At 43.8% G+C, this 225,771-nt stretch overlaps 1 protein-coding gene across 1 annotated transcript; it reads left to right on the forward strand.

Annotated features, from left to right (window-relative positions):
* The first annotated feature begins 28,220 nt into the window (after positions 1–28,220).
* Positions 28,221–224,434, forward strand: LRRFIP2 (LRR binding FLII interacting protein 2). Its single transcript, XM_081932888.1, has 28 exons — positions 28,221–28,554; positions 87,589–87,737; positions 101,683–101,769; positions 103,900–103,950; positions 104,741–104,794; positions 104,901–104,945; positions 108,435–108,503; positions 113,624–113,686; positions 124,095–124,169; positions 124,714–124,761; positions 124,842–124,886; positions 125,487–125,534; positions 125,625–125,681; positions 127,093–127,161; positions 150,652–150,765; positions 161,612–161,656; positions 166,174–166,281; positions 167,610–167,681; positions 175,058–175,228; positions 178,111–178,203; positions 198,649–198,741; positions 199,900–200,001; positions 200,224–200,344; positions 201,382–201,431; positions 202,201–202,321; positions 202,977–203,056; positions 203,616–203,720; positions 224,295–224,434. The coding sequence occupies exons 2-28, from the start codon at positions 87,648–87,650 to the stop codon at positions 224,403–224,405; spliced, it is 2,187 nt and encodes a 728-aa protein (XP_081789014.1). The 5' UTR covers positions 28,221–28,554; positions 87,589–87,647; the 3' UTR covers positions 224,406–224,434.
* The last annotated feature ends 1,337 nt before the right edge of the window (positions 224,435–225,771 follow it).

Below are 225,771 nucleotides of genomic sequence, written 5' to 3' on the forward strand. Positions count from 1 at the left end.
AGCATACTAAAAAGCTGAGACATCACCCTGCTGACAAATGTAAGAAAGGCTGAGCACCAATGAATTGAGGCCTTTGAACTATGGTTCTAGAGAAGACTCCTGCAAGTATCTTGGACTGCAAGGCGATCAAACCTGTCAGTCCTAGAGGAGATCAACCCTGACTGATCTTTAGAAGGCCAGAACCTGAAAATGAAACTCAGATACTTTGGCCACCTAATCAGAAGGAAGGACTCACTAGAGAAGAGCATAATGCTGGGAAAGAAAAAGGGGATGACAGAGAATGAGGTGGCTGGATGGAGTCACCAAAGCAGTAGGCCTGAGCTTAAATGGACTCCAGAGGATGGTAAAGGACAGGAAGGCCTGGAGGAATGTTGTCCATGGGGTCACGATGGGTTCGACATGACTTCGCAACTAACAACAACAAGAAGGTCTTAGAAGACACCCTGGAATCCCTGGGCCACACTTTGAGAATCACTGTATTACACTATCCAGTGACGTGCAGTCAGGTGAGGCAAGTGAGGCACAGCCTCACCACTCTCATCATGGAAAAAAAAAAGTAAAAGGAAAAAGCTGAGCTAGTTGCTGCCTCACCGTGGATGACTCTGCTTAACCTCACTGGTGCTCTCCCTCCCCAAGTGTAGTGACTTCCTCCCCAGGCCCCCATTCATTTCTCTCTCACACACACACAGCTGGATAAAACTATATAAAAATCTAGCCCAGCTTCACTGATTACAAGTTTGAAAAGGCAACGTGGCTCCACCTGCAATCAAACTACACTTGGGGAGGGAGAGCACAAGCGAGCATTGAGGAGACCACAGGAGGAGGCAGGAAGCCAGGCAAAGAGCCATGCTGTAGTACACACACTTCCCCCCAGCCTCTTTCTTTTGGAAGGCTCGGCTCGGCTTCTCTGCCTCTCCTCTCACCCCAGCCTGCCAGCAGGAGGTGGTGGGTGGGCTTTATTGTGTTCCAGGCATTTCCCACCCAGACATCAGGCTGCATTTGCAATGGTGGAGGTGTTTGGGAAAGGCAGCAGGGGAATGGGGGGGATGACAGAGGAGCTGCTTTCAAGCCACTGGAAAAGATATCCAATCCAACTTTTGGGGGGGGGGGTTGTCTGAGAGTGAGTGAGAGAGGGAAGGGGTAGGAGAGATAGTCCAATCCAACTTGTGTGTGTGTGTGTGTGTGTGTGTGTGTGTTTGAGAGAGGGGGAGGAAGGGAGAGAGGGAGGAAGGAGGGGAAGGAGAAGAAAAAGAAAAAGAAAGAAGGAGCAAAGGAGAAAAACAAATGCTGTCGCTTTAAATTGGAACTGAGCATGCCTGGCTGTGGAATTCTGGGAATTGAAGTCCACAAGTCTAAAAATATTTGAAACCCAGCACTGTGTCAGTGCCTCACCAGTCATAAACCTCACCGCACATCACTGACACTATCATATGATTGCTTTGATTTGGTTCAGTGGGATGGGGGAACCCAGTACTTGTAATTGGTTAATGCCTATGTCTCAGCAAGTTTTGTGGATTTGATCAAATGTGATATATTCAATAAATGATAGTTAAAGAAATCAGGAATAGCATAATGAATGAACCAGATCTCAGTGTTCTTAGTTTGTGGATATGGGAAAAATCTTAGGAAATTAAATGGAACTTAACTTCTTTAAAAACATTTATTGCTTCACATTGCTCATGAAAATAAAGCTTGCTTGCTTATGCTACTAATTTATTTCTCTTAGCAATTTCTTGGAAGCAGAGGTGGAAGCAATTATGGTACAGAGTCCAACAAGAAAAAGAAAAAGGTATTGGAGCAGGAGAAAGGCGTGTTTGCACAATATCCTGAAACACCCACAAACTAGTCTATAACATTTTAGCACAACATGGTGTACAAATTCAGCTCAAGTGCTTAGTTTCATATGCACTGATGCTTGTAGAATTATTAAATCCCATCTGCAAAATCTAAAAAGTGAACACTTTGCTACCATCTAGTGGTTGCTGGATTTTCCCAATCTTGACCTAGTAGTTCTAGTATCTTATGAACTCAAAAAATTGAATTGAGTGCACTATGAGTAGACTAGGTTGGTGTGTTGTATAAACAAATCAAATTCTTTAACCAGGAGAAAAGAGAACAAGATAAGCATAGCTGTGGAGCAATCATGTATACATATTGGTGGTAGCAGTGGTGGGTTTCAAATTTTTTTAGAAACTATTCTGTAGGTATGGCCTGTTTTGTGGAAGCGGGTTGGCGGTCATGTGACCGGGTGGGCATGGCCAACTTGTAAAATGTGGTGAAATTCACTTAACGATGCTCTTGCTTAGCAACCAAAATGTTGGCTCAGAAACTCTGGCATTTGAAGTGTGCAGGACTTAAAGCTATCAAGTTACAAGATGCTTCCACCCCTAACCCTTTAGAAAAAAAATCCCAGGAGTGTTCAAACTTGACAGGTTTAAGACCTGTGGACTTCAACTTCCAGAATTCCTCCTGCAGTCATGTTGGCTCAGGACCTCTGGCATTTGAAGTGTGCAAGACTTAAAGCTATAAGGTTACAAGACCCTTGCACCCCTAACTCTTCACAAACACCCCCCCAAAAAAACTAAAACTTTATTTTTTGAAGAATTTTGCACCTAGGGAAAGTCGGAATGGCACACCAGCCACACACCACCTCCACCGACTTTGAAGTCTTTCTCTCTCGCTGCCAAAACCCCTTGTTGCTCTTCACCTGCGGTCACCCCTTCAACCTCCCACCCATTGAGGATGCACGGTGGTCCTCCTGGAGGGGCAGCCGAGGGTCACTTTTTCCCCACTCCCAATAGTTTGTATGCTGAGAAAAGTGAGAGGGAAGATGGGAGCTGCTCAGAAGGAGGCGAGGTAGCCTCAGACGCCATCCAGGGATAGCCCCTCAGAGGCGTCGCTTCTCAGCCCCCAAAAAAGCAGCAGCAAGGAAAGAGTCTCTGGTGGCTGCAGCAGCAGCAGAAGTGGCAGCAGTGGCTGAAACACAATCCAGGGCAGTCAGTTCCGGATCTCCCTTCCCCAAGCATCTCCTGTTGCTACTGATGCTGCTTTTGGTGAATCCAAGACATGCTTGAGGAAGGGAGAGCCAGAACTGATTGCCTGGGATTGTGCTTCAGCTGCTGCCATGAAAATTTTTGTTTCGGCAGCTGGGAGGCTGGCAAAAAAGCCTCCATTTCACTGTTGTTGCCGAACGGTTCGTGCCCCTCCCCTATGGATTGACGCCGTAGGAGGGAAGGAAAGAAGCCAGGCTTGGGAGGGACCTTTGCTGCTAGAGCCGTTTTTGGTGAATCCGGCGTGGCGGATTCACCGAAAGCAGCTTCAGCAGTAATGGGACATGCTTGGGGCAGGGAGAGCTGTAACTGACTGCCCGGGATCATTTCCGGTTCCTGTAGGTGATGGACATGTTGTCTGCTGCTCGTCTCCCTGGTGGGCTCCTCTCAGGAGCACAGGGGGCCCTGGAGGGGTCTCCTGCTGCAGGGCGACTTGCTGGAATCCCCCAGGCTCGGTGGCAGCCGGCAGGGGTGTTTCCAGCCTTGCCCCAGGACCTAGGGAGCGGAGGGGGGGCATGAAACAGCTTTTGCCGAATGGGCTCCGGGAGGAAAGAGTTAAGCGAAAGAAGAGCAGCTGAAGTGCCGGTGGGGAGAGATCCGCCATAACCTCCTTAATCATCGTTAACAGATAAGCAATTTTAATTGTTTTAATTTTATTTATGATGTTTTTGATATGGACTGTACACCGCCCCGAGTCCCTTTTGGGAGAGGGGGCGGTCTAGAAGCACTAATTAAATAAATAAAAATAAATAAAAGCAGCAGACTATTGTAAGTCTTTGTTCAATCCATTTGAAACTGGAAGATTAGAGGGGGGTGTTTCTTTCTCTTTACCCCCCCCTCCGACAAAGCAGCATTTGAACTATCTCTCTCTATATCGGAATGGAGAGAGAATAAAGGCTGACCTGCCACTTGTACTAACTATGTGAGAAAGATTGATATCACAGCTGCAAGAGGTGATTGCTGAGCTGTTTTCTTAAAAGGAAAAAACTTTATGGAACTCCTTGTTCTTCTCCCTGCGAAAGGAGGAGCCAAGATGGTGCCCTTCCGTCTTCGTCTTTGTACTTATAAATGAAGCCTGCCTTTTGAAACTACCTTTGGGAAAAAAATCTCTGGTAATTGTCTTAATACCCCCTCTGAAGGTGCTCTGGACCTCGCCTGTTACGTGGGCTTCCTGATTAACTTTGACTGTTTGACTTTTCTTCTTTCTGGTGTACCTCCGTGCCTTGGAACTGTGAAGGAGAAGTAACTTTTCACTTTTGGATTTGCCTGCCACCTTGGACCGGCACAGCTGCGCACTCCTCTTGATGCCATTTTCTTTGTAAAAGATTTATCATCCCTGAATGCAGATAAATGGGGCCCAAAAAACCACCAACAGGCAAGTCATTCTCAGCTCCTGCTTCTGCCACCTCCAGTCCAAGCATGCAGCAGATGAAAATTACTTAATTGTTACAACAAGAAGGGACTGGAGAGAACTCAAAAGAACTATCTGTTAACCAAATGTTTCAGGAAATTATGAGGAGTCAAAATGAGTTGAAAAAAGAAGTGACAGATCTCAAAGATGAACTCAGAGGTGTACAACATCATATAACAGAAAATAAACAAAGAATTGGGGTGTTGGAGGAGGGGGCAGCTGGATTGGGGGAGGAGGTTAAGGTAGTCTGGAAGGGAAATTTTGAACTGGAAAATTTTATGGCAAAAATAGAACTTGAAAGAATGTCCTTTTTTCTCAGATTCCAGAACCTACCAGAGACAGAAAATGAAGATCTTAAGGATATTATGAGTACAATTTTAGCAGAATATATTAAGAGAAATAAAGAACAGTTGTGGTGGGATATGGATCTGGTTTACAGGATTAGTTCAGCATATGCTAGAACACACAATGTTCCAAGGGAGGTGCATGTTAAATTTCTTAGGTGGACCACGAGGGATGAGGTGCTAGGGGCTCAAAGGGGGGGGGGGACAACTAAAATATAAAGACAAAGAAATTACCATTCTTAAGCAAATTCTGAAAAATATAAGAGAGAAAAGGAGGAAGTACTCCTCCTTATCAAATAAATTATATAATAAAGGAGTTTGGTTTAGATGGTTATTGCCAGAGGGAATGTTGATATTTTGGGAGGGAAATAGAATTAGAATTAATACAGTGGAGGAGGCAGAAGCCTTCATTAAAAAACATAGTTCTCTCCTAGAGGACGAAAATAGGGGAGGTGGTGAAAAAGGTAGTAATGTGCAAGATATGAAGGAGGGGGGGGCTGTGGCTCCATCTGGGGACAGGGAGGAGGGAGCAATATCGAAAAGGCTCAGGTCACAAAAATAAATGTATTTGAAATACTATGGTAATTGTTGATATACTAGAAAGTGACAAAGAAAGAGATGATAGAACATATGGTTGATATAATGTAAAACAAGATTCTGTTTATGCTTATCTTTTATATGTTATTTTTAGCATTGTAAAAATTGTGAGATTTGGGGGGATTTCTACCACTAGCACGGGAGCTGCCAAAATTTTCTATGTACCTTTTTTACCTTTCCCTATAAATGTTTAAAAACCAATAAAATTCTTTTTTTAAAAAAAGAAAATTTCTGTTTCGTCAGCTGGGAGGCTGGCAAAAAAGCCTCCATTTCCCTGTCGTTGTCTAATGGTTCGTGCCCAATCCCTATGGATTGACGCCATAGGAGGGAAGGAAAGAAGCCAGGCTTGGGAGGGACCTTTGCTGCTGGAGCCGCTTTTGGTGAATCCGGCGCGGCGGATTCACCAAAAGCAGCTTCAGCAGCAATGGGACATGCTTGGGGAAGGGAGAGCTGTAACTGACTGCTCGGGATTGTGCTTCAGCCACCGCTGTGAAAATGTCTGTTTTGCCAGGTAGGAGGCTGGCTGGTTTGAATGTGGGTGAGCAGTTTGGGGTTGGCACCTCCTTCACTCATTGGGGCAGGTGCCTCCTTCACTCATTGGGGCAGGCGGAGAAAGATAGGAGGCGTGCGCTAAAGCACCCCCGTCACCAAGGGCAAAGGGGAGCACCTTCACCCTCAGCTATCACACACCTCCTTTCTTTCTCCGCGCACCTGAATGAGCAAAGGAGGCACTGGCCACTAAACCGCCGGCTCACATTCAAACTAGGTGCCTCCTCTCTCCTTACATGGGCTCTCTGAAGGGGGAGGGAATGTTTCTCCCAAGACTTGCTTCCCTTACCTCACGGAGCAATTCTGGGATGGCAGGATATTCTTTTTTTCGCCAGTATAGGGGCGTAGCCTCGACCCCTGCCTTTCTGCTGCCTCCAGTCCAGCCCCACGCAATCTCCCTGTTACCTCACCAACCTGCACCTCAAGACCGGTCACATGGCAGTGGCACGTGGGCTGCTGACCAATCCAGGGTCTGCTCCAACCTCAGCTCCTCTGAAGAAGCCCCGTGCCCACTTCCTTCTCTTTGGGAAGCGGTTTGCAAAGTCCTGGTTTTGCAAGGTGCTTATCAAAGAGAAGGAAGTGCAGCTTTTTCCAACAGCTGAATCCTTCACTCCAGCAAAGGAAGTGAGTGGGCAGGGCAATCATGGTGTGGACAGGTGGGATGAGAGAGTGAGAGAGCGGTGACTGGGGGCGGGGAGAGCAAGCGGGGGGGGGCAAGCCAGGGGAGGGATTTGTAAGCCTTGCAAGCCAGGGAGAGGCCCTGGTATGGGAATGTATGCAAAATTATTCCAAGCGGTACCCATGTACTGGACTATACCAGCTGAAACCCACCTCTGGGTGGTAGCATAATTTCAGAAGTGGTTCTTCTAGAATGGTAAGGAAAATACTCATTTCATTTATATCTATCTCCAGTAATCTTTATCCAATTCATATCCATATTATTTCAGTTGGTATAAGTTTATTCACTAGCGATGTTCATATGGCATATATACCCTTAGTAATCTTATCCATAATTTCTGCAATTACATGAGGCCCATTAATGCAAATATATCTACCAAAATGTGAACTAATAGACTTATATTTGGTTTTTTTTGTATACTTGGAAGAATGTTTTGTTTAAAACAAAAACTCATAAATCTATTTTTGCCAGATTTCTCTGACATGAAATTTAGTAACTAAACATATATATTCAGACTATATAGCTAATTGAGCAACATATGATGTCTACAAACATTTAAGACAATTATTTAATTCCCTAGTTATGACCAGATGCCATCTATGGGCAACTACTATAATATTTTATGACTATTTTTGCTTTATGTACCTAATCATGATTAATGCCATAATTATTAATCATTAAGGTTTATCTAATGCAATCAGTTTTCTGGGATCAGACAATAGAGTGAGTCAGACACTAGACATGTGGGCTGGATTGGCACAACAACCTAAGCTAAAATGTGATCACTTATATTGTGCTTTGTCATGGAAATAAAACACTTCTGAGATTTGCTCTATCAATATACCAGTAGTGGGTTCTGGGCGGTACAGCCCAGTACGAGCATACCTGTGGCAGCTGGGAGCAGCGGCCACCGTACTGGAATGGTGTTCCGATGGGCCTACCCACCCACCCACGTTCTTTACCACTTTTTGTGGGAAATGGGCCAATTGCGCATATGTCCACAGTGTACGGCACCTGCGCGACCTCACTGAGCAGCTAGGGTGTCGCAGAGCGGTTGCATGCACATGCATGCACATGTGTGTGCAGCGCGCATTCTCAAGGTAGACATCTGCCACCTCCAGTTGCAGCGTACTGGTTGCGATGGGATCCCAAACCCACCACTGCAATATATTGTATATGAATCACGTAACAAGAAAAATCTGATAGATTTCTCTTTGAGGCTCCTTATATTTTCTTTCTTACGTTATTTTTTTAATATTTTTAGAATTAAAAATCCTAGCTCATTTATATTTTCATCCTTACTACCATGTTTCCCTGAAAATACGACCTGTCCTGAAACTAAAGCCTTGCTACATTTTTCGCATGGGCAAAAATATAAACCCACCCCCCAAAATAAGCCCCCTGGACAACCCCCCCCCTCCGGCCAGGCAGAGCACCACTCGCCGACCTAGCGGTATCCCAAAGACACCAAGCCGCGGGAACGAGATGGGGGCAAAGGCGCTTGCGTTGCTTGGTGCTTTCGGGGTACTGCTAGATTGGTCAGTGGGGCTGTGCCCAGCTGAAGAGGGGGGTTGCCAGGCAGCTGCTCTCTTGCGAGTGGGCTCCTGAAGAGCCGGGCACAGCCTCAGGGTCGAATGACTATGTTGTGCTGTCGCAGCAGCAATGCAGCAGCCATGAGGTTACCAAGCTCATGAGTAGCTGCAGGGAACCCTCCTTTCCAGCCGGGTACAGCATCGCTGACCAGCCTAGCAGTACCCGGAAGGCACCAAGCAATGTGAGCCCCTGTTCTCTGCTTTCTGCGTCTCGTGGCTCGGTGCCTTCGGAATGCCCCTAGGTGAGTGAATGGGGCTCTGCATGGCTGGAGAGGGGGGTTGCACAGCGGCTTTTCCACTCCCCGCTCGCGTGACTCACAGGCTCGTGATGCTCTTGGCTAACTCTACAGTACCTGCAGAGACGGCATCTTGGTTTTTTTTTTTCAAAGCATGGAGGACGGATGCCACTCTGGAAGTACGCCAGTGGTGGGTTCCTCCCGGATCGCACCGGATCGCGCGCGCTCCCTTTCAGCGCTCCACCTGGCTTGCGCGCTCCCTTTCAGCACTCCACCTGGCTTGCGCGCTCCCTTTCAGCGCTCCACCTGGCTTGTGCGCTCCCTTTCAGCGCTCCACCTGGCTTGCGCGCTCCCTTTCAGCGCTCCACCTGGCTTGCGCGCTCCCTTTCAGCGCTCCACCTGGCTCTCGCGCTCCCTTCCGGCGCTGAAACTGGAAGTACAGTTTTGCCCGGCCCTGGCGAAGCAACGACGCCTGTCTGCGCTCCACCAGCTCGGCTGGGAACGGAGATGTTTCCTCAGCGGAGCAGAGCGCCTGAAAAGTCTTTTCAGGCGCTCCGCTCCGCTGAGGAAACATCTCCGTTCCCAGCCGAGCTGGTGGAGTGCAGGCAGGCGTCGTTGCTTCGCCAGGGGCGGGGCAAGACTGTACTTCCGGTTTCAGCGCCGGAAGGGAGCGCGAGAGCCAGGTGGAGCGCTGAAAGGGAGCGCGCAAGCCAGGTGGAGCGCTGAAAGGGAGCGCGCAAGCCAGGTGGAGCGCTGAAAGGGAGCGCGCGCGATCCGGTGCAATCCAGCAGGAACCCACCACTGAAGTACGCTCTATAGTTGTGGGCTGCAGATTGTACAACCATAGAGCTTACTCCCAGAGCGGCATCCGACCTCCATTGCGGCTTCCAAAGCACGGAGGTAGGAAACTTCTCTGGGAGTACGCTCTATGGTTGTACGCTACCATTCTATTCATCACATAGTAGACTCTCCTTTATATGTTTCTGCTGCAATCTAGTTAAACTTTAAGGCACTATAAGAGCCTTCGAGATTTTGCTGCAGCTTTCCAGGGTCATATGCTATTAATCCTTTAAAAGGCACAGAGAAAAGTATTACTGCTTGTGGCTTCAAAAGAAAATATAACCATTCAGTGGAATAAATTGTTTACATTTATTCAATGATATTGCTTTAAGACAGGACTGTCAAACTTGTGGCCCACAGGCTTGCATCACGCATCACGTGCTGGCCCCAGTCCTGCGTCACATGCTGGCCACACCCAGTTTAGCGAAGGGGGGAAAAGTCCCAATATGTTATGTGATGCCACCTTGATGACTCAAGTTTGACACCCCTGCTTTAAGACAATCTCCATCTCAAATATCTCTGAAGATTTTTCTACAGTCAAAAATCACAATTATATATTATTATATTCAAATATTCATATGTTTTAGGCAGTGTTTAATAGTGGTCAATCTCAAACAAAAATACACTTTTAAAAAGAGAAACTGTCAACCTTGAAACTGATGTGACCGAGGCCATTTTGAGGCTTCAGTGTTGCCACACTGGAGCTAAAGGATAGGGAGGGGGGGAATAGAGATAGCTGTGGTTTTGTAGCCAAAACAAAATACTTTATCTTGGAAACCAAGGAGATTCCCACAGGTGGCCAGAGAGAGGAGGAGTTAAGTTACCAGGCAACCAGACGGTGCCTTGATTGGAACTTGTGAGAGGAGAAAATCTTTTACTTCTAATTAGGTGAAAACCACGGGAACATTCAGAGTCGGTTTTCACCAGCCTGTGCCAATATGATATATCCAATAAATCTATTCTTTGAGGAATCTACCTGCCTCTAAGTTCTGTTTGCTATGGGTGTATTACTTGGGATCCTGACAGTAACTAAAAGTATTTTTTTCTATACAATCATTCAAGTCATTTGATCTTTTGATTCAAAGACCAAAAATTGATCTTTCAAGCTTTCTGAAATATGAATATTAAAATAGTTTGGTGAGTTTTTCTGGTTTTCATAATTTTGCTTGAGAGGAATGTTGGTCTCATGACACAACAGTTCTTTTTGCTTAATCTGTAAATGAGTCATTAATTCTGGAATTAGGAGATCAGAATCTCCTGCCACTGATATGTTAGTAGTGTTACAAACATGGTGCATTGCTGTTCTTATTGCACAATGAACAAGCTGACAATCTGCTCTTCTGTTTATCTCAACTAAGTTACAACTAATATTACCCCACATAGATAGAAGTGCCTACATGGACTCATACTGACCAGTCTTTTCATTCTGTCAATGGAGAAGGCTGAGAATGAATACATTTCTTCAGTTTGGGATTTTATGTTTGGGGAATGGTAATTTCTCTATAACAACACAACAGTCTAATCCTATTTTTCATAGGATAAGTCCCATAGTGATGTGGATATTCAGGCAGGGTTCTTGGCAAACACTATTTTTAATTTGTTTTATATCATATGACATAATATGCTCTATGATACCATGTGAAGTGGATCTCTCCCTGGTTGGAATAAAATGCAATTATCAGCTCTGGCTAGCTACTGTGAATTAGTGTTTCTGAAATTGGGAAGATAGTTCTCTTTAGGCTAAAGGCAAATTTCTTCTCTCAAAAAATCATATTCAGTGGGTTGATTCACACATAATTTTTCTTTTAAGAGCTCTATTGAAATCTATAAATGTTACTTTGATTTCAAAGAGTCTATTATACATATGGTTACAATTTTAATATCTTTATATTTTTATATGTCTAAAATTTTATTTCTGAAAAAATGGTTTTAAATAGTTTAAGTTAAAAAAACCCAAATATTTAAGTCATGTTTAAACAATTACTACCATTTAATGCAGTTTTCAAAAGAGTTCATTATCACTAATGGAAACAATCTTATGAATTGTAAATTAAGATCACATCAATAGCATTTTACTAATTTATTTTAGTTTGCACCAGGTAGCAACTATATAATGAGTATTAAAGATATAGAAATAGATACAAAGTAGAACAAACTCAATTTTACATGAGTCAAATGTCCAATTAATGAATGCATATTGTGGATAACAAAATGTAAGGTTGTTTTGGTTAGGGTATCAATAATATTCTGAAAGTATGATATTAGTCAAAAGTTCTATTTAATTCTGATATTTATTTCTAGAAAAAAAATCAGATATATTAATAAATCTGAGTATGAATCTGAGCTATTTTATCCTTTAAATGTCTGGAAAATTACTCCGGATGTCCTTCTACATGGGCCACCAGATTCCATTCTGAAGAACAATCTCCACATGTCTTTGTAGATGGTTCTGTTCTGAAGAACAATCTGAGTGACCCAAAATAGGGCCACTGAGTGGCATTCTGTGGAATGTATTAAAACATAGAAGAATTTATGCTTTACCACTCTTACCATCAGCAGGTAAACCTCAATAATAGCCTTAACTCATATTTGGTCAAGTTCATTCCTCATTTTTTCTCCAGTGGCATTCTAGCACTCTTTTCAGCTTCCTCAACTCCTCCATAAATTACAGGAAGTAACAAGAGTGATGGGCCAAAAAGGTCAAATAGGTACAATTCTGTCTAAGGCTCTTTCTAATGGAATGGGACAACTCTCCTCAACCAACTCACCATGATCAACTTGCCATGGCCAATTCACCACAGCCAACTTGCTACTGCCAAGTCTCCACAAGACAATTCACTATGCCAACTTGCCAAGGAACAACTCACTGCGGGACAATTCAACAATTCAATTTAATTATTTAAAATAATTATTTAAAAATTTGAAATATATCATTCACATTTTATTTTGTCCCTCCTTTGGCATCCTTTCTTTAATGATTGTATTCAACTATTTCTTCAATATTAGTGTAATTCTTGTCCAGTGGCATTGACCCACAGCAAGTTGGCATAGTGAATTATGGTGTACGAAAATAATTTTGACCACAAGAATAAATAATTCAATACATCATGAAGTAAAACTACAGTGTTCACAGAAAATATTAACAATGATGTTAACACTTCAAAATTTTTGACACACAATGCTTAGGCAAGAGCTTTGGAAAGGATCTTGATGAAAAATCAGAGACAACAAAACAAAACAAAAGGCTGTCAGAAGATAAGATGACTTGATGGTGACTAGATACCATGATGGATTGTATAAATATAAATTCTGCTGGAAATTGGCACTCTAACTTTTCCATAACTTATTTTGACTTAAAAGGAAGCAATGAGTGATATATCACCCAATAATTTGGGTAATAAAAATCTAAATATGAAATGATCCAGAATGCTCTCTTTAAACTAAGTGAATAGTCAATCAAATTGTAAGTGGTTAATTTGAAACAAACTGAATGATTTAATTTAAGTACCGTTGTTTCAGATTATAAGATGCTCCGAATATAAAATGCAGCTAGCTTTTTGGAAGGAAAACAAGGGAAAACAAATCTGCCTCCGCCTCCCAGCAATTTTCCTCCTAGCACAGTGATGGTGAACCTTTTTTGGCTCGCGTGCCACAAGTGGGGGGAGCGCAGGGGGGTTGAGTGCGGGCGTGCCGCACCCATAATGCAATGTGCGACCCCCCCAGTGCGCATGCGCGCAAAACGCGCGACCCCCCCATTTTTACATGTTTTTTTTGCCCTCCCCAGGCTCCAGGGGCTTTATAGGAGCCTGGGGAGGGCGAAAAGAACCTCCCCCGACCCCCCGGAGGCCCTCTGGAGGCTTCAGGGACCGTCCAGAGGCTTCACTGAAGCCTTCGGAGCGCTTAAAACCACCCTCCGAGCAAACTGGAAGTGACTTCCGGGTTGCTCGGAGGGTCGTTTTAAGCGCTCCGAAGGCATCAGGGAAGCCTCGGGCGGTCCCTGAAGCCTTCGGAGCGCTTAAAACCACCCTCCGAGCACTTCCGGTTTGCTCGGAGGGTGGTTTTAAGCGTTCCGAAGGCTTCAGGGACGGTCCCTGAAGCCTCCGGGGGGGCGGGGGAGGCTGTTTTCGCCCTCCCCAGGCTCCTATACAGCCTCTGGAGCCTGGGGAAGATGAAAAAATAGGTTTTAAAAAGGTGAACTCAGCTGGCCAGCGCGCGCATGCCATAGGTTCGCCATCACGGTCCTAGCAGCAAACAGCAAACAGTACAGAGGCTGTTAAAATTGATGTGGTTTTCTGGAAGTATACGTTATTCCCTGCTATTTAAAAGAAGATGCAATAGCACAGGGCCTCTTCAGATCAAGCATTTATTTTAAAAAGCTTCTTCATTTTATTAAATTGTCTAGAACAATAATAAAGGAGTCTTTAAAAAATAAGTCTAATAATTTGAACATTCTATAGGCATTTATAGTTATTGACTTACCTCCTTGCCGCATACAGCAAATAGGCTGTTTCAGTTTAGCCTGATTAGAAGAAAAAAAATCTGTCTCTGCCTCCCAGCAATTTTCCTCCTTGCAGCACCGGCCTGTTTCACTTTCAATTTCAGTTTCAGTACAGGCCTCCTGATGTTTCAGGCTGCAGGGATTGCCATAGCCTATTGCTGTCTCCACAAACCCATTTTCCTGTTTGGTGCAAGGAGGTAAATTGCTGGGAGGCAGAAGCCAAAGGGTGGGGGCTAGTGGGTGGGCTGGGCTACAGTGTATAAGATGCACCCAAATTTTTACCCTCTTTTAGAGAGGAAAAAGGTGCATCTTATACTCCCAAAAATATGGTAAGTGCAAAGTAAAGTATACTGGTACAAAACTCACACATATAGGTGAAACTCGAAAAATTAGAATATTGTGCAAGTTTGCTGGCCAATCAAGCACAGTCATGAAGTCAGCATCCCCATAAAGCTCGTATGCGGAAGGAAGCATGAAGTGCTCCAAAATTTCCTGGTAGATGGCTGTGTGGACCCTGGTCTTAATGAACCACAGTGGTCCAATGTCCTGTTGCTCCGTGGTCCAAAGTCCTCTTTTCTGATGAGAGCAACTTTTGCCAAAAGCACCAAAACCTGGTTCAATGACCGTGTGATTACTGTGCTTGATTGTCCAGCAAACTCGCCTGACATGAACCCCATAGAGAATCTATGGGGCATTGCCAAGAGAAAGATGAGAGACATGAGACCAAACAATGCAGAAGAGCTGAAGGCCGCTATTGAAGCATCCTGGTCTTCCTTAAAACCTCAGCAGTGCCACAGGCTGATAGCTTCCATGCCACGCTGAATTGAGGCAGTGATTGCTGCAAAAGGGGCCCAAACCAAGTACTGAGTACATATGCATGCTTATACTTTTCAGAGGTCCGATATTGTTCTACGTACAATCCTTGTTTTATTGATTGCATGTAATATTCTAATTTTCTGAGATGGTGCATTTAGGGTTTTCATGAGCTATACACCATAATCATCACAATTATGACAAATCACAGCTTGAACTATCTTGCTTTGCATGTAATGAGTCTTATGTCATATATTAGTTTCACCTTTTAAGTTGCATTACTGAAATAAATGAACTTTTGCATAATATTCTAATTTTTTGAGTTTCACCTGTATACTGTTGGGATCTGAAGTATCTGTAGCTGCATAGGAAAAATATATTGTATTAGAATCGCATTGCATAATTTAATCAACTGTCAACTGAAGCACGTGACAGCTATAAAAAAAGACGGATCTGATTTATGAATCATTTGAAAAGGAACTGAAAATAAAAGAGCCAACATTACAATGTCCTTCTACTGTTCCGGTACAATAGAAGGACCTTGCAATTGTTTGGCACAGATGCATCAAGAACACTTTGTACTGTCCTACATGCCACATTTGATAAAATATATAGTAGGTTGAAACTTGCCTTGCAATAAAAGACTATAAAATTTGAGTTACTTTTTAGACTAGAAAAAAGTAACATGGATTTGTGAGAGACATGATTAAAGTACATAGATTTATCCATGCATGGAAAAAGCCAGCAGGGAAAAGGTTAAGACACTGACCAAGTCATCCAGTGAAGCTGACTGAATGGAGATTTATAATTGACAAAAGAAAGCATTTCTTTACACAGTATATAATTCACTTATAGCAGTGGTTCTCAACCTTCCCAATGCTGCGACCAGTGACGTGCAGTCAGGTGAGGCAGGTGAGGCATAGCCTCACCACTCTCATCATGAAAAAAAAAAGTAAAAGGAAAAAGCTGAGCTAGTTGCTGCCTCACCGTGGATGACTGTGCTTAACCTCACTGGTGCTCTCCCTCCCCAAGTGTAGTGACTTCCTCCCCAGGCCCCCATTCATTTCTCTCTCACACACACACAGCTGGATAAAGCTATATAAAAATCTAGCCCAGCTTCACTGATTACAAGTTTGAAAAGGCAACGTGGCTCCACCTGCAATCAAACTACACTTGGGGAGGGAGAGCACAAGCGAGCACTGAGGAGACCACAGGAGGAGGCAGGAAGCCAGGCAAAGAGCCATGCTGTAGTACACACACTTCCCCCCAGCCTCTTTCTTTTGGAAGGCTCGGCTTGGCTCCCCTCCGGCTTCTCTGCCTCTCCTCTCACCCCAGCCTGCCAGCAGGAGGTGGTGGGTGGGCTTTATTGTGTTCCAGGCATTTCCCACCCAGACAGCAGGCTGCATTTGCAATGGTGGAGGTGTTTGGGAAAGGCAGCAGGGGAATGGGGGGGGGATGGCAGAGGAGCTGCTTTCAAGCCACTGGAAAAGATATCCAATCCAACTTTTGTGTGTGTGGGGGTTTGTTTGAGAGTGAGTGAGAGAGGGAAGGGGTAGGAGAGATAGTCCAATCCAACTTCTGTGTGTATGTGTGTGTGTGTGTGTGTGTGTGTGTGTTTGAGAGAGGGGGAGGAAGGGAGAGAGGGAGGAAGGAGGGGAAGGAGAAGAAAAAGAAAAAGAAAGAAGAAGCAAAAGAGAAAAACAAATGCTGTCGCTTTAAATTGGAACTGAGCATGCCTGGCTGTGGAATTCTGGGAGTTGAAGTCCACAAGTCTAAAAATATTTGAAACCCAGCACTGTGTCAGTGCCTCACCAGTCATAAACCTCACCGCACGTCACTGGCTGCGACCCTTTAATACAGTTCCTCATGTTGTGGTGACCCCTAACCATAAAATTATTTTTGTTGCTACTTCATAACTGCAATTTTGCTACTGTTATGAATCATAATGTAAATATCTGATATGCAGGATGTATTTTCATTATTACAAATTGAACATAATTAATTAAAGACCCATTTTGAGTCCAACCACTAGTAAGAGTTCACATTTGCATCTACTGCTTCAAGAGGAGTTGAACTTCAGCTGCACAGCATCAACAGATGTAACTGGCCCTTTTCACAGGTCACTCACATACTGTATAAACTAAACATATGTAGCTAGAAGAAAGTCAGAAGGCTTTCTGGAAATTTCTTTATAAGCTTAGAAGGCTACCCTTTTTAAACTCATCACAAACAATTGCAAAATCTCTTTCATGTAATAATAATTCTATTGTCACCAGCATATTGAATGAGTTCAGCCAATATCAAAATCATTATGGCTCACAATGTACTTAGTCCCCATAGTACATGACTACACAACAAATTATATAGTTTATAATTTAGTTTGCCACAAACCCAACAGTAGTTTGATTCATCGCTAGTGTAATGTATGAATACAGGCTAAGGCAAGAATTAATACTGATTATGGTTTGGGCTGAAGAGACAAGAAAGTGGCTGATTTGGGGCTGATAACACTCAAATTGGCCTTCCTCAGAGGTTGTTATTTGAATGGCGATTCCCGGGCTGGGCACTCTAAACTTCCAGAAGAAAGAGGGGATAGAAAAGCAATAATTAACTGAATACGAATTAGGGCACTGACCCAACTGGATTCAAAGTCCATACTCGAGCATTGTGCAAAGTTATAGGTTAAATTCGTGCAGCAAAGTAAGCAAAGTGCGAGGACGCCTCCTTTGAGAGTCAGCGGGCTGCAGCCCCGGATCCTCATTTCCCTAGTTTGAAGTTAAAACCCGCTGCCTGGCTCGAAGGGTGAAGCTGGCACAACCCCCTTGTCACCACGATGGTTCCTCTTCCCTCTTTGTTGCCAGGGCAGCCTGAAAGGAAAGTGGTGAAGATGCTTCCCTCGGCTGCTCGACGCGGGATATTCTGTAAAATGGCGGAGGCGTCTTGTGAAAAAAAAAGGCCGCGCCAAACAACTGTCGCCAATCTGGGTTGCCCCTCACCGAGCAGGGCAAAGCAGCCAACGCACCTCCCAAAAGAGGCGGCCGCTTCTCCTTCCTGCCTTGGCCAAAGAAAGAGCAGAAGCCCAGCAGATCAATGGAATCAGTCCCAGTCCCGTTCCCTTCACTGCCCGCTCTTCTCACCCGAGTGACTTCCGGGTTGCTCGGAGGGTGGTTTTAAGTGCTCCGAAGGCATCAGGAAAGCCTCGGACGGTCCCTGAAGCCTTCGGAATGCTTAAAACCACCCTCCGAGCAAACTGGAGACTTCCGGGTTGCTCGGAGGATGGTTTTAAGCGCTCCGAAGGCATCAGGGAAGCCTCGGATGGTCCCTGAAGCCTTCGGAACGCTTAAAACCACCCTCTGAGCAAACCGGAGACTTCCGGGTTGCTCGGAGGGTCATTTTAAGCGCTCCGAAGGCATCAGGGAAGCCTTGGACGGTCCCTGAAGCCTTCAGAGCGCTTAAAACCACCCTCCGAGCAAACCGGAAGTGACTTCCGGGTTGCTCGGAGGGTCGTTTTAAGCGCTCCGAAGGCATCAGGGAAGCCTCGGACGGTCCCTGAAGCCTTCAGAGCGCTTAAAATGACCCTCCAAGCAGGTCGTTTTAAGCGCTCCAAAGGCATCAGGGAAGCCTCGGACGGTTCCCGAAGCCTTCGGAGCACTTAAAACGACCCTCCGAGCAAACCGGAAGTAAAGCCTCTGGAGCCTGGGGAAGGCGAAAAATAGCTTTTAAAAAGGTGAACTCAGCTGGCCAGCGCGCACATGCGTGCTGGCCAGCTGACAGGACAGCGCCTCGCGTGCCCTGACAAATGGCTCCGCGTGCCACTTGTGGCACGCGTGCCATAGGTTCGCCATCACGGGCATGTCAGAAGCTTTGCCAAGCAGGAGCAGCCAGCTGACACACAGCCTTTCTTTTCCTGGCTCAGAAGGGGATGCCAGGAGCTGTAGTTTGAGCTCAGTCTACGCCGTTCCTAAGACCATTGAAAATACGTGTTTTCTGATGGTCTTAGGCGACCCCTGTGAAAGGCTTGTTCGACCCCCAAAAGGGTCATGACCCATAGGTTGAGAACCGTTGACCTATAGCATTGTAATATACATTGGTGACCACTAACTTAGATGGCTTTAAGGAGTGTGTGTGTGCGTGTAGATAAATTCATATGGAACAAGGGTTATTCATTTCAGAATACTTTAATTCAGGTTTTTAATAGCTTCAAGAAAAACATAAGATTGGGGGCATCTTCATCTAGGGGGGCAGGATCTTTCATAGGCGGAAGTCCTTCCCAGCGAATGCTGGTACTAACTCTTGGTAGAGAGGAATTAGCTGGAATTTTCTCTCTGTCCGGGCTGAATGAACTATTTATTGTAAAGATTCAGTGTTCTTCCAGATTGGGCAGCATAAATGCCATGTATTTATAAGATGTACATCCCACTTTTCAGTCCGGAGAAAAACTCAACATATACTGCTCTTTTTTTCTCACAACAACAATGCTCTGAGGTTGGTTGGCATAAAAGAGAGAGAATGAACCACTGAACTTTCATAGCCAAAGGTAATTAGAATCTGGATTGCCTTGCTCTTAGCCTGACATCTTGATAGGTACATAATGTTGACTCTCAAATATTTTAAATATATTTCAAATATTGGTTCTAGAAATATCTGGCTGATCACACTGAAAAACAAACTACTAACTTAAGTAATACATGCTAGGCCTGAACCAACAAGGCTATTTTATTGGTTTTACTCTTTCTAGATGTGTCGAATTTCATGTCTCACAATGCCCAATCAATACTGCAATAATATCAATTGTAGTACATAGAGAGTAACATACTGGAGAAGTTTGGTGTATAGCAATCTTCAATGTTGGAGATTTCAGTTCTTAGAAGGCAATTCTTTGGCTAAATAGTTTAATGATAAGACCACACTTTCAAACATAGATAGGCTTCTATAAATAGAGCAGTGACCTAGAGGTGAAATGTTACCAATTTGGACCCATTTACCTGAACCAGTAGAAAAAAAGCTACTGGTTTACTTGAACTGGTAGTAAAAAAATGCTATTGGTTCGGGGAAACCAGTATTTCCAACGATTAGCTGTGACACATGATTTATATTAACTAGTAAGCAGGATTTTCTGCTTTCTAGCTAATCTAAATCATGTGGCGCAGCAGATTGCCCCCCCTGCTGTTGTATTATTTTTGAAGGAGTGCTTGGTAGCAGGCTCCGCCCACCAACCCGGATGTCATCATGTCCATTTTTGAAGCTCTGCGCATATGCAAAAGGTTCTGTGCATGTGCATGCACAAAATGGTAGCGAAGGTAAGTAGATTTCACCCCTGCAATGACCCAATTCTTATTTGCTTTTTTTTTTTTTTTTACTCAAACTGCTTTCTGATACAGATGCGTAAGTGATATGATTTGGCTATTTGTATCAATCTGCTCTAGGTTGTCTGGAATTTAGCAGGGTAATTTGATATTCATAGGTCTTGATTTGCTTTCAGAGAATTGAACTGAAGAGCCTATCATTGAATTGGCAAGATATGTTTACATGCTGTTCTCTAGCTTAAATATATTTCTGGCAATTCAATGTTAGCAGTTAAATAATGCCTTTTATTGGCTTGGTTTCTGCTGATTTATGTTTGAATATTTTGTTCGCATTTTCCTCTGAATTCCCAGAGAAGATAGGGAATATCTTCCCAATGCTTCTGAATTTTCCAACAGTTTTCACTATCATTGACTTTGATATCCTCCTGAATTATTTGTCAATGATGACATTTAGGATGTTTTCTTCAGTGTCTTTAATGCTATCCAAATGGGATTTTTTGAGTGGAAATTTCAGAATGAAACCTCTGGTGAAAGGAGTTTCTCTTTCACACAATGTGTTCAAGTATAAGCTAGTGAGAATAATGGTGATGTCCTAATTTGGAGAACCAGGAAGGCTTTTCACCTTTAAAAACAGTAGCCTCAGGAAACCATAGACCAGTGATGGCGAACCTATGGCACGCATGCCACCTGAGCCATTTGTCAGGGCACGCGAGGCGCTGCCCTGTCAGCTGGCCAGCGCGCAGCTGAGTTCACCTTTTTAAAAGCCATTTTTCGCACTCCCCAGGCTCCAGAGGCTTTATAGGAGGCTGGGGAGGGCAAAAAGAGCCCCCCTGCCCCCCGGAGGCCCTCCGGAGGCTTCAGGGACCGTCCGGAGGCTTCCCTGACGCCTTCGGAGCGCTTAAAATGACCCTCTGAGCAAACCGGAAGTCACTTCCGGTTTGCTCGGAGGGTGGTTTTAAGCGTTCCAAAGGCTTCAGGGACCGTCCGGAGGCTTCCCTGACGCCTTCGGAGCACTTAAAACGACCCTCCAAGCAAACCGGAAGTCACTTCCGGTTTGCTCGGAGGGTCGTTTTAAGCGTTCCGAAGGCTTCAGGGAAGCCTCCGGACGGTCCCTGAAGCTTCCGGAGGGCCTCCAGGGGGGCGGGGAGGCTCTTTTTGCCCTCCCCAGGCTCCTATAAAGCCTCTGGAGCCTGGGGAGGGCAAAAAAAGCATGTAAAATGGGGGGGGGTCACGCGTTGTATACGCATGCGCACTGGGGGGGTCACGCATTGCATTATGGGTGTGGCACATCTGCACACAACCCCCCTTCACTCCCCCCCTTGTGGCACGCGAGCCAAAAATGGTTCGCCATCGCTGCCATAGACCAATCAGTATCTAGGAAAATCCTAGCAAAATAATCAAACAGTCGGCTTGCAAGAACAAAGTATTGATAGAAGCCATCATTAATTTGTTAAAAACAGGCCATACCAGAAAAATCTTATTGATTTTTCTTTGATAAAGTGACTAGTTAATAGATCAAAGGATTGCTGAGGATATAGTATACATTAGTAATATATTTTATAAAGTAGAGTATAATCTCCTTCTTGATAAAATGCAACAACGTGGGATGGTGACAGTGCTGGAAATCAGGTTAGCAAAGAAATGCTGGGGAGAAGCAAGGGTATCTGGGCGATGGTGAATGGGGCTAGCTCCATGGTGTGGCGCTGCAATGGAGAAATGGGAAATGGAGCGGCCAGCGCAAGGGAAGGAGGAGCAGGCTGCTCCATTTCCCGTTTCTCCATTGTGGCATAGTGCCCAGGATCCACTTGATAGAAGGGGGTGGGGGGTAATTTAACAACCAGTTCGCCCAGAGTCAGGTTGGCATTCACGGGAAGCTCATCCTGTGTGGCATAGCTGGAAGATGGGGATGGACGACCCACGATGGCCAACCTTACACTGGGCAAATTGATTGTTAAATTATTTGAATCCCATCACTGGAAATTCTATCCAATAAAATGGCTGTTCAATGGTGAGAAAAGTAAGATTGTTGTGGCACAGTGGTTAGAATGGAGTACCGGAGGCTACTTTTGCTGGCTGTTGGCTGCCTGCAATTGGCAGTTTGAATCTCACTAGACTCAAGGTTGACGCAGCTGTCTATTTGTCTGAGGTTGGTAAAATGAGGACCCGGGTTATTGGCGACTGTTAGATATTTACATAAACTGCTGTAGTCTCCACTCAGGTCCGCCGCTAGGGCGGGAACAAGGGAATGTTCTGATTGGACGGGAGGTCTGCCAGCTCCCCATAAAAGGGGAGCTGCACGACTCCGTATTCAGCTGGATCACTACTACCCTCTAATAAAGTGCTGTTTGTCACTATCGTCTGGAGTCTGTGCTCTCGTTGCCTGAATCTAACACTGGCGACGAAGGTGGGATCGAGAGGCAGATAGGACGAAGAGCTACTAGCAAGAATCCACGGATTCGATCCAGCGCCGGATTTCGGCGGAAATTCCGGCAGCCATCTCAGCGCGGCAAATTCAAACGAAAGGCAAGATGGCGATGCACGCTCCACCAACCCCGTACAACCCAGTAACTGAACATTGGGAATCCTACATGTTGAGATTTGAATGCTTCCTCAAGGCAAACGATCTCATGGGAGTACCGGACTCCCGGAAAAAGAATATGTTCCTGAGCTACTGCGGTCGAGAGGTCTTCGAAACGGCCAGGGATCTATCGGAGCCAACCCCCATCCAGGTGGTAACATGGACAGCGCTACAGCAAATGCTACAAACGCATTTCGCGCCAAAACCTTCCCGCCACGTTCGCCGCCACGAATTCAACATGAGGAACCAGAAAGTGGATGAATCCATCAATCAATACGTTGCGGCGCTCCGAAAAGCAGCAACGCATTGCGAGTTCAGGGATCTGGACGAGCACATCCTAGCACGCCTCATATGAGGGTTACGAGACATTACTTTGCAAAAACGGTTGTTGGCCAAACCCAATTTAAACCTGCAAATCACACTGGATGAGGCAAGAGCTTCGGAATCGGCAGACAGATCTACAGAAATGCTGCAACGCGGGTACAACGCACCCCACTCCGGAACCAGACAGACCCGTGTGCATCACGAGGCCACCGATCAGAAGACCGAGGACAGCGAGTGCGAAGACAGCCATCGCATGCGCAGTAGCCACACGAAACCGGCGCAAAAATTTGAATCCCGTTTGCCACCCTGTGCAAGCTGCGGAGGGAGTCATCCCCGGTCTACCTGCCGTTTTAGAGACGTTGTTTGCCAGCGTTGCGAAAAGGTTGGACACATTGCAAAGGTGTGTCGGAGCGAAGTCCCTGCTACAACATGGCAAGCGCCATCCTATCGCCGACAGAAGCCCAACCCAGGGGCTTGGCGAAAAAACAAAGGGCGCCCAGAGAGAGAACCAAGGGAGTCAGCCGAGAGAGAATATTCCCAGAGAGCTGAAAGAGAGTATCCCCAGGGAACCGAGAGAGAGTATTCCCAGAGAGAACCACTAAGAACCTATCTCACCACGATAGGACAGGTCCGCACAAAGCGGCCTAAAAAGCTGAAACTGACTGTCCTCCTGGAGGACTCCCCATGCGAGCTTGAAGTAGACACAGGATCGTCGCTGACAATCATCTCATGGTCAGCAATGAAGAAGGCGATTCCTAACCTAAAGAAGCGCCAACTGCGGACACCAGACATCCTGCTTCGCGATTACCAGGGGAACAGGGTCCCCATCGTGGGTCAAGGCACGTTCCGAGTCCAGTTCAAAAACATCACGGCTCAACTGCCCGTAACCGTAGCCAGCGCGCCACTGCAGAGCCTCCTGGGACTGGATTGGTTCGAAGCCCTGGGGCTGGAGGTCACCGGCATCAACGCCGTGGGTAACAGCAGCGCCGAAGGAATTTTTAAGGAGTTCGAGGATGTGTTCAGCCCCGGCCTTGGTAAGTATGTGGGAACACCAATTTCATTCAATTTGGATCCAAACGTGGCGCCTATCAGACTCAAACCCAGGAGAGTGCCTTTTGCGCTCCGCCCCCAAATTGATAAGGAAATTGATAAGCTGGTAGAGCAAGGAATCCTCAAACCAGTGGACCACGCTCGCTGGGAAACCCCAACCGTGACCCCGGTTAAGCCAGACGGGTCAGTCCGCATCTGCGCGGACTATAAATGCACAATTAATGTCGCTCTCCAACAGAGTGCTTATCCTGTGCCCGTAGTACAGCACCTATTGCACTTGTTGAGGCCAGGATTTTTTTTTGCAAAACTAGACATGGCACAAGCATATCAGCAGCTGCCAGTAGATAGCGCCATGGCGGAGGCCCAAACCATAGTGATGCACAGGGGTGCTTTTAAATGCAACCGCTTACAATTCGGCGTAAGCATTGCTCCGGGATTGTTACAAAGCGTCATGGAACGGCTTTTGCAGGGCATACCAGGAGTCATCCCTTATTTCGACGACATCTTAGTATCGGCTGCAAATGAGGAGCAACTATTAAACCGTGTCAGGATTGTTTTGGCCAGAATTCGAGAAAAGGGTCTCCGCCTGAAAAAAGAGAAATGCCAAATTAACGTGCCCAGCGTAGAATTCTTGGGTTACAGGATCGATGGACTGGGAATACACCCAACATTGAAAAAAATTAAGGCAATTCAGGACGCCCCCACACCACGAAATCAGACCGAGTTGCAGGCCTTCCTCGGACTTCTTAACTTCTACAGCGTCTTTCTCAGGCAGAAAGCCACCATCGCTGAACCCTTGCACCCACTTCTAGCAAAAAATGCTAAATGGACCTGGGGATGTCCCGAGGCGACCGCCTTCACCGCAGTGAAGCGCCTGCTGATGGCCGACTCTCTGCTAATCCAGTATAGCCAAACCCTACCGTTGGTGTTAACTTGTGATGCCTCACCTTTCGGCGTCGGTGCAGTACTCAGCCACAGAATGCCAAACGGGAACAAAGCCCCCATCGCATTCTACTCAAGGACATTGTCTTCAGCAGAGCGCAACTACAGCCAACTGGACAGGGAGGCGTTAGCAGCTGTGGCGGGAGTCAAGCGTTTTCACGAATATCTCTACGGCCGCGATTTCGAACTTATAACAGACCACAAACCATTGCTGGGTCTACTGGCGGGAAACCGCCCCACACCGGTCTCCCTCTCCCCGCGCATGACCAGGTGGACTGTTTTCCTGGCTGCGTACTCCTATAAACTGGTACACCGACCGGGTTCTATGTTGGGGCACGCAGACGCGCTCAGCCTCTGCCCGTTACCAGAACTGTTGGCCGACCCCACTCCGGAAATACCGGTCCTTTTGATTGACTGTTTGGACACAGGACCGGTATCTTCTATGGACGTTGCTAGGTTTTCTGCTAAGGACAACATAATCAGACAAGTGCAAACTTGGGTATGGAGGGGGTGGCCCAAAGGGATTGTGGGACCCGAATTCAAACTGTTTTGGTCTAAGCGGGATGAACTGTCAGTTTTAAAAGGTTGTTTATTGTGGGGGGATCGAGTTGTTGTACCGCACAAATTGCGGAAGAATGTATTAGAAGCTTTGCATGTAGGGCATCCAGGGATCGTAAGGATGAAAGCATTAGCAAGAAGCTACGTTTGGTGGCCTACCATGGGCAAGGAAATAGAGGAATGGTTGGTCACTTGCAATCCATGCCAAGAATCCAGACCAGCCCCCCCTGAAGCGCCCGCTACAGAGTGGGACAAACCACAGGCACCCTGGTCGTGAATACATATAGACTTCGCAGGACCATTTCAGGGACAGACGTTTTTAATAGTTGTGGACGCATACTCCAAATGGTTAGAAGTAGTCCTGATGACCTCGATCACGGCAGAGGCGGTTATCAAGGTACTACGGCGACTTTTCGCCACACACAGCCTGCCCGATCTCCTAGTCTCTGACAACGGGCCCCAGTTCACGGCCATGCAATTTGAATCCTATTTAGCAAGTCAGGGAATTCGGCATGCCCTCGTCGCGCCATTCCATCCGGTATCCAATGGTCAGGCGGAAAGAATGGTGCGCGCAGCAAAAGAGGCCCTCGCTAGGATGGGTCTGGGAGATTAGCAAACATGGGTTGACCATTATCTACTAATTCAACATATTACCCCCAGCGCCACGACGGGAAGGAGCCCCGCAGAACTCCTCATGGGCCGCCGACTAAGATCTCACCTAGACCGGCTACACCCAAATTACTCTGCCACATCGCCCCCAGACTCCACAAGCAAAATTAGGAATTTTAGCATAGGGGATTCAGTATACGCCCACAACTATGCAGGGGGAACGCTGTGGATTCCGGCAAAGGTAATAGGTATCACAGGACCTCGTTCCTACTTGTTGGAACTGGAAGATGGTAGAAACTGGAAAAGACACATCGACCAACTCAGTGGTCGCCTGGCTCGCTCCAACCTACGATCATCGAACGAAGAACTCATACCGTCAGAAAGATTGCCGACACAACAACCCGACACGGCCATCACAGACGACTACGGCACAGTGGAGCCAAGCGTGGAACCAGAGGCCAACGTACGAACGGAGCAGTTCCCAAGCGAAGGGAATCAACAATCCCCAACCAGGACAGAGGAACAAGAAGGACACCCCGATCCTGCACCCGTTCAGGCACAACCAGAATTACGCAGGTCCACCCGAGCAAGGCAGAAACCCGCATACTTACAGGACTTCGTAACTAACCGAAACACTCCATCTAAGAGGGGAGGGGTGTTAGATATTTACATAGTCTCCACTCAGGTCCGCCGCTAGGGCGGGAACAAGGGAATGTTCTGATTGGACGGGAGGTCTGCCAGCTCCCCATAAAAGGGGAGCTGCACGAGCCCGTATTCAGCTGGATCACTACTACCCTCTAATAAAGTGCTGTTTGTCACTATCGTCTGGAGTCTGTCCTCTCGTTGCCCGAATCTAACAGCAACAATATGCTGATTCTGTAAACTGCTTAGAGAGGGCTGTAAAGCACTGTGAAGTGGCATATGAATCTAAGTGTTATTGCTATTGCTATTCTTCACTTAAACAGGAAAACCCAGATGCTCAGATATTAAAATAGGCAATATCTGGTTTGGCAGTAGTACTGTCTGGAAGTATGAAGGATCTGGGATCTTCAGATTAAGTGTGAGCAAGGATTGTGCTGTAGCTGCCAAAGAGCCAATGCAGTTTTGATTTAGAGTGGTATAACATGAAGGCCATGGGTATAAAATTCCTGTTCTATGCTGCTTTGGTAAGAGCAGCTATAAAATCATCTAGAATACAAGAAAGAGGCTTAGGAGTTGGGAAGAGTGCAGATGAGCAGTAGAGATGGTGAGGCGCTTGGAAGATCAGTTTTAAAAATGTGCATATATTTAGCTTAAAGGAGGACAGCTAAGAGGATCCATATTAGCAATCTTCCAATTATTGAAAGGCTAAGGAAACCTGATTTGGATTCATTCTCCACATTCTGGAAGATACTACCAATATCCCAAAGTCTTATAGAGATACACCCAAGCCTGAAATAAGGAGGATTTACTTCGAGAGTTATTAATCATTAGAATAGTGTTTCTCTGAATTGTGGATGCTCCATTTCTGAAGGTTTTCAAAGATTGGACAACAATTTGCCTGGGCTGGTCAAAGGATTATTGCTCTGTGAAGAAACTAGAGGTCTTTCCCAGCCAGCCTATAACTTTATGGATGAAATAACTCTCTTGAAATCACAAAAGCAGCAGCATCTCTTTGAATCAGTAGAAAATGAAGTATATTCTCTGTAGTTTGATAGTGCTTTTTTGTGGATTTAAAATCAAAATGAGGACCAATTTGTAGGATCAATATTATATGGGACAATATGATAAATCTCAGAATCTCCAATTTCATAATTCAGATTGAAGAGACTTTGTAATCTGCATTTTGAGATACTTTCCCTTAAAAAACAACCTTGGAATTTGGTGAATAAAAAATAACGAATTCCGTGGAAAATGTTGCTTTGTTTTTATGTTTTCCATAAAAAGAAAGGATTTAGATGTTATTTTTGTGATCAGATTTTTATTTTATTCAGATCTTCTCTGAACTATCTGTACGACTGTTTTCATTTCCTCAGTAATTACGTAAATTACTGACGGTGTCACTATGGTCTGAAAGTGGCAAGAAGAGAGATCTGACACGTAATGACAGCCGCAGGACACATATGTCTTCCATAGGTTTTGCTGACCCAGCGAACGAGAGAAATTTAAGAGGCGCCGCCCGCAGGAACAACCCATGCAAAGAAAGAAAGCTCGCCACTGGTTGTCAATCTTGCGCATGCGTTTTCCTTTTATGGGCTCGCCTCCAACCGAGAAGATGCGCACGCGCGTCGCTGAAGGATTTTTCGCTGCAGCTGCCGAATCTCGTTGGTGACATTGCGGGCACTTGCTGGCGGAAAGCGTGAGGTCGATTTGCGGCCTGTTACATTTTGGGGAAAAAGATAGGATCCTGCAAGGGACAAACCCGTGAAGCCCGCTTCCTTTTCCCTTTGAGAAGCAGCTGAGTGCAAGGATAGCTCCCTCATCTTGCTGCACCGAGGACCCTTCGTGGCTTCGCCTAACCGGCTTGCTCTGAATCCCTAGTCTTTTCGTTCGGACGAAGCTGATCTTGGGCAAGAAAACTCAGAGCCGCTGGAGCTGGGTGAGAACCGGAATTGGGTAGGGAAGCTGGCAGCCTCTTCTGCCAGAAAGGTGGGCGGGGACCATTCACCTCCCTTGGGAGGAGGGTAGGCGGAAAAAGGGTTTCTGATGTCTTAGGACTTGTCGGAAGGGGTAGGCCTAAGTGCAGGAAGCTCTGGACCTATGTTGGACGTTTATGTGCTCGGACGTATCACGACACCCTGAATATTATTGCTCATTTTGAGACATAACTGTTATGATAGTTGATGAGATTCAGCCAGTTCGCCCCGGTTCAGCAAACCCGATACCTAACTTTTTATTGAGTTCTGAGAACCGGTTGGGGTAAAATCTCCAGTAAATCTCAAATTTTCATGTTAGCATATAAACAAACCACGGTTAAGTTAACTATGGGAAAGTCAAGCTACGTTCTCTGTCAGTAGAATGTTGCCTGGGATTCAAGGGTGTTTCACAGGATCTTTTTAGGAAGTATAGTTGGAGGGGGAGTCGGAGAAAAAGTTGAAAACTAGCCTGCTTGAATTTTCTCTTGTTGGCAAAAGAAACTGGGTCTTCTTCTGTTCTTTATAGCAAAAGATGAAAATTCAGGGTATTTACTGTACTGATATAACTTAATAGTCAGATAGTTAAATTTAGAAAATTCTGTTAATGATTAATATTGTTATGAGTAAACAACTTACATTCAGATCTCTTACAAGTAGTCTAAATAATGATGAATAACCCTTTAAAGAATTTCATAGGGAAAAAATAGATTGCTGCCCAAATATGATCTAAATATGCTCTAGGCATGTATTTAGAAATAGTGTTTGTGGGCAGAAGGTTATGTTTCAATAATGGTTTTTAGTGGTATTCCTTTCCATGCCTATTTCAAATTGAGAGCAGCATTTGCATTCTTAATCCTGTTAATTTTAGTATGCTGAATCAAGATTAAGTTTATCCAAAATTCTCTTAAAACCAGTGTGGAAAATTAATTATTGATTTCTTCAGGAATCAATTATGAGTTAAGCAAACTACTATAGTAGTGTTTTGATGCTCTTAAAATGGAGACAGAAAATATAGCATGAGTTATATGTAGGCAACCTCTGAAATTTTAAAACTACTGGCAGATGATATTGATGGTAAATTCTTAGCTAGTGTGGTAAAGGAAGTTAAGAGTTGTATATCAGCAACCTCTCAAATTTCCAGAGCTTCCTTATTTCTTACCATAAGTTTTGTGGGTGAGTACAGGTAGTCCTCTGCTTAAAACAGTTCGTTTAGTCATTGTTCCAAGTTACAACAGCATTGAAAAAAGTGACATGACCATTTTCCACAATTTTGAGCATTGTGGCATTCCCATGGTCACATGATCGAAATTCAAATATTTGGCAACTAACTCATGTTTATGACAGTTACAGTATCCTGGGGTCATGTGATCAACTTTTGCGACCTTCTGACAAGCAAAGTCAATGGGGAAGCCAGATTCACATAATAACCATCTTGTTAACTTAGTAACTGCAGTGATTAACTTAAAAACTATGGCAAGAAAGATAATAAAATGGGGTAAAACTCACTTAACAAATGTCGTAATAATATTTTGCCCTCAATTGTAGTCATAAGTCAAGGACTATTTATATCTGTCAGCTACATGATTTGAGTTCCAACAATGTATACAATATACAGTTATTCCAGAAATAAATGAAATGCGGATATTTATTTATTGAACAAAATTTATATGTTGCCTCATCAAATAATGCTAATTAAACTATAGCAATTATAAAACAACAGAAACATTTTTAGCCATTTTTTCTCATTGTCCTCTAGAACAGTAGTCTCGAACTGGTGATTCATGGACCACTGGTGGTCTGTGAGAAAATTATGGTGGTCCTCAGAAAAATTATTTGCATTTTTTATATTGCACTAAATCAGGGGTCCTCAAAGTACGGACCCTGGGCCGGATATGTGCAATGAATGTTTGTGTTGCTGCAGTGAGTCTCTCTCTTCTGGGTCTTTTTGTGCAGGTCAGAGGGGAGCAGAAATTTTGACTCGGGGGTCTGCTTCAGTGTCCTGGTGTAGGGCTTTGGGCGAAGGCTGGAGGGAAGTGCTGTTGGTAGAGACGAGCCAGAGGGCCTTGTTCCAGTGGGACTGTACCATGGCCTGGAACTGGCTGACCATCTCAGCCTGCTGAGTCTCCAGGTACCAGTACCTGGTACTGCAGTCCTGCAGGTCTTCCTTCTGCTTGGAAAGCCTATGCTCATAGTCCTCAGTGAGGTGCTTCTGCTGATTCTCCTTCTTGGTCAGATCCAATTTGAACTGAACCAGCTGTTTTGCCAACTTTTTCTCGTGGTGGCTGCTTAGTTCCAACAACTGCTTCCTCTTGGGGCCCCTAGGAGCTTGGGCAGGGAGTCAAGGAGTGGCTGGGAGGGGACGGATGAGTAGAAGCTGGCGAGATGCCCTTCGACATGAGTGACATTGAGTTGGCCATGCCCACCCAATCACATGACCACCTAACCACGCCCACCCACCCAGTCATTAAGCAGATCATCAAGGAAAAAAGGAGAGCTCTAATTCCATATAAAGCTTGTTGCAGTGAGCACAACCTAAAGGTTCTGTGAGCTGCTCGTAGCAAAGTCCAACAGACCACCAAGAGATGTGCTAACAATTATTGGCTGCAGCTTTGCTCTTGGATCCAGATAGCAGCTGAAACAGGCAACATCAAGGGGATGTACGATGGCATCAAGCAACTCTTAGGTCCAACACAGAAGAAATCTGCCCCTCTGAAGTCTGCTACAGGCGAGGTTATCCAGGACTGAGCATAGCAAATGGCATGCTGGGTGCAGCACTACTCTGAATTATATTTCAGATAAAATGTGGTAACTGAAGAAGCATTAAATAACATCGAGTGCCTCCCTGTTTTGGAAGAGCTTGACAGTGAACTAACTTTAGAAGAATTAAAGGCGGCCCTGGATTCCCTTGCCTCTGGCAAGGCACCCAGGAAAGATAACATCCCTGCTGAAGTTCTGAATTGCTGCGAAGAGAACATCCCCACCAGTGGTGGGTTTCAAATTTTTTTGGAACCTACTCTGTGGCTGTGGCCTCCTTTGTGGGAGTGGCTTGCCGGCCATGTAACTGGGTGGGAGTGGCTTGCTGGCCAAATTCAGAGAACACCAAAGGACCCCACAGTCCTCTCCCTCCTAATCTTTTTCCTTTTTGTCCTTCGACTTCTCCTCTTCCTCCTTTCTCCACAACCCCACTCCCTTCTAGCAGTGATGATGTTACCTAGTTTGGTAATGAAATGTCTGTAAGAAAACCACCAAGCTCAGAAAGCAGCAAGGATCCCACTATCCCCCACCTCCTCTTTCTCCCTTTCATTCTCCTTTTTGTCTTTTCTGCTCCTTCCCCCCCTCCCTTCTAACACTGATGATGTTACCTAGTTTGGTAATGAAATGTAAGAAAACCACCAAACTCAGAAAGCAGCAAGGATCCCACTATCCCCCACCTCCTCTTTCTACCTTTCATTCTCCTTTTTGTCCTTTCAACTCCTTCCCCCCACAACCCCACTCCCTTCTAGCACTGATGATGTTACCTAGTTTGGTAATGAAATGTCTGTAAGAAAACCACCAAGCTCAGAAAGCAGCAAGGATCCCACTATCCCCCACCTCCTCTTTCTCCCTTTCATTCTCCTTTTTGTCTTTTCTGCTCCTTTCCCCCTCCCACTCCCTTCTAGCACTGATGATGTTACCTAGTTTGGTAATGAAATGTCTGTAAGAAAGCCACCAAACTCAGAAAGCAGCAAGGATCCCACTATCCCCCACCTCCTCTTTCTCCCTTTCATTCTCCTTTTTGTCCTTTCTGCTCCTCCCCCCCCTTCTAGCAGTGATGATGTTACCTAGTTTGGTAATGAAATGTCTGTAAGAAAGCCACCAAACTCAGAAAGCAGCAAGGATCCCACTATCCCCCACCTCCTCTTTCTCCCTTTCATTCTCCATTTTGTCTTTTCTGCTCCCCCCCCCACTCCCTTCTAGCACTGATGATTTTACCTAGTTTGGTAATGAAATGTCTATAAGAAAACCACCAAGCTCAGAAAGCAGCAAGGATCCCACTATCCCCCACCTCCTCTTTCTCCCTTTCATTCTCCTTTTTGTCTTTTCTGCTCCCCCCCCCCCACTCCCTTCTAGCACTGATGATGTTACCTAGTTTGGTAATGAAATGTAAGAAAACTACCAAGCTCAGAAAGCAGCAAGGATCCCACTATCCCCCACCTCCTCTTTCTCCCTTTCATTCTCCTTTTTGTCATTTCTGCTCCTTCCCCCCCTCCCTTCTAGCACTGATGATGTTACCTAGTTTGGTAATGAAATGTAAGAAAACCACCAAGCTCAGAAAGCAGTAAGGATCCCACTATCCCCCACCTCCTCTTTCTCCCTTTCATTCTCCTTTTTGTCTTTTCTGCTCCTTCCCCCCCACTCCCTTCTAACACTGATGATGTTACCTAGTTTGGTAATGAAATGTAAGAAAACCACCAAGCTCAGAAAGCAGCAAGGATCCCACTATCCCCCACCTCCTCTTTCTCCCTTTCATTCTCCTTTTTGTCTTTTCTGCTCCTTCCCCCCACAACCCCACTCCCTTCTAGCACTGATGATGTTACCTAGTTTGGTAATGAAATGTCTGTAAGAAAACCACCAAGCTCAGAAAGCAGCAAGGATCCCACTATCCCCCACCTCCTCTTTTTCCCTTTCATTCTCCTTTTTGTCTTTTCTGCTCCTCCCCCCCCCCACTCCCTTCTAGCACTGATGATGTTACCTAGTTTGGTAATGAAATGTAAGAAAACCACCAAGCTCAGAAAGCAGCAAGGATCCCACTATCCCCCACCTCCTCTTTCTCCCTTTCATTCTCCTTTTTGTCCTTTCTGCTCCCCCCCCCCCTTCTAGCACTGATGATGTTACCTAGTTTGGTAATGAAATGTCTGTAAGAAAGCCACCAAACTCAGAAAGCAGCAAGGATCCCACTATCCCCCACCTCCTCTTTCTCCCTTTCATTCTCCATTTTGTCTTTTCTGCTCCCCCCCCCACTCCCTTCTAGCACTGATGATTTTACCTAGTTTGGTAATGAAATGTCTATAAGAAAACCACCAAGCTCAGAAAGCAGCAAGGATCCCACTATCCCCCACCTCCTCTTTCTCCCTTTCATTCTCCTTTTTGTCTTTTCTGCTCCCCCCCCCCCACTCCCTTCTAGCACTGATGATGTTACCTAGTTTGGTAATGAAATGTAAGAAAACTACCAAGCTCAGAAAGCAGCAAGGATCCCACTATCCCCCACCTCCTCTTTCTCCCTTTCATTCTCCTTTTTGTCATTTCTGCTCCTTCCCCCCCTCCCTTCTAGCACTGATGATGTTACCTAGTTTGGTAATGAAATGTAAGAAAACCACCAAGCTCAGAAAGCAGTAAGGATCCCACTATCCCCCACCTCCTCTTTCTCCCTTTCATTCTCCTTTTTGTCTTTTCTGCTCCTTCCCCCCCACTCCCTTCTAACACTGATGATGTTACCTAGTTTGGTAATGAAATGTAAGAAAACCACCAAGCTCAGAAAGCAGCAAGGATCCCACTATCCCCCACCTCCTCTTTCTCCCTTTCATTCTCCTTTTTGTCTTTTCTGCTCCTTCCCCCCACAACCCCACTCCCTTCTAGCACTGATGATGTTACCTAGTTTGGTAATGAAATGTCTGTAAGAAAACCACCAAGCTCAGAAAGCAGCAAGGATCCCACTATCCCCCACCTCCTCTTTTTCCCTTTCATTCTCCTTTTTGTCTTTTCTGCTCCTTCCCCCCCCCCACTCCCTTCTAGCACTGATGATGTTACCTAGTTTGGTAATGAAATGTAAGAAAACCACCAAGCTCAGAAAGCAGCAAGGATCCCACTATCCCCCACCTCCTCTTTCTCCCTTTCATTCTCCTTTTTGTCCTTTCTGCTCCTCCCCCCCCCCTTCTAGCACTGATGATGTTACCTAGTTTGGTAATGAAATGTCTGTAAGAAAACCACCAAGCTCAGAAAGTAGCAAGGATCCCACTATCCCCCACCTCCTCTTTCTCCCTTTCTCCTTTTTGTCCTTTCTCCTCCTTCCCCACCACCCCACCCCCTTCTAGCACTTCACCAGCTCAGGCGCGACCGGAGAAGTTTCTCTTCTCAGAAATGTCTTCAGTGGAGTGGTGGCAGCCTGAGCCTGCGTCCCTTTCAGGAGCTCCACTGAGGAAACTTCTCTGGTTGCGCCTGAGCTTTTGGAGCGCCGGCAAGCGCCGTCCCCTCGCCAGGGAGACAGTGAGTGAGGTGAATCGCATGGTTGCTCAGATCACACGGGCGCAGCCCGACCGGAGAAGTTTCTCTTCTCAGAAATGTCTTCTCGGGCTGTGCCCGTGTGATCTGAGCAACCACGTGATTCACCTTACTCACTATCTCCCTGGCGACGGGACGGCGCTTGCCTGCGCTCCACCAGCTTGGTCGCGACCGGAGAAGTTTCCTCAGTGGAGCTCCTGAAAGGGATGCAGGCTGCCACCACTCCACTGAAGACATTTCTGAGAAGAGAAACTTCTCTGGTCGCGCCCGAGCTGGTGGAGCGCAGGCAAGCGCCGTCCCGTGACAGGAACTTACTTCCGGGTTCATTGACCAACCGGATCGCGTGATCCGGTGCGATCCGGCAGAAACCCACCACTGATCCCTACTGAACTGCATGAAATCTTCTGTCTTTGTTGGAGGGAAGGTAGAGTACCGCAGGACATGAAGGATGCAAATATCATCACACTGTATAAGAACAAAGGCTACAGAGGTGACTGTAACAACTACCGTGGCATCTCTCTTCTTAGTATTGTAGGGAAGCTGCTTGCCTGTGTTGTACTGAAGAGATTCCAGTAGCTTGCAGAGAGAATCTATCCAGAATAACAGTGTGGATTCCAAGCCAACAGATCCACTACTGATATAGTATTTTCCCTTAGACATTTGCAGGAGAAGTGCAGGGAACAAAGACAGCCACTTTTCACTAGTAGGAACGGCCTTTATAAAATCTCCCCAAGATTGGATGTCCATCTCACTCCTCAAGATCGTCAGGTCCTGCTTACCCCCTAATTCTCTATAAATGGCAATTCTTATTGTTCAATGTTCATTACAATTCCTTTAATCTACTATATAGAATAAGAATCAGTGTACATCTCACTTCGTTCACCATCTTAGAAGTTCTATATATGTCCATGTTTCGTATATTTTGGCCCATGCTTAATTGTCCTCCTATTGTCATATTCAATCAATTAGCAACTTAGTTTAATTATCATTTATAAAAGTGAATCTTTTGTCCCACTTCTCTATTCCTGCCTTCTCCTTTTTCTTTGTTTTGACACGTCCACCTTTATGACTTGGTTAATTAAAACTTCCCACACAGGCAAGGCTAGGTTATCAGTTGTCAATGAGAAAATAATCTCCGTCAATGAGAAAATGATCTTTCTCTGTTGTTGCATTCCACCTCTTATTAATTAGAGTTGCTTAAGATATATTAGTTGGAAGACATTCAGACAAAGTAATTCCTTTGGAGTGTTCGGTTTCAATTTCAAATCCAAACCAAGTGCAAATAATATTAATAGGCATATCTGGATTTTGGCAAAAGGAAAGAAAGGAAAATGGAGGGTTGAAACACTAGCCCACCTAAAAAGACATTTGTTTGAAACATTTCGGACAGATTGTCTTTCAACTAATATATCCTAAGCAACTCTAATTAATAAGAGGCAGAATACAGGTGTTTCATCTCGACCTCACCCTCCTGTTCAGTTGCTTTGGCTGGAAGCCAGCTTCTTGTGCAGCCATGTTGCCATGCTGCTGCTCTTACTCCAATTCAGAGGGCAAATCTCTGACCTGCAAGCGACCTGTTGCCTCCCCCTGGGTCTGATGAGACGCTGCCCCTTCTTCGCCCTCCCTCCAGGGGGGTTCTGATCCAAAAAAGATCCCTGGAGTTGGTTTGTCAGACTGGGTTCATGTGAGGCTCTTCAGAGCTCACATCCCCCACGTCTCTCCAGCTGGAGAACTTCCTGAACCTAAACCAAGATATGGAAAAATGGAGAGGAAACATGAAATATACTTACGATCTAAAGACAGAATCACGAGGTGGGGGCATGTAAGGATGCATAATTATATAAATATCATGATGAAAATAGCTGGGCATTGTGACCATTTCAGCCAAAATGAAGCTGGGGTCGCATCCTACCACACACTTCCCTGCGACCGATTCGCTCTCACAGGGAAGGACTCCTCCGGGTGCCGTCCACTAAGCAATGCCAACGGGCGGCGCCTAGGAGTAGAGCCTTCTCTGTGATGGGCCCAACCCTCTGGAATGACCTCCCCCCCCCCCGATATCAGAACCACCACCGACTTCCGTTCCTTTCGACAAAAACTGAAGACTCACCTGTTCCGTTTAGCTGGCCTGGCCCATTTATAGTTTTATTCTACCTCCTGGCAGATATTTTAATTGGGTATTTTTAGGGTATTTAAATATTGCTTTTAACTACTTTACTTCAGATATGTACAGTTTCTTATTGCCTCCTCTTTGTGTTTGTATTTATTTGTTGATGTGTTTTTATTTGACTGTACACCGCCCCGAGTCCCTTTGGGGAGAGGGGGCGGTATAAAAATCTAAATAAAAGTAAAGTAAAGTAAAGGGGTGGGCGTTTAACAGCACTATGACTATATATGTATACTTTCTTTTTTTTTTTAAAAAAAAGGAGGAAGATATATATTAAAATTAAATATGTACATGAATATTGAAAAGGAATTATAAATACCATCAATATAAAATGGAGCTCGCTGAGAAGCTGAAATACACCAAGTAAATGAGATGAAGAGTGTGAAGTAGAGGGTAGATGTAAAGGAAGAAGAGAGGGATAGAAGAGAGGCCAGGTGGGGGAGAGGAGGAGAGAAAGAAGGAGTGGCAAGGGGAGAGAGGAGAAGGAGAGAGGAAGGGGAAGTAGAGAAGAGAAGGGAAGAAAGGAGGTAGGGAGGCAGAGAGAGAGGGAGAAGAAAGTGATGGATAACGTACAAATATGGTGTATGGAGAGCAGAAGAAGCAATAATTGTTTTTGGGAGTTGATGACAAGAAAAAGTGATATAAACATTTAATAATTCAATACGATGTTGGCTATGTAATAGTATACATGTGGTTATATGTTATAAAAATGAAAAAATAAAAAACTTTATATATAAAGAAAAGATCATCAGGTCCTTTCATGAGGAAATAGGGCGTTGGTACTTACCTGAGACGCCTCTTCTCCTAGGGTGGAGGCAGCATCCAGACTGGGTTAACCTTCATCCAATCATATTGAGGACTGGGTCTTGTAACAAATTTCAAACTCCGCCCCTTGTTGCTAGGTAGACCCAGCTTTTGACGAAGAAATGTAATAGACCCAGTGCGTTATCGCCTTTAAATAGCACATACCTGTACCCTTTCCACCATGACTTGCCGACTCCATAAGGCACACCCATTCCTTGACAGAACCAACACGACATTTTTTTTTAATTCAACATGTAACAACCAGAACAACATGGAATAACCAGAAAGAAACCATGACACGTATTAAAAAGTAAAGAACCACACATTCCTACCAGGGAGGGGCTGGATGCTGCCTCCACCCTAGGAGAAGAGGCGTCTCAGGTAAGTACCAACGCCCTTTCTCCCTAGTGGTGGAGGCAGCATCCAGACTGGGACGTACCAAAGCCTAGGTGTCCCAGGGTGGGTCTAGGACTGTGATAAGGAAGCATCAGCCCCAACCACCGATTGCAGCACCCTGCGACCAAATGCCGCCTCCGCTGATGCAAACGAATCCATTTTGTAATGTTTAATAAATGCATTGGGTGTAGCCCAAGTGGCTGCTCTGCAGATTTCCTGCAGGGACGCCTGAGCCGCCCATGCAGCTGATGTTGAAGCGCTTCTGGTAGAATGCGCTGTGACCCTGGCAGGCGCTGGAAGAGATTGAGACTGGTAGGCCGTTGAGATGCAGGCCTTTAACCACCTGCCTATGGTAGGGGCCGAGACCTTGTTGCCCAGCGAAGTGGGCTGAAATGAGACAAACGGCATCGGATTTCCGAGTTGCAGCTGTACGTTGTAAGTAGATCTCGAGGGCCCTCCTGACGTCCAAAGTGTGCCACTTGTGTTCCAGAGGGTGGGTCGGATGGGGACAGAAGTCGGGGAGAACAACCTCCTGAGTCCTATGGAAGCAGGAGCACACCTTTGGGACGAAGGAGGGGTCCAGGCGCAAGACCACCCGGTCTGTATGGAAAACGCCCAGTTCTTTCCTGGACGAAAGAGCCTGCAACTCCGAAATGCGACGAGCTGAAGTTATGGCCACCAGAAAGGATACCTTTAGAGATAGAAACCTGAGTGACACCTCCTGCAGGGGTTCAAAAGGAGCCTTGGTCAAGGCTTCAAGGACCTTGGTCAAATCCCAGGAAGGGTATCTATGGACTGCAGGGGGCTTAAGATTGGATGCCCCCCTGAGGAAACTACGTACCATGGGCAGCTGAGCCAGGGAAGGGGACCCCTTGCAAGCGAAAACTGATGAAATGGCTGCCACTTGTCTTCGGATGGTGTTTGGTGCCAGCCCCTTATCCAACCCTTCCTGTAGGAACTCTAATAGCTGTAGTATCGTGACCTTGATTGGGTCCAAGGCCTTACCCGCACACCAAGAACAGAAAATTCTCCAGGTAGCATTGTATATTCTATCTGTGGACGGGCACCTGGCGGCCTGAATAGTTGCAATAACCTTGGGAGAGAAACTGTCACTCCTCAGGATGCCCCACTCAAACGCCAGGCGGTCAACTGAAACCACTGCGGGTCTGGATGTTCCAGTGACCCCTGACGGAGCGATATCCTGTCCCGAGGTATTCTCCAGGGCCTGTCCACTGAAAGAGTTCGCAGATCGGCGAACCAAGTCCTGCGAGGCCAGTATGGAGCTACCAACACCACCTCGGCCTTCTCCCTCAGGACCTTCTGAATGACCCTGGGCAAAAGGGGTAGAGGCGGGAAGGCATATAGGAGGCCCGTAGACCATGAGCACCTCAGGGCATCCACCCCCTCTGACCGATACGCCGGGTACCGGGAGAAAAACCTGGGAAGGTGGCTGTTCTGTGGGGTGGCAAAGAGGTCTATCACAGGCACGCCAAACCTGTCCACAATGTCCTGGAAAATTGAGGGGTGGAGTTGCCACTCGGCATTGTCCAGAGTCTCGCGACTGAGCCAGTCTGCCTGTACATTGTCCACCCCAGAGATGTGTTCCGCGGTGAGGGACAACAAGTGTTTTTCCGCCCAAAGGCCCAGTCTCATGGCTTCGTCCATGAGGACTCGAGATTTGGTGCCCCCCTGACGGTTTATGTGAGCCTTTGCTGATACGTTGTCCGAGAGCACCAACACATGTTTTCCCGTCACCCCTGGGAGGAACTGACGGAGTGCCAGATGGACCGCCCTCAACTCTAGCCAGTTGATATTGTGTGTTCTGGCTTCCTGGTCCCACTGGCCCTGCGCTACCTGCGTTTGGATGGATGGCAACCGACTAAAACTCAACCCTTCCAAGACGGAGTGGCTGTGGCTTCCGGCCCCCCGGTTCAACCAGGTGCTTCCATCTCTGGCCATTGGGGGCGTGCAACTAGCCCCCATGGAACAGGTGCGCAATTTGGGCGTCGTCCTAGATGCCCGGCTGTCCATGGATGACCATGTAACAGCCGTGGCAAGGGGGGCGTTCCATCAGGTCCGCCTGATGCGCCAATTGCGCCCCTTATTGGACCGGGATGCCCTACGCACAGTCACCCATGCGCTAGTGACGTCTCGCCTGGACTACTGCAATGCTCTCTACATGGGGCTTCCCTTGAGATGCACTCGGAGACTACAGTTGGTCCAGAACGCGGCCGCGCGGGTGATTATGGGGAGGTCTAGATACTCCCCTGTAACACCTCTCCTGCGCGAGCTGCACTGGCTTCCTGTGGTCTACCGAGTGCGTTTCAAGGTTTTGATTATGATCTTTAAAGCGCTTCATGGCATAGGACCTAGTTACATGCAGGATCGCATCCTGTCCCACACATCCCTACGACCAATTCGCTCACACAGAGAGGGACTTCTCCGGGTGCCGTCCGCCAAACAGTGTCGGGGGGCGACATCCAGGAGCAGAGCCTTCTCTGTGATGGGCCCAGCCCTGTGGAATGACCTCCCCCGTGACATCAGGATTATTTCCGATCTCCGCTCCTTCCGTGTACAGTTGAAGACCCACCTCTTTCAATTATCCGGCCTGGCTCAACCGTAATTTTTTCATATTCCTCCTGACTGTCTTTTTTAAATTTTACATTTTTATTGTATATTGGGTTTTTATTAAACAGGGCATGTTAATGGTTTTAATTTGTCTAAATGTTTTAATCTATTACCTCCTCCGTGCATGTATGTTTGTGTATATATGTATGTTTATATATGTCTTAGTGTACGCCGCCCCAAGTCCTGCCCGGAAAGGGAGCGGCTAATAAATCCAAATTTATTATTTATTATTATTGTTTGGAAGGTCGCACCCCAGCCGAAGAGGCTGGCATCCGTGGTAACAGTTAGGAAGTCCTGATCCTTGAAAAGAAGACCTTTTGAAAGTGCTGGAGACGTCCACCAACCGAGCGAACGCTTGACCTCCGCCGGGACCAGGACCTTGGCCAGGGAGCAGCTCACGAGTTTCCTCTGAAACGGCAAGAGGAACCATTGTAGGCGTCGTGAGTGTAACCGAGCCCACAGGACAATTCCAATGGCTGACACCATGGTACCCAGCAATTTAGATAGAGAAGCCAAGGAGCACCTGTGTGCTATGGCCGCCTGGCCTGCTAAGGCTCTAATATTGTCCTGCCTCTCACGAGACAAGTACACCTGGCATACCTCTGTATCAATCAACGCTCCCAAGTGCACCAACCTGGTGGACGGATGTAGATTACTCTTGGGTACATTGATGGAAAAACCGTGTTCCTGAAGTGCCTGCATAGTGGACGCAAGGTCCCTTCGTGCCTGACGTGGGGATGAAGACTGGATAAGTATATCATCCAGGTAGGCCTGGAGGCGAATAGGAACTTCCCTGAGAGCTGCAATCAAGGCAGCCAGGATCTTTGTAAAGACCCGAGGAGCTGAGGATAGACCAAAGGGGAGGGCAGTGTATTGAAAATGATGACCTGAATACTCAAAACGAAGGAACTGCCTATGCTGTGGTAAAATAGGGACATGGAGGTAGGCCTCCGTTAAGTCAATGGAACACAACCAGTCTCCCTGTCTGATGGAGTTCAGAATAGTATGTAAGGAATGCATTTTAAAACGCTTGTAACAAATAAACCGGTTTAATCTTTTAAGATCCAAAATAGCTCTCCAGCCCCCCGAGGCCTTTGGAATGACAAAGAGGATGGAATAAAACCCCAGCCCGCGTTCATCGGTTGGAACCGGTTGTATGGCCGAAATGTCAAGTAGATGTTGGATGGCCTCCAACATGAGACGCCTGCGAGCTGGGTTGGAGGAAACTGGGCAGGCCCTGTAGGAACTGGGGGGGGTTGGAGATAAACTCAAGGGCAAGCCCTTGCCTAACTGTGGTTCTGACCCATTTGTCAGAGGTAGTAGCCTCCCAAACGTGGGCAAACCTGGCTAACCTACCTCCGATGGGGCAACTGGATGCGGGGGGTCTAGGTTCTACGATAGTAGCGACCCCCCCTCCTCGAAAGGGCCGCCTGGCAGATTTTCCCCGTTGGAAACGGTCAGGTTCAGACCTCTGCCTGGGGGCATAGCCTCCCCTATACCCTTGGGTCCCATAGTCCGCCCCCCGAAAGAAGGAACCATATTCCTGGTTCCGAAATGACGAACCGGGTTCCTGGCTCCGAAAGGAGGAGCGCCTGTAATAAGGTGACTGGCGGTTGAAGCCCTTCTTTGGGGCAGAGGGAAGGACCTTCCTTTTTTCTTTATTTTCGATCAGGAAGGGCTCCAAGGCGTCCCCGAAAAGAGACCCCCCCTTGAAGGGGGCAGAAGCCAGCTTCCACTTGTGGCGAGCATCGGCCTGCCACTGACGAAGCCACAGCAATCTCCTGGAAGCCACAGATGAGGCCATGGCCCTGGCCGCGAACCTGGCGGAGGTTAGGGTAGCATCAGACGCAAATTGAATTGCAGCCACCAGCTTGGCAACGTCCTGGTGGGCCCTGACATCAGAGACAGGGATGTGCTGCCGCAGTTCTTGGAGCCACAGTAGACAAGGAGGATAAAGAAGGAAGCTGTAGTGGCAGCTTTTACCGCCCAGGCAGCCGCCTGATGACCCCTTTGTAGGGTCAGGTCTGCTTTCTTCTCTGGTTTGAGGACGTCTTCCGGAGCCCCTGGCATGTGTGCCAGTGTGTATAGGGCGATCACCGGAGCGTCAATAGGAGGAACCGCAAGGAACTGGGCTAGCTCGTTGGCAACATTAAAGAATTTCCTATCAGTGGCCGATGGGTTAGGCCCTGAGGTAGGGGTAGCCCACTGTTTCTGGATTGTGTCCACAAAAACTTTAGGCATTGGAATGGTGTCAGTCGGGGGCGCTTGTTCTGCATACAAGGACTCTGCAGACACGGTCGTAAGTCGAGGCGCGGTCACTGTGGGTTGAGGACCTATCTTGGAAGCCGCCTTGGTCTTGTAGAGTAGAGAAGGGAACAAGGCAGGAGGGAAAAGTCCAGAGAAGGATTTCTGATCAGATTCCCTGCCCTCATCTTCAGATAACTCTGCCTCCCGTAGTTCACCATCCTCAGACTCTGAGGATTGGTTCATGTCCTCCAAATCAGACGCCACAGCCTCAGTAGAGAGAGGAGCCTGGGCTGGAACAGGTGGAATAGTGGAGGAGGTAGGCATTTGCCTGAGCGCAAAGTTCTGTTGCTGCTGGAAGCTGGCCGAGATGCCTTGAGAAATAGCAGAGGCAATAATCTCTTGAAAGTTTGGCAAGAGCATGGGAGCATAGCCTCCTTGTGGCTGGTTTAAAGGATTGGAGGTGGAGGGTAAAGAATCCATCCTCTGTACCATTGGTGGTAATTCAACCCCACTGCCAGCCATGGGAGTTAGTGGTGTTTGAGCTGATCCCCAAATGTTAGAAACGTCTATGGGGAATATAGGGTTAACAGGGTTGTCCCTATACAGTCTGTCCCCAGGGGAGAGCAGGAGAGATAATTGACCCTGATTCTGGATTGGCTTGTCAAAAGCCTTGGGAGAAGAATTCTTTTTATGGGCTTTGTTTTCTTTTTGTTTCTCATTGCTGGCTGGCTTTTTTGATTTTTTAACATTGTCTGCCTTAACAGACTTCTTTTTGTTGCCAGTGCTGGAACCCTTGTCTCCAACAGTGACTGGCTGAGGAGGAGAGTTTGGTTTAGAAGCTGTCTCTCCTGTCAGTGAAGCCTGAGGTTCAGCTGCAGCTTCTGCTGTCAAATTGAGCGGTTGCGAGCTGACGGTAGCCATTTTGAAGTCACTGACAGCTGTTCAAAAATGGCGCTTCGCACTCTTTTTAAACTGCCACTATCCCCCTTGTCTTCTGCCTGGTAACAGGCTTACAAGCAGCTTTCTCTGGCTCTTTAAGCACTGTTTAAGCTGTCCTTTAATCTCTTTAGTCCCCCGGGTCGCTCCGCGGTTGATTTAAAGGCTTCAAAGTCAATTAGGAAGCTAAAAATAGCCGCAGTTCACCGCTCAACTGTTAAAGGAGCAGCGGAGCGTTTCCTGGCTTTTACAAGGGCTGGCTTTAAAGTTACAGTCTCAGTTTGACGCGCAGCCTTTGAGGTGAAAGGGAAGGGCTTCCACAAACCTTGCAGGTTCCACGGTGTTACAGGGGAGCCAGGATCTTGTCAGCAATTCAGTCCCCTTTGACAGCTGTCAGCCTACACGCCCTGACAGGGCTTAGAGGCTCTGACCATACAGCCCGGTCGCAAGGACCTTTAGCCCGGTCGTTCTGCTCAGCCAAGCAGGCGCTAATAGACCAATTTTCACCAATTTAGATTCTGACAGGTGTAGATGTGATTTTAACACGGATCAAAGCGATAACGCAGCTGTCCTCTTGATTAGACTGAGTCAAAAGCTGGGTCTACCTAGCAACAAGGGGCGGAGTTTGAAATTCGTTACAAGACCCAGTCCTCAATATGATTGGATGAAGGTTAACCCAGTCTGGATGCTGCCTCCACCACTAGGGAGAAGAAGGACACTGTTGTCTTTGATGGCTTAACATCAAATTCCTTTGACATTTGAAGTGGAGTGAAGCAGGGCTGTGTCCTCGCGCCAACTCTATTTGGGATCTTTTTTGCTGTCATGCTGAAACATGCTTTTGGAACTGCAACAGAAGGTATTTATCTCTGGACCAAATCAGACAGAAAACTCTTTAATCTCTCTAGATTGAGAGCAAAGTTTAAAGTCCATCTGAAATGCTTACAGGATTTTGTTTTCTCTGACAATGCTGCTGTTACTGCTCAATCTGACGAAGACCTTCAACGACTTATGGACTGTTTTAGCAAGGCCTGCCAAGACTTTGGACTAACAATCAGCCTGAAAAAAACACAAGTTATGGGTCAGGATGTGGATTCACTTCCCTATATTACAATCTGCACAAGAACTGGAGGTCATCCATGACTTTGTGTATCTCTGCTCAACTATCTCTGACACTCTCTCTTTAGATACTGAGCCGAATAAACGCATTGGTAAAGCGGCTACCACATTTTCCAGACTTAGAGAATGGCTTAATAAGAAGCTGACAGAGCATACAAAGATCCAGGTCTATAGACCCTTCGTCCTGTGAACACTCTTGTACTACAGTGAGTCTTGGATCCTTTATGCACAGAAGGAGAGAAAGTTGAACACCTTTCATATGTGCTGTCTCCAACGTATTCTTAACATCATCTGGCATGACAAAGTTCCACATAACACAGTCTTGGAACGTGCTGGAATTTCTAGCATGTATACACTATTGAAACAGCAACATCTACGCTAGCTTAGGCATGTCGTGAGAATGGCTGGTGGTCGGATTCCAAAAGATCTCCTGTATGGAGAATTAGTGCAGGGAAAGTGCCCCACAGCTGCGATATAAGGATATCTGCAAGAGGAATCTAAAGGCCTTGGGAATGGACATTAACAGCTGGGAAACCTTGACCTTGGTTTGGAGGCTAAAGACGCAGCATGGCCTTCTCCAATTTGAAGAGACACTTGTTTAGCAGGCTGAGCAAAGAGGCAGTCCCAAAACCAGCTAATCTGGGGGCTGGGCAGGGGACAGAATGTATCTGCCCTCAGTGTGGAAGGGATTGCTGCTCCTGAATTGGCCTTTTTAGCCATATCAGATGCTGTGTTAGGACCTTTTTCCAGAGCATTACGCCATAGTCTGTTGAGACTGAAGGATGTCAATATATATTAGTGGTCCAGAGGATTTAAAATTATGAATTTAGAGGTCCCTGAAGTCCAAAAGATTGGTGATCCCTGCTTTAGAAAACAGTAGTTTAATTGTAGATTCCATTGTGGGCTACTTTAGTGTTTTAGTATCAGATACAAAACCACTATTGCTATTTCATTGACTCTAGGTTGCTTACAAAAATAACCCAATATGAAAAGAGTAGAAAAAATAACTCCCCCCCCCCCACAACAACAAGCAATCAAACAAGCCATGTAATGAGTTCCATCCCACTTTGAGTTCCCCAGGCCTGGTGACAAAACCAGGTCAGGGGCTTGTAAAAGAGTGTTAAAGTGGAGGCCAGTCTAATTTCTGTAGGGATGATGTTGCAAAAGTGGGAGTCATCACAGAGAAGCCCTTCTGCATCCCTCCAGATATATATTCTTAGGGAACCCACAACATTCTCTGCATCCTTATGTGGTGGGTCAGATGGATCTAAAACTGGGAAGAGATGGTCCTTCAGATAATCTGGTCCCAAGCTAAGTTTTAAACCAGCACTTTGAATTGCACCCAGAAGCAAATCACAGCTCTTGTAGAAGTGATACTTGTGCACATCTGGGTCTGCACAAAACCATGTGGGCCATCTTGAACCATTTGGAACTTCTGAATGCTTTTCAAGATGCATATTGTAATAATCAAGTCAGGAGATGACTAGGGCATGAGTGAGTGTGAGTAGGGTTTGTTGGTCCAGGAAAGGGCATAACTGGTGCACAACCCATAGACTTGATTATTACAATATGCATCTTGAAAAGACCCTCGTGGCTACAATTGCTACCTGCTCCTTAAGCAGGAATTGTGAGTCCAGGAGAAACTCCACATTATGCACTGGGTCTCTTTGGAGCACTGCCACCACATCCAAGACCAGAGATGGCAATTCTGCATGGACCAAAGAACCAGAGGTGACATTCAACTAGATGTCACTCATAGCCACGCCCACTCAGTCACAGGACCACCACCATCAAACCACACCCACAGAACCCAGTAGGAAAAAATGTGTGTATGAACACGAGAAGGGCTCATAGTGAATGCTGTGGCAGAGAGAAGCTGAACTTTTCTTCCTTCATTCACATCAGAGCTGCTGCTACCTTTATGGTCTCTCCCTGCCCACTCTCTTCCAGGGGGTCAAAGTACCTTAAAGAGACAGGTTGCAGTAGCTCTGTTGTGAATGGAGGGAGAAAAGTTCAGATTCTCTCTGCCACAGAATTCAATGTTAACTGCAGCAGAGAGAATCCGAACTTTTTTCCCTCCATTCACAGCACAGCTTCTGCTCCTTTATGGTCCCCTGTCCCCCTCCCTCCCATGGACTACCTTAAAGGGACAGGCTGCAGCAGCTCGACTGAATGGAGGGTGAAACGTTTGGATTGGGTGGGTCGGTTGAGTGGCCGAGAGGGCCGAGCAAGACGCTGGAAGAGGTGATTGGACAGGCCAACCAGGGGTGATTTTTACCGGTTCGGCAAACTGATTCAAATCGTCCCTACCAGTTCAGGCGAGCCAATCTGATCTAGTCGAATTTCACCCCTGCAAAGAACCCCAAACCCAGAGCCATTCAGTCTTCCAGGGTTCAGCTTCGGCCCACTGCTCCTGATCCCACTGCTTCAGTTTCAGCCTACTGCTCCCCATCCAGCCCTTAACAGCCTCTAAGCATTGTGAGAGAAAGGTCACGACATTGTTTAGCTCACCATGGGCCAAGACATATAACTGGGTATCATCAGCATATTGAAGATACCTCAGTCCATGATGGTGGATGATCTCACCTAGCAGCTTCATGTAGACATTAAATGGAAGCAGAGAGAGTACTGAGTCCTGTGGGACCCCACAAAGCAGGGGATGAGGGCTGGACCTCTTGCTCCCTATCAACACTGACTGAGAGCGGCCAGAGAGGAAGGAAGTGAACCAGAACAACATAGAGGTCCCCCCCCCACTCCTAACACCTGAAGCTGCTCCAGAAAGATCCAGGAACCTTTGGAGCTGCCACAAGACCACCTTCTCAATGACCCTTCCCAAAAAGGGAAGATTGGAAACAGGTTGAAAATTTTATTCAATAGGGTGGAATATAGTGATGGCATTTTAAGAAGAGGGCAGACAACAGATCCCTTAAAATGCTGGGGTACAAACCCCTCCCACAAAGAAGAATTAATCACCACCAGAGCCCACTTTCAAGTTGCCTCCTGGGAAGCTTTGACAAAGAAGGGTCATCTATCTAAAACATGGGTGCTTGCACTCAGATTCCCTAGATCTTGTTCACTTTGCCAGGAGCAACAAAGTTAAACATTGCATGATGGTGCAATGGTTAAAATGCAGTATTACAGGCTAACTCTGCCTACTACCAGGAGTTCTATCCTGCTCAGCTTTCCATTTTTCTGTGATTGGTAAGAATGAGGATCCAGATTGTTGGGGGCAATATGCTAACATTAAAATGCTCAGAGAGTGCTGTAAAAGACTATGGAGCAGTATGTAAGTCTAAATTCTATTCTTCTTTCTGGATAACTGGGCAAGAACCTGCTCCAGGTGCCACCACTGGGCCAGCAATCATGCTGGCATCTAATTTTGAATAAAGCTGAGTGATTTTGTCTTCCAGTAAATTAGAAAATTCCTCAGCGCGTCCCTTTCTTTTCTAGAAGAAGATAGCTCATCTTAAAGAGAGTCACTGGCTAACTATTTGCAGACACAATTAGTGTGAAGATTAGGGGGCATTCTGGTATTTAATGTTATTCCTATCATGCTTTTTTTGCTTAAATGGTCCAAATGAATGTTCTCCTTCCTCAGTAGTAAACAGGTTTTCTGCCCTAGTTTACTCCTTTCATGATAGCCATTCAAGAAATTATAAATGCTGGAAGGTGGGGCTAATTTCCAGCACGAATGGCTGTTTGAACGGAGTGCTCCGTGAAGAACAGCTGGGTTTGGTGTCTGGGAGGGTTTTCTTGAAAGACTTTTGAAAACCGATGATTTCCTGAAGGGAAAACTGAAGAGAAGGTTGCTTTGGCATGACCATAGGATGGCAGTTCATGGTTTGGGCTTGAAATCTCCTTCATAACCCCGGGCGTGGAAGAGGGCAATCTGTAAAGGCCATCCCAGTTATGATAGCTGTTCAAAGCAAGCGGGGATTCAACAGATGAAAATAACAGGAGTTGCTAGTGGTTTATCAGATTCCTGATCTTGTTGGAATGTATTTTATTCCAAAATACCCCAGGAGGCTGTGGGGTTCGAAGCTAGACGGGGGGGTGGATTTTTCCTTTCTATCCCCCCTTCTTTAGGGCGAAAGGAATGCGCTGAGCGAAGTTGCCAGCAAACAAGAAGATTGGATAGTCGAAACAGCGACTGGAGACTTTTTCTTTTCTTCTCTGATCTGTCTGCGGAGCCAAATCTAAACTTAATTAGTTAACATAACAAGGGCTGGCTGTGAATAACTCTGATAACATGGAAGTCTCCAGAGGGAAATAAGTTAACTATTGAAGGTCTGACGAATAAACTTTCACATAAAATGGCTTACGTTGAAGTGCATTTCTTTAGTCTGTATCTTGTTAGTCTGTAGCTGGATAGCTTGTGGAACAGTGACATCTACTGGCTAAATCTGGAATTTTTTCCCTATGGTAAACTTCAAGAGAAAGCAGAATATTTGGTGACTATACTGCGTGGATAGCTGAGACCTGACTATTGGAGGACATTTATGATAACTTTTGGACATTATTAAAAGAAACGATTGGAGAGAGAGAAAGAAGATTAAATGGACTAAGGAGATTCAGAATATTTATATAACTACTTAATATAGGAGGGTCATATGTAAGGTTGAATTTAAGGATTGGGAATTAATGTTATAATACTACTATCAAAGAACCATATTGTTATTGTCATTGGTATTATTATTGCTATAAGAATATTCTACTGTTTTTGATATTATTGGCATTATTGATTAAGGAGATGGATTGATTACAATATAATTAATAATTATAAGGAATTCACTCTTAGAATTTACTTTTAAATTCATAGAAATATAGTAGTACTACAAGATTATATATATAACACAATTATATATGTAACACAAATACATACCTATTTCCCTGGCTCAACTGATAAGGAGACGATCCTGTGGCTTAATGGCTAAGACTTCTGCCTAAGAATAATACAGCCCAGGTTCGAATCCCAGTAAGGGTATGGCTAGCTGATGAGAGCTAATTAGCTCGAAATAGATCTATACTAGTCTCCCTTTATTTATTTATCAGTACAAATACAACATTTGTATATATATATGTATTTGTGTTACAACCCCTGGTATGCCTAAATATGGGAGGAAGGTCACTACTCCCTCTTTCTGTCCTTCGGCTCATCACAGAAGACCATGCAGGCAGAAAACCATATTTTTATTTTTAATGTTGCCTTTTTATATTTGTGTTGTATTTGTACTGATAAATAAATAAAGGGAGACTAGTATAGATCTATTTTGAGCTAATTAGCTCTCATCAGCTAGCCATACCCTTACTGGGATTTGAACCTGGGCTGTATTATATCTTAGGCAGGAGTCTTAGCCACTTATCCACAAGCTCGCCTCCTTATCAGTTGTGCCAGGGAAATAGGTATGTATTTGTGTTACAACCCCTGGTATGCCTAAATGTGGGAGGAAGGTCAGTACTCCCTCTTTCTGTCCTTCGGCTCATAAAAATATGGTTTTCTGCCTGCATGGTCTTCTGTGATGAGCCGAAGGACAGAAAGAGGGAGTAGTAGAAAAGAAAGTGGGAGTTATGGAAAATAACTAAATTAGGGATCCATTTTTTTAAAAAAATGACAAGCGTTACAAATCTAACAAAAATTGGCATGGGAAGGAAGCCGGCATCCCAGACATCTTTAGCAGCCACCAGCCCTTCGAACCAGAGATCTTCTGAGGATATGCTCCAGAGAGAAAGATCTAATTCAACCAAGGATCTTCAGATGATATGACAGGCTATACAAGAAACAATGGATAGAAACCACAAGGAATTGATAAAGGATATCAGAGAAGTAAGAAATAATACTGGGGAACTAAAGGAAAAAATGCAGAAGATGAATGATAAATTTGAAAAGTTCAGGAACAGATTAATAAAAACGCACAAATAAATGCAATAGAAGGAAGGATGGAGAAAGAAAAGAATGGAGGAGCTGAGTTCTACTTGGTCCAGGTGAACAAAGAACTTGAGCTAACGATCCGCACGTTAGAATCAGAGAAAGCGACCCAATTTCTACTGTTTCAGAATGTAAACGAAGAAAAAGGCAAGGATTTACCAGATATGATGGCAGATCTCATGGCAAAGACTTTGGGAATAGGAAAGGATGAGATGGCAAGTGAGATCGACAAGACATATAGAATCCAGACAAACTACACAAAAAAGAATAATCTCCCAAGGGAAATCCATGTAAAGTTGGTTAAAAAACCAATACGCTACGAAGTGCTGAATAGAACAAGAGACGACCCGATAGTACACAATCAACGAGAACTAACAGTCCTAAAAGAGGTACTGAGAATCAGAGAACTAAGAAGACCCTATCAATTTTTAACACCAGTGCTGAATAAATATGAAATTAACTTTAGATGGTTGATGCCGGAGGGCATACTGGTAACTTGGAGAGAGAGAAGATTCAGAATAGACATAGTGGAACAAACCGAAGATTTGTTCCACTATCATCTTGTTGGTCAGGAGGATGAGGAAGACGAAGGAGAAACAAGGATGCAAGGACTCAGGGCACAGATAAGAAGAGAAAAGGAACTAGTGGGGACAAGAAAGGAGAAAGAAGTTGTTTTAGAGAAAAAAGGGGAAGAACCAAAAGAAGCGAGAGAGATCAGGGCAACAAGAAGCACACGACCTAAAGACACATTTATTTTATTTTATTTATTAATTCAACTTATCAGTCGCACCCTCTCCACGAAGGGACTCGGGGCGACATACAGTCAAATATAAAAGCATGTGGCATGGAGGAGGTAAATACATCAACATTAACAATACAAATGAAAGTAAAAGCCACAAAGTTAAAATAAATAACAATTAAATTAAAACAATTAAAACAATTAAAATACCCAATAAATTTATATATACAGTTTAAAATTGCCAGGGAGGTTAGAAGTTCTGATTAAGCCAGGCCGGCTAGTTGGAACAGGTGGGTCTTGAGCTTCGTGCGGAAGGAGCGGAGATCCGTCGTTGTCCTGATATCTGGGGGGAGGTCATTCCAGAGGGCTGGGCCCATCACAGAGAAGGCCCTACTCCTGGGCGCCGCCCTCTGGCACTTTCTCCCCTTTTCTCTTTCATCCCTTTCTTGCGCATGCAAGCAAAATACCCTCCTGGGTCGGGATCACAGTGGCGAGGACAGTGACTCCTTCCGCTGCCGCCACTGAGAAGTGAGTAGCTGGCTGCGCTGTGCAGGAGACTCCTCAGCGCCAGACTCAGGTCGGTCCCCTTCGTGTTGATTCAGGAAAGAGCCGGAGCAGCCGTCTCTGGATGCAGAGAGGGAAGAATTCCAGAGCCCTGCGCAAGGAGAGTCCTGTTCACAAGAGATGAGCGCGAGCAAAGGGCTGGAGCTCTTCCCGACACTGAGTTGCGTGCGAAGGACGCGGAGTCGCAAAAGCAGTCAAGAGGCTTGTGCCTTCTCAGGGCGGAGAGCAGATTGCGCGATTGGGTCAGCAGGGAGCCGCAGGAGAGGAGCCAAAGCCTATTAAGACTGTTACCCATGCATGGGTAAGAGTCTTAATAGGGAATCTCAGCATAGGGACATCCTACGTTCCTTTATTTTATTTTTCCCGTCTTGTTTTACGCCTCAGAAATGGTACCTCTTGGCTTCTGTAGCTCTGCCCATCAACCTCCATCACTCGGAGCGAGCTGCTTTCCCAGCGTCCTCTGTGCTGTGTGTGTCTCTCTTTTCCACCTCTTCGTCTCCATTCCGGCTCCTACTCCCCCCCACACCTCTCCTTCCGCCACATGGAAAACCCGAGCTGCTTCTTCCCTTCAGGCCCTTCGGGCTGGCTTCTCGCCAGCCTTGAGAGGCTCCTCGGTGACCCCTTTGAAAAGGTTGTTCGACCCCAAAAGGGGTCGCGACCCACAGGTTGAGAACCGCTGAATTAGAGGAAAAGAAAAGGATTACCCCAAAGTTCTATGAACAATTATATAGAGAAAACTGAGACTACCAATGGAAATACATAAAGAATTCCAGGGTATGCTTGTTCCAACGCTGATGGAGGTTTATAATGCTGTGTTGAAAGAAGCGAAGACACCGCTATCATGGATGGTGGCTAACATTGTCTTATTACCTAAGGTGGACTCAGATCAGATGTCTAAACAAAACTACAGAACAATTTCATTGCTAAATGCAGATTATAAGATTTTTCCTCTGATAATTGCAGAACAGTTGAAAAAAATTCCTCACATTGTTTATCCACACAGATCAAAATAGATTCCTTCCCAGGAGACAAATTAAAAACAATATGAGAACTATGCTAGGCATTCTCGAATGTTATTAAGTTCATAATGAAAAACAGGTTGCACAATTTTTTCTCAATGTTCAAAAGGCATTCAACAATGTGAACTGGGAATTTTTACATCAACAATTGGAACACATGGAGTTTGGGGATAGGTTTATAAACACGATTAGAGCAATATATACAAATCAAAGAGTCAAAGTAATAATTAATGGTGAATTAACGAAAGTATAGCAATACAGAAAGGTACAAGACAAGGTTGTCCCCTATCCCCACTGCTGTTCATATTAACACTAGAAGTTTTAGCTAGGAATGTGTGTAAAGAGGAACAGATAAAGGGATTAGAAATTAAAAGGAATTTAAGTTACAGGCTTTTATAGACGATTTAGTTTTTGTGTTAGAGGATCCTCTAAAGTCTGGTATGAAACTTATTGAGGAATTGACAGAGTATGGGAAAGTAGAGGGTGTAAAGATAAATATGACAAAGGCTAAAATGTTGGTTAAATATATGACATCCGAATTGAAAGAGGAGTTAACGAAGAAATTGGCTATTCAAATTGTCAAAAAAGTGAAATATCTAGTTATACATTTATCAGCGAGGTGTGGGTTAATCAAAGACGACAACGATATTAATTTGATCAATAAAACTAAGAAAGACTTAGAAAGGTATAAAAACCTACAATTGTCCCTGATGGGTAGGATCACAGTCATAAAGATGAATGTACTGCCAAAATTTCTTTTTCTGTTTCAGAACATTCCCATTAAATTAGAAAAAGTTTTTTTTAAAGATTTTGAATCAATTGGTTTCTAAATTTATATAGCAGGGAAAAAAGCCAAGAATAAGACTCAAAGCTATCCAAGATACTGAGGAAAAAGGAGGACTTGGCGTACTGGATTGGGAACTTTATTATTCTGCGGCCATTCTGACATAATTTTTACCTGTATTATTGCTATAAGACAAGACGACAAGACTGGAACAAACTAAATAATGTGATTGGATAGGATAGATAGGTATTAAGTAGGCTAATAGTTAATGGATGAGACTATTTGTATATAATCTGATTGTATGGTCACTTAGACTTCGCGTTACTGCACTGTTTTAAATGTAAAAACAATAAAAATATATTTTAAAAAAAGAAATTATAAATCCTCTGCCCAATTTGGATCCAATCCAGTGAAAATTTATTTTAAATACACTTAGGTGCAATATAACAAGTAAAAGAATTTTTTAAAGAATTTTTTTTATTGTTTTAATTAAACAAAAATACAAAAAAAACCATTCTTCATTACATCTTGTAGAAAGTATGTCGATTGGTTATAAATGAATTTTGTGCGTTACTATACATCCTTCATATTTTTAATTTATATTTTAAAATAGAAGATCTTTATGTATTTTACCATCAATGTACCATCATTCTCATTTAGCTATAATTATTTAGATATGCTTTTATCTAGAATCATTTGCACTTGAAGACACAACCACCTACTGGCATTCATTAGCTATTCCTATAAACCTCCAATAATTACCCTTTTATAGCATATTCCCCTTTTTTTCCCAACTCACTATCTAAGTCTTATATCTAATTGCTTTTACCAATGCCAAGATATATAAAAATCATTAAACATTATCCATTAACATTTTCTTATTATTATTATAGTTATCTAAAGAAAAAAAAACAGTTTTTTTTGTCATTTATATCACATCTCCTCCCCACCGACCCAAGAAAAATTACATCTTTATAATAAAGTCTAAACAAAAGTTTGTTAGTAAAGTTTATAAGTGCCCAAGAAAAATTACATCTTTATAATAAAATCTAAACAAAAATATATTAGTGAAATTGATAAATCTTTTCCCCAGGTTGCAATTTACAGTTTATATCCAAATTATTTTTACTAATTGAGATTATTACTTCATTATTATTATCATAATGAGCTATTAATTAACAAATAAACATTTTAAAGAAAACATTCTAAAAGTGCCTAAGAAATCCTACTTATTAATCACCAAAGGTTAACTAAGTTTTGAGTTATCAATCTTCATCATCAGCCTGTGTCTTTCCAGGAACAAAACTGTCTTATTTCTTTAGCCAGTTGTTGTGTCAATTCTCTTATAAACTTCTTTATAAAGTTTTTAAAAACTTCTCTCCGCACTTTTTTGCTTGAAAGATCTCTCATATAGTCTTGTAGCCCTTGAACTGGTATTAAAATCTCACCAGCTGGGCTCACTTTCACTGCCTTCTTTCCGGAGCTGTCTCCGACTTTGTCAGCCTGGGGGCTGTCTGTTTACCGCTGGCTTGGAGAACTTCCCTTGGGTCAATCAGGGACTTTGCGGTGTCCCTGAGACCAGCAAGGATTTGTCTCCCTGTCACCGTCTCTCCGGGACTGTTTAGGTCCATATGGACCATGCAGCTGGTAAAAGAATCAACGGCGGTCTCGGACTATCGAGATTGCATGTTGTGTCGTCGCGACGTCTGGCTCGTTCTCCAAGTAAAAGAATTTTATTGAGGTCCAGTCTTGTCATTTCAACTTAATACATGTTACCTATCTCTTTATAAATTGTTTAAATATTCCATTAGGGTATATTCTCAGTTTTAATGGAAAGTTATCCTTTTGTTGTCTTAAACTTCTAATTGCAGTCTCAATCAGGATTTTTTAAAAAAGTACAGGGATTTCCCTCTCTTATATTGCATGTTTCTCCTGTGTGCTGTTTGAAGAGTCAAAGCATGGGTTAACTTCTGTCTATCTGCGCAAGGACTAAGATTAATTTCTTTGACCACACCTCCTTCTCCATACTGAGTTCAGTTTTTCAACTCATTCAAGATGGTAAGGACATAGCCAAGGGAGTTCCAGCAGTCTTTAAGCAGATACACTTGGACTCTCCAACCTTTTACTTTAATTATTTTATTTTATTTTATTTTAATTTATTCTTAAATTTTACCTTGAAAATTGTTGATTTTTCCCATCCTGGCTATTGGAGCAGGTGTAAGCTGTCAGGGGTACGCTGCTTCTGCACCGTACGCAGCCCAGGTGGATCGTCTCTACCAGCTGCGTCTGGTGGACGTAGGGAGCGAGATTCCTTCAGCCAGGCTTCCTTCGGCAACACGAGCTGCCCAAAGTAATTTTTTTGCCTTCAACAGCCACGTGGAGCTTCCATATTCCCCTCGACACTCATGGTGGCCATTTTAAAAGCTTCTGCTTTCGCAGGCATTTCCACCTACACATTCCTCGCCTGTCTCCATGCAGATTGCCACTGGGACTGCATTGCCCTTGTCCAGGTTGCCGGCAGGATCTCAACCACCCCGTTTTTTTTATATAGCGGCATCGGAGTGTTGGCCTGCACTGGTCATACTCCGCACTAGGAGATCTGCATTGGCACCATAGAACCATTTCCGGTTTATGTCATTTCTAGCTGCAGTCAAGCCCTCACACCATTGTGGGCGCAGTAGAGCCGTGTTAGGTCACGCCATCTCCAGCTTCCACGTTTGCAACCGCTGGTTAGTGGAATCATCATTATCATCTCCAAGCTCTCTCTTTCCACTTGTGACTGCTTCACCTCTTGTAGTTCAATCAGTGACAGCTACATTTCCTCGGACTTAGTTATCAAGATGGCGGAGTGAGGTTTAGTTGAGGATATTGAGCAGGCTGGACCATCCACCAGCCTGCAAAATAGGGCCTGTCCTAAGAGAGCTGATACAACTATAAGACAGGCCTTGAGGGGGAAGATATCCCAATGTTCCTCCAGCAGAAAGGTTTCCAAGGGCCCTGAGAGGGAGGCTAATAGATGCCAGAGGGCATTAGATATTTGCTAAGGTCCAAAGTCAGACCAGGGCACAGGACCAGCGGGCCAGTCCGACTGGGGATATAGAATTTCAAGCCTCCACTCATTTGGATCCCCCCCTCCATTATGGAGGAGGAGCAACAGGACTTATCCCCAGATAATTCAACAGGGATCCCTGGCTCCCCAACCCCCTCTATTGTGGAAGACCTTGAGCCCTTTGCCTGTACCTTACTAGCTGAAAGGGAGTCAAGGGCCTCATCTGGGCATTCTGTCCCAGAGGCTGCATTCACTTCCACTGAGGTGGGGCTCCACCAAGTGGAAGATCAGGGAGAGAGGTGGGTTTCCCGCAGTCTAGTCTGGTATGCATGGACCGGTGGTGGAAATCCGGCATCCGTTTGCATACTGGGGCCTCCAGAGGCCTCATACCAGAATGCTCCCTTCCCTGGCCTGTCCCTCTCGCTCCCCCACCCGCCTGGATACTGCTCACTCGCTCTCTTGTCCTGCCTGTCTGCACCATGCTTGCCCCACTCACGTACTTCCTTTGCTGGAGCAGAGGACTCAGCTGTTGGAAGAATCCCGCGCTTCTTTTTGACAAGCGCTTTGCAAAATGGGAACTTTGTAAACCACTTCTCAAAGAGAAGGAAGCTGGGAGGGGATGGACTTCTTCAGATGAGCCCAGAAAGGCCGCCACTGCTCTCCATCCTGCACTGCAGGCGCGGCCTCGAGGGGAAGATGTCCTACCAAGGCAAAAACATCCCTTGGATCACAGTGAGGTGAAGCACTCTCAGGCATATTCTGCCGACCTTGGGCAGCCAAGATAGGGGTAGCGGGTCGGTGGGAAGCTCCAAAAGTCTAGCAAGAAGGGGAGGAGGCGTCAGGCAGGGGTGTGTGTGCGCAGCTTCCCTTTTCAGCCTCCGAAGCCACAACTCAGCCCTCTCAGCTCCCGGGGATGCTGATTAGCTTATACCTAATTCCAGTCTCTGATTCTTTTTCTTACTATATCAAATCAAGTAATGCCAAGTTCTCTGCCTCTAATAAAGCAATGGCAAAGGAGTGTGTTCTATTTTTCAAGTTCAAGCAGGATGTTAACTTCTAATGTCTGCCATCTATTTAACATGTTTGTGAGTTCATATTGGGCTCAAAAGCCCCAAGGGTAACAAATGTGACAGATTAGAGCAGGATATATCTACATTTTGATACAATTTTCTCTAGTCATCTGGTAAGGTCATTTAAGTTGGTCTGTTAAGGAATCCAACGCCCATCTCATGAGGTGGCAAGTTCAAGACAAGCAGACAGCCCTTCTTTGATTCTCCTTCCTTCTTTTGAAATATAGTTCACCTCCAAGATTCCTTTGGCATCTCCTTACATTTTTCAGGCCTTTAAGGGTATTTTATTTCATCATACTATTGGTTTTATAAGTCCTGAGTATACAATATAATTAGATATATTTTTTATGTTGTTAATGTTGTATTTATTTAAAATTACGCTTTATTGTCTGTATAGAACAACATAAACAAAATACCATCCAAACTTTTGATATATCCAGATCAGTTAGCAACAGTTGAGGAAGAATCTGGAAATGTTTTTTAATCGTATATGTGTGTGTCTGTGTCTGTGTAATCATTTCCTAACCTGGAAGGAGAATGAGACACTAATAATAATACACAAAAATTATTTAGAAAATGGAATTCATTGGCTTGTGAAAAAGCTTCCTGAAATAATTGTAATGATTGGTTTGCATGGAGAAAGCATGAAATGGGATTTTTTGTATGTGAAATTGGTTTACACAAGAAGTCTGATTGCAGTGCAAATGTGAATACGTTGATGATAGAAATTGGTGTGAACGTACTTTGATTCCCTTTTGTATAAAGAAACAGTAAGTTGCAAGATTTTGTTGTTGTTGTTGTTGTTGCTGTGAAGTAAGTGGAAAGGCAATAGCAAGTGTTTGCAAGGAAAAGCAAATAACATTGACGCTAAAGTGAGAGACACAGGAAAGGGGGGGATGCAGTTTGTTCCTTTTAATAATTTGTCCACCTCTCTGCTAAGCCTGTCTGAGAAAGGTGGGACAATGAGTGACCTACTAATGCAGCCTTGCCTTTCACTGTTTTGGTCTTTTTCATCTGCATCAGAAGTGGGATCCAGGTGGTTTGGGATGGTTTGGGGAATCTGGTAGTAAAAATTCTGGTTGGTTCTCTCCTGCCCGCCCTGCCCCGTCACTCCTCATCTCATCAGTTCGCTTGGTATAGCTGCTGCTGCTCTCCATCTGGCTCCCTGACTTGCCTCGACCACACCATCTCTGAGAGCCAGGCCAGCCAGCTGGCCTGCCTTCAGCTGCATCCCACAGGCGCTTTCTGTGCGGCCCAGCTGAGCTGCCCTGATCTGCCTGGGTGAGTGACTGCAAGCAGCAAAGCCCAAATACTGGTCTAGCTGCCTCCCATGTGGCTGAATCCCGGCCTAGCTGCCTCCCACATCGCCCAGCCAGCTTGCCTGTCTTCGTCACTGCCTTCCCCGTGGTCCCCAAGGCCCAGCGTGCTTCATTGCCTGCCTGCTGACAAGTAATATGTCAGAATGTTCATGAACTGAAATAGGATATAGCAACAGGTCAACCATTGGGGACTGGCTGGAATAGGACATGGTAACAAGGTCAGTCAATGTATAGGCAGGGCAACTGGGTCAGCCAATGGGAACTATTTGGTGACTGAGAGCCATGCCAGATGGCTTGGAGGCAGGTGTGGCTTACTTATGTAGCTCTCAGTCTGTGCAAGAGAACTAGTCTGCTCTCTGAATTCAAATTGGAAACCAATCCTCTCATCTTTACCACTTTGGAAGAATCTGCAGTTGGTATTGTACATTTATTCATGTGTTATGTATATAACGAAGTTAATGAATCCTGCTGAATCAGCTATCTATGAGTGCTTTTTGGATTTGATTTTTGTAATAAACTTTGACAGGTTATGGGCCCAGAACACACAGAAAGACTGAACTGTAATTAAGCTGAGAGACTGCCTGTGTGAGAAACAAGTCAGAGAAGGCTTTGCAGGTTGGCTGTTGAATTTAAGGAGAGCTCTCTGCCTTGATTGGAAAAGAAGAACTATATTATTTGGGCTGCAAAGATGGACTGTTTCCTGAAGGCTAAAGAGCTTTGGAATATTGTTGTTAATCCATCCCAGGCTTTAGCAACTGCAGATCAGAGGCAGCATGATAAAACAATGGCCTATATCAGTGGTTCTCAACCGGTGGGTCGCAACCCCTTTGGGGGTCAAACGTCCCTTTCACAGGGGTTGCCTAAGACCATCGGAAATGACATATTTTCAATGGTCTTAGGAACTGAGACACCTGCATGCCAGTGTTTGGAGATAGGGGTGCGGTGGCAGAGGGCGGTGGTGGTCGCTGCCTTGCAAAAGGGAGGGGCTACCTGACAGCAGCGGCAGCGCGAGGACAACCAGCGCCAAGCCAATTGCAACATGAGAGGCACCGATGGGTGGATCAGATGGCTGTACTTGATGAAGGGAGGTGATGGGGGAGAATGGAGCTCCTGAGCACCCCACTAATGGAGGCAGCACCCTGAGAGGTGGCCGGGCTGAGCTCGGTTTCCCAGCAGTGAGGGGAGGGGAGGGGACGCCTTGAAGAAGGAGCCGAGAACTGAGGCAGGAAGGATGGTGACAATGTCCCTTCAGTCCGCAACCTCCTCCTCCTCGGAGACTCGGAAGTTCACGTGGGCACTCTGCAGCAGCTGGCTCCAGACATTCGGGTTTTCCCTTTTCTGTAAAAACTTCTGTCCATTCACAAGGAGATTCACCTTCGTTGCCTTCCCGCAATATCTATGAATGAATGAGTGGTTGGAAAACTTGGGAGCGAGAGGATTCCAGGAGTTTAGGGGCGGAGGGGAAAAAGGTAGCTGTCACAAAACATCTTCAGCAGCCGCTTTGAAAAAAAGTAAAGCACTAAATCTTTTTAGTTTTAAGTTTTAAGCTTCCATGCTTAGAATACAATGGAATGGAATAGGAAAATGGAATGGGAATAGGAAAATGGAATGGGAATAGGAAAGAAATAGGAATAGGATGGAATAGAATAGAAGAGAAGAGAATGAAATAGGAATAGAATGAAATAGAAATGTTTATTGGTGAAGTGTGATAAGACCCAGAAGGAATTTGTCGCCAATGCATCAAATCACAGTGTATATATAAACAGCAAGTCATAGGTCAGTGATGGCGAACCTTTTTTTCCTTGGGTGCCGAAATCATGTGCGCGCACGCTGTCACATGCACTCGTGTGCCCACATCCATAAATCAATGCTCCTCACACGCGCCCCCTGCACATGTGCACAAGACACCCTCCCAGCACTCGCCATGTGGATGCCTGCAACATCCCCCCTCCCCCTTTTGACCTTGCATTTTAAAACAGCTCTGAGGGCGGGGGAAAGCCTCCCATCGAAAACAGCACTGAGTGGGGTGGGGAACCCTCTCTTTTCTCCTCTTAGCGATCTTTTGAGAACAGAGGCTTTTCCTCCTCTCAGTGATCCTTTGCGAAGGGAAACGGCTCTGAGAGGGGAAAAGCCTCCCATCAAGACAGCGCTTAGTGGGGTGCGGAATCCTCCCTTTCCTCCTCTCAGCGATCTTTTGCGAAGAGAGGCTTTTCCTCCTCTCAGCGATCTTTTGCGAAGGGAAACAGCTCTGAGAGGGGGAAAAGCCTCCCATCGAAAACAGCGCTGAGTGGGGTGGGGAATCCTCCCTTTCTTCCTCTCAGCGATCTTTTGAGAAGGGAGGCTTCTCAAAATGGGACGCCCGCATCTCTTTGCTCCCCTCAATCTGCCTCTCTATCTCCCTGTCCTCCCCAATTGGCTCAGCGTGAAAAACGGGGGGGGGGGACCGTGCAGAGGAAAAGGAGGAGGAAGGAAAGGGGGGGAGAGAAACGGGGGGAGAAAGAGAGAAAGAGTGACACACAAAGGGAGGAAGTTGGGAGGCGCTCCCTCTAAATACTGACATCCTCTGTTTTTTGGGGGAAAGGGGGCGATCTCAGGAGGGGAAAGGAGAGGAGGATCCTTGGTGAAGCTCTACCCCCTATTCATCCTATCCCAGTTAAGCCAGCTCGGTTTGGGACCCAGCCTTTGGGATCGTCTAACTTAGGATCTTCCTTTCATCTCCTCACCCCCTTTGCTGGCACTTTTGGAACTTCTTGTTGGGCGAGCAATTGAGGGTGGGTGACATATGACAACCTAAGGACCCCTCCCCAAAGCCAGGAAAAACATAGAGGAGGAAAAGTAGCAGATCACCCAGCAGAAAGCCGGGCACTTTCCTGTTTTCCACGAACCACAGGCCTGCTGTGGGATGAAACGTTTTCTTGAAATCTGCTTCTCATTTTCCACAGAAATTGACATTCTCTACCTTCCCCTCCCCAACTCTCTCTGCCATTTTATTTAACCCTTGGATCTATTGAACCACTAAGTCCAAGCCCCCAAATCCTTTTCTTAAAAGGAAGTCCGTCAGGGCTCAGTATCTTCTCTGTTGCATTTCTCTTTTTCTCTGTTTCTCTTTCTCCCTCTCCCTCTCTTTCTCCTCTGTTTCTCACCCCTTTCTTTCCTCCTCCTTTACCTCTGCGAGGTTCCTCCCAGTTCATGCTGAGCCATTTGGGGTGGGGCCGCAGAGAGAGAGAGAGACGCATTGGGGAACCTCGGCCAAACGTGCCAGGGAGCAAAGAGACGAAGACATCCTGTTTTGCAGCCTCAGCAGCTTCAGATGTTTTGGCATTTCTTTTTATTTGCTCACTTTTGGAGAGTTCCCCCCTCTTTTCTTCTCCTTTCCTGCCTGGCTTTGCAGGCACCTGCAGCTGCGGGCTGTGAAGAAGGAGCACCGAGCCCTGTATTGATGGGGAGGGAGAGGAGGGGGGAGAGAGGGAGGAAGTCTTTTACGCCTCTTTCCTTTCGTTGGAGTTATATTAATTGTCCTTTCTAGTCCTAGACCCCATCCTGAAGCCTCGGAGAAAAATGACCCAGTGTGCAAATCGAAAGTCCATTCCCGAACTTCCGGTTTGTGTATTGGGTTGTTTTTCGCCCTCTGGTTTGGTTTGGTTTGGTTTATTTGGATTTATATGCCGCCCTTCTCCAAAGGACGCAGGGTGGTGTACAACATTAAAAAACAGAAATCCCAAAAGTTAAAAAAGATTAAATCCATATCCAAAAAAAAACAAACCAAAATTTTAAAAAAACAATACATTTAAAATAAGTTAAAATTAAAATTAACAGGCCAGGCCGGCTTGCTGGAAAAGCCAACTTTTTAGGGTGCGTCAGAAGGACCGGAGGTCAGGGATTATGCGAAGCTCCGGGGGCAGCTCATTCCAGAGGGAAGGCGCTCCCACAGAGAAGGCTCTCCCCCTGGGGGTCACCAGCCGACACTGCCTGGCCGACGGCACCCTAAGGAGGCCAACTCTGTGGGATCGTACTGGACGGTGGGAGGCTATTGGTGGCAGTAGGTGGTCTCGCAGGTACCCTGGGCCTAAGCCATGGAGTGCTTTAAAGGTCATAATTAATACCTTGAATCGCACCCGGAAAACAACCGGCAACCAGTGCAGGCCGCCTAAAAGGGGTGTAACATGGAGCACCTAGGTACCCCCATGACAACCCGCGCGGCCGCATTCTGGACCAGCTGAAGCCTCCGGGTGCTCTTCAAGGGCAGCCCCATGTAGAGAGCATTGCAGTAGTCCAGGCGAGAAAGGACGAGGGCATGAGTGACTGTGCACAGAGCATCCCGATCCAGGAAGGGGCGCAACTGACGTACCAGGCGAACCTGGTAAAAGGCCCCCCCTGGTCACGGCCGTCAGGTGTTCTTCTAAACTAAGCCACGTATCCAGGAGGACTCCCAGATTGCGAGTCTTGCGAGTTATTTGCTTTTCCTTGCGAGACAGCCACTCAGTCTTGGAGGGATTGAGCCTGAGCCTGTTCCTCCCCATCCAGATCCGCACAGCCTCCAGGCATTGGGACATCACGTCGAGGGCATCGTTTGGGTGGTTTGGGGTAGAGATGAAAAGTTGGGTATCATCAGCATATTGATGATACCATACCCCAAAACCACGGATGATCTCGCCCAGTGGTTTCATGTATATGTTGAACAGGAGGGGTGAGAGAACCGACCCCTGGGGCACCTCACAAGTGACGTGCCTGGGGGTCGATCTCTGCCCTCCAGTCAACACAAACTGCGACCGATCTGATAGATAGGAGGAGAACCACCGTAAAATGGTGCCCCCCACTCCCAAGCCCCCGAGTCGTCACAGTAGGATACCATGGTCGATGGTATCGAAAGCCGCTGAGAGGTCTAATAGGGCCAGGACAGAGGAACATCCCCTGTCCCGGGCCCGCCAGAGATCATCGACCAATGCGAGCAATGCCGTCTCCGTGCTGTACCCGGGCCTGAAACCCGACTGAAACGGATCCAGGTAGACAGCTTCATCCAGGTACTGGGGAAGCTGACGTGCTACCACACTCTCGACAACGTTTGCTACAAAGCGAAGGTTGGAGACCGGACGATAGTTGGCTAAAGAAGCTGGGTCCAGGGAAGGCTTCTTGTGGAGGGGCCTCACCACTGCCTCCTTCAAGGCGGTGGGAAAGAACCCCTCTCTCAATAAAGCGTTGGTAATCGCCTGGAGCCAGCCTCGTGTCAACTCCCGGGAAGCCGAAACTAACCAAGAGGGACACGGGTCCAGCACACAAGTGGCAGCACTGAGTCTCCCCATAATCCTGTCCATGCCTCCGGGGGTCACAGGGTCAAACCCATCCCAGATAGTCTCCTCAAGATTCATCCCCATCGGCTCGCCCAAATCTACCCAGTCAGAGTCCAAGCCTGTCCGGATCTGAGCGATTTTATCCTGCAGATACTGAACAAATTCTTCAGCCCTACCCTGCAAGGGGTCTTCCCCAGTTCCTTGGTTAAGTAAGGAGCGGGTCACCCTAAACAGGGCGGCTGGGCGGTTATCTGCGGACGCGATAAGAGTGGAAAAATATTGCCGTTTTGCCGCTTCTATCCCCACTAAGTAGGATTTAATATGAATTCTTACTAGTGTTCGATCAGATTCGGACCGGCTGGCCCTCCAGCCACTCTCTAGGCGTCTTTTCCGGCGTTTCATCTCCCGGAGCTCCTCGGTAAACCAGGGAGCCACCCGGGATCGACACCGGGTCAGAGGCCGCAAAGGCACAACACGATCCAAAGCCCCAGCGGCAGCCCTATCCCAGGCTCCCACTAGGGCTTCGGTTGAGTTGTGAGCAAGGGATTCAGGAAAAGTCCCAAGCTCCATCAGGAACCTTTCAGGGTCCATCAGGTGCCTGGGGCGGAACCATCTAGTCGGTTCCGCCTCCCTGCGGCGAGGGGTAGCGGTATGGAAGTCAATCCCGATGAGGAAATGATCAGACTGTGACAAGGGTTGAATAGAAATATCCCCTAAATCTAGATCATTCATCCACTGCCCAGAGACAAAAATCAGGTCGAGCGTGTGTCCCCCATTATGGGTGGGGTCTTGAATTAACTGAGTTAGGTCCATAGCTGTCATGGAAGCCATGAACCCCCGAGCTGACTCGGATGTCTCGCCAATGGAGGGCAGATTGAAATCCCCCAGAACCCTGAGCCTGGGGAAATCAACCGCCAATCCAGCTAATAGATTCAGCAGCTCCGGCAGGGCCGATGAAACATAGCAGGGAGACAGGTATATAACAAAAAGGCCCACCTGAGCTCCAAGGCCCCACTTCACAAAGAGGGACTCACACCCGCCTATCTGAGGCACAGTGACCTCATGAGGTCTGAGACTTTCCCTAATAACCACTGCCACCCCCCCGCCCCTGCCCTGGGCTCTCGGCTGGTGAAACGCCCGGAAGCCTGGTGGGCATAGTTCACTAAGGGGTACACCCCCCTCATGGCTCAACCAGGTCTCCGTAATGCACGCCAGGTCCGCTCTACCCTCTTGTATGAGGTCGTAAATGAGGGGAGCCTTATGTACCGCAGACCTGGCGTTAAGCGACACCAGCCGGAGACCAGGGTCCTGTAATCCCGGGCACCCGGGGGTGCAAGAAGGGCGATGAGGGTCGGAACACGCGATCACTCTTAAACAGCAAACCCACGTCCTCTGAACATCATTTGGCCATCGGCCCCCACCATATCTGCCTCTCCCACAAACAGTAGAGATGGTGAACCCCCCAATGGAATGGCTTAATGTCTCCCCCAGAATCCCAACCCTTCCTAGCCCTCCCAACCCGTGCCCATTAGTTAGCGCTGGCCTGTGCCCTGGCAGACTCCCCCCCAAGCCTGTCTGAGCCATCCGAATCAACCCTCCCCTCGCCCCCTTAAAATTTGGTTTAAAAGCCCCTGTAAAAAACCCTTAAGAAATCTCTTCTTCGCATGCCACCTCTTGGGATCCCAAGATCCGTCATTATGGAAGTGTCTTGATAGGTCAGAAGGCCATCCCCAGGAAAGGGGGAGTTCCCGGAGGGAATAAAGTTCTGTCGCAGTATAGCATAGAGGAGAGTGTGGCATCAACCAAACGGGATGACATCATGGGGAGATGGAATGAGGAGATGACATGTCCACGGGGGGGGGGGGGGGGGCATCCGGCAGTGTTCAAGGTGGTAGGAGGAAGCTTATATCCATCATAAAAATTGTCGGTGTTGGGGACAATATGTAAGGGTAACGGCCAGCTGTCCAAAATCGCAGCAGATGCTAGCTTGCGAGGTGGTAAAGCGGCCAGTGATGGCGGCAATGAGGACAGTGGCGGCATCGGCGGCTGCTCCAACTCCGACTCCAACAGCTAAGCTCCGCCCACGCCAGCCGCACTCACATCCATCGGCAGGGCCGCACTCCGTTGACCAAGTCCATAATATCACAGGAGGGGGGGCCAAATGGCACAGAACGGTGGCCCAGGCAACGGCAGTAATACCAAGGGGGGCACAATGAAGGACCCCCCCACTCCAGCCACAACCACGCCAGCTCCCGAAGCCATCTTCCGCTGGCGTTAGTATCCATGCCAGTTGCCTCAGCCACTCTCCGCTGATCTAATTTATCATGTTCACAAGCAAGGAGGAGGGGGGGGCAACCGGGATAACACCACAACGTGGGGAGCGGCAGCTGTAGAGACCCCAAACCGGGCGACCCACCGCCACCGCTGACCATACCCACCCCGGCTGCAGAGACCCCAGGCTGGGCGTCCTGCCGGGCATCCCGCCGGGTGTCCCGCCGCAGCTGCTGACCACACCCACGCCGGCAGCTGACCGACGCTCTCCATTCTCCTTTCACTGCCCCATTTCACTCGATGTTCAGGCTATAAGGCAGGACATCGCAGCTCAAGGGTATCCCCCGAGGTCCCAGGAAGTTCTCATAGCTGGACCTGGAACCAACGATGGAATAGGGTACCCCTGCAAGCCCCAAGAAGGACAATCATCTCCCTGAAGCTCTCCTCAAACGCGACAGGACACCATCTTGGGCATGCGTAGTAGAGCCACGGAGGAAAGAGGGGAAAATGGCCAAAAATGAAGGCCAAAAATCAGCTGGCCAGCGCGGGCATACGCAGTGGAGCTGACAGGGCAATGCCTTGCGTGCCCTAGGAAATGGCTCCGCGTGCCACAGGTTCGCCATCACGGTCATAGGTCATAGGTCATAATAATAGTAACAATCATTAGTTACAAACAATAATTGATAAAACATAAAGAACCAGTAGGACAAGATGAAAAATAAGAGGGGATATCCAATCTAATGCTGTATTTCTCTTTGACCCATTTTTTTACTGTCTTCTCCGTTTTATTTTTATTTTGTTACCAACTGAAATGTTTCATGGACTTTTTGTAACAAGGTTAGAGGTTATATTACATGATATATATATTATTTTCAGTAGCAAACCATTTCCCAATATATAATTACATATTCTTTTTGTGATTAATCACTATGCTTTAAATATGTTCAATTTGTAATAATGAAAATATATCCTATATGTCAGATATTTACATTACGATTGATAGTAGTAGCAAAATTATAAAGAAACCTTATATTGTCTGGATGATTTTGGTGCCTCTAATGGAGGAAAATTGAGGGTCAAAACAGAGGGTCGTTTTGAGCACTCCGAAAGCTTTAGGGAAACCTTGGGACGGTCCCTGAAGCCTTCGGAGTGTCTCTGGGGGGTCGGGGGAGGCTCCTTTTGCCCTTCCCAGGCTCCTATAAAGCCTCTGGAGCCTGGGGAAGAGTGAAAAATCGCTTTGAAAAAGGGTGAACTCAGTTGGCCAGCACATGCATGTGCGCTGGCCAGCTGACAGGGCAGCGCCTCATGTGCCCTGACAAATGGCTCCGTGTGCCACCCGTGGCACACGTGCCATAGGTTTGCCATCACTGCTTTAGGGGATCTAGTATAGTAGTATTCGTTATATTGATAATCTGTAAAGGATCCTGTTCGCAGATCATTTAAAGGTCATAATCAATAATTTAGATTATGTTTAGAAATGCAATATTTGCAATGAAAATGGAAAAGAAGAATAAATGCATGCTTTTTAAAAACAATATTCTAATTATAAATATGGTTCTTCCACAATGTCAAAACAAACCTCCGAGCAAACCGGAAGTCACTTCCGGTTTGCTCGGAAGGATGTTTTGAGCGCTCCGAATGCTTGAGGGACCTTCAGGACGCTTCCCCGAAGCCTCCAGAGCAGTCAAAATGACCCTCCGAACAAACCGGAAGTCCATTCCCGAACTTCCGGATTGCCCGTAGGGCCGGTTTTTTGCGCTCCTATAAAGGCTCTGGAGCCTGGGGAGGGTTAAAAATGGCTTTAAAAAAGGGTAAACTCAGCTGGCCAGCGTGCGCATGTGCGCTGGCCAGCTGACAGGGCAGTGCCTCGCGTGCCCTGACAAGTGGTTCCACGTGCCACCTGTGGCACACGTGCCATAGGTTCGCCATCACTGCCTTATGGTAACAATTTGTACACATAAAAGCATGTAAAAAGGTAAAGGTAAAGGTTCCTATCAGGCTCTGTTTTGCTTGCTCGCTTATGGCTGCTTTGCTACACTGGCTTGCTATCGGTGCCATAGGAATGGGGGGAGGTATGGTATTGGGTAAGGGAATTATATTGTACTGGAGGAGTCTTGTTCTCACCCTCTTTTGCACATGCTGGTGGCTGATGTTTGGACTTGGTCAAGGCCAACCGTTTCGCATGCCAACTTGATTAGACTGTTTGAAGATGCACCCCACATGACACCTTAGGGAGTTGCAGATTGGACACTGGGTTGGGGAATTGCGGGGAGGGTGCTGGGTAAACGTTTTATATGTATATGTTCTCGCCTTTCTGGTTCAGATCTTGCTTTCCTTTTTGCTGCTTTCATTTCATATCTAGTAAAAGTACTTTATCTCTATTAAAATGGAGTTGAGGTTTTTCTTTCTTGGATATTGAAGGAGGCATGCCTGACAGTTCCCCTCGCAAAATGTGCTAGTCATTCCCAACTCCCTTAAAAGCATGTAAATAACTGTTTATATCATTTTTGTGGTTTTTAAAAACGATTTGTGCTTTAGGGAAAAAAGATACACTCTTTTTATTTATAAATAAATTTCAAGTGGGCACTTCAATATGTTGTAGACATTTGATATATTCTATTTTGGCATGGACATTTAGTAGATGGAAATTCATGAGATTCTCCTGTGCGCTGCTTGGACAGTCCAAGCATGGGTTAACACAGTCTAACTGCCCTAGGACTGAGTGAGTTTTTTGTTGACCACGCCTCCCTTTGCCTCATGCAATTCAGTTTTAAAACCTCAGTCCGCCCGTTTGTACTGTAGCAGGGGAGCTCCTCAGTTTTAAGGCAGTTACGCTGGACTCCCCAGAGCTTAAATAGTAAAATCAAATTTCTTACCTGTTGACACGCCGGAAAATAAGAACATTGAAATTCGCCAGCCGGAGTGACTGCTGAGGCACCAGAACGATCGCTAGACGTTAGTAAAGAACATGGGGGTCTGTGAGTTGCCCGGCGGCTGCCGGCACTCGGGCTGAGAGCGAGAGGCTTCCCGCTCCGGAATAATTCCCCCATCGCGATTTCTGCTAGCTGGGAGGAGCGCCGAGGCTCTCCAGCGTAGCGGCGGCCATTACTTTGCCCAGTGACAGTGGTGGCCATTTTAAGGGTTTCGCGCACTTTTTTGCTGCAACCCAGAAACAGCGGCGGCCATTTTAAGGGTTTCGCGCGCTTTTTGCCGCAACCCGAACATTCTGTGAGCAGGCGGCTACGCGCGCAGCAGCGGCCATTTTATCTGCACCAACGGCACTCGGAGGCAGCGGAGCAGAGAATAGGACGTGTTAAGCCTCAGCAGCAGCGCTCAACGACACGTGGGCCTTGTCCGGATCACCAGCAAGGCCTACTTCGACTAACTACAGGTCACTGCCAGCTCTTAAGGGCAGCACCGGCAGGTTAGAGGGTCTTGTCCCTTAGGCTTCCCTCCTAACCTTTGGCGGCTTGACGGGCGTCCTTAGGCTGGCTGGCCCACGCCTTGAGTCCATCCACCGCCTCAATTCCAGCCTTCCTACCTTGCTGCGCCATTAACAATCATGGCAGACAAAGGGACAGGGGAGATGCAGGCTGGGCCCTCCTCAAAGCGGAGCAAATTAGATCTGGCTCCTAGTGGGGGCAAGGGGAACAGGAGCGGTGCTAGAAGGGCATCCCCAGAACCCCAGGGATGTGTGGATAAGGGCAAAGAAAGCAGCCGAAAACACAAGGCCCCGCAACCTCCTAGGCCTGATAGGTCTCCCACCCAAGTGGAGCCTTCACCAGACCGGTCCCCAATTCAGGATAGGGCTGAGAGGCCTGCTTCCCTACCAGGGGACGGTCACCTCCTTCATCTGGGGAAATCTCTAGGGATTCCTCCCCAGATGCCTCCTGGGGGTATCCCGATTCTCCCAGTTCCTCCATCAGAGAGGAATTGGGCCCATGTCAGGACATGACTCCTGAGGAGGACAATTACAATGCCAGAAGGGGCAGGAAGCGTTCTGCACCCACTCCAGTTCGCCCCAGGGAGGACAAAGGGTCCCATCTTTCTGCTGAAATGAGGGAGCTAATCTCCCAGGCCATTTCCCAAGGCATTGCTGAGGGCCTAAAGCAAAAGGAGGCCCCCACACCTGGTGGAGCCAAACCTAAGCCCTCAGCAACTCAAACTAGGGAGACAAATCCCCCATCTCCTGGTACCTCAGTGGCTACTGAGGAATCAGGATGGGAAGAGGGTGAAATTGATGATTTTGAACTATCAGAGGATGAAGACCTACCCCCTGATAAGCCAGCCTTCACGGGGTTATTCAAACCCTCATTGTTCAAGTCCATATTACATAAAGCCAAGGTGTCCACCGAATTGGGTGCCACGCCAAAGGGTACCACAGCTCCTTCTTCGTCCTCTAAGGACCATAAAGAGGGACTATTTATTATTTATTATTTATTTATTTTATCAGACTTATTAGTCGCCCCCTCTCCCCACAGGGATTCGGGGCGACGTACACAAGCAACGGTCTACGGACTACAAAGGAGGAGGTAAAAATAAATAAATACAATAATCAGAGAAGTTAAAACCCCAATAAGAATAAAAGTTTAAAAGCTAACATTGACAATTAAAATTAACCAAGGGGTGGAACAGTTGTCGAGATTATGCCAGGCCGGCTAGCCGAAACAGGTGGGTCTTCAGTTTACTGCGGAAGGAGCGGAGATCGGTTGTTGTCCTGATGTCTGGGGGGAGGTCGTTCCAAAGGGTGGGACCCGCCACAGAGAAGGACCTACTCCTGGGCACCGCCCTCTGACAGTCTCTAGAGGACGGCACCCGGAGAAGGCCCTCTCTGTGTGAGCGAATGGGCCGCAGGGATGTATGGGGCAGGACACGATCCCGCAGATAACTAGGCCCTATGCCATGGAGCGCTTTAAAGATGGTGACTAACACCTTGAAGCGCACCCGGTAGGCCACAGGAAGCCATTGCAGCTCGCGCAGGAGCGGTGTTATATGGGAGAACCTCGATCTCCCCATGATTACCCGCGCGGCTGCATTCTGGACCAACTGCAGTCTCCGGGTGCACCTCAAGGGGAGCCCCATGTAGAGAGCATTACAGTAGTCCAGACGAGACGTCACCAGCGCGTGAGTGACTGTGCGCAGGGCCCCCCGGTCCAAAAGGGGACGCAGTTGGCGCACCAGGCGAACCTGGTGGAACGTCCCCCTCGCCATGGCTGCCACATGATCTTCTATAGTCAGCCGGGCATCAAGGAGGACGCCCAAGTTGCGTGCCCGTTCCACCGGGGCTAATTGTTCATCCCCGATGGCCAGCGATGGAATGTGCTGGTTGTATCGGGGAGCCGGGAGCCACAGCCACTCTGTCTTGGAGGGGTTGAGCCTGAGCCTGTTGTCACCCATCCAGACCCGCACGGCTTCCAGACAACGGGACATCCCTTCAACGGCCTCGTTGGGGTGGTTTGGGGTGGAAATGTACAGCTGGGTATCATCAGCGTACAGGTGGTATCCCACCCCAAAACCACGGATGATCTTGCCCAGCGGTTTCATATATGTGTTGAACAGGAGAGGTGAGAGGATCGACCCCTGAGGGACCCCACAAGTAAGGGGCCTCGGGGTCGACCTCTGCTCCCCTGCCAACACACATTGCGTCCGGCCAGAGAGGTAGGAGTGGAACCACCGCAATACGGTGCCTCCGATCCCCAACCCCTCCAGACGGCGCAATAGGATACCATGGTCGATGGTATTGAAAGCCGCCGAGAGATCTAATAGGACAAGGATGGAGGAACAACCCCCATCCTTTGCCCTCCAGAGATCATCCACCAATGCGACCAAGGCCGTCTCAGTACTGTGACCGGGCCAGAAGCCGGACTGGCGCGGGTCTAGGTAATCATCTTCCTCCAGGTGACGCGGGAACTGTTGAGCCACCACACTCTCAACAACCTTCGCTAGAAAAGGAAGGTTGGAGACAGGACGATAATTTGCTAGCTCCTCTGGGTCCAGGGAAGGCTTCTTGAGCAGGGGTCTCACCACCGCCTCTTTCAAGGCGGTTGGTAAAAGGCCCTCACCCAACGAAGCGTTCACCAGCCCCAGTAGCCAGCCTCGTGTACCCTCCCAGGAAGCCAGTACCAACCAGGAGGGACACAGGTCTCTCTTAACGAGCCAGCTCCCACTGTCGATTTAATTCCTGTTCCAGATCTCTTTTTGGACATGGTTCATAGGCAGTGGATTCAGCCAGGTACTCTCACTAATCCCAGCGGGGGTGACAAGTCACTCTACGCTGTGGAAACCAAGATGGAAGAGGTGTTAAAGTTGCCAGAGGTGGATGCCCCGGTCATATCCTTGACTTCATCTCAAAATTTGCCAGCTGACCTTCGAGAAGGTCTCAAGGCCGAGGACAAACGGTCTGAGAAGGCATGTCACAAGACTCACCAGGCTGCTGCCTGGGCTATCAGGGCATCCACCTCTGCCTCCTTTTTCATCAGGTCCTCGCTTCTATGGCTACGCCAGCTGAGATCCAGACCCCCTTCCGGGGGATCTCGCTGGAAACACGACATCAATAAGATTATCACTGCGGTAGAGTATTCTGCGGATGCCTCCCTGAACGCAGCCAAATTTGCATCCAGGGCCTTGGCATCCAATGTCACCTCCCGGCGCCTCCTGTGGCTACGCCACTGGCAGGCAGACATGAAGGCGAAGTGGAAGCTCGCTTCCGCTCCCTTCAAAGGGGGACAGCTGTTTGGGGAGGCCCTGGATAAGTTTGTCATTGAGACCAAGGACAAACGAAAAATCCTGCCGGCCACCCTTAAGAAAAATGATCGCAAAGGACCTAGTTCCTTCAGGAAACAGTCCTTTAGAACTCAGGAGACTAACTAAGCCTCCACCTCAGGCACCTACCAGCGGACTTACTCTCAATCGGGGGATAGGGGACAGGATAGGAACTCCTACAGTACCAGGGGCAGGCAACAACAGTCACAGTCCTTTCGGAAGCCCTTTCGTGGCGGTTCCAACTCCCGTCAGTTCCGTAGAGGGAAATGACCACCAGAAAACACCCCCCATAGGGGGTCGGCTCCAGATGTACGCCGACAGGTGGGAGGAGATCACCTCGGACTCCTGGGTCCTAAATACAATCAGGAAGGGCCTAGTACTAGAGTTCCTATCATTTCCGCAACGGAAGTTTATCCGTTGCCCAATTCCCAAAAAACCCCAGAAAAGGATCCTCATGCAGATGGAAATCGACAATCTGCTCACAATAAGAGCCATAGAACCCATTCCAAAGGATCAGGAAAAGCAGGGATTCTATTCCATCCTCTTCCTGGTCCCAAAGAACTCGGGGGGATGGAGGGCCATCTTGGATCTAAAGTGTCTAAATCAACACTTGACATACAGAAGATTCAAGATGCAGTCCCTCCACTCCATCCTAGAATGCACGAGGCAGGGGGATCTACTCACGTCAATAGATTTGAGGGAGGCCTACCTGCATGTCCCAATACACGTGGCGCACAGAAGGTTCCTGAGATTCCACTACGACGGGAGGCATTATCAGTACAGGGCCCTGCCCTTCGGCCTCTCGTCTGCTCCCAGGACCTTCACAAAGATACTGGCAGTGGTGGCAGCCCACCTCAGGAACCGGCCAATTCGTCTAGAATGCTATCTAGACAACATCATTATCCACTCGTCCAGCCACGCTCAGGCGCAGAGAGATCTTCAGACAACCATTCAGACACTAGAGAGACACGGGTTCTCGGTAAACAGGGAGAAAAGCCATCTGGAGCCGACGACCCGCATCCAACATCTCGGCGCCGTCATAAACTCCAAGTCCTGTCAGGTATTCCTGTCTCCAGACAGGATGAAAAACCTCCAAAACAAACTCTTGCTGTGCAAAAGTACCAGGTCAGTGCCGATCTTGCATCTATCCCAACTTCTGGGAATCATGATTTCTTGTCTGAAGGTAGTTCCCTGGGCCAGACTCCATGCCAGGGAACTGCAGTGGTTCCTCCTGCCAATGCAGAGGGCGAAAACCAGCAACTCACTGCGGAAAGTGACATTGCCACCCAAGGTGATCCGCTCCCTTGCCTGGTAGAGAACAGCAGCAGTGCGAAAGGGGTCCCTCTTCAAGGAGCCCAAAAGACTAGTGGTGACAACCGATGCAAGCCTGTTGGGTTGGGGAGCACACTGTCAGGGCCAGCTTGCCCAGGGCACGTGGACACTGAGGGAGGCGGGCCACAGCATAAACTGGCTGGAACTGAGAGCGGCCCGCCTCACGCTACGTCACTTTGCTCCTCATATTGTAGGCCATCATGTACTGTTACTAACAGACAATGTTGCTACAAAGGCTCACATCAACAGGCAAGGCGGCACACACTCCAGGAGCCTCATGCGAGAGGCAGAGGCACTGGGCAGATGGGCGGAGAGGCATCTGGCGTCCATCAGATCGGACCACATAGCGGGAACAAGCAATCGGGAGGCGGATTGGCTGAGTCGGCAGACGACCACTCCGAATGGAGACTGCATCCGGACATCTTCAGTCAGATCGTGGAGAAATTCGGCAAACCGCAAGTAGACCTTTTTGCCACACACGACAACACACACCTACCCCGATTCTTCTCCCGTTATCACTCTCCACTGGCGGAGGGAACGGACGCCCTGAGGAGCCGTTGGCCCCCGGGCCTTCTGTATGCCTTTCCGCCACTCCCGCTCATTCCACACGTAGTGTCAAAGTTGCTAGCAGAAAGAGCAGAACTGCTTCTCGTGGCACCTCACTGGCCCAAGAAGTCCTGGTACACCGACCTTGTCAGTCTCTCCATTCGAAAGCCGTGGAGAATACCTCAGGAGCAAATCTCCCTCAGCCAGGGCCACATCAGTCATCCGGACCCCCAGTGGCTACAACTAGCCGTCTGGCACTTGAGGGGGATCTCCTGAGGAAACAAGACTTCTCTGACAAGGTCATCCAAACTATTCAGGCGTCCAGACGACCTTCTACCAATAGGATATATGAGGCCACGTGGAACGCCTTTTCGAGCTGGTGCAGCAAGAATGGTGTCCAGGACACTTCGGCCTCAATACCTAATCTTCTTGACTTTCTCCAGGAGGAGTTGGACAGGGGACTAGCGCCCAACACACTCAAAAGACAGGTGGCGGCGCTGTCCACCATCCTCTCCTGTCATTCATGTCGGTCCTTGAGCCAACATCCTCAAGTCAAAAGCTTCTTGAAGGGCGCGGTGAACATCTGTCCCCAGGTGGTTCATCGTTACCCTTCCTGGAGTTTACCTTTAGTCTTGAAGGCCCTCACGGAGGCCCCATTTGAACCATTACAAAAGACCAGTCTCCGTCATTTGTCACTTAAGATGGTTTTTCTTATAGCCATCATGTCCGCACGCAGAATATCTGAGCTAGCTGCGTTGTCAGTGAGGGAGGATCTCTGTATCGTACATACTGACAGGGTCATTCTAAGAATTGATCCCACATTTATACCAAAGATGAACACACACTTCCACAGATCACAAGAAGTGATCCTACCCAATTTCTGCCATAAAGCAGTTCATCCAACAGAAAAACTTTGGCATAAATTGGATGTACGGAGGGCAGTACGTATTTACGTTAAAAGGACCAAGGAATTTCGCCACTCCGAATCCTTCTTTGTTTCCTTCCTGCCTGGGTCGCTCGATCGTAAGGTGTCATCGCACACGATCGGACGCTGGTTGAGGGCTTGCATCAAACTTGCTTATGAGCACCAAGGGAAGGCAACTCCTCGCAACGTGACAGCGCACTCAACAAGGAGCGCCGCAGCTTCAGCGGCATGGGCGACCCAGGCCTCCATCCTTGATATCTGCAGAGCGGCCACGTGGGCTTCTCCTACAGCATTTATCAAAAACTATAAAATAGACACCTTTGCCTCAGCAGAAGCCTCTTTTGGACGAAGGGTTCTACAGAAGGTTGTTGAGGCGTCAGACTCTTTGGAATCTACCCGCCCTGGGACACAATAGCTTGGGTATGTCCCATGTTTGGACTGTCCAAGCAGCGCACAGGAGAAAGACCGTTGTCTTACCTGAACGGTCGTTCTCTGGGCGCTGCGGGACAGTCCAACCCCGCCCAGGGTTTGCTGATGAAGACTATGACATTGATGATCTACAGTCGAAAGGTCTACGTTGGAGGTCTTCGTTTTTAAAACTGAATTGCATGAGGCAAAGGGAGGCGTGGTCAACAAAAAACTCACTCAGTCCTAGGGCAGTTAGACTGTGTTAACCCATGCTTGGACTGTCCCGTAGCGCCCAGAGAACGACCGTTCAGGTAAGACAACAGTCTTTCTGAATGATATGCCAGGGTTTTATTAATTATTTATAATTTTTAAATTTATATTTATTTTATTATAAAGCTGTAATTTCTTCCCCATGAGATGGGAGTCCAAAGGTTTCTCACAATGGATCTTTCAGATGAAAATAATTGATTTATTAATTTATAAACTGTATTTATAGCTTATATTAGGTTATATACTCATTACAAATAATGATTTTCAGTTTCCTGATCTTAAAGAATATTGAGGCGGTGTGTTTGAATGGTTAAACTCAGAAGTGCAAGAATTTGCAGAATTTGTTTATAGTTTTTAACATTCTTCAAATAATTCTTTCATTTCATGGTAGTTGCTTAGCTCTTTATTTTTTTAATTTTCGGTATTGGAATGGATGCTTTTCCTCTGCTCATTCATATGTGAAATAAATGCTAAGAATATTTATTGATTGTAAAGTGAATTACTATATTATTGTACTGATGCTGAATCGTCCTCTGTAGCAGAATTGAGCACAACAATGCAGAAGATTGTTGTATTTGCCTCAAAGAAATATGCTTCTGAATTTAAGAAGATCTCAAAAAATAAAACTAGAGGGAGAAAAAAGGCATTAGCAATAATCCTATCCAGTGCCATTTTTTTCATGTCAGCAACGTAATGTTTCAAATTCCGAATGAAACTATTCTAAAGATTTCTAGTGCATAAATTGGTTTATGCTTGTATGTGTGTACAGTATACATATTGTATATATATGCTGTTTGCAAATGTTACCAGCCATAGGCAACATTCTGAAAGAAGATAGAGCCAGAACTAAAAATAAATACATGTTAATGAATTAATAAGTGCAAATTGGATTGTTAATAGGATAAGATCAGAGGTGGGCTGCTTCCAGTTTGGCCTGGATCGGCTGAACCGGTAGTAGCGGTGGTGGGAGGCTTCACCCACCCGCTTGGACGCTTCTGCACATGCCCGAACCAGTAGTAAAAAAATTGGCAACCCACCACTGGATAAGATGTCCCATTTGTAAAATTGCTTTTCATTTGCAAATATCAAGCATTCTGCCTTACACTGAAACACACTAGACTCACAAATACATTTGTTTCTTTTGAGCAGCAACATCAAAAAAATAAAAATAAGCAGATGAATAATGGAAAAAGCATCTACATTGAAAGAAAAAGAAAATAGGAAACAAAACTGGATGAAGAAAACGCAACTGGAAAAAAAGAATTAAGTCACTTTTTCTCCTTTGAAAAGAGATGATATGTGAAGTGCTTCTCTTCAAAGTTTTAAAGAATTATTTCTTTCCAAAGCTTGTATATGCATGCAATTATTGGTGGTCACTTAGGAAATTTCCCTGTATGAATGTTTGAACAGCCATACAAGTCTGGCGAAGACTATATTATTTCAGTGCTTTGAAAAGTGGGGTTTCATTGGCTGTAATCCGCTTTGTGAAGCTCATCTCTCAAATCACTTTGCATAGACTTACTGTTTTAAGATTTATCTTTCTTCAAGCTTGCAAGTAACTCTTTCCATACAAGTAAAGAACTTCAGTTTTAACCTCCGAAATCCCTAACGCACGCATTCTCGCGCACGTTAGTTCAAAAGGAGGTTTTAACCTCCGAAATCCCCACCGCCCACCTGGAATCCCAAAACGCCCACTAGTGGGCGGTAGGGACCAGGTTGACGACCCGTGTACTAAACCTTCCTTCATTCATTCTTTTTCCTTCCCTCTTCATTCTCCTTCTTCCTTCCCCTCTTTCATTTTTTTGCCTTCCTTGCTCTTTTCCCATATTTCCTTCTTTTTCTTTGTCTTTCCTCTTTCTCTTTTCCCTTTTCTGTCCCTTCATGGATGCTCCAATGCAAAAGGGGAAATATTTCTTTTGTTTTGCTTTCAGTTTATTTTGCTAGCCCTTCTGCCAGCAAAAACACTTGCATGTCAGGGTTCCAAATAGCATCAAAAAGTAAATCAGAATCCAAGGCAAAGTATTGCTCAAAGTTCCAATTTATTAAGAGAGCCATGTTGGCACATCTGGGAAAACCAGAATCTGAAGGCTTCCTGGTTTTCCCACCCAATTGAAATTTCAAGATCTTGCCCCCACACCCACAAGTCCATCACATGGTCCAATCTTCCACTTCCATGCTGGCAGTTTCCACCCATCCAGTTCCAATTAGGTGCAGAGGTGCAGAGACAAAGGATGACCTTGGCTTTCATGAAATAATTTTGTTATGGCTAGATATGATCTAACTCCTTATAATCCCCCTCCCACTTTTCCACAATAGAAAATGCATACTAGAATAATAAAAAGTGTGGCAGGCCTAAGATCCACCAGAAAATATGACTGCATGCCTGACATTGCAGAGAGCTGAAGGTGGCTGTTGTGGCCAAAAAGGAGGCCATGAGCAGCCCTCCCAAGCTCCGTTTTTGATAGCAGAGGCACCATGGGCCGGTCCTTTGCTGTTTCCAGGGGGGCTTTGTGGGCCAGGTCTGAGCACCCAGGGGTGGGTTCGTGCTGGTTCTAACCGGTTTGCTAGAAGAGGTTCCACAAATCTAGCGTGCCGTTTAGAACCAGTTCCACCGGTGGAACCAGCCCCGCCCCCTTGCTGGCTCACGCCCGGGCCCTGCCCATCCAGTAGCCGCTTGCTCCCCCTGCCCATCTGCACCACGCCTCTAAGAGCTGCCTGCCAAGGAGGTAAGTAAGATCTTTGCTGGCGCAGCGGCTTTTGGGGCTAATGGGGCTTGGTTTCCATCCCGACAGCCCCCACCGCTTCTGGATGTCTATTGCAGTCATGAGGAGCCGAGGAGAGAATGGAGAAGAGTGCAAAGGTTTTCGGCGCTCCGGGAAGCCGCGAAAGCGTCTGGGAGAGGCACGTGGCTTGGTTTAGCCTCCCTAAACATCGCAGCAGCCCCAAGTGTGGTGATTTTGATGTTTTTCGCATCGGGGCATGCTGCAAGAGGGAGTGAAGACCTTTTCCCTCTTGCAGCATGCCCCAATGAGAAAAACGCCCAGATTAAATACTGTAAGCGACCCCTTTTCAGCCTGGAGTCTACAATTTTTTCCACCTCAGATTGTGTTTCCCCTTCTACCACTACAGGAGGAAAGAAAGCTTGGGTGGATGGTCTTACGCTAGACTCAATTACTGGTTTCAACAAGCTACAATGAAATTCTGGGCCAATATTCCCTAGACCTCTGGGTAGACTGAGTCGAACTGTAACTGGGTCTTCACCATTGGGAATGGACCTAGAAATTTTGGACCAAATTCCTTGCTAGGCATTCTTAATCTTATGTATTTGGTAGACATAAAAACTTTGTCTCCCACACGAAAGGGGTTTTGGAGCGAGCAGTGTTTATCAGCTTGCTTCTTGTAGGCTTCTGCTGCATCTGCTAGAGCCTTCTTCGTATTTTCCCATCCTTTCTTTAGTGTGTTCATCCATTCATTCATAGACATGAAGGATGGAGGTTCTCTAGGCAACTCAGGCATGGCAATAAATTCCATACCACTGGTAATCTGGAAAGCTGTTAATCCTTTGCTGCTGTGGACCTCATCATTGTACGCCACTTCGGTGAAGGGTAGCAAGTCCGAGCAGTTCATGCTGGGATGAACCTCTGAGCTCAGTTCTTGTGTGGACTCGATGGATCTCAGGATCTCTCTCCAGAACTTGGCTGTGAACTGGACTTCGCAGTCTGAAATGATCCTCTTGGGCAATCCGTGCATTTTCACCAATGTCTTTGCATATGGCAACCCTGAGCAAGCAATGAAGTGTGCCTGCTTGGAAGTCAAATCAATAACTGTCCAGATTACTCTGTTTCCACTGCTGTCTGCGAGTTCGACGATGAAGTCCATTGTGACCTCTTACCATGGTCGGTTAGGGCTGGCCACTCGTAGTAGTCTAGGGGACTTCTCAGGCAGTGGTTTCATTGTTGCGCAAGTAGCACAGCTTTTTACAAAATTTTCTACCTCCAATTTCATCTTTGGGCACCAAAATCGATGCCTGGCGAGGTGGAGCATTTTTAGGAATCCAAAGTGGCCTCCTAGTTCCGCCTCATGGCTTTGCTGTAGAACTTCCAGTCTCTACCTGTGGGGACATACAATTTTGACCCCTTCCAGGCTAATCCATTTCCCATTGTTAGGATACCCTGGTTATTGTTGAGCCACTAGTCTTTTGGGAGTGCGAATTTCATAGCTGTCATCAGCTTATCCTGGCTTCGGTTAGTGACTTGGTGGCCTGATGGGAAGAAGAAATGATGGGGTGAACAACTTCTCCCTTCTTACTGTCGTACTGTGGTTTTCTCGACAAAACATCTCCCAACAAGGTTTTTGGTACTTGTTGGATCCCTGGAGTTTTTGTTTCTGCTGCAGGAGCTGCAGGTTTTGGGTTCTTGGGTTCAATCATCCCTGGGTGGCCCTTCTCCTCCACCGGTGGTAGCAGTCCAAACATAATCATCAATTTCCTACCGCCGTCTTCCCACTTTATCGTAGACTTTCACTTGTCAAGCCATGCAAGCCCCAAGATTATTGATTCCGGCATTCTCTGGAGCCACAATGAATCTGTGAAGCTCATAGTGGCGGCCCACTTGTAACTTTACCAGTTCAGTTATTAGCGTGGTTGGGCCCCCTCCAGTTAGCGTTCATCTACCTGCTCAACCCGAATGGGACAGGCTAGAGGTCTTGTGCATATGCCCAGTTGCTTTACTAATTAAACATCGAGTGCAACCGGTGTCGAAGACTGCTTTAACTTCCCCTTCCTCCTCCGTTTCAGGCACTTGGAGGTTGACTTGGAAGGTGAAGGGATGGATGGGTGCACTCACCATTGGTTCGTCTTTGGCATTTTCCTCCTCTGAGGCCTCCCCCTTGGTAGGACTCTTCATCACCTTAGGTTGAGGATCCTATTCCAGAGGTTGTTGGACCAGATGACTCTTCTGTGGTGCATCTGGGGCCTTCTCTTTACTGTCGTGATGGTTGGTGCACACGCTTGTTCTTCGTCATTTTCCTCCTCTGAGACCTCCCCCTTGGTAGGACTCTTCGTCACCTTAGGTTGTGGATCCTCTTCCAGAGGTTGTTGGCCCAGATGATTCTTTTCTAGTGGCATCTGGGGCCTTCTCTTTACTGCCATGGCGGTTGATGCGTACGTTTATGACATTAGGGCTGCAGCCAAGCACTCTGATGTTCTGTGGCCAGGTTGACAGCAATGGTGGCATTTTTTTTTGGCCCCCACGAGGGAAGGAATCTAGTTACATCTCTAAACTTAGGAACCACTTCATCACATTGTTCCGCTATCCATCCTGCAGCTTTCCTCTTATTCATCTCTTCTCTCATTGTCGAGAACCCTTCACTGTAGGAAGGTGGGGTAAGAACCTGTTGGGGCATTGCAGGGGAGACTGGACTCTGTGGGGGGTGTCAATAGCTGGGTTGGCCACTGCCCAGTTATCTTCCAGGGTGCCATCTACTGAGGGAGGGCAGGTTCCCATTGGCATCCCTTCCATCCATGACCTGGGGTTAAGAGCCATCCCGGGGTTCCTGATTCACAGGTTGCAGTTCAACCAACAATGGCTGGCAGGGGGTGGTGGTGTGCCAAGGCCCCTTCTGCTGGCTTGGAGGAGTTATGGACCAAGGCCCTCTCTGCTGGCTTGGAGGATTTTCCCATATTGATGGCCAAGCAGGTGCCCACGTGCACCTTTTCCATCCATACTCTGGGAAGAAAGCCCAATTTGGTGGTGCTTGATTCATAAGCTGCAGCCCAATTTCCAGTGGCTGGCTAGTGAAAGATGCTGACCAAATCCCTTCTTACTGGCTGGATTGAACTTCCCATTTGATAGGGAATCTGTCTTCAACTCAGTTGCAGGGTAATGGGTCATTTCATTTATCGCTGTTTGGAAGGAGTAATTATCTCCACTACAGTCCTCCAGTCCATTGCAGCTTTTACTAGTGAAGTGGGGAAGCATCACTCACATTTAGCTGCTCAAGTTGATCTGGACTTTCATTCTCCAGCCGTGTGGTGAATTAGTTTTCCCAGTCTCCTCCGGCTGCATCTTCCCAGATGCTATTTATCTGAAAATTTCCTCTCTCACAAATTCCTTTGCTGCTTGGGAGAGATGTAGAGAAGGGTCTTATCTCAGCTTCTTATCTCAAAAAGCTTTCTCTTAATTGTTTATTGATATTTTACGCTGACCCGTCAGCATTGGGAAATCAGCACCCCCCTCACCAGCCCCCTTGCTGGGGTGCTGGTGATTTATTTTAAAAGGAGATTTGGGATAATGTCAGCATTCCAAATATCATGCAGAATTAAATCAGAGTCCAAGGCAGAGCTATCCTTAAAATTCCAATTTAATATGTTGGCATGTTGGCAATAAACTGTGGAATCCCAAATCCAAGCTCTTCCTGGGATTCCACCCAGTTGAAAGTTCATGATCTTATCCCCACACCCATAAATCCATTACATGGTCCAATCTTCTTCGGCCACACTGGCATTTCCACCCATCTAGTTCCGGTCAGATGCAGAGGTGCGGAGATGACCTTCATTTCTAGAAAGGAATGACAACAACACATTCTACAATTCTACCCCTTACTATTCACCCTCCCAATTACTACACTAATGAAAGAGCATAATGAAATAAGAGAGAGTGTGGCAGGCCAAATATCCTAAAAGGAATATAACTGCAGGCCTGACACCAAGCTGCGTGCCTCTCCTAGCCACTTCCACGGCTTCCCGGAGTGCTGAGAACCTTCCTGCCTCTGCTGGACTTTGCTCTCTTCTCTATGCTCTCCTCGGTTCCTCCTCTATTGCTCGCTTGCTCTTTCGCCTGCCACTCTGGCTAACTTGGTCTATCCGCGGCCGGCAGGTCCAGCGACATCATCAAGACCACTTTGTCTTGATGATGTCGCCGCAGCTGTGGCTACCGCTGTCTGGCCACACTGGCAGCTCGACATCATCAAGAGCGAGAGAGAAGAGCCCAGCTGGGAGAGGGCCCTGCCGCCGCTTAGGCAGAGCACCGAGGCCTCTTCGCCTCCAAGCCACTTCTTCTTGATGATGTTGCCACAGTTGCTGGGCGTGGACGGATGGAGGTAGTCAGAGCGGTGCCGAGGTGGTCTGGGTGGGCGAAACAGCGAGCGATGGAGGATCAGGCAGCCTGATCCTTGCTCGCCCACCAGGCTGCCCTGGCGCGGCTCTGGCTACCTCCGTCCAGCTGTGCCCGGCAGCTGCAGCGACATCATCAAGATGAAGAGCGAGAGGAAAGAGGCCGACAGTGAGAGGGCCCCACCGCGGCTTCGTCTTAATGAGGTGAAGGGGCCTCGGTGCCCTGCATCTTGCGGGCTCACACCGACCGGAGCTGAAAGGTTTTCCTTGGGGTGGCAGATGCGAAAACCTCAGGGGAAGTGGGGGTGGGTGGGAGTCGAGGGTGCCTGGGGGTAGGTGCGGCTTTTCCTTCTGGCTCGCTTGGGCGCAGCCTCCTGGAAGTGACCGTGGGCTGCGTGGATGTGTGAATGATGAGGGTCAGACCAAAAGAGTCGATTTCCTATCTTAGGGCAACCTCTTGGCGTTGCTTGATGGAAACCCCTTGAGGGCTGAGAAGAAAAGATGAACGGCAACTAAGAAACCTTTTCTTTTGTTTATATCCCTCCCCACCTTCCCCGTTGGTGGCTGCGCCTTCTCGCTGCCTTCATTAACTCTGCTCCTTCTTGTTTACCTGAGTGCGTGGCTTCTTTTGTTAGGCTCCACAATTAGTGTGTTCACTCTTAAGCCACGTGGAAATGACGTTGGCTTTGGTTTTTTCAAAGTAGATGTATACTTTCTCTTGAGAGCAAACAACACCATTTCATTTTTAATAGATGCCAACCAGCGTGCTCACCGTAAAGACATGACAACAAAGTTTATCTTAACATGGAGGCTTTTGTAAGAGTAGATTGAGGGGATAGCAGAGGAGTTATCCCTCCTAATCCCTCCCATCTCCAAACATTCTCAGTTAAAGTGGCTACCTCTAGAGCAGTGTTTCTCAACCTTGGCAATTTAAAGATATGTAGACTTCAACTCCCAGAATTCCCCAACCAGCCATGTTAGTTGAGAAATTCTGGGAGTTGAAGTCCACAAGTCTCAAAGCTGTCAAATTTGAACACCCCTGGGTTTTTTTTCTAAAGGGTTAGGGGTGCAAGGGTCTTGTAACTTGACAGCTTTAAGACTTGCACACTTCAATGCCAGAGTTCTTGAGCCAACATAACTGGAGGAGGAATTCTGGGAGTTGGAAGTCCACTAGTCTTAAAGCTGTCAAGTTTGAACACCCCTGGGGATTTTTTACTAAAGGGTTAGGGGTGCAAGGGTCTTGTAACTTGACAGCTTTAAGACCTGTGTGCTTCAAATGCCAGAGTTTCTGGCCCAACATATTGGTTGCTAAGCAAAAGCCTTGTTAAGTGAGTTTCACCACATTTTTCATGTTGGCCACGCCCACCCAGTCACATGACCACCAAGCCACTTCCACCTGGTCAGTCCAAGCCACTTCCACCTGGTCACATGACCACTAAGCCACTTCCACAAAACAGGCCACACCCACAGAAGAGGTTCTAAAAAATTTTGAAACCCACCACTGTGAGCACCCCACAAGTCAGATGAGGCTTTGAATTTGACACCCCTGACTTAGACTTAGGCTGCTTCACAGTGCTTTACAGCCCTCTGTACAATCCTATGAGTGATTGCAATTTAATATGGGTGCTCAGAAAATGGCAGCCACTTTTGGGATTATACCACCAGTCCAACATGTGAATAGCCTGTTCTTCCCTATATCACCCATCATGCAACAACCTAAGCTTTGAAAATCTTTGAAAGGTTGTTGCATGATGGGTGATATAGGGTGAGGAGAAGAATGTGGGGCTTAGTGTGGTGGAAAGCCAGCCCAGTGCCTGCAGGGACCTGATAAAGACATTAGGGGGGCATTCCTATAGTCAGGTGTAAAGAAAAATGACCATCACTGTGGACACTACAGTCGTGATTTTGGGACCGGTTGTAAGTAGTTTTTAGTGGGTCCACTGTAATTTTGAATGGTGGCTAAGCAATCAGTTATTAGTTAAGGATTTATCTGTATAATTTCTTGCTCATAAAGAAAGTAAATGGCATTTATTGATTACATATTAAGCATATTACATGAGTTATTTCTCTTTAGATTTTGATCTTAAAATGATACGGCTTCTTTTCAAGATTTTTTTAAAATTTCTGCATGATAGATTGTCTCACATTCTTTTGTGAAGATTATGTTGGTAATTCAGTTTAATTCTTATATCAATAATTATAATACAATACAATACAATAGTAGAGTTGGAAGGGACCTTGGAGGTCTTCTAGTCCAACCCCCTGCCTAGGCAGGAAACCCTATACCGTTCCAGACAAATGGCTATCCAACATCTTCTTAAAGACTTCCAGTGTTGGGGCATTCACAACTTCTGGAGGCAAGCTGTTCCACTTATTAATTGTTCAAACTTCCTGACAGAACAATTAATCAGTGGAACAGCTTGCCTCCAAAAGTTGTGAATGCCCCAACACTGGAAGTCTTTAAGAAGATGTTGGATAGCCATTTATCTGGAACGGTATAGGGTTTCCTGCCTAGGCAGGGGGTTGGACTAGAAGACCTCCAAGGTCCCTTCCAACTCTACTATTGTATTGTATTGTATTATAATTATTGATATAAGAATTAAACTGAATTACCAACATAATCTTCACAAAAGAATGTGAGACAATCTATCATGCAGAAATTTTATTTCATACACTTGGCTTATTGACCCAAAATAAATACTTAGATATAAAATTTAACAGAATATAAATGTTACTGTGTTAAAGTATAGATTTGAGGATTTTTTTTTAAAAAAAGGTAGGAACAGTTGATAAGACAAAATTCAGAACATTGTTTAATTAAAATAATTGAAATGCAAGGGATAATTCTGTTAAACTGCATGGTATGCAAAATGTTTAGATTGTTTATAAATTTTGCAAAATGATTGTGTGGTCCCTAAAATGTTTACTTCAATTTGAAAATAAAGTATGAAATACTATTTACGACTATGAACAACCTCAGGAAATTGTTGAAAAATTGTTTTCAAGCTATAGATACATATATATCATGAAAGTAATAACTTGATACTTTTTCTTTGTTTCAGATTTAGGTTCTTGGATTTAAAGCAATACTGTGAGAAACTATCTAAGATTGTATATAAGCATGGGGACCCCTGGCTCAGGAAGGAAAAGAACTCCAATGAAGGACAGATTTTCTGCTGAAGATGAAGCCCTAGGTCATATTGCTAGAGAGGTTTGTAAATTTGTTCAAACATAAGTGACAGGTATAACCTGGGTATCAGTATATTATTGCAGTAGAGGTAATTATACTTATTTGAACAATTATTAAGTCGAACCTATTCAGAAAACATACTATTTTATCAGCATGCTTAGTAAATCAAGCATAGAGATTCTTGCTCTCCTAATAATATGACTACAGATCACCCATCTAGTGCAGAGTTTCAAGTGGCTGTTGTTGTATGAGTCATTTAGCAAATCTGCACAATGACATCTACTAGTTAGAGTTAAACAGAGAGAAAACTTAGGGCTTTTTAGTGAAATAATTGGTCCTTGTATATATATTTGAACAACCAAATATGAGAGTAGTGTTTTGCAAAAAAATGTAAAACATTTATTTATTTATTTATTTGTTTTTTGTTTTTATTTATTCAGTCACTCAGTCAGTCAGTCAGTCAATCAATCATTCAATCAATCAATTGGCTTCCCATCTTACTATAGAGTAATTCTGGGGGGCTTACAATTATGTCTATAATAAAACATAAGAGATTAAGAACAAATGTTAAAACCAAAGATACTGGGGGAGGGAGGGGATGGAGTGAGTGGAAGCTGGTTTCTGTTGTTACTCAATCAACCACCTCCATTGTGCTGTTCTTCCATTGGGTCCCAAGCCGACTGGTAAAGCCTCATCTTTAGGCCCTTACAAAAAAAGAGGAGGGTTGGGGCCAACCTCACATTGGGCAAGATCTTCCAGAGGGCAGGAGCAAAAGTAGAGAATGGACCTCACTGGACCTCACCAGCTGGAATAATGGGGCTGACAGGACCCGCAGCATGCCTCTTCTGCTGGCATGGAGTGGTACGGGCCAATCCCAGTGGGGTGAGATGGCCACTCAAGTAACTTGGATCCATGCCATAAAGAGCTTTAAAGGTGATCACCAGTGCTGTCAAAGTTTTGACTAGCAAACCCAACCAATTCAGCGCTATTGAGACGTTTAGCTTTCTCAAACACCTGCTTTATCACCTGTATATCATTTTGGCGTGGAAGAAAACGAAACCAGCTCTAAATATTTCCTGCAGTTTTAATATAATTAAAAAATAGATAATTCTCTCCCTCATGGTCACAGGTCACACTGCCAATTAGGTGTCATCACATCTCATTGGCAACTCCCCATAGTCTCTGGCCAGAACCTGTTGAGATGTCCTTGGTTCTCATGGGTTGGTCTGTTGTTATTGTCTGGTCTGAGATTCCAGACACTCTTCCCCCTGGAAACAGAAAGATGGCTGCAGCAGGCCTGATCCATTTCAAAGTTGCACCCGGAAGCAGACTGCAGCTCACGGAGTAATGGTGTTACAGGAGCTATTCTTGTGGGGGCCAAAATTATCCACACTGCTGCACTCTGCACCAGCTAAAACTTCTGGATGCTTTTTTTTTTTAAACAAAATTTTATTAGTTTTTAAAAAAATAATCAAGGAAAGGGGTAATGGGTAAAATTACAAATTTTGGGGTAATGGGTAAAATTACAAATTTTGACAGTTACATTATGCAGGAAATGGCCTTCCCCCCCATTCTCATAACTTTCATTTATTAATACATTAGATTGTTGCTACTTAATAGTATTTTGTCAGCATAAACTTTTATCTTCAAACAATTTCAATCATTTTATATCCAACAGATTTTCTAGTTCATTTTTGTGATCTGAGTTTTCTCAATGTTGCCTCTTCTCCCCCCTCCAGCAGAGCTCCGGCACCTCCCGTGTCCTGTATGTCCCGTATAGTATCATCAGGTTTATCTAGGAGGACTTTATTTTTTTCCATGAAGGCCTCAGCCTCCATGGTTGTGTTGATTCTAACTCTCGTGTCCTCCCAGAATATTAGCATACCTTCTGGCATAAGCCATCTAAACCACACCCCTTTCTGGTATAATTTCTTTGCTAAAAGCGAATAATTTTTTCTTTTATCTCTAACTTTCTTTGGGATTTGTTTCAGAATGGCTATTTCTCTATCCTTGTATTTTAATGCTTGCCCGCTTTGTGCACTCAGAATCTCATCTCTTGTGGTCTTTCTGAGAAATTTAATGTGTACCTCCCTTAGAACATTGTGTGTTCTGGCATATGCTGAGTTTACTCTATAGACCAGGTCCATGTCCCACCCCATCTGTTGTCTGCCTTTTTTTAATATATTCAGCCAATAAATTTGTCATAATATCCCTCAGATCTTCATCATCAACCTCAATTACATTTTGAAATCTAAGAAAAAAAGACATCCTTTCAAATTCCACTTTTATCTGGTGGTTCTCAAGTTCTTGGTTTCCTTTCTGCACCCCCTTCACCTCCCTCCTCATTTCAGCCGTCCCCTCCTCCAAAAGTTCCAGTCTCCGTGAATTTGGGATCGTTCGGTCTTGGTTCTCTCTAAGCTGCTCGTTCCTTTCTTTCAATTGATTTTTTAAGTCCTCCTGCCCCTTTAAGAGTTGTTGAAACATCTGTTGAAAGTCCACCTCAGGGGGCTTGGGCTGGAACAAAGAAGTTGGTGTCTGTTGTCCGCTGGGGCTGGACGTTGAAGATGCTGGGGAGGAGCCAGCAAAACCCGGTTTCCCCGGTGGTGGTCTTTTAGGTGGCATTGTAGTAAGCAAAGCTCAGAGAGGACAATGTCAATACAGAGAGGAAACAATTGGGAAGGTGTATACAGAGAGGAAACAATTGGGAAGGTGCCAAGAGAGATCGAGAGGCAGGAAGTCCAGATAGATAAGGACCTTTTCTCAATTCTAGTTCCAGGCAATAAAGCAATAAAATCCTTTGTTCCAAGTCCAGGGTAAAATGTAACAAGAGATTTCTCTGAGTGTCACGGAGACAAAGACAAATGCCAGCAGTTCTGTGGGTGGAGTCAAATTTCAAAGTACATGAAGACGACGGAAGTGTGCCATCTTGCCCTGCCAACTCCGGGATCAGAGAGCAACAAACCAAAAGTTTTCAAAGTTTTCAGAAGGAAACAGATCATCACCTCATTTTCACAATTACAGTAAAAAAAAATCTGCATTTGCTATGAGCGTGATTTCATTCCGGGCTCCCCCCCCTCCTCTGGGGGCAGAGAGCAAAACAGTTTAAAGCCGCTTGTCCAAGGGGGGGGGGAAATCTCCCTCCCTCCAATCACACTTCCCAGGAACAGGTTGAAAGTTTTTTCAAAAGGCTGACAGTCTTTTTATTTTCCTTCACTCATGAAAGGGAATGGGGGGAATCTCCATCTCACCGCATTGCAACTGCGTCCTTCAAATCTTCAGTTTGTCCAGCTGCCTCAACGCGAAGACGCCGCAGCGCCTCCCCTCTTGCCTCCCGATGCCTAGGGCGATGCGGGGAGCCCCCCCGGCCGCTGCCAATACAGGGGGTCCCCCGCTACGCCGCCCCCGCGGCAGGAGCCCCTCCAAGGCGTCCTGTGCCCCCCCCAATCAAAGGGGAGCCCACCAGGAGTGCGCGGGGCGAGCAAAGCTTGCCCGTCGCGTACCACAGCCGGAACCGGAAGTCCTTCTGGATGCTTTTTAAGAGTAGCTCCATGTAGAATGCATTACAGTAGTCCAGTCACAAGATGACTAGGGACTGAACAACTAAGCAGAGGGAATCCTGATCCAGGAAAGGCCACAACTGGCGCACAACATGGTTGTACAAAGACTGTCTTAGCCGCTACTGCCACCTGTTCTTCAAACAGAAGTTGTGAGTCCAGGAAAATTCCCAAGTTGTGCATTGGGTCTTTCGAGGGCAGTGCCGCCCCACCCAAATATGACAAGGTCTCAGATTCCCACAAACCATTTGGTATTACAAGAGTTCAGTCAAAGCTTATTGTCCCCGATCTAAGTCCTCAAAGCCTCTAGACACTGTGAAAGGGAAGCCACAGCATCACTTGGGTCACCAAGAGTGAAAATGTAGAATTAACTTATTTTTCAGAGTATAAGATGCACCTTTTCCCCCCAAAAAAGTGGGTGAAAATTTGGGTACGTCTTATATACCAAATCTACCCCCCCCCCCAAGAGACCAAAAACATGAGGCATGGAGGCAGCGATAGTCTGTCGCAATCCCTGCAGCCTGGAACAGCTGATTGGGAGTATTCTGGTAGTCAGGTGTGCTGACTCATACTGCAATAAATGCTGAAGCTGACCTGGTTGGTCAGAGTTTGCAGCAGCAATCACATTCAGAAAGCACACACATATAAGCAGGATTCAAAATAATAATAATATACAATACAATACCAAAAGCAGGTTTTCCATGGTAGCAGTAAATACAAGCAAAACACAAGCAGTTTCACTTTCAGTTCTCAACTAAGCAAGGCTGTCTCCTTTTTTTTTATTAAGAGTTTTGTACAAACAGATTTTCCCCCTTTTCACCCCCCCGCCATACAATGTAAATCTAATACAAATGCTATGCCCCCCCAACCCCCCCGCAAAAATTCACATTCAAATATACCAAATACTTTGCCCCCTCCCCTCCCCCTGTCTTAAAGTAAATTACTCGTATTGTAGCCCCTCTCCTCCCAACAAACACAATATAAATTTCTCTTAGATTAATAATAGCACATTGATCCCATCTTCTAAGCTAATTTAACATATATAACTCTTAATATAAATTTCTCCTAAAATAACAATGTTTCGTTAATCCCATCTTCTAATTTATTCATACATATATATTGCCCCGCCCTCCACCCTAACCCTCCCCCACCTCCCACACAAACCCACCCCCCTGACTTCTGCTGTATACCACTCTAACAATTCCAAACATCCCATATATTATTTACTCTGATCATCTATCAATCTAAACATTCTTACCTAAAGGCTACATAATAACTCCTAGTCTGGTATTTATTCTGTATATAATCAATCCATTTTACCCATTCCTGTGTATAATCCTCCTGTTTCTGAGCTTTTAAGAAAGCTGAAATTTTTGCCATTTCGGCGAACCCCGCCACCTTCTGAATCCATTGATCAATTGTCAGTAAAAAATCTTTTTTCCAATGTTGCGCAATCAACAACCTAGCTGCTGTGACCATATGCAAGGCCAATTTTATTTCCCCTTTGGAGAAATCCTTAGCTATACCCAATAAAAACATTTGCGGAGTGAATTGTATTTTTTTCTTAAATACATTCTGCATAACCCACCATATTTTTATCCAAAAAGCTTTAACCTTGTTGCAAGTCCACCATACATGAAAAAAGGTAGCATCTAGACACCCGCATCTCCAACATTTTGGTTGAACATTTGGGTACATGCATGATAATTTTTTAGGATCTAAATACCATCTGTAAAACATTTTATAAAAGTTCTCCCTTAAATTCTGTGACTGTAAATTTAACATTCTCAACCCATATTTTTTCCCACGTTTCCAACATTACCACTTCACCAAAATTCTGAGCCCATTTAATCATACAATCCTTAACCAATTCACTTTCTGAGTCTCTTTCTAACAGTACATTATATATTCTTTTAACTTGTTTTGGGCCAGTCTCTTTTATCTGCTTAATCAGTTCCACTTCTTTATCCATAAAACCGACCCTGCGATCTTCTTCCCATCTCTTCTGAAGCTGTATGTAATGTAACCAATTTAAAGTAATTCCTTCTTCCAACAGCTGTTCCAAAGTTTTTAACTTCCATTCGCCCCCATCAGCGATAAACACATCTTTATATAAACAACCCCCGAGTGACTTAATATTCAAAATCCCCATGGTGTCTGCAAGATCCAACCAAAGCGGTATTTTATAATCCCAATTAGGCCGGTGCTTCTTCCATATTCTCATCAAGGCACTACGGAGAACATGGTTGTTGAACACTTTATCCACCCTGTCTTCATAAAAAAGATATGCATGCCATCCCAGAACAAGATCATGGCCTTCTATATTCAGCAATTCCATTTTTGTTTTCCCAAACCAATCTGCTACATGCGTTAGTACCGCAGCTTCATAGTACAATCGAAGGTTTGGGAGTCTGAGGCCGCCTCTTTCACGAGTGTCTTGCATAATCTTCATCTTTACTCTCGGTTTTTTCTCCTTCCAAACAAATTTATTTAATGTTGTTTGCCAATTTAACAAGGTTTTATCTGATTTAAGCACCGGTATCATCTGGAATAGAAAGATAAATCTAGGTAGAATGTTCATTTTAATTGCTGAGATCCTTCCAAGCAAGGACAATTGTAACTTTTTCCACAACACTTCATAGTTATTTAAGAAAAGTTTTGTATTTGATTCTGATATTTGTATTCCTAAATATTTGACTTTAGAAACTACCGTATATACTTGAGTATAAGCCGACTCGAATATAAGCCGAGACCCCTAATTTTACCCAAAAAACCTGGAAAAAGTTATTGACTCGAGTATAAGCCGAGGCTGGGAAATGCAGCAGCTAGATAACAATAAAATTGCTTTAATTGAGGCATGTGGAAAAGAGGAGTGCGATGGGACTGTATACACATAAACACGAATAGAAAACCGGTACTTTTTTTACATACATCTATCTATATATATATTTACCGCGATCACCGCGATACACAACGCGCTTCCAGCGCCACCCTCCCCTCTGCCGACTCGGCTCCCCTGACACTCCATCCCGCTTCTTTGCTGTAAACCCCCTACCAGCACCCTCGGATCCTCCCCCGCTGACCAGGACACCTGCTCCCGAGGCACTCCTCCTCCTCCTCCGCTTGCAAAACCTGGTTTCGGCGATCAGTTCCGTCACGGATTGCGAGAGCTACGGGAGGGGGGAAAAACGCTAGGAAGGGAAAGCGTGGGCGGCGTTTCACTCTAGCGGGGTCATGTGCGTCCGTCGGTTTCCGGTTCGTTTTGCGAAGCTTTAGTGAGACGGTTCGGGGGAGCCGAGGAGTGGGGCAGCCGGTGGTCGCACGGATTTTTTGTTCACTGGAGTATAAGCCGAAGTGGATTTTTCAGCCCAAAAAGTGGGCTGAAAAATTCGGCTTATACTCAAGTATATACGGTATTTCAAAACCTGCTAAACTTACAAATCTCTTTCTTTGAGTCTCTATATTATTTTTAACCATCATTTTCGTTTTGTTTTGATTTAGTCTAAACCCAGACACCATGCCAAATTCTACTATGATATTTTTCATCCGGATTATTGATTTCAAAGGATGTGAAAGGGTAACAACCAGATCATCGGCGAATGCTCTAGTTCTGTATTCCTTTTGCCTGATAGCTATGCCATCTAAGGATTTTGAGTCCCGAATTGCGTTCAACAAGACTTCCAAAGTTAAAATAAATAACAATGGGGATAATGGGCAACCTTGTCTTGTGCCTTTTGTATCTCGAAAGTTGTTGACAAATTTCCATTAATAATAAGTTGTGCATTTTGTTGCTGATAAATTGCTCCAATCGCCTGCCGAAATCGTGGTCCCATATCCATCTTTTCCAAAGTCTTGGTTAGAAAATTCCAATTCACTCGATCGAAGGCCTTCTCTGCATCCAAGAAAACCAGCACTGCAGAGATCTGCTTATTCTTATCAAGATAGTCAATTAAATCTATGAGTTGCCTTACATTCTCCTTCATATGTCTGCCTTCAATAAATCCTGCTTGATCATGATGAATAATCTCTTGAATAACCGGCATCAATCTGTTGGCTAGTACCTTAGCAAATATTTTATAATCTGTGTTCAGAAGAGATATCGGCCTGTAATCCTCTGGTTTCTTAGGGCCCTCTTTGTCTTTAGGTATCAATGAGATAAAAGCCGCTTTCCATGAGGAGGGTATTTTACCTCCTTATTGTATATTACAAAATAGTTTTGTAAGATATTCAATCATTTCCAGTTGTAAAGTTTTATAATACATTGCAGTCAAACCATCAGTCCCTGGAGCCTTAGCTAATTTAAGTTGATTTATAACTAAAGTGATCTCATCAGCAGTTATCAGACGTTCCAAATTTGCCTTTTGAAGCACAGAAATTTTAGCAACCCTTTTTCCTTCCAAAAAATCATCTATTGACTTGTTCTGTATATTATCCTGTGTATATAGCTTAGTATAATAGTCCACAAATGATTTTTTAATCAAATCTTGTTGATATACCGTCTTCCCTCCATACTCAATTTTATCAATAATTCTGTCATTCATATTCCTTCTCAAAGTATAAGCCAACCACCTACCAGGTTTATTAGCTTTAGCAAAGGTGTTATGTTTAGCAAATTGTAAGTTAGTTGCTGTTTGTTCTGCTATAAGCATCTGAAATTGATCTTTCAACAGCTTTAGCGCCATCTGGAGCGCCTGGTCATTCGGGTTTGCTATAAGCAGCTGTTCCTTGCTTTTTATTTCATCTTCCAATTCCATTCTCCTTTTCTGTCTAATTTGTTTATGTTTAAAGTTCATATGTATCAGGACCCCACGCATATAAGCTTTACTTGCATCCCAAACTGTTTCAATGGGACTACCCTTATTCATGTTAAAACTGAAAAATTCCTTCATGTGTTTTTTAAGTTCATCAACATTTTTTTCGTATCTAAATAAATTTTCATTTACTCTCCAAGACCTTCTTGGCCTCTTCCCTAATTCAATTTGTAACCACACCGGACTCTGATCGGTAAGTGTCCTGGAGAAAATCTTGGATTTCTTAGCTTTAGGAAGTAGATCCGGTGTTAACAAAAAGAGATAGAGGTTGTTCTTCTATCCTGGTCCTATTAGACCTCTCGGCGGCTTTTGATACCATCGACCATGGTATCCTGCTGCGCCGGCTGGAGGGGTTGGGGTTCCGGGGCACCGTTTTGCGGTGGTTCTGCTCCTACCTTTCTGGCCGGACGCAGCGTGTGTTGGCAGGGGAGGAGAGGTCGACCCTACGCCCCCTTACTTGTGGGGTGCCACAGGGGTCGGTCCTCTCGCCACTCCTGTTCAACACATATATGAAGCCGCTGGGTGAGATCATCCGTGGTTTCGGGGTGGGATACCATCTGTACGCTGATGATACTCAGCTGTACTTTTCCACCCCGAACCACCCCAATGAGGCCATCGAAGTGATGTCCCGGTGTGTGGAAGCCGTACGGATCTGGATGGATGACAACCGACTCAAACTCAACCCCTCCAAGACGGAGTGGCTGTGGGTACCGGCTCCCCGGTTCAGCCAATTAATTCCATCATTGGACATCGGGGACATTCAACTTGCCCCCGTGGAGCGGGCGCGCAATTTGGGCATCCTCCTGGATGCCCGGCTGTCCATGGATGACCATGTGACAGCCGTGGCAAGGGGGGCGTTCCACCAGGTTCGCCTGGTGCGCCAATTGCGCCCCCTACTGGACCGGGACGCCTTACGCACAGTCACTCATGCGCTGGTGACGTCTCGCTTGGACTACTGTAACGCTGTCTACATGTGGCTTCCCTTGAAATGCACCCGGAGGCTACAGTTGGTCCAGAACGCAGCCGCACGGGTAATTATGGGGAGTACTAGGTACTCCCATGTGACACCGTTCCTGCGCAAGCTGCACTGGCTTCCTGTGGTCTATTGGGTGCGCTTCAAAGATAACAATCTTTAAAGCGCTCCATGGCTCAGGACCTAGTTACTTGCGGGATCGTATTCTGCCCCATACATCCCTGCGACCAATCCGCTCGCACAGAGAGGGCCTCCTCCAGGTGCCGTCCACCAGACAGTGTCGAGGGGCGGCGCCTAGGAGTAGAGCCTTCTCTGTGGCGGGCCCAGCCCTGTGGAATGACCTCCCTCTGGATATTAGGAATACCTCTGACCTCCGCTCCTTTCATGTAAAGCTCAAGACCCACCTTTTTCAAGTTGCTGGCCTGGCTCAACTTTGATCCAACTATATCGCTCCTGACGGGTTTTTTATTTGGGGTATTTTAATTGCATTCAATTTATTTAGGGGTTTTTAAACATTGTGTTTTTACTTGTTTTTATCTATCAGTTCACCTCCTCCTTGTATATGTCATGTATATGTCTTGGTATATGTTTTGTTATATGTATGTCGATATATTTATTTCCTATGTTTTGTTGTACGCCGCCCCGAGTCCTTCGGGAGAGGGTGCGGCTAAGAAATAAATATTTATTATTATTATTATTATTAAATCAATCCTTGAAAAAGATTTATGTCTATCTGAGTAGAAAGAAAAATCCATCTCATTTGGATGTTGTGTCCTCCAAACATCTTTTAATTTCAAGTTGTCTTGTAAATCAAAAAAAGCCTTTGGTAATTTGGTAGTGAGTTTAGTCTTTGTACTCTTATCTATCCTTGGAGAAATCACTCCATTCCAGTCTCCCATCTTTAGAATACTCTTAAAGTTCCAGTCTAAGATTTTTAAATGGAGCATCTTATAAAAGCTTTCTTGGCGTTGATTTGGTGCATATATTCCTAGCACCAAAATGGGACCAAAGTCTGTATCAAGTTGAATTGCTATATATCTACCAGCGTCGTCCGCCTCTATAACTTTAGTTGAAAATCTTTTATTTATATATATCACCACACCATTTTTCTTTACCAAATCAGAGGCAGCATAAGATGTTCCCAATTTTGAATTCACTAAATACTTCTGGTCTTGCAGCCTAATATGAGTCTCTTGAAGGCAAACAACATCATTATTAAATTGCTTCAAATAATAAAATATTTTTTTCCTTTTTTGTGGGGAGTTCATTCCATTCACGTTCCAAGATAATAGCTTAAGCATCTTTAGATCTGGTCTGGAGCGTTGAAAGCTAAAGGTCTAAAGAAAATACGACAGGGGCTTATTTTCTTTTGCCCCACGAAATATGCCCTTGGGCTTATTATCAGGGAGGGCTTATTGTTTTGGGGCTGCCGGGCGGCTGCTCCCTTGTGAACTGGCTCCTGAAGAGAGCACAGCCTCAGGGGCGAAGCAGCCATGAGGTAACCATGCCCACAAGCAGCCGCCCGGCAAATCCCCTCTCCAGCCGGGAAGAGCGCCATTCACTGACCTAGGAGGTAATCCCTAAGCCATGTGGCGCTCTGCCCGCCCCCCAGCTCCTGCGGCTTGGCACATTCGGGATACCCCCTAGGTCAGTGCATGGAGCTCTGCCCGGCTGGAGAAAGGGGTTGCGCGAGCGCCTGTTCTGCCCACAGCCTCACCAAGCCCTTGCGCAGCTCTCCCAGGCCACCGCCGCTGGCTGCTGCTGCCCGCTGCCACCCCGCTCTGCTCCGCACATAACTTCCAAACTCCAAAACTCGGGGCCGAGTCTTTCAGCATCGGCCTCTCTAGGAGTGCTCTCTATGGTGGGCCGGCTGCCAGACAGAGAGTCTTCCGGACAGAGTCTTCCAGCAGCCGGCCCACCATAGAGAGCACTCCTAGAGCGGCCGATGCTGAAAGACTCGGCCCCGAGTTTTGGAGTTTGGAAGTTATGCGCGGAGCGGGGCGGCGGCGGGCGGCGGCAGGCAGCAGCAGCCAGCGGCGGTGGCCTGGGAGAGCTGTGCAAGGGCTTGGTGAGGCTGCGGGCGGAACAGGCGCTCGCGCAACCCCCTTCTCCAGCCGGGCAGAGCTCCATGCACTACTCTAGGGGGTATCCCGAATGTGCAAAGCCGCGGGAGCTGGGGGGCGGGCAGAGCACCACATGGCTTGGCACCTTAGGGATTACCCCCTAGGTCAGTGAATGGCGCTCTTCCCGGCTGGAGAGGGGATTTGCCGGGCGGCTGCTCGTGGTCATGGTTACCTCATGGCTGCTTCGCCCCTGAGGCTGTGCCCGGCTCTTCGGTTCACAAGGGAGCAGCCGCCCGGCAACTCTCCCCTTCGGCCAGGCAGAACGCCACTCCCCAACCTAGCGGTATCCCGAAGGCGGCAAGCAACGTGAGCGCTCCCCCCCGGCTCCTGGACTTGGCGCTTTCGGAATAACGCTAGGTCAGTGAGCGGTGCTCTGCCTGGCCGGAGGGGGGGGTTATTTTCTGGGGTGGGCTCATATTTTTGCCCAAGCGAAAAATGTGGCAAGGGTTTAGTTTCAGGACATGTTGTATTTTCGGGAAAACACGGTATATACAATAAGATGTCAATAGAATAGAGTAGAATAGAATAGAATAGGCAGGAAACCCTATAGCACTTCAGACAAATGGTTGTTCAATCTCTTCTTTAAAACTTCCAGTGTTGGAGAATTCACAACTTCTGGAGGCAAGTTGTTCCACTGGTTAATTGTTCTAACTGTCAGGAAATTTCTTCTTAGTTCTATGTTGCTTCTGTCCTTGAGAGTTCCTATCCATTGCTTCTTGTCCTGCCCTCACTTGCTTTGGTGAATAGATTGACTCCCTCTTCTTTGTGGCAACCCCTGAGATATCGGAACACTATCATGTCACATCTAGTCCTTCTTTTCATTAAACTAGACATACCCAATTTCAGCAAACATTCTTTATATGTTTTAGCCTCCAGTCCCCTAATCATCTTTGTTTCTCTTCTCTGCACTCTTTCTACAGTCTCAACATCTCTTTTACATTGTGATTACCAAAACTGGATGCAGTATTCCAAGTGTGGCCTTACCAAGGCATTATAAAGTGGTATTAACACTTCACGTGATCTTGATTCTATCAAGGTTGGTTAATGCACCCCAGAATTGTGTTGTTTTTTTGGGCAGGTATAGCACATTGCTGGGTCATATTTAAGTGATTGTCCACTAGGACTCTCTCTCACACATTTGCTACTATTGAGATAGAGACCAGCTATATTGTACTTGTGCATTTGCTTTTTCTTGCCTAAATGTAGAACCTTACTTTTTTCACCATTAAATTTCATTTTGTTAGATAGCGTCTTTCAAGATCTTTCTGAATCTTAAGCCTATCTTCTGGAGTGTTTGGTGTTAGCTTGGTGTTATCTGCAAATTTAATGCGTTCCCCATCTATCCCCTCATCTAAGTAATTGATGAAGATGTTGAAGAGTATTGGGCCTAAAACAGCTTTGGGGTACACCAGTGTATGCATCCTTCCATGTGGATGCAGTTCTGTTGATGACTACCTGTTGAATATGGTTGGTCAGTCAGTTACGAATCCATCTGGTGGTGGTGGTGTCTAATCCACATTTTTCTACCTTATCAAGTAGATTGTGGTCTACTTTGTCAAATGCCTTACTGAAATTTAAGTAAATTTTATCCAATAATGCAATAAGATTTGTCTGGCATGATCTATTTTTGACAAACCCATGTTGGCTTTTGGTTATGACTTTGTTTGCCTCTAGATGTTCAGTTATTCATTGCTTGATAATCTTTTCCAGAATCTTCTCCAGTATTGAAGTCAGGATGATAGGTCTGTAGTTTCCCGGATTTATTTTTTTTCCCTTTTTTGAAAATGGGAACAACATCAGCTCTTTTCCAGTCCTCTAGTGCTCCAGGATCTTTGGAAGATATAGTTCAGTGTAAACCATCTGGTCCCAGTGATTTAAACTCGTCTAGGGTGGTTAGGTGCTCATTTACCATTTTTTGGTCTATTTTAACGTGTGTTTCTAACCTGTTTTTTACAGTACTGGTTTTGATAGGTTGGACTGTTTTTTCTCTTGGGGTAAAAATGGATGCAAAAAAATGAGTTAAATAGTTCTGCTTTCTCTCTGTTGCTTGTGACCTTCTTGCCACTTTCTCCCACTAGTGGACCAATCGTTTCCTTGACTTTTTTTCTTGTTCTTTTTGACTTTTTTCTCAAGTCTTAGTTCACTTTGAGCCTTAGCTTTCATCACTTCATCTTTGCAGGCTCGGGCTATTTGCTCGTATTCTACCTTAGTTATGTGCTGCTCTTTCCACTTTTTATACTTGTCTTTTTTTTCTTTCAATTTGAGATTTCTTAACAGTTAATGCTATCATTATCTATCTTTACCACAAAACTCAAGCCTATTATTGAAAATTAGATATTTGTTTTGTATTATTTTAAGTACACAGATTTTTCATTAACTCTTCCTCCATCATTCCATTTTAATATTAACTTTTTTTTCTGAAGTCCTAAAGTAATTGTGGAAAAGTTGATTCCTAACTTTTGATGCTAGATTTTTTAAATTGCATCTCTATTTTCAATATAACAGGCAGAAGCACGCCTTGCAGCCAAACGTGCAGCCCGAGCGGAAGCAAGGGATATACGCATGAGGGAATTGGAACGCCAACAAAAAGAGGTGTGTACTATCAGAAGGAAATATTATTACTATCTTAAATTTATTACATTATACAAATAATAAAATTCATGTTTCTTGTAAAGCAATGTAGAAAGCTTTCAAAAGAAAATATTATTACTACAGATATTCCTTAATCTAAGGATATAATGAAGCCTGCCCTTGAAAATGAGAATAATCAGTAAGTGAGACAGCCTCACTTGTCAACTCCCATCATCTAATCTGCCTCATGCCTTTGTTAAAGAAATACAGGGATTGTTAAACAAAGTATGGCATGCGTCATGACTACGGGAAGCCCTGGGAGGCTTGGGCCAATAAACAAGGCAGACAAGCAGCAAAAAGCTTTGCATAGCCCAAAACAGGCAATTGGGTGAAAGACCCCAACTAGATTAGGGTCCAGCATCCATCAAGTTACAATGCCAGAGAGGCTTCTAAACAAGCCCATGGTGCGACTGATAAACCACACTTTTCGATTGGGCCTATGTCCTGATCAACTGGCCATTGGGAGACTGCAAATGGCTAGCTGCAGCAAAGGCTGCGTCCCAAAAGGGAGTCAGACAAGCAGCAAAAAGCTTTCCAAATAAGGAAACCAAGCTTTTTGCCATTTGTTTGACTTCCTTTAGGACCTAGCTAGGATTATTCTAGCGGGAGTCAGATAAACAGTAAAAAGTTTTGCAAGAACCCAGCTTCTGCTATGACCGGCCATTTGCTGCATATGTTGTGCTGCAGCTGGCTAAAGTTTTTGAGCTGAATGTTTTCTTCAGCCCCTCAATGCAAACAAACTGCAAAAATATTTTCTTTGCTTGCTTACTTCCTTTCTTCTGTTCTTCAACCTGGCTGCCACTCATCAAGGTAAGTAACATACAGATTTTGTCACCATGTTTTCAGGCATGCAGAAAATATTGCAAATTCGGATAGACTAGAGATTGAAGAGAAGTGACAGAGAGTTTAAGTACCTAATGGGGGTGGTTGGGAGTGGGAGATAAAGAATAACAAGTTCCGCCAACTTTTTTTCTGTTTTCTTTATTGAACATAGGGAGGTGGTTAAGCAAGAAAAAGGGTTTGCAACATTCCTCCTGAAGCTGCTGCTTTTGCATGTGAGCAGCTAGCTTAAAGTCTAGCAAGAGCTAGGTGAGGTCTGCAGTCTCCTGACAGCCAGCTGATCAGGGCAGAAAGCTATGAAAGCAGCTGCCATTTTTGCAAGGAATTGTTGGCATGCTGAAAATAGCAGTTGTTTTTAGGAGGCATGGAGAGCAGGCCCAAGTGTTGTGGGGTCCCAGTGGGGTTGAATGGGAGGGGAGAGGCAGGAAGGTGGTGCAGCATCCTTCTGATCAGAAGTAAGGGTGAATGATCATGGAGATGCTACAGCAGTCCTAACTTCAGAACAAAGCTACAATATGTAGCTTTTGGGGGGCATGTTGTAATTCAAATGTCCATTAAGTGTTGAGTTGGATCTCAAGAATTATCTGTATAGATATATTTATAGTATATTGAATATGTTATTCTGTAGCAGAGATGTGCAGTGCTTTCAGTGTATGTTATATACACAGGTGCTATATACAGTATATTAGTAAGTGAATGCCTGTGTATTTGTTTGTTTGTTTGTGAATAGACATATACATGGCAACCCTGTTGTGTGGTAGAAGAGGACAAAGAGAATGCTTATAGTTCGATAATTCTAAGTTACTATAACAGCCATAAGATTGCAATACTACAGAAGGAAGCACTTTGTGCTGGAGAAATCAAGCAAAACAAAGACAAGTAGTTGATGGGAATCATGCAGAGTTTGGGTTACCCCTCAGGATTTAGAATATCATTTCCATATTATAAAAATAATTTATTGTACTTTGTGCAGTATATGTATTCAGAATCTGGGATAATACTTGAGGATTTGTGGTAGTTTTAACAATGGTTTCATTATTACTAATGTATTGGTACTGGAACTTCTGGTCAGTTTTATCCTTGCAGAATTGCAGTATTGAATTTAAATATTCTTTAAATTGCTAATGGAATTCTACTTTTCTAGACAGTATTGCAAAATAACCTGTATTTTGTAAGCAGAATTATGGAAGATGGCATCTATTGTTACTAAAGTATTACCCTTTAAAAATCAGATTTTCTATCTTTTTGTAGCTTTTGCAGCGTTCTTATGATAGTAAATGGGGACATATCCAGAGGTGGATGGTAGGCCAGGATTGCGTGTTTTGTGGTGCTTTTGTCTTGGAAAACTAATCTGATTGTAGTGTTTGTTTACTAATATTTTAGCATATGAAATTTCATAAAAAATAATGTGTTATAGTGAAAACATTTAAAATGTATGAGAAATACATAAAATGAAGATGAATACAAATATGAGTATAGAAGAAGAATCATAATTTGCTTAAATTTCCATTTTAAATCTTAGAATTTTAATGGCATATACTAGAGAAATGCATTGCCAAAACTATTATTTAGGGTTGTTGGATCATGTCCAATCTATATAATTTCAATTTGGGATAAATGGAGGAAATGATTTTACATTACTACATATCTGTCTTGTGTAAATTTAATTAAGACAAAATAACCATGATTTTCTATGGCTACTCTTTATTTAGAGAATGTTTTGATTTTTTGATTAATCAAATAGAATTTTTGCAGATGCATTATTACTACAAGGGCTAATAAAATATAAAAAGCTTAAAATATTTTAAAAGAAAAATTGTTAATTTTCTAACAGAAAAAGATGACGTGCTTAATTCAACAAATATGCCTTTTTATGTTTGACCAATATTTTTATTTTTTTAAAATAATGCATGTTTAATTTATAAATTTTTAAGCAATTAAATTAAAATTAATATATTGAGTTGCTATAATACATTCAAAAATAATTAGATAAAGTAATGTAAATTGAAGCTTGTAATGCACATTTGTATGAAAACTAGCTTCCATCATTTTAGTAATCTCTAAAATCTCTCATTTTAAAATATTTTCTTAGGAAAATTCTGAAAAGGCTAGCCATTCATGTCGGTCCAGCCGGCAGCCATACCTGGTTTGTATTAAAGCTAGATTTATTTTAAGCATAATTTCAGTCTTTATCTGTTTTTGATTTTCCTTTTTATGAATGTTGCTTCATTATTTAAATTTTTTTTTATTAGGGAGCTGGTGATTTGGTATCCTCTCAAAATACTGGTAGTCACAGGGTTAGTATTTAAAATTTATTTCAGTAAAAATAATGTGGTGTTTTTTTTTACTAATATAATTTAGACTTTGAGTATGCTATGAGATTATTAATATATTTTGTATGCTAGTTATTATGCAACACAGAACTGAATATATATATATATATATATATATATATATATATATATATATATATATATATATACATATACATATATATATATATATATATATATATATATATATATATACACATACATACATACATACATACATATACACATGCACACACACACACACACACACACACATATATATATGTTGTAATTGTACTGATAACATTTCCAAGATAATTCTTTAAATAGAAGAATGTAATTTCTTAGAATAAATGTTGAGAATTTTTTTAAGGACTTGTGGATTGAAATACATAATGATGTTATTTCTTGGTTAAACTAAATATCTTCTGAATTCAGGTTTTTGTCAGGATAGTAATTATCTTGCATGGTTTTAAAATCTGCATGGGTTATCTACCGTACTGAGCTGCAGTTTGAAGTAGAGTTGGAAGAACATTGCTTAAAGTTCATTTTAGTTAGCATAAATGCTAACTAAATATATAAGAATATATAAGGATATCAAAGAAATTAAGAGGAGAAGGGGATAGGTTAATGAAATATTCTTATTTTTGATGATAAAAATATGAATTATTATAACTACACTGGGGCCGTTGCACTGTAATTCACATTTTCCATTAAACATAATGTGATATGTTTGGTGTTGACTTAGAATATTGTGTGAACTGATCACTGTGGCTTGGCAACTATCACTTACAACTTGATATGTTTGAGCCAATTACATTAGTCATGGGTATTCATATCATGATTTGACTTAGTTTAAGTTTTCAAGTTTATTTGATTTATAGACTGCCCCCTCTCCCCGAAGGGACTCTGGGCGGTGTACAGGAACCATATTAAAAAACCATATACATAATGAATACTCTTAAAACCAGATTAAACCTAGAGCCCTGTACAAGTTATTAAAAATTAAGACACGACCTAAAACCAGCCCATCGAGTTTAAAAATACAGGCATAGGGTGGGAAGCTGGAATTAGGCCAGGCCGGCTAAATTGAACAGGTGGGTTTTTAGCTTCTTGCGGAAGGAGCGGAGATCTGTAGTTGTTCTGATATCAAGGGGAAGGTCATTCTTAACATGCAAATTAGAGCTATGTTTAAGAAGAGGTACTTTGAAAAATATATTAACATGAATAAAATGTGTGTATGCCTATAAAATACACTCTTCTGGGGCTTTGTATCCACATAGAGACTCATAACCTGGAATACTTTTCAATACAACTGCAAAAGTCTTCACAAGGATATATCTATGCAGAAAGGGTTCTTTATTCTAACATGCTTTGCATATCACCTCTTTTAAATGCTTTGCATAGCTAAACGTACTAATGAATTTGTAATCCTTTAATAAGAAAAGGAAAACACTCTGGTCAAAAGTGCTCGCGAAACGGTTTTTTTTACTAGGGGCTTCCCTGGACACAATGGTGAAGAACACGACGGAGCTGGAAAGATAAGACCCGCGCCTCACTTCTCCCCCCACCTGTCACCCATTGCTAAAGGGATGGCGGGGAAAGGAAGCAGCCAAGCTGCTGTTACCATTGGGGCGGGGTGGGAGGTGTCAGGCTGCAAGGCATGCGTCTTACCTTTCCAGCTCCATTGCGTTCCTCGCCATTATGTCCAGGGAAGCCCCCGGTAAAAAAACCCTTCTCATGAGTTCAAACAAACTTCCTGAACTTGCAAGAAGATTTTTTTTACCAGGGGCTTCCCTGGACACAATGGCGAGGAATGCGACGGAGCTGGAAAAGTGAGAGGTGTGTCTCGCGGCCCTCCCACCCCGCCCCAATGTTAACAGCTGCCTGGCCTTTCCCCGCCGTCCCTTTAGTGAGAGGGGTGGCAGATGGGGTGGGGAAAAGCTGGGGTGTGTATCTTAGCGGTACTGAGACTTGTTCAACTCATGAGGTTCGCCCCCCGGTACCACTAGGATGTGCCCTCGCTTCTCCCCCCCAACATCCACCCCTCGCTAAAGAGACGGCGGGGAAGGTAATGGCTGCCTGGCTGCTTACCTTCCTTGCCGTCTCTTTACCAAGGGGTAGAAGGTTGAGGGGAGAAGCGAGGTGCGCATTATAGCAGTAATGGAGACTGGCAGGTCCACCGCATTCCTCATCCAGTGAAGCAACTTGTAAAAAAACCTCTGTTGTTTCCCTGGACGAAACGGCAAGGAACACGACAGAGCTGCCAGTCTCCACTACCGCTAAGACCCGCACCTCGCTTCTCCCCCCCATCTTCCACCCCTTGCTAAAGAGACGGGTGGGGAAGGTAAGCAGCCAGGCAGCCGTTACCATTGAGGGTGGTGGCAGGTGTTCTTTTGCGCGGAAGGGAACGGCGCGAGGCCCTTGCTGGCTGCCCGCTTTTTGCGGTGGGTCCTTTTTTGAGCTGTAGGGAACTGTTTTTTGTGGTGGGTAGTCTTTTTGCCTGCTCATCAGCTGTACCGGTAGGTACGGTAAGGTAGTGTGGGGTGTGTGGGGCATGTCCCCACCCCTCACTTCGGTTGCGCATGTGTTTAAGTAGTTTCGAGGGGGGGTTATTTTCAGGGGGGGGAGTTATTTTAGCACATGCCAGAGAAAAGCCCGATTGGGCTTATTATCAGGACATGTCTTATTTTCGGGGAAACATGGTGGTAGTTGTAGCTGTCAAAAGCAAACACTGGAAACATCAAGATGTATGGAATTTGATTATCTGTATTCACATGTGGCCCTTAAACTCTCAGGTACATGCTTTTAAAACAAAAAAACAAATCTATTATTTAATTAAATCATTTCATAATTTCCAGCTAAAGAGATAAGGAGCTGCATATGTCTTTTAATTTACTCTACTCAGCAAATTAAGAAATTATTCTTAAATAGTTTCCTTTCATCCCACTTGGCATTTCGCTTCTCTGGACAGTCAGCTGGTTCAAGTCCAGACCACATTGAAAATTTTCAAAATTTGCACAATAGAGAATCCAACAGCAGCTCTTACTGTTGTCCTTAGCTTTCCCTCTGTCATCAGCTTCTGTCCATTATCACAATCACCTTTCTACTGCAGCCACCCCTTCATCCGGGGATTTTATGTTAGCAGAATTTAAGTCTTCCTCTGCTGATGAACTTTATTTTCAAAGAGCTAGGTATCTTCCTTTCACCACATAAACATTGAAGTAAACATTAATCTTACAATATTAATTTATTTAAACTTCCAAAGAAAATATTAGTGTAGAAATGCATTATGTTGGTGAATATGATGAGAATTAAAATGATGAGAATTGAAATCATGAGCATAATGCTGTAGGTTAATATAAAACTGCTAAAATATTGTTTAGAACTACAAGGAATAAAATTTGCCAAAACCATTTTGTTCTGTAATATCAATTTTTGAGGTTCATAGTTTTTCATAACTTTGTTCTTAAGAGGCTTTCCTTGGATGTCAGTGGGTCCCACAGGAATAGACCAAGTAACTCCAGGAAAAGAGATCTAGTGGTTTGTATTCCAGATCAGCATGATATGATTTGATCATATAATACTTTGTTATGTACTAATAATAATAACGTAATTTAATAAAAAATTTCATTGTGTGAACTGTGTGCATATGAGAAGATTAAAAAACAATTAAAATTTATTGACTTTAAAACCAGTGGTTATTGCATGAGATACAGAGGTATTGATTAATCTAACTAACTAAGTCAGTAAAAAAGTGAGATGAAAATAGATATGGATTAAACTTTTGTTCATATACAATGTTGTCTTTGAAATATTAGTGTCCATAAAATATCTGTAAAGTTTAATTGTGTGCATATAATGTAAACTATACATATGAAAAAAAGTATTTTTATCTCTTTACCTACTTTGATTATTTCTTTTTTTTTAAACAAAGTTTTTTATTGGTTTTTTGATGTTTTACATAGGGAAAAGGTAAGGGAAAGGTTACAAATTTTGGCAGCTGCGAAATGCGGTAGGTGCACCCCCCCTCCAAACTCATAATATACATTTGCATAAAATTCAAATATTACATAATAGCATATAGCCAGTGTGGTAAATTCAATTGGTAATTTCGGTCAGTTTATATCACGTGGATTTTCTTGCTTATTTGTGTGATCTGAGCTTTCTTGATGTCGCCCCATCTCCCCCAGCTGGCAGTGCTCCGGCCCCTCCCATGTATTGTACATCTACTGAAGTGTCTTCTGGTTTTTCTAGAAGTAGTTTATTTTTTTCCATAAAGGCCTGCGCCTCTATGGGTGTATTAATTCTAACTCTTGTCTCCTCCCAGAATATTAGCATACCTTCAGGCAGTAACCATCGAAACCACACCCCCTTCTGGTATAGTTTATTCGCCAATTGCGAATAAGATTTTCTTTTCTCCCTCACTTTCTTGGGGATCTGTTTCAGAATGGTTATCTCCTTATCTTTATATGTCAAGGCTTGCCCCCTTTGTGCATTCAGAATTTCATCTCTTGTGCTTTTCCTAAGAAATTTAATGTGTACCTCCCTGGGGACATTGTGTGTTCTAGCATACGCTGAGTTCACTCTATAGGCCAGGTCTATTTCCCACCCCATCTGTTGTTTTTCCTTCTGGATATACTCAGCCAAAATGGTTGTCATGATGTCCCTTATATTTTCATCATCTGTCTCCATCACGTTCTGGAATCTAAGATAAAAAGACATTCTCTCAAACTCTATTTTCATTTGTTGGGTGTCAAGTTCTTTGTTTCCCCTCTGCACACCCTCTATCCCTCCCTTCATCTCAGCCGCCCCATCTTCCAAAAGATCCAGTCTCTGTGAGTTCTTATTAATTTTATCCTGATTCTCTTTAATTTCTTCTTTCATCTCCTTCAATTGTCTCTTTATTTCCTCTTGTCCCTGTAGAAGTTGTTGTAACATTTGATGAAGCTCCAGGTCCGTAGATTTAGGTTGCTTGAAGGCTGTTAACGATTGTGTGCTAGGACTGGAGGTTGCAGATGTTGGGGCTGAGGCAGCAAAGCCTGACTTTCCAGGAGGTGGTCTTTTAGATGCCATTGTTTATAAAGTAAAGAGTCCAGTCAGTATAAAGAAGGATCAGTCAGAGAGATAGAACAGTCAAGAGAGTCCAGGAGGCAGAGAGTCCAGGCACAGGGGAGTTTTCTAATCACCCTGGCAAAAGAGCAGTCGTTTTTCACTCCAGGGGGTTCAGAGGCAAACAATCCACAAGAGAATTATCCAGGTAGCATGGAGACAAAGACCGGAAGCCTGAAGTTAAAAGGTGGAGTCAAGTCTCACATCTCATGAAGACAACGGAAGTGTGCCATCTTGCCCTGCCAGCTTCGGGTATTGAGGCAACAAATAAAGTTTTCAAAGTTCAAAGTTCCCAAGGCTTCCAGATCTCATTGTCTTAAACATTAAAAGTTTAAATCTGAAAATCCATTTAGTAGGGGTGTGACATCTTTAGTTTGGCTCTCCCCCTCCTCCTTCCCTTGGGGCTGCGAGCTCACTTGTTTCCAGCCGCTTGTCCAAGGGGGGGGAAATCCCCCTCCCCTCCATCTGCACCTCCAAATCAATCCAAAAGTTCAAGTTTGCACAGCTGACAGATTTTATAGTTGGTAATAGGAATGAAGGGAGTCTACACCTCACCGCTCCGCCGCCGCATCCTTCAGATTTCTTTTTTCACTCCGAACAGCCTGTCAGCGAAGACGCGCCCACACGCCCTCCGATCTGCTCCCCGGTGCCTTGAGCGCGCAGGGGACCTCCCGCCGCCCGCCGCCGATGCAGGGATCCCCCGCGATGCCGCTCCTCTGGCAGGACGCCTCTACGGGGCGTCCTGTGCCCCCCAAGAAGTGGGGAAGCCCACTGGGGAGCCGGAGCGAGCAACGAGTTGCCTGTTGCCGCCGGAACCGGAGGTCCACCTACTTTGATTATTTCTAATGACTTGTAGGTGGTGACATCTCCTTCCCCAATCCTCCCTGAACTTGTGTGCATGTCCATGTGCAAACATGCACATACTGAGACATGCATCCCATACATTCTATTCTGCCCCTGCTGCCCTTGCACAAATGCAAGCGCTCTGCATCCTCTTTCCCTGCCTTCCTGCAGCCACATACATGCATATGCCCTATGCCCTTATTCCCAGGCCTCCAAGCATGCACACACAGACACACACACACAGAGACACACACAGAGACACACACATTCAGTATATGCCCTCTTTTCCAGCCTTCCTGCACTCCATACACACATTCACCCATCAATGCCTTCCTCCTGAACACATACACAGGCATGCCCCATGGTTCCTCTTTCCCATGCTTCCCTGTAATCGCATGCACACATCCTTCATACTCTTTTCCGACCTTCTTGGGTTGGCACACACAGGGATGCAACCCACACTCTCTTTCCCAGCACTCATACTGTATGTAGCACCCCCCTTCCAGGCCTTTCTGTGCTTGCATGAACTCCACACACTGCATTTCCTCACCCCATCACCACTTGCCTGGTCTCTCTCACCTTTCTGTAGCATTCTTGCACTTTTTCTTTGGGAGTTCCTGTTTCTTGCTTATTTGTAATTTAAGTTACAATATCACATCACAATGAACAGAAAAATTAAATTTCTAAATTACTTTGAAATATTTCAGTGTCATTCAGTCAGAATTGTTTCTTCAAAGTAGATCACCATTTCAGTTCATAAATCTGTATCAAAGGAGTGATTTAATCAAGCTTTGTCAAATTGAAACAAAATTTAGATCTTCAGAGACCTAGAAAGTCACCCAACAGCTTTGTTTAGTTTTTAAAATCTTGATGCTTTCATCTGTGTTTGCTCTTCTGTACAAATACATAAGTATGTAACTCTTAAACAATTTCTTCTGTTTTACAACACCTTGGCAAGGCATTTGGTATTTCTGAAAATAAAAGAATGATGCAGATATTTTGTAAATCACGAATCACAACTGTACTAGAAAACCTATCTTGAGGAGAAAGTTGACATTTGACAGACTTCTAGCTAAACTTATACATATTTTCTTACTTCTGATATATCTTCCCTTCTTTGATAGAATACAGTTTTTTGCTGTGAGAAATTATAAAGTTCTGACTAGAATAGTTGTATTTCTGGATCAACTACCTTACATTGTACATACAATATGAAATTGTGGATGTGTATTTTAATACAATTCATTGCCAAATATAATGTGGGTTGGCAGGTTTTTCTGCGTATTCATTCATTCATTCATTTTATATTGCTACTTTTTTGTCCATGGCAACTCAAGGCAGCTTACAGAATATAAAAACCACATTTAAAACAATAAAAACTAACAAAAAGAATCAAATAAATTAATATAATATAACAATATATTTGATACATTATAACAAATATACAATATAACAAAATAACCCCCACCCCCACCTCTCATTCCCCACCCTGGCGACAGCAGATCACATGAGCCATTTAATAGGCTCCATCCCACTCTGGGTTCCCCAGACCTGCTGGCAGACCAGGTCTTCAGCGCCTTCTGGAAGAGTATTAGAGTGGGGACCATTCTAATTTCTTGGGGGAATAATGTTCCAGAGAGAGGGATCCACCATGGAGAAGGGCCTTCTTCTGGGTCTCACCAGGTGTATCTCCCTCGGGGATGGGACCCGCAACATTCCCTGTCTCCCACTCTGACGGGTCAGAGAATGGGATGGTGTGACCGGCAAGAGACCATCCTGGTCCCAAGCCATACTGGATTGGATTGGATTTATTGGATTTATATGCCGCCCTTCTCCCAAGGACTCAGGGCGGCATACAGCATTAAAAAACAGATAGTACAAAAGTTAAAAGGAAATTAGAAACAGTCCAAAAACAAATCCAATTTATATAACACTCACATTTTTAAAATTAAATAAAATTAACAGGCCAGGCTTGCTTGCTGGAAAAGCCAACTTTTTAGGGCGCGTTGGAAGGACCGGAGGTCAGGGATTATGCGAAGCTCCGGGGGCAGCTCATTCCAGAGGGAAGGCGCTCCCACAGAGAAGGCTCTCCCCCTGGGGGTCACCAGCCGACACTGTCTGGCCGATGGCACCCTGAGGAGGCCAACTCTGTGGGATCGTACTGGACGGTGGGAGGCTATTGGTGGCAGTAGGTGGTCTCGCAGGTACCCTGTGCCTAAGCCATGGAGCGCTTTAAAGGTCATAATTAGTACCTTGAATCGCACCCGGAAGACAACCGGTAACCAGTGCAGGCCGCCTAAAAGGGGTGAGTTGATGTTTTGTGCATATCTTCAAAGCCAATTGTACCAAGATTTTTCTATGTATCATGAGTTATCTTGATAAGCATCTATAACTTCTGCAAACTTGCAACTTTAAATGATACTATTAAATGTTTGTTAGTATATTATTATTATTATTATTATTATTATTATTATTATTATTATTATTATTATTATTATTATTATTATTATTATTATGTATTCCCCAAAGGGAAAAAATACAATGATTCATTAGTTAATTAATTTAATTTTATCTTAATTAATTTTGCTTATACATTTTTTTTCAGATGGCCATGTTATAATTTAAATGGCTAACACTTATGTTGGTAATTATTTATGTGGATGATAATTACAAAATGTTAATAATTGTAACTTTTATAATTTTTACAGAGCCATATTTACAGTGATTCTTATGGTGGGAAGAAGTCTTCTAGCTCTCGTAAAGATCTGTTGGTTAGTGTTCTCAATTGGGATTTGTTACAACACCTCTTAATATTTTTTACATAATGTATTCTGTGTGTGCTTTATTGTTTTTAACTTACCTCAGTAAAGGATACAATTAACTTAAAAACTGGGAATAATCTGTAAGTCATTATATAAGTTAGGGCTGTGCGGTTATTTTGGAACCGAAGAGGAAGAGTTGAGTCAATGTAAACATGGCACCTATAGTGACTATATAGAACTTATAGAAGTTATTAATATGTATGATGCTAATGATATCATGCTGAATCCTGACCTAAAGGTTTTTGGAAGCCAGGCAGTTCCTATAAAACCAGTGTAAATTTAGTGTTTTTCTCTTTCTCTAAAACCCATATTTGGTTGTAGCTTTAGTTGAATTGAAAGATAAATGAATTGTATTAGATAGATGGTAAGTTCCAGGACGTAAATGATTGGTCATAACTATTTAACCAACCCAAGTGGGTGAAGCATATAGAGTCCACAAGGTAAACCTATCTAGAGCTTCAAATCCTCTTTTGAAAAAGATGAAAATAGCAAAATTCTCAAGCTATGTGCTACCTCAGATGAAATATGATTCTATCCTAGTTCTCAAGTTGGAAACCATATAGCCACAGGTTTTCTGGTTACTAAGTCTCTTCCAACTCATTAATGTCTAGTCTTATTTTTAGTACTAGTTGTTATTTTATTTATTATGTGCTTGTCTACTTTAGTCTATAATTTTAGTTTTAATGTTAAGAACTTATATAGAATTTAGTATTAACATAATAGCAATAGCACCTAAACTTATATACTGCTTCACAGTGCTTTACAGCCTCTCTAAGCAGTTTACAGAGTCAGCGTATTGCTCCCAATAATCTGGGTGCTCATTTTACCAACCTTGGAAGGATGAAAGTCTGAATCAACCTTGAGCCACTCAGGATCAAATTCTTGGAGTGAATAGTGAGTTAGTCTGCAGGACTAAATTCTAACTGCTGTGCACCATGGCTCTTTTAATAATTAGCAAACCTAACTTTTAGTTCTCCATGGTATCGACAGGAGAGTTCAGGATGGTTATTCCAGCCTGCTAGCTCATTGACTGAATTGAAATTCTGAAGACATGCCTCCTTGGCAACGGTCCCCAATCTTTCAATTCAGTCTCAGCTCGCAAGACTGGTTTTCTTGAGCTCTCAGCTCAAGTTTTAAAAGATTGTTGGATTGTGGTATAAATTGTTTTGGCATCAATAGAAGAGAACGACAGTATATCACGCTGTGAGTTAACGCCGAAGGTGCCATTGTGGAACTCTTTAGCCCTAGATTTAGCACTTCCCGTATTCGCCCCTTTGAGCTACGATGTTTTGCCTCAGGGATGTTTAACAGACTTTGAGGCTGCTCTTCGTTGCTCAGGAAAGACATGCTGATTAAAAGCATAGTATGGTCTTTTTGTGTGTGGTGTGGCTGCAGTTGGAGGATTAGCAGCAGATTTCCGTGAATTGTAGTTTGCTTTTCGCTAATCTTTTTGGCTTTTCTTGCTTCTTTTTTTGACCCGCAAACATGCCAAAGTATCAGTAACAGTATGCCTCAGTTTCAGACTTACAGCGGTGGCCATTTTGTTTGCTCTAATGGTCATTTTGTATACTCTGGTGGCGATTTTATGCCCTCTGGCTGATATTTCACCTCATCGGCTGCCCAAAACATTTAATTGCTATTGGCACCATGATATTTTGGCCTTTGTATTCGCCATGGGGAACTGGTCATTTAGGCTTACCCCGCAGGCTTGTCGTCAGTTCACAGGGTTCAGGTCAGCTAGGCCTACCTTGTCTATTGCACTGCCTCACTTCAATTGAAGCTATTAGATCGGCCTCAACTTGGCAGCACGCTGATCTTCATTGGGGTGATTCTAATGGCCCAAAATTTTTTTGCAGAAGGCTCATCATTGACTGCGGATTGTTTCGATCATTGGATGGTTGGTGCTACGATGGCTGAAAACTATGGCTGCTTTGGGCCGAGCCCAGACTGATTCTTCACCGCTAGGGTCTGAGTGTCATGTCAAAGGACTTAGCAAGCCTTGATCTGTTAGTCTGGCAGCAGCAGCCAAAATTGAGGCCAAGGCTAGGGCTCAGAAGACGGCTTCTAGAGCCAAGGCAGCCAGTCAGAGCCAAAAAGCCTTAGATAGAGTAATTGCAAAGGCCAGTAAACAATTGGTTAGTGCTAAACGGACTAAAACGAAGCCATCAGAGGCTTCTCTGTTAGGGGTTGGTATGGACAAGTTTGATCCTTCCAAACAAATAGGATCACGCCCTCCACCTAGGATTTGGTCACTGGAGGCTCTTAGTGAGCAAGGGGAGAATGTATTTCGGACTATACCAGCTGATCCTTCTACTTCTCGAGATTGTTTAAGACCATCTCAGACCACAGGCCTTTCAACTAAGGTGGAGACCTCAGTGGACATGGAGATGCCTGCCTATTTCAGGAAGTATATCTTCCAGGCAACTAGGCAGGAGATGGCCGTATTCCAATAATTCAGGTGCCTCAGCCTTACAGTAGTACAGCTATGTAATTGGACATGGGGTATCCTGAGGGGGGATCCCAGATATGATCAGGGGACGTGGAATGAACCATTATCTCCTGGGCCTTCGGCTAGAAGTCCATCTCCTTTATCTGAGGGAGAGATTCCAGGGAAGGGTGAGTTTCCTGAAGGAGAAGGTGAACAACCGGCCTTGCCAATTTTTTTTTTTTAGTAAAAATTTTATTGGTTTTTATACATATATGGGGAAAAGATAAGGGGATATACAAAACATTTTGGCAGCTCCCACACTAGTGATAGAAATCCATCCAATCTTAAAAACAAAATATAAAAGACAAGCAGAAAGCCAGGTCTTATTCTATATTGTTATGTGTTCATTCGTTTTCCTTTGTCACTTTCTAGAATGTCACCAATTGCTGTTATTTCAAATACTTTTATTTTTGTGATCTGAGCCTTTTCGATATTGCTCCTTCCTCCCTATTCCCAGAGGAAGCCTCAGCCCCCCCTTCTTGTCTTGCACCCTACTGTCCCTTCCACTACCCTCGCTGTGTTCGTCCTCTGGGAGGGCAAAATGTTTTTTTATGAAGGCTTCTGTCTCCTGCACAGTATTAATTCTAATCCTGTTTCCCTCCCAGAAGATCAACATTCCCTCTGGCAACAACCCTCTAAACCAAATTCCTTTATTATATAGTTTCTTTAATAAGGAGGAATACTTCCTCCTTCTCTCTCTTATCTTTTTTGGAATCTGCTTAAGGATGGTGATTTCTTCATCTTTATATTTCAATGGTCTCTCCCTTTGGGTCCCAAGCACCTCATCCCTTGTGGTTCTCCTGAGAAATTTAACATATACCTCCTTGGAACATTATGACTTCTAGCATATGCTGAATTTATCCTATAAAATAGGTCCATCTCCCACCACAGCTGTTTTTTATCTCTCTTAATATAATCTGCTAAAATTGTACTCATGATATTCTTAAGGTCTTCATTTTCTGTCTCTGGTAGGTTCTGGAATCTAAGAAAAAAGGACATTCTTTCAAATTCTATTTTTGCCAAAAAGTTTTCCAAGTCTGCATTTCCCTTCCGGATGGTTTTAATTTCTTCCCCCAGCCCAGCTGCTCCCTCCTCCAACACCACAATTTTCTGTTTATTTTCTGCAAAATTATGTTTAACATCTCTGAGTTCCTCTTTAAGCTCTGTCATTTTTTTCCCCAATTCATTTTGACCCCTCATAAGTTCTTGAAACATTTGAGAAACAGATAGTTCTTTTGGTCCCTCTCTAGTCCCCTCTTGCTGTAACAGTGAGGTAATTTTCGTTTGTTGCATACTAGGACTGTAGGAGGCAGATGGGGCCGAAAGTGACTTGCCCGTCGGTGGTTTCTTAGGCCCCATTTGTTTAAAATTCAGAGATGTGAGTCTTTTCCCAGGAAGATGGCGTCTGAGGATTTCACAACTGTGCTGATTCCAAAAACAAAGCCGAAAGCGACAGTACACAGTTCCAAGGCAGAGGCAAACCAAAAGGAGGGGGTCGAATATTCAAAGTTCAGAAGAGCCACGTAGCAGGGAGGGGTCTCGGTTTCCCTCAGAGAGAGTAATAAGGCAGCTCCAAAAGGGATTTTTTTAAAAAGGTAATTTCAAAGGGCAGACTTCATTTATAAGTAGAAAAACAAAGAAGGGCGGGCGCCATTTTGGTTCCTCTTTCCACAGGGAGAAAGAAAGCAGAAATCTCTATCAAAACTTTTAAAGGAGAAAGGGCTCAGCAGTCATTTCTAGCAGATGTGATCACAATCTTTCTCAGTTAGCCAGCTCAAGTGATGAGTCCGCCTTTGTTCTCTCTCTTCAAGAGAGATCGTTCAAATGCTGCTTAATCCGAGGGGGGGTAGAAAAGAGAAACACCCCCCTCTAATCTCCATTCAAATAGGTTGAACACAAAATTTACAGAAGTCTGCTGCTTTTCTTTTAAACGATCAAAGAGTTCAGGATGGGTCCCCCACCACCAGGACCCAGCCGCACTTCTCCAGGTATACTCTCTCCTCCGAATCCATTCGGCAAAAGGGCGGACAGCTCAACGTTGTCCCTCACCCCCCCTCCGCTCCCCGGCTCCTAGGCGAAGCTGAAAAGCACCCCCGCCAGCTGCCGCCGATTCTGGGGGTCTTCAGCAAGCCGCACTTTGGCAGAGGACCCCTCCAGGGCCCCCTGTGCTCCTTACGGAGCCAGCTGGGGATACGAGCGGCGGACAACACGTCCTTCGCCTTCAGGAACCAGAAGTCGTCTTGCCAAATTTTAAAGGCCTATTTAACCCGTCTCTTTTTAAGTCCCTGCTTTCAAAGGCGAAAACAATGGCCCACCTAGGAAAGGACTCAATTGCTCCAGATTCCACCCAAGGGTCGGTGGCAGAGGACGACTTTCTTTTCACGGAGAAGACAACAGTTGCAAACATTCCTGGGATGTTAATGGATATAATTAAGAGGCAATGGACTGCTCTGCTCTTTCTAGGCCAAGTAATTCTGAAAACTCTCTGTATGCAGTTGACTGACCTTTTGATCCTAGTGCAGGTTTCCAAAGTAGATGTGCCGGTGGCAGCATTTATTTCTACCTCAGTGCTGCCACCCGATGCTGAGGACGCCTTGAAGGCTGAGGACAGATAGGAGGAGATGGCTCTGCACAGAGTCCATCAGGCTGATTCCTGGGCCATCAGAGCTATGACAGCTGCTTCCTTTTTTACCAGGACATCTTTGGGTTGGCTCTAGCAACTGCAAGATAGGATTCCATCAGATGATCTCCGTGCACATCAGAACATCTCAAAGATCATGGCTGTAGCTTAGTTCACTGCTGATGCGCCACTGAATTCAGCTAAGTTTGCGGCTCGAGCTATACTGTGAATGTTACGGCTCATCATATGATCTGGTTACAGCATTGGTGCATGGATGCTAAGCATAAGTGGAAGTTGGCTTCTTCTCCTTTTCTGGGGGAACAGCTTTTTGGGGATTCCTTGTCACCTTTCCTTATTCAGACTAAGGACAAGAGGAAGGTGCTGCCCACACATGGCAGAAGGTTGGAATTTCGTCCTTTACTGTATTTTAGATGGCAGCCCTTTCGTCAGGGCAAGGAGGGGTCTAATTTTACCTGCCAACAGCGGCCATTTCTCAGGCACTCCAATTACAAATACGATAGATTTATAGATCTGGATATGGAACCGGGGCTAGAAATAGACAGCAAGCTCAGGGCAAGCGACCATTTCGTGGTGGGGGCAATAAGCCCTATTGCCATCAGAAATGACTTGGAGGCATCACAGTGGTGATAGGGGGTTGGCTGGCATTCTTCTCTGACAGATGGGGGAGATCACGACTGATACCTGGTTACTGGAGACAGTGACATCAGGGCTATCCCTGGAATTTCGTTCCCCTCCTCGGAGGTTCTTTCTCCACTGCCATGTCCAGAGAGAAGGAGTCTTATGGAAGCAACAATCCAACATTTGTTGGACATTTGGGCCATACAGCGACTTCCATGGGAACAGCAGGGACAAATATTCTATTTGATGCTGTTTGTAATCCCAAAAGCTTTGGGGTGTGTGTGTGAAGGGCAATTCTCAATCTTGGGTCTCAACAGGCATCTGGTTTACAGAAAATTCAAGATGCATTTCCTTTAGTCTATTCTGTCGGGAATCCGGCACAGGGACCTTTTGACTTCAGTGGACCTGACGGAGGCTTACCTCCATATCCCTATCCATCCAAATTACAGATAGTACCTAAGATTCTGTTACAACGACAGGCATTTCCAAAATGCAGCCCTTCCATTCGGACTTGCATCAGCCCCAAGGACATTCACCAAAGTTCTAGCAGCACTGGCTGCCTATCTTCAGACATTGCCCATCCAAATCCAGTGTTACTTAGATGATTTACTGATTCAGGCCTTGTCATACAAACAGGAGGAAAGGGGCCTTCATACCACCATTCAGGTTCTAAGAGAACACGGGTTTTCTATTAATTTGAACAAATGTCATTTAGTCCCCTCTACAAGACTGGTGCACCTAGGGGCGCTTATACACACTATTATACACACATGTCTTTCTTTCCCAGGAGCGGCAGGACAGCATCAGGGCACTGACAGTCCAGATTTGGAAAGACACGGTGGTTCCATTGGTGCTGCTGCCTCAGCTGCTGGGGAAACTAGCATCTTGCATCTCCCTAGTACCCTGGGCACTGTTCCATGCCAGACCACTACAGTGGTTCATGGTGCCCTACCAAAAAACGCATTGCAGTATGTCTCCAGTGAAAGTATGGGTGCCACCAAAGGTTTTACAATCGCTGCGCTGGTGGGGGTCCAGGGCCATAACCAAGGGTTGTGTTTTCAGGGAGATGGACAGGTTGACCATTACAACAGATGCCGCCTATATGGCTGAGGGACTATTTCAGAGACAGGGTAGCCCATTGTTAGTGGACTCTTCAGGAGTTAACTCACAATATAAACTGGTTGGAACTGAGGGCGGCACGCCTAGATCTCAGGGCCTTTCACCAACAGATCTCAGGTGGCCATATCCTGATCTTAATGAACAATGTGGTCACAAAGGCCCACATCAATCAGCAGGGGGGCTCGGTCAAAATCCCTCATGACAAAGGCAGAGACATTGTGCTGGTGGGCGAAGGCTCACCTGTTGTCGATCAGGGCAGAACATATCGCAGAGGTGTCCAATGTACAAGCGGACTGGTTGAGCATGGCCACGGTGGACTATGCAGAGTGGCATTTGCATCCCATTCTCTGGAACTGAACTGTCCATTCGCTTTGGTCATCCTGTCCTGGATCTATTCGCCTCTCCAATGAACTCTCATCTGCCAAGGTTTTTCTTCAAGTTTCCAGCCCTGGGAGCGGAAGGAGAAGATGCCCTAAGATGTCCGTGGCCCAGGGGGCTGCTGTACACCTTTTCCCCGATGCCTCTGATCCCAGCTGTAGTGAGGAAGGTGTTGTGGGAGAGGGAAGAAGTTCTGTTGGTGGCTTTCCATTGGCCCAGGCGACTGTGGTTCACCAATCTGGTCGGCCTCTCGGTGGCCAGACCATGGATCATTCCCCCAGAAAAGATCTCTCTAAGTCAGGGGCCCATCCAACACCCAGAGCCCCAGTGGTTATGCTTCACCATTTGGCAGTTGAGTAGAATCTGCTGAAAACAGAAATATTGTCTAACAAGGTCATTAGGGACCATTCAGGCGCCCAGGTGGCCTTCCACCATCCGCATTTACAATGCAACCTGGAAGGTATTCAGTACCTGGTGTCAGGAGGGGCACGTAGATCCTCTGTTGGCCTCTGTAGCGGATGTACTGGAATTCCTGCAAGAAGGTTTAGAGAAAGGACTCTCTTCAAACACACTCTGACAACAGGTCGCAGCTTTGGCCTCTGTTATTAGTATAGAGGGTTTTAGTTCTTTAACTCACCATCCTAGAGTTAGAGCTTTTCTCGGGGCACCTCTAATTTGCAGCCCCCAATGGTACACCATTATCCCACCTGGGAATTGTCCAAGGTATTACATGCCCTGACCAGAGCACCTTTTGAGCCCTTAAGGAAAGCTAGTCTTCACCTCCTTTCACGTAAGATGTCATGCCTAGTGGCTATCACATCTGCTAGATGGATATCAGAATTGGCAGCATTATCAATGAGAAAGGATCTCTGTGTGTTTCATCCGAGCAGGGTGGTTCTGCGGGTGGACCCTGCCTTTATGCCTAAGGTTAACTCCTTGTTTCACTGAGCTCAGGAGTTAATACTGCTGGACTTCTGTCCTAGGCCTCAGCATTCCTTAGAAAAGCAATGGCATACATTAGATATATGGAGGGCACTCCACATTTATATTTCTAGGACCTCTTCATTTAGGAAGACTGAGGCCCTGTTCGTATCCTTTCTGCTGTCAACTCTGGGCCAAATCCGGCTTCTACAGTTGCTTGGGCTATTCAGGCATCAGTAGAAGAGATATGTAGGGTGGCGATGTCGTTCATCAGCCAATGCATACTCTTCTGCAGAAGAAGCTTTTGGTCAGTGTGTGCTTCAGAAGGTGCTTAAGGAGGATGGCACTTTGGGCCAAGACAGTTCCCACCCATAGGACTTCCAAGACTTTGGTATGTCCCATCCTGGCATTTCCCGTCAATACCATGGAGAAGGAACATTGGTCTTACCTGTAAACGCCCTTTCTCATGAAGAGCGACGGAAGAGTCCAGACCAGCCTGGTTGACTGCTTGGCCAGTGGTCGGGAGTGGGTGAAGTTTGGACTGGACGGAGTACAAGTATCCGCTCGTTTCGTCTTTATTGTTCAAGACTGGGGACCATTGCCAAGGAGGCATGTCTTCAGAATTTCAATTCAGTCAACTAGCTAGCAAGCTAGAATAACCATCCTGAACTCTCCCATCGATCTTCTTAAGAAAGAGGTAAGACCAACTTCTCTTTTATCACTTAAGCTGATAACCCAACGTTGCCCAGGTGTTTATAAACGTCGAAGTATTTGTCTGACAGGGAGCCATTAAGAGGGACCTTTCTTCTCCCTACTCCCATGCTCATAATCCCTGCCTTCTCCCCTCCCCGCCCATGCACTCCTCTTTCCTGCCCTGTCTACGATCCTGCCACTTTGTCCCAAATCCATCAGGCACTTCTCCATTGGTCCACTGGAGGACAAACTTCATGGCTGGCCTCTTCAGAGGAAGCTGCGAAGGAACTGACATCACAAACAATTGCTGCTCTAGGATGCCGCACTCGCTCTCCTTAACTGCCCAGGTGTTCCCAAATTATGCTGGAACACACACACTCTCATACACACCCCCAGGGGTATCTTATACCCCTCCCCCTAGTATTTGTTTCCAGAGGGTAAGTCATCTGTGTGCCAAGCTTGGTTGAAATTGCTTGAGGCGCCCCAGAGTTCTGCTGGAACATACATACATACAGCCTTTTTTATATAGATAGAAGAATAAGAAAGAAAAGAAAGAAAGAAGACGAAAAAGAAGAAAGAAGAAAGAAAGGAGGAGGAGGAAGAAGATAGAATAGATAGAAGAAAAGATGATGAGGAAGAAGAAGATAGAGAAGATAGAAGAAGATAGATAAATTTTTAATGGTTATTGAAATAGATGTAAATTTCCTTGTTTGAATTTTATGTTTGTCTATGTTAGGAAAATTAAAATTACCAGGACCATTATTGACTCCAGCTTTGTTGCCTTGTTTCTAGTATGTGCTTGCTCCTTTCTGAAATGTTTTAAATTGTTGACGTTGAATCATGAAAATAAATGTTGCTCCTCACTGTATATTTAAATGATCATAGAAATTTTCTTTATTAAGCCCCTCAGTAGTAAATGTTTGACATTCTACCAGAGAACAATTCATATAAGGTGAAATATTTGACTAGGTTATATCTGTTATAACCTTAGTGTATTACAACAAAGCGTAAATATCCTAATATTTTTAAAAATATTAGTGAATAAATTCAGAACTTTTAAGTTTGTGGAATTTTGTTGTTTGCATATAGTAATTGATTAAATCTGAAAAGTTATCTGTATAGAAAGATGAAGCTAGTATTAATTTTCTCAAATCTTCCAGACACAATAGTAAATTTAATTTATTACATTGTGAAGTTAGCATATATGGTATATTTGTCACCATTTCAGGATACTGTATAATACGGAAGTATCTTATTTAGTGGACGTATAACCAATTGTCATGTATATAAAAAAGTAGACAGAAAGTTTGAGCTTTTATATAAAAACATAGCATTTCCATGTAATACAATGCATTCAACTGAATCAACTGAAATTGTTTACTGTACTAATGCATTTTGGAGCCTTGTAATATTATTGAATACTAAAGGTAATATTATTTGCAGTCTTTTATGAGTTTGTGTTTGAGTATCTTTTATATTCTTGTCATTTTTTTAAACAGAGTGGATTTTATCACGACCAGCGAAATTACAGCAGTCTTAGACATAGCAAAGCACTTCCTTCTTATCAGCCTCGGGTTTGTTTGTTTTTTTTTGTATGAATTATTTTGCTGAATAGATTTTTTCTTCAGTAGAGCATAACAGCATGAGAATTAGCATAAATGCTTTGCTTCATTTGAGTTGAATTAACAATTGGTCAAGGATCCAGTGAAGGGTTTTTTGATCCTATATTAGTTGATGCAGCATGAATCAAGTTAGAATTAGAAGGAGAGCTAGGTTCAGAAATTTAGATTTCTTTTCACTTTTTGTCATGCAACTCCCTGATTTAAATTTGCCATTATCTTAACCATAAATCTAACACATTTTAGTATTATATGCAATTATTCTAAAAGGGGTTATTCTAAAAGATAGGGCCAGTATAGGCTTATGGTTGGCATTTTTAAAATTGAATATCTAATGGAATGTTTAACCTATTATTGCCAGCTTTGGACTGTGTATGCACTCTTCCTGTTCCATCATTTTATGACTGCGCTCACACTGTGTCTTACCTGCATGTTTGATGAACAGTGCGCATCATTTATACAGCATTCAGTACAATTCAGTGCCTTATTCTTCTCACAGTCATCATCTCTATACAATGAACCTCTGGCAACCACCAAGAATTACAGGGTTAGTAACATGATGGATAATGTTTAGTTATTGTAATGTTTATGTATTCTGAAATCTAAAAAAAGTACTCTGTTCTATAGGCTTCTCCAGATGTAAACACTGGTTTGATAAGAAGTACCAGTTTGGTTCGTATGTAGATCTGCATGGTGTCTTTAGCCTGAGCATACTGTTCCCCGACAGCATTGTGTATCATTATTTTGTAAATATTTAGCTTAAGTTTGAAAAAAATATAAGAATGGAGAATATCAGGAAACTATCTTGAGAAGAAACAAAGTATATGTAAACTGTGGGCTCTTAAATCTGTAGAGATTTTCTTATAAATAAATAACTGCAGTGATTAATTTAACAACTTAGTCAAGAAAGATCATAAAATGGAAATAAAACTCACTTAGCAACTGTCTCAGAAACAGAAATTTTGAGCTCAATTGTGATTGTAAGTCGAGTACTACCTGTAATCTCTGTCTGCATGCTGGTATTGCCTAGAAAAAATAAACTAAAAGATTACTCTTTTTCTGTTTTTATAAGACCTGAGCTACTTATATCATTTCCCCCTACCCCATCAATATATCTTTACATGTTTAAGTTGCCCTTCTTCCTTTCCGTTTCATTGTTCTCCAACCAATGAAATAAAACACATGTTGTTTGTCCAAGTTGTATGAGAAAGTACTTACGGGTTTATTCTGTACTTTTATATAACAACGAACACTATTTTCTCTGTTCTGTAGGCATCATTATATGATGATGGATTTTATAAATGGTACAGTAATCGTCCTGTAAGTCTATAGGAATTTCATTTTATATGTTTGCTTGTGTGTGTGAAAATAAACAGCTGAAAAAGTATTTCAACAACATTTGTTTTTTAGCCTTCAGAATATAGTTATTATTCTTCAAGAGCAAGTTCATCACGAAGTAGTCCAGTGGTGAGATGTCTCTGCATGTCTTAAAGACTTCTATTTTTATGGATAACTCTGATATTAAATAGATAGAGATTACTAATTTGCATTATTGATAATGTAAATGTAGAGTTGTTGGCTGTCATTCTGGGAATCTCCACTTTTTCAATTATGTATTTCGAAAGAAGAATATTAATTATTCTTAGCAAGAAAAGTATAGCTGAAAGAATATAATACTCTAAAATAATTTTTAAAATTTTATATTTAAAAATATGGAAATGTTCCATGCTTATCATATTGTATTGTTCGGTAGCTAATAGTAAGCAGAGAGAGTACAAGGTTTTCAGTTAAAGCTTCCTTTTATATTACCTTCTAATTTTATATGCCTATTGTATCAGGAACTGATGTAATACAACTTCCACTAGTACTCCATTTGATACAAGCTCAGGTGTTCACTATTGCAAGTTAACACCGTGGATGTAATTTGGTCCTATGATAACAGATAGCTTTTTTTACACAGGGTCAGAATGGGGAAACTGATGATCAAGGATTGTATTTCATGTTTTCAGAGGGAGGAAAGTTGTGAATAAGTTCAATGTTGTCAAGATTGCATGTATTTGTTTAGGATGTGGAGTCTGCAAAAATAGATTCAGGGATCCAAAATTTACCATCTTTCCATAGAGTATAATAGAGACTTACATTCTTTTTCTTTAGTTGGATGCAGGCTTTACACTACTTAAGTATTAGGAATGAAAGAGCTAAGAGGTTTTGTATTCTATCTAGCCAGACAGAGTTGAAGTATATACCAAATTGATTGTTGATTATTTTTAATCTCACACAAGAGTTGCCAAGTTAGAAAAAATAGCTTGAATGTAACTAAAGAACAAATTTGAAAATGGGGCTATGTAGATCAGGGGTAGTCAACCTTTTTATACTTACCACCCACTTTTGTATCTCTGTTAGTAGTAAAATTTTCTAACCGCCCACCGATTCCACAGTAATGGTGATTTATAAAGTAGGGAAGTAACTTTACTTTATAAAATTTATAAAGCAGAGTTACAGCAAATCCTTACCGCCCACCATGAAAGCTGGAACGCTCACTAGTGGGCGGTAGGGACCAGGTTGACTACCACTGATGTAGATAGTGGTAGTTTAATTGAGCCAACTAAATCTTCTAATTAGGCAATTATTTTGCATAAATACTAGTTTAAAACATTGTTAAGGCACTGAAGTGAACATTTGCAGATTAATTTGACTCTGAAGTCTACATCTGTCACATCAGACTTTAGCATCACAAAGGTTCTTCACCACATTGCATTGGTTTATTTATTATCCAGTTAAGTCCTTAATATTGTAGAAAATTCTTATTATTGATTTAGATAAATATATATAGTATATAATAATAACCTAGTTAATTATTTATTTCCAACTCTTACAGTTTACAGATGGTGAATCAGACAACATTGCATCCTCTGACCATGCTGTGCAAAGTCATAGGGATAGTGTGGTGAGCAATCTTGCATGATTGATATAGGTCTGCTGTGTTCTAATTTCATCAATTCATAACCTGTGAAATTTTACATCCTAATCTTGATATGTATAATAAATATTGATATGTATAATAATATATACTGTATATTGAATATACATATTAGCTTAAAAGTATTTCATCACCTTTCAAGATAGAATTGCACTATTTTTAAAAATTCTCTTATTTCTTATTCTTGTTGTTGTTAGTTGTGAAGACATGTCCGACTCATCGCGACCCCATGGGCAATGTTCCTCCAGACCTTCATGTCCTCTACCATCCTCTGTAGTCCATTTAAGCTCACGCCTACTGCTTCGGTGACTGCATCCAGCCACCTCATTCTCTGTTATCCTCTTCTTTTGCCATCAGTCTTTCCCAACATTATTCTCTTCTCCAGTGAGTCCTTCCTTTTCATTAGGTGGCCAAAGTATTTAAGTTTCATCTTCAGGATCTGGCCTTCTAAAGAGTTGATCTCCTCTAGGACTGACTGGTTTGATCGTCTTCCAGACCAAGGGCCTCGTAGAATTCTTCTCTAGCACCATAGTTCAAAGGCCTCAATTCATTGGCGCTCAGCCTTTCTTATGGTCCAACTTTCACCACCATACATTGCAAATGGAAAAACCATAGCCTTGACTATACATACTTTTGTTGGCAGGGTGAAGTCTTTGCTTTTTAGTATGTTGTCTAGATTTGCCATAGCTTTCCTCCCCAGGAGCGTCTTTTAATTTCTTGGCTGCAGTCCCCATCTATGGTGATCTTGGAGCCCAGGAAAATAAAATCTATCACCACCTCCATTTCTTCCCTGTCTGTTTGTCAGGAATTGAGAAGGCCGGATGCCATGATCTTAGTTTTCTTTAACGTTGAGTTTCAAGCCAACTTTTGCACTCTCCTTCTTTAGCCTCATTAAGAGGTCTTTAATTCCTCTTCACTTTCTGCCATTAGAGTGGTATCATCTGCATATCTGAAATAGTTGATATATGTATTGTTTTTTTTTAATTAATTTTTTTAAATAAGTTTTACAATTATTTCCCCCCTTTCCCTCCCTCTTCCCCCAACCCTACTCCTCTTCCCTCCCTCCCTCCCCCCAACCTCCCAGAGCAGAATTCAGGGTATAAACATTTAACAACCATACGCTAACATAAGCTAACTAATTTTAACATGCTACCATTCTTGTGCTTTAACTCCCCCTTTATTAAACTAACTTTAAATAAATTGTAGCATTCCTTATGCCTTCATTCATAAGCTAACTGAAATTTTTTAGTCCGGTATTTGTTTTGAATATAGTCAATCCATCTTCTCCAGTCCAGCTTATACTTCTCATCTGAGTGGTCCTTCAGATACGCTGAAATTTTGGCCATCTCTGCTAAGTTTACTACTTTTAACGTCCATTCTTGGATAGTGGGCAACTCTTCCTTCTTCCAATACTGCGCCACCAACAATCTTGCTGCCGTTGTTAGGTTCAAAATCAAATTAGTCTCTATAACAGTACAATCTGAAACTATATCTAACAAAAACAACTTTATCCTCTTTTTCAAAATATTTTGAATAACCCACCATATTTTTATCCAAAATGCTTTAACTTTTTTACAAGTCCACCAAATATGTATATACCAAATATGGTAATACGTGGCACTAACACAGTCACATCTCTAACATTTAGATTGTAGATTCGGATACATACAGGCTAACTTTTTTGGATCTAAATGCCATCTGTACAACATCTTGTAAAAATTATCTCTCAAGTTCTGAGCTTGTGTAAATTTTATATTTCTTACCCAGATCTCTTCCCATGTTTCCATCATTATTGGTTCTTCAAAATTTTGTGTCCATTTTATCATGCAATCTTTAACTAATTCTGTTTCAGAGTCTATTTCTATCGATACATTATACAACCTTTTAATATGCATTTGACTCTGGTCCCTAATTTGTTTTACCAAATTATCCTCATTTTGGATAGTACCAGTTTTCTGGTCTTTTTTCCATATAGCCTGTAACTGTCCATACCGAAACCAGGTTTGAGTTATCCTTTCCTCTCTTAGTACATTCAAAGATTTTAACTGTGGTACACCTCTATCCATACTAAGAAGTTCTGCATATGTAATTACATCTTGTTTTTGTTTTATACTTATGTTCTCTATAGCGTGTCTGGACACCCCCCACATCATTTAACCTATATTGATATTTTTTCCAGACACGCAATAAAGCATTCCTTAAAATATGACTTTTAAAAATCTTATCCACCTTCTTGTCATATATTAGATAAGCATGCCAACCACATACCAGATCATAACCCTCAATATTCAATATTCCTCTGTTAGGTTAATCCAATCGCTAATTGTTGTTAAAACTACTGCTTCATAGTATAATTTTAAGTTGGGCATTTTTAAGCCTCCTCTTTCGCGTATATCTTGCATTATTTTAAGTTTTATTCTCGGTTTCTTCCCTGTCCAAACAAAGTTCTTAATACCTTTCTGCCATTCTTCCAAATTTGCCTCTTTTTTAAGTATTGGTATCATTTGAAAGAAGAATAGAAACTTAGGCAAAACATTCATTTTAACTGCTGCTATCCTTCCCAACAAAGACAATTGTAGTTTTTTCCATTTATTCATAATGAAATAGGCCTATAGTTTTTGGGCTGGGTAGGATCCTGATCTTCTTTTGGAATCAAGGAAATAAAGGCTGTTTTCCAGGATGGTGGAACCCTGCCTTCCATTTGGATTTTATTAAATAATTCCCTAAGACTTTCCACCATTTCTAGTTGTAACTTTTTATAATAAACTGCTGTCAAACCATCTCTGCCAGGAGCCTTGCCAATTTCTAACTGCTTAATTGCCAGGAAAATTTCCTCTGTAGTTACAAGTTGATTCAGTCTTTCCCTTTGCTCATCTGTGAGTATAGGAATTTTCTCTTTCTACAAATATCAGTCTATGTCTGAACCTTGTATTTTATCACCAGCATACAATCTAGTATAAAATTCTAAAAAAGTCTTTTTAATCATATCCTGTTGAAAAACTTATTTACCTTTGTATTCTACTTTCTCTATAATATGAGACTTTTGTTTTTTCCTTAACATGTATGCTAACCATCTACCTGGTTTATTGGCATTGCAAAAAGTGTTGTGTTTAGCTTATAGAAGATTAGTGGCTACCTGGTCCAACATCAACATATTAAACTGCCCTCGCAATAAGGTAATTACCTCTTTTATCTTCTTATCATTTGGTTTAGACATTAACTCCTGCTCTTTTTTTAAAATCTCTTCCTCTAATTCCCTTTGTTTCTCTCTTTGTCTGGGCCTATAAATATTATTCAAATTTATTAAAACACTTCTCATGTATGCTTTGCTTGCATCCCAAACCATTTCCATAGATGTCCCCTTATGCATATTAAAAGCAAAATATTCTTTCAATAGTTTTTTACATTCCGTAACATTTTTCTCATATCTAAATAGATTTTCATTTAATTTCCAAGACCTCCTAGGTCGGTCTCCATATTCAAATTCCATCCAAACCGGGTTGTGATCTGTTAAAGTTCTCGGGCATATCTTAGTGTTCTTCACCCTGGAAATAAAGTCATTTGTAATTAGTATAAAATCAATTCTAGAAAGGGATTGATGCCTATCAGAAAAAAATGTGAAATCCCGTTCTTTAACATTCCGTTCTCTCCAGATATCTCTCAATTCAAAATCGTCAATCATATCAAAAAAGGATTTAGGTAATCTTGTTCGTGCTTGAGTATTTTGCAAAAGCCTCTTCTTGTCTTGAACGGGATCCAGTACTCCATTCCAGTCACCCAATAAAACACATGATCTATAACCCCATTGTGTTAATTTAGTGTGAAGCAACTTATAAAAATTTTCTTGTTGATTGGGAGCATATACTCCTGTTAAGAGTATTTCTCCAGTGCGCTGCTTGGAGAGTCCAAGGAATGGGTTAACACAGCCTATCTGCCCAAGGACTGAGTTGATTTTTCCCCTGGTCACGCCTCCTTTGCCTCCGTAGGATCAGTTTTAAAAACTCAGTCCGTCCAATAGGACTAGTTTTGGGGAGCTCTCAATTTTTGGACAGATAGGCTGAGCTCTCCAGTGTATATTTTAGTGCAAACGTTTAGTTTAGTGGTTGTTAGGATTTTCCCCCTTTTTATTAGTGTTGTTTTTAGTTGTGTTTCTTTTCATTTGGTGTTATTTTGGCTGTTTCAAACCTTGATACGAAGGTTGAGGCTGCGATCGGGTTCCCCCTGCTGTATTTAGTTGCAGCGGGCGGGACAGGCGAGACCGCTGGTCCAGCGACTGCTGGTGAGCGTGGGGACGGTGGCGGCTTTCCGCTCATCTCTGGCCTCTTCTGAGGAAGAGCTTTAAAACCTTCTCTTCTTCGGGCGGTGTTTCTAGCTGATCCGGAGGGCGCGCTGGCCATTTTGGGAGGCATTGCATTGGCGCGCTTTAGAAGGCCACCAATAGGAAACCTGCTGCATCTTGGGCCGCTCTCTGAGCGCACGAAAACCGTGGTGGCCATTTTTGTTCGTCGATTTGCCGCCGACAGCAGCAGTAGCTAGGGCCTCACCGCCTCACCGCAGATCGCCGCCGAGGGTTGCGAGGGCCTGTCTTGATCACCGGCAGTCCTAAGCTTCTCTCTCAACGACCCCCCACCCCAGGGGGGGGGCGGCAGGGAGTTTCCTGGTGCCAGGATCCAGCCTCCAGTCCTGATCTGCGGACGCTTTGGTGCCGTCTGGCCAGCGTCCATTGCCCTTCCCACAGCTGCTTCCTTTTCTACTCGGACCAACTCCTCTGATGGCAGACGAAGGTTTGGAGCCAAGGGAGGAGCTGGCAGGGCCGTCTGCCAAGCGCAGTAGGCCAGATCTCTCAGGCCAAGGGAGAAAGGGAAATAAGGGCACAGGGGGGAAGTCTTCCCATTCGTCTGCTGGGAGCAAGGCCCCCAAACACCACGGGGACAAGGGGCAGGAAATTCCAAAGGAGAGGCCTGTTAAACCCCTGGTTCCTTTGCCTTCTTTGACCTGCGAGGCTGGGCCAAAGCCTCCTCTACCCAGTCATGGGGAGGAGGAATATATTGCTAATCTAGGGGATCAATCTCCTTCCTTCTGTGACAGGGATTCGATGTAAGGTTCCCCTGCAGCCTCCCTGGGTTACCCAGATTCTCCTAGTTCTTCAGTGAGGGAGGAACTGGCTCCGTTCCAGTGTTGCCTCCACACGGAGTATTATAGGGGTCCCACTAGGGGTGATAAAGTTCAGCCCTCTTCCAGGCCCAGGCCTGTGGAGGATAAGGGTCCGGCTATGTCAGCTGAGATGAGGGAGATTATTACCCAGGCCATCTCCCAGGGTGTAGTAGAGGCCATGCGGCAAAAGGAAGGTATAGGTAGCAAGACCTCTAAGACTTCTCGCCCCCCCACGGAGGGTAGAGGCCACAACCTCGATTCCCCGGGCGCTTCTGTTACCACGGAGGTGTCTGCGTGGGAAGAGGAGGCTGCGGATGAGTTTGAACTCTCGGAGGATGATGACATGCCTCCAGATAAGCCTGCTTTCACGGACCTGTTCAAACCATCCTTGTTTAAGGCTATCTTACATAAGGCCAAAGCTTCTATGGAGCTCGGAGCTAAACCTAAGGACAAGGCCGTCCCCTCTTCTTCTCAGGACCTTAAGGTCGGGCTGTTTAGTGAAACTACCCCTGATCCCAAGCTCATACCAGTCCCTGACATGTTCATGGATGTGGTCCAGCGCCAATAGGTGCAGCCGGGCACCTTGGCCAACCCCAGTGGCGCAGACAAAACCTTGTATCCTTTGGAACCGAAATTAGAGGACATGTTAAAGCTGCCAGAGGTGGATGCTCCGGTGGTCTCGCTGACCTCCAACTCGACTCTGCCAGCTGATCTCTTAGAGGGATTAAAAGCAGAGGATAAGAGGTCCGAAAAGGCTTGCCACAAAACGCATCAGGCAGCCGCCTGGGCTATCAAGGCATCCACCTCTGCTTCCTTTTTTACAAGGGCTTCCCTGCTCTGGCTGCGCCAGCTGAGATCGCAGCCTTCTTCAGAGGCGTCTCATTGGCGACATGATCTCAACAAGATCATCACGGCTATGGAATATTCGGCGGATGCCTCCCTGAATGCAGCAAAGTTCGCATCCAGGGCGCTAGCTTTCAACGTGACTTCACGCCGCTTGCTGTGGCTTCGGCACTGGCAGGCGGACATGAAGGCCAAATGGAAGCTGGCTTCAGCTCCGTTCAAGGGGGGGCAATCTCTTTGGGGACTCAGAGAAATTCTTGATTGAGACGAAGGATAAAAGGAAAATCCTTCCATCCACTTTCAAGAAAAATGAGAAAAAGGTCCTTCCAGAAACAGGCCTTTCGGGCACAGGACAGCGCCCAGGCCTCCACCTCTTCCTATCCCTATCAGAGGTCCTATAACCAGTCTAATGACAGGGCCCAGGATCGGAACAGCTTTACCCCCAGGGGCAGGCAGCACAATCAGGGCTCCTTTCGGAAGCCCTTTCGAGGAGGTTCCCACAACCGGCAGTTCAGGCGTAGAAAGTGACCGCCAGGGTCCCCCTCCCATCGGGGGCCGCCTGCAACTCTATGCAGACCGCTGGGAGGGAATCACCACGGACACGTGGATCTTAAATACCATCAGGAGGGGGCTGACATTGGAATTTATATCATTTCCTCCACGAACTTTTGTCCGTTGCCCCCTGGCCAAGAACCCTGTAAAAAGATCCCTCATGCAGGCAGAAATCGATCATCTTCTGCAAATAAATGCCATAGAGCCGGTTCCCCTGGAACAGAAAGGGAAGGGATTCTACTCCATTCTCTTCCTGGTCCCCAAGAACTCAGGGGGATGGAGGCCATACTAGACCTGAAGCGCCTGAACAGACATCTGGCCTACAAGCGCTTCAAGATGCAGTCCCTCCAATCCATCCTAGGCTGCATAAGGCGAGGCGACCTACTCACCTCCATCGATCTCAAAGAGGCGTATCTGCATGTGCCCATTCACCCGTCCCACAGGAAGTTTCTACGGCTGTGCTACAACGGAAGACACTATCAATACAGGGCTCTGCCGTTCGGACTCTCATCGGCACCCAGGATGTTTACCAAGCTTCTTGTGGCTGTGGCGGCTCATCTGTGCAAACATCCTGTCCGCCTGGAATGCTACCTAGACGACATCATCATCCACTCGAGGAGTCATCTACAGGCGATGAAAGACGTGAAGGTCACCATTCGCACCTTACAGGACCACGGGTTCTCTGTAAACATGGAAAAGAGCCACCTGGAACCTGCCACGTGCATCCAACACCTGGGCGCCATAATAGACTCGGTCTCGTGCCAGGTGTTCCTGTCTCCGGACAGGCTCCGCAATCTCAGGAGCAGGATTCGACTGTGCCGCAGGGCCACCTCCTTGCCGATCATCCAGCTCTCCCAACTGCTGGGGATCATGATATCCTGCCTCAATGTGGTTCCCTGGGCGTGCCTTCATGCCAGGGAATTGCAATGGTTTCTGCTGCCAATGCAAAGGGCGAAGGCAAGCAACTCAACCAGGAAGGTTTGGCTTCCACAGAAGGTGTCCCGTTCCCTGGGATGGTGGCAATCGAGGGCGGTGGAGAAGGGCTGCCTGTTCAAGGAGCCCGACAGGATTGTAGCGATGTCAGACGCCAGCCTCTACGGTTGGGGCGCGCATTGCCAAGGTCAGTTGGCTCAAGCAGGTGGTTGTGCGTGGAGGCAGCCCGAAACATCAATTGGCTGGAGCTGAGAGCAGCCCGACTCGCCCTGAGACGATTTTCAAGTCAACTGGAGGGTCGCCACGTTTTGTTGCTTATGGACAATATTGCCACAAAGGCCCATGTGAACCGGCAGGGCAGCACCCACTCCAGATGACTCATGGCAGAAGCCCTGGGTCGTTGGGCGGAGATCCACTTAGCATCGCTGAGAGCGGATCACATCTCCGGCACCAGCAATATGAGTGCGGATTGGTTGAGTCGTCAGACGATCGACAACTCAGAGTGGAAGCTACATCTGGACCTGTTCGTTCAGATTGTGAGGCGGTTTGGTCTTCCGCAAGTCGACCTGTTCGCTACGGCGGCAAACACGCAACTTCTGCGATTTTTCTCACGTTACCGATCGGCGCAGGCGGAGGGGACAGATGCTCTGAGGGCCAGGTGGCCTCTGGGACTGCTGTACACATTTCCGCCCCTCCCACTAATTCCGCAGGTGATCAACAAACTCCTGGGGGAAGGGGCAGAGCTCATCCTGGTGGCCCCACATTGGCCCAGGAGGTCCTGGTTCACGGATCTGGTCGATCTTTCTGTGGAACGGCCATGGAGAATTCCCCCGGGGGAAGTGGCTCTGAGCCAAGGGGCCATCAGTCATCCAGAACCCCAGTGGCTTCAGCTAGCCATCCGGCGCTTGAGGGGCAGCTCCTGAAGGATCAGCACCTATCGGACAAAGTCATCCTGACCATTCAAGCTTCCAGACGACCGGCCACGACTCGCATATATGAGGCAACCTGGTCTGCGTTTTCTGCCTGGTGCAAGCAGCAGGACATGTTGACGTTGAAGCTTCCATACCACAGTTGTTGGACTTCCTCCAGGAGGGTTTGGACAAAGGTCTGGCGCCCGCCACTCTCCGGCGTCAAGTCGCGGCCTTGTCCACCATTCTGGCTAGACACCATCCTCAGTCCTTGAGTCATCACCCCCAGGTTAAGAATTTCTTGAAGGGGGCCTCCAATCTACGGCCTCAGGCGGTAGGCGACCTGGAACTTACCGTTCGTCCTGCAGGCATTGACTACTACACCGTTTGAGCCTTTGAGAAGGGTCTCTCTGCGACACTTGACTCTTAAAACCGCCTTTCTAATAGCGATTACTTCAGCTAGAAGGGTGTCAAAGATTGCTGCTTTTTCGGTCAGGGAGGAGCTGTGCATCATCCACCCGGACTGATCATCTTGCGTCTTGATCCAGCCTTCTTACCGAAGGTGAACTCTCATTTCCACAGATCTCAGGAGGTGATACTCCCGAACTTCTGTCCCGAACCTGAGCACCCCAGGGAGCGCAGTTGGCACAAGTTGGACGTGCGGCAAGCTGTTCGGATCTACTTGAAACGGACTAAAGACCTCAGGCACTCTGAAGCCTTCTTCGTGTCATTTCAGCCGGGATCGTTGGGTCGCAAGGTCTCATCATTGACCATTGGACGCTGGCTAAGGGCCTGCATTAAGATGTCCTACGAGCACCAGGGCAAGGCTGTTCCGGCTCGGGTGACGGCCCACTCCACAAGAAGCGCGGCCACGACTACGGCCTGGGCGACCCAGGCATCTATTCTTGACATTTGCAGAGCTGCTACGTGGGCTTCCTCCATGGCTTTAATTAGAAACTACAAAATTGATTCCTTTGCCTCCGCCGAAGCCTCCTTTGGAAGAAGAGTTTTGCAAAGAGTTGTTGAGGCTCTGGACAGTGGTGACATTTCCCGCCCTGGGACACAATAGCTTGGGTATGTCCCTTCCTTGGACTTTCCAAGCAGCGCACTGGAGAATGACCGTTATCTTACCTGAACGGTTGTTCTCGGGGCGCTGCGGGAGAGTCCAAGACCCACCCAGGGTTGATAGGTAACACCGGGACTGTTCTGTGCAGTTGAGTGAGCTAAGGGCGTCCTCGTCGAACAAGACCTCGTTTTTAAAACTAATCCTAAGGAGGCAAAGGAGGCGTGACCAGGGGAAAAATCAACTCAGTCCTTGAGCAGATAGGCTGTGTTAACCCATTCCTTGGACTCTCCCGCAGCGCCCCGAGAACGATCGTTCAGGTAAGACAACGGTCATTTCTTTCCTTCTATTAGTAGTTCAATTGCAATATATCTTCCTTGAGGATCTGCTTCAATTAATTCAGCCTTTAAGTCTTTTCTTAAATATATGACTATACCGTTTTTCTTCTCCGGAGCAGATGCTACGAAGTGTGGTCCCAGTCTTGCGTTCATCAAGTATTTCTGATCCTGTGTTCTAATGTGTGTTTCTTGTAAACAAATTGCATCATTTTTAAATTGTTTCAAATAGTGAAATATTTTTTTCCTATTTTGTGGTGAGTTTAAGCCATTAACGTTCCAAGTTAGAAATTTAATTGTCATCTTCAGCATGCTGAAGCTTTCTAAGAGCTGCCTGGAAATCTTGCTGAGATTTCACCTTCGGTCTAGCTCCTCCCACAGCTTCTGTGTTCATATTTATATTTTCTTGGACTATCATCTGGGCTTGTTGAGACTTTAATTCTTGTTCTTTACGTTTAGTGGCCGCATGGATTTGTCTTTGTTCCATAATTTCTTCTGTTTCCTGCAGTAAACTCACAACCCCAGTTTGTGCCTGACTATTTTGCTGCCTGGGGTCCTCTGTCTCTTTTCTTTCTTTGGGACCTAGAGATGGAGGACATCCTGCCTTTAATACTATGCTATAAAAATCTTTTGCCTTCCAGAGTTGAGACGATGTCTTTCTCCCAGGTAATTCACCACCAATCCGGCTGGGGTCTCCCATCTGTATTGAATCTGGCGATGTCTAAGTTCATCCACTAGAATTGCATAGTCCTTTCTAGATCTCAACATTTTGGGGGGGATTTCTGTCAATACTATCGGATCTTGACCTGCCACTTGCAGTTTATTTTTAAAGGTTGCTTGCAATATTTCATTCCTAATTTTCCTGGTGACAAAATAGATTACAATATCTCTTGGCAGTTGTCTTTGTCTGGCAATCCATGAATTAATGCGGTAAATTTTGTCGATTTGCCAGGCACATTCGGCCTTTGGTTCCCCAGTTAATTGAGCAAAAGCGTCTGCAAAAATCTCTCTTAAATTTTCTTGGTTATGTTCTTTCAAACCCCTTATCCTCAGGGCAAATTCCATTGTTCTATATTGCATCATTGTAAGCTCCGCCTCCGCCTTATCAATTTTACTTTGTGCCTCCATAAGTTTATTGTCCAACTTTATATTAGACTCATTAATTTATTCCATCTTCTCATCGAGATATGTTACATAACCAAATAATCCTTTAAATGCATCAACTATATCCTCCCTTATCTCTTGGTTGCGCGTTTGGATTAAATCCTTAATTCCAGATCTTTCATCAGAGACATCTTTAAAGGCATTTGAAATTTTCCCCTCCAAGACAACTGCCTGTTCTTTTAATACATTTTGTAAGTTATTTTGCAGAGCCTCAAGGTTTGTGTTTGTGTTTCCACTGGAGGTAGTAAAGATTGCAGCTTTTGCGACTGCTTTTAGACAGCTTTTGGAGACACTTAATTTTGTTTGTTTTGAAGCCATTTCAAAGTATTCAAATCAAGCTTTTTAACAACCAATTTATTCAGTCCAGAAAATCCACCTATTCTCTCAAGTCTTCCAACAACACTAACAAGCACTTAACAAGTGCTATTCTGCTTTCCGCTTCACTTTCGCTTTCACCACACCCTTTATTATTCCGGCGCCATTTTTTTAAGTTTCCTTTAGGTTTACAGAAGGAGATATAATCTACGGAGTTAAGGCATGTACTTGTGTTATGTTGATCTCCTGATTTGCTCTGCCTGCATCTTGTTCAAATTTAGATTAAACGTTAGAACAGCAGGAGTGGTCGCTGCCTTTTGTTTCTGCAAAGGCAGAAGCGTTCCGAGATAAGGAGATTGTCGGGCTTCCTGGGGAGTTCACAGCCTTCACGCCACAGAATTACTTCTGGGGCCGCTGGGGAACTCTACCCTATGCCAGACAGCTCACCTCCCCCTCTTTTCCCGAGGGAGGGGGTTTCAAACCGCTGGACAGTTGATTTATACTGTCCTAGCAGCTTGTTACTCAAACACAGGGCTGGCGTTCCCGAAGGAGTGTCCTCCAAGGCCAGCGGTGCCACCAGACGATATATGTATTGTTGATTGTTAATATTTCTCCTGGCAATCTTAATTCCAATTTTTGATTCATCTAGCCCCACCTTTCTCATGATGTCTTTGTATCTGAAAGGATAAAATAGGTCCTTCTCCTGTGCGCTGCTTGGAGAGTCCAAGCATGGGTTAACACAGTCTTAACTGCCCTAGGACTGAGTGAGTTTTTCTTGACCATGCCTCCCTTTGCCTTGTGCAATTCAGTTTTAAAAACTCAGTCCACCCGTTTGGACTGTAACCGGGGAGCTCCTCAGTCTTAGTTCAGTTACACTGGAGTCCCCATAACTAGCAGAAGACAAAAATTAAACTGACACGCCTATTGAAAATTTCCTTCACCTTCTATCGAGATTCCTCGCATGCTGAGAGGTCTGCCGGGGCACCCATCGCCTGCTGAGTGTAAGCGGAGCGCGCAGGGGTAAGCGACTTGTCCGGCGACTGCCGGTGAACCCTAGGGGCGGCGGGAGGCTTCCCATCCGTAATTGCCCCAACAGCTGAGTTTCACTGAGGAGCGCTGAAGTTCTCCAGTGGCAGTGGCGGCTATTAATTTGCCCAGCAACAGCGGTGGCCATTTTAAGGAGGCTTCGCACGCTTTTCGCCGCAAGCCCTGCCGTTTTGAAGGAGAAGGTTGCGCGTGCAGCGGGGGCCATTTTACAGCGCCAGGCGGCATTCCAAGCGACCGGAGCAGCGAAGAGGACATTCTCTAGGCCCGCAGCAGCAGCAGCGAAGCCGCCGAAGCATGGGCCTTGTCTGGAAAACCGGCGAGGCCTACCTTGGGGATGACAGATTCCCAGAGGCGGCCACAGTGAGTTAGAGGGCCTTGTCCTTTAGGCTTCCCTCTTAAGTTTTGGTGGGATCGATGGGCACTCCCTTGGCCGGCTGGCCCCCACCCTCACCAACCTTCCTCGATCCACGCCTGGCCTACCTGTCCCTACTGTGTCCGGCAGGCCAGTATGGCAGACAAAGGTTTGGGGGCACAAGATATGCAGGCAGGGCCCTCCTCAAAGCGGAGCAGGCTTGACCTCACTCCCAACGGGAGCAAGGGAAGCAAGGGCAGCTCTAGGAGGGCATCCCCAGGGCCCTCAGGGTGCACTGACAAGCCAAGGAGGGGCTCCGCAGACATAAGACCCCACAATCCCACAGGCATGATAGGTCTCCCAATCATGTGGAGCCATTGTCAGAGCAAAACTCAGGCCGGGAAGGGGAAGGGGAACCTGGCTCCGCCCCGAGTCCTTTTTGGGAGAGGGGGCGGTCTATAAGCGCTAATAAATAATAATAATAATAATAATAATAATAATAATAATAATAATAATAATAATAATAATAATAATAATAATAATAATAATGGCTCCCCTTAAGGGGACAGGTCACCTCTATTGGTTGGGGAAATATCTAGGGAATCTTTCCCTGAGGCCTCCTGGGGGTACCCCGACTCTCCCAGTTCATCCATCAGGGAGGAATTGGAACCCTTTCAGGGCATGCTCCCTGAGGAAGAGAGTGACAACTTAAGGGGGAGCAGGAGGCGTTCTGCCCTATCTACATCCTGCCCCAGGGAGGACAAGGGCCCTGCCCTGTCAGCTGAGATGAGGGAAGTGATTGCTGAGGCCATCTTTCAGGGCATCGCCGAGGGCATAAAGCAAAAGGAGGCCCGAGTTTCTGGCACGCCCAAGCCTAGGCCCCCCACGACACAGGCAAGGGACCAGGCTCCACCCTCCCCAGGCACCTCAGTGGCTACTGAGGAGTCGGGGTGGGAAGAAGGAGCGATTGATGACTTTGAGTTATCAGAGGACGAAGATCTCCCTCCAGATAAACCGGCCTTCACGGGGTTGTTTAAACCCTCTCTATTCAAATCTATTCTCCACAAAGCCAAGGCGGCCACCGATTTGGGTTCCAACCTGAAGGGGGCTGCGGACCCCCTACCATCCACTAAGGACCATAAGGAGGGTTTGTTTAAAGAACCTGCTCCTACCGTTGATCTAATTTCAGTTCCGGAATTGTTCATGGATGTAATCCAAAGGCAGTGGTTCCAGCCAGGTACCCTCACCAATCCCAGCGGTGGGGATAAGTCTCTCTACGCTGTGGAAAGTAAGATGGAGGAAGTGCTAAAATTGCCAGAGGTGGATGCTCCGGTGGTCTCATTGACTTCCAATTCGAACTTACCAGCTGACCTTCTGGAAGGTCTCAAGGCCGAAGACAAAAGATCCGAGAAGGCATGTCACAAAACACACCAGGCGGCTGTCTGGGCCATTAGGGCATCCACCTCTGCCTCTTTTTTCACTAGGGCATCACTCCTATGACTACGCCAGCTGAGATCAAAAACCCCTTCCGGGGGATCTCGGTGGAAACATGACATCAATAAAATAATTACCGCAGTTGAATACTCAGCGGATGCCTCTAAAAGTTCGCGTCCAGGGCACTGGAATCCAATGTCACATCCCGTCGCCTGCTGTGGCTGTGCCACTCGTAGGCGGACATGAAGGCCAAGTGGAAGCTAGCTTCCGCCCCCTTCAAGGGGGGACAGCTTTTTGGGGAGGCCAAGGACAAGTTTGTCATCGAAACAAAAGACAAACGAAAAATCCTCCCGGCCACCCTAAGGAAAAATGAGCACAAAGGATCAGGTTCCTTTAGGAAGCAGTCCTTTAGAGCGCAGGAGACCACCCAGGCTTCCAGCTCCACTTCTTACCAGAGGCCCTACCCACAGGCAGGGGATAGGGGCCAGGACAGAAACTCTTATAGGTCAAGGGGGAGGCAACAACAGCAGCATTCCTTTCGGAAGCCCTTTCGAGGCGGTGCCAATTCCCGCCAGTTCCGCAGAGGGAAGTGACCATCAAAGGAGGCCATCAAAGTGGCCTCCCATAGGGGGTCGGCTACAGTTATGCGCCGACAGGTGAGAGGAGATCATCTTAGACACCTGGGTCCTCAACACGATCAGGAGGGGCCTAGTGTTGGAGTTCCTATCCTTTCCCCAACGGAAGTTCATCCATTGCCCGATTCCCAAGAACCCCCAAAAGAGGGACCTCATGCAGAAGGAGATCCTCCATCTGCTCAGCATAAGGGTCATAGAACCCGTTCCAAAGGATCAGGAAAAGGGGTTTTACTCCATCCTTTTCCTGGTTCTGAAGAACTCAGGGGGGTGGAGGGCCATCTTGGATCTAAAGTGCTTAAATCAACATCTGGCCTACAAACAATTCAAGATGCAGTCCCTCCATTCCATCCTGAAATGCACAAGACAGGGAGACCTGCTCACATCAATAGATTTGAGGGAGTCCCCATTCACGCTGCTCACAGAAGGTTCCTGAGGTTCCACTATGACAGGAGGCATTACCAGTACAGTGCTCTCCACTTCGGCCTCTTGTCCGCCCCCAGAACCTTCACAAAGATACTGGCAGTGGTGGCAGCCCACCTCCGGAACCGTCTGATTCATCTAGAATGCTATCTAGACGACATCATCATTCACTCCTCCAGCCACGTCCAGGCCCGAAGGGATGCTCAAGTGACCATACGGGCCCTACAATGTCACGGTTTCTCGGTGAACTGAGAGAAGAGTCCCCTAGAACCGACCACTCGCATCCAACATCTCGGCGCCATCATAGACTCCACCTCCTGCCAGGTATTCCTGTCCCCAGACAGGTTGGGAAATCTTCAAAACAGACTTCGTCTATGCAGACTGTCCAGGTCAGTGCCGATCATGCAACTTTCCCAACTCCTAGGCATCATGATATCTTGCCTGAAGGTGGTTCCCTGGGCACGTCTTCATGCCAGTGGTTCCTCTTGCCAATGCAGAGGGCAAGGGCCAGCAACTCACCGCGGCGAGTGAAGTTACCGCCGAGGGTGATCCGCTCCCTATCTTGGTGGAAAACAGCGGCGGCCCAAAAAGGGTACCTCTTCAAGGAATCCGAAAGACTGATTGACAACCGATGCCAGCCTGCAGGGATGGGGTGCGCACTGCCAGGATCAGCTCGCTCAGGGCAAGTGGACACAGAGGGAGGCAGCCCACAGCATAAACTGGCTAGAGCTGAGGGCGGCCTGCCTCCCCCTCCGTCAATTCGCGTCTCAGATTGTGGGCCATGATGTACTGTTACTAACAGACAATGTAGCAACAAAGGCCCACATAAACAGGCAAGGCGGCACACACTCCAAGAGCCTCATGGGGGAGGCGGAGTCCCTGGGCAGATGGGCGGAACGACATCTGGCGTCTATAAGAGCGGACCACATATTGGGGACCAGCAACCAGGAGGCAGATTGGCTGAGTCGGCAGACGATTGACCATTCCGAGTGGCGGCTGCATCCGGACCTCTTCAGTCAGATTGTGAGGAGATTCAGGAAACCGCAAGTAGACCTCTTTGCCACCCACACCAACACACATCTGCCCTGCTTCTTTTCTCGTTACCACTCACCACTGGCGGAGGGGACAGATGCGCTGAGGAGCAAGTGGCCCTCAGGACTTCTGTACGCATTTCCCCCCCCCTTCCACTCATCCCACAAGTAGTGGCCAAACTGCTAGCAGAAGGGGCCGAAGTAATCCTTGTAGCACCTCACTGGCCCAGGAGGTCCTGTTATGCGGACCTTGTCAGTCTCTCCATTCAAAAATGTTGGAGAATTTCTCAGGAGCAAATCTCCCTCAGCCAGGGATCCATCTGCCATCCAGACCCCAAGTGGCTACAACTAGCCGTCTGGCACTTGAGGGGGAACTCCTGAGGAATCATAATCTTTCGGACAAGGTCATCAAAACCATTCAGGCATCCAGATGACCTTCCACTAATAGAATATATGAAGCCACGTGGGCCGCATTTTCAAACTGGTGTCAAAAAAGTGGTGTAAGAGACGTTTTGGCTTCTGTGCCACACTTACTTGACTTTCTCCTGGAGGGTCTGGACAAGGGACTTGGGCCCAACACGCTCCGAAGGCAGGTGGCAGCCCTGTTCACCATTCTCACTTGTAACTCTTCTAGACCCTTGAGTCAATATCCACAGGTCAAGAGCTTCCTGAGGGGTGCAGTGAACGTCTGCCCTCAGGTGGTTCATCGTTACCCATCCTGGGATCTGCCGTTCGTTCTAAAGGCTCTAATGGGGGCACCCTTCAAACTTATACGGAAGGCAAGCCTCCATCACTTAACAATTAAGACTGCCTTTCTAATAGCCATCACCTCAGCAGACAGAATTTCGGAAGTGGCTGCGCTGTCCGTGAGAGAGGACCTATGCATTGTACATACAGATAGGGTCATCTTGAGACTTGACCCCATATTTATCCCTAAAATCAACTCCCACTTCCATAGATCCCAGGAAGTGATTCTTCCCAACTTTTGCCCTAATCCTACACATCCAAGAGAAAAACTCTGGCATAAGTTGGATGTAAGGAGGGCAGTCCATATTTACATCAAAAGAACCAAGGACTTTCGACGCTCCGAATCCTTTTTTGTATCATTCCATCCTGGGTCACTTGGTCGCAAGGTATCGTCCCACACAATTGGGCGTTGGTTGCGGGCCTGCATCAAGCTTGCCTATGAGCATCAGGGCAAGGTTGTACCATACCGCGTGACAGCACATTCAACAAGGAGTGCCACTACTTCAGCAGCATGGGCGACCCAGGCCTCCATCATTGATATTTGCAGAGTGGCCACGTGGGCGTCACCTACGGCATTTATCAAGAATGACAAAATTGACACCTTTGCCTTGGCCGAAGCCTCTTTCGAAGAAGGATTTTGCAAAAGGTTGTGGAGGCTACAGACTCCCTGGACTCTACCCGCTCTGGGACACAATAGCTTGGGTATGTCCCATGCTTGGACTCTCCAAGCAGCACACAGGAGAAAGACCGTTGGCTTACCTGGACGGTCGTTCTCTGGGCGCTGCGGGAGAGTCCAACCCCACCCAGGACCTGCTGACAGGTCAGGACTATGATCTTGAATGGACTAAGGAACGGCTGTCTAGTATGGCTTCGTTTTTAAAACTGAATTGCACGAGGCAAAGGGAGGCATGGTCAAGAAAAACTCACTCAGTCCTAGGGCAGTTAGACTGTGTTAACCCATGCTTGGACTCTCCCGCAGCGCCCAGAGAACGACCGTTCAGGTAAGCCAACAGTCTTTTTCCAGTAAAGGAAATGGATCCTTGGTTCCTTTAGAATTAGCAGTTATACTGTTATAATTATAGTATTTTCAAATATTAAAAAAATCTTCCTTCTCATATTAAAGTACAAGCAATCATATCCAAATTCATTTATATAGATTATGAATTAACATTTATATATTTCCAAACAACAATGTTCCTAATATCTAATTTGCAATGCATTTTAGATTTATTATCCAATAAACTAATAAATTTAGAATAGACTTTAGAAGGAATAAGAGGCTTAAAAGCCTTCAATGTTAGATAAACTCACTGTAGTTGAATTCCAAATCTAATAATGATTATAAAGATATTCTACATCTTACTAAATTGACTATTTTTAAAAAAAATGTGTCTCCTTTTATTTCACTTTCAAGTAGTTTTACTAAGTCTTATATGTCTTATTTTTTCAGAATATAAGACACACCAGAGTATAAAACGCACCAAGATTTTGAAGAGGCAATTTAAAAAAAAAAGTTTTTGCACTCTGCAGACCTCCCCAAAACGGCCCATTTTTCGTGAAAAAAGGGGCATGAATAGCCTTCAGAAGGCTTGTAGAGTGCTCCTGGGGGCTGGAAGGGGCAAAACTGTAATTTATTTTTATTAAAGTGTTTTTAAAGCCTTTTTTTGCAATTTCCTTCTGTACAACATTTCCACCTAGGTATATATCCATTGTAAATGTACTTCTTCCCCCTTATTTCAGTTTATTTTTGTTTATACATATGATACAATTATATACATTCCTTAATTTACAATCCTTCATTCCATTTATACATGTTTGTTCATCTCTACCTATACATTGCTAACTTCTGTGTCCTCTTCATTTAGTCTTTCCTTAAGCTTTACACCTGTCCTCTAGGCATTTGTACCACTTGTTCCATACCATATAATATTCTGTTTCCTCCTTTTCTTTTACTTCTTTTATAAATTTGTCCATCTTTGCCCACTCTAACACTTTCATTATAACATTATCCTCTGTTGATATATTATTATTCTTTCAATTTTGTGCATATTTATTCTCGCTGCTGTTATGTATAATTAAAAATTGTGTTTTTTTAATTTCCTTGTAGGTATTTGCTTTTTAGTAATTTCTTCAAGCCATTTTCTTATTCTATTCCAATATTGTTTAGCCCTTGGGCACAGCCACCACATGTAGTAATACGTTCCTTGATTTTGCCTACATTTCCAAGAGTCCAGTGATAAGTTCGGGTACATTTTAGCCAATCTCGCTGGTGGAAGATGCCATCTATAGAATATTTTATACATATTTCTCCAAATCAGTACTGTAGCCAAAATTTTTGGCCCAAGTTATCATAGTTTCTTTAACTACCTCCTTCTCCATTCTGTAGTTCAATAAGTAGCATAATTTCTTGATCAATTTATCCTCTGTACCTTGTAAAATTTTATTTAGATCTTGCGGTTCTGTTTGGAATCTGTACTGTTCTTTATCCTTCTTATATCTAGCCTGTATCTGCATGTATGGCCACCTATCAATGTCTATGCCCTCTTCTTTTAGTTTTAATCTTGTTTTTAATTCCCCTTGATCGTTTAGTAATATCTTTATATATTTTTATTTTATCTAATGCATTTGGGTAGATTAATGCTTCCATCGTTGATAGCCAATTTGGAATTTTAATATAGTGGTTTTTTTTAGTTGTTTGCCATACTTGTAGCAAAGCATCCCTAATTAAATGTTTCTGAAAATAACTATGGGTTTTATTTTTGCCGTCCCATTAAAACATGTGCCATCCTAACTGTAAGTCATAGCCTTCTAAAATCAGCTTTCTTTTAATTTTTAACTCAATTCAATCTTTGATCCACATAAGTGCTGCTGCCAGATAGTAAGTCTCCCAATCTGGGAGCCTGGATCCTTCTCTTTCTCTAGTATCCCACAATAGTTTTATTTTAATTCATGCTTCCCCCCCCCCCCCAGCCAAATGTATTTCATAGTTAGCTTATTTAACTCTTTAAAAAAGCTTTTGCCTAATTTTATTGGTGCTACTTGAAAGAGGAACAGTATTTTTGCTAAATGTTCATTTTGATGGCAGCTGTCCTTCCTATAGGGGACAGTGGTAGTTTTTTTTTCCATATTTCCAAATCTTTTTTAATCTGTTGAACTAATTTAGTGTAGTTATCTTTTTTGATTGAAGAACATCTGGTTGATAGCCAAATTGCCAGATATTTTACTCTTTTGGTGACTTGTATGCCCATTCTTTCTTCCAATTCACTTTCCTGTTTTTAGTAAGATTTTTTTTATTGCCTTTGTTTTCTTTTTGTTAATTTTGAGTCCTGCTACTCTACCGTATTCTTCTATGTGTTGCACCAGTTCGGGTCCTGTCTCTAGCAGTTGTTCCAATATAAATACTTAGTGTATAAATACTAAGTCATCCACAAATGCTTGGACTTTGTATTCTTCTTTTCCTTATTTTCAAACCCTTTAGTTCCTGATTCTTTCTGATTTTTATTAGCAATACCTCCAAGGTTAATATGAATGATAAAAGTGAAAACAGGCATTCTTGTCTTACGCCCTTCCCAATAATTCATTTTTCGGTAATATCACCATATATTATTACTTTGGCTGTTTGGATTGTATATATTTTTTCCACCATCTTTACAAATTTCTCCCCAAAGTTCATAGTCTCCAATTATAAAATAATAAATCTCCAATTTAAATTATCAAAGGCTTTTTGGGCATCCAAAAATATTAAGGCAGCTTGCTTTCCTGGATGTTCTTCATAATATTCTAGTGTGTTTATAATGGTTCACATGTTGTTTCTTATTTGTCTTTTTGGTAAAAATCTGTTTTGGTCTGGAGGAACCTTTCTAACTCTTTCTGCCATTATGGATGCCAATATTTTATAGTCTGCGTTTAACAGTGAAATAGGTCTGTAGTTTTTAATCTGATTTGGGTCTCTATCTTCTTTTGGAATGAGTGTTATAAGTGCTTCTATCCATGAATTTGATATTTTTGCTTCTACAAGGAACTCGTTAAATACTTCTATCATTAACATATCTAATGGTTCCTGTACCGTCTTGTATAGCTCCACAGGTAATTCATCTGGGCATGGTGTTTTATTATTCTTTTGTTTCTTCCTTGCCTGCACTAATTCCATCATAGTTATTGGTTTGTTTAATCTCTCTCTCTTCTTACCTCTGTAATTTTGGTCAAGTTCATCTTATCCAGATATTGTTTGATATTATCCTCCGATACATGCTCCTGCCAATACAAGCTTTGAAAAATGTGTTGTGTTATATTCTTTTTTCTCTCTCTTCTGTGGTGTGTCACTCCCTCCTCATATTGTAAATAGGCTATTATTCTTTTCTCCTTTTCTTTCCTTAATCTGTATGCCAGCCAACACCCTGGCTTATTTGCATGCTCAGAAAGTTTTGCTTTGCCATTCTAACTTTCTGGGCCATTTCATCTTATGTAATCAGGTTCAGTTTATGTCTTTTTAGGTCTGTTTTTCCTTTTATCTTGTTGTTTTGTGACATGGACTGTAAATCTTTCTAAACTTTCAGTTTCTTCCTGCAACCCTTCTTGTTTTTGTTTCCTTTTCTTGTTTCTTCTTGCTGTGTATGCTAGAGTAAGTCCTTGTATATATGCTTTGGTGGTATCCCACAAGTTTTGTAGCGATGTGTCTTCCTTTTTGTTTATTTTGAAAAATGCTGTCATCTCTTTTTCAATCATCTGTGTATATTCTTTTTCTTTCAATATTTCCTTGTTCATCATCCACCTCCACTCTTTCTTTTGTCCTTTCCATATTATTTTATGGAGGTTGTGGTCTGCCTAGTTGTTAGCTATTATTTCTATCTCTTCAATCTCTTTAATCAGCCCTGAGGTCATCCGTGCCATATCGATCCTAGACCACAATTTATGTGGATTGGAAAAGAATGTATATTGGTTCTGTCTCCTATTTATTTCTTCCCACGCATCTCGTAGGCTCAGTTCTTGTGTCATTTCGAAGAAAGAGTCTGGCAGTGTTCTCTTCCTTATCTTATTCTTCTTGTTACTTTTATAATCTTTTTGATGTCCACCATTGCATTGAAATCTCCAATTAAACATACGTTTTTGTAATCTAATTTAGTTATTTTGTTATGTAATTTTCTGTAAAATTCGGTTTGGTTGTTATTTGATGCATAGATTATAGTAAGGAGTATTTGTTTTTCCTCTGTTTTAATCTTGATCATTAAAATTCTTCTCTCATCGTCTGTATAGATTGCAGTATTTTTCAGAGGATAAGATGTACCAGAGTATAAGACACACCAAGGTTTTGAAGAGGCAAATTAAAAAAAAAAGCTTTTGCACTCTGCAGACCTCCCCAAAACGGCCCATATTTTTCAAAAAAAGGGCATGTATAGTCTTTAGGAGGCTTATAGAGTGCTCCTAGGTGCTGGGGGCGCAAAACTGAGCAAAAAACTGGCCTGTTTTTCACTCATTTCTGCCCTTCCCAGCCCCCAGGAGCACTCTGCAAGGCTCCTAAAGCCATGCACGAACATTTTAGTAAAAGGGGCGGGATTTCTGGAGGCAAAAAATGCTGTATTCAGTGTGCAAGACACACCCAGATTTTCAGCCTCTTTTTTGAGGGAAAAAGGTGCGTCTTATACTCCGAAAAATACGGTATTTCGATTCAAGTCTTTCCTTAATCTTACAATGCCTCTTTTTTTCTCTTGCGTTAATGATACATATATCTTCCCCAACTTTCGGTTTTCTAATAATTTGCTATGTTGTTTTTTCATGTGTAACTCCTGCAAGCATGTAATGTCCATATCCAATCTTTGTACTTTTGTGAATATTTGAGTTCTGGAGAATTTAATCCATTTATGTTTATGGAGACGATCTTAATTTATTTCAGTTTAATTAGCCTTGCCTTGCCTTAATAACAACAAATGGATATGTTGTTAAGCTTTAATTTTAAAAATAGATCTGAATTTTGAGTTATTTCCACAGCGAGGGAAGTATTTTAAAAATCAATAGAGAAGAGGGTAATCCATATACTGGCCCTATACTAAGAAAATATGTGAGAAAAAATTATATAATAGGACAGTTAGGGTATACACAGGAGCATGTTTAGAGATTGGATGATAAAGGAATGATAAAATCAACTAATATTTAGGAATATTGATGTTTTGGATGTTTTAACCACTTTTTAAAAATAAATTCAATTTAGAAATATATAAAATCATTATTACTTTATGTATTAAAACTATGTAAATCTGATTGATTCCCAAAGCACTACCAGATTCTGCAATTTTTGCTAGACTTATTTGAAAACCCAGAGATTTGTTGTGAAAATGTTATTAGTAGCTTTAATGTTTTCAAATCAAAATTAAGAGAGACTTAATTATTCATAGGAAAATCTCAAAATGGTTTTGATCAAGAGATAAGAATCACATGAACAGATTATTATTTTTTTGTTTCTGAATTTTTTTCCTATCATTTTCTTGCCATCTGTTTTGTTTTTTGTCATTTGTTTTCGTTACTGGAAGTCAAGTGATTTTCATCATCATGGGGAAACTGCAGCTGATTATTTTAGCCGCACTAATCGTAGGGGAAGCATTGTTTCTGACTTGGATGATATCAGCATTCCAGACATGAACAATGTGAGTTAATGCCATTGCTGAAAATTTTTCTTGGTAAATGTGTTAATATCTTTTATTGTTTATTAGTTTTAATAATGGTAATTTTACTTTATTATGTTGCATACACTTTTATATGTTTAAATTCACTACTATGATTAGGGGATTAGGGGATATTTGGGAATTAGGCAAAGCATATGTGGTCTCATCATAATACTTATTTGTAATTGAGAAAAATATGCATGTGGCTCTCTGACATTTACATTAATTTTAATACATTTGATTACATCTCAGTAAATATTTTTACATTAGATGAAGTTTTTTAGCTTTTCAAAAATTAAAAGCTAAATTTGTTTTCATATTCTGCCATTGATGGTTCTTAGAAAGTTTTGTGATATTTATTATCTGCTGTATTCATAGTTGGATGAAATGAATGAATGAAATAAAATGTTTTTCATTCCCCTTACCAACATATACCATACCTTATAATTTAAAAAAAAAAATTCAGAGAACTAAAAGTAATTAACTTGTTAATCCGATGTCTGCAAACTTGAATTTCTACTTGGCAAACATTATTATATTGATGACACAGACTATTTTCTGAAGGAAGTGCTGTAGAGAGTGAGGTTAAATTATATTACAATAAACTTTGAATAAAAGTGGATCTTGAGAAAAATGGATATGGAAAGAAATGAAATGAAAGTGAATGTAGAATCAATGCAGGAATAGAAAGTATGAGACTTGCATGAAAAAATACCATAAATTAGATTACTCTTCCAATCTAATGAATAAAAAGAGGATGCAGTGGAAGAGTAAAAACATCATGCACAGAAGTATGTGAAGTTATATTAATGTGAAGTATGAAAAGGTCTGTTTATATATCTTCATATTCCAAAGTGATAATAATTAAAAATATGCATAAGGAATGACCGCAATTATAGATGATAAATAGATTGTAGAAAGATTTGGCATTATGGGTGTATAGATAAAAAGAGAGTTGTAAGGAATGTAATGAAAATGAGAGGATGAGAATAGAAATGCAACAATTTTGATGAAAAAATTAAAATAATATCAATGGAATATTTGTAGCTCAAAGTGACTTCCGGGTTGCTCGGAGGGTCGTTTTAAGCGTTCCGAAGGTTTCAGGGACCGTCCGGACGGCGGAGGGAGGGGGGACTCTATAGCCTTCCTTCCATGCGTCCCACACAGGAATCTGTTCCCTCGGGGCTTTGTGCGGGCGTCGCAAGGGTTAAGTCGAAAGGGAGGGGAAGGGGAAGGGGGAAAGTGAAGGGGGCTCTGTTGTCAAGGCGACGGCTTGGAGTGTTCCGGATCGTACCATTGCGCAGGCGGTGCGGAGGGGGGGGGTGGCGCAGACCAACTAAGCCCAGCCCAGCCGCCTCCTCCTTCTCCTTCTCCTCCTTTCCCCCTCTGGCTCGAACGCAGCGCCGGGGCCCGGCAGGCAGCGAACGAGTTGGAACCTGCCGACCGGAGGAAGAGGGCGAAAGGCGGGTCCCATGAACGGCAGCAGCAGCAGCGGCGACAATAGTCGCAACTCGGCGGCGGGCCGCCACGGCTGGGAGACAAAGGAGGGGAAAGGCGGCAGGCAGCCGAGCTCCGAGGACAGAGCCGCCCGCGGGGCTGAGCACGATGCGGCGCAGGGCCGCCCGAGGTCGGGATCGAGGCGGCTGCGCGGCCTGCCTGGCGTGGCGCGGCGCGGCTAGAGGAGGAGGAGGAGGCGGCGGCGAGGGTGGCCTGACCGAGGCCCGACGGACTTCCCTTCGGCCAAGCCCGTCCTGGTGGCGGCGGTGGCGGCGATGTGAAGGCCGGGCCCTGGCGAGCGTGCCGAGGCTGGGCGGAGTGGCGCAAGGATGCTGGGCCCGAGGTACCGCACGGCGGAGGCGATCCGGGCCCGGGCGATGGAGAAGCATATCTCGTTCCTGTTCAGGGACCATCCGGAGGCTTCCCTGACGCCTTTGGAGCGCTTAAAACCACCCTCCCAGCAAACCGGAAGTGACTTCCGGTTTGCTCGGAGGGTGGTTTTAAGTGTTCCGAAGGTTCAGGGAAGCCTCTGGACGGTCCCTGAAGCCTCCGGAAGGCGTCCGGGGGGGCGGGGGAAGCTCTTTTCGCCCTCCCCAGGCTCCTATAAAGCCTCTGGAACCTGGGGAGGGTGAAAAAAGCATGTAAAAATGGGGGGGGCGTGTTGTGCACGCATGCGCACGGGGGGGTGCATTGCATTATGGGTGTGGCATGCCCGCACACGACCCCCCCATGCTCCCCCCACTTGTGGCATGCGAGCCAAAAAAGGTTCGCCATCGCTGGTATAAAATGTGCCTATTTTGAAAACAGGGCTGTTAAGACTCAAATGACAGTATTATTCACACTTTGTGGCAGTTCTACAATAAAGTCCATCGCAATCTCTCTCCAGGGTGCTGAAGGTTCAGCTACCTTCTGTAAGGGTCCTGGGATTTTCCCTTGAGGTTTTTTAGCTGCCGCACAAATAGGGCAGCTAACTACATAGTTCTCTATGTCCTTTTTTAGTGATTGCCACCAAAATTGCCTTTTAATTAAGTGTAAAGTTTTCACAAAACCAAAGTGTCCAGCTAATTTGGAGTGGTGGGACCTTGCCATTAAGTGCAGTCTTTGGCTAGCTGGAACATACAACTTCCCTCCCACTCAAGCTAAGTTATCTTTCATCAGACAGCTGGATTTGTGGCTCAAAAACCATTAATCAGTGGCCAAAGCTTGTTTAAAAGTTTAGGTGGTGTCATTGTCCATCAATGTTTCTTGTTTTGCCTGGGATCTGGTGATTACTTTAGCAGCTATTTGATTATTTTGCACCATGTTTGATTAGGTTTGATTAGTTCTGGCTTCGTACTATTGTATTGCGGTTTTCTGGATAGCATCTGCCAGAAAATCCCCCTCCTCCCGGGAGATATTTGAGTGTAAATTTTAACCATTTAAAGTACTGAGCCCATTGTATTTGTTTTGGGGAAAGTTTCCTTGGGGTCTTTAAGGCTTCTAAATTTTTGTGATCCGTCCAGACTTCAAAAGGAAACTTACTCCCCTCTAGAAAATTCCTTCAGGTTAAAAGCGCCCACCAATCATCTTTCTCCCAGATGGCCCATCTTTGTTCAGTTTTATTCAATTTTTGGGATGTGTAAGTGCATGGTTGTAATTGGTCTTGCTAATTTTTCTGAAGCAGGACCGTTCCTATTGCCACATCGCTGATGAATGGTTTCTCTGTATCCGGGTGTTTTAGAATTGGCTCTGCTGAAAACAGCAGCTTAAATCTTTCAAATGCAGCTTGGCATTCCATTGTCCAGTTCAAAGGCTGCTTCGGTTTCTGGTTACCACACACCCACCCCCTTCATTTTTAAAAGCTTGGTGTTTGGGAGCAATCTGGCCAAAAGTGGAAATAAACTGGTGGTAAAAGTTGATGAATCACAGGAAGCTTTGTAACTGTTTACGTATGTGGGGTGGTTCCCAATCAACTACCAACTGCACTTTTAAAGGGTCCATTTCTATGCCCTGGTGTGAAATGCAGTACCCTAAATAATCATTTTTTTCTTGGTGGAATTCACATTTAGAGAGTTTAGCAGAGCGGAGTTTGTTTAGAATAGCCTGGACTAGTTTTACATGTTCTGCTTTGGTCTCAGTATATAACAAAATGTCATCTAAATTCTCCAAGACCCCCCTTATACAAATGCTCATGTAGCACTTCATTAATTAATTGCATAAACACTGCAGGGGCCCCTTGTAGCCCAAATGGGAGCACTTTGAATTGGTAGCATCAAAGAGGCGTGTTAAATGCCATTTTCCATTCATCCCACGCTTTAATTCTGATGCGGTAATAAGCCTCTCTTAAATCCAGCTTTGAAATTTTCTTTTCCTTTAGCGAGATGTGCTACCGTGGGGGTGGGAGGGTAACTGTTCTCTACACCGATTGTATTAAAAATCCACACAGAGATGTTTTGAGCCATCTTTTCGCTGTCTAAATAACACTGGGGCTGCAATTTTTGGTCGGGTTGGGTCAATGAACTCCCTTGCTAGGTTTTTCTCAATGAATTCCCTCAGTTTTTCCAGCTCCCTTGGGGACATGCTATACATCTTGGATTTAGGGAGTTTGGCACTGGATAGGATTTCTCTCACACAGTCAGTGGAGCGGTTGGAGGGGGGAGGGGAGCTCGTCAGAGGCTTTTTCGCTAAAAATCTCAGCCAAATCTTTGTATTCTTTGGATATGCCCTGGATGGCAGTGTAAGCAGGCATTGATGTTTCTTGGTGTTCTGCCCCCTTGGTTTCTTTGTGTGGATTCTCAACAAAAGTCACGTGCATCTGAACTTTTATGGTGCCTTGTTTCCAATTAATTTTGGGGTTCCATTTTTTCAGCCATGTAAGGCCCAAGACTAGCGGCCATTCCATGCCAGATGCCACTATAAATGTAAGTATTTCTTCATTGCTCCCAATGCCTATCTGTAAAGGTTCAGTGGCAAAAGAAGCTGGCTCCCCCCCCCCCCCGGCTATCTAGTTGGCAAAAAGCTATGGGACTTTTCAGGTTCCTTACATTAATCCTCAGCTTACCAGAGTTTGGCTGATCAAACAGCAGGTGCACCCTGAGTCCACTAAAGAAGATATTTTTATCCCCCTCTCCCAGTTGGGGACAAACAGTCTTAGGAGGAGGCTAAGTTGTTTAATTGGTTTGCTTACCAGTGGTTCATCCTCTGGATAGCTTCCAAATGAGTATGGTTCCTCCTGCTGAGAAGCCAAGGTTTCCTCCTCAAAGAGGGGACGGGGTGGAGATTCTGCAATCTCCCTTCTCCTCAGGGCTATCTCCTTCCCATGCTGGCCAGGTTTCGTAGATTTCAACCCCAATGGCCGCTCTGGTTTCCTAGCAGGGGTTTCAGGATGGCATTCTGCAGCTTGGTGCCCCTCCTTTCCACACTTGAAACAGGCTGAGAGTTTTAGAGAAGGTGCCGTTTGCTGATTGAAGGTTTCTTGCTTACATTGGGGTGGGCATTTCTTCCACACTTGCCCAGCTCAGTACTCATTCTTGGCCATGTCAATCTCAGCCTCTTCGGCGGTGAGATCCCACTCATGTAGGTGGTTCGGTGCATCTCAGCCCACCCCCAGGCATTATATAGGTCATCACTCAACCCATTCTTGAAACAGCTTACCAGCTTATCCTCTGGCCAGTTCACATGACATCCAGGTCTCGGAATTCTTTGATATACTGTGCCACGTGCCTATGTCCCTGCTTCACAACTCTGCCATGGGCCTATGTCCCTGCTTCACAACTTTAATGCAGTCATGTGCTTTGCAGTCTGTGAGGGGGTCCTTGAAATGTCGTCGCAGGGCCATCATGAAATGGTTGAATTTCCACAGTTCTAGCGCATCAGCATTACTATCCATCTGGGTCACTATCCATCTGGCAGTGACTCCTTCCAGGGTTAGGGTAACAACTCGCACTCGGGATCCTTGATTTTGAAAATCAGGCCCGTACTCTTGCATGTAGATGAGCACGTGTGTCACAAAGAATCCCAATTTTGCGAGTTCCCATCAAACTTCACCCCAAAGGAAGAAGTCTTTCTTTCCAGTTGCGGGATTCGGGGTTGGTTGGGAATGGGTCCCAATCCACAGGCCAACTGGTGGGGAGGATATGTTGGGTCCTCTGCTGCTGCTGCTGTGCCATCTGCTTGATCAGCAGGGCCCAGAGGGGATAGCCCCCCTGACATCAGCTGCAGCTGCTGCCCTTCCAGTGCTTCTTTGCTGCCGTTCTAGTTCCCCCCCGGATTTTGAGATTTTCCAAAATCTCCATCACCAACTGGGTTACATGTCCCTTCAGACAATCCTCTCTCAGTGAGGCTTCGTTCAGATCCTCCTGGTTAGAGGGGGCTTCTAGCTCCAATTTTGGTTACAATGGGTGAGGGTGACTCCTTTGGTCCTCCCATCCCAGCTGTCTTTCATCGTGATGCTGATCGACTAGCGGGACTTTTTGGGGTCCTCAGGGTCACCTCATCTTCTCTGACAGGGTACAGGGAGCAGACCTCTGGTTGGGATGGTGGTGGTTTGACATCTTCCTCCAGCTTTCAGCTTCCCTCTGCTCACTGTTTTGCTTGGAGATGGTTTGTGGTGTCCCCTCGGTAGAGTGAAATTGCTTCTCCAGGGTGACCATTTTGTACAGACGTTGTTTTATGTAAGGATTGCCTCTCCTAGCTTAAGAAAGTAAAGACTCTTGAAACGGAGTATTTCAAAAGGAACCTTTTATTAAGTAGAAGTGAACCCGTTAAGTTCAAAGCAACGTCTGAATCCCCTTAGGCAATGCGAGTAGAATTAAAACAGTAAGGACCTCTCCCATTAGTTAGAATGCAGATTTTAGCCAATACACAAGTGTGAAGATTTTTCCTTTACCAACTGCCCTGAGAATCAAACCAACATACATTCCCATGACTATCTTCCACTAGACATTAAAGTGAACTGTCCCATATGGCCATCATAAACATTCCCCGAAAAGGTGAGGGGATCTCAAAGTGCTTTGGCGCCAGGACACCAGTTATAAAATATCAGTTGTCACAGGCACTGCTAAGAAATCGACTCCAAGCCCCCTCCTCCTCCCAAGTGAATGGCAGTATCACTTTTAGGGATCTGACAGCATCATTCACTGCCTAGAGACCACCATATGAGGATAAATCATGCATTGCAAATATTGCTTGGAGGTGGGACGTACTTCTAAAGTAATCTACAGAATCCCCTACATGGCTTGCCCATGACTATATAGAACAGATAGGGAAGAAGCTAATCAGCAGATTGCAAGAACACAAGCAGTTTTACAAGAAGGCCCGAAATCATTAACTTCACATTATAATGAACAAGGACATACATTCAATTTTGTAGGCACTAAGATTGTTGGCCAACTCAGTGGACGACTCAAATTGCATCCTGCAACATTACCATGGGACATGTATATTTGACTTCATTCTAAAAAGAACTTTGTTTTGAAATTTGAGTTATTAAGAAATAAATAATTGATTTAGCTAGAATCTGCATTAACTTTTATCTGAGTGTGCTAGTTAAGGGTACTTCTGTATGTAGATTACTATTGGGATGATAACTGAGGACTCATAGGATTTGCAGCAAATATTAGATTCTGTGATGAAGTATGAAGCTGAAAATTAATGTATCAACAACTAAAATAGATGTTGTTGACATAAAAAAATAGAGTGAATGTTTGTAACTTATATATAAATGTCAAAAACTAATTTAATCAAATACAATTTATATACAATATTAAATTGTATAATTTGGTATATATATTAAAAGATAGGGAAACTGCTAGATAAGATTTAAAATATACAAATGATGATAGAAGGGTAGTAGCATGTTCTATATGTAATTGAATGCTATATTTTTATTATTTACCCTCCTGTCATTTTCTTAGAACTGTCTATCACAGGGGTGTCAAAACTTACATTGTCAAGGCATTGTCACATGATGGATGTATCATGACTTTTTCCCCTTCACTAAACTGGGCATGGCATGACCAGAGCATGATGCATGTGACCTACAGGCTGCGAGTTTGACAACCCTGATCTATCACATTATGCTCTGAAAAGAAACAAAAATGATTGTGTAGAGATAGGTACTTCAGGCCATTTGGCTATATAAAAGTGAGAATTGATTATGTCAAGAGAAACAAATAAACAGAAAAAAAGGGGAGAGAAAAATGCAGTTGAGGTGAGAAGTTTAAAAAAACCAAGAAATTATATATGGATCTGTTTGGAGTGAGGTTCGTTTGAAGGATACAAAACATGAAAGAAATGTAGATCAGAAAATTTCCTACTTCAGACAAATTTGGTAGTTTCAAAGTTGTATGATAATTCAATTTCAAATAATTATTCTAAGAAATTGAGAAGCAGATTTCATAACCCCCATCCACTCACCCTGGCCCCATCAGTAGTGCTTAGCAAGACTTTGAATTGAGAGGAATTTGATGATTTGACTAATATTTATTTTATTTTATGTCCCTTTTTAAATGCATGTCCTTTTTTTTTACCTCATGCCTTTAATTCCTCAGTTTTTTTCGTTTATTCTGTGCTTTTTTTCTATGATTAAATAAAAGTGCTTACCAAGTAAGAGATTGGAATGATAGATATATGTGTATGCATAATGAACACAATGAATAATGTATTATTTTGGGAGTATCTGTATAAATAATTTTGTTCTTTTAGCTTTGTGTTCCCTTCTTGGTCTTCCTTTTCAAATTTTCATCTAAAGTTTTGTTTAAAATTAAGCCCTTATTTATAATAAACAGCTTTGAAGTAATATATTAATGAATTCTTCAAAATTCCTAATTATTTTGTATACACTATGAATTTGTTTTCTTTTTTTATTTGCTTTCAGGTGGTAGCCATTAATTTTTAGAACTGCCACTTTTTCTGATTTTCACAGTCTCTTTGTGAATTATTGTATAATTATGATTGTGTGTTTATGAATCAGTGACAAAGAGATAAAGACTAGTTTGAGAGACAATGGATTCTATTTAAATACAAACGCAAATAAATTAATTTTATAAATGAGTATTTTATTTTGTTGACAGCTCCTTTTAACAGTAAGCATTAATTAAGTTCTAATATTTTTTCTGATAATATTCTTTTTTGGGAGTATGCCTCTTTAAATGTATTTCTGACTTCAGAATAGTTTTCATTTCAGATAAAGTTGTGGCTTTGTCAATATGTTTGACATACTATGCTATTATTTATTTTGGGGATATATAACTTATTATTGACCTGCTACTGCAAACCATATAAGACAACCATTATAATAATATGAGAAAATTGTATTATATATAGACATACACATTGTATGGATGTACAAAACAATGTCACTTCAGAATAACTAATCTTACAAAGATTGTCCATTTTGGGAAATATAATCATCCACAATGAAAATTGGCTGTTAATATTTTTAATGCAGTCTGACCCACAAATTTTTCTGATGAATAAGAAAATTCAAAAAAGAAGAAACCCAGCCACCAATTCAAGTAGGACTTGATTACATGAAAATTGGAAGATAGCTTTGATTTCTTCAACTGTCAGAATAGTGATTAGTATTTTCTAGAGTTTTGAGGGACAACATTCTATTGAATTCCTTTTTGGGTTCCTGGTCCTGGTTTCTGCCTATAGATTAGAATATCAAAGGGTATTTTAATAGTGGTATTTTTTCTGACCCCCTGAATTTTTGATTTCGACTAAGTATTTGTCAAGCTTTTTAAAAATACAAACCACCTATCAACTTGTTTGCATACAGATACATAAGTAATAATTATTTTCAAGGTATCATTATGCCAATTGTTATAAGGACAAACTATCAACATGTTGTTTCCTATTTGATGATATAATCCTTTCATTCTATTTTCCATAGGGTCCAAGTAGATAAATGATGGGGAATGAATTATTCAGGTTGATATATTATGTGCAATACAGTAATTGATTTTATTATAAATTACTATGTATAGTTGGTTACAAATATACTTTTTCTTGATAAATGTTTCACCTATAATTTACTTGAGTGATTTTCAAACTCAATGGTACTATAGCTCCCTAAAAACTAGACATTTTGAAACCCTACACCCATGGGTTTCATTAATATGTTTGGACAATTCATAAATATACTTCTTTTATAATTTTTTTATTTGTATAATACAGGGATCTTGAAATTTGTGGCACAACAATTTCTGGTTGTAAGTTTATCCAGGCAAAATGGGGGGCAAATCCCAGAATAAGTTTTGACAGTGTTTCCGCTTTTCCTCTATTAATCTGATCAAGTTTAAAACAATTCTTCTCTCCATAAAGTTATTTATTTCCCCCCTTGAGAAGTTTCAACATACACTGAGAATTCTTGGGTTATTTGATATAAAATATACTGATTAGCATTGATAAACTCATGTGATAATGTGTTGCTTGTGAAACGTATGTGGTAAGAAATAAGCAATTTAATCCTTTATTTTTTAGGAAACTTTTTTTTACATGAAATTTTGTAATATATCATTATGCCATATTACATAATATAGTTTTCTAGTACACTGCTTCTGATTTTCATATTTTAAGAAATTATACTTGTTTTTTTCAATTTTCTATGATAAAACAAATAATAATTTAAAAAAAGAAATTATACTTTTTCCATCACATAGGATTACTACCAAAAACCATTCATTAGGAAATAGCTATCTTGGCTTTATGGAAAAAGTGAACTAGATAATGAGATATTTCTGACACAAAAAATGTATAATTCCAATTCAAAACATTTTGATTTTATTTGAAATAATTAAGAAAGGAATATTGCCAAAACTTTATTATGATTCTACAGCCATGGACATAGATGTGAAAGTGAATTATAGATATTCAAATATAGAGCATTATGAATTTGATGAAAGAATTTACATATGTGTGCCCCTAAAGAGAATGTTTTATCAATTAAATCACATTGTACAATTTCTAATATTGCATACAAAAGTATTTTGCATAGAGGAAGTAGAAGTTAATGTATTTCAGTCTAACAAAAATACTGATATGTCTATTGAATGAAGATATAACTTGAAGTGTGCATATATCAATGTAATACTTTTGTTAAATTAAAAGACTTTCTTTTAAGTAAATTGGTGTAGGATTATAACTTTAATTTGTTCTCATCTATTTATAATGTGTTTGATAAAGGCCTACATTTAGAGACTGTATGTAAGATAGTATATTAGGAAAAAGAGGGAAATCAACTATATTAATATTCTAGTTATATGCACATAGATGAAAACTAATATTTTCAACTCAAATATATAGTTGAAAATAATTTAAAACATTTATTTTTTAAAATATTTTTCAGGTTGAAGAGAGGACTGACAAACCATATTCTGATTTATATACAAGGGTGAGTTTTTGAACAGATTGATTTTCAAATCATCAGTACACAGTGATATGCCACTCAAAATATATTTTGGACTATAAGACACCCCCTCCCCAAATGGGTGAAAATGTCTATGCGTCTTCTACAGCCAATATTGCATTAGCTGGGGATTTGGTGTGGCGGCAGTGGCAACAGGCAGCAGTGATCTCCTGCTGAACCTGGCACAGCTGATTGGTGGTATTCTGGGAGGCTGATCCAACTGCCAATCAGCTGTGAAGGCTTCAGCATTCCCCGGGTGAGGCAGCAATGCAGAAGTAGGATTCAGTCAGTTGTTAATGTTGTGTGCAGTTCAGAGAACTGGCTGATCCCAGCACTGGCTGGCCTGGGCACGTTCTACGTCTGCCAGCCCTGCACAAGGTCATCGAGTAGTTTCCCGAGGATGCCCTGCTGCCGCCTGCCACTCTGCTGCAAGTGCGCCCTTCCTGGTCTGCATGGTGGCAAGCCCAGAGACATGGAGAGAGAGAGGTATGAATGGATGACACTTAGCTTCAAGTGCTGGAGAAGGCGAGCAAGGAAAGTGGCCGGGTTGCAGCTGACTTTCATTAGGGTGCGCGTAGAGAGATAGGGCTCTTGTTGCCATCCCTTTTCCCCCCATTGCTGGGCATGGCATGGCTTCTTGCCTTTCACTTAGCCATCAATGAAATTTGGGGGTGGCAGGTGGGGAATGGTGTGGTTATGTGGGGGGTGAAAGGGTACCCAACCCGGCAGGTCTTTCGCTGCCTTTCGGCATTGGCCATCAAAGACAAGGCAATGGAGAAATGGGCAACAAATCAGCCAGCCTGAGGTTAGGAGACTACTTTATCTTTTCCTACTCCTCGTCTTTCCCTTGTGCTGGCCTCTCTATTGCAGCGCAGTGTTCAGGATCCATTAGCCAAGGGCAAGCAGTTGAAGCAAGGCGAGGCAGGGAAACCTTGTGGAAAAACACATGGACCAGGGAGGCGAGTTGGCGATCCCAGCTGCCTGGCTCACAGGAGGCTTGCAGGAACCTTGCTGGATGCTTTTATGGTACCTCCAGCAGCAATGGAAGGCAGAGACACCTGGGGAGGGAGAAAGGCAATCCCAGCTGCCTGGATCATCGGAGCAAATATCCATTTAAGCCAGCATCCATCGGGAAGATCTTATCTGCCCACCTGGCACGGTTAAAATCTGAAATCTGACTACCATTCCAATCGGCCATTCCTTTGTTTTTACTTTCACACACACACAAACCTGTACATGGGAGTGTAAGGGGGCATTACAGAAACAAAATACACTCCTATGAATAGTGTCTAATGTTCTCCTTGATGTTGTCAGCTGTAGTGCTCTCTTAACAATAAAAGACACATTGCTGACAGTTCTTTCTTGCAGAAAAATACTACGGTACCTCCTCACGCTACATACAAAGATGTCAAATCAGAAAAGACTAGCATATAAAATTTCTTTTAAACTGGAAGTAGTAAAATATGCTGAGGAACATGGAAACAGAGCAGCACAGAGACATTTTGGACCATGTCCAACTGAAAAAAGGATAAGAAAGTGGAGGAAACAGGTGGATCAGCTGCAAAAAGTAAAAGATAAAAGTAAGCACAATTTTAATGGGCTTGCTGCAAAGTGGCTACAAAAGGTGGACATGAAAGAATGGATCACACATCACTGGAATAATGGCTTCGCAGTTTCTATAAAAATGGTAATATATGAAGCCAAACGCATTGCTGTAGAGCAGTGCTTCTCAATTATTTTCTGTCATGCTCCCCCTAGGAAGAAGAAAACATTTCGCGCGCCCCCCCTGCGCGACTGTAAATAGTATAATTTGTCTATAAAATTGTTATAAGTACACCTCTGCATAACATAGCACACTGGTCTTTGCTCGTCTCCCACCGTAGTCACATGCTTTCTTTCCTCTTTCCCTCTTACTTGTCTATCCTTCCTTCCACCCTCCCTTCCTCCTTCCCTTCCTTCCTGCCTCCCTTCCAGTTCCCTCCTTCCTCTTTCCCCCTGCCTGCCTGCCTTCTTTCCTCTTTCCCTATCCTCCTATCCTTCCTTTCTCCCTCCCTCCTTCCCTGCCTCCCTTCCAGTTCCATTCTTCCCTCCTTCCTTCTGCCTCCTTCCTGCCTGCTTGCCTTCTTTCCTCTTTCCCTCTTGCTTGTCTATCCTTACTCCCTCCTCCCTTTCTTCCCTCCCTCCCTGCCAGCAGCTCCTCCAGCATCCCAGCTGGAAGCAGCAGCACAACAGTCGCCGTTACCAGGGGCGAAGGGGTGGCGGTGGCAAGATCGGGCGACCGCCGCCCCTTTGTCCCTTCCCCAACAGCGGCTGTTGCGCTTCCGCTTCCAGACAGAATGCTGGCGGTGGAGCTGCTGGCGGGGAGGCGAGCAGGTGCATAAAGACGCCACCAAGGGCATGGCAGAATATATCCCGGCTTGAAGTGGCAGCGCTGGGGACTGCTCAGAGACTCATCAGAGCCGCGGGCTGGAGCTGTGCAAAAAGTCTGCTTGGGCTGGGGGGGGGAAGGGAGGGAAGCCTGGGACAGCCATGCTTCCCTCCCTCCCACCCCCGCCCGAGCAGGCTTCTTGCACAGCTCCAGCCCGCGGCTCCAATGAAAATCCAGTCCGAAGTGCTGCCACTTCCAGGCGGGATATATTATGCCTCACCCACGCCGCCGCCGCCGTTGCACCCAGATGGAAAGGGAGCCTTCGCGCCCCCCTTTATGGAGCCTCGCGCCCCCCTAGGGGGGCGCGCCCCACTATTTGAGAACCGCTGCTGTAGAGAAAGGCATTCAGGATTTTACTGGATCACCATCATGGTGCTACAGATTTATGAGGCAATATGGCCTTGCTATGTGCACCAAAACTAGAATTGTGCAAAAATGCCAAAAGAATTTGAATCTAAGATTCTGTTTTTTTCACACATTTGTAATAGATGCTAGGAATAAAAATAATTTTGAAATTGGCCAGATTGGGAATATGGAAGAAGTCTTGGTAAACTTTGATATGCCATCTAATAAGATGGTTGATGTGAAAGGTGCCAAAAGCATAACCGTGAAAACCTCAGGACATGAGAAAATACATTACACGGTTGTGCTGTCCTGCTGTGCAGATGGCACCAAATTGCCACCGATGTTAATTTTCAAAAGGAAAATCTTTCCAAAATTAGTGATTCCACGATGAGTTGTTGTGCATGTTCATGAGAAAGGATGGATGGACAAAATGGAATGAGAATATGGATTGAAAAAATGTGTCCTGGAGGGCTTCTAAAAAAACCTACTTTATTAGGGCTTGGCCAGTTTAGAGCACATATTAGCAAAACCACTACAAAGAGATTTAAAGAAGTGAAGACTCATCTAGCTGTAATTCCTGGGGGTCTTACAAGCCAGTGGCCAGATATTTCCATCAACAAACCATTTAGAGAAGAGTGGAACAAATGGATGGATGCTGATAATCATGATCTGACCCCTACTGGATGAATGAAGAGGCTCACTATCACTCACATTTGTGAATGGGTTAAAACAACATGGAATTCAGTGAAGGATGAAATCATTGCAACATCATTCAAAAAATGTGGCATTAGCAATGCCTTAGAATCTAAGGCTTAGATCTAAGGCTTAGATGGAACTGAAGATAATATCATATATGAAGATAGCGAAGAAAGTGATAGTAGTGATTGTGAGCATCTGAGCATCCTTAATTCTGCCACTAGCGACGATGAGTTCTTTGGGGTTTCCAGAAAATTAGAAGAGCGAGTCTCTCATTTGTTCATGAAAGTGATGATGGTTCTTAATAACGCTGTTTACTTTATATGGTTGAAATATTATTCTGATATATTTTATTAAATATATTACTACACAATTTGGTTCAGAATATTTTTTTCTTGTTTTCCTCCTTTAAACCTAGTTGCCTCTTATTATCAGGTGGGTCTTATAGTCTGAAAAATACTGGTACTTCAGATCCCCCGCATGCAGAAAGGATGTGTTTTCCTGTGTATCACTGGTTGTCTTCATTATTTCTTCACATCTTTACAAGTAGAGTAATTTGGGTTATGATTTATGCAATTAAACCTGTGCAAAATATTTGGAAAGTTAATTAGCATAAATTAAACATCTGCTTTGAAAGCACTAAAGTGGCTTCAAACTTTGCAAAATTTGTGCAGCTGTTTCAAAAGCTGTTCGCAATTGTGCAATTTATATGCAAATGCACAAATAGCATTTCTACTTAGAGGACTGATGGACCAGAGAAAGTTTTCAAAATAAACCAGATACTTTACATAGTAAATTATGGAATGAAATCTGAAAAAATAATAAACCATTAGGTCAGATTGAATGGAAAAGATATATGTTTAACATTTCCTGATGCGATTCATTAAATTCATTTAATGTTACAATGGTCTACATATGAAAATATTTTTTTTCAAAATTATAATATTTTTCTTGGATTGATATATTATTTACATATTTAGCTAAGAAAACTCTTAAAATGTAAAGGAAATTTTAAAACAATTGTCTTCTTTAGCCAGCATCTCGCAATTCAGCAACCCCTTTGAGTGGAAATTCTTCCAGACGAGGAAGCGGAGATACAAGCAGCCAAGTTGATCCTGATACCTCATTAAGTGAATTGCGGGTGAGAAATTTTTATTGGTTAACAATTAAAGAAAACTCTTATATATTTGTATCAATCAAATCAGAGACTAGCTTAAGAAGCATAATTGTATTTTTGCAATATGGAAGGAAGGAGAGAGAAAGAAGATAGGAAAGGAGAGGGAGGGAGGGAAGGAAGGAAGGAAGGAAGGAAGGAAGGAAGGAAGGAAGGAAGGAAGGAAGGAAGGAAGGAAAAGAATGTAGTTGAATGTAATGTAGCTACATTTATCTATCATAAACTTAAATGAGAGAATACGGTACATTATCAATTTTTTTAAAAATGATTTATTTATGTTTATCTAGGTGTAATTTACCAATGGAATTCTAAGTGGCTACACATATTAAAATAACAATAATATAACACCTTGCACTGAACAATGAAATCTATATAACAGATAGACTTCCTATCTAGTTACACTTGTGACTATATAAATGTATTTACTTTTTCAAAATTTTAAAATCGGTTGAGTGTATTTTGTAAATAATCATTTCTTAATAAGATAGATTCTCTCTTATAGTTCTTATCTTACTATAAGAAGGAAGCAGAACTTTACTAAAAGGATAATATAATTTAGCATAGTTCTAAAATTCTATAGTTCTTGATGCCATATGTTGCAATGATTTTAAAACAGGTTGGCTATGTGACCAACCTGATTTTATAAACTTTTTTTTTTGCAAACATTAAGTGAATGCCATGTTTGTTAAGTGAAGCAGTAATTCCTGATGGGCTCAGTTGTATCAAAAACTAGAAATAAATGCAGGTTTTGGAAAAACTGAGGAAAAAATGAGGTGATATGACTATGGGATGCTTTAAATGCCCATAAAAGTGGCTGTGTTGCTGAATAATTGAAATTCAGTTATGTCACTGCAGGGGGGGCTCACGCATCGGAACTTTGAATCTGATTTGTAGTGCCCTGCTTTAAGTTAGGGGCAACTTTGAACGGTTTTTAACCGACCAATCATAAGTTGAGGATTACCAGTATATAGAACTCTGCTGTTATAATGTTTTAGTTTGCAAATGTCATTATGCACCTTTTCAGATTTGTATTCAAAATAAGATTGTGAACAGTTTATATCTGAAATTGGTGTTCTCAGAGATTTTGTATTTTAAATGTACATTGGCCTGTATAAGAAATACTGACTTAAATTTTATTAGTAAAGTATTTTCAAGTATCGGATATATCATTAATTTAATTTAATCGGTAATTTGATAGTAAAACTTACACCAAATCACCTGATTTTTAAATCATACAATTATATAATCAATTTTTATGATGTTCTTATGCAATGGTTCATTCCTATGTCCTGCAGGATATCTATGATCTTAAGGACCAGATACAAGATGTAGAGGGAAGATACATGCAGGGACTTAAAGAACTAAAGGTATTAGGTTTCTCCCAAGCATGTACTCACTATGGTAATACTGTGGTAATGACATTTTTGCAAATTTCATTAAGAGTTTACTAACATACTAATTACACCTTTTATTAAGAATGTGTCTAACGAGTAAATTGGAAAGTGGGTTTTGTACATAGTTATTAGTGTATATTACCTTTTACTTCAATAGCATCAAATGTGAAAGGCAGTTTGCTGAATTATGTTATTTAGCAAATGTTGTATTAATAGTAGTAGTAATAGATTGTGCTATCAAGTACTATCAAATGTTGGTGTCAATTCTTAGTGACAACATAATTAGATTTTCTTAGTAACATTCTGTTTCTAAACTCATGTCTTCCAATGGTGCATCTATTGCCACTGTAACTGTCCATTCACATTGCTCCTGTATGTCCTTCTCTTTCTTTCCACCTTTCTCAGCATTAGAGCCTTCTCCAGAGAATTAAGTCATCACATAGTATTTCTGAAGTAGGATAATTGAAGTACTTAATATTATATAATGTAATTTTCTTTCAATAATTTGAATTGCCAAGTAAAAATTTTATAAGACTAACAATTAGAAACCACTCTGTTAGAAATTGATAGTGAAATTAAAATTCTGTTCGGAAGTGAAGTAATAAACCACTACATAATTTTTAGTAATGCTTTAAGTCACATGGGGAGTGCATAAGGAAAAAATAAATGAAGTACAGACCAAATACATCATTTAGAAAGAAAATGTAAAATAACTCTTATATTTGTGTATTTGATTTCAAGGCCAAATGCCAATCTTTGTTTATAGAATTATTGGTTATAGATATGAGCACATTATATTAAAAATTATCTGAATGTTGTACATTTAATATTCAGGACACTTCCTAAACATTAGAATCTAAAGAATGTTGTACATAAACTGTGACTTGAAAGCTAAGGCTCACAATGAAGAAAGGCTTGCCACAAAAGTAAAAAAAATAACAAAAAAAGCTTCTTCCAACATGTTAAAAACAAGAAAAAAAGTTAAGGAAACAATTGGTCCATTTGGTCCAACAAGTGGCAAGAAGGTGACAAGCAACAGGGAGAAAGGAGAACTATTTAACTCATGTTTTGCCTCTGTCTTTACACAAAGGGATAAAACAGTCCAACCTATCAAAAACAGAACCACAAAAATCAGATTAGGAACACAAGTTGAAATAGGGAAGAAAGTGGTAAGTGAGCACCTGTCTACCCTAGACGAGTTCATATCACCAGAATGGGATGGATTATACCCCAGGGTTCTGAAGGAGCTGGCAGACGAGATCTCAGAACCACTGAACTATATCTTTCAGAGATCCTGGAGCACCGGGGAACTACCAGAGGACTGGAAAAGAGCTGATATGGTTCCCATCTTCAAAAAAGAAAAAAAATAGATCCAGGAAACTGTAGACCTATCAGCCTGACCTCAATATCAGGAAAGATTCTGGAAAGGATAATCAATCAATGAATTAGCGAACACCTAGAAGTAAACAAAGTAATAGCCAAAAGCCAACATGGGTTTGTCAAAAACAGATCATGACAGACTAATCTTATTGCATTCTTTGACAAAGTGACAAAATTAGTGGACCACTTAACTTAACTTAACTTTATTCAATTTCTAGACCGCCCCTCTCTCAGAAGAGACTCAGGGTGGTGTACAGTCATATTAAAACAATAGAACAATAAATATACATAGTATAAATATAGAATAAATATAGGGCTGGAGGAGGTAATAATAGTTCACTGTACAAATTTAGTTTAAATTAGATTAAAATTTTAAAAATTTAAAATACATTAACCCTTAAAAACTATCCCAGATAAAATATCCGCCAGGAGGTAAAATGGAGCTATAGATGGGCCAGGCCGGCTAATTGGAACAGGTGAGTCTTAAGTTTTTGTCGGAAGGAGTGGAAGTCAGTAGTAGTTCTAATATCGGGGGGTGGGGGGGAGGTCATTCCAGAGGGTTGGGCCCATCACAGAGAAGGCTCTACTCCTAGGCGCCGCCCATTGGCATTGCTTGGTGGATGGCACCCGGAGGAGTCCCTCCCTGTGAGAGCGAATTGGTTGCAGGGATGTATGCGGTAGGATGTGATCCCGCAGGTAACTAGGTCCTGTGCCATGGAGCGCTTTGAAGATGGTAATAAGCACCTTGAAACGCACCCGAAAAACCACAGGCAGCCAGTGCAGCTCGCGCAGGAGAGGTGTTATGTGGGAGTACCTAGTACTCCCAATGATAGCCTGCGCGGCCGCATTCTGAACCAGCTGTAGTCTCCGGGTGCATCTCAAGGGGAGCCCCATGTAGAGAGCATTGCAGTAGTCCAGACGAGACGTCACCAGCGCATGAGTGACTGTGCGTAAGGCTTCCCGGTCCAATAGGGGGCGCAATTGGCGCACCAGGCGAACCTTGTGGAACGCCCCCCTTGCCACGGCTGCCACATGGTCATCCATCGAGAGCCGGGCATCTAGGAGGATGCCCAAATTGCGCGCCCGTTCCACAGGGGGCAGTTGCCTGCCCCCTATGGCCAGTGATGGAATCAACTGGTTGAACCGAGGTGCCGGTAACCACAGCCACTCTGTCTTGGAGGGGTTAAGCTTGAGTCTGTTGTCCCCCATCCAGACCCGGACGGCTTCCAAACACCGGGACATCATTTCGACGGCCTCGTTGGGGTGGTTTGGGGTGGAAATGTACAGCTGAGTGTCATCAGCGTACAGATGGTACCCAACCCCAAAACCACGGATGATCTCACCCAGTGGCTTCACATATGTGTTGAACAGAAGGGGCGAGAGGACCGACCCCTGCAGCACCCCACAAGTGAGCGACCTCAGGGTCAACCTCTGCTCCCCTGCCAACACACATTGCGTCCGGTCGGAGAGGTAGGAGCCGAACCACCGCAAAACGGTGCCCCTAACTCCCATCCCCTCCAGCCGGCGCAATAGGATACCATGGTCGTTATCAAAAGCCGCTGATAGATCTAATAGGACCAGGATAGAGGAACAACCCCTATCTCTGGCCCTCCAGAGATCATCAACCAACGCGACCAAGGCCGTCTCCGTGCTGTGACCGGGTCGGAAACCGGACTGGCGCGGGTCTAGATAGTCGGTTTCTTCCAGGTGTCATGGGAACTGCTGAGCCACCACATTCTCTACAACCTTCGCTAGAAAGGGAAGGTTGGAGACAGGACGATAATTAGCTAGTTCCGTCAGGTCCAGGGAAGGCCTCTTGAGTAAGGGCCTCACCACCGCCTCTTTCAAGGCGGCCGGTAAGGACCCCTCACCCAATGAAGCGTTCACTAGGCCCAGGAGCCAGCCTCGTGTCACTTCCCAGGATGCCAGTACCAGCCAGGAGGGACACGGGTCCAATAAACATGTAGTGGCTCGCAGCTGCCCATGTAACCTGTCCAAATCCTCGGGGGCAACAGAATCAAACTCCTCCCAGAATGGTCTCTCAAGACTCACTGTTGACGACTCCTCCGGTCCACTGAAGGGGGCCCATCCACTCCGGATCTGAGCGATTTTGTCCTGCAGATATTCCCCAAACTCCTCTGCTCTGCCCTGTAAAGGGGCTTCCCGCGGCCCCTGTGATAAGAGGGAGCGGGTCACCCGAAACAGGGCAGCAGGGCAGTTATCGGCGGACGCAATAAGAGCGGCACAATGTCTACGTTTGGCCGCTCTTAATGCCACAAGGTAGGTCCGTGAATAGGCTCTTACCTGTGTTCGATCAGATTCGGAGCGCGAGGACCTCCACCTGTTCTCTAGGTGTCTCCTATGGCGCTTCATCACCCTTAGGTCATCGGTAAACCAAGGAGCCAGGGTGGTTCGCTGCCGTAGGAGAGGGCGCAAAGGCGCAACCCGGTCCAAGGCCCCAGCAGCTGCCCTATTCCAGGCGGCCACTAGGTCCCCTGACCGAGAGCGGGTCAGGGCTACAGGAAGTGGCCCAAGCTCCATCTGGAATCTATCCGGTTCCATCAGGCGCCTGGGGCGGTACCAACTTGGATGGTCTGGTTCCGCCTCCCCGCGGTGGGGGGTAGCGCCAGGGAAGTTGAGCCGGAGAGATGAGTGATCTGACCATGACAGGGGGGTAACAACCAAATCCCCTATTCCCAGATCACTCGTCCACTGCCCAGATACAAAAACAAGGTCCAGCGTGTGACCGCCCTCGTGTGTGGGGCCCTGAATTAATTGGGTCAGGTCCATGGCTGTCATGGAAGCCATGAACTCCCGAGCCACCTCGGACGCTTCCCCCGTCGACGGCAGGTTGAAATCCCCCATAACCATAAGTTTGGGGGTCTCAACTGCCGTTTCTGTGATCAGCTCGAGGAGCTCGGGCAGGGCTGCTGATGCATAGCGAGGAGCCAAGTATACAATCAGCAAGCCCCACTGCCTCCCTGGGCCCCATTTCACACCAAGGGACTCACACCCAGATATCTGAGGCACAGTGAACTCTCTTGGCTCCAGACCCTCCCGTATAACCACCGCCACCCCACCACCCTTACCCAGGGCCTGGGGCTGATGGAATGCACGGAAACCCGGTGGGCACATTTCCACGAGGGGTAAACCACCCTCGTGGCCCAACCAGGTCTCCGTTATCCCTGCAAGGTCCAGCTCCCCCTCTGAGATCAACTCATTAATGAGGGGGGCCTTGTTGATAACGGACCTTGCATTGCAAAGCATTAGCCTCAGGTCCTGGCTCTGTAGTTCCTGGCCACCTAGGCTGCGGGGGTTGGTACAAGCGACCGGGCGTGTCCAACAGCCACGGTCTCCCAACCGACTACGAGATCTTCTTCTCTCCTCGCACCCACCCCACCCTACGACCGTTGTAATAGGGCAACCCTCTATTGGAGTGTCATTCTCCCTCCCCCCCTACTCCGCTCACTTCCCTCCTGATCTCACCTGTTCGCCTGGCACTGGTCCCCCTCCTGGCCTGATTAACCCACCCACCCACCCTGGAACCCCCTAAAAAGGATAAAAAGCATTTCATTAAAAAGCCCCTAAGTTTACGCTTCCTCCACCTCTCTGGGTTCATAAACCCGTCATCAAGGTGGGCCCCGAGAGGGCAAAGGGCCATGCCTGCGAGAGGGGGGACTCCCGCAGTAGGAGCAAGTCCAACCTCGAGTACATAATGTTAAATGCTGTGACAAGGTCAGGGTGCTGTTGATGTTAGAGTTAGACCAGAGGAATGCTGTCGATATAATTTACTTGGACTTCAGCAAGGCATTTGATAAGACCATAACCTACTACTAGATAAAGTGGGTTAGACAGCATCACCACCGTAACTGGCTGACCAACCACACTCTAAGTGTAGTCCTCAATGGAACTGCATTTACATGGAGGGAAGTATGTAGTGGAATACCCCAAGGTTCTGTTTTGGGCCCAGTACTCGTCAACATCTTCTTCAATGATTTGGATGAGCGAATAAATGGGGAACTCATCAAATTTGCAGATGACACCACGCTGGCAGGAATAGCCAACACTCAATACACAATATAATCTCCAGAAGATAGGCTAAAGATACAGAAGGATCTTGACAAACGTGAACATTGGGCACTATCTAATAAAATGAAATTCAATAGTGAAAAGAGTAAGGTTCTACATTTAGGCAACAAAAACGAAATGCACAGGTACAGTATAGGTGGTACCTTGCTCAACAGTAGTAACTGTGAAAAGGATCTTGGAGTCCTAGTGGACAACCATTTAAATATGAGCCAGCAGTGTACAGCAGCTGCCAAAAAAGCCAACAGAGTTCTAGGCGGCATAAACAGAGGGATAGAATCAAGCTCACATGAAGTGTTAATACCACTTTATAATGCCTTGGTAAGGTCACACTTGGAATACTTCATTCAGTTTTGGTCACCACGATGTAGAAAAGATGTGGAGACTCTAGAAAGAGTGCATAGAAGAGCAACAAAGATGATTAGGGGACTGGAGACTAAACATATGAAGAATGGTTGCAGGAACCATTCGTCTAGTTTAATAGAAAGAAGGACTAGGGGAGACATGACAGCAGTGTTCCAATATCTCAGGGGTTGCCACAAAGAAGAGGGAGTCAAACTATTCTCCAAGGCACTGAGGATAGAACAAGAAGCAATGGGTAGAAACTAATCAAGGAGAGAAGCAACTTAGAACTGAGGAGAAATTTCTTGACAGCTAGAACAATTAATCAGTGGAACAACTTGTCTCCAGAAGTTGTGAATGCCCCAACACTGGAAGTCTTTAAGAAGATGTTGGATAGCCATTTGTCTGAAATGGTATAGGGTTTCCTGCCTAGGCAGAGGGTTGGACTAGAAGACCTCCAAGGTCCCTTCCAACTCTGCTAGTGTATTGTATTGTATTGTATTGATTTTTCAACAATTTTGTCTTTTTATTGATCCTTCTTCAATGAGAGGGGAGTAAACTCTTTTCACTTGTGCTTAAAACTCTTTGATTCAAATTACAACTCATAAGAACAGCTCTGCTGGTTTTAACCAAGAACCATCTCATGCTACTATTTTGTTGGAGATATCTTACTATTAGTGTTGTCCTGAAACTGGTATTTGAAAGTATATCATCCCTAGACTGAAGCTGATATTAAATCTTCAGGATAAATAGTCATTGAAGTCCTGTGTTTTTCATGAATTTTTCATCTTCCCTGATAAAACTCTTTTCAAAGTCTGTCTGACTTATTCTCACTGTGTATGAAAGTTGTTCAATGTAAGAAATTTTATTAGATATTTAAACATTTTCAAAAAAAATTGCACTATGCAAAAGACAATATTTTTTGGGGGAGGGGCATGATTAATTTTTAAACTAATACTCTCTAACCATTCAGGTATAGATTTAATCACCAAGGGGTACCATTTATTTTGTGTGTGTGTGTGTTTGTGTGTATCTGCAAATTTATATATAACTTTGCTTCCTAATTGTAAAGTTATATTACTGTTCAAAAAATCCTCCAGTTGAATTTGATAGGACTAAAATCATTTCTTATTGGACTAAAGTCATTTCTTAGCCATAATATTAGTGATGATATAATATTAGTGATAACTTGAAAGAAGTTAAAGACAGAAATATGCGTTTCTTAGACTTCAGTTTATGAAAAAAATATGCTGTAATTAATGATTATACATAAATATAAAAATTACTTGCTAATTCTTTTTGGTAGATCAAACTAACATAATTGTATTCTAGAACTATTATAAATAACTTGCTTAAATTGCTGGCATTGGCAAAGAAAATAATAAAATCAATTCCTTAAATGTCCAGGTGCATGTTAAAATTTCATTGACTTGCACATTTAAACATACTTAACTTAGAAAGATAATATGATTAAGTATGGAAAATTTTGTGTGCTTCTATTTAAATAATGCTTAATAAATAAAGGAATAAAATGTTTCTAGGAGTCACTTGCTGAAGTTGAAGAGAAATACAAAAAGGCCATGGTTTCTAATGCCCAGCTTGATAATGAAAAAAACAATTTAATCTATCAAGTGGATACTCTAAAAGATGTCGTTGAGGAAAGAGAAGAGCAATTAGCAGAATACTATAGGGAAAATGAAGAAAAGACTAAGGTACAATTTCTAATTTATTATATGCAGAATGTAGATTTACATAGCAGAATATTAAACAATATGTTTGTACTTAGGCATATTAGTACTTGAAAATAACATTGTATACTTTTAATGAAGACAAAAACCTTACTAAGATCTATGAGGGCTCAGACATGGAAAAATTAATTTGTTTTAGCAGCAATTTGCCCTCTTTTTCTTTCTTTTGATTCTGCTACTCTTATTCTTAAATACTGAACAGCCATTTGTCTGAAATGGTATAGAGCATGGGTGCCAAGGTAAATGTAATTGCGGGCCGGATCAGCATTATGATTCCCCCCAAAGGGCCAGTTAGGTGTGGCTGGGTAGATGTATCTGGGTGGTCATATGACCAGGTAGGCGTGGCCAACTCAACCTGGCTGGCTTGACGTTGCTTACATCAAGAGACCAGACAAGGCTGGGAGAAGGGATCCAGAGGTCTCCAGTAGAGAGGAAGGAGAGGCCAGGGCTAGCACCAAAGCCTCATCCATCGGAGGAACCTTGATGTCTGGGAGGGATCACGCAAGTGAGTGGCAAGGCTGGAACATCTGGCATTGCAGGCTGGGTGCCTGGTGGGGCTACGCGGACAGGAGAAAGGTAGTGTGTGGCTTGGGGGAGCCCCATTACCACTCTGGTGTGACATCTAACAGGCAGTTCAGCTGCCCCCAAGAATGTGCCACCTCATCTGATGAATGAGGCTTTGATGATCACACTAGTCTCTCCTTTCTCTGTTGGAAACCTCCAAATACTCCCCCCTCTATCCCCCTGCATTTGCAAAGCTGTGCTGGCCCCCTGAAGCAGCCGAATGGTAGTGATGCATGGCAGGCCAACTGCCTGATCCTGTCTGCCTGACACCGAATGGGCAGTTGGCCTGCCACAGCACGCCACCCTCACCTAATCCTGCCTGCCTGACAATAGGAACTTCAGGGTCTCCACAGGGCACAGATGCCTTTGATCATGGGTGTATCATGCCACCCAATGCTCCTATCCTGCTCCATGCTGTTTCTGATGCGGGGGGGGGGGCATCAGTGCTTGTGTGAGGCTGGGGGTCTAAAGGTGCTGGGGTGGAGGGGGACAGGCCATTTGGTTTTAGACTGGAGTCCAGGCTGAAAGTCCAAAATGGGAAGCCCTAGCCCACAGCTGCCTGGCCCATTGCCCGTGACAGCTTCCTATTTTTCACCACCCTCCCCATTGCAGTTCGTCTGCTCTTCCCACCACATCCCAGCATTGACCTCCCTGGGCACCCTTTCCAGCTGTACACAAGCACGGATGCCCTGCCAGCTTCTCCCCAGACATCAGAAACAGACATGCGCAAGCAGCCTTTGCCTGCCACATCCCCAGACATCCTTCCCAGCCCTGCTTCTCTAAGAGGGCACCCAGTAGTGCTTACTTTCTCAAAGCTGCTGCCAGTGCCACCACGGGGTGAGGCAAGGCCAAAAGCCTGGCAAAGAATCCGGCCGCAGAGGCGAGAGGCCAGGCCAGGTGCAGAGGCAAAAGGACAGGTGGGGTGAGGCCACTGAGCACAGCCAGTCTCCACATGTTTGCTGCCTCCTGTGTGCGCACCCAACAGGATGAGGTGGGCCTGGCCGACGCAATGCAGGCCGGCCCCTTGCAATTTCCACGATGACCTTGCGGCCAAATCTGACTATATCACGGGCCAGATTTGCCCACGGGTCTTGAGTTTGACACCCCTGGTATAGGGTCTCTTGCCTGAGCAAGGAGTTGGACATGAAGACCAAGGTCCTTTGCAACTCTGTTATTCTGTTATTCCTTGCCCATGATGATTACAGTTTACTAAACAGTTTTGAAAAATGCTGTCAGATATAGTGGTAAATTGACAATATTGGCCTAATGTCAAGCATTGGAGACAAAGAGGGAGTCTATTCAAAATTGGGTCTTGATTACAATATTGGAGTTTAGGGGGTTAGGATGAGGATGAGGGTCTACTACTCAGATATTGTGAAAAAGCCAAGTTTCATAATTTGGTTCCTTTAACCGTGAGTAGTTACTATTCTTGTCTACCTAATAAATGAGGGACGCTGTGGATCAGTGGCTAAGACACTAAGGTTGTTGATCAGAAAGGTCGACAGTTCAGCGGTTTGAATCCCTTGCGCTGCGTAAGCTTGTCTCAGCTTCTGCCAACCTAGCAGTTCAAAAGCATGTAAAAATACAAGTAGAAAAATAGAAACCACCTTTGGTGGGAAGGTAACAGCTTTCTGTGTGCCTTCGGCATTTAGTCATGCTGGCCACATGACCACGGAAATGTCTTTGAACAGTGCTGGCGCTTCGGCTTTGAAATGGAGATAAGCACCGCCCCCTAGAGTCAGGAACGACTATCACACGGGTTGGCAATCTTAAACACTCAAAGAGCCACAGAGGTCCTAACCGGAAGCCCCCCTGTTCAATTCTGGGGTCAACCTTAAGTCCGGTTTCCCTCCCTCTTCCTAGCGCAGCATCGTTTTTCTTCTACTTGTCCTAACTGAAAACCCTACCAATTGTGGAGCTGACCAGAAAACCCACTCGTTGCCATATAGTCTCCTTCTGGGGTGCTGTGCTTCCCTCCCCCCCAAACTGGAAGGTCCTCTCAAAATTGTGGTGCCGACTGGTGACAGGGAACCACAGCAGAGAGATGAAAGAGCCACATGTGGCTCCACAGCTATGGGTTGCTGACCCCTGGATTAGCACATATGTGCATGGGGAACCTTTACCTTTACTTTACATAATAAATATTAAGAGTACCCTCTTACTAGATGACAGAATCTTGAATTGTAACAAGCTTCAAAATATTATTTAAGAATAACTAAAGCTATTGAAACAAATTTTAAAGTCATCTAATTTCCACTTTTGTTTTGTTTTGTATAATGCAGGAATTGGAAAGACAGAAACATATGTGCAGTGTTCTACAGCATAAAGTAAATGAACTCAAGGAAAGCCTTTGCCAAAGAGATGAATTAATAGAGGTACATACTCATGCTGGAAAATAACTAATAATATTGTGAATGGTGTTCAAATGGTGGTGTATAATTTATTTCCTTAAGTTTGACATGTACTATATTGTTTGTGCTTTTCCTCCAAGCTTATACTTTGAGGAAATAATGAAAGAGTTTTTTCTTTATATGAAGGGCTCCAGATAGCAAACATTCGTGTTACAAATTCTTTCTGTGTCTACTTGTGTCCAGAGAGGATTGCAGTGCTCTTAGATGTTATATTGATATATCATTTATCTTGCTGCCCAACACTTTTTCTTTCTGAGCCAGCTGTTTTAGTTTCCAGATTGGTTCTAAATTATTGGGTATCCTGCTTTGTTAATGCTGAAGTTGCAGAAGCTTACTTAAAATTTCAATTTCATGATCCCTATTTACTTACTTACTTTAAACCTTTACATGCCGTTAGCAATTCCAAAATAGTTTTCAATATGTTTAAACAATTAAATTAATTGATAAACAATAACACTATTATGATGTAAAATAGACAAGATTAAATTTATAATAAAATATTTACACAGTTTATAATTTTCATGACAGTAATGTGGCTACCCTAGTTAGTAACTACCATATCTTTCGCTCCATAAGACACATCTTTTTTCCCTCCCAAAAGTGGGTGGAAATGTCTGTGCATCTTATCAAGCAGATATCGACAGCATGCAGCAGCGGCAAACAGCAGCAGCAATCCCTACTGCCTGGAACAGCTGATTGGCAGTATTCCGGGAGGCTGATCCAACAGCCGATCAGTTGCTTGGAGTTGAAGACTCCAGCATTCCCTGGTGGAGGTAGTAGACACGGAGGAAACAGGCTGTTTGCTGCAAAGACGCTAGCCAGATGAATACCATATGGCCGGTGGGAGGCAGAGGCAGATTTTTTTTTCTGGTTTTCCTCCTCTAAACCTAGATGCGTCTTATGGTCAGGAGCATCTTATGGAGCGAAAATACAGTAGGTTCTCACATGAAGCAGTTTCTTCTCAGCTTAATTTGCTTATATAAACATGCTGCTTTAAAATTGATGAAAATAAAATTTTAATTGAATTCATGAGATTTTCTTATTGAAGTCTTTTTAATTAATTCTTATTCAATTGGCATATCTCTTCCTCAATCTAGAGCAGTGATGGCTCACTGGAGCGCCGGAGAGCCGGAGAGCCAAAAGAGAACAGCTGGCCGGTGTGCATACTCGTGGCCAGCTGTTCTTTGGGGTTCCGTTGTGCCTATGTGTGCCAGCCAGCTGCTCCTCCGGGTTCCGTCGTGTACATGCAGGCCAGAACCGGGAAGACCAGCTGGCAACAGCACACATGCCCACAGAGAGGGCTTGACGTGCCACAGGTGTGTCATAGGTTTGCCATCATAGATCTAGGGCCGTGATGGCGAACCTATGGCACGCGTGCCACAAGTGGCACGCGGAGCCATTTGTCAGGGCACGCGAGGCGCTGGCCAGCTGAGTTCACCTTTTTAAAAGCTATTTTTCGCCCTCCCCAGGCTCCATAGGCTTTATAGGAGCCTGGGGAGGGCGAAAAGAGCCTCCCCCGCCTCCCCGGAGGCTTCAGGGACCGTCCCTGAAGCCTTTGCTTGGAGGGTGGTTTTAAGCGTTCCGAAGGCTTCAGGAACCGTCCGGAGGCTTCCCTGACGCCTTCGGAGCGCTTAAAACCACCCTCCGAGCAACTTGCTCGGAGGGTGGTTTTAAGCGCTCCAAAGGCGTCAGGGAAGCCTCCGGACAGTCCCTGAAGCCTCTGGAGGGCCTCCGGGGGGTCGGGGGAGGCTCTTTTCACCATCCCCAGGCTCCTATAAAGCTCCTGGAGCCTGGGGAGGGCAAAAAAAATGTAAAAATGGGGGGGTCGCACGTGCGCGCATGCGCACTGGGGGGTCGCGTGTTGCATTATGGGTGCGGCACGCCCGCACTCGACCCCCCTGCGCTCCCCCCACTTGTGGCACGTGAGCCAAAAAAGGTTCGCCATCACTGATCTAGGGTCTTCTACCAGAGGCTTGGAAGTTTGAGGATTCTGTACACTATGTAGCACTGCATTCTTTTGGATAAATTTCATTGAGGTTCTTGGGTTCTATTAGAGCCATTCTCCCAGCTTATGAATCACAGGCCCGAGTCTATGGGACCTCTTTGGCCTTTCCACATCCTCTCTAATTTCTCATTCAGATCCTGATATTTCTCCAGTTTCTCCTGCTCCTCTTTCCTGGTGTTGTTGTCACTTAGCACTACTGCACTACATCTATCATCACCACTGTCTTTTAGTCCTTGTCTACTGTCATGATGTCTGATTGATTGGCCAGTACATGCTTGTATGTTGAAGCCGGAAGTTTCAATCTTAGCCCTGCTATTCTCTGTCACATTCTGTGGAATCTCCCATCTGGACTTGAGAGGGTGTAGACCGTACACTATGCAAATGTTCCTTTACACAATGTCAGTTATTTGGTTGTATTGTTCATTGTTTCTGTTCCCGCCTATATATTACACTCTTCCACCATGATGGATTGTCTCTGAGGCAATTCTTTGCAGAATCTGCATCACATATGCTAGCTTCCTGATTTTATGGATCTGGTGCTTAGGGCCTGTTTCTGTGCCACTATGATGAATGCTTCAATGCTTTTTTTAAGCTCAGCCCTTTCAAACCATCAATAGGATTTCCCAGTGCCTGCCAATAATAATAATAATAATAATAATAATAATAATAATAATAATAATAATAATAATAATAATAATAATAATAATAATAATAATAATAATAATAATAATAATACAATTTATTTCTTAGCCGCACCCTCTTCTGAAGGACTCGGGGCGGCGTACAATAAAAAACACATAAAATACAATATGGACAATACACACACAAAATAAACGAATACGTGTACATGGAGGAGGTAGGCAGATGAATAAAGACAATTAAAAACACAATTTAAAATCCCCTAATAAAATTCCAAAAACCACAAAATTAAAAAACCCGTCAGGAGCAGTGTGAACGAACTATGGTTGAGCCAGGCCAGCTACTTGGAATAGGTGGGTCTTGAGCTTTATCCGGAAGGCGCTGAGGTCAGAGGTGGTCCTAATATCCGGGGGAAGATCATTCCACAGGGCTGGGCCCGCTACAGAGAAGGCTCTGCTCCTAGACGCCGCCCCCCGACATTGTCTGGTGGACGGCACCTGGAGGAGTCCCTCTCTGTGCGAGCGAATTGGTCGCAGGGATGTATGGGGCAGGATACGATCCCGCAAGTAGCTAGGTCCTGAGCCATGGAGCGCTTTAAAGATCGTTATCAAGACCTTGAAACGCACCCGGTAGACCACAGGGAGCCAGTGCAGCTCGCGCAGGAAAGGTGTCACATGGGAGTACCTTGTACTCCCCATAATTACCCGCGCGGCCGCGTTCTGGACCAACTGTAGTCTCCGAGTGCATTTCAAGGGAAGCCCCATGTAGAGAGCGTTACAGTAGTCCAGGCGAGACGTCACCAGCGCATGAGTGACTGTGCGCAAGGCATCCCGGTCCAATAGGGGGCGCAATTGGCGCACCAGGCGAACCTGGTGGAACGCCCCCCTTGCCACGGCCGTCACATGGTCATCCATGGACAGCCGAGCATCCAGGAGGACGCCCAAATTGCGCGCCCACTCCACCGGGGCAAGTTGTACGCCCCCGATGGCCAGAGATGGAATTAACTGGTTGAACCGGGGGGCCGGAACCCACAGCCACTCCGTCTTGGAGGGGTTGAGCTTGAGTCGGTTGTCATCCATCCAAACCCGTACGGCTTCCACACACCGGGACATCACTTCGACGGCCTTGTTGGGGTGGTTCGGGGTGGAGATGTACAGCTGAGTATCATCAGCGTACAGATGGTATCCCACCCCGAAACCACGGATGATCTCACCCAGCGGCTTCATATATGTGTTGAACAGGAGCGGCGAGAGGACCGACCCCTGTGGCACCCCACAGGTAAGGGGGCTTAGAGTCGACCTCTGCTCCCCTGTCAACACACGTTGCGTCCAGCCGGAAAGGTAGGAGCCGAACCACCGTAAAACGGTGCCCCGACCCCCAACCCCTCCAGTCGGTGCAACAAGATACCATGGTCGATGGTATCAAAAGCCGCCGAGAGGTCTAATAGGACCAGGATAGAGGAACAACCCCTATCTCTGGCCCTCCAGAGATCATCCACCAACGCGACCAAGGCCGTCTCCGTGCTGTGCCCAGGGCGAAAGCCGGACTGGCGCGGGTCTAGATAATCATTTTCCTCCAGATGTCGTGGAAACTGATAAGCCACCACACTCTCTACAACCTTCGCCAGAAAGGGAAGGTTGGAGACAGGACAATAATTGGCCAGCTCCGTAGGGTCCAGGGAAGGCTTCTTGAGCAAGGGTCTCACCACCGCCTCTTTCAAGGGCTGGAAGAGACCCCTCACCCAGCGAAGCATTCACTAGGCCCAGGAGCCAGTCACGTGTAACCTCCCAGGATGCCAGTACAAGCCAGGAGGGACACGGGTCCAGTAAACATGTGGTAGGTCGCAGTCGTCCACGCACTCTGTCCAAATCCTCAATGGCAACCAAGTCAAACTCCTCCCAGATTGGTCTCTCAAGACTCGCCACGGACGCCTCTACAGGGCCACTGAAAGGGACCCAATCCTTCCGGATTTGAGCGATTTTATCCTGCAGATATTTCCCAAATTCCTCTGCCCTACCCTGTAAAGGGGCCTCCCGCGGCCTCTGAAATAGGAGGGAGCGGGACACCCGAAACAGGGCGGCAGGGCGGTTCTCTGCGGATGCAATGAGAGTGGCACAATATTGATGTTTGGCCACTCTCAATGCCACAAGGTACGTCCTTAAATGGGCTCGTACCTGTGTCTGGTCAAATTCGGAGCGGGAGGATCTCCAACGACTCTCTAGGCATCTCTTGCGGCGCTTCATCACCCTTAGCTCCTCGGTAAACCAAGGGGCTAGGGTGGATCGTTGCCGCCGGAGAGGCCGCAAAGGCGCCACCCGGTTCAAGGCCCCGGTAGTCGCATTGTTCCACGCGACCACCAGGTCCTCTACCCGAGGGCGGGTCAGGGCCGCAGAAGGTGGCCCAAGCTCCATCTGGAACCTCTCTGGTTCCATCAGGCGCCTGGGGCGGAACCATCTAGTATTTTCCGGTTCCGCCTCCCCGCAGCGGGGGGTAGCACCAGGGAAGTCAAGTCGGAGGAGTGAGTGGTCTGACCATGACAGGGGAGTGATGGTTAAGTCCCCTCCTCCCAGATCACTCAACCACTGGCCAGAGACAAAAACAAGGTCCAAGGTGTGACTCAATCAATTGAGTCAGGTCCATGGCTGTCATGGAGGCCATGAACTCCCGAGCCCCCTCGGATGCTTCTCCCACCGATGGCAGGTTAAAGTCCCCCATCACTAAAAGTTTGGGGGTCTCAACCGCCACCGATGCGATCAGCTCAAGGAGTTCGGGCAGGGCCGCTGATGTATAGCGAGGAGCCAGGTATACTATCAGCAGGCCCAACTGTCTCCCAGGGCCCCATTTCACAACAAGGGATTCACATCCGGACGTCTGTGGCACAGTGGACTCCCTCGGCTCTAAGTCCTCCCGAATAATCACTGCTACCCCACCGCCCCTTCCCTGGGCCCGGGGCTGGTGAAATGCTCGATAACCTGGCGGGCACATTTCCACGAGGGGTAAACCTCCCTCGTGGCCCAACCAGGTCTCCGTTATTCCCGCGAGGTCCGGCTCCCCCTCCGAAATTAGATCGTGAATGAGGGGGGCCTTGTTAACGACGGACCTCGCGTTGCATAGCACCAGCCTCAGGCCCTGGGTCTGAAGCTCCTGACCACCTAGAACGCGGGGGTTGGTACATGCGACCGGGTGTAACCAGCACCCACGGTCTCCCAACCGACTGCGAGTTTTTAATCTGTCCTCGTATCTGCCCCTCCCTACGACCGTTGGAATCAAAAGGCCCTGCACCGGAACGACATCCTCCCCCTCCTCCTCCCTTCCGCTCCCTCTGCTCATGACCACACCTAGTGACCTGGCTCTGTCCTCGCTCCTGACCTGACCCACCCACCCCCCAACCCCGGAACCCCTATAAAATTTTAAAAAACAATTAACTAAAAAAACCCCTAAGTCTCCGCTTCCTCCACCTCTCGAGATTAATAAATCCGTCATCAAGGTGGGCCCTCGAAAGGGCGGAGGGCCACACCTGCAAGAGGGGGGACTCCCGCAGTAGGATGAGGTCTGCTCTTGAGTACATATGATGTTGAAAAGAAATTCGCCAGGGCCTAGGAACTGTGCTGTGGATGTTCCAGCCCGAGTACCATGATCCAGTATAGTTTGAAGAAGTTGAAAAAGCCGGGCTCCAGTGCAAAAAGAATTGTCCAGTCCTAGATGGGGGAGTGATGGTAGTAGGCTGGTCAGATGACAGACAATAGGTGGGGGTAGTATGGTCAATGATGGTCAATGGTGGGGGTTAGTAGATGGTCAATGATGGTCAATGATGGATGGTGAGGTGTAGTTAAACTGTTATTGATAATGGGTAAGGGGAAGATGGTCAGTCAGGCAATAGGGTCACAGAGGATAGGGGGTAATCCTCCAGGGTGCACACAGATGGAAACAGATGGAAACAGGGGCAAGTTGAAATAAATAGTCAGCAGGGGGGGGTAGATGGTTACAGACCAGGAGGCAGCTGGCAGCAGTGGATAACTCCTCTGCCCAGCCTGATGTTGGAGCCTCCTGCCCATCCTCAGCAAGCCCCCCCCCCCAGTCTCTGAGTAGCCTCCTGAATCATAGCCCTCCTCCTACCAGGCCATCAGTATTTAATTCTTACCATGGCCTGCATCTTCGTTCTTAGCACCCAAACCACCATTTCAAACCCCAGTGCCATTCCTACCGGCCTCCAGCCTTTCTTTTCAGCCTACATAGTTTCTGCGCCTCCCACGGTTAGCGCGGTTAGCAGCAGGCCGGGGGATTCGGCGTTCCCAGCCGTCGCCGCCGGCGCTTGGGTCCTCGTCGCTCCAAAGTCGGCCTCTCCGCCCACCGCCGGCTCTGGCCTCGGTCCCAAGCCGGTTGCAGATCAAAAGCCTCCAATTCCGGCACTGCCAGCACCAGTGCGTTCCCACACACTTCAGCAGCCATTCCCAGCCTTTCCGAGCCTTGCGCAGCCCTTACACCACTCCTCTGCTCTCCTCCGATTTCAAACAGCGCTCTCCGCCGATTTCAAACGGCGTCTCGGATGGCGTCTCCCCTCAGCTGTTCACCGGCTCACTTCCCAGGCTTTTTTGTCATCAAGCTACCCTGGGAGACCCCCACTTGGGTCGTGAAAAGATCCAGGGTAGCTGTTTGCTGGACACCCGGTCCCCCATGATGGAAAAAGGGGCCGGCAGCACCCCTGCTCCCTTAAAGAGCCCCGCGGATCTACGGAGCTCTGTAGCAGACCGCCATTTCTCCAGGAAGCTCCTCCTCCTCCGCCAACTCAGCTATATTGATAGAACATTGACAGGCCTTATCTTGCCATGGCCCTTCCTCTGCTTAACCTTCCTGCCAGGCCTGTCCTTACATTACGTAGCATCTTTCATCTTTAGGTCCCATCTCACTAATGCACTCCTGAATGCCCTATCTACTTGCTTACTGCCTGGTGTACAGTCTCTGAATATTGGGCTTGGGGTGGAAACCTCTGTACATTGTGGGCAATTTCCAGGTCTTCAAATCAACAACTCCCATGTCCTCCTTTGGCAGCCCACTATACCAGCTGGAAATCTGGTAACTGGCAGATTATATGTGATAGTAGTGTGGATCTTGTCCTTTCTATTGAGATTTGGGATCTCATTGTTAGGAGTACTTGGATGTTGGTGTCTTCCTTGTCTCCTCTTCCTCCACCTGGTTCCACGTGATTGTAGAATACCAAGATACTTAACATCTGGTTTGTATGTCTGTGCTATGGCTCATTGGTAGTTCCACCTTATCAGACTTAACTAACTTCCCTCTCCTTATTACCAATCAGCCATACATCTCCAGTTCAAATGGGATCTGAGTGTCATCCCTTTAAATCCACATTAGATGAATCAGCAAATCAACTACCTTCCTTCTCTTGACTTTAATGCAGCCATACTTTTCCAGTCCAAATGATATTCCAACCTCTTCATTGTAGATCTGTGTCAGGAAGATGATCGAGTCAACGTCTCATACATCTTAGCATACTTTCAGTTAGTATGGATATATGTCATCCTTGTAGAAAAGATGATTGATGGAAGTTCCACTTTTGAACTTACATCCATATCCAGGCATTATGATTGTCGGGCTGAGGAGTTCAAGCATATGCAGAATAGGGGACAGTGCCATCATCTTGATATATGCCAGACTTGATTGCCACTTATGTAACCTTTCTTGAATTCCTTTCCAGGGTTGTCTTCCATAGCCCCATTGAGTTTTTGAGGAATGTACTTAGTATCCTGTTGTCTTTGTATAAATCCAGGAATTCACAGATCTATCTATTTGGCATATAGTCATTGGCTTTCCTGTAGTCACTCCAGTTGTGCTCAGATTGATTTGCCTAAATCTTATGTGACAGCTCTGTCTATGAGCAATTCGTGTTTTGAGGCTCTGGTGTTACTTTCAATTCCCTTCTGAGTTGTGCTCATGTATTGGCCCATATGGCTTTGTGATTTGGCTGCTATGACGCCTGGTAGGGCTTTCCATGTAGTAATGAGGCAGGTTATTGGCCAATAATTGGATGGTCCTGTTCTCTTATGGGGATTTTTCATGATCAGCACTGTCCTTCCTTGAATTAGCCACTCTGGATGGGAGCCTACTGCTAGCAGCTGGTTCATATATATCAACATATGTTATGGATCTTGTTAATTCAGGTGACATCTGAGCTGGCATAACTCTGCTTGTTTGTCATTCTCATATTTGAGGTAGAGAGGTAAGCCCAAGGGGTTTATAGCTCAAGGACACCTACTGTTGTTCCATGTCAGAGATGACACTGTAACTATTATCCTATCCAGTTGCTTGTTTTTATTTTTATATACTTCAAAAAGGAGACACTAGCAATATCTTTACTAATGAACATTTTCCTTAATTGAATAAATTTGTAGAAGCACAGTTATACAATTATTATTAGTTTGGAATAGTGATTAAGGTGGTTGTCTGGAAACCAGGTTAACTGAGTTTGACACCTCTGTCTTGAGAGAGAGGGAGGGAGGGAGGGAGGGAGGGAGGGAGGGAGGGAGAGAGAGAGAGAGAGAGAGAGAGAGAGAGAGATTAAATTGAATAGTTGAATTGTCCAGGAGCGAGTTATCCTGTAGCAAGTTATCCTGTAGCAAGCATGGTGAGTTGGTTGTGGTGATTTGGCCATGGTGACTTGGCTGCAGCAAGTTGTCTCCATTCTGAAGTCTGAGTGCTGTTGCTCACATGCGCGCACACATACACAAAGACATAATACACACATACAAGTAGTCCTTGATTTATGACCACAATTGAGCCCAAAAGTTCTGTTACTAAGCAAATTTTGCCCCCTTTTACGGCATTTCTTGCCACGGTTGTCAAGACTCCACAGATTCAACGCTTGTTCCTGACAAATGCCCCTCCCACCAGCACATTCTTCATCTCAGTCCCCAGGTGTACCTTGTGTGAAGGGGCACTCTCCTCCCTTGTAGCCGGCTCAGTCTGCATTAGTCTCGCCTTCTTTCTTTTTTCCGTGCTCTAGGATCAGGAGGGGGTAGTCCTTGCTCTTTGCCTGAGCTCTGTCTCTCCTGCTCCCTGTCTGCAAGCCTTTCTAATCCTGAAAAGCCTTGCCTGGACTGACTCTGCCCTTCCTCAGTTTCCTCCAAGGCCAATGGAGCCACCCTTTCGATCTTGGTCAGCTCTTGTTCCAACTCATCTTTTCCCACAGATTCAGACTCTGATGGGGGCATGATAGCGAGACTCATGAAGTGCACATCAGGTATTTCAGGGTGGGGAAGGCCATGGGGGGGATACTGATGGAACAGGCCACCCAATGCCTCCCCAATCTACTAAAGTAACTGATGCTACCCAAATTGTTTCCCTCCAACCTGCCACGCCAGGTCACTTACCTTGTGAAGATCTAGCAAGCAGCCTCATGCACTCCTTTACAGTTCCATTTGGATCTCCGTAGGCCTCCCATGGCCTGTTGCAGTTTGAAAAGAAGCTTCTGGGGCCCACGAGGACCAAACAGAACCTCGGAGGGCCAGATCTGGCCTCAGAGGCTCCATTTTGGGCTGCAATGGGCCAGGCGAGACCTCTGGATGGCTGAACAGGGCTTCTGATGGACAGCTCCACCCGTCATAAGCTCCATTTCAGCCAACAACATGCAAGACTAATGTTGCAGAGCCTCTGTGGTTGTTGGTAAGGATGCTGCAAGTTTTGTAGTTTTGGCCCTTGTTCGCTAGGGAGCACTGACTGCGTAACTTTGAACATTCGCTAAGGGAACACTTGTAACCCAGGGATTACCTGTATGGTGTATCTCTCTATTTTTTTTTATTTTCTAGTCTTAAGAAAATGATCTATTGATCTATTTGATAATTTACTAAATGACTGAAAAAATAGAAACTGTATTCCGTTAAGATAGAAGTGCTTTGATCAGTAAAAAAAATCTGGGCAATCTAGTGGAAGTGAAAGGCGATCTAGGGGCAGTGAAAGATGATATAAAGAAGTTGGATGACAGAATGTGGAAAATATAGGAAACAATAGCTAAAAATGAGCAGAAGATAAAAATGATAGAAGCTAGGACAGAACAAACTGAAAAGAAAATGGAAGAAGCAGAAGAAAGACTGACAGCAGTTAACAGAGAGCTCAGTGAGACAATAGTCCATTTAGAATTAGAACGATCCTCTTTCTATTTAAGATTTCAGAACATAGTAGAGACAAAAGATGAGGATCTACCAAAACTCATGAGTGATCTTCTAGCTGACCAACTGCAAATGGACAAAAGTGAACTGAGGAACAATGTTGATGAAATCTGTAGAGTGCATACTAATTATGCACGAAGATATAAATTTCCCTGTGAAATACAGGTAAGATTTGCAAAAAAAGCTGTCACAGATGAAATTTACAAAAGAACAAGGGATGAACAGCTTGTCCATAAACGAAAAGAAGTCATAATCTTTAAACAAATACCAAAGAGAATCAGAGAGCAAAGAAGGAATTACCAATTCCTCTCTACACAACTGATAAAATATAAAATAATGTTTCGCTGGTTGATACCGGAAGGCATGTTAATATCTTGGCAAGATAAGAAAATAAGGATTGACACCGTAGAGAAAGCCCGGGAATTCTATGAACACTATATAGAGGGGGAATCAGACAGCAGAGAGGAGTTGGAAACCCAAAGCCAAGAGGAGCAGCTGAAGGAGGAAAAAGGACTAGACCATGATGTGACAAAGAAGACCGATACAGCAGCCCAGGAAAGAGAAGGAGTGAGGACAAGAAACCAAAAGGAAACAAAACCAAATAGAGGAACGAAGGCGATAAACTAGTAACAGGATGGAGGAGGAAGTGAAATTAATATCAGTCAATATAAATGGATTAAATTCACCTATAAAAAGAAGACAAACAATTTCTAAGCTCCAAAAACAAAATATGGATATCACGTGCCTACAGGAGGTTCATATTAAAAAAGGAAATGGTAGTATTCTGGAATCTCCAAAATTAGTAAAATTACATCTGGCCCTGGCTGATACAAAGAAAAGAGGAATTGCTGTATATATAAAGGACTGGCTAAAACCTAAACAGGAATGCGCAGATGAAGAGGGAAGAACATTATTAATCGAAGTATTAATAAAACAAAGAGGAGTATTAATTGCAGTCATATATGCACCAAACATGAACCAGAAAGAATACTATAGTAAACTACATAAACGGATTGCAGAACTGAAACTGGATAACATATGTCTACTAGGGGACTTCAATGCAGTGGTAGATCCAAAGAAAGACTATAAAACGGATAATAAAAAAATATATGAAAGGAGAACTCTACCAAATACATTCTTTGAAATGGCCCAAGAATTAAATCTAAAAGATGCTTGGAGAGAAATCAATCCACAGAAGAGTCAATACACATTCTTTTCAAACCCCCATAATTCATGGTCCAGGATCGACATGGTGTGGAAGGATCCAGAAATGGAGAAAGATGTAGAAGAGATAGAAATAACACCGAACATATGGGCAGACCATAACCCATTAACAATTAAACAGAAAGGAGAAGCAAAAAGGAAAAAGAGATGGACCATGAATCAGAGGGTTGTAAAAGAAAATAATTATGTACAGTATGTGGAAAAATAATTAGCATTTTTCGTAAAAGAAAACTGGAATGAACAGACAACTATTCAAAACCTATGGGATACTACTAAAGCTTTTGTGCGAGGCATTACAATAGCATACACAATAAGAAGAAACAAAGATAAAAAAATGATATACAGAGCTTCAGGAGAAACTGGGGAAATTAGAATATAAACTTCAGAAAGAACCTCAAAACAAAGAAGCCAAAGAAGAAAAAGAAATAATTGAACATAGATTAAACTTAATTACACAAGAAGAAGTGGCCCAGAAAGTTAGATCATGTAGGCAAAATTATTTCGAAAATGCCAATAAACCGGGGAGATGGCTAGCCTATAAACTAAAAAAAGAGAAAGAAAAGAAAATAATACAGCAACTAGAGGATGAAAAAGGGGTGATACACCACCAAAAGGAAGAAAAAAAATATAGCAGTAAGATACTTCCAAGCATTGTACTACCGAGAGGAAATAGAAGAGGAGGATATTAAAAGATATCTCCAGAGGAAGAATCTTCCAACCCTACCAGAAACAATAAAAGAAACATTAAACAAGAAAATAACAAGGCTAGAATTAAAAAGGGCAATCCAAAAACAAAAAAATAATAAACTGCCTGGCCCAGACAGAATTCCAGCAGAATTTTATAAAGAATTGCAAAAATCACTAGAGAACATATTATTAGAAATGTATAATGAAGTATTAGAACGAGCTAAGCACCAAAATCCTGGATGGAGGCACTAATAACACTAATTCCCAAAGACAATGCTGAAAAACAAAAGTTCCAAAATTTCTCGCTGCTAAATGCTGATTATAAAATATTTATGACAATAATGGCAGAAAGAATTAAAAATATATTAAACGGAATCATACACCCAGACCAAAACAGATTTTTATCCAACAGACACATAAAAAACAATATACGAACAATAATGGACATATTAGAATACTATGAAATACATCCAGGAAAACAAGCAGCATTGATATTAATTGATGCACAAAAAGCATTTGATAACCTGAATTGGGATTTTCTTATAAATCAATTAGCAGTAATGAACTTCGGAGAGAAATTCATCGGGATGATCAGAGCTATATATTCGAGTCAGAGGGCAAAAATAATACTAAATGGGGAAGCAACAGAAGACTTCAACATAACCAAAGGGGTAAGACAGGGATGCCCGCTATCCCCTTTGTTATTTATCCTCTCACTAGAGACATTGATATCACAAATCAGACAAAATAAGGACATAAAGTGACTGAAAATTAGAACACGGGAATATAAAGTGCAGGCCTTTGCAGACGATTTTGCATTTATCATAGAGGAACCCCTAGAAACTGGACTAAAACTATTACAGGATATAAACCAATTTGGTAAAGTGGCAGGGCCATAAATAAAGAAAAAACTAAAATATTAACTAAGAATTTAACCAAAAGACAAAATGAAGAACTGGAGGAGAAACTGGGAATTTCGAGGGCCAAGAAAATTAAATATTTGAGAATATGGCTATCGGCAAAATGTATTACAATAAAAGAAGATGATTACAACAAACTGCTACGACAGATACAAAAAGATTTGGACAATTGGACTAAACTACAGATATCACTAATTGGCAGAATCTCAAACAACTAAATAAAATGGTATCCAAATTTATTTGGTTAGGGAAAAAAACGCGTATCAAATACAAACTTCTACAAGATAGTAGAAACAGAGGCGGTTTTGGACTCCCAGATTGGGAGCTATATTACCAGGCGGGAGCCTTAACATGGTTAAAAGATTGGATCCAATTAAAAAATAAAAGAATCCTTATGCTAGAAGGATACGATCTCCAACTAGGCTGGCACGGTTTCCTCTGGGAGAGAAAGACTAAATACCATTCCTACTTTCAGAGACATATATTAAGGGATGCTTTGTTTAGGGTCTGGGAAAAAATATAAAAAACCACTACCTGAAAATCCCAAACTGGTTATCAACCATGGAGGCAATGACATATCCATATACTATAGACCTTAATAAAATGGTAAGATATGCAGACCTCTTAGATGAAAAAGGAGAACTAAAATCAGTACCAAATCTGAAAGCACAGGGAATAAATATGGAATGGTGGCCCTATCTACAAATTAAAACAAGATTTAAAAAAGACCGGGAACAATATGGAATATATTTGACACAAGTGGAATTAGATAAAATATTACTAGGAACGGGAGGAAAAATGATCACTAGATTATATAATTTTCTTTTAAAATATAAAATGGAGGAAGAGATGGTAAAGGAGACAATGATTAGCTCGGGAAGAAATTTTGGCCACAATATAGAGTTAGAAAAATGGGATAAACTGTGGGAAAGAAATTATAAATTTACGACGGCAGCACCTTACAAAGAAAATCTCTATAAAATGTTTTATAGATTGCATTTGCCTCCAGCGAGATTGGCCAAAATGTGCCCAAATCTATCCCCTAATTGTTGGAGATGCAATCACAAGCCTGGAAAGTTTTATCACATGTGGTGGACATGCCCCATCACAAGGAAATACTGGTGCAAAATTCGGAAGTGGTTAGAATAAATTACTGAGCGAAAAATAGAACTCAAACCAGAAGCATTCTTATTAGGACTACTGGATCAAAAAATGGACAAACAATCTCAAAACATAATCATACAAATACTCACTGCAGCCAGGATTGCCTTCGCACAAAATTGGAAAAAAAATAATACACCCTCAGATGAAACTACAATCAGGAAAATACTTGAATGTGCAGAAATGGACAAAATGACAATAGAACTAAAAGAAAGAGAAGAATCGGACTTCTATAAAGTATGGAATAAAATGTACAAGTGGCTAGAAATCAGAAGTCAAAACAGGAAATAGAGAATACAAATAGATGGAGATACAAATAATGAATATTACTTATAAGTGTTAATATTATGCTTGCTACATCATAGGACAAGGTTATAGTGATAGGAAGGCAATGCAGAAGGGAGAATTATAGAAGCTAAGCAGAAAAGCCGACATTGAAAGCTGTAAAATTACTCTATACTGTTATGTATGTTCCTTGTTTTGTTTTGTTTTATTGTGTTTTTTTTTCCTTGTGTCTTCTTTACTGTTTTTAAAGATTAAAACATTCAATAAAAATTAACTTTAAAAAAATCTGGCTCAGATATTGAATTCAGAGTCCAGATGGTCAGTTTTGTAAGTTGTATATGCTCTTTGTTTCTTTACTATTCATAGATTTTTAGCTGAATATACAGAATTACTGTATCTTGGATTGGTTGGATTGAGTAGTAACTATTGTATGTATAATGTGGTAATATAAAGTTGAGGAATTTGCTATGTTGTGTGTATTAAAAACATATAGAAGAGCCTTTGGTATAATCTGTAGCAGCCACACTGAATTAATATATACAGGTGAAACTCAAAAAATTAGAATATCGTGCAAAAGTTTATTTATTTCAGTAATGCAACTTAAAAGATGAAACTAATATATTAGATAGACTCATTACATGCAAAGCAAGATAGTTCAAGCCGTGATTTGTCATAATTGTGATGATTATGACTTACAGCTCATGCAAACACCAAATCCACAATCTCAGAAAATTAGAATATTGTGAAAAGGTGCAATATTCTAGGCTCAAAGTATCCCACTCTAATCAGCTAATTAAACCATAACACCTGAAAAGGGTTCCTGAGCCTTTAAATGGTCTCTCAGTCTGGTTCAGTAGGAATCACAATCATGGGAAAGACTGCTGTCCTGACAGTTGTGCAGAAAACCATCATTGACACCCTCCATAAGGAAGGAAAGCCTCAAAAGGTAATTGCAAAAGAAGTTGGATGTTCCCAAAGTGCTGTATCAAAGGACATTAATAGAAAGTTATGTGGAAGGGAAAAGTGTGGAAGAAAAAGGTGCACAAGCAGCAGGAATGACTGCAGTCTGGAGAGGATTGTCAGGAAAAGGCCATTCAAAAGTGTTGGGGACTTTCACAAGGAGTGGACTGAGGCTGGAGTCAGTGCATCAAGAGCCACCACACAGACAGATCCTGGACATCGGCTTCAAATGTCGTATTCCTCTTGTCAAGCCACTCCTGAACAACAAACAACATCAGAAGCATCTTACCTGGGCTAAAGAAAAACAGACCTGGTCTGTTGCTCAGTGGTCCAAAGTCCTTTTTTCTGATGAGAGCAATTTTTGCATCTCATTTGGAAACCAAGGACCCAGAGTATGGAGGAAGAATGGAGAGGCACACATTGCAAGATACTTGAAGTCCAGTGTGAAGTTTCCACAGTGCTGATTTGGGGAGCCATGTCATCTGCTGGTGTTGGGCCACTGTGCTTCATTAAGTCCAGGGTCAATGCAGCTGTCTACCAGGAGATTTTGGAGCTCTTCGTGCTTCCTTTCGCAGATGAGCTTTATGGGGATGCTGTCTTCATTTTCCAGCAGGACTTGGCACCTGCCCACACTGCCAAAAGCACCAAAACCTGGTTCAATGACCATGGGATTACTGTGCTTGATTGGCCAGCAAACTTGCCTGACCTGAACCCCATAGAGAATCTATGGGGCATTGCCAAGAGAAAGATGAGAGACATAAGACCGAACAATGCAGAAGAGCTGAAGGTCGCTATTGAAGCATCTTGGTCTTCCATAACACCTCAGCAGTGCCACAGGCTGATAGCTTCCATGCCACGCCGCATTGAGGCAGTAATTGCTGCAAAAGGCGCCCAAACCAAGTACTGAATACATATGCATGCTTATACTTTTCAGAGGTCCGATACTGTTCTAGGTACAGTCCTTGTTTTATTGATTGCATGTAATATTCTAATTTTCTGAGATTGTGGATTTGAAATTTTCATGAGCTGTAAACCATAATCATCACAATTATGACAAATCACGGCTTGAACTATCTTGCTTTGCATGTAATGAGTCTATCTCATATATTACCATGTTTCCCCGAAAATACGACAGGGTCTTATTTTCTTTTTACCTACAAAATATGGCTTGGCTTTTATTATGGGGGGAGGGTTTATTGTTTTGGGGTTGCTGTACGGCTGCTCTCTTGCGAGCGGGCTCCCAAAGAGCCGGCCACAGCCTCATGGGCAAATGGCTGTGTTGCGCTGTTGCACTAGCACAACACAACAGCCATGAAGCGACCACGTTCACGAGCAGCCACCCGGCAAACCCCCTTTGCAGCCAGGCACAGCACCATTCACCAACCTAGGGATATCACCAAGCTGCATGAACACCTGTTCACTGCCGCCTGGAACTGCTGCCGCCATCACCATCCCAGCCAGCTTTTTCCACGGCTTCTAACCTGAGTCTTTCGGCAATGGCATAGTTTAGTTAGTTTAGTTTAGTTTATTAAATTTATAAACCGCCCCCACTCCCCGAAGGGACTCGGGGCGGTGTACAGACAATAAATATACAATAAAACAACAAAGCAAAACACCAAACCCAGACAAACCAACTTAAGCACACAGTCCGTACAATAACCAAACTAACAATAGTTAAAATAGTTCCAATTAAAACCAATTAAAACCCCAAAATTTAAAAATTTAAAATGCCATCCAGGAGGGTCAGGATTATACTGTATTTCTAATTTACAATTACAATTGTGCCAGGCCTGCTAATTTGAACAAGTGGGTCTTGAGTTTCTTACGGAAGGAGCGGAGATCAACAGTAGTTCTAATATCGGAGGGGAGGTCGTTCCAGAGTGTTGGGCCCATCACAGAGAAGGCCCTACTCCTGGGCACCACCCGCCCGCATTGCTTAGCGGATGGTACCTGGAGGCGTCCCTCTCTGTGAGAGCGGATTGGCCGCAGGGATGTGTGGGGTAGGATGCGATCCCTCAGATAACTAGGTCCTGAGCCATGGAGCGCTTTAAAGATGACAATCAACACCTTGAAACGCACCCGAAAAGCCACAGGCAGCCAGTGCAGCTCACGCAGGAGCGGTGTTACATGGGAGTACCTAGTACTCCCCATTATTGTCCCCGCGGCTGCATTCTGGGCCAGCTGTAGCCTTCGGGTGCATCTCAAGGGGAGCCCCATGTAGAGAGCATTGCAGTAATCGAGGCGGGAAGTCACCAGGGCATGAGTGACTGTGCGAAGGGGATCCTGCTCTAGTAGGGGGCGCAATTGGCGCACCAGGCGAACCTGGTGGAACGCCCCCCTAGCCACGGCTGTCACATGATCATCCAGCGACAGCCAGGAATCTAGGAGGACGCCCAAATTGCGCGCCCTGTCCACCGGGGGCAATTGTTCACCCCCAATGGCCAGAGATGGAACATACTGGCTAAAGCAGGGCGCCGGTAGCCACAGCCACTCCGTCTTGGAGGGGTTGAGCTTGAGTCTGTTGTCTCCCATCCAGACCCGGACGGCTTCCAGACACCGGGACATCACTTCGACGAGAAGTGCTCCCAGAGCAGCCACTGCCGAAAGAGTTGGGTTGGAAAAAGCAAGGCTAGGATGGCAGTGGCAGCAGCCGTGGAGGTGCCCTGGCTCCGTAATGAGAGCTGGGCCTGCATCGTGAGGCTGGGAGGTGGGTGAACGAGAGCAAAACAGCCGCTCTTGCAACCCCCCTCACCAAATTGAATGGTGCAAAGCGCCATTCACTGGCATTTAGAAGGCGCCAAGCCGCGGGAGCCTGGCGGCGGCGAACAAACACTCACATGGCTTGGCGATACCCCTAGGTCAGTGAATGGTGCTGTGCCTGGCTGCAAAGGGGGTTTGCCGGGCGGCTGCTCGTGAGCATGTTTGCTTCATGGCTGTTGTGTTGCGCTGCTGCGACAGCGCAAGACAGACATTTGCCCATGAGGCGGTGCCCAGCTCTTTGGGAGCCTGCTTGCAAGAGAGCAGCCGTCCAGCAAGCCCCCTCTTCAGCTGGGCACAGTGCTGCTCACCAACTTAGCGGTATCCCGAAGGCACCAAGCAATGCGATCACCTTTGCTTCCCCCCAGGTTCCCGCGGCTTGGCACCTTTGGGATACTGCTAGGTTGGTGAACGGCACTCTGTCTGGACAGAGGTGGGGGTTGTCCAGGGGGCTTATATGCGGGGGGGTTATATTTTTGCCCACCGGAAAAATGTGGCATGGCTGTATTATGAGAATATGTCGTATTTTCGGGGAAACACGGTAGTTTCACCTTTTAAGTTGCATTACTGAAATAAATGAACTTTTGCATGATATTCTAATTTTTTGAGTTTCAACTGTAATGTAATAATGATATTGTACCAATACTTTAAATGTTTGAATATTATTAAAGTGTTGGTCAAATTATACATTTATACATTGATTTGTGGTAGTCCTCAACTTACAATCATAATGGAACTTGCCAATTATATGTAGAAATTGTGAGTCACTATATGAGGTACCCATATGATTACCTCACTTAATGACCCCAATCACTACTCTCCCTATTATAGTTATTAGCAGAGCCTGAGGTACCACAGAGGTGGAGGAAGCTCTAGGAGACCTGGTGCATGCCCAGGTTTGCATTGCAAAACCTTCAATTCAGATGTTGCCTCTGTTACGTCTCCCAGGACCTCGCCACTCCCTTTCCATGCTCCCTTTCCATGCTCCCCTTCCTTCATCATTGGGGTTGTGGCCATTCCTAAAATTATGCCCACTTCTGGAACAGTGAATGTAGCCACAACTGCGCAGAATGGCCATGTGGCAGAATAGCTGCTTCTTAGAGGAAATCTATCCGAAAAGGTAAGTAGTCAAGCCATGATGTGGGGTGGGAAAGACTGTACAACCAGTGGAGTAGTGAGCAGATCCAAGCCCTTTGAGGCCCAGCAAGGCAAGATAGGGGAAATGGTGGAGAGGGCTCTGTGGCATCCTTATGATTGGTCAGAAGGGTGAGTGAATTGCCAAGTGAAGCACAAGGTGCTACAGCGGCCATACATTTGGGTATGAGTCCTAAATCTCTTTTTTTCAGTGCTATCTTTATTTTGAATGGTTGCTGAATGAATAGTCATAAATTAAGGACTGTCTATAATGCTAGACAGTTGTAGGTTATTTGAACATCAATCCTAAATCTGTTTATAACCCTTCAAATCTTTGTTCATAAAACCTCAGTCTTTCACGTTTCTTTGGCTAATTTGCTCACTTCTTTCCATCTTTTTGTAATTCCTTTTACTTGTTTTTCTTCTTCTTTTCTTCTTTTCCCTGTGTTTACTGCAGGAGAACCAGCGCATGCAGCAGAAAATAGAATCTATATCCAAAGAGGTGTTTGACCTCCAGGAGACAGTTAATTGGAAAGATAAAAAAATTGGGGTATGAGATTATTCTGAGGTGAAAAATGATTAGGAATAGACTGGCAAAAGTTGACAAGATTGGTAATGGTTTCAGTATGCAGAGGATCTGAATATAGTGATTACAAATACAGCAATGAATTAGATAAAAGAAATTAATGCTGGATACTAGAGAATAAAGTACCATTCAAGAGGATGTGCATCAATATATTTATGATAAAACAGAATGATTTTTCAGTACTTCCAGTGTTGCAGTTAAGTTTTGTATTTGGATGCTAGTTGTTTATGATTAAAAATTAAATATAGGTTTGAGAATGGGGAATATGAACCAACTGTTTAGTGAACTATGGATTGCCTATAGGTGCAGTTCTCTCTTCACTCAGTTCTTGGGAATTTACTGATTGGTGGACTGCTGGGGAAATTATTTTAAAGCTTACCAATTTGCTAACTGATTGGCTTCTGGGAAGCAGGTATTCTATAAAATCTAGCGTACAAATCAGAATCAGGGCCATGGACAGAAATTGGAAACTATATGGTTTCCTTTTTCTTTTAATGTCCTTTCACTAAAAACTCTGGTTGACAACATTGTTTCATTTAAATTATAAATCATAATACCATACATATAATTTTGTAGGTCTGCTATCAAATCCAAAGGTTTATATCTGAAAATCTTAATGCATCACAGAGTATTATATTTTCTTGCTGTGTACGGTTCTAGGTTTTGGATAAACATTTTAATAATGTTATTTGGTACAGTTTTATTTGCAAAATAGAATTACTAAAATTCATGGTTTTAATTTAGTTGCATTAAGTTTAGTATGTCTGAACTGCATATGACCAAAATTCAATTCAATCATAATTTATGTGATATATTTTATAATTCCATGTTAGGTTTGGGATTTATTTGTGAGAATGAAAGGCTTAGTCATTGTGGAAGAAATATTACGCTGGAATTATATTTAAAGTGTATATGAAATATAATGACCAAGACATATTTGACAGATCCATTATAACTGAGAAATTCTAGTGCTAAATATGACTTTTGTGTCAAACAGAAGATTATGTAAAGCTTTTTTCTACTTTTTGTTTAGTACTCTTCTTGTATTTACAAGAAATCTATTTTATCTATCACACATTCTTTTTCTATACTATTTCCTTTGTGCTACTTGGCTGTAACCAGGCTCTAGAGAGACAAAAAGAATATTTTGACTGCATTAGAATTGAGCGAGATGAGCTCAGAGATGAGCTGGCTAACCTGAAGGAAACAATGAAGAGAGGAGAGGTATGTTAGCAGTAGTACTTTTTACAAATGTAGGTTGGGGAATCAGACAATAGGTAGTGTAATGGAAAGTACAGCATCATTACCACATCATTTTCTCCTTTGTACTAATTCATATATGGAAGCAATAGTGTTGTAACTTTTGATTATGTCAGCTAAGTAAAGAGTTATCTGTAAAATAATTTTTTCTGATAGATATTGTTAATGTTGCTTCCCCCCCTCCAGAAACATGGATTAGTAATAATCCCAAATTGTGATATTAATCATGAACCAGTAATTGGTGCAATTACAGTTGTATCACAAGAAGCTGCTCAAGTTTTGGAATCAGCGGGGGAAGGACCACTAGGTAAATAAGCATTTTCTTAAAAGATTAAAATTATATTGGGGCTTCAATGAATATAAATTTAAAAATTATACCAAAAGAATTGTACTTTTAGACAGATCAGCCCTTCAGTTCTATGTAATTATTTCCAGCACTCCATAATTTTTTTCAAGCTTAGAAAATTTCTGTAGATATACAGTAAATTTCTATTTTTAAATATTTAAATTTAAGTAGCTATGTATTAAGAATCCTTCCTATAGAAAGTATTCCAAGTATGCTGCATTGAAATAGCTGGCTGGAAACTGACAATACTAATCAGTTTCACATCTTAGCCTTTTGTTTGTCTCCTAACCTCACCCCCCTCCTCTTTGGAATTTTCACTTTGGCTCTGGGATAATTAACCAGAAAAGAATTGCCGTAATATTTATATTAATAGGAAAGGGACAGATTACAAAAAGTAAGCAGGCACACAATAGGGTGTACACCTGGCTGTTTGTGTATTATCCCTACACCTATTTAAATAAGCATATTCTTTTGACTATATTCCCCATTGTGTACCTACTTACTTTTATAATCTATTGTCTCCAACCTCTCCACTGTACAAGGGTCAATAGATACAATGTATACTGGTTATAATTGTGATCACATAACTGACAGATATTGCAAAAGTTATAAATGCAGGCATTGGTCATAAAGTTATTTCGGCACTGTTGTGACTTTGAATAGTGCCTGAACAAGGCAGTTGGTAAGTGAGGATTACTATATTCATTAACTATAAGGGTTAATGAATCTAACTGCTTAGTTGGCCCTATGCCTTAAGTTACAATTTTTAAAGTGATCTTGCTGTATTTCAGTTATGCCCAAATCACCCTCCTCAAATTTTATTTGTATTTGCAAGTTAAAGATAGTCTTAATCCACTATTTTGTAAATTTTGTGTGCTAGCTTTGTTTTAAAAAGGCCCACCTGTTTTATTGTGAGTTTTCAGATGGAATTCTAACCATATAAAAGTAGTCTTCAAAAGCCTTAAAATTTGGGAAATTAAACTGTTTGTTTGTTCCAGATGTTAGGCTACGAAAGCTAGCAGGAGAAAAGGAAGAGTTATTGTCACAGGTAAGTCTCCTGAAGATTTCTAAAGTGACGAAATAAACAACTTCCCATAATGAGGTTCTAATTAAATAAAAGAAACTACAGTTGCTTCATGACTTCCACAGTTAGCTTTGTTTGGGCCATGGCAAAACCTTTTAGCAACAATAGGTAGTGAATTTCTGCTGTATGTATTAGATACTTCATATATGTATATGGCACACTCTATTTATTTGTGTATTTGCAAGATTGATATTTCACCTTTCAGTCCTGAATCCAAAACAGCAAAGTGTTTCCTCCTTCCTCCTCCCCAACCTTGAGAAATAAGTTGTGCTGAGATTTAGTGATGGCTCAAAATCATTTAATAGGTTTCTATGGCCCAAAGTGAATGTGAACTTAGGTCTCCCTAATACCAATCCATCTTTATGCCACATTGATTACATCTGCAGAGAAGAAAATATAAATAAAACCAGACTATTCTAACAATAGAATTTTTGTTTCAGTTAAAACCATTCATATAACATAGCAATTTATTCTGTGCAGATATTCACAACTATTTTTCCTATAATCTTAGCATTTTAAGGGATGTAGATATTCACAGCTAAATTGCCAATTTATTGGAATAGCAGATCCTATTCAGACAAAATTTATTTAAAGCTGAAAACAATCGCACTGGATTCCTAATTATAGTAGTAGATGCTAATTATTTGTTAAAAATGATATCCATTCATTTTAGATAAAGAATAAATAAAGCTTGAAGTGAAATACTGAAAATATTGTGTTATTTTAATTTCAGATTAAAAAATTGAAATTGCAATTGGAAGAAGCACAGCAGAAATCCTCTAGGAATGACAGCACAAATTCTGATTTAACAGGACTGGAAAATGGTTCTGATTTGCAATTAATTGAAATGCAGAGTATGTTAATTCATTCAGTATTCATAGAAGTTGCACTTTAAATAGTCATGTCTTAATTTCTATGCAAATTTTCAGTTTGCATTTTGCAATTTTATACCAGATGATAAAGCAGATTTAATGAAAGTATTTGTATATAGTTTGGATGTATATGATACAATTTAAAATAAAATGAGAGAATATTAAGGAAAAACAAGCAAAGTCTGGTACCAGTTGTGAAATGTATAGAGTTCTTGTCATAACCAAAGAGAATGGAAACTACAGAAATAAAACCTGTTTTTTGTTTGAGCTGTTACATTCTCTCTTGACACTATAAGAAATATCTTGACCATTAATTTGTATAATCTTTTGATCTATCAGTCAGCTGTCTTTAAATAACCACATTTTCATTGTATTTAAGATTAAAATACTGTTACACAAATCATTCTGTTTTTTATATTCCAATAAAAGTGTTGACTAAGCTCCTAAGATCTTAAGTATTTACCTCATTAACTTTCAGGAATAAATATTGAAAAATATCAGTTTCCAGAGTTACTTAATTGCCATATTCAGTGCTCTGTTTCTCTCCACAACAAACATTTGCAATAAGTAAAAGTTTAATTGGTGAATTTGGAAGTTTGATTCACAGTCCTTAAATTCTAAATTTTCTTGTCTTTAGGAGATGCCAACAGACAAATAAGTGATTTCAAATTTAAACTTTCAAAAGCTGAACAAGATATAACTACTTTGGAACAAAATGTAGGTATCTTTTAAAATGTTGATATATTCCAACTTAAGGGCCCTATACCTCCTCCCCCTTTATTTTTTTCCCTACATCATCACAAAATATACCTCTCTTGCACCACTAGTATGGGAATCCTATCACTATATTATCAGGCCAATGATGTACAGGTTTTGATATTTTCTTAAGAGGACCACTCTTCAAGCAAATAGTGTAAATCTATATATAAACTGATGGCCAGGAAAGATATTTGGGCATCTCAAGTTAAAAGAAATGAAAGAGGACTATGTTAGATCTAGAAACAGTGCACATCAACATTTACACTGAGAAAATCTTTACTTATAATCAGTGATAATATCAATGTCATGTTTGCATTTCATTTGAATTAATTAGTATTTTGTTGAGTTTCTGGGTATCACTTGACTACGTATTGTTGACTTCATTGGTATTTGTATTGGTTCCTTGGGAAGAATAGTGAAAAATAAATGTTTCCCATTTAGTGCTTTTAAGGAAAGGTCAAAGTTACATTGAATCTTCCTTGCATGTAGGAAGATAAACAAATCATTGATCTTTTAGGTTTTAAGACTTGAAGGACAGGTGGTGAGATATAAAACTGCTGCAGAAAATGCAGAAAAAGTAGAAGATGAGCTGAAAGCAGAAAAGAGAAAACTCCAGCGAGAGGTAAGTATCTCCTTTTCCTTTCAGTGAAAACAGATTAGTAATAGTATAGTAGTTGAGATGTGAATAATGTGTGCTACATTTAAAGATAGCTTGAGATTATTGTTATTTCAAGGTAGTATAAATACTCTGTCTATACAATTTCTTACAATTGTGGTGTGAAATTGTGTGTTCGCAGAACTGCCAGAAATCAATCATTTGCAGAAATCAGCATCTAATACCAGGCTTATTAATATTTAGCAATATCATAATAAAGCAAAATCATAATAATATTGATTCATAAAGAATCAATATATAGGAATGCAAATGTTCATTTTATATCCAGGAGCTACCTAGACTAGGAAAGGCCTTTTCTCTGGTTGTAAAAGTACTCTGAATTAATTTCCTTAGGGAGGTAGGGCTACAACCAGAATCTTTTCAGATTAAAGTTTTTTATTTTTCCACTTTCATAACATATAATCACATGTATACTATTACATAACCAACATCATATTGTATTGTTAAATGTTTACATCAATTCATCTTACCAACAACTCCCCAAAACCAATTATTGGCTCTTCTGCTCTCCATATTTGTGCTTTATCCATCACATTATTCTCCCTCTCTCCTCCCTCTCCCTACCTCCTTTCTTCCCTCTGTCCTTCTCTTCTCAACTTCCCCTTCCTCTCTCCTTCTCCCTCTCCAGTTACCACTTCTCATTTCTCTCCTCCTCTTCCCCCCCTTTCCCTTTCTCCTATCCCTCTATTCTTCCCTCCTTTCTCTTCTACTTCCCACTCTTCATCTCATTTACTTGGTGTATTTCCGCTTTTGAGCAAGCTCCCTTTTAGATTGATGGTATTTATAATTCTTTTTCAATATGCATATTTAATTTTTCTCCTCTTTTTTAGTAAAAAAAGTGATATGACAGAAAAGTATACATATACAGTGGGGCAAAAAAGTATTTAGTCAGCTACCAATTGTGCAAGTTCTCCCACTTAAAAAGATGAGAGAGGCCTGTAATTGGCATCATAGGTAGACCTCAACTATGAGAGACAAAATGAGAAAACAAATCCAGACAATCACATTGGCTGATTTGGAAAGAATCTATTTGCAAATTATGGTGGAAAATAAGTATTTGGTCACCTACAAACAAACAAGATTTCTGGCTCTCACAGACCTGTGCCTTTTTTCTTTAAGAGGCTCCTCTGTCCTGCACTCATTACTTGTATCAATGGCACCTGTTTGAACTTGTTATCAGTATAAAAGACACCTGTCCACAACCTCAAACAGTCACACTCCAAACTCCACTATGGTGAAGACCAAAGAGCTGTCAAAGGACACCAGAAACAAAATTGTAGACCTGCACCAGGCTGGGAAGACTGAATCTGCAATAGGCAAGCAGCTTGGTGTGAACAAATCAACTGTGGGAGCAATAATTAGAAAATGGAAGACATACAAGACCACTGATAATCTCCCTAGGTCTGGGGCTCCACGCAAGATCTCACCTTGTGGGGTCAAAATGATCTCAAGAACGGTGAGCAAAAATCCCAGGACCACATGGGGGGGGGGGGCTAGTGAATGACCTCAGAGAGCTGGGACCAACGTAACAAAGGCTACCATCAGTAACACACTACGCCGCCAGGGACACAAATCCTGCAGTGCCAGACGTGTCCCCCTGCTTAAGCCAGTACATGTCCGGGCCCGTCTGAAGTTTGCTAGAGAGCATTTGGATGCTTCAGAAGAGGATTGGGAGAATGTCATATGGTCAGATGAAACCAAAATAGAACTGTTTGGTAGAAACACAACTTGTCGTGTTTGGAGGAGAGAGAATGCTGAGTTGCATCCAAAGAATACCATACCTACTGTGAAGCATGGGGGTGGCAACATCATGCTTTGGAGCTGTTTCTCTGCAAAGGGACCAGAACGACTGATCCGTGTACAGGACAGAATGAATGGGGCCATGTATCATGTGATTTTGAGTGCAAACCTCCTTCCATCAGTAAGGGCATTGAAGATGAAACATGGCTGGGTCTTTCAACATGACAATGATCCCAAACATACCGCCCGGGCAACGAAGGAGTGGCTTCGTAAGAAGCATTTCAAGGTCCTGGAGTGGCCTAACCAGTCTCCAGATCTCAACCCCATAGAAAACTTTTGGAGGGAGTTGAAAGTCCGTGTTGCCCGCGACAGCCCCAAAACATCACTGCTCTAGAGGAGATCTGCATGGAGGAATGGGCCAACATACCAGCAACAGTGTGTGTCAATCTTGTGAAGACTTATAGGAAACGTTTGACCTCTGTCATTGCCAACAAAGGATATATAACCAAGTATTGAGATGAACTTTTGATATTGACCAAATACTTATTTTCCATCATAATTTGCAAATAAATTCGTTCCAAATCAGCCAATGTGATTGTCTGGATTTGTTTTCTCATTTTATCTCTCATAGTTGAGGTCTACCTATGATGCCAATTACAGGTCTCTCTCATCTTTTTAATTGGGGGAACTTGCACAATTCGTGGCTGACTAAATACTTTTTTGCTCCATTGTATAATCATTGTGCTTTTAAATCCCCCCCCCCCACCTAATTTTGGTCGAGATGTAGACCTGGTTACAATTCCCAGCTATTCTCATCATTATCTGTATAGTTATACATCTTTACATGCCTCCAATTTGTGATTCTGTCTTTTTATCACAATAGTTTTCCATTGTAGGTATATTTTATGTTCCTTCTCTATTTTTCTATACCTTGAATTAGATTACCCTTAGTTATCTCTAAATGACAATCTTCGCTGTTCAGTATTCATTACACTTTCCTTAATGTATTGTATAAAGTAACAAGCGGTAAATATCTCACTTTGTTCATCATCTTAAAGGTTCTACTGTATATATGTCCATGTTACATAGATTTTGATCCATGATTAGTTTGACCAATGCTTAGTTGAATTATTGTCATATTCACTCAATTCACAACTCAATTTAATTATCATGTTAAAAAGGTAAATCACAAACCTCTGCTTTACAAGCTCTCCATATCAGTTTCATATTTATCCATATTCCATATATTTTAACTTTTATTTATTATCTTTCCATTATCATGTTCAACCAGATAGCAACTCCATTTTATTATCATATTTAGGAATAAAGTCCTTATCTTAACTTTATATTTTCCCATATAGTAGTTTCTAATTATCTGGTTTTTTCCTGGTAAGTTTTTTGTCCCACTTCTCCGTTCCTGTTTTCCCCCTTTTCTTTATGTTAACAGATCCACTCCCTTCAAGTTTCCCCAGGTTACCAAGTGAATAATTTTTATTCCTCTTTGTTGTAGGGTAACCTGCTGCTTCAATTTTCCTTATACCACTAACAGCCTCCAAGATTGCTTTTGTCAGCTTTCTTTTGCCTTTTGTTGGGACACCTCCCCTTTTCACAATTTTCCCTACACCATTGCGTGGACCAAAAGAGTTTTTGTCTGCTTTTTATTTCCCTTCACTTCTACCCCTTCAAAGCCTTGCCCCCCTTCTTCTTTGAGTTCTTCTATAGCTATCTGCTTCTCTGGATTCAAAATTCTAATTAGGCTTGATTTTACTGATTATGTATATACTTTAAAATTCCACATAGTTCTTCAATTTCCCAGTTTTCCATGATGTCCAGTTCCAAAGTTACAGTTAATTATATGGTTATGCAGTTCTTATTTCAGAATTTAAGTTTGTCTGCTTCAATTGCTATGGAGAAAAACAATGGTGGCCATCTTAGTCTTTTGTTCTACCTTAATGTCTAGATCCAAAATTGCAGTTAGTTATACAAATCCCACTTCGAGACTCTAAACCAGTGGTAGTCAACCTTTTTCTACCTACCGCCCACTAATGGATCTTTCTTGATGGAAAAATTTCCTTACCGCCCACCAGTTTTGTCCTTCGACTTCTCCTCCTCCTCCTTTCCCCACAACCCCACTCCCTTCTAGCAGTGATGATGTTACCTAGTTTGGTAATGAAATGTCTGTAGGAAAACCACCAAGCTCAGAAAGCAGCAAGGATCCCACTATCCCCCACCTCCTCTTTCTCCCTTTCATTCTCCTTTTTGTCTTTTCTGCTCCTTCCCCCCCCCCCAAGCTCAGAAAGCAGCAAGGATCCCACTATCCCCCACCTCCTCTTTCTCCCTTTCATTCTCCTTTTTGTCTTTTCTGCCCCCCCCCCCCCCTTCTAGCACTTCACAAGCTCAGGCGCGACCGGAGATGTTTCTCTTCTCAGAAATGTCTTCAGTGGAGCGGTGGCAGCCTGGCAGGCTGAGCCTGCATCCCTTTCAGGAGCTTCACTGAGGAAACTTCTCCGGTCGCGCCTGAGCTGGTGAAGTGCAGACAAGCGCCGTCCCATCGCCAGGGAAACAGTGAGTGAGGTGAATCGCGTGGTTGCTCAGATCACACGGGCGCAGCCCAACCGGAGAAGTTTCTCTTCTCAGAAATGTCTTCTCGGGCTGCGCCCGTGTGATCTGAGCAACCACGTGATTCACCTCACTCACTGTTTCCCTGGCGATGGGACGGCGCTTGCCTGCGCTCCACCAGCTCAGGCGCAACCGGAGAAGTTTCCTCCCCTTCCTCTTCCCACGTGTTTGCTTGTGCACGCGCTTGCGCTTGCCTGCCCACTCGCACAAAAGGAGGTTTTAACCTCCGAAATCCCCACCACCCACCTGGAATCCCAAAACGCCCACTAGTGGGTGGTAGGGACTAGGTTGACGACCCATGCTCTAAACCACCTTAAATTCAGACCGGAAGAGAAGCTGGGGCCATCTTACTCTTTTGCTGAGCGAAGAAAAGCGAGGAGAAGAAAGCAAAACAAAACAAAAAAACCTTCATATTTCCCAGTTTGGATTCCATTATTATTCTGTTGTTATTCTTTCCCTTACCGAGTCCGGTCTCTTGTAGCTGCTCGCAATATATCACTTGAAGACAGGCTTGCGATCAGCTATCATACTTTCCAAAGTTCTGATTTATGGCAGTTAGTTAATTAAAACCTCCCGCACAGTCAAAGTTAGGCCAAGGTTAAGTAAGAAGAAGTGCTTTTTTTTGGGGGGGGGGGGTGTTAAGATTTATCAATTGGAAAAAGTTCAAACAAAATAAATCTTTCAAAGTATTTGGTTTCTTTTCTTTTTCAAATCCAAAACCAAGTTTAAAATTTATATTTGAGTGGGTTTATCATTTCTCTGCTTCCCCCTTTCTGTCCAAAAATTGATTCAAGTAAATAGCTTTTTTTGGGAGAGGGCTGGTGTTTCAACCCTCCATTTTCCCTTTCTTTCTTTCTTTTTGAAAAAGTCGTGATCTGACAATCTATATTATTTATGTTCTCCAGATTTCTTTGCCATTTCCAGGTTTAATTTATGGTTGTGAGTTAGATAAATTATCTTACCGGCCTTTCATCCCTTCCGAACTCTCCTGTTGTTCCTTTTGCATTGACAAGAAGTTCAGCATCTTGTCAGCCATATTTATAAACTGTTGCTCCGACGCCGATTCAAAAGACAAATCTCCGACCTGCGAGGGCTCTGTTGCCTCCCTCTGGGTCTAATGAGATGCTGCCCTCTTGCCCGCTCCCCCTCCGGAGGGCTTCCGGTCCAAACGGACCTCGAAGCCAGTTTGTCAGACAGGGTTCATGTGAGGCTCTTGAGAGCCCACACCTCCCACGTCCGTCCAGCTGAAGCACTTCCTGTTGACCTGCAATCAGAATCTTAAGTCTCTTTCTATTTTGTAAATAAAAGACCTCATGAAGAAATCTCAGAAAATTGCAAAATGAGGAGGGAAATATGTCTTATCAAAATGAAGAGAAGAAAAACATAATCCATGATTTCTACAAGAAATACAAGGATGATGAATGTAATATTGAAGAAAAAGCACTACAATGTTTTAAGAAAGTTGAATTACCCAAGGTGTCAGAAGATATAAAAAACATGTTGAATGAAGATGTCAGAATGTCAGAATTAATAGAGGCAACGCAAAAACAGAAAAATAATAAATCGCCAGTCCCGACGAGTTACCATCAGAACTATATAGAGAACTACAAGATTCTCCAAGACAAACAATAATTGAGGTATTTAATGTGGTATTAAGAGAAGCAAAAACACCGACTTCATGGACGGAGGCAAACATTGTGCTGATTCCAAAGGAGAATACTGATTTGACATTAATTAAAATTATAGGCCCATATCATTGCTAAACTCAGATTATAAAATATCCATGACAATAATGGCCAAAAGATTAAAGAGGTTCCTAAATGAATTTATTCATGTTGGTTTCTTATAAAAAAGACAAATAAGAAATAATATGCGGACAATATTGGATGTACTGAAATATTATGAAGTGCATAACGAAACACAAGTGGCATTGATATTTTTAGATAGAATAAGGAAAAAACCAAAATGATAGTTAAAAGGAATCTCAGAAAATTAGAATTTCGACTTATTTAGAACATCAATTTACCCCATAGCTGATGAAACAGGGTTTACATAAACTGAAAGCATGTGCTTTCTGAAAGCATATATCAAACCATATATGATGAAATTGCCATCGCATTTTAGGAAACAGAAACCAAAGCAAATTTATGTTATCCAGGTACATGATTAGATATTTAAGATTTCAAATTTTCTCTGTTTTGCCTTCTGAAGCACCCCTTTTTCATTTTCATATTTCACAGTAAGATACTAGGAAGAATATGCAGAACGTCTGTACAGGTATTCCTCATTTAGTGACCACAATAGGGACAGGCAATTCAATCATTTAACTTTGTAACAGCACTTATGATTTTACTTAAGCTTTCCTATGCTTACAAAACTGCAAAAGCTATAAATGCAAGGATTAATTGCAAAGTTACTTCTTTATCATTGTCACTAAGTGAGGACTACCTTTATTATCGAGTGACAGAATTGTCAAAATAATAATTCTATGTCTCATTTCTTATTCGTGGAACCTTAATCATATTTTCTTAGAATCCTAAGCCACTTATATTTAACTTGTATTGTCAAAATAAGAATTGACTTACATTATTTTGATTTAATAGTGTGAGATTTGAAAAAAAAAAACCTCTCAGATAAAAATGAGGAGACCTTGAACAATAGAAAACATTTATTTAAAATATATAAAAGATAAAAGATTTTTGCAAAAGGGTCTCACCAAAAGGAAAGAACGCTGTATAGGTCTGAATACATGTCTTAAAAACATTTTCAACAAAGCAGAAAAACAATCCAACGCCCCAACTTATCATTGGCTATCTGAAGTTATAGAAGTTTTTGGCTATTCCGCAACGATTTTCCAAAACAGAAATCCCCATGGAAATACCCTTACAACATTTCTTCATAACAAGACTATTAATCATAACATAACAGCTTCCTTCCTGCCACTGTGAGCAACAAGGAGCTACTAAAGCTGCATGCTGTGCTGATATCTAAAACTAAAACTGAAAGTGAAACTTCTTTCCTCTTCCGAACTACCACATTGGAAAACTTGCTTTTGGTAATGTATATTTACTTAATGTGTTGAATTGTTGCAGAAATTGACAGGCTTTAGACTTCTCAGGATACAGGAAAAGTTTATTTGGCAGCCAGGTTCAGAAACGTTAGCCCATGGCTAACATTGTGAATTTCTGAACGACCTTCATTATCGAAACATGCATTCTTATACATTCTCAAAGACAGCATAACAGGGAAACACTTAACTCATTTCTTATTGGTTACCTTGAGGAAAAAGCCTTATAAGGAGATGGGGATCTTACTTCTCCTTTTCTTACAGGTATGGACTACGTGCCATTAACGAACTTTAATTGAACCGTGTGGTTTTGGACTTTTGACATAGGGACATTTGCTGGAACATGTTGTGGTTGAAGGCTGATGACATTTCCCTGTCCCTTTAAGCAAGCTTCTAACTGTCCCTTTTATGCCACGTCTTCATTCTTACATTTTAATCCATATTTTATTCTACTTTATTTCCTCCCTTCTAGACTCTATTAATATCCACAATTGAGTCTAGCCTGTTAGATTAACAATATAAGCATGCAGGATACAGAATAGCAAAAAAGCAAGGATACAAGCAATACACATCTTAGGGCTTATCTTTCAAAATTACTTTCTCTACTTCTAAGAGTGCAATTTGAATATCATCTTCCTTGAGGATATGTGGGATTAGGCTTCCTATTTAACATTAACTCCTTTTCAGCCTGTGTTTCTTTTATAGACTTCATAACGAGTTGTTTAAGCAAGGGTATTATGCAAGGGAGGAAGGGTAAACTTGCGATTCCACATAATAAAAGAAATAGCATTTGCTTGATTCAACCTGTTCCCGGTAGCCAAGAGAACCAGACATCTGTTCCTTGTACTTTTTGACCAATAGAAGAAGCTCGAACTCGTAGTTCTTGGACCAACCCTCGGACTTCCCCTGATCTATTTATATAGAAACAGCAAGCTTTTCCCACATAAGAAGAAGACTCCATTTTCCCCTACACACACTCCTATGTTCATAGAAAAGGCATGGGCTCAGAGGTTCTTTTCATTAGTCCAGACCTGTAAGGTTCCTGCCAAGTACATACCAGTTAGGGGCTGTAATGGAACTTCTTGGTCAGGGTCCATTTGCCTATGCCTGAGAACTGGTCCTTCAAAGAGATAGTGGGAACTGGTGTTTCCAGGGGGAAAATGAACACAAAATCCCATGATGGATTGTATTGAAAGTCAAACGGGAAGGCGGGGTGGCTGAAATGGCCTTGTGCACCTTCCAGTAGTCAGATTCCCCTCCCAATGGTTAAAAACGAGTGAGGGTGGGAGTGAGAAAGTGACCTTCTGTTGGAAGAGCTTGTGAGCATAGGGAGACATGCTGCAAGTTAATTTCACATTTACAAGGGTTTTCCTGGGGGCAAGGTACAGTTCAGATTGTTCCTCTGACCCCACAGGAATGCCAGGTTCCTGATATAGTTTGATGCACAAGGACTATCGTAGGTTTGTTGTTGTTGTTGTTGTTTTCAAAGATCTGGCTCAACTGAAACAGCATGATAAGGTAAAGATCCAGCAGACAGACACAACCAATATTTTTGACCCACGGCAGGATCAGACTGATTGATTAAGCTATAAATGCAAGGATTAATTGCAAAGTTACTTCTTTATCATTGTCACTAAATGAGGACTACCTTTATTATCGAGTGACAGAATTGTCAAAATGATAATTCTATGTCTCATTTCTTATTCATGGAACCCTAAAGGATCATATTTTCTTAGAATCCTAAGCCACTTATATTTAACCTAACTCCAGCACTCTTTATAGTCTCCTTTTCTCAATTGTTGCAGGGGTCTGTTTTCCCTATACTTTGCCCCTTTTCTTACAGGGTTTGTCAGATAATTGACTTTAGGTGTTGGAATTGGCTTACGGTTCTGTCCCCAAGCATAAATGATGCACCGTTGGCAGGAGCAGACCTGTTCCACATCCTATAACGTGATTCCACCCTGTTCTTCGGGATTTTTAGCATCCACGGATCTTTCTTCAAGAGCAAGGGGTGTTGCTTGGGTATTTTCGCAACATTCAAGACGTTATCACTTAACAAGCTCATTGCCAATAACAGCTGGAGCCACAAAAGGCTCATAATTGTCCCTCACACAAAACTTCTCCTAACACAATTCTTTTATCCTACTGAATCACCACATCAGGGAGAGGTTATATATAGTTTAAGGAATAGCAATATCAGCTTTGGGCAACCCACAAAACCAAATCTTATTTGCTAAACATATCACCCAGAATCTGAAAACTCCTATTACACTGCAAAGAACCCATTCCCATGGTTCCTCAAACATAAGTGTCATTAGATGATTCATTTTCCTCTTGATTACAATTAATGATCTTAGCCTCAGCACCCGTCTTCCTCTGGAGGGGACAATTCCTGAGGGATGAATATGCAATACAACAAATAAGTACATTCACTAAAGTGAGGGATAGTACAGTTATGACTATGAATACTTGGCTTGCCATTTCCTGACAGGTACTCACACTTTCTAATACATCTTATATCTAATAAATGGAACGTTGTCTTCCTCCTCCAAATCATCAGCCGTACATCGAGAAGTCAGCTTCCAAGGGGGTGACTTCAGTAGGGCCTCTTCTGCTCCGTAATTCTGCCCATTGCCAGTAGGGCAGTTTTTAGGGGGCGTTTCTTTAAGCATATCACTAGAGGACAGGCTTCTTCCTGGTCTGCCTCCCAATACTCATCAACAGCTGGCTTAACTCGAATCCAGTGAATCCAAAACTTGGATTCCAACACTTTTACTGCAAGTGGAGAACACATGACCACAGTATATGGGCCCTTCCATCTAGGTTTCAAATTCTTCCCTTTCCAGTGTTTTACCACACTCTGTCCCCCATCTGAATATTATGACTGGAAGTTGTTAAAATGGTGGGGTAAGGGAGACACAATACTGTTGGATTTATTCAATTATCCCACCATTTGATTCACCCATGAGGATCCCAGCTGTCCTAGGTCCCTTATATGATTTTTCAAATTATGGCTTATAACTGGTGGCCGTCCAAACATCATTTCAAAAGGAGATAATTTAATTCTTTACATGGAGTACATCTCACAGACCAGAAAGCTAAGGGTAAGGCATCTACCCATTTAAGGTGGGTTTCAAAACACACCTTATCTTTTCCTTAACAGTGCAATTCACACATTTGCTTAATTTCTTTCCTGAGGCACAAAGTTTGTGGGACTAAAACAAAACTTTTGTGGGACCAGGCAGGAATCTCTGTGCTAGCACGGGGGAGGGGGGGAAACAGAGCAGCCACCTTGAGGGAAAAAAGTTGCTTTTCCTTATTTCCTTGCTACTTGTCTTTCCCTCATGTAGATAGCTCTCTTCCTCATTTCCCTTTGGATTGCAGGGACCAGGCTGGATCCTCTATGCTAGCACGGGGGAGGGGGGAAACAGAGTAGCAATTCACACATTTGCTTAATTTCTTTCCTGAGGCACAAAGTTTGTGGGACTAAAACAAAACTTTTGTGGGACCAGGCAGGAATCTCTGTGCTAGCACGGGGGAGGGGGGGAAACAGAGCAGCCACCTTGAGGGAAAAAAAGCTGCTTTTTCTTCTTTTCTTGCCGCTTTTCTTTCCTCTGTGCCAGCAGCTCCCTTCCTCATTTGTCTATTGACTGTAGTGCCCAGGATCCTCTTTAAGAGAAGGGGAGAATTTAGCAACTGGACTCACACCTGCCATTGTAAAAAGGGCCCAACCTTTACACAGGAGAATGATAAGGGAAAGTTTTTTGACACAGGAGCACACTTGAGCATCCCCCCACCCCCACCCCAATCTCTGCCCGTTAGTGGCAGAGCAACTTCTCCCCTCACTGGGTGTTATGCAAGGGGAAGCAGCCACAGCAGGGAGTGGCGAGGAAGCCTTGTGCAAAAATGCACGGTCCACACAGGTGAGGGGGGACATTAAGTTATGTGGGTGGGCACTCGAGTTCGTGTGATAGCGGGCAACTATGTGCTTTTGGCACCCGAGGCGAAAAAGGTTCGCCATCACTGCCCTATACTGTACCTGTGCATTTTGTTTTTGTTGCCTAAATGTAGAACCTTACTCTTTTCACCATTGAATTTCATTTTATTAGATAGTGCCCAATGTTCAAATTTGTCAAGATCCTTCTGTATCTTTAGCCTATCTTCTGGAGATCATATTGACTATTCTCTTATTTTCTTCAACCTCAGGATCTAATGTGGTATATTGCTTAAAGGTTTTGGTAAATGCATTCTAGGAATTCCCCTGGATTTTCATCCTGTTTTTGTTGAATTTAATAGACCTTCCCTAAATTCTTAACTTTTGTTTGAATCCTAACAAAACTAAGGTCCAATAGTTTTGCAGCTGAATGTACTAGGTTCCTAATCTGGTTCCTTCAGTAACCATGACCAGTCTAGATTTTTTTTTTACATGATCCGTCTGCAAAGGCTTATTCATGGTTACCTTCACCAGCCTTCTTTTCTCTGTGGTTAATAAAATTTCCATCAGACTTTTTATGTCAGCCTAAGCAGACTGGTGAGTTCAGTAAAATTGATGAATTTGATTTTTCCAATTATATAAATCACCCATTGAGAATGGAGCATATATCCACACCTTACATAGCTCCCCCTCAGCCTCTGGCAATAAAATTCCCTTAGGGGCAATTTGAGTTTTTATCTCAACTGCTCCCTTGGACCAGGTTTGTGGTCCACTTGATCTGTCCCTTCGATAACCTTTTTTGGTTTTCTTTCTCCTGGCCCCACCTAATGGGACCGTTTGTTCTTTCTTTTTAACAAGACAAAAAAACACTTAAACACATCATCAAGGACAACCATGCAAGTTAAAACAGACAGGAACAGACTCTGTTTTTCTTTTTCTTTCCTCCTTGAGGCTTGTACAATAGGGGTGAGGATAATTTCTCTGCCAGAGACTTTACTAAAACTCTCTCAAAGCTTTTTTTCTCCTCAACATGCATTGGAGAGGCGTTCGAGGAACGCTCCCCACCTTCCCATGTTCTATTTCTAAGACACTGTCACCGACCTGGGGTGCTGGAATACCACGGTTGCCTTCAGGAACTGCTATGACTTAACCACCCACACAAACCTAGAGCCTCATTAGGAATTGCCGGTTCCATTTGGAAGGGACGCTATCCCGGGCTCAGGGGGGTGATCGGGCCCTCTCTTCCACTCCTAACAGATTGGGTCTTGCCTACAGGCGTCTTCTTTCTCAGCCGGCGTAATTTTTATTAACTTGTCCTGATCCTGGTCAGATTTTTGGATCGGTGAACCGGATGCCCAAGAGAGGTCGTCGGCCACCCTTCCAGAGAAAGATCTCCATGGCGCCTGAAGACGGGCGAGATGGCCTCGATGGGGCACGGGTCGGTCCGTTCCGTCCTCACCGAAATATCGCTCTAAGTCTTGCCCCACGGTCGCCAGAATTGTTGCAGAAATTGTCAGGCTTTAGACTTCTCAGGATACAGGAAAAGTTTATTTGGCAGCCAGGTTCAGAAAAGTTAGCCCATGGCTAACGTTGTGAATTTCTGAACGACCTTCATTATTGAAGCACGCATTCTTATACATTCTCAAAGACAGCATAACAGGGAAACACTTAACTCATTTCTTATTGGTTACCTTGAGGAAAAAGCCTTATAAGGAGATGGGGATCTTACTTCTCCTTTTCTTACAGGTATGGACTACATGCCATTAACGAACTTTAATTGAACCGTGTGGTTTTGGACTTTTGACATAGGGACATTTGCTGGAACATGTTGTGGTTGAAGGCTGATGACATTTCCCTGTCCCTTTAAGCAAGCTTCTAACTGTCCCTTTTTGCCACGTCTTCATTCTTATATTTTAATCCATATTTTATTCTACTTTAATATTATATATAAAGATAAGTTATTGAATCCTGCTGAATCAGTTACTTGTATGTGCTTTCTGAATGTGATTGCTGCTGCAAACTCTTGACACGACCTTGAAGCAAATAGTGAACAGCCAGGTCAGCTTCAGCACATCATTGTAGCCTGATTCAGCATGGGTAGCTGATTGGTGGGTGGATTGGCCTCCTGGAATACTCCCAATCAGCTGTTCCAGGCTGCAGAGATTGCCACAGACCATCGCCTCCTCCGTGCCTTGCATTTTTGGCTACATTTGGTGTAGAAGACACACTGAAATTTTCACCCTCTTTTTTGGGCGGGGGGGGGAGTGTGTCTTATACACCGAAAAATACAGTAGTTTATTTATTTTTATTTATTTAGTTTGTAACTCATGTACAAATTCTAATGCCACCTCACTTCTGTTTTCTTTGAGAAGGGATGCATATGGGAGGGAGCTCACTACTCCCCCTTTCTGTCCTTCGGCTCATTACAAAAAACCATCCAGGCAGAAAACCATATTTTTATTTTTAATGTTGCCTTTTTATATTTGTGTTGTATTTGCCGAAGGACAGAAAAGGGGAGTAGTGAGCTCCCTCCCATATTTGGGCATACCAGGGGTTGTAACACAAATACATACCTATTTCCCTGGCTCAGCTGATAAGGAGGAGATCCTGTGGCTTAGTGGCTAAGACTCCTGCCTAATATGTAATACAGCCCAGGTTCAAATCCCAGTAAGGGTATGGCTAGCTGATGAGAGCTAAATAGCTTGTGGCTTAGTGGCTAAGACTCCTGCTTAATATGTAATACAGCCCAGGTTCAAATCCCAGTAAGGGTATGGCTAGCTGATGAGAGCTAAATAGCTTGAAATAGATCTATACTAGTCTCCCTTTATTTATTTATCAGCACAAATACAACACACACACACACACACAGAGAGAGAGAGAGAGAGAGAGAGAGAGAGAGAGAGAGAGAGAGAGAGAGAGAGAGACTCTATATCCTATTCCTTGAGAGAGAAAGACAGAGACAGAGACAGAGAGACTCTATATCCTATTCCTTTAGTGAATCACTGGCTTAAATCCTAGCAAACATCATTAGGTTTTTCAATCTTAATATGAAAGCATTCCCATCCTGAAAAGGGTGCCTTTGAGGGCATTCACTACAGAATATTAGAATAGGGTTACAGGTAAGTCGAGGAGTACTTTTATTTGGGGATTGTTTTGCCCACACAGTGATTTTGTTCCCAAACTACCACATTTCCATACAGAGTGTGAAACATACATTCTTAACTTACTCTTGAATTTCCATTCTCCTTAGTTTGGTCTTAACCACAGTCAGAGTCAGAATCAGTCCAAAGCCAGATACTGATAGATTGATACCCATTGAACAATAGCTTGATTAGAAGTATCTTTCAATGTTTTTAGAAAAGACCATATCTCCAGAAAGAAAGTGAAGATGTCTTCTGAACCACACATAGGCCTTTTCTGAAGCTACCTAACCACCTTCATGTGAGCAGAAAGGGGAAAAAATGAATAAATAGTGAACTTACTGATAAATTCTGAGAAAAAGGATGGCATTCCTTCTTCATCTATAGACAGTGGGATTTCTTTGGAACTATTAAACTTAATGGTGCTCTGTTACTATTAGAGGTCCTCTGTGAACAGTTTTTCTAATACATAGAATAACTTGAATTTTATATTTAGTCAAAATGATGGCACTGCAAATCTGGGTACTTTTATAGGAAATGAACTACTTAAATCCTTTCTACTGTGGGTTTTGTAGCTTTGTTGCAATTTGCCTTCAATGAAAATTAGAAAAATGCAATTTTGTTTTTATTGCAGTTTCTCAAGTGCTTCTTATAGGATTGAGTTTCCTACTCTTTGCTCCAGTTGCTCAGAAAGTGGCATTAGGCAATATGACCTTGGGAGAGCCTAAAGGTGCTTTTCAAATAGCAACTGGACTTTAGATTTTCTTTGAAGATGTTTCTCTTTTCATCCAAGAAGCTTCTTCAGAAAGAGCTTCTTGGATGAGAAGCAAAACATCTTCAAGGAAAAACAAAGTTCAGTTGCCTTTTGAAAAACACCTTAAGAGACAGCCATGACACAGATGACTCCATATACCTGGGAGATGTTACAAGGCTAATTATGTCCTATTTTAGCATTTGAAAGAATGGGAAAGTAACAAATATAGACTTAATTTCCATAGTTTGACATGAGACAGTACCCAGTGATATTTTTTCCTATGAAGCAGATTGGATATATCAAAAATCTTTAGATAGCTCCAAATGGATGAGGTATAATTGGTTTTGGACACAATTTGTCCAAATTTGGGTTTATCTAAAGGCCAAATTTCCATCTTGGAGCTCATCCTGGATTTGGCATAGGCAGTTGAGAAGTCTTCAGTACAAGTGGCATTTTCAACCAGTGTTGACAAATAAGAGAACTTCTATTGGTTAAAAATGTGGCAATTTCAAGATTTGACTACTCTAATTTAGTCCTCATGTTTGGCTCATTGAAAACTACAGCTGCCTCAGAGTTCAGTGGAAAAGTGAATAAAAACATAGGGGCCTGTGTGTATTGCCAAAAAGACATACCCATATGCCCCACCTTTTGAGTGATTTTTAAAAATCTTTGATACTGGACATTAAAATGGTGTAAAGTAAAGCAATTGAGTTGTGACTTGCATGAACATTTCAGTATATCAGTTTCATAAGTTAGTTGCTGCATACGTTTTTCTTTTGTCACCTAGTTTAGTTGCTTAACCTGATGCTACTAAACCTAATAGAGCTAAAATGCTTTTGAACCTTTTTTGTAAGCAAAGAGTTTCAGATCTACAGATTAACAGAGTAGGAAGGGACTTTGTATGTCATCTAGTCCAGGGATCTGAACCTTAAACACTCAAAAAGTCATTTAGACCTGTTTCCAACAGAAAACACAAGGACCCACAAAACCTCAACTCAATAGCACTCCCACCCAGTCACATGACCCCCCTCCCAGCCATGACTACCCATGTTTTGTGGCTCCTGGTGCTTTCTGTGGGAAATGGGTCTCTCTCTCTCTTTCCCTTTCTTCTCTTTCTCTCTCTCCCCCCTTCCCTCATTTGTTTCCCTCTTTTCCATCTCATTCTCTGCCTCCAGCTCTCTCATTTCTCTCTCTTCTCTTGTTTCCCTCTCTTTTCCCCCTCTCTCATTCTGTCCCTCCATCATTTTCTCATTTCTTTTTCTCCCCCTTTCTCTCTCTCTCCCCCTTTCTCTCTCTCTCCCCCTTTCTCTCTCTCTCTCTCAGCATCACTCAGCTGGAAGAGTAAAGCAGCTCAGGGCAGTGGGAAAAGGGGGCTGACCCTGCCAAACCTTGCATGCCCACCCTGGGGATCAGGCTTAGAGGAAGCCGGAGTGCCCTTGCCAAAGATGCTTGCCTGTCAGGTGGTCAACTTGCCCGCTCCATGTGCCTTCTTTGGCTGAGCTTGGCCGCTCACTTGAGAGTATCCCATTTGTGTGTGCCCTTCTGGCTCCACAACAGCTGGGGTCATGTGAGGACGAGGGTCATGAAGACTTCCAGCTGACATTGTGGCGATATTGGACATGAGGAGCGAGTTCTCCATATTAGAAGGCTCCAAAAGGAGCTAAAGCCACCCTGGAGGGGTGGTGAAGAGTGGTGCCCTGCTGGTCGCAGAGGGTTGCAATCCCTCCCGCTTGTTTCAGGTTTTTTTCCGCCTCTCCTTCATGACGAGAAGAGGCAGCCATTTTTGAAGCTGGGACAGCCAAGACAATAAAGAAAACACACAAATGGTGTAAATGAACAGTGAATCAAACTGGGTCAGATGATTCCTTTTTTACTCAAAACCTAACCTAAAAAGAAAAGAGTGGAAAAAATCTGAAAGAGACTCATAACTATTAAAGCGGCGAATAATCACATAGAGGAAAACTATAGACCCAAAAGAAAAGAAGAGAGAAAAAGTTAAAAATTTCAAAGCACAGAAAATTGGATGGTTAAACTGGATAGGCATTATTTTGAAAAGGCATTTCATAATGCTGGATCTATCTACTTTAATAATTGACTTTGCTCTTATAAATCACATTTAAATTGGATTTAATAGCTGGTAGAACTGAGACAATGCTGAAACCTAAGCTGAGAGCGCCATCTACTGACGAAGGAAAATAAACCCTACATACTCGACCACCCTGGGAAAATTTTTGATTAGAAAAGAAAACAACATTTACTTGGAGAACTGTGGTGAGATTTACTGTTCTATACTTATCTACCTTATGACTATGGGAGGAGGTTCAACTGTGAGAGCAACAAAGATACCTAAGTAAAGGAATTTTTGAATGCTGTTAAACTTATAGAGGAGACATAAGGAAATATTTGGGGTTTTCTGGACTACCTGAATGTCTGACTGAATAACCCTGGGATATAAAAGAACTGTGACTATAGTATTCTTTGAGGACCAATATTAGGCCTGAACATATGGTTGTTGAACTATTGAGTAACAGTGGACCTTATTAAAATAAGACAAGATACTCCATATGGGAGAAATGAGTGGAAGTGCAAAAGAAATAGTATTGATGTTCAAAGGCATTAAGGACTCTATGATAAAGAACTTTAGGGAGATAAACAATTTAATGCAAAACATAGATGGAAAAATAGAAAATATTCTACAAGGGACAATGAATAAAGACCAAGATGCCAAGGAGAGGGAGGAGACAATAGAAAGAATGGAGGAAAAGACAGAACAGATAAATCAACAAGCAAAACAAAAAAAGAAGATAATAAAGAACATAATGATTAATGAAACAAATCAGGCGGGAAGTATCTTAAAGAGATTTAAAAATGGAATGGGAAGATACCATTGAAAAAGAGATGGGGGTTTGGGCAGATACCCTAGAGGCCTGGCAATATAAGAGGATAGAGATGGGAGGAATACTTAGGCTAAACAGCAAAAATTCAGAGGTAGATAGAGACAAAGATTGAAGAGAATGGGAGGTTTGCCAAAAAACAAGAATTGAAATATTAAAATGGGCAAGAGATGATAGATAGAAAGGAAATGTTATTTCTTGGGGGGGGGGGTGTTCTCCTTTTTTCTTTAATATAATGGGGCCTTATTAAAAGTTAAAATAGAAGTAGAAATAAAAATATATACATATTATAAAAGTAATACCATTTTTCTCAGAAAATAAGACCGAGTCTTATTTTCTTTTAAACTTGAAAATAAGCATTGGGCTTATTTTTGAGGCAGTCTTGCTTTTTTTGAGTTGCATCAGGACAGACTCGGTGAGCTGGATGTGCCATGGATGCACTGACACCTCCTTTCTGAATCTTCAGCGTTCGGAATGAAGGTTTTTTTGAAAACTGGAGAATGGGGTGGGGGATTTTCCTGCCTGCCACCATTTTCTCAATCTGTGCTGAGCTTGAGGAATAGATAACAGGCAGGAAAATCCTCCTCCCCTGCCGGCTTCAGGGATGCAGCCCAACAAGCAGAAGCACTGTGGCCAGAAAGTGAAGGGCAAAAGCAGTATTTGTGCTGCCCCAAGGGGCCAACGGGCTGCAGCTGCAGCCGGACAGTTTCACACCCATGCTGCCACTCATGCTGGCCATACTCATCCCCCTGACCTTATTTTCGGGATAGAGGTAATATTAGTCCCACCCCAAAAAAATTAGGGTTGGGCTTATTATTGGGGTGGGTTGTGTTTTTGGAGAAACATAGAAAATAGATAGAGGTTGAAAGATTGATTTAATATGTTTAAATAATATGGTTGTTGTCAGGATGGAGTAACGGAATTACAGTATATATACTATGCTAGGATTAGTAAGAATGGCCTGATTAAATAGAATAATTGAAAGAAATAAATGGAAAGATTAGAGGTTGAAAGATAGTATTATTATGCATGCTTAAACAATGTTGTAATTGGCATTAGAATAATACATTGAAATATTGAAAAATAATGAAGGTTTATCTTAATACAAATATGAGTATTAATACTAGGAGTATGTAAGCTTAATTAATGTAACAAATATTGATTTTTGTATTGTTATTTGTATCAAAATGGATGATACCCAGATGCCACATTGTTCATGTATTGATGTTGATGTGTATATAAAATGTTTTTTAAAAGTATTAAAAAACAGAGGAGGGTCGTCTTCAGGGAAGCCACCACCATGGCCGTACTCGCTCCTCAGCTGTGGGCCTGTCCCCCTTTCCATCATACCCTCCTCCCGGATCCCATTTCCACCTCGCCAGCCATTAGAGGGTTGGTATTGCCACAGCTGGGTTGGCCTCTGTCTTTGGACGGAGAGCAGACGCATGGCCGGGTCAGCAGGAAGCCGCAGGAGGGGTCAAAGAGCCAAATGCAGCTCCGGAGCTGCGGATTGCTGACACCCGATCTAGTCCACCACCACCTCACCCAAGCAGGAGACCCTACACATTTCTGACAGATGGCAGTCCGCTCCCTTTGTGAAAGCTTCCAGTGATGAAACTCCCACAAATTCTGAAGGCAAGCTGTTCCATCAGTTGATTGTTCTCACTGTCAGAAAATTTCTCATTTCCAGGTTGAATCTCTCCTTGTTCAGTTTCCATCTATTATTCCTTGTCTGGCCTTCAGGTGCTTTGGAAAATAGCTTGACCCCCTCCTCTCAGTGGCAGCCCTTCAAATATTGGAACAGTGCTATCATGTCTCTCCTTCTCTTCACTAGGCTAGCCTTGCTCAGTTCCTGCAACGATTTATCATGTTTTAGCCTCCAGTCCCCTAATCATCTTGGTTGCTCTTCTTTGCACTCTTTCTAAAGTCTCAACATCTTTTTTATATTATGGTGACCAAAATTGGATGCAGTATTCTAGGTGTGGTCTCACTAAGGCTTTGTAGAGTAGTATTACTACCTCACTTCATCTTGATTGTATCCCTGTTAATGCATTTTAGGATTACACTGGCTTTTTTGGCTGCCATCACACACTGTTGGCTTGTATTTAATTGGTTGCCCACTAAGACTCCAAGATCCCTTTCACAGTTACTGCTATTAAGCCTGGTTTCACCCAGTCTATGTGTACTTTTGGTTTTTCTTGCCTCTGTAATACTTTACTTTGCTCTACATTGAATTTCATTTAGTTCAGTTGAATTAATTGTGGACCTTATTTCAATAAAAAAGCTGCAACAAAGTATTTTGTGGTATTATGATATATTTAGATGTTACATTGGTTTTCTCAAACCTAACTGTTTTGTCTCTCTTTTTTTAGTTAAGAACAGCATTGGATAGGATAGAAGAGATGGAGATGACCAACAGTCACTTAGTGAAACGGTTAGAGAAAATGAAGGCAAATCGAACTGCACTACTATCTCAACAGTAGAAAGGAAACTAAAGAATGCACTGCTCCTTGAAATGCTTGAGCTTATTTTAATACAGACTTTCCTTGCCATAAATTTGAAAAAAAGCTGTTCATTGTCTTTTAGTTTCATAATTAAGTGGCAAATATTTTAACTTGAGTAAATGGGATAAACCACTTAAATCTTTATGTTGGTGATGAGTTTTAACAGCTTAATTCAAAAATCTGATGGAACCCAATATCTATGGTTGATTTAGTTTATATAAACTACTATTTTCACACTTGTGAAAACAAGTTTATTCTCTGAATTAGTTTCAACTGCTTTAATGCTTGGTAAGAGATGCACAAATTCAAGAGTATGTTGCACAACAAGCTAACCAATTACATGCTCAACATCATCACATGGCACAAGTGCCTTTAATATGGTGCAATGAGTACTTAAGATATTAGAACAAAATATAATATGGAAATCAAATACCATTTATTTTAAAATACAATTGGAGTCTTGTTTGCTAAATTTTATACATTTTGATGGAAAACACTTTTGTACAATATTTAAATTTATATAAAAATAGAAATGACTGTATAAAATCTGCTTTATTGCATGGTGATGCACACTTGAGATTTCAATTTTAAACAGAACCATCCCTATTCTTAATGTAAGAATAGTGAGCAAGATTTGTTACTGTACAGTGTGTAAAACTTGATGTGTGTAATGCTTAAGTGTGGAGTGAAATGTGGGTGGGAGAAATGTGGCAGGTACAAACCTATTAAATTGACACTTTGCATAGCATGGGTGTGTCTTGTCTTAATGTTCTCTGGCATTTTTATTGTTTAGCTTTTTAATGTGCTAATTCTAAGAATTTGTATCCTCTGTATAACTCAAAACATTACAGACTGAAAATGTTTCAGTTACTTATTTTGAATAATAAACTTGACAGGATATAATTAAGTAAGTAAAAGCTGTATTAACAGAAGCTGTTTATATTCATTGATACTAATAAAAAGTTGCTAATTTCTAGGTAGTCCTCGACTTAAAATAGTTTGTTTAGTGACCATTCAAAGTTACAATGGCACTGACAAAAGTGACTTATGACCATATTTCATATGATTATTGCAGCATCCCCATGGTCACAGGCTTAAAATTAAGATGCTTGGCAACGGATTTGTATTTATGAAGATTGCAGTGTCTCAGGATTATGTGATCACCCTTTGCAACTTCTTGACAAGCAAAGTCAATGGGCAAGCCGGATTGACTTAACCATATGGTCATAAGTCAAGGACTACCTTTATCGCCATATAAAATTTGAATGATCCTTTACATTTAAGGGTGCTCTAATCATCTATTCCCAAACTACCTGCCAGCAGAAATACTAAAATAGGGTCAAGT

Source organism: Natrix helvetica (assembly GCF_964273705.1).
Source record: "Natrix helvetica genome assembly, chromosome: Z".
Classification (NCBI taxonomy): domain Eukaryota; kingdom Metazoa; phylum Chordata; class Lepidosauria; order Squamata; family Natricidae; genus Natrix; species Natrix helvetica.

Excerpts from the sequence above, each read along its gene's own strand:
- LRRFIP2 (XM_081932888.1), top strand. The coding sequence starts at position 87,648 with ATGGGGACCCCTGGCTCAGGAAGGAAAAGAACTCCAATGAAGGACAGA. Across the intron at positions 101,770-103,899 it reads TGGAACGCCAACAAAAAGAG|CTTTTGCAGCGTTCTTATGA; the intron begins GTGTGTACTATC and ends ATCTTTTTGTAG. Across the intron at positions 203,721-224,294 it reads AGAGAAAACTCCAGCGAGAG|TTAAGAACAGCATTGGATAG; the intron begins GTAAGTATCTCC and ends CTCTTTTTTTAG.